Source organism: Lepisosteus oculatus, chromosome 20, assembly GCF_040954835.1.
Source record: "Lepisosteus oculatus isolate fLepOcu1 chromosome 20, fLepOcu1.hap2, whole genome shotgun sequence".
Taxonomy (NCBI): domain Eukaryota; kingdom Metazoa; phylum Chordata; class Actinopteri; order Semionotiformes; family Lepisosteidae; genus Lepisosteus; species Lepisosteus oculatus.
In genome coordinates, this window is record NC_090715.1 from 5145088 (window position 1) to 5433445 (window position 288358).

At 37.6% G+C, this 288358-nt stretch overlaps 3 protein-coding genes and 1 long non-coding RNA gene across 9 annotated transcripts; 2 read left to right on the forward strand and 2 right to left on the reverse strand.

The window, feature by feature from the left end:
• The first annotated feature begins 29405 nt into the window (after nucleotides 1-29405).
• On the forward strand, nucleotides 29406-124984 carry LOC102684035 (neural-cadherin). Its single transcript, XM_006641387.3, has 33 exons — nucleotides 29406-30662; nucleotides 61331-61528; nucleotides 61891-62116; nucleotides 63511-63715; nucleotides 65366-65477; nucleotides 66283-66532; nucleotides 70870-71012; nucleotides 74833-75005; nucleotides 76391-76559; nucleotides 77280-77450; nucleotides 78091-78263; nucleotides 78653-78820; nucleotides 79785-80034; nucleotides 80765-80892; nucleotides 81851-82037; nucleotides 83002-83145; nucleotides 86247-86530; nucleotides 86835-88449; nucleotides 89072-89165; nucleotides 90159-90343; nucleotides 94420-94646; nucleotides 98384-98661; nucleotides 104576-104790; nucleotides 107530-107657; nucleotides 108184-108311; nucleotides 108397-108520; nucleotides 109589-109769; nucleotides 110356-110522; nucleotides 112823-113087; nucleotides 113590-113770; nucleotides 114138-114382; nucleotides 121070-121224; nucleotides 122223-124984. The coding sequence occupies exons 1-33, from the start codon at nucleotides 29639-29641 to the stop codon at nucleotides 122649-122651; spliced, it is 8622 nt and encodes a 2873-aa protein (XP_006641450.3). The 5' UTR covers nucleotides 29406-29638; the 3' UTR covers nucleotides 122652-124984.
• Nucleotides 124985-133512: 8528 nt separating this feature from the next.
• dpy19l3 (dpy-19 like C-mannosyltransferase 3) lies at nucleotides 133513-154534 on the reverse strand. Of its 5 annotated transcripts, none has more exons than XM_015368554.2 (19): nucleotides 154136-154534; nucleotides 152692-152809; nucleotides 152314-152438; nucleotides 149144-149234; nucleotides 148583-148704; nucleotides 148217-148362; nucleotides 146830-146953; nucleotides 146261-146395; nucleotides 144857-144988; nucleotides 144144-144245; nucleotides 143866-143939; nucleotides 143342-143500; nucleotides 142770-142892; nucleotides 142562-142673; nucleotides 141662-141712; nucleotides 140837-140919; nucleotides 137399-137531; nucleotides 136668-136826; nucleotides 133513-135923 (listed from the first exon to the last, which is right to left on the reverse strand). In XM_015368554.2, exons 2-19 carry the CDS (start codon nucleotides 152792-152794, stop codon nucleotides 135723-135725), a joined length of 2175 nt encoding a protein of 724 aa, XP_015224040.1. In that variant the 5' UTR covers nucleotides 152795-152809; nucleotides 154136-154534; the 3' UTR covers nucleotides 133513-135722. The 5 variants fall into 5 exon arrangements, with proteins under 5 accessions (XP_015224040.1, XP_015224036.1, XP_015224035.1 ...); XM_015368550.2 differs by having other exon boundaries at nucleotides 141662-141718; nucleotides 154169-154533; XM_015368549.2 differs by having other exon boundaries at nucleotides 141662-141718; nucleotides 154136-154533.
• Nucleotides 154136-175705, forward strand: LOC107080050 (uncharacterized). 2 transcript variants are annotated; one of them, XR_011182866.1, is made up of 10 exons: nucleotides 154136-154200; nucleotides 155258-155395; nucleotides 155923-156039; nucleotides 156646-156825; nucleotides 158197-158275; nucleotides 158816-158909; nucleotides 172729-172857; nucleotides 174263-174371; nucleotides 174754-174839; nucleotides 175437-175705. It is a non-coding gene; the product is annotated as an uncharacterized lncRNA (long non-coding RNA). The 2 variants fall into 2 exon arrangements; XR_011182867.1 differs by lacking the exons at nucleotides 172729-172857; nucleotides 174263-174371; nucleotides 174754-174839; nucleotides 175437-175705 and adding an exon at nucleotides 160038-160565.
• znf507 (zinc finger protein 507) lies at nucleotides 161286-172762 on the reverse strand. The gene is made up of 7 exons (XM_006641442.3): nucleotides 172657-172762; nucleotides 168987-171148; nucleotides 168502-168622; nucleotides 168148-168259; nucleotides 166972-167076; nucleotides 165375-165509; nucleotides 161286-165157 (listed from the first exon to the last, which is right to left on the reverse strand). Exons 2-7 carry the CDS (start codon nucleotides 171144-171146, stop codon nucleotides 164815-164817), a joined length of 2976 nt encoding a protein of 991 aa, XP_006641505.2. The 5' UTR covers nucleotides 171147-171148; nucleotides 172657-172762; the 3' UTR covers nucleotides 161286-164814.
• Nucleotides 175706-288358: the final 112653 nt, after the last annotated feature.

The following is a 288358-nucleotide window of genomic DNA, read 5'->3' on the forward strand; positions in this document are numbered from 1 at the left end:
ATGGTAAAACATGATACAGCCTACGGGAAACTGTGCCAAAGCTGAGAAAATGCATAGTATAAACATGGTGAAAAAGCACATGTAGGGAAAACTACAAAACCACTGCGCAGATTATACATGATGAACTTTGATAAGAGCTTAATCTTGAAGAGATGCAGAGAAGATGGGGTCATTCAGTCTCACATGGTAGCTGATCCCACGTGGTTGTCGCTAGCTTACTGATCCATAGATCTCATCCAGATGGCTTTTTGACGGAAGCCGGCATATTGGCTTCAACGATATTGACTGGCTAGCTTATTCCCAAGCACTTTGTATAATATAATACTTTTAAAGGCCCTTCCCCCTAGTTTTCACTTAAGTACTCAAGTTGGTGTTTTACCTCTTGTGAAGAAGTCCGTTGAGTTGGCTTTGTCAATGATTTTAGGACTTTGAATCCTTGAATCAGGTCCCCTCATACTATTCTGTGTTCAAGACTGAAACAATTCTCGATTGTCCGAGCAGGACATTTCTTTAAGCCTGAGAATACGGCTGGGGCTACATCTGACTGATTCCAGAGCAGCAGTCTTTTCTGTAACATGCCACAATTTGAATGTAGCAGAATTTAATGTGACACCTCCTGAGTGGTTACGCGCCTGTGGCCAGTTCCAAGTGAATTCCAGTTCCAATTTCAATTGCGATTAGTTTAGATTCTCACGTGAAATGCCACAGATGGATTTCATCCCGATCCACAGGGGGGTGTTGTCTCGATGTTAATGATGTGTCAACATAAACACCTAAGTCTTTTTCATAAATACTTCTTCAAGCACAGTATTTACCACCTTAAATAATTTTGTTTTGCTACTGTATGTCCATGTAACACTCTACTCTTCCGTGTGTCGCCATTGTAAGCCATTGTAAGCCAGGAGTCCAGCCTGGGTGGGAGACCACAGGACACACTCATCCACTAGCACACAGAGACATTTTAAAGACACGCTTGAGCTAGCCAGCATGTTTCCGGACGTGGAAAGAAAGCAGGACATCCAGCGATAATCCATGCAAACACAGAGTGGACAAAAAAAGTGAAAGTCATACCATTGTACTACCCTATTTGAAAATGCTTCTCACTCGTAGTGACTGACAGGTCAGAGCAGTCCTGTGACCTATCCATCACACTGACAATAGAGATAAAGGATGTACAGAACTCCCAAGAGACCCTTTCATTCATTAAACTCTGTACTTGTCTGCACTGAATGTCATCAGCCAGGTATTTGACCAGTTTTGTGATTTGTCTGAGCCATTAAACCATTATGACAGCTGCCAGTGAGCAAACCTTTGTTCCCCAGATGAATAGTGGTTATACAAAACAGGCACGGGTACTTCCCTGTACTGAGATTCTGGCATCGTAATAGGAACAGGGGACCTAGAGAACGATGCACTGTGTATATTGGCCAGCAGAGGGAACCATAGGATTTTCCAGCCATAACAGTGCTCTTTGTTTTCGAGCTGCTTGGGACCGAGGGGAGATCCCAGTGCTGATGGAGCAGAGATCGAGTGCACTGCAGTGATTAATTAGGTCATGTATATTCACTCCAAAATGCAAGTGATCATCCCATATCCAGCATAGCGGGGAAAAAGCCTAGTTATGGCACATCAGTGCCAGAACAGTAAAGGCATTAACAGCGCATGTATGCTCATGGCTGAGGGACTACTGGGCCTCAGCTCTCTAAACCTTGTGAACTAATGCAGTAATATTTCTTTCATTCTGTTGTTGCAGCCCTTAGTATTTCTTTAAACCTATATAACTCTGTTTCCTCATAAACCGAGTTCTCCTTTGAGCTTGAGTGTTGCTCCATTGAGTATTAAGTGTCTTCCTGCCTTTACAGGTGTGGGAATTAATGTCATTCTGGGGAAAAACATACTGCAAGAATGATTTTTATTTTTTCTCTACTGAGATACACAGTAAAATTGTTCTTCCACTCGCCTGACATTGGGGCTCCTTGTCTTGTAACCACTACATTGGTGAGGAAATGGTTATCAGGGATATGGATTCCTAAACAGAGAGAGTCACACGTTCAGTTCCCAAGTGGATACACTGCCGCTGTATGCTTGAGTTACTTTAGCAAATCTAGCTGCACAAATTAGTATGAAAATTTGGATCTAAAGAATAAGGAATTGTAACCCTTGTAAGTTACTTTGCATAACCTGTCAGCAAAATAAATGCATAATAACTCAAAATGCATTGAAAGAATGTTAAAGAACATTTCTTTCAGTATTTATTCTTTTCCTATTTCCTATTTCCTATTTCCTATTTCCAGGCCTTTTTATTTCCCCAGATATCAAATCATAAATGCTGGACATGGTGTTGTTGACGGAACCATCTGCAACAAATGAACTGTCTATCAGTTACTGTAAAAGACTAATTAAAAAAAGATCCTGTTGGCATACTCTTCTGAAGTTATTTCCCATGCTAACATTTTACCCAGAATAATAAAAAGTTTAATTTGATGAAGTGGGACGCATTGAATTAAGACTGAAAGTGTTTTGCGATGCAGGTCATGCAAAGGGAATTAACATCAAGGTGCTTTTTGCAACAGGACTTGTTTTCTGGCTGGAGAAACGTGCTTCACTTGTCTCGTGTATCACTAATGTAAGAGAATACTGTACTTCAGGCAGTAGGAGAGGAGTGAAGTACTGTGCACTGAGAGCAGGTTGAAAACTGCCAGTGGGCTACACAGGCATGTGGGAGAAGTTACATAGTTACCTGTTAGGTACCTGACTGCAATCACAATGAGCAGCTGTGGTGTGGTGAAAACACCTACTCGCTATGACACGGGAGATGGTTTCTGCTTTCTTTGCGGGTTGGTTGTCAGATCTGTCCTCACCTCATCTTCCCCTCTTCGCTCCTGCGAGACACAAGGACACATAAGAGAGAGAAGCCCGGGGTCTCCCCGGATATGCACTCCACTTGTCACTGACGATCTCCGCTTAGCCCTCTGACGAGCAGCTCCATAGTTGAAGAGGCGCCCCCCCCCCCCGCCCCTCCTCTCCGGGAGCATCATTCTGCCCCGAGTGTGCTGGGCAGCCGTGTCCCTGCAAGAGGACACCAGAGAGGGGCCCTGTCAGCACCCATGACTGTCTGCCAGAGCAGGGGACAGGTCCTGGAGCAAACGGGCATCTCTCACGGAGCACTGCTTTGTCCCTTTTTCCCTTTCAGTTGTAGCCACTGCTTCTCTCTTTGTCCCCTGTGTGAATGCGTTCATTGGAAATGAAACCTGTGCCCTTGGGGCCCCACAGATACCCCCAGCAGTTATCAAGAATGGACCCCCAGTTTACTGCTCTCTATTCTGTCCACTCAATGCTCAACTGAGTCCCAGCTGAGAAGGTAGAATAGGAGCAGATATTCATTCCTTTTCTTATAACAAATGATTCAGCCTCATTCTCTTATTTTCTGTACTGGAAATCAATATTCCACAATTCAAAGGTAAATGGGAATGGCTGCATTCAAAGCACTTGTGGATTTTTGATCAAAATATATTGATTCAATAAGTGTTTAGGGAGCCACTGTGGTGCAGTGGTTAGGGCAATGGGTTCAATTCCTGGGGTACTCTCTGTGTGGAGTTTGCATGATCTCCCCGTATTTGTGTTGCTTTCCTCCTACACTGCAAGGACATATTGGTAGGTTAATTAGCATTTGGGAAATTGGTCCTAGTGTAAATGTGTGTGTTTGAGTCTGTGTGTGCCCTTCTATGGACTAGTGTCCCGCCTTGCGCTATCTGCTTCCCAGGATAGGCTCTAGCTCCATGAGATCCCGTATTGGATGAAAGAGTTAGAAAATGGATGAATGGAATAGGTGTCTTAAATGTGTCATGAAGTATATACTGTAGCTAACAATTGTAATGTATATGTATATAAAAATATGATGATCTAACTATATGCTAGACTTTAGCATACTACTTAAGTTGAGTCTTAATGTTAAGATTTTGCCTTTGTTTATTTCACTGTGATCATTTCCTTAACAGTAAGATAGATCCTGAGATTACAGGCTCTTTGGAAATTTGGAACTGACCCTTTAAAGAAGACACATTAGAGGTGGAGACATTGGGGGGGGGTCAAAGGTCAGAGTCTCAGTTTGGTTGTGGTTTAATGGAAGTTGGAGGATTTCTGAGGAAGCAAAATCAACTGGAGTGAACTGAGTCTGGGAACTGTTTTAATTACTGTGCAAAGGTAAGAACTATTGCATATTAAGCTGCAAGAACTGTTTCCTTCATGTAAATGTCAACAGCAACACAACAGTGCCACTATTTAAACATACTGCAGTAATACTGTGTTTGCATAGGAACAAGTAAAGGTTTTTTTCATGCTGAAAAGAGAAGAAAGGAAACGCAACGTTTTGGCTGTGGAGCCTTCTTCGGGTGTCATCTGATACATCTAGTGGAAAAAAAAATGAGTCTCCCCAGGCTTTAAAAAATACCACTGTGTAGCATTCTTGTCAGTTTCTGAATCTGACGGTTGGCAGCACTCAACACAAAACCTTCCACTCCCTTCAGTTTATACAGTATAATAATCTCTTCAGTTTCCAGGTTGTTGAAGTTATTTTTTTCAATGAAATTGTACTGAAAGAAGGTTAAAAAAACATTTCTGCTTTATTGTTCTGGTTAGTGAACACTCAAAGACAAATGTGTTTGTACCGTCTCTAGTACAGGGCCTGTAGTACCATGTCCTGTGTTTAGTAACTGCAAAATATTGCCACAGATGGTACTCTGAGATATTGTATTGCAGAATGTAGCAGTCTTAGGGTAATTAACCTGTGGTATTATTCCTGTTGTAACTTTCCCAAAGTATTTATCCTTTGATAATACAATCCTATCGCATTTCCTCTGCGCTAATAACCTTGTCCTGTTATTAACGTGAATGTATTTTCCAAACATGATCTTTCAATGGCAAAAACAATTGCATAATCAATCAGTGATTACTTGAGACTACCTTGGGAACAGCTGTTTCTTTCTCAGCACTTGACATTTATATGATCACTTACCGCAGGACAACTTAAAATCTTTCGATCATTTTCAGTAGATGTATTAATTGACCACAGAATGAACTAAGATACTATACGGTATACAGTGCTATATAGTACCTGATTTTTATAAGGCGAGCCTTGCTTTGCTTGATTTTCTAGATCGTGGTTATTTCTTGCAAAACTACAGAATAGCTGAGTATTTGCGAACAGCTAAGATGGGATAAATGCCTTCTGTCTCTAATTTTGTTGCTGTGTAACCAGGCCATAGTACAGAACTGTTTGTCTTAATACACAATAGAAATCCAAGAGAACCTCTGTCATTGAAATCTGTTGTGATTAATGTAGCAGGCACTGCTTGGTTTCTTTACTAACTGTTCTTTCACACATTACCTTTTCCTCACTGTTGTCTGTCTAGATGTGTAGTGAATTCCCTTAGACAGGAGCTCTTTCAGTATGTTGTGCCTCAAGGTGCTGGAAACTGAGAATCAGCATTTAGTCATTAAACCATCATTAGGATTAGGTCACTGAGGCAGGTGCCATAACCTTTGCTTCTGTCAGCTTTTGTTTTGTTTTATTTTGTTTAGTTTTTTCCTGGAAATCTGAAACTTAGATGTTTGGGTTATAGGAGGAGTACAGTGAATTATTTAATGATCAAGGTTTTCCCTTTTACTGATTTTCACCCAGTCATCATGCTGCTCCCCGTACTGTGCCCTTGCCTCCCTCCTGTGCCCTATCTACCTATGTCTGCTCAGTGTGTCTCTCTTGTCAGTCACAGGACAAAAGATTAAAAATAAAACCGTCGGAAATAGGTCAGGAAAATGGCCAGTCTCCACACTGATATCCCAGGTGAGGGGTACTATGACCTCAGGCTGGACATCCAAAGCACTTCAGATCAGTGGCTCAGTACTGACGGCCTGTCCTGCATTCTCTTGGCCTATTTGCATTTAAATAAAGCACTGTGCAAGGAAAAAAAACAGCTCATCATGTGCTTAATGCAAGCACAGTGCTCAGCAATTCTATTCTAATTAATTGAGGCTAATGAGGACCATGATTTGCATATCAATGCTCTTTCCAGTTTAGATTTTAAATGAGTACTCGGCCTTCTCCCTGACTCCGACTGGTCATTTTTTAATTTTAAATCGGGACATTTGCTACATGTCATGAGATTCTTGAACGTCTCCTAAAAATAAAACATGCTGTTTTACAAGAGCAAGGCATTTGTCTTGCGTAGATCCAGCACAGCTGAATTTTTGTAGCTGATGCCCTCACGTATATACTGTACATATTATAAATAAGACACAAAACAAGTGTTATAAAAAAAACATTTCCCTTGCTGGAGCAGAGTAACAAAAAATCAATATTAATTAGTTGCCTGAAATACAGTACAATACAGTGAGCTTTACAATAAATCCCAGTTTAGTTGGGTCTTTAGTGCAGTTCTTGCTGAATAATTTCACTGGCAATACCCTAGGATTCAACTAAACAATGTTTCACATGACAAATTTCTGTTCCTTTTCTGTTTTCTTGAAACCAGCTATTGTTTTGTGTTGTTCTAAACCAGGAGTACACCATTCCTGCAGGGTCAGAGGTTTTCTGGTTTTCTTTCTACCTGAGCCCTTGATTAGCTAATTGTGGATGAGCTGAAGTCTTTCCAGAAGCTGAATGTTTATAAAGAGACCTGTGAACCCTTCTGGACAAGGAACCTGGAGGACAAAGAGTTGGTTCCACTTTTAAACTCCTCATTTTTTTGATTATCTATCAAACAGGCAAGGTAATCTTCATCATGAGCTTGTTAGGGAATGTTTCTTTTTCTACACCAAAACAAAAGTTTAAATGTATTGTAAATAGAAAGGAAATGAAACTATACCAATACTTTTAAGAATGATCGGAAATCAGAACCCACAATTCTTCTATCAGGTGCCAGGGGTTCATCCAGGAGTGGTAAAAAGTAAATGCAAGATGCTCACTGTGCTGATTGGCACTACTGTGTTTTGCAGGGGTTTGTTAAACTGATTCTGAATGAAATCATTAAAGGATGAGATTACATTAAAGCTGTTTAAAAAATCACCCCCCAGAAACAGATGATTAGTGGGGATACAGGCTTTGTTATCCTCCTCAACAAGATGGGAGGTGACGGCGATTTGACACATAAGTAGCGTCACCTTTCGGTGTTCCCCGAATTTATCCGGTTCATTGGTGCGGAACTGATTAAAAATAAACTTGAAAGAACAGCATCTTCGTGGCGCAGGTTCGAGAGGTTAGCTGTTGTAATGGAACGGTTGTGCATTCAAAAGCAGTTTTAAGCCAGAAAAGAGAAAACTAAGAGGAAGGTTACACTGAATTAATTAGGTGCTTTAATTATGGGTTCCCAAGACGTATTCTCTCAGGGTATAATTAAGAGGTGTTTATTTGGACATCGCTTTCTTGTGAAGAAAGGAACTTTGCCAATTAAAATCACATTTAAGTTGTGTACGATGCAATTATATGGGGTTTTTAGTTGCATTGCATAGCAAAAGTTAAGGTTTCCAATTACAGATTTAAGAGGTAAAATTTAGTCGCTTTTAATGGTTTTGTAAATGCAGCATAACACGTAAAATGACCATTGATACTGTAACAGGAGGCTGTGCTGGTGGAAGTAAGGATTCAATTATCTGGCTACGGTGAAAATCAGTCATGCTGAATCAATAATGTCATGGGCTTGGAAAGGAATTGCATAAACATTTCTTTGAGGGATTTGAAAATTCAGAAGTTAAGTGCTCTGCATGGGACTGGGGGGTAAGAGAGCAGGATTTGTGTATTTTATTTTATTTTTTCCACATTTGTGTTTCTGGAGGCAGGAGACAGAAGGAACGCATAGCACATGGGAAGATACAGATAGCCACAAACATCCAAAGATGTTTCAAAGACAGCTCTATAAAGCCATGATACCAGCCTGTTAAAGGTCCACAGTTTTCATAGTGTCACTCCAGGATCTTTCTTGCCAGCAGCCATATCACCCTGCAATTCGCAACTGACAGCTCACTAAAGCTCAGCAGGTGGGAGCCTGGCCTGTACCTCACAGACCTCCTGGGAAAAACTAAGGTTGCTGCTGGAAATGGTGTTAGTGGGACCAGTAGGGGGCTCTCATCCTATGGTCTGTGTGGGTCCTAATGCCCCAGTATAGTCATGGAGACACTATACTGTAAAAAGGTGCCGTCCTTCAGACAAGACGTAAACCACGGTCCTTATTCTCTGTGGTCATTAAAAATCTCAGGGCGTTTCTCAAAAAGAGCAGGGGTGTTACCCCAACATCCTGGCCAAATTTTCCATTGGTACCAATCATGGCCTCCTAATAAACCCCATCTATCAATTGGCTTCATCACTCCGATGTGTGGAGAGCGTACTATGTGCACTATGGCTGCCATTGCATCATCCAAGTGGGTGCTACAAATTGGTGGTGGTGGAGGGGAGTCCCATTACCTGTAAAGCACTTTGGGTGGAGTGTCCAGAAAAGCGCTATACTGTATAAGTCTTCTTCTTTTTCACAGCCTCAGTCCCAGACTGTCCTGGGGTCAGCTGCTATGGTTGCTCTCCTCCACTTGTCTCTGTCAAGCACATCTTCCTCACTCACTTCACATACCTCCATATCTTTTCTCACACAATCTATCCATCTCTTTCTAGGCCTGCCTCTTCCTCTGTTATCTTCCACCTCAAATTCCATAACCCTCTTTGTTTCTTCCTCAACGTCCCTCCTCATGATATGTCCATACAACCGTAACCTCGCCTCGCATCTTCTCAACCACATCCACCACCCTACATCGTCTACGGATTTCTTCATTTATAAGTGTAAGGAATTATTATTACTTATTATTACCTTTTTGTTTGACAACTCCACTTCCACCATGATGTCACGACACAGAGGTCCAGGCTTGTATTCACACTGTAATCAGACATAGGCCCTGGTAGAAAGGTGAGTTTTGAGTTTACATTTGAAGAGAGTGAAAGAATTTGCCTCTGAAAGAGTCTGAGGAAAGTCATTTCATAAAAATGGAGAAGTGACTGAAAAAGCACAGCTGGCAAAAGTTCACAATTTAGTCCTGGGTGCAGTCAGCAGAGGACCAGCCTCAATTGAATGTAGCCTACTGTAAGTTATGTAACAAGGAGGAATTCAGAGATGTATGATGGAGCCAGATTATTTAGATTCTTGAAAACTGGTAACAAGGATTGGCTGCAGAGTTGTGGACAATTGCAATTTACTGAGGAGAGTATTAGGGAGCCCATACAGTGAAGAGTTGCAGAAATCACACCTTTATGTTATAAAATCAGGAATCATGTACTCGGTATCAGACATTGATTGAAATGTTGCCTGCAAATGGCAATTTCTAAGGTATAAGAAGATGTCTAAATCATACTGGCCACAGCACCATATAAATAGTAAATATGTCACAGATTTACACCTGTCATATTATCTTGTAACAGTCACCAATGCTTTATTTCCATTTTGATGTAGGGAAAAATACCTTGAAATGATAAGCCATATCAATTGCGATATATGGCTTTATGTGAGTATATTGTGGAACACTGAGTTGAAAGCTAGAGAGTTAAACTGAAACAAAATCCTAAAACACAATGCAATATTAATTCAAATGGAGTCATTCTTAAATCAGATTCTGCATAGCTCTGTGCACGTTGTGCTTTGTTTTCCACATGGCCTTTGAAAAATGTCGTCCAAACTTCCCATTTAATAAGTACGAGCAGCACAGATTCTAGCAGGTTTCAGCATGTATTGTTTAAAGCCTTTTCTGAAATACTACATTGTTCCTTGGTGCCATGGAAATGCACATGAATGAAAACTAAAGAATTGAAAAGATTAAAAAAAAGCAAGAGCAAGATTACTTTAATAATGTCTTATATTTTATTTATAAAATCTCAGGAAATGTCTGACAGACTGACAGAGTTTGATTAATTGTAGTTAATTGGGAAGCACAGTAGAGACGTTCAGTTATTCTTCAGAGTGGAGTGTTTTGTAGATGCAAACAATCTTTCTCCTTCCCTCTCCCCCCTCACCCCCTCGGCAACATTAAGCCCTTGCACCTATTTACAAGAGCCTTTACTGATCTTTTTTAATCTTCTTATTCAATTTGCATATTCAGCTGTAATTTTATTCATTTTTTTTCCAGGTTGAATTTAAATCCTTTCTATATTTGTCAGCTGCAAGGTGATATTATATTTAAGGATATACAGTAATTGAATACAGTCCAATGTGGAAAAGAAAAGCAAGCCAACAAGCAACAGGAAAGAAAGGAAGAACGAAAGAACGAAAGAAAGATAAAGAGGAAGACTTTGGTGAAATCTCTGAATAACATCTGTCGTCCCGGATCTGCCCAATTAATTTAATTTCATAACCAAAAAATGTAGATGAATAAAAACTGATAAGAATCTTGACTTACCAGAGTAAAATGTGAGAGTCCAGTACAGTTGTCCAGTTTCTCAGAATTCAATATCTGTGGCAGAAATGCTGTAGCTTTCTGCTGCACATCTGCAGAAAATTGGAGGCCCTGAAATACTGTACATTTCAAAGGAGATTTTCGAATGTATCTAAAGACTAGTATTAAAGGAAATTTCATGTGCACCAGGCTGTGTGCATAGTTTATATTATCATATCTATATTTATTTAATCAAGGAATTCAATTTCACTGGCATTTGTCCTTTCCACCACAATGTATGCATTACTGTTATTAAATATTGTATTCTGACTTCCAAGAACATAATTTAATGCAGTTTCTGTATTTAGCTGAGATAAAGTTTATGTGACAGGATCTTCTCGGGATTATGGGAGAATTCTTTCAATAATGTGTTTATAGAAGTGGAGCATTAAAGTATTGCATGAGACCCCAGCTTCACAGTCCAGGATTTAAGCGTGTGAACACTTCAGTCTGTCTGTCTGGCATTTAATGTGATTGCTACCCACAGTGTGCCAGGCTGCTGGAGATGAGATGTTTTAAAGCTGATGGCTTCTTGCAGAGAGCAAAGGTTTACTTACTCAAAGTCATTGCATGTTGTGATCCTTGGTTACAAAACTCTGTGTGAGCCAGAAACTCACCTAAAAGCAAGCAGAACCTTTCCAGAAACGCAGTTGTCCCAAGGGTTTTATTTTGTCATAAGAGGCACTGTAAGCAGATATTCTTTCCACAGAGCCTAGTGCAGTGTTATTTCATCAGCCATGTTTTTGGAGAGAGACATCCTCCAGTTGACAAGATCTGTTTGAACTATGTACATTTTTAAATTCTGTTTTTGTCATAAGGGATTTATAATGCTTCATTGGAGAGCTCATTTTTTTAGTTAGGCTTATATTGGATTTGCCAGTGTAAAATCTATTGCATGTGTATTTTCATCAGTGTATTGTATATCTTGCTTTATCATGATTTGAACCTAAAATGATAAAAGACTTGCAAATTATGCTTTGAAAATGAAGATCACAATGATTGTTGGATTCCCTTTTGCAATTTTAGGGTGTTTCATCTCAGCATGCATAACCAAATATACTATGCAAGAACTGAAGGAGAGATCCTGGAGGACAGCTTATTTGATCACAAGACTCCATTGGGACTGAGCCAAATAAGACAGACTCCAAAGAATTGAGAGCTCAGCTCTCCCTGTGGACACAAAAACAATAAGCCATAATTAAAGAGGTTTGAGGAGGGATCTGAATCAGCTTGCAAGCTCCAAAGGAACAAGTAGAGGTTAATTTCATGCTGAAAAGCAGAAATAAAGAAGAAAAGAAAAACATTTCACCATGTGAAGCCATCTCCAGGTGTGTATCGAAGTGAATTAACCTCTTGTTTTTTGTAATAGGTCATAATAGTATTCTGAAATGATATGATTCTTTGTTTCTCCCATGGTCTCATCAAGTTCAAGACAACGCCAGAGATCCATGCTGAATGTTGTGACTGCAAGACAACAATAAGTACTGTATTAATCAATGATTCCTTACGCTTATAAAGTGCCTTTCTGGACACTCCACTTAAAGCTCTTTACAGGTAATGGGGACTCCCCTCCACTTCCACCTGTGTGCAGCCCCACCTGGATGATGTGACGGCAGCCATAGTGCACCAGAACGCTCACATACACACCAGCTATCAGTGGGGTGGAGAACAGAGTGATGGAGCCAATTCAGAGATGAAATTTGGCGAGGACACCGGGGTTAACACCCCTTCTCTTTTTGAGAAAATCACAGAGATTTTTAATAACCACAGCGAGTCAGGGCCTTGGTTTTACATCTCATCTGAAGGACGGTGACTTTTATACAGTAAAGTGACCCCGTCACAAACCACAGGGTGACCACCCCCTACTGGTCCCACTAACACCTCTTCCAGCAGCAACCTTAGCTTTCCCAGGAGGTCGCCCATCCAGGTTCTAGGCAGACTCCTACCTGCTGAGCTTCAGTGGGCTGCCAGTTGTGTATTGTAGGGTAATAGAGCTGCTGAATAAATGAGTAATGCTTCAATAGTAGGCACTAAATTCTCTGAGGCTTTTGATGTCTCTCACTTACCTAAGAAAGTGATGTTGAGAGTGTAACAAACGAGCATCATAATTTGTATGGTAGACATCCTAAGGCACACATATGAAACTATTAATTATACTAATTAGCACTTTACTGTAGATGTCATTCCCTTTGAGACTGGAAACGGAGCTAAGCTCTTCGTTCTTTAATTCCTAATGTTAAGATTATTCTGAAAAGTTTTTTCCCCCCTGCATGCGTATTTAGATTTGTTGTATTTCTAGAGCTATTTGTTGCTTCAGCCTGTGGAGACGTAAATGAGAGGAATAACAACTGAGAGATAATACAGTAAGTGCTTCAGACCATTGGGTGTTTTTATCATGTAAGAAGATAGAAAGATAGATTCGACATATGTTTTTTGTTTCCAAATAAAGAGTTTTAAAAATGGAAGGATTTTGACCTTAGGACGGTGTATATGTATATATGCCACTGGTGAATCTGTAATTCTGCTAATGAGCTAACAGATGCTTTATTATATAGGCTATAAAAGGGGCCAACTGCTCTCTCATTAGTGCTAGCCTTCTCTTGCACCCCCATGTGTAAAGAGATAAGTAGCTTCACTCTAAGATCTAGATGTCTTGAGCACATAATGCCTGTCAGCATCTCCTCTTTGGCAGCAACTGTCAGGCTAGTGATCCCAGAACATGGATCCCAGTGTCGCTTTTCCATGGACTTCCTTGCCTGGATAATGGGAGAAACCATGCTCCAGCAGCACAATAAGCTTCCCAGATGCATGGCGGCCAGCCTGGGTGGCAGCATCAAATGAGGCGAGGGCTGATTCAGCCGCCCTGGTTAAAACCTGCATACCAATTAACCTGTTGTTCATTTGTACTGTCTGTGTCTTAGAGCCTGTGCTTTGATCTGGAGGAGACCTGTGGAAATGTCTGTGCGTATACTTGTCCTATCTGCCAATATGATTTGGCAGCAAAAGGTGACTGCTGATCTCTAAAGCTGTGGCTATGTCATCATTACAGTATAGGTTTCTACCGGATATTTTTTTTGTAGTTATGAATTTTAAAAAATTAGAAGAAACGGCAAAATAAAGAGAGAGGACCTAGAAAATGCAGCATAACCTGAGAGAACATCTTCATAGTTTCCAAACCACCTATTTCCATATCTGAATAAGCCTTCTGTACTTCTTAGAAATAACCCCCATCACACTCAGCTGGATAGTTTTCTCAGAAATCAAATTTTCAGAAGATTAGTTCTAATTTGTTAGACTGACTGCACAAAACCTCCTCTTAAGGTACAAGACTCATGTTGCTTCTACCTGGTGAGTTTCTAATCTGATTAGAAAGTTACCTACAGTACTCTTATCAACAGTTTTGAGATTTTTATTTTTTAAGAGTTTGATTTTATTGCTAATTTTACAAGCTAAGCTACCATGATCCCTTGGCTTCAAATAGCGTAACAAATGATTTGTGAACCACATGAAAGTCATCGCCAGAAACCACTATCCTCCATTTCACATATAAATTCCAGCTACACACCAGCTCGTTTGTGTATTTCAGATAATTGTAGTGGTTTGGAACATGACACATTGCTGATTTGGGTCAGTTTAAAGACAGGCTCTGTGAATGTTATTTGTTGTGTTTGTTCACATCCATTGGGAATCTCTACTCAGCGGTGTTTGGCATGCCCGCTTCTGAATAACCTTTAAATGCTATGCTGAAAAGTTCAATCTGCAGTTTCAATCTTGGCATCAATAGGTAGGAAAGGGAGGTAGTCAGCAATGTATGAAATCAAAATTTCATTTGCTTAAGGACTCTGAACTTGTAATTGGAAAGTTGTGGGTTCAAATCCCAAGTGGGACCATGCTGTTGTACCCTTGAGCGAGATACTTCACTGGTACAGATTCAGCAGGAGCTGTCTGCTCAGCTGTCTAAATGGGTAGCAAATATAAGTTGCTTTGGATGAAAATGTCAGCCAAATAACTTCACTTTTTCTAAGATTTACCAAAACCTACATATTCAAGCATAATATCAGTAAGTGCGGATGTTCATTAACTGTAGATTCTCATGCCTAATACTTTCTTCCTTTTTGAATATCAGATGACAAGCCCTACCAAAGCATATGTTGTATTTTTAATTGTAGAGTATCGTATGTCCTCCGGGTTCTTGTGCCTTTGGATGGAGCTGAAAAGCTCTCTCAGATCCTGCCATGCTTGTGAGTGCTATTCCTGTAAGCTCTGTCAACCCCTGCTGACTGCCAGCAGTTCTGTCTCTTCCTTCTGTGAAGGCGTGAGGGTGAATAAGAAAGTTTTTTTTTAAGTTCCAAAAGGAGCAATTTATAGACACTCTGCTCCTGTTTTTTATACAATATTTTCGATACTTTGGCGTGTTCTTGGCGATTGTTGTTCCTTTCTGCTCCTCTTGTTTAGCGTTTTCATAAGCCCTTCCAGCACAAATCATCGTCATTTTGAAAAACAAAACGCCAAGACAGGCTGAGGTGACAATAGGTGGGTGAAGACTGGATCTGTCACACAGGCTTCTTGCTGTGAGCCCTGTGTGATGCTAAACTCTGTCCCTCAGAACTCCTTAGCTGCCAGCTGGGAGATATCTTCCCAGCAGGTGTTTTTGCAGGAATTCTAAATTGGCATGGAGGTGATCAAACTTTAAAATGTGAAATCTTGGCGTGCCATGCATGTGGACCACAGTGTAGGTGCTTTCTCTGGGTTCTTGTTGTTGATAACAGGCACAGGAGTTAGGGTAAGAGTTACAGAGTGGGGCTTTGTAGCTTCCACCCATGTTTAACAACAGATCTTGGAGGATGTTCATGACACTTTCCATTGTGAATCTGATGGCATTTTAATTTTAACGCATTCGCAAGGACGTAATCAAAGAGAAGCTACTCAGAACAGGAGCACATGTAGACTTAGAAAACATATTAAAAATGTAAAGCATAACTATTATGAGTTACACCTCTCAAAAGCTAATAATAGGTAAAAAGGCAAAAAGGCAAGCATCATGATTCACTGGCTCAGTGTACTTTTAAAAATAGCAGAGAGATGTATTCATCAGATATTTCCAAGTGACGAGAGCTGTCTTGGGCAGCATGATGAAGCAGTGGTTAGCATTGCTGACTGGCAGTGCTGGGAGCCTGAACCTGGGGTGCTGTCTATGTTTTTTTTATGTTCTCCCTATGTTCCTGTGAGTTTCTCTGAGTGCTCTGGTTCCTCTCACCGTTCAAAAATATACCTGTAAGTTAATCGGCTTCTGCGAAAATGATACCCTTAGTGGGTGCAAGTGTGCGCACGTCTGTGTTTGTGCCTGTGTGTGCACTGTGGACTGGTCTCCCGGCCAGTAGCTTGCCCTGACAGGCTCTGGCTCCTCACGGTCCTGTATTGGTTCGAAAATGGATGGATGGATAACCTTCTGTTACTCTCCTGGTTTTGTAGTAGTTTTGTATTGTATCACAACAGTCCTAAGCAGGACTTAGAGACCCCATGCATGAAAGCAAACCAAATTAATTTTTAAGCCCAAATCCCTCACTTGATCTCTAAAGTAAGGGCTAGGAGGTCATGGTAATCTTCTTAGAACACTAGTCTTGCTTTCTTTTCCCCTTTTTTTTCCTCAAAAATTCACTTGGAACTGGGAGTTTTTCAGTCAAGAACATTTGCTTTCGATTTCCTCTGTGATCCACACAAATGAGAAATGGGTCTGAGGCTGCCATACTCAAGGCTTAGAAGGAAATGTGTATGAGTTGTGCTCTGAAGTTGAATGTAGTTAGTGTTCCTTTCATTCCTTGACTTGAAATACAGCACTCTAGTTAAAAAAACAGTCATTGCCAGAAATGATAAGAATGATAATTAACCTGTAAGGTTGAGTACCCTGTTTTTCTTACATTCCTAACCAAGATGTAATAAAGGCAACCATATTTTGTCATACTTTAATTCTCTAGATGAGTTTCTTCATTGTTTCATCTTGTCATGGGTTTGTCATGATAGTGTATTAACAAGTGTTTTTTTTTTGGAGAACAGCAATAAATTTAAACTCATTTGGTGTAGATTGGAAAATTAATTATTTTTTTTAATCACTTGCTCCCCAGTATAATGTTCTTCTAATCCTGAGAAAGAGAAGAAGAGAAAAGGGAAAAGTCCTTTGTAACTAATTGAAATGAGTTCTGAGCAATGTTGCTGTAGTGGAAGCGTCTGTACTTAAAATAAAAAGAGATAAAAGCCTTTCTTGTATTTTAGTTTTTAAATTAAGACCATGAGTGCTGAATTGATCATTCTGAAAGATTTGCACTTGAAAGTAGAGAAGGAATTAAGATTTCCTGGTTACCACTTTCCTGATACAAAGCTTGAGATAATGCAGTCTTTTAATGTGACATTTCTTCATTGTGCCTATGTGTTCTTTCTACAACTGAAGTACTATTTTGAATACAGTACACCTAGATCAAGGCCACAGTAATATTAAATTTCTACATTAAAATGAAATCTCATTCTGCTGTATTAATTTAGTGTTATACAATATATACATACTGTATGATATGGTACACACCAAACAAAAGTTGGCTTTGATTTGATAAGTGATTTTATTACAATATATAAATTAAATCTGAATGTCTATGTTGTAGAATATATTAATTTACTATACTGTATATATATAATATATAGATTATATTATATGTTTAATATACAGATTTGAAGTTAAAAAATAACTGGTAAATATGGTTATATATATAAGCTTTGTTATAGAAGATCAATTATTTACATTATATTTGGGTATAAATGACTCATTTTGGGGTGTGGTGATGGTGATATGGATGAATTGCTTATATGCATTACATTGTCCTATAGAAAACACTCCCAAAACACATTGAAGAGATAATTAGGCTACATGCATGCTTAAACCTAGACCAGATGCGTACCTTTTCCCTTTCAACGTTTCAATATAGAGAACTACCTTAAATGTGAACATTGACCTATCCACTAGCTGCAAATTACTAACCTAGTGCTTGATCACAGGTTTCAATTGAGTAGAAACTGGAAAACTCTGGGGAGCCACCATCAAGAATCGGTTTAGTAATTTGCAGCTGGCAGGTAGGTTGAGGTTTTGATTAAATGTGGGGCTGTATCCAATTACAATATCACATGTGATTAGCCTTTTGCTCATTTTTTTCTGAAAGGGATTGTTTCACTGTTATCCATTGATTTTCATTATGTGAAATTGTGGGTGTTCAGATTATTAAGACCATTAATAAAGTATTCATTATTTTTTATTAAGTACGTGCAACAGCTGCCTTCTGTGTTATCACTGAATTTTAAACACACCTACCCTTCATTCCAAAGAGAAGAAAAAAATGCTAAAATCTCAGCGCTTCTGAAACGCCAAACATCAGTACAGCTGAAACCAGCCTTAAGTGTCTGTGAAAGGAAAAGGGGTTCTGATGGCATGATGCTATTTGCTGTACTTACAAAAAGCTGAACAAGAGGCAACAAGTTAAAAAGAAGATCAAAGAATGAAACGGCTGCCTGTCGAATTGTTCCAAAGTAACTTTTCAGACTCTGGGACCAAAGATTAGCAAAGCTTTTGTTCCGCAATGTCAGGCAGAATGAAGTGGGATATAGAAATCCCTTTTTGCTAAATGAAAAAATGTGGGGCTGCAGGAAGTACAATTAATTTAGAATTAACACTGAACGCCCACAAAAAATAAAAGGAGAGAAAATGGATATAATCTCTCTAGACTCATATGTGTATGTATCATTGCATCATTTCTGACCTGTGTCTGTTTATTCAGGAGACAAATGCTGGTATTATTTTAGTCAAAGGGATAGATTTAGTAAATTATTCATTAAGTAAAAAATTTGAGTGTATTTTCTAAAGTGTTGGGGCTGTAGGCAGTTCTGGGCATGGTGTTAGTACTGAAAAGAGGATTCTGATGAAAAAGAAACAATGTTTTATTTATTACTGCTCGTTTTTCTCTTTTTCAGAGACCATGCTTAACCCATTCATCCTATTTTTTGTTTTTACCAGTGGGGCCTCAATTCTTTTCAGCTGCACTTTCAGACCCCCCAAGCAAGACTTTTCTTTATTTTTGTTTTTTTGTGCCTGAGTGTCATGGAAACGTCATAGTTTTCTTGTTTTTTTCAAAACATTAAAAAAAGACTTTCAATATGTACTGTAATTGCCCAATCATGAAGTTAGGCACGCAGGCTCCATAATGATTCTGGAAGGACCACTAGAATGAATGTGGACAAGTCATTTAAAAATTAATAATTTTTGGTATATATTGGTATATTTTATTTTCTTGTTGATTGTAGCACTGTTTGTTTTCTCTTCCACTGCATTATTCCTTTCAGTTTCTCTATTAGGCTTTCTAATATCCTTTTTTTACTTGTGCTTGCAATTCGCGGTACTCTTTTTCTTTAAATGGATTCTGATGTTTTTAGTTGTTTTACAAAGTGCTTTATTTTCCCTTACCTGTCCAGGAGTTCAGGGTGATGGGTTCTGGGTGGGACACATACTGGATGCGACTCAGATACAAACAGAGGAATGCACGATTTACAACTAGAGCCAATATTCCCAAAAGCCTATTAAAACAGCAGTACGTTTTTGGAATGTACCAGAAACCAGAGCACCCAGAGAAAATCCACGCAAACATGGGGAGAACATAAACATTCAAAAAATTGTATATGGCTAATAAAGTGATCTTATCTTATCAGTGCTGTGAGGCAGAAATGCTAACCACTGTGCCAAAGTGCTGCTAATTTCCCCTTATTTTTCCTAATTGATCTGTTATATTTACAGGATTGATTTGATGTGGGATATTGTTTTCCAGCTTTGATACAGTATATAGTGCTACACCTCCCTGTCTTCTGTCTTTCTCGTCTCTCTGGAACAGTGTGTATCTTCTAGTGTTACATTCCTCTGGATTATTTTCCATCAGCATCATTTCCTTCTAATGTGGTAACGGTTATCTCATCTAAATTGTTTCTCAGACTCCTAGCATTTAGGCATAAGTGCTTAACGACCTGATCCTTTGTTGTGTTTCACACTTTGGTTCCCCTTTGTCTCTGTTCCCTGTGTAACTTCTTTTTTAATTTTATTTGGTTTCTCCACACCTTACCTTATGTATCTGAAGACCACTGGTGCCCAACTCGATTTGGTGTAATTTCCATCAGATTAGGTGGAACTGGAATGCTTTCATGTGACCAGTAGAATAAGGGCCACCTTAAGAAGTGGCAGCTCCTTCTGTCAGCCAGTTGTCTTTATGATTTCAGTGTTAGAAGCACTGATGGACACTAACAATGAATCTTTTCGCGAAAGGTTCAGACTTGCAGGCTAAGTGTAGGATTTAATTACGTAAGGAAGCAATGCGCTACTCTTCCTATTCATTAAATTAAAGGAAGCCAATGTCTCTCTTGAAATCAACATGTGATTCAAGTCTTACTACTATCATTCTTACTGTTCATCATTCTCTATTCCAAAGAACGCTGAACTCTTTTCATGGGGCTTCTATCTTGTGCTCTTGGAAGAATTAGGTGAGATACCTTTTGCCTGCAGCATGATGACTTTGAAACAAACGTGAAACACCTAATGAAGAGCCATCTGTTTTATTTTTTCCCATCTGTGACTGCTCAGTTTGGGAAGCATGTATAGTATAATGACAAGTTTATGTCATGCACGTAGTGGGAGTGCTTCAGCTTGACAATCGGAGCTTTGTGGTTCTTGTCTTTCTTTCATCTGCATGCTTAAACAGTATAAGCAAGAGCAAAAAGAGATTTCCAGCATATTCACGTTATTAGTAATTTATTTGTCTGACACCCATATCCAAAGCTGCTTAAATTTGTTTCCATTTGGGCATTACCTGAGAGATTAACCTTGCTCAGGAGCACACCAGCACTAACCCTGCTGGGATTTCTCCTTGCAGGTTAAGAGCCCTTGCCACTGTTCCTGCTACTGCATACTGAGATTTGGAAATTAGCAGGTGGTGTGTACTGTAGGGAAAGTGAGAAGACTAAGAACATAAGAACAGTTACAAACGATGAAAGGTCATTCAGCTCATCCAAACCATTGGGCACTTGGTAGCTCATTGATCCAAGAAACCTTCTTGAAGGAAGCAAATTATCGGCTTCAACCACCTGGATGAGCAGCGTGTTCTATACTCCAATGTCCTTTTTCATAAAGAAGCGCCCATAGCTAACATAGACCAGAAGGCTACAAAATTAAAATGAAAATATCATTTGTACCTTTTTTCTTGTGTACTGAATGTCCAGGCTCAAGAGCTGGGGTATTCGCTGAGAGAAATGAAACGGTTACCAAACTGCTGCAATCCCTAAAGCTCATTACTTTTTTTCCCTTGGGGGCATCATAATCTTTGAAGCTCTGCTTACTCAGGGGGGCAGGAGCCATTGAAATGAGGTTTCATTCTTTGTTTAAGTGTCTTATATTTGTTGTTGAAGATAAGAGACTTGAGGATTGTGCCAGTAATAAACCACTGTAATCATTTTAAAGTGGTGTAATTGTGCTGCTAGTATTAGGTCTTATCATCTAGCTTCGTTTTGATCAGTGTGTAAGTTATGTAAAACCTTTGTTATTCAAGAATGTGTTAATAATATTTTTTGTTTTCTGTTATGCAGTGCGCAGTGCATTTCATAAATCACAGCATGACTCTCTACAACATAATGAATCTTAATGTTTGCTTCATAGTACGGTAGGCATGAGTGAATTACATCATCAGAACACATTAGGCAGATTGGGGCATACACATGAAAGATTTTATACCAAAATGTAATTTGTAACATTATAATGTAATATATTAATGTTCCTCTGTAACAGCTGTGATTAAAGGAACCCTTATGAGCCCATAAATTAATCCAGATTTGCATCTTTAACTTTAATGTCATTATTTTATGTTTTTCTACACATTGCCTGTCATGAGACAATCCTTGTCATTATATTACTTCTCTTTTGTTAGAATAAATGCATAAAGCTCGCCTTTGTGTAACTTAAAGGTCTATATGAGACCTCTGAAGTAAAAACAGGTTTTGTAATTGTCCTGTTATTTCCTCTTTGTTTCATTCACTAGAAGGGGAGAGGATGGGTTGCACTGTCTACTTGTAAAAATCAAATGAACATGTGTTAGGCTGTTGTAGATCATGTTGTAATCTCAGCAGGATAGTGGTTTATATTTTTATTTGTTTCTGTATTAAGAACAGATAGAGCCATAGACCCTTAGTTTTCACATTCTTCTGGTGCTACCAGCCCTAGTGGCATACAAATCAGTGGCCTTTTGATAGACTTGTGTGTGCATAACACGCTTTGTTGTCTTCAATTCTGCTGCCCCCTAGTGATCTATTGTTTTATCATCCCCACCTTGAGGGAGCCTTTGTCAGAGAGCTATTGTAGATCTTCACATGATACATCACACTTCATGGCTAATTAAACATAATGCTTGTTTTAGAATGTACTGTATCAACGATGTGATAAAAGTAAATCCCTTCTGTAGATTTCCAGATGTATTTTAATAGCATAATGTGATGCCTCCTGTAATGCCGTTTTCTTTTTCATTGAATGATGTCCATAATTATCAGGGTAAAGATTGTCCAAATTCATGCGCTAAACAATTTTAAAAAGTAGAGCAATTGCCCTATATACTTAAATGCATGCATATATATTTTACAGATTGCAATTACTTAGTAATTGCAGTTATTGTTTAGTAATTAACAAGCAAATGAAGAAATTCAGTTGTAAATGTTTAGAACTTTAGTGTTTTAAAGAGTTTTTCTGCATTTTGAGAAAACAGCAAACATGTTTTAGATCTTATTAGACAGATAAGACTTTATTGTTTCCGAAGGGAAATTGAGGAGTTACAGCAGCTTAGTCAAGCCCAGACTTTGAAAACTATGCATCCCGTCGTGCTTGAATGAGGTCATAAAAGGTGTGGGCCACAACTGTTTTTCAAAAGCAACATTTAGAAAATCTTAAAGAATTCCATTATTAAATATTAAAAATTAAAAGATACTATTCATTAGGCTTTTCAGCCTTTTGCACTTTCTGTTTCCTTTTGCACTTTTATTTTAAAAAGTTTTTTGAAAAGATAAGCTATTTTTTATATTATGTTGTGACACATTTTGTAAAAAGAAGATTTTTGATTAATGAAACATGTAGTTATCTCCTCCTGGAAAAACTCTTTCACATTAAGATGAATGATGCTGTGGAACAGACAGAGAAATGCCACATGAAAATAAAATTAAGGGCTTCCCTCTCTCTTCACTCTTTTTAGCACCAATTGGGTGGTTGTTGTTTTCTTGGGCCCGTTTACTTTTTTATTAGTTCTGTTTAAAGTGCTAATTTCATCAAAGACCTGTTCTGGGGACTAACAAGAAGAATTTTATGAGCTTTTGAACTAAATTCCCCCTTTCAGATTGCTACAACCAAGTGATTAGGAGATTATCCAATTCATAAGGCCAGCTTGTCTACACAGGGACAGAGGACAAAAAAAAAATGAAAACTTAGAACTAAAGGATTTTGTCCATCACCCCAGGGGCAAAATAATTAAGGGCAAAGGGATTAGCCAGAAGTCTTTTAGCTCGAAATGACTTCCAGAAAAATCTTGGAGAAATAAAGAAGGAAGCAAAACAACTTGTGGCTTTTGTCTGCATAGAATAAAGTATGTGCTCATGCATTGCAGCAATTGGAGTGTCTCTTGTTGTGAGTTCAGGGATTTTCAATGCTGTGCTTCTTCACCCCAACACTGGACAGCACCACTGTGATGTGCCATGTGATTGAGGGCCTCCAACCTTATTGAATACAAGAAGCTTATCAGCCCGCAGAGGGGAAAAAAAGATTCAGATTTAGCAAGAATTCCTGGTCTGACAGGGAAATCCGGTTAGATAAAAGAAGAACAATTCAGAATTACTTGACAAGGGATAAAACGACACACTGTGAATAATGATTTGTATTTTTTTAGCTTTTTTTAAAAGCTAGGCAGCAAAGTATTTTGACCACCCATACTTGTTTTTTTACCATATTATAATACCTTTAAAGCTGACATGTTTCCTGTCTTTGAAGGTTTGTACTTTCCACGGCAAAACATATCTCATCTCCTCATCTATTGTTTTCATGTTTCAAAGGTTTAATCATTATTCATTGGAGTTCATAGTGACACAGTGTCTTGTCACAAGACAAATCCCAGTTCCTACTATTCACTGGTTCACTAGGGTATAAATATGGATGCCAGGCTGCCATCCTTTAACCCAAGTGGGTTAAATCCAGAATATCAAAAATAAAACTTTACTGCAATCACATGTGGGGTTTGTCTGTAACTATGGATCTATGTATCCATGACAGACTTTACAAGGCTTAAGGATTCTTTTCTTTTTCCCCAAAACCTTGAAATCATGAGGTTTCTTTTCCCATTGGAATTTGAATTACAGAAAGTCACCTTGTGCCAATTAGTGGTTGTCGCCTAGTACTTTATCCAGATGGATCAGACTTAACTTGGCCAGTGCTTGCTGACACAGTGGGTGCTTGGTCAGGAAGATCTGCTGCATTTTGATGAAGGGAAACCATCCCTGCTGTTTTACTCTCCTCATTTCAGAAGCCAGTGCTGCTCTGCTCTGGTCCCACTGAGAAACTTAGTGTAACCAAGAACTTAACCAGGAACACAATCCTCTTTGCTCAATATAAAAGGTCTCTTAACCACGGATGGTTTAACTCTTTGAGCTTTAACTCTTCATTTTATCTGTTTTTTATTTTCTCTTATTTTTTTTATCTGTGCTTAAATTGGATATATCTAAACCATATTTTTACACGGCGGATTCAGGTACTGTATCTTCAGCCAGATTAAAACTAGCGAGGTATTTTTAGTGCAGTATTTAGCAACACTGTATTCAAATATAATAGTTGGGAAAATCTTAAGGCATAATAATTCAAATGTTCTTTACAGCATTGCAATTTCTGGAATGTGAGATGCAGCTAAATATCTCACTTTTACACATATTATACATTTTAAATACTTTTGCTGTTCTATTTGTCTAGTGTGCTGCATATTTATTTTCTTATAATCTGCTAATGCTTCAAGGTACCAGCATCGCCAACTGTGCTGGAAGATATTCACTGCTTGGTACCTTCAGGGATAAAGCATCCAGCAGATAAACTTATTAATAAGCAATATGATGCCATGGTACTGAGCTTGCATAACAGTCCTTTCAGCCAGACTCTTCTAATTATGTATTGCTACTTGTATGTTAGGAAGAAATAAGCCAAGATTTTCACAGACGCAAATATGACAGGTTTGATTATGGGGAAAATATGTAATTAATATTTTTGACCGTTACTTCTAAAGCAAGTGAAGAATCCATTAAGCATTCTCGTATTTGATGTCTATTAAAGTTAGCTCTCATAAATTCACATGCAGGACCCAGATTAAGCAGGAGTCCTTGCTCTAACAGGGAAATCCAGTTAGGTAATTCTGAATTACATAAGGTAAAAACACACTGTGTAGAAGGATCTCTATGTCCTGAGCCAAGCTATTTCTACCGCTCATACTTATTTTATTATTATATTGTACAGGAATACTTTACAAGCCAGCATGTTTCCTGGGTTTGTAGGTTTAAAGCCTTTGTGTTGTGAAAGTTATTTTCTTATCTCACGATAATAAAGGAAGCTCTCATGAATTCCGATACATATTAATAGCGTGTCAAATTAAGGAGCACCTTAAAATTCAGTGCTCATTTCAGCTAATCAGTCCACCCATCCATCCAGCGTTTGTAAAACATTAAATGGCATTGAGTGCTTCAGCTGAAGAACAAACTAGAGTTAGAGTGATTCATTCTTTAGAAAAGTTTTTGCAATCCAACCACATTTGGGTAAAAGAGTATGAATCTATTAGGGGCTGTACCTTACATGGATACACAGATTTGTATGGTAAAAGCAAAAAACAGAATTTAGGAAAATTGTTTCCCTGCATTTAATTTATGGACTTGTGTAATGAAATGAAAAAAATAAATGAGTGTCATTTCACAGTTATCAAAAAAAACTGTTACCACAAACTTGCAAACTATTTCCTGCAACTCTGAGTCTTCCCTCTTTAGCACTGCAGGTGTTAATCCCATTGTTACTTCAAAACAAATGCCAAACCATTTCTGTCTGAAATGCATTTCTTTGTCAAAGCTGAAACAGAGTTAAAACTTGATCTGAAGCTTTTGTTTCCTCGTGATTTCTAATCCCATTTTCTGTATAGGCGTAGAATATTCTTAGACCACCATTCCCTATACATAAATTAGAGCACTCAGCTCTGATTCACTTCAATTAGAATTCCGGCTGTACATTTTTTCCCTCGAGCGAGCTGTATCATGGCACTGGACAGTCTCATTTAAAAACAGCTTTCATTTACATATTGAGATGAGAGGCTTTTATTCGATTTCATCAATTCATAATGTGGTTTAGTGCAGAATGGACAATCTTGAAGTAGGGTAAATGTCTGTTTTCTAGGTTAATTGTCTTTGTATTGTACAGATGACTACCTCAAATGTTTTCAGCATTGTTTGTGTACAATTGAACAAATGGTATTTCATAAACAAGATTTAGCACACTATCCTGTCTTTCAACAATTGACAAAATATCGGTTGTAACTTATACTACACAACATCTTCTTAATTGTATCCTGTTTAACAAAATCATCACCCCCATGGATGTAATCAACTGATTTTTGAAAAATCATTCCTACCTGTAAATTCTTGAGAATTTGCATACTGTTTCAGGATGTACAGTATTGTTTGTATACAAGGAAGGTTTATTATTAGTATACACTTTTTGTATACCTTATCACAGATAGGAACCTTTTTCAGTCAATCTGAAGGATATAGGGTAAAGCTCAGTAAGGTATGAATGAAGATGTAATATCTCTGTGACCTAAGAGTGGAGAAAACAATTCAGAAGATTATATCTGTGTTTCCATTGCGTTCCTGTTCAGTGAAAAAGAAACATATTTAGGTGGAGAAACCTTTGAAAGGTGCTTAAAAAGAAAAGGATCTGTGCAAAAGAAATGCCCTCACTGCATTGCGATTCTGCCAGTTTAGAATGGCAAGATTAACATTTTGCTGGTCAGTCAGGTTAGATATTATATTATATTATATATATTTATTTATTATAATTTATATATATTTATTATAAGGCTGCTCTGGTGTTCATTTGGCTGATACTTCACTTGGCAAAAGAATAAGTCCATCTGGATCGCCTCCAAATTACAGTCTCACAAATGTTTAGAAATTATTTTTATTCATTCCCCCAGGCAGGCAGAGAGCTAAGGCATCTTCTTAGGTTTTTTTTTTGTGAAAATGCTTCTTTATTAATCATAACACTTATCTATTCATCACACACTGATTGCTTAATGGATGTAATCTGCTTATTAAAGGTCAAATCTTTTTCCATCAAAGATGCGTACAGATGATAAGATCTGAAATTCCTTGCCTTATGAATCATGCAGTGTGCAGGGGCATGCCTCTGAGGCTAACAGACTGAATCTTACAGAAATGCTTACATTTTTAGGATGAGAAAAGAGAATTAAAGTCTTGAATTTAAATTTCTCCAGAGAGGCCGCGTATACACTTGTTTGAGTCAGCATTTTTACACGTTGTGTAGGACACCTTTTGGAAAAAACAGTTCTTCACCTACTGTATGCTCAATACATGAAAAGTAACATCAGTTTGTGCTCTGTAGTACAAGTGTTAGTTGTTTTAATTTTCAAAAATGGTTTTACAATTCCAATGGGAGAAGTAATAATAATAATAATAATTGCTTACACTTATATAGCGCTTTTCTGGACACTCCACTCAAAGCGCTTTACAGGTAATGGGGACTCCCCTCCACCACCACCAATGTGCAGCCTCCACCTGGATGATGCAACCGCAGCCATAGTGCGCCAGAACGCTCACCGCACATCAGCTATCAGTGGGGAGGAGAGCAGAGTAATGAAGCCAATTCATAGATGGGGATTATTAGGAGGCCATGATTAGTAAGGGCCAATTGGAAATTTGGCCAGGACACCGGGGTACACCCCTACTCTTTTCGAGAAGAGCCCTGGGATTTTTAATGACCACAGAGAGTCAGGACCTCGGTTTTACGTCTCATCCGAAGGACGGCGCCTGTTTACAGTATAGTGTTCCCATCACTATACTGGGGCATTAGGACCCACATGGACCGCAGGGTGAGCACCCCCTGCTGGCCCCACTAACACCTATTCCAGCGAGGTGTATGCAACTTCAAAACAGTTTTTGCTTTCTAGAAAATAAGTTTGGCGGTGCAGTGGCACATTGGTTAGCATTGCTGCCCCACAGTGCTGAGGCCCCAGGTTCAATTGCCAGGGTGCTGTCTGTGTGGAGTTTGTATGTTCTCCCTGTCTGTGTCTGCCCTGGGATGGACTGGTGTCCCATCCAGGGTGTATCCTGCCTTGCTCCCTTTGCTTGCCATCCCCTGCTGGCATCCCCTGCGACGCTGTACTGGATAAATCGGTTCAAAGATGAAGGGACAAAATAAAACTCAGTGATACAGTATGTAGTGATTTGAAAGCGTAGATTACCAATAGGTCCGTGTCTTTGTATGAAGGCGCACACACAAAGATAATTCAACACAATGTGATAGCTTTAAATTCTCTGATGATGGAAATATTTTGCTTCTGTGGGTAGAGTAGTAGTAGTAGAGATAATTAGTACATGTTCATCAATGCTTTTAATTAATACTTTTAAAAAGCTTGAGCAGAAAGCTTGTTTTCAGCAGTGCTTAAAAAAAAACATCTATTTCCAACACTCTTCTAAAAGCCAAGATTTGTTACTGAAATCCAAGAATTTGAGTTTGGATTTTGGAGACTAATTCCATTTAATTCTTTTTGATCTGTTATATGTAGAGCCAGATTCTGAACTATTACACTGGGGCTTAAATAAGCCAAAGCAGTCATTTTCAAAGATTTGTGGTTAATAACTTCCTGTTTCAGTAAAGATTTATACTGTACATAATTATATAGTATATTAAGCAGTGTGGTGTACAGTAACATTTACTGGACTGCTGATTTGGAGTTTTGAGAACATTTTATATTTAACAGGTTATACCTTTTTAATCAATAACATTTAACAATTCCTTACATTTCTATATTCCTTTTCACACCAAAGGATCCCATAGCTCCTAATACACAGCATGGAACACGCTACAGTTCGGAAATGTACAGTATCGCCCTGCTAGGTGAGTTTCTCTATAAGGCTTTTCAGATATAAGGTTTATAAAGAAGCTAGTTCAGACGGGAATGCCTTTTATTGAAAACGGATAAAATCTTATCTTTATTTTTGTGAGAGCAAAATGTGCTCATTTCAAGCGGTGTATTATCCCAATTTGCATTGTGTTGGATAATCCTATTTTCTCTAGACAGTAAAAAAAAAACAACAACAATAAACTGTTAACTTTTCTTCCGTTAGGCTGCTAGTGGTCCAGATTCAGAACCTGATTAGGAGCAGAGGAAACAGAAATGAACTGGCAGGCCACTAGCTTGTTAGCCATCAGTTAGAAACAAGAACCACGTGCCTTGTAGCGCAAACCGTGTTCGGCGATGCAAAATCCTCATGGTTACCCGAGCAGCTAACTTCAACTGCCTTAAAGAAGCGATAAGAAAGGGCTTGGACTCCAAGTTCTTTACAGCCATTGTTTTATCTGTTACATATTTGTAGCTTTGTGATGCACCAGTGTCCCTCGCAGACTCTGCACCCACACTGTGCGCCGGACAGTCTGGCAGAAACGCGCCGCAGCAGTCACGTGGGTGGGGTTCTCCTGAGGATTCCCTACCGTGCAGACCACGCCCCCCCTCACCCCCCACCCCCTCGCAAGTGTGGCGCTGTCCAGCACTGCGTGATGCTGTTAGAAATACTAACACACTCGTCAGCAGCGCGCACTCGGGATGGATAGGACAGAAGGCTAACCTGAGTTAGCGGAGACTGAGGAAAAGGGCAGTCCCCATGCCCACCTAAAGCATCAACTTTCCGGGTAGATTTCACAGCATCAGGCGCTACCTCAAAAGAATTGAGCCCTCCTGGACTCGGACGAACTTTGCAGAAATTACCCCGATGGTGCGCTTTTCACAGTAGAAGCTCTTGTTCAGCACTCGCAGCGATGCACTTTATAGGAGCCATGCTTTGGACTGTTTTAATATCGTACATCCTGTGCTCTGTTTGGGGGAATAAAACGGATCTAAGAAGACCCTTTTTTCACGGGCATGTGTTTGAAAACTCGCCGGCGGGGTCCAAATTAAACGGACTGAATATCCCTATAAAGAGAATAGACTCGCACAAATGGTGCTCAAAACCAGCTCAGCACCTGACACTGTTAGGCGACGGCAGCGCCGATTTCCATGTCTTTTCGCACCACAAGCACGGGAACATCCGAATGAAAACCTCGAAAGTCTTGGACAGAGAGGAAAAACCCGAATATCTTCTGCGTCTGGGTCTATGTTGCCAAAGTTGTACTTCACCTGACAAAGTGGTGGCTGAAGTGGCAGCCATAAAAGTTGATGTGTTGGACACTAACGACCACGAACCCACTTTTAATGGTTCGGGCGTCAGAATTGCTCTGGACGACGCCACGGCGCTCAGAACAGTGGTGTACAAAGTAACCGCACAGGACACTGACAGTGGGAAGAACGCGGAATTGTTCTACTTTGGGCTTCCTAAAAACGGGAGTTTTTACGTTGTACCCAAAACCGGAGAGGTCTTACTAGTGGATTCGATTTTGGGCTTGGCGGCCCCCATCAAGTTCAATGTCTTCGCTAGAGACCACGGCTGGCCGGCGCTGACAAGTCGAAACATGGAATTAGAGATTAATCCCCTGCAGAGGTCCGCGACGGCGCTGTCCGGGGCGGACGAGCCCCCGACCGGACAGCTGAGGAAGCGGAGGACTCTGTTGCAGCCCGAGGAGCCCCTTATCATCAGCGTGTCCGAAGACGCCAGTATCGGTTCGGTGGTAATGAATCTGAACCCCGTCAAATTCCAATCTGCCAGTTTTGAGATGATCTACCCGACGTTAGACAACTCTGCCGTTACTGTGAGCCGGGACAGCGGGGACATTGTCATAGCCAGGCGCTTGGACAGGGAGACGGAACCAATAGTGGAAATTACTGTTAAAATACAGGACAAAAGAGGTAGGTCTCAGTTTTGTACAGACCTATAGCTTTCGTGTTATGTACAGTACCGAGGAGGTAAGCTGCAAAACGTACTTTTTGTGATTTCCTTTTAGGATTTTAGTACGCGTTCTGTAACATTGTGCAATGATCTTATTTTTTGGTTAAAAACTATTTTTGGACCTGAAGTATGGTAAGAGAATACAAATGCAACTGTACAGTAGGTTGAAATATGTAAGATCTGCTGTCGGAGACCCAGACTGTTCTGAGTGAATTCTAAAGTTTTAATTCTCGTAAATTTGGTTTATGAATACTCAACATAATAGCAATAACAAAGGCTCCTTTATAACTGCTAGAGTTGATCAAAATGCATGCATATGTGTTCTACAGTTCTTTGACAGTAGAATCTGTTATAGACAGTAGGGCTTTCAGAACAGAGAGATTCAGGCGGCTTGAAAAGGAAAACGAATTCTAGAAATCTGACTCGCTGCTCAGTTCAAGTCGATGGTAGATCTTGTGAAATAACTGTTTTTTTAAATAGATTAAATTGATTATGCTCTTTCACTGGTGACAACCTTTTAAGCCTTTAATGAAAGTAATTGAGAGTTTAATCAAATACATTAATTTTGGAATAGCTTAAGTGTCTGTGTTTGTTGTATTTTTCAGATGAGCTTTTACTAATTAAATATTATTACACTTCTTAGTGATATGTTACGGGAGTTAATGTTCTTGTTCTGAATAATAACTAGATATTTCGGAACCTGCAAGTTATGCGCAGCACACCTTGGTTGATATCAGATAATTACTCCTAGCGGAAACGCATTACACACCTGCTTTTCACTGAGGTTAATCAGTAAGTGAAAAGCACGGAGGTATTTGCTGTTGATTATACAGTAGCTGTTAATAGATACAAAAAGTCTTCAGCAAACAACAAGGACAAAGTACAGTTGTAATTGATAAAACGCAGCAGTCGATCTGTGTAATTAATGTAAATAAACCCACTGTCCGCCCCCCCTTCCTCTGTACAGCTGTTTATCGATCGATTAATGCACAGGCTCTCACACACACATGCTGTAAAAGGTATGTGTAGCCAGCACAGTAATTTTAACAGTCCTATTTTTACATATGTCGGTGTTTTAGAATTTGTGTCGCAACGTCATCTCTTAAATAAAACCGCCATTCTCTTTTTAGCTGTTTTGAGTTTTATGCTACTAAAACTGAAGACAAATTAAACATCACCGTCAAAACTAATACAGAATAGTAAATTTCAACCAGAGTCCACTGGGATTTCCATTCACCGAAAAACGAAGCACATTCCCTTACTTACATCATCCTTAGTCCGACATCTTTAAGTATTTATAGACTTCCACTGAGCTGTACAACATGTACTGTACACCTTGTAGCTGTAGAAGTTTTTTTTGCTACCTGTACTTAATGCTTTGCATCTACCTACACTAAATGTAATCTGTCAGGTTTTTGCCCACTCTTGAAATGTTCCTAAGTGTTTTGAATTTTAACTCCATTAACATTCATCTTATAACCTTATAACAAGTTCTCCTGAAAATACACACCTTTGTTTTGGGTTCATCTCTGTTTTCCTTAAAGACTGAACCAATACAGACAGTACCTCTGTATACCTGAACAGTCCAGAGGTAAGACCCCCTCACAGACAACTGGTTGGACTCCAGTGGCATGAAGTACTGTCGCTGTAACTTTGGTCTGACTGCCCTTTGACAATTAATATGACTGGATGACGAAACTGGACTAACAGAAGGCAGAAACTGGTTGGTTGACAGCCATTGACAGCCAGGGAAGAAAATAGTCTTTAGTCATGTCTAGCATTTTTGTTTTAGTTGTTGACATTAGTGAATTTTCCAAGCCTAAGTAAGGAAAATCAAAATCTCCCATTATACCTACTTCTTCCTACACACACACGTTCCTCATTTCATCACATGAACTTTAAATTTCAAATGTTGTGCTGCGACAGAGATCAGCTAGACACTACTACTGTTCTTGAAATACCACACATGAATCTTCCTCCTCCTCCACCCATCTTCACTATGGCAGCTGCCTCCCAGGTTGTAAAGTTGTAAATGAAAGTTGTACTCTGCAACAAACCACTGGCATGATGCTTGTAATTATGTGGCATTCTTGCAGCCCATCCTCCACCCTTTATAGCAAGACTGCCAAATCTCTTAAGTCAGGCAACGTATGCCAAATATCCTGTACTCTGAATATTGCATCTCTCTTTCGAATTTGATCTAACCAAACTACTGAATTGCATATTGCAGTAGGCCCATCATTGCTTGTAATGTGAAAGAAGTTCTTTGGATGAATACTGAGGTACATTTATATGCATGCTTTTACCATCGTGACATGTAGAATCCTAGTCCATCCATCCATTTTCTAACTGCTTTCTCCAATATAGAGTTGCAGGGCAGCCAGACCTATCAGGTGGGATACTGGATGGGTCATTCATCTATTGTAGGGCACACACAGCCACAGACATGCACACACTGGGGTCAATATTCCCAGAAGCTCATTAACCTACCAATACTGTGGGAGGAAACCGGCAAAAACCCACACAAACAAGGGGAGAATATGCAAACCTCACAAAGATACAGTAGTACCCCAGGTCTGGAATTAAAAATGTTACTGATTTTAGTATTGTCAGATTTTGTGTGGCCATATTTTTCACATGAGATATGTGTTGTGTAATCCATCTTAGTTATTATTCAGCAATGGAATAGTCCATTATAGATGTACAGTAACATGATAATTTGCTGCATTACAGATAACTTAAAGATAAGGGATAGATCCTGAAAACCACATTATTGGATAATTTAGTTGCAGGCCTGAAATCCAGCCTGAGACCGAAAGTGTAATTTAAGGCTTGGGTCTCTGCCATGGCTGTTTGAAAAGCATGCTTTAAAGATCTGTTCCATTTAATCCTTTTTGAGACTAGATCCTCTCTGACCTTTCTTTATCGGGAAGCATTAGCCATGTAATCTTCACTCATTCATTTCCCCATTTTATGTATCATGGGAGGTAGTCAAAGAACCGCTGAAATACTGAGAGGGTGAAAAAAAGTTGTTAATTCCAATACTTATTGGAGTCATATTTTAAATTCTGTGATTTTCAGTGTAAAAACGCACATTTTATTTGTTGTCCAGCCTCGTATTGTTGGATTAATCATCAACATAAGTCATTCAATTTGTACCACCTCGGGGGTTTTAATTTTGTCTTGTCAGGGAGGTTGCGGTCTTTTAACCCGATAGCCTAGTACTGTATGTGTATTTCCTTGGTGTTGAAACAAAAATTATCCGCAGTAGCAGGAGAGAACAGCTGTTTTTAATCAAGAGGAGTAACAACTTCTGGTGACCCTTTTACACCTCAGGAATCTGTCAGCTTAAGTTTTATAGAAAACAGGACCTCATTGATTTTATTTTCCTTGTTCCTTTAAAGGATTTTATGCTGCTGATTTCCCCCTCCGACAGGCGAAGAAATTTGGGAATCTGTTGACTGTTAAATGTGTTGCTGAAATCAACCATTCAGTGCAGCTTCCTACTAAACAGTGCTGTATGCTTTTGAAGTGAGGAGTCTTTGCCACTGTCCTTTTTCCCAGTCTTGGGGACAAACTGGCCAGATTTAGAGCCAGGATTTATAACTTGGGGGACTTGGAGACCAAAAATTGAAACATCTATCTTGCTGGACTTGGGTCCTTATTCAGTTTTGCTAGAGCTGAAAAGAGATTTAAAAAAAAAGTTAGCTCGTACCCTCCTCCTAACTCTTGATATCTCCCTGCTGAAATGTTTACTACCTCTTAATCACATAGGGTACAGTAAGAATATGGAAATAAACAATTACTTTCAAGGCTTTTCCTTTATCCCTTTCTCTATTTTTCAAAATGAAGGCTGTTAGCTGCTTTTGATGCACAGGGTTTTAATGTTATTGGTGCATTGGGATCAATTAATTTGCAAGAGAAAAAGGAGAGAAAGACTTCTTCCACATTAATGCCATAATACCTTTGAACCCAACAATCCATTTCTGTTGAATCTCTAGATACGTGGCCTTACAATGCTTTCTATTGGTGAAATTGTGTAATCATGAACCCATCCTATTTCTACATCTTTTTATCTTCCGAAGTTCCTTTCAGTGACCACTTACACCAACTTTACCTTTTCTTGCCAATATTCATTGGAACGTTATGTTTCATAACCAGCAGGTTCTCAAGGAAAGCAAGAGAGAGTGGGGGATTCGTGTAGCTCACTTCAGCTCAGCATGATTGTTATCCCATTCCACTTGTCACACAGAAAGTGGAAACTGTGTTACTGTAATTTTTAGCAATGTTATTACCCCCTGAGTATTCATCAATGGAGTTTAATCTGAAGAGAAGTTACAGTTCACAGAGCTTGTTTTTCAGACTTCTTGACAAAATCTGTTAATCTGATTGAAAGAGATAGAAAATTACACAGCATATGGACTGTGGCTTTACTGAACAAATTGAAGTTTTTTTTGTTAGAATTCTTTAAACAGCGCTGATTGTTTTACAGTCTGGATAGGCTGTGAAAATACCAAGCCCCTTAGTATATAAAGTGTTGAGAAGTGGCCATGTTTCGTTTCTAAAAGCAAATTTTGCCATTGCAATTTCTATGCACCTTGAAGAAAGCAAAGTGTTTAGATACTATTAAATAGACTCTATCGGACTTGTTCCCTGATACTTTGAATACATGATAGCTGATAGTTATTTTGAATGTCTGAAACATTATTATGGGTTTAGCAGATGCCCTTATTCGAAGGATTTCCAATATATACAATTTACATTAAGTGAATGTACATGAAGCAATAAGATAAATATAATTAAACTAATAATTTTATAACGAGGCTAAAATAAACTAGAAGAAAGTGCTGTGCAAACAATGAAATAATAAGAACTAAAAGATAGTGTGGATACAGATCTGTAATGTACACAGCCTAAGGATATGTATTCCATGTTTACAGTGAAGAAATTAAATTAGCAAGTAACATTGCGAATGTGGGAATTACGAAACATCAGTGCAATAAAGTGTAAGAGGTATTGAAGGGTAGAGTTGAGAATTGAGAGATTGCACCTGGTGTCTTGAGCAAGCATCTAAAGGTGGTCAGCAGCTGAGCAATTCTGGTTTCTGTGGGTCGTTCATTTCACCAGCAAGGGCTGAGAGTGGAGGAATCATGAGCTCTGAAGGTGAGCACATGGGGAGGGGGTGAAGAGACTGAAGACAGGCAGGGGCAGAGGGGATGAGCTGGCAGAAGACAAAAACTAGTAATTGGGGACCACTGATGGGAATGGTGCAGTGGACGGACAGCATTGGCAGGGACCAGGCAAAAAAGGAAGGGGAGAGTACCAGGGCCTGGATTAAGAAATGTGGAGAAGAGCTGGTAAAGAACAAGTGGACTCTGCGAACATTACTCAACAAGACATATTAGGAACATGCCAGAGAAACCAAGCATTGTATGAGATGCAGGTGTCGGGCCTAAAGCTGAGAATTGTGGCAGAGGAGGAAGAGGATAAAGATAGCAGTGGAGGTAATTGGGGAAAAAGGAGGGTGGACTTTGAGAGGTTAAGTTTTAGATGATGGCAGGTCATCTAGGAGACGGGCAGAGATACAGAGTAGCGGAGGGAAGAAAAAAGAGAAAGATTTGAGCATCATCACGGGTAAAAAAAAGGATGTGGAAAAAGTGGGAGAATTAAGGGAGTGGGTATAGCGAATGAAGATGGAAAGAGAGCAAGGAGCAGGAAATGAGCCTTGCCCCACTCCTAGTGAATGTTGAAAGGAGATGTTATTGTACGTTAGGAGGCTTTGAGTCACTCCACATGACAGTCTACAATAACAGAATCATTTATGTACAAGTGTGAAGAAGTAGTATTGAGTGAGATGAGCAAGATGGTTTCACTATAACGTCCAGTTTATGCAAGCTCTTCTTATGCTCAACTGGGTATTATCATGGAAACCCGCTGTATTAGACAGGACCACTTGACAACCTGTGTGATGTAAGCATTCAGCCAAATGTACATCAACCCCACAGGTCTGGCTTTATGAGTAGCACTCATAACAGGACTGGAAATAGGGAATGACTGGGCAAAAGAGAGGAATACCGTCTGTAATTCGGAGATAAAGGCAAAGAGAGTCCTACTGTGCAGTTTGAAGTGTATCATAAATGTGTGCCAGTGTGCTTTGAAACAATAACCTGGAGGTAGAGAAATGCCTGACAGTAATCCTCTGCTGGATTAATTATCAAAAGGACCACAGTTGTGTTGTAAAAGAAATGCTTAACAGCACAGCCGGCGCAGAGAATCTTGTGCTCTAAGCTCCTGTGTGCTGTTTCGCCAAATGGCACTGGCTGCTTCATGTCAGGGACTGCACAGCTTTCCTTCCTGCCTTCCTGAATCCATTTTCTCCCCCCTCTGCGCTCCCAGTACCTCTATTCATAGATTACCAAGTACATTTGATCAGCAGATTAATACACCATCAATTAGGCTACAGATTACCATCATGTAAATTCTACTGTCCACATTTCATTTTATGAGCAAGGGTTCCTCACTCTGAATCTGTTCAACGCAATTCAATTCCTTGACTCTCTGAGGACTGCCACCCACTGCCTTCCGCTTGCTAAAATTAATGAAACACTTTGCTGTCCTATGAACTCTTCAAAAAGGATGACTTGAAATGCAATTTTGGGCGTCTGAATGAGAAAGTCCATTTTTTTAATTACTGCTGCTATGCAGAGGTCACACAGCAGAAAAAAATCGATTTTAAACCAATTAGGCTAAACATTAAAGAAACAGTTTGGTGTGTTTTTTTCATAAATATATATTTTTTATCTTTTATGTGTCTAAAAGCTTTACTTACTGGCTTCATCACTAATTTATTGGTTTGGTGCAAAGGAAGATGAGAACAGGCGAAGGAGGCTGTGCAGTTATTCCAGCAGCACTGACTAATGGCTGTAAAATTCACCTTACAAAAGGGAAACAATGATCAAATAAAAAATGAAAAATCAACAATGGGGAGGGAGGAATTAGGAAGCATTTTGAAGTACTTAGACAACATGCCTGTTATGGTTTTCTCTCTGGCATTGTGAATTTCAGTGTCAGGAAGATCTTTTTGAAAAGCTCTATTTTTTAATCAGTTCACTGAAGAGGTACTTCAGCAGTTCGTGTTTTTTGGGGGAATTGCTTACTCTCTCTTCTGTCTAGCAGAGGCTTGTGATTAACAAAAAAAAGCTTGTGATTAACAAAACAACACAGTAAAGTGTACTTTATTAGGGCTAGCAGGCATGGGTAAAGACCTCTTCCTTTTGATTTTATTGGTGAATATGTGGTATCACAATTAAAAGACATGCATGTTCTGTTATTTCCACTGATAAGCAAGAACACAGGGATTCCAAGATACAGTATCTAGCATGTGGCATCTGAATATAACCTATTTTTGTGAACTCTGTTGTTTCTTGTTACATAATCTTAAGTCAGGCAAAGTCTTTCATTGACTAGGAAGTTCTGCCTGCATTTCTATTCATAATTTAAAACAGAAAACTGAACTGCTATAAATTGCCGTTGAAATACAATTCGCCCTTTTAAGGAGCATTTTATACCTCTGTCATGTCCATTGTATGTGCTAGCTTTACTTTGTGATACTTCAGTTTGCCTAAGGTGATTTTTCAGATGTTAAAAGCACATTTCTTCATAACCTCATCCATTAAACCATTTAGTACAACATGTTTTTAGGAAGGCATTTAAATACACTGGAGTTAAAATAGACATAAATCCAAACTGTAACTAAAGAGTACAGCAGGTGGCAGAGATTTCTTAGCAACAGCAGCTTCCAGTTAGTGAAGTCAATGCTCAGATTTTCTGCTCAGATTCTTATTTCTAGATCTTGTCTCCTCATTTTTTTGCGGTGATGGACCATTCGTAATTTAGCTAAGGCCTAGAGGTCTTTGGAGCTAATGGACTTTTGGATTTCATGAAGCACAATAAGTGAAATTGTAACAATGGCCTGAGCTGAGAGCTGTTTGTTTCTCTGTTTTTATTTAATTTTTTTTAAATTGAGTTACTCAATTTAAGAAATGAAAACAGTATTCTAAAATTCAGCATAACTCTTCCTGCTGTTATTTATTTCTGTGTGGTACTTCCAGTGCACAAAGCAAGGGAAAAGGGATTCTGTTTGAGAACACAGTGGAACCAAGATGTACATTCTGTTTCATTCTCTTTCTAAGTGCTGGTGTCCATGGTTAGAGCGCTAGTGCTCCATCTGGCAATGTGAAATGTGATGAGAGCATCTGTTTTATATAGCTAGTATATTAACCCTTCTGTCGTATTCCAAGGGTGTTGCTGTAAACATTTTTTAAAAGTAAGATACGATTCTTGTAGAAATCATATCGGACCGAGTGAAGTCTAAGCCTGTCTACAATAAGGTACATATCTCCTCTCCTCTGAGGTTGGAAACAAAAAGTGGACATCACGAAAAAGGCAGTCTTCAGTGGGATAAAATGTAAAATGTATGGAAATCCTTCTTTGCACTGCAAAGCAAACTGTCTTGTACTGTAGAGTATTGTTTGTTTTCCAATTACAAGGCAGATTAGTATAAAACTTTAAGTTTCCTGGGTGCATTTTCATCAACCTGTAGCATAACATCTGGCAGAACATTCAGCTGATGCAGTGCTGTATAGTAGGCATTTGGGACCTCGCTTGCTAAGACAATAGCATACAGTAATGGGACAAGTAATGAGTAATCCAATATTGATTATTTTAATAATGTAACCTTAAAATAATGCACATTACATGACACTGTGCTCTAATCTCTGTCCATTGATAATAGAGTGAGAGTCCGTACTTATGCTGACCTGGAATGTTTTGCTCCAAAATGCTATGGTTTCTCTCTCTTGAGTCATTTCACTTTTGCTCATTTATTTAAGCATCTTCCAATTGAGCTCAAATAATTTACAGAAATCAGATTAGAAAGTTGGGGTCTGCTTACAGCTTTTAATTATTTTTTGTTTAACATTACAGCATTTGGTCAGATATTGTAAGGCAATGTGAGTCTTATGCCTTCCTCATGTTCTCTTATGCTCACAGTTGTCCAGCATAAGCAATAAATCATCTTTTATGGGTTTTTTCTTTTTCGTATCAAGCTTTGAGGGGTTTAAAAGCATGTACAGTACCTTTTGCATAATTTAATTTTTTTTTGGTGTCACAGCGGGGTGGTAAAGCTGATTGCAGCTTCCTCACAACACTTGGGACACGGCTTTGATTCCGATCTAAATTGCCTTCTGTGCGGAATTTGCAGAAGTTCCTTTCCTGTCAGCTCAGGCTCAGGGCCTCTGTAACTTTCACCAGGAATAAGTGTTTTTTTATCAGACTGTAGTTGAAACCCCTTGTTAAAATAACGTAAAAAATTCTGTTCACAGCCTGAGGCTGTGGATCTACTGTAAGATCAACCCTTTGGAGAACTCAAACACTGGTGAACTTTTGTGCCTGTAGACTATAGCATCACTTATTATAAAAGGTAGAGTGTGACTTTAATTTTTGTTCTTAACCGTCATTAATTATACTCCATGTTATAAACCTCTGGGTGAGTTTACAGTGCTTAATAAAAATAATTGTATATTCTTTTGAAAAGAAAACTTTAAAGGCCTGGTTTCCTGGGAACTGAAGTGTATCACACACCTTTATGAATGACTGTTAATGCTAGAACGTCAAAACATTTTTCACCTTTTTCATCCCCTGGAGAGAGACGGAAGATGAAACCAAAAAGCTTTCACAAAAAAAAGAAGAGAAAGAACATCACATAAATATTATTAAGTTATTTCTTAAGGGAAAAACATAGATTATTTTCACCAGAATCCTGAAGGGGTTCTTGCAAGGTTTTATTTCACATTCCTTTAAGAACAAATTTTCAGTCCATTAAATATTTGAAGAGAGGTGGACTAGACTTACCTGGACTTTTAATACCTTCCCCAAAGCATTTGATAATTGCAGTTTGTATGTTAAGAAATTAATAATGCATAAACACAAGATCAAATACCAAGGTCAGATTGGTCATAACCACTTTCTTGTACATCACTTTTTTAATGAAATGATCCAAGATCAAATGACTGCATTTGATGTGCTATAGTCTGTCAAAACAGAATTTCAATCTGGTAGCCTGGTCTTTTTCCGAAGCATAGCAAAGTTGGGACTGGTCAGTACTGGGACAGGAGACGCCTAAGGAAAATCGGATAGCTGTAGAACACTGTGGTTGCAGACATATAGGTGTCACTCTGCCCCCTTCACCTGAATTTCCTAACCACTGCCCTAGTATGGGAATACTGTCTCATCCTTCTGAGGATATACTTTTTTTTTGGTTGGTGCTTTTTTTGTAAGTCTATGTAAAACACAGCTGCAGGGATGCATAACAAGTTTCTAAGAAAAGAGACAAAATATTAGCATGCAAAGGAACAAGTAAAAGGTTTATTCCATGCTGAAAAGTGAAGAGAGAAAACAGTGTTTCGGCTGTGGAGCCTTCTTCAGGTGTGAGAAAGACGGCAGATAGCAAAGAGGTAGAGATTATAATCTTCTCTATTCTCACACAGGTTTCGATTTCACACCTTTCATCACCCCTTTCCACTTTGAGCCACCTGAGTGGCCTCTCCTGGCATTTGTTCTTCTGTGCTATTTAACCTTTGCTGTCTGTCCTGTCTATCTCACACCTGAAGAAGGCTCCACGGCCGAAATGTTGTGTTTTCTTTCTTCTCTTTTCAGCATGGAATAAACCTATTACTTGTTCCTTTGCAGCCTATGCATGCTGACGCAGCTACCCACCTGAACCACTTCAAAATAGTGTCATGTCATGGTAGTTTTTCATATGAGCTTTGAACCCACAACCTCCTCATTATGAGTCTGAAATCCTGCACTGCTTATTCCAACATGGTGAGACGTTGAACTGATGTCCTGAGTTTTTGGTCATTACAGCTCCAATAGTACCATTCTGAGTACTGAGATGCTAAACACAGTATCCTGACTAATTCTCCAGGAAAGCAGAATCTAACGTTTCTTAAAGTCCCCTCGTAATTCAGTTATTAAAGAGATTTCTTTCACTCTGCACCTCTGCTGTGTAGTGGGGTTTCAGGCATGGGGTCAGTCAGGCTGGAGCTGCACTCCAGTGGTGGATGAAGTGAGTCCCTTCCTATATGCAAAGTGCTGTGGAATCCTTTGAAATGAAGTTTCTTATATGAATATTATTTATTATAATGAACTATTTATTATTCATTCATCGGTCCAGATAAAAAGCTGATATTTTTCTAGTCCTAGAAACTTGTTTTGAAATGTGATTTTTCAACTTGCCGCTGTTAGTACTGTATACATACTGTACTTAAATAAATATTTTGTGGTCTTCTTTTTGCAACTCTATAGGCAGTTGCCTGTCTCCTGCTGTGTTTATGTATCATAAATAAATCATGGCAGTTTCAAATAAGATTGAGATTCTACCATACTATCTGCAATAGTTGATCTTGCTGGTCTTTTAAGTACCTTATTATTTCAATAAAATACAGATTCCCTTAAAATACTTTTCAAAATACCGGGGTTGCATAAAAAATGAGGAATACTGTTTTTAACTGGATATCTACTCCTATCTATTGAATCGGCTTAACAAACAAAATTTCCACTTTATTTTTGATTAATTAAACTTGTTAGTACATTGTTGTGGCTTGCAAAGATCAAATAATGAGCATAATAATAATCATGCTTTTTTAGTTATTTAGCTCTTGCTAAGGCCTGTGATAAAGAGATGAGTCAGACTATGTTAAGGTAGTCAGACTGTAGTCTCTTGATCCAGAAAAAGATTCTGAGTAATGCTGGAAATGAGGGTGTCCATCCTATCTAAAGTTTAATGTCTTTGTGGCTGAAGAGAGAGAGAGATCGCCCAGCAAATTCTATTATAATACACTCATCCTAAGTGTAATTTTTGCCACATGTTATTTTGTTGGTTCCTGAAATCTAAATGGGTTGTTACATCACAAAGACATCATTAAGCTGCAAAAGATCTTGGAAAAAGACTGATGGGTTTCTATTCAGAACTAGCAGTTTGGTTAGAAAAACCAATAGCATACTAATGGTTGAACTTTTTATATAACAGAAAAGTGAGGTAAAAAAGGTCTACATTTGCACTATTGCACTTACAGACTGTCAATGCAGAAGCAGATTGTGTGTTTTAGTAATGTGTTAATTAAACTCGCATGCCCCCCAGGATTGTGAATCAATATAATTCTATTTTTAAATAATAAAAGATATAAAGGCCTTTTTTAATTTATGGAAAAGCAGTCAAAATGAACTTTCAATATAGTTATATTTTAGTTACTTAATGCTTCTGCTAATGTAGAGGAAATAAATTATTTTCTCCATAAAAAGAAGAGCACTGTATTTCACTCACAATCTCTAGAACTTACCATACTTCCCTTGAATCCTAGTGGTCTAAGTATATGAGAAAGCACATTAAACATTAACAGTGTGTGTGGTGGAACCACAGGTTATGAAACGAAACTGTGCTACAAGACTCTTTGACAGGGAGAAACTCAGGATACCATCCAGAGGCAGAGTGAAGGTGAAATAAAATGTATATAGTTGGAAGAGCAGGTTTTTGTATACCACAGACATATTAGCAGTGAAACTATTTCCTAAGTCTCTTTTCCAAAAATGTAACTCATTAGTCTTTTCAATATGTGAGGAGGTCCCAAAAATTCTGGGTTCTTTTTTCCAAGGTCTCCAACAACACTAGACTCCTCCATCTTCTTGTTTTCATAGTGTCCAGGTTGAGTCATTGGATGGTTGCAGTTTAGCTTACTGTTGAAGGGTTACTGCTAGAAGTGTTCTTTGGAATTATAGTCTTCCCAGGGTCTGACATACTTTCTGGCAAGATCTCATCTCCAGAAGGGGTGAAGACATATGGTTTTCTCCAGACATTTGCAGGTGTTTACCATGGTTTTAATTAAATGAGTCTGTGTTGCAATTATTGGCCTTTTTATGCTTTGGGTTTTGGATACTTCCTGAAATCTGTTTGTAAAGTCTCTCACATCTCCATGTAGATTGTTTATCTGCTGCTGGTGATCTTAAATATTACACATGCAGCCACTGTAGAGAATGCTAACATCACCAAGTATTTGGGTGTGAGTGAAGACAGTCTTCCATTCCCTATCATTTCAGCCTGTTGTCTGATGTCTGAATAAATAGTGTTAAATGTTGCTTTTTCTTGCCATTGGATATTTAAGATGTAGACTTGTTAGATTTCAATCATTTGTAAGTATGGCACTCAGACATGTGCTAACTAACATTTTCCAGTTCTGGATCATATTCATCTGTCAATTAAATAATTCAGAATTGTGTTTTAAATAACGCTAAAGGTAATGGTTTCATGACTAGAACATAGTTGTAAAAGGTGAAGAAATCAAAGATATTGTCCAGAAATGTTGCATTAATTAATGTCTGCTTCTACCAATACGTTCAATTATTACATTCAAAATTAAAAACTAGAAACATAGGGCGACTCTTAATTTTAACTTTTGTCTGAAACCTTGTGAGCCATCTCTGTTCATGAGTGTTCAATTTATTCCACCTCCTTGATTTCGGAGAATGCACTGCAATTAAAATCTGTGTAGCTGTCACATGGGCCATTGTGCTGGCCCAGTGCAGCTGTTAAAGACTTGAGCTCATTAGTGAGGATGGGTTTAAGGAGCAGGTTGTCTCTTTGAGATGCCCTGTTTCTGGGTGTGAAAGAGGAGGCAGGGGGGCTCTTGTTTTGTTTTTTGGAACTGTGAGGGATCGCACTAGCTCTTCAAGGACCCCTTAGGTCACTGAAACATACTGGGTCTGTCCCTGTGAGGGATATTCCAGCATGTGCATGAGGGAAAATGGCATGGAGAATAAAGTAATGTTTAGATAGTCCTAACAAAAAGAAACCCTTTGCTCACATTCTTTCATGAAAATACCTCTTGGTGTGATTTCATTATTCCTGGTTTTGTCAGCATTGCCACTCTCTTGTTGATTTATCAGACATCTAAAGCTCAAGGGAAAAATTATGTAGCTTAAATAATGTTGTGCATGTGTTTGAATCGAATACATTCTCAACACCAAGCCCGTACAAGGGAGAAGTACATCATGGGGATATCTAGAAGCATTTCACTATTTAAGCTTCTGACTATACAGTATATAGGCTATTTCAGATTAAACTTTGTTTCACATTATTCAAAGCATTTAAAAACACAAGGTAGGTCCTGACTTTGATTACTACGCACTTATAGATAAAAATGTGAATTAGAGTATAAATTAATCCAATAAGATCCAAGCATTCTAAAAATGCATTTGTCAAAGATTTTCTGCTTGCACCCCCAGATATTGGCAGCATGTGTGCTTATTTCTCACATCTTTGCTGGATGTAATTTGCACCCAATTCAGGAGTCTGATGTAAAATGCCCTGAGGTAGAGAGGGAGAGCAGAGAGTGAGAATTGGAAAGCATCTCCTCATTGCTGAGACAGCTCATTCTGAGGGTCATTTATGTTCTTTATCTGTAGAATCTGAAAGCCAGTATCTCCAGAGATTGAACAGTTTGGAGGAGACAAGCCAGAAGTCAGTTCATTTCGAGTACAACTGAAAGTTTTGAAGTAGAGGACTTTTCACCGTTTTTCTGGGCTTGATAAGGTGGCATTTTGTGATGACTTTAAACATTCTTGGTTATCAAAGCCACCAGTCTACATGATAACAACTGGGGACAGTGTTTTCTGCAGGTTTCTCTGGGAATGATGGGAACTTCAGTGCCTTCTGACTTGCTGCTAGGTGTATGTTGTGCTTTGTTAGTTTAATTGATATGTGGTCAGGAAGCTTGTTATGTGTTCTCAGTGGTGTTTGCATGATTGGTGAATCTAATGCACAAGCAAGATTGTCCACTGTCCACTTGTGAGGAAGCTAGCAGATGGGAAGAATATTGAAGAAAAAAATATTTTGGTTGCATTACTTTTATTTTTTTATGGGGACAATGGTCTTCACCACCAATGAACTAAAAACCCGATTAATATTGACCTATCTTAAGAAAATCGTACACTCCTTGATTTTTTTTGTACACTTAATTGTGTTCATGTGACAAAAAATGTTGTCTTGTTTGTGTCAGTTACATAATATCATGTATAAATCAATACAGTAGCAACATTTTCTTGGTCTAAAGCATGTGCTTTATTGCAACATAAATAGATTGGGTTTAAAATATTGTCAGTTTGGGATACATTGCAGACAATGACTGCGCTGCACATACCTGGAAATGTAGTTTATTTGGTGATATAAATTGGAGGTTTTATGTATTTCTTTGTGGTTTGAAATGTACTCATCAATGCCAATTCTTTATAACCCCAAAATGTAAAAACAGCATTGCAGAGCTTATTTCTCTTATTATGAGCTGCTCAAAAATGCATTTTTTCAGAAAATTTATAAGAAACACAAGAACATCATAGGTTACAAAGGAAATAAGGACTTTCATGGGAATATACTGGTTCTATTGTTGCTCTGGAGTACCCAATCCTGGTCATGGAGGGATGGCATGTCTGCAGGGTTTAGAGGGTTTTTTTTTAAATGAAACTGTTAAATTGGTCCAATTAAGTCAATAATTGGCCTTTTTAATTTATTAAGAGCTGAGCTGGAATAAAAATCAGCAGTAACACTAGCCCTCCATGACCAGGATTGAGAATCGCTGGTGTAATATAGTCAGGAGCCGGTGATCAAAAGTTGTGTTTTTAATGTTTCAGATATCTGCAAGCATATTTCCAGGTGACACCACGTCCTTGCAGAACATTTCCCCATTGGCTGGGTTTGATTGATTCAATGAAATTCACAAAATGAAAATCTTGTTCTGAAATGCCCTTTAAAAATTACAGTAAAAGGCATAAGCCATTCTCTGTACTGCCATTTTCTTCCTAATTGAAAACAAGCAGCAGTAAAGTGTTTAGGACAGGCCACTGAAATATGTATTACTCAGACAGAAAATCTCCAAGTGAAAGTTTAAATTATTAATATTCATTGCTCTTTATTCCTCAGACATAAAAAGTTGTGTATGTGGTTGACAAAAAGCTGTTATTGTTTGATAGAAATGTGTTTGCATATATTTCAACTACAGTGCTCGGTACATTGTGAAATGGCATTTATTATTTTGCTGGATATAGTACTGCCTGCCATAAATAGCAAATCAAGACATTATTGAACAGATTTATCAATGTGAAATGCCAACTGTTATCCACAGAAATTAATAATGCTTGTGACAGAAATGGGACACTGTTGATGTGAACCAAGTTCTTTGACACATAACAAATGCAGATTCCTCGGGAACAAAGTCCTGTAAATTAAGTGTGAAGCAGAAGAAAACACTAAGCTCTATAATGACCACTTTATTCCATTTTCATCAAATGTTTCTGTAACTAGCAAAAGCAGTATTCTGCTGGCTCAGGAAACACATTGATGAATATGACTAGAGTCTGTGCAGTAGATACACATTTACAAGTCAATTTGTTCTTTTGTAAAGAACCCCATTCGTATCTATACCCTGACCTACCTGACAGTCTTACAAAAGCTTCACCTTTTATACAAATATTTTAATTTGAAATTCTTCATTGTAGTTCACCCTTCCAATGTGTTTACTTATATCCTGCAGAGGAAGACATAAAGGCAAAACAAGTCAAACTCACAACAGAGGAGTAGATTTGACAGGTTAAGAAACCTTTAAGGAAGGAAGACCCTTGGTAAAACAGACAACCTCGTCTTATTTGAGCAGATTTGCACAAAATATAAAGTATGGTTGCCAAGGCTATTATGGTTAAGTGGAAAGATGCCAGTTGAGTAATGTTAATGTTGATTTCTTTATGAAAGCTAATTAATGTAAGTGTTGCTTTTTATAGGAAAGCAGCTAACCTGGGGACAATACTGTACAGTATATGCTCAGTAAAGCACAGTAGATTCAGTAGCTGTTTTTAAATAAAAAAGGCAAGAATCCACTGTTAACAAACCCTTATTTATTGTACCTTGTGAAGGTATTCAGGCCTAACCAAATTTTACTACCTTACAAATTACAATAAGCCAATGTTTTCAATCAATCTTTTAATCAAAACCCTAATGATCAAATTGAACACTGCTATATGTGGCTGGGGGACGGTGTGTGTGAGGCTGGTGTGGGTTGGGGGACGGTGTGTGTGTGAGGCTGGTGTGGGTTGGGGGACGGTGTGTGTGTGAGGCTGGTGTGGGTTGGGGGACGGTGTGTGTGTGAGGCTGGTGTGGGTTGGGGGACGGTGTGTGTGTGAGGCTGGTGTGGGTTGGGGGACCATGTGTGTGTGATGCTGGTGTGGGTTGGGGGACGGTGTGTGTGTGAGGCTGGTTTGGGCTTGTGCCAGATATAAAATGTTGCATTTAGACAGTGTCAGGAAAAGCAGGCTGTTTCCAGTTTTAAATGCCCTCAAACTAAGTTTCCATTTCTGTCCTCTGGTCCATGTTTCAGTGTTTATCTTGAAGAAATCCTAATTTCCTTCAGCCTGTCAGAATAGGGCATTACCTTCAGCCTGGAAAAATAGCATTATTTATTCTACAGTAGGTGTTGCTCTTATACTTAAGTGTGTAAAGAATAGGAAAGAATTATGCACGTTCACAGTTTAATGGTTCAGTATTTAATTACTTGCAATATCATATCTCTCTTTTGCACTTAAGGTGTAGTTCCTTGCTGGTGGTATTTGTCAGTCTGTTGTGCTGTGCACTCGCATAGGTTAACTGTTACATTGGAACCCTAGGGAAGATAAACAGCTTTTTGGTTGTTAGTTTGGGCTAGTTTAACTCCACATTGTGAGATAGTTTCTTATCTTAATAATGATGAAAGCGACATTTCATGAAGCAGAATTCAAAGGAAGCCACAAGGAGCTGAAGTCATCTACAGAAATTCTGGTTTAATTGTTTGCAGCAGAATTCTTAAAGCTTGTCCACATAATGCATTCCATCAATGATTTCCTGTATGAAGTAATCTAAATGTCACACCACAGAATCAGCCTGCGCTCTTAAAACCTGTATTTAACTCTAATACATTAGAAGAACCATTTGAAAAAATACAAACTGTCTTGCCTTTTTTGTCACATCTCTATTGTGCAGACTGTATGTGTAAACCATTTGAAAGACAGCACATAAAAAGAGTTAGATAAAAGAAATTTCTTAAAAATGGGACTTTTGATCATACTGACAGAGCAATGAAGAACCACTTTAATTCTTAATATCAGAAAAATAAAAAGTTAACCCACTCGATTGTGTTGAACTAGAAGAATTTTAAAATGGTTGAAAAAGACAAATACAATTATTTCTGATTTTTATTAACATTAAAATTGCAGCTGTGGTAGTGTATACAATGCAATTATACCTAAAAAGCACGCATTGCTGTATGTTATTAAAAAATGAGTGCAATTTAAAAACTTCATTTCTGTTGTAATGTAGTTCATGGGGCTGTACAAATGTGAGCTGAACTGAAGGTTTAATTCTGTGCGGTTGGTCAGTCCGTTTGTCTCTTTGTTGTGCATTACTTAAGTAATATGAAGAGGGAATTAGGAAACATAGAGCTGAATGCAATCAGGCTTTGCAGTGAGCCCAGCAGTCTGATTATCCAGAGGAAGGAAGACTTAAAACTCGGGTGGGAAGGTTTCCATATGGTCTGACAGTCAGCTAGATGAGTCGGTGCTATTGAAGTTTTCTCTAAAAAAAAATATCCAACTCGCACCCCATGTGAATTAAATAAAGATCTTAAACAAGTAAGGATAACCAGTAAGAAGTGAAAGCTACAGCCCAAACAAATTCATAGCCTATTCTGTTCTCTTCCCTTCTCTTCATGCTGCTCATCACATTAAGTGTTTTAAGAAAATTTCCTTGTCAGACTCCAGCCCTCTAATCCTCATTAGAATCCATAGCTTTCCAGCCTCTCTCCTGAATCCTTCATGCCTTGTGCCAAGACGCCCCAGTCGGTGGGACCTAATTGGATATAAACTCAATCTTCCCAAAGCAACACACTGTTCCTCCAGTAGTTGAACCCACCCCTGGAAACACAGTGTTTGTTCAAAGTCCTGCAGTCAGAAGGGGAATCTGGAACACATGGCCTTATGTAGGCTTGAATGTCTCAAGGACATGAAAAAACATCCATATTATTCCCCCACATATCCTCTCAGATACAGCACTGACCTAAATTCACAGAGTTACATTTGAGGCTTTAAAGAGCCGTTTTTAGAGAGGTCCCTGTAAATCATGGATGATTCAAGGAGTAAATCTGTGCACTCCTCACCCAATCATAATTCAGAAAAAAAGCATGCAACTACTTAAACTAAGAATAAACAGTATACAATGGCTGTAAAATAGAAAAATCTTTCTGCCCATAAACACTATTATCATACCGCCTGGGTAATGAACTTTGTCCATTAGGCATTCTACAAGAATGTCCGTAATCTTGCTGGTGGTACTGTAGCTGTCAAGCCAGATGTTACTGCTAAATTGAGTATAATTATTTTTCTCCACATTTCTGCAGCCTTCATTTCCCCGTGTGGTATTTATACAGGTGGGTTTCATGTGTATTGTGGCTTTCCCTAATCCATGTCTTTGACAGATTAACAAAGCCTGTGCATCAGGCAGGGCATTGGCCAGGCTGTAGATTTAAAACAGGCACTTCAAGATCCCTGACCACCAACGAGACCAGTGTAGAAGGCACAGTCATAACTGAGGCACTATACATATAATCGATGGGAAAGATTGCTTGCAGATTGCATAGGAAAAATTCAGGTGGTCAAACAACATGAAAGCTAGTCAAATTTCAAACAAGACTTTTGGTAGAATTGTCAGTAATGGGTCAATTTCATACAATTATACACATCAAAGCACAGATGAGTTAACGACCGTGTAGTTAACATATATGTGGTCCTTAGTTTACTTTAATTTTTACCATGTGTTTGAGATTGGAGCACAGTAAAATGGACAGAAATTGCAGTAGGATACAAAATAGTTTAGGATTTAACCCTCAAAATAATTTCATATTACGGTATTTCATTTTTTCTTAATCAATTTATGTTGCTTGGGAAAGAAACTTTTGTCATTTGAATGAATTCATGAATTAATTTGAAAATGTCCTCTATGCTTCATTTGTGGACAGCAAATCCAGGCAGCATTGACACACACTAATATCACACATAGCCATAACTGCGAGTGTTATATTTTTGGAGTTTAAGGTGTGTTACTATATTTATTTTCCAGGTTTCACTTTTACAGTTACAGTACAAATTGTGCAGCACTTGCAAGAATCTGTTCATTTTATCAACTCAGGAACTCTCAAAGGTAGTGACACAGAATCACAAAACCAAGATTCCCTAGAGTGCCTTAACCTCACATGGTGAATCCCTGCTGCCTGGATGTTATACACAGTACAGTGCACCAGACACACTGAGACTTGAATTCCCTGGACATGTGGCTCCTTCAAGAGAGCTCCCATATGTCCTTAAGGGTGATTTGCTTCATTAAAAAAAAAAAGTTCTTTCATCCAGAGTGTTTTACTCTTCTCCACCAAAGGCGATATTCAGAATTATGTCCACATGTCCGTAGATGAATTCAGTAACGTTGTTAGGAACATAAGCACAGTTACAAATGAGAGTTCATTCGGCCCATCCAGACCGTTTAGAAGTTAATCGCTCTAAAGGATCTCATCCAGCAGTTTCCTGAAAGACGGTATCTGCTTCAACAACATGGCTTTGCCCCATACTCCCACAACCCTTTGGGCTGTTTTTATAGTAACAATAAATTATATAGTAACAGTGATAATAATTCATAATAGGTTTCTTTATTATTCCCTTAACTTTTGCCTTTTGTTGGTATAATGTACTTGTAGAAACATGATTTTTTTAAACGTTGGTAGTGTTTCAGTACATTAGCATGATGGGATGTCATTAACAAATGACTGGCAGAACATCTGCTTCAAATGAATCCATGAAGGATTCCACTCAAACAAAAAATATTCACTGATAATGACCTGCAGTGCTCCCAACACTGTCTCCCTGGGTGGTATTCTTCAAGGGTTTCAGATTTTTACACTGTGTAGCTTTAGTAAATACCTCATCCTGGCAATACCTTAACTTAAGATGATGTTTATTGTTAAAGCTGTCTCGAAGTTAGGCTTTTAACCTTCTACTCCTCCCTAAATCAAGAAAGAAAATAACTAGAACTTTTCTAAATAACCAGAAAAGAACCCTTTTTATTCCATATCGTGGATTACCTTTAAAATACAATAATTCCACAGAGTATAGCGCAACACAAACTATACAGCTATGGCCAAAAGCTTACCATAACCCAGACATAGCAGGAACAGAATAATGCAGCATTGCAGGATATAGAGGTAAAATAAATGGAAACTAGTAAATTGAGTTAAATTTACAGATTTTAGATCATTCCAGATAAACATGGAATTCACAGTGGTTTACTTAATTTTGTGCTCTAAGGTCAGTTATGTCACTGACAAACATGGAGATGTTGTATTATGTAGGGTCACTGCTCTGTAGCTGGCTGCACGCGCAATATATATATTAATTCAGTATCAGTGCATTGCCCCCTGGAACTCTCACACACCCAGTCCTCACGTGTCTGTGATTAGACTATTAACTGTTACAGTGTAATTCATGGACTGCTTCTGCTAGGAGTCCCTCAGAATGCAGGAGTAAAGATGTGCAATTCTACTGCTAAATTAGACAACATTTTAAGCTGGATTTACTTAATGTTAAAAAACCCACCCAAATGTTATGTAGATAATCTCGGATTTTAGTCCTTCCAGGAAACTGCACTATCCAGCTCCTGCGATTGGGAAGAGTTAATTTTCATGCATCCCCCCCATTTTGACCTTTCTGTGGGATTGTGTGTTCGGCAGTTTATTTCTCATTTCATTAGACCCATCTAAGATCCACGTACCACAGCCCTTAACATACAGTAGAGTCCTGTTTCTTCATATGATACAGGCTGACCATTTAAAGTGGCCTTTCCATTCTTAGAATTAGTTAATGAAATACTTTGTATTGAGGACATCCATAGTCCAGTTATGGTAAGGAATGTAACTGTATATCAACAATAACCAGTATTGGATTTTATTAATTATTGCTGACAATATTATCTATTTTAGAAGATTTTTGCTACCACCTAAACTAAAGAGTTGCAGTTGCTTTGGTATCATTTCTCTTGTGGATTTTACTTCGTCACAGTATGTTATGTAATGAATGTAGAATTGTTAATAGTAAATTCATACATCATGAAACTTTTTTTTTACTGTAATGTTCACATATCTTCCACTGTGTTTTTACAATGTAATGTAGTCATACGTACGAACGATTGCTCTCTACTATACTCACATACAATATAGACTAATAGCATATAGTAACTGCACACAAGAACTGGGTTAAAAAATGTCTTCCTTAGCAGAACTGTGCATTGTGATATGCAGACTTGTTCAGAACACAAATATAAAACATGCTTATGAACCAGAGCATGGGAGGATAAAAAATACTACATTCTTGATTATTGAAAACATTCACAAACAAATCCAGCTATTTGGCACCTCTCCTGCTTTTCCCACCTCTGATCAGAACAACTCCTATGTGAGCCACCCACATGTGTTTCACTATCAACAAAGAAAATAATCTAAATGCGTCTTATGCCTACCATTGTAATACTGGATTACACATAATATAGTAATGCAGCTTAAGCACATTGTGTGTCAGATCAGCAAAATGTGCCATTGTTTAAGGATTTTGCTTTGTATTCTTTAGTGATCTGGGATTGAACCAAGGAATGAATGCTCGAACCAAAGCATGTGTTTTCTAGAGCGACATTTACAATATTTCTGCTACCGCTGAAGCTCGCTGAAGCTCACTGAAGCTCTCTAGTATTGGTTGAAACTGAAAGGGGTTTCATGCTTTCTTGAAAGAGAAGAATTATGTTGTGGTTCATGCGTCCCAGTGTCTTGGCATCTACTGGCTGTGAGTCTGGAGTGGTGCTGGCATGTTTTGGGCTGGGAGATGGCGCTGAAAGTGTGTTTGGGATGGGGAATAGTTTTCTAAATCGGTGAAGAGGGTAGACCAAGCAGCAGTCAGGCAAGAGGAAGCTAATATTTACAAAAGTGCTTTACTCCTTCCATATGTTACCATCTAACACAAGTCAAATAAAATACAAAGATCACACTCATATCTCTTATTGCACATGGTTTGCACAAAGTCACCTTTTCACCATGTGCTATGCTATTCCTAATGGAATGTGGTGAAAGCACCTGGAACAAATAAAGAATCAGGAGCTTGACAGGGTCTCTATGGAAAGAGTGAGTGGATTGGCCGTGTGCACCTGTGGAAAGGACTAAGGACTGTCCCCAACAAGCCTGTGTTTATTTATAGAAGATGGTTGTATCATCAAATGTATTAGTGATGCCGTACTAGATGGCTGCAATCACTGCACGTGCAGACATTTTTATCATCAAAAGCTACTTACAGTACCTGCTTTTTATAGCTTCTCTGAAAGAAGATTAGTGGTTAGAAAGGCTGAGCTTTGCTTCCTGCTGTGGGACAGAGATGGTGGGGGAGTATTGCCGAGTATTTGTGAGGCTGGCTGTGGTAGCAGAATGAACTGCTGTATGTAGAAGAATCAAAGAGCCCAAAGAGGGCCTTTCTTGCTCACCTCATTTGGATTTCATCCTCACATGTTGTAGTAACTTCATGTACAATGGTAGACAAGACTAATCCACATGTTCAATCCACAATTAAAGCCTTAATGAAGTTTGCCATTGTGACACAGACTGCTGCAAAGGCCAGCCTACTAACTAAGGTGTGAAAATCCAGATGAAATTAATTCATATTCAAGTAACCACTGTTGTTTTCTTTATTCTGCGTGTCTTTGATTGTGCTTCCTTTCATTACCTAATTAAGTGGAGCACTGTTCAAGTACAAGTCCAATTAAAAATGTGAGCAATTGGAAAGTTGATCAATTTTTCTCACAGATCTGGAAGCCAATACAAAAGCTACCTTTGTAGTGCCCTTGTAATGTAACAGTCCCACATGTCATGATATTGTAGAAGGTTTTAAAAATTGTGCGCCTTGCCCTCTGGGTTGAAAAGCATGGCAAAAAAAAACAGAGCACGCAACACACAGATGTACAAAAAGAAAATGAAATAAACTGACTGTCAACTCTTTGTCACTGTCTTGTTATGATAAATAAGTAATTAATGTGGCTTGTTACATGTCCACAGTAACATTTGTTTCTGATATGAAAGCTAAATAAGAGATTTCAGTGGTTGATATTTACTTTTTGCAGACAGTAGGCATTTCATTTCTCTTTGTAATGCAGCACATGACAAGCCATGATTGTTATTCATTGAGTTTATATTTCATTTATATTTATATGGAAATAAACAACCTCAGTCGCTACCAAGTATTCCAAGACACATTTTTTACTTCAAAGCAACAACACTAATCCCCAAATCCTTTCTCTGATTTTACGCTTTATTAATCCTGTTAATAATCCTTTTAGGAGCTTTCATACTTCCTCTGCATTGACATTGTGTGAAGGAAGAAATATTTTATAGGATCCTAAATTTCCAGAGATGATTTTAATTATCTTAACAGTGGCTGCTTAGAAGCCTGTTGTTTTTATTTGGTAATTCTGAAGTTTGTTTTTCTGTTAGTTGAGAACAAACGGACAAAACACAAATACAAGTAGTGATGAAATGAAGTGCTGAAGTGTGGGCGACAGCTCAGCTGCTGATATTGTGCACTTTTTATTTCTTTCTTCAAATTCCGTATCATGTGAAGGCCTTCATTTAACACATAGGATGAAAATAACATGGTTGTCAAATTACTGTGATATGTTTTTCAAGAATAACTTAGTTTGACATCTGCGGTTGCCTTCTTATATTGCGCAAACTAATGTTTTCAATCAAATTAGAATTACACGCCAAGTTTCAAACGATTATAATGAAAACTGACCTTAAGCGGTTTTAACAGTTTTATACTCTTGCAGCATTACTGGTAAAGAATCAGAATGGACACTCTTCAGAACAAGGCAGGAGCAGTAGTATTTACAATGAAATACTGGTATACTGGTTAATTCCATCTTTATCCAATCACAGCGTACACCTTCACATTCTATCTTTTTGTATGTATAAAGTCAAAGACAGCTGTTTGGCCCTTATTAGGGATCATCTGCGTAGTATCTAGGCATTGCTAACTTTTAACAGTGGTATAGGGTCCAACCGCTGTCTGTAGCTTCAAACTTTGACTTCATATGTGCAAAACAATGGAATGAGACAAGAGTCACAAGGCAGTTTTATGTCCTGCATAGTGATTGGTTGAAAAGCTAATGACTATGTACTGTATATAGTGTACACATAATTCATTGCATCTACTGTATCTGTTTTGCCTTCCTACTTTTTTCCTCTCCATTTTTTACTGTTTACTTTTTTTTCTTGTAGTACATGCAAAGGAGTTTGTTTTTTGTGATTCATAACTAGTGGAGACAGATCTTTATTGGCTTTTAGTTGAGCTGTTTAAATTAGATCTGTATGGTCATTGTTCTGCATAACAAGGTTAGCCATTATAATCTACTGGATGAAGTCAGGCTTGTTTTATACAATAGTCTCTATCAATGTGGGACAGAAAACTGATGGAATCAACTGGACTGATTTTGGTCATTGATCCTGTGAGGTACAGTATGAGTACTCCACAGAAAAGAGCACATACTGTAGTTACTGTGAAAATCCACTTTTTAAAGGCTTGACTCAGCCTTTGCTTGCTTTATTTTTTATGGACTCTGAGCTGTGTATTATTTAGTATCTGTGACTCCTGGTGCTCTGCTTAAATGGATAGATACAAAAAGAGTTTCCTTTGTTTGCCCTAAGGCCATTGTTATCAGATTTAAAATCCCCACCAGATTTTTAAAATAGTCAAGTCACAGGTCGTAGGCAATAACACATATGACTGCTCACGATCTAGTGGGTTTTCCATTTCATGCCACCTCTTTTACCGGAACTTTTCTCTTTTCAAGTCACATGGAAATTATTTCTTCAAATATTACTTCTTCTAATCAAAATTGCCTCTTCAGAGGGAATGTCATATTTTCTTTTTTTTATCAAGAGGGCTCCATAAGCAGTCCAGCTTTGACTTACTGCCTGAACAGAGACAAGAGCCTAGAACAATACGCTGTAGCAGGATAAAGGATAAAGGATGTCTGTGTTTTTTTTTTAAATCAGGTACTGTATAAAAGAAAAACTGAACAAGGGGAAAATCAGAGGGAATGATGAAGTATTCTGTTAGATTCATCAAGTGCATCTATTTACCTGTCCACTTTTTGTAGCTTTCATGAACAAAAAATTATTTTCAGTATGACACATGTATCTCCGAATAGTTGTAAAAAGAAACAACACAGCACACTATATGCTTATTCTAGTAATCTTTATATAGAACCTTATTTATGACTCATCTCCACAATGCAATTTAATTACATTAAAACAACACAAAAATATTTAGAGGCATGTGAATACACAATTTAATATAAGAAATTAAGCATAGAACATTATTGTTTTAAAGTGAATTAAAAGTCATGACTGCCTTTTCACTGAGTGGGAGATCATTCCACACGCTTGGAGCAACAGAACAGAGAGCTCAGCCTCCCAAGGCTCGGGGCCTTGTTTTGGGAACTGAAAGAAAGTCCAAAGACTGTAAGCAATATGTAGGTGTAGAAGGTGATAACAGTTCATTGATGTAGTCTGAAGCCAAAACATGGAATTGAACCCTTTGGAGCCAATGCAAGGAAGCTAAGATGGGAGTACTATACTAATGTATTTTAGTTTCAATTAAGATGCAAGAAGCTGGGTTCTGAACATACTGTACTGTATTCCAACTGGAGAGCATGTTTGGACACAGCAGCAAACACTGAACTACCATAATCAAACCTGGAAAAGACAAGGGCAGACATTAGCTTCTCTGCAACACACTGAGAGATGGGTGCATTACAAAGATGTTCAAAGGAATCCTTCACAACATTGTGACCATATGGCTCAGAAGGAAGACTTGGATAAAATATGAACCTTCGATTTCTTACCTGAGTTCATGGACTAGAATTGTTATGGAGCAAATGAGGACTGACACACCAATGATCTTAGTTTGGATCATCTTGCTGAAGATGCACAGTAATAAAAGTTTGATCAGAAGCAGAGTAAAGAAGACATAGGGGAGTTCAGGGAGCAGTTGGTATTTTGTAGATTGTGGGCTCATGCTGACATGTCATATTGGATAGACATACAGTACTGTATGTCTTGCAAAAGTGAAGTCCACATTTTCTTGAGCCAAGGCAATGCTTTAGGGGCAGGTTCTACTGTGGACAAGGCTCCTAGATGGTAACAAGTCAGACTTTAGACTCTTTAGAAGGAATTATGACAAATCCTCTTCACCCTCACTACTCCTTGACTTCTGGTGAAACACAAGTGTGCTGGCTTCAGGATGTAGCCCCTGAACAATCCTCACCCAAAGGAAAAAGGAATGTTTTTGTAAAGTCTTTGTTTTGCCTTTTTATTTCCTTGTGTGCAGTCTTTCATTGACTATGATACAGTACGTAAATGGAAGGCAGAGCAATCAGAAGCACTTAATGAGCCCTTAGGGGCAGTTACAAGAACAATCTAATTTGATTTAAGAAACACACTGAAATAACAGAGTGTTTTGTAAATGTTCTGTGGTTAACAATGTACTTCTTCTCTTCTGTGATGCTCCTTGAACCAGATATATGTAACACCCTCTACAGACATTTCAAATTAAACTTTTGAAATTAATTGCTTTCTCTCACAAGACCGTAAAATTCATAATGCGTGTAGCTCATTTCTATATACAGCAAGGTACTGTATGTTTTCATTTAAAATCTTTTGATTAACTATGCAGTCCCTCACTAGCGTGTCAGTGTGAACGATAACACATGCCTTATGTCCATGTAATTTTGTAAACAGGCCTTTAAATTATATACATTTTTCACATTCCTCTTTACTTTTACAGAAGTCCTTACATTGTATTCAGTTCATTAATATCCACTTGACAGTACTTGGATCACTTCACATGACATGAGCTGAAACGTTTGCCTTATGTTTGCCATCAGGTGGAATCCACTTACTGTATGTACTGCTTTGGGGCTATTTAGTTATATCTTATGCATTATTTATTATTGGCATTGCCAACTAAATAAATCATTCAGGTTCTTGCAAAGTCTTTTTCTTACCAATCAGCTGGATAGATGCCCTTGGTTAGGCTCTGTAGTAATAGACCACACTGTCTCTAAATGAAGAAATTGATCGGGGTTGATAGCTGTTAGTATATTGCTTAGCATCCACACACAGATTTATCCAGGTAAATAAATAAACAGTTGCAGAGTGTGTCACAGCACCTGGAGGCCAGCTGGAGGGAGGTTCGTTTTTTGAGTAATTGAGAAGCATGCATTTCTCCAATTCCTCCATCCAGTTTGGGTAATTTTTTTTATTTAACTGCAGTACCCTTCCATTGGAATTGTCAAGTTCCAAAAGTTTAATTTTTTAGCACTTACAGTACAGTGCACCCTTTGAAACAGACTCTGTAATGACAAATACATGATACAAATAATAATGATTATTTTTTGTTATTTAGGTTTGTCTCTTTTTTACATGTTATTATTAGTTGCACATAAAACTGTCATAAAATGGAATTTCTTATTTCAATTGATTATGTTAAATTACGTGTTGAAACTTGTTTTATATCCAATATCTCTGAGGGACTCATTGATTTATAAGTTGTTTTTGATCTACCGAACACTAACAGAATGGTTGTTATAAAGCTTTGAAAATATATATATTTTTATGCAGGAACATTTATTTTAATAATCCACCCAGCTTTCTTTTAATGGAATAATGTGTTAAAAGACTGCCAAGACACGTCTCAGTCTTGATTAGATTAAATGAAGTGATTGTTTGTCATGGTAGTTTTAGAATTAAAAGTATTTCATATATAAAAATAGTTACTTTATTGAAACATTTCATTACACAGATACTTTTCTCTCCCTGCAACGAGAGCAAAAAAAGCAAAGGCCTGGTGTTAAAATCAGTTGAAATATAATAATGAACTTTAAAAAGTGAGTGTTTTGCTAAAGTAATTTATGTACTTGTAAAAAACGAAATGTCAAGATGGAGCAAGCCTAGTTATATGCTGATTTTTGTGCAGTTAATCAACTTTTGTTATTTTTTTTCTTTGGACTTTTGAGTGTTGAATGTTTTGAACATTGAATGTTTCCATGACTACCAGCTATCTATTTTTTTTGCCCTCAGAATGTCATTATATTTCTTTGTTTTATTTCTTTATTCTTCCTCAGCAGAAGCTCATTTCAACAGTGACAAAAGGAGGATAGATGCTCTCAGAGTAGAACTACAGGATCACTTGCATCACGCCTCCCCAATAACCATCAAATAAATTAGATGAAAACCTTTGGCCTCTCCAAACAAGCAGTTCATTAGAAAACATAACCTTAAGAGACATAAGATAAAAATAATTAAATAATTAAAAAGAGATTTTTAGATTTTTTTATTGGAAGAGAAAGAGCTACCTTGAGAGTACAATAGCAGAAAGGGTTGACATTAGATGCCTGCTCTGAGAAGACTGAGCCTGATTGTTATATAATGTCAGAGACTTGCAGTCTGCTGTAGAATTGTACTGGTTGCCTCTGCAGTTCTCTCGTGTTCTTTCTTTAAGTAAACCATGCAGAACATCTTACTTTATGTGATTGGCAAAGGGACAGCACAAATTCCAAAATACGTTTCACCTTGGGTACGCTCCAGGCAATGGAAGGAGCATTGTGAACAAGCTCAATTTTCCACTACTTTGGCTGCCCCTAGTGTGTTGGTAATTCCTGAAGGCTTCGGTCCCCAGTTCTCTCTGTCTTTCATCTCTGATGAATGTCAAAACAGCAAATGAGTCTGTACACACAATACTGGGCCATTATTACAGCTCCTGTGACTCTTTTAATTTGGTTGTGTGCTGCTCAAGTTCATCAGTAAGCCAGCTGACTCCAGTCCTCTAGAAGCTGCCCGAAGACATTAAGCTATGATTAAATGTTTAGCAGCTATCCAGTGCAAAGAGTTTGGCTCATGCAATGGCCTTTTCAGACTGATGCCTTTAAAAAAAATGTAATATCACTATCATGTTCAGCAGAGCATGAAATATTTTAGCTATGGCTAGCTAGTTATTTATGCAGGGAATCAATGTTTCACTTTCCAGGTCATATATTATTTTGTAAATTTTATGAGTGTTTTTGCTTTCAACTGAGACATTGAATTTCTGGCAATCCTGCCTCCTTGTAGGTTTTTACTTTGCAGTGTTGTTAACCATTTTTTAAATAATACTTTCAAGTAAAAACGACTTTCAATAGTTTTTATGAAGAATTAAAAATGTTTCTGTCTCTGATAAAGTACATGGTACATGCTAATTGAATTATCCAATTAATCAAGACATTATTGTTAACAGCTCTGTTTCACATGACAGAGGAAAGGCTGTAATTCTTGCAGAAGCTCTTGGCCATACTTTCTTCAGGTTAATTACCGTTTCTCTCTAACAGGGCTGGATTGGTATCTGACCCGAGTGGAGCTCAGGGTCACGGATGTTAATGATAATGCCCCTGAATGGTCCATGGTGCCCTCACCATTCCTGGCTGTGGTCTCTCCAGAGGCCCGGTCTGGCACAGTCGTCTATAAGCTCTTCGCTCGTGATGGAGACGAGGGCACCAATGGAGAGGTGGAATACTTCCTGGCAGATGGTAAGACCCTCACTGTCATTCTACCTGAGCTAATCTCTGGACTCCAAAGTTCCTGGTTTTCTTTCGATCTGAAGACGTCCCACCATTTCAATTCCCCAGCTGCATTTGTACGAGTCCAGTACAGCAGAAACTATGAAGAAATCTTTAAAAAATGACTTTGAAAACTATTCATGAGCTAGGGGGTGTTGTTACATACAGCCTCAGCAACCACAATGTGGTTAGAGTTAGAGTTAAGTCTAATGCTTTGAACCACTAAACGGGACTTCTTGTGTTGAGGAGCTGTTCCTGAGGACACTGGCAGGATTGAGTGGACAAGGGGTTCAGTAGAAGCGGGTGAACTATTTTGAGTTTCTTGGTTGCAGGCGGAGACGGGCGTTTTGATGTGGACAGGAAGAGCGGCCTGATAAGAACGTCGGGGCTGCCCCTGCAGAGGGACAGGGAGTATCTTCTGAACGTGTTCGCGGCTGACAAGCTGGGCAGCAGGGGCCCCCCGGCCGTGGTGTCTATTGTAGCTGGTCCCAGAGCCCCTCAATTTTCCAACGCATCTTACTCCATCTCCATCCCCGAGAACACTCCTGAGGGCCAGCCGTGAGTGCGCCGAGACACACACACATGCACGCGCACACACACACACAAGTCGCAAGGGTCGAAGCACAGCTTTGTGGAACTGAAGGCAAATCAGTGCTCATTTGCTTGAGTGAAGTGAGATGTCACAACATCTAAATGTTTTTGCTTTGTTTATCCAATGCTTTCCTAGGGTGCTTTTGGGCACAGCTTATTGTCCTTTAGTGGAGCTGCTTTGAGCATCTAATGTTTGAACACTGCAAACAGTAAGTGTACTTCATTAGGTCATTTTAATAGGCAGGATGCAGTAAGTTGTTTCAAGTTCTCAGACACCTAATGGTGGTTACTTCACCGAGGTTATATTTTTAATCACACTACTCACTACTGTTATTTTTGGGAATAATGACAGTAGTCAAACAGTGCTTTGTTTAATTGTACTTTATTCATGCAGAAAGATAATTAAGCTTATTTTGTGACTTGCAGTTATGTGAGCCAAATATTCTGCATCCTGTCAAGTTAGTTATCCATTTGTAGGAGACATTGCATTTCGTCTGTGCATTTTGCTTGCAAAGCTCAACACTAAATACATTACTACTGTATGTAGTTTTACTGTAGTATTTCACAATAACTATAAAGCAGATCACACAGAGAAGCAGAAGGGAATATTGAGTTTATGCTGAAAGACATGTTGCTCCCTACTACATTTAAGCTTCTTCTCCAACGTCCCCCAAAGGCAATAAATAGTCAGAGATCTGGAGAGCAGCCAGTTGGGAGAAGGATGTGTTTGGAGCGCAGGCTTATATTCTTGACAGATGAATGGGTGCCTGTAGGTTACTGCTCTTTGCTGATTACTCTCCACCCTGGGATTACTTCCTATGTGTGTTTTATCTGTGAATCAAATTCCTTTAACAGGTCTCCAGGAATGTTGTTTGCTAGGTTTTTTAGAGCTTTGGCTCCAATTAAATCATACAAAAGCAAGCAAACAAAAGAAATGTTGAAATACGTCACAGTCTCTTAAGGAAACAACTTAACTAATTTGCTTGAAGTGTCATATTATATCAGGAGAAATCAATGTAAGTACTCACTAGGTTCCCACTGTTTCTTTTCTGTGCAATGAGCACATGATCTCTCCTCTTGGCTGAAGTGGTGTTGGGAAGGTAAATCCCTTTTTCGCTTAGGGAAAGGCTAGATTAGATGCCTTTAATAGGTTTAAGAAGTTAGGCTCTCGATGGGGTCATGATCATAAAATAATGGATTCACTAATAAATATGACTCTGGTGTTCAAAAGTGCCCATAACAAGTATCAATGTAAAGTTTATCAGAAAGTGTAAAACAAACTTGGATGTCTTGTACACTCAAAAGGCTTGTGCTGGATAGCTCACAGTGGCCTCAGAATTTTCTCGTACTTTCCTGTGCAGATTCCTGGCGACAACTGCTGTGTCCTTCCAGAAACAACCCCTCGGCTACAGCCTCCTCATCAACCCCAGCAGTCTGTTCAGCATCCAGCAGGACACGGGTGAGATCAGCCTGACACGCACTATCGACTTTGAGAGCGACCAGCACCGATACTTGCTGCTTGTTCGGGCCAGCGAGAACCAGGACACTCTCAGCAGTGCTGCAGAGGTATGTTAACCACCGGCAGGGTATCCTATGACACAGTTCTTTTCTGACTTGCTTGCAGTGAAGTAAAACTCACTGCATTATGACAGGACTCCCCAGTAGCGTATTTAGACCATTAAAGTAACTATTTACAGATTGATGTTGTTTTGTGCAGTGGCATTAACTTATTAAATAATGGCAGGACCTTTCTACAGTGTAGGTCCAATGGCTTTACAGAGCATCTTTTGAATTAATAGCTGAGAAACAGCACTTAATATGTCTAAGACAGGAAGGACTAGGAAATGAAACAGTGGACAGTGAAATACCAGTATGCCATAATGAGCCCTGTTGAATTCATTTTAGACTTTAAAACAGATCCATAGGTATCTCTGAAATCTGTCTAGTATATAAGCATGCTATCTCAGATATGCACAGTGCCTCATGATTCTTTTGAAAAGACAGTAATAGAAGGGCTGGCAGACTGACATGTCTACACACCATTGTCAGAACACTCAGACACTTGGGTATGGTCTTTCATGAGGTTGAATTTCCCAGATGTTGGCAGCATTATTTGTTTTTTATAAAGTCCACTTGATAAGCTTTACTTATCTTCCATTTTATCTCTGTTTATTAGTGCTGCTATGCATTTGTTATCTTTTAATCTAGAAAGCTGGTGCTATATTTCCTGTATTTGTGCATGTCCCTGTAGGATCTCATAATGACACAGCTGTTATTATCCTACACACCACAATACATTGCCAGTAGATGCACAATACCTAAATGTATTTGTTATCTGTTCATGTCCTACCTCTGTGCTTTTTGACTAAGGATTCAAAATATTATGTTGTGTAGACATTTCATTGACTATCTCTGAAGTGTTAGAGGATTTGTTTAAGAAAGGAAAGTCTAGCCACATTGTGACAGTGTTTACCCCAACACACCTACCATGACCACCACCCTAGCAGATAACTGGACAGTAGTGTTACATAGAAAACTCAAGTATTCTTATCACACATCTCATGCCTACTGCCCACGCCACCCTTACTTGGGGTTAATAAAGGATGTCAGAGCAAAGCCATTATTCCAGCACTTCTCAACCAATTTGCTGTTCACAGATAACCAAAGGAAGAAAAAGAAATGAGTCTTTTGCTTTGACACTCCGAGAAACAGCTATGAGCTCTGATGAACTGGATTTGCCAAATAAGCACTTTGTGAAGAAGTCTGTCATAATGATTTGTTTTTCACACAGAAGTGCGTGGAGTCTGTGGATAAAAGAATTGGTAGCCCGATTCACAATGTGAGATTCCTGTTCTGTTGCTATGTGTCTTGACTGGAAATAATGAGAGTGTCTGGGAAAGGGGCTTTTTATGGGAACTCTGAAGTGCGACAGAAGCCTGAGAGAGAGAGTACAGTACTTTAAAAATACAGTATTTATCTTTCTCTTTCGTTGACCCAAACCCTGAAACAGTAGCAGCAGAAGCTCTAGAATGGGTGATGTTAGCAATGAAAGGGCAATCTGGCAAAAGCAGCTGTTATTACATGTACCAAATCCTCTGACAAAATGCCAGAGACAAATATTGCTTGAAAATCCCCACCTCTAGACTCTCTGGATGAGGATAATTATAAACATTAATACTCCTGATACCGTCATCTCCTCTGTTTTTTTTTCTCTAGGTTCTCGTGGTGATAACTGATGAAAATGACTGTGTCCCCGAATTTCTGCAGTCCATCTACAGCAAAGACAGTGTCCCTGAAACTGTAACCACGGCAACCTCACTGCTGCAAGGTGAATAACTAAAACCTCCAAATGTTACTGTACGTTTAAAAGACATTCAATAAAAGTGCACAGGATTTAGGTTTGCAGCTCTGCAAAACATCTTTTAACTTTGAATTCAGACATTTTATTCAATATCAGTCCTTGCTCCCCTCAGTGTTATAATATTGAGAAGTCTGAGATTTAGGGGAAGTTTTTTCAACAAGCAGGGAGATGCATTGTTTGTACAGTTGGGAGAAACATGTCTGTTCTCTCACTTTCTTCTGCACAAACCTTGAAAATCAATCAAGAGTTCAAAGAAGCAGCAGCCTTCATGAGCAGCAAAGGCAGCAGAGGGCCCTGCTCGCAGGAGAGAAGTCATTTCAAATGATTTTTCTTTCAAGCAGCTGGAAGGGGTACATGATCAAACCCCTTTATTAGAGTGTCTCCACCGGGTGCAGACATTTGCAGTCACTCTCACAAAGTTGTTTTCCTGTCTTAAGAGAAGGTGACTAAATTTGAGCCAGATCACTTTGTCATTTACAATTGGCTGAGACGGCTATAATATGCTCATAACTTTAACTGTGCCAAAGAAAGACAGCAGGCCAATCACAAGGCAAAGTATGCTGAAAGATAAATTGATAAACCCGGAAAAAAATGCCACTTGCCTAAACTTGGAATAAAGTTCTTTATTTGCATTTTCATATCCTGGAAAGGAGGCACGTAGCGATGCAAAATAAGAGTTCAATTTCTCTGAACAGTATGTGTCAAACCTAGCTCAACAGTGACGATCTTCTGGCCACAGTTTATGTGCATGTCTGACTTCCTTTTGTTGTAGTGTCTGCCAAGGACTGTGACTCCGGGTTGAACGCTGAGCTCTCCTATTACACACTGAGTCCAGATTTCACTGTCTCTGCCCACGGGACCATCTTCCCCGCCAGACAGTTGGACTACGAGAGGCTCAACCACCTGTATGAGTTTGTTGTCATGGCGGTGGACAAGGGCGACGTTCCCAGAACAGGGACAGCCACTGTCAGGATCCGCATGTCCAACGTCAATGATGAGCCCCCAGAGTTTTCTCAGAATGTGTGAGTACGAGGAATAAAATCACCTCACTAGTGCTAGTGATACTTACGAGATGCAGGATCTTCCAATCCAACCTAGCACAGTGACTACATTTTTATGGATTTGATTGTATTTCAGTCATACTGTTAATAATGTCAAGGCTGCGATTCAGATTCTACCAAATGAGGGAGAGGAGGGCTTAAAAGCGCCTGACCACCGCATATGACAGCTTTCTTTAAGGATGCACTAAAATACTCTTCTTGTCATCGTTTTCCAACCTGATGAGTATTCTCTGCCACTTCCCTCATCTCAGCTGCTTGCTCTCTTTATATGAGCTTCATGACTCTCATGTGCAGCTCAGGAGGCTTTTGCAGCTGTTGCTTTATGGATTAATAAAATCCCTAAAATGTGAGCTTTGAAACAAAGGCATGCAGAAAATACAGTGTGCCTTGAACATCAACCGTCTTATTTTTTATGATATAATTCAATTACATATTTGCTTTAGTTAAGGTTTTTCCCCCCCTCTTTAGCATTGCACTGGCTCTTGACTTCTTTAATCGGCCCATTTTCTGCCAAATTGGTGAGGCAGGCTCGATCAGCCATGTGTTTTTTTTGTGTCCTGGGGAAATTCAAAGATGGATTTACAGGGCTCTGCGAGAAAGCTCTGCGTGGTTGACATACTGCCCTGGGGGTCACTAGAGAAGATCTGAAATTGAAGAAGCAAACAATGAAAACCTTCAGGGTTAAATTGAGCGGTGAATTCTCTATGTACCACTGATTTCTTGTAAGGCTTTTTCATTAGTGAATTTATTATTTGGTACTTTTGTGTGGGGTGAGGTCTACACTATTTTGGTATTGCTGATATGCAGTAGGTAATTCAGGAAACTTCTTTATGTGTGACAGTAATTGATCGACTATTGTCAGAATGACTGACTGTAATGGGAGAGTTTAATAGGCAAGCATATCTGACATACTGTACATAAAGTCTAAATAAAATGATGCTTGTCACTCAATCTCTCATGTATATCAACCCTGAAAATACATGTCATACATTTAAATTGCATTGGCCAGAGAAGAATATTATTATCCATTTTTGTTAATCCAAAAATAAATCCCTCCCCCCCTCCCCCACACAGTCCCCCCAACATATCTAAACTGCGTTCCTTTGTAAGAAAAAGAAGTAAATAGTTTACATATATATACAATAATCAACAAGCACCAGGTAAAGCAAAAAATGAAACAAAACTAAACAGTAACAGAAAATGCTGGGGCAATTGTAGGTGCTGGTGTAGGTAAGAAAGAAGTCCTTATGATTTCAGTTGTAAATAATTGCTGCAATTCTAGAGCCGTGTGGTGACACCCCCATGCAACCAAACACCAATTACACACTTGTACTGTCCCTCAGAGGGAGACCATACAGAAGAGTATTTTTTACTTTTTACTTTATTGGGGTTTAGGAGGAGGTGCGCGCCTGCTGGGCTGCCACAGGAGTGTGATCAGGGCAGAAGTCCCGCACCAAGCACTCAGCCGAGGGAACAAAGCCACAGAAATACAGGGGAGATACAGAACTCCATAGGGGAACTCCTGTATGGGATGAACTGCCTGCTCTTCTTCAAAAATAACTTTTTTATCTATGTATCTGAGAAGCATAAAATGCAGGTTCTTGCGGCCGTTCAGGCAGCAGTTTCCATAGACCCTGCCGCACTTTCTTGATAAATAAGTCTTATTTTCTGGATTTTGGGAGCTCATGTCGGGTTGTCGTGACCAATTCTGTACCACAATGATATGTTCCACTGAAGTTAGCATATCTTACTGTGTATGCAAAAACTATCATGCCTGTCATCACTATTGTCTTATGTTAATTGAATTTTTTGACAGCATATTCGCAACAAAAAAAGTCTGTGCAGACACATTTTCATTGAGATGGAAAATAAAACAAAAAGCAATTGCAAGCAAAGGTAGAAAAGAAATTGCTCAGTGTAACATGGTGGAGTTGTACACCGTTAGTCATTAGTTATTGTTAGAAAGGCTGGCCTTATGATTGATATCAGCAAGGCTAATAGAAGGGAAATTACGAACTGCCAAGGATGAAATTCAAGGTTTGTACAGTGTGGTGATCCTTAAAAAAGTGCATTTGATGTGAGTGGGCTAGATGCTATTACCTTGAAAAATAAAAGCACTTTGAAGATCATGACAGATCACAGACCAATAATGTCACACGTACAGGAAGTGTCACAGTTACATGGCAAGCAGTGGAAGCAGGCAAGTCAGCTCAGTGCAAGGTTACTAATCATTCATATGAATGGCTTGTCATCTCTCTTCTGTTGCACATCAATCATGGCACGCGGGGTGGTAGGCACTGGGCAAAGGCTCTTTCTTCATTCTTGAGTGGGGAGATTTGACAAATCTCACATGCCTGGGAGAGGCAGACAGACTTAATCGGACAAGATCAATTGCTGTGTATCCCATATTTGTAAGCCACAGGTGTCAAGCCTTGCAATTGCAAGGCACACCGTGTGGCCTAAAGCTCCATGTTAGGCCAGATCAATTACTTTTAAGTATTATCTCTGCTATAAACATACATATGGATTTTGGTTCCAGTAAGAATGTAATATGTGAATATTTTCAGTCTTGAAATACAGTATATATATATACACACTGTATATATCATCTATTGCTCAATAATTAACTCCCCAAGACTATTCTACAGAACCCTTGTCTTCAGTTATTCTTACCCAGTTGGCTAGCTACAGTATGTGCTACAATAATATCAGGATCAATTATGTCAATAATGCACAACACCAGTATAAAGACACAGAAATATTTTCACCAATTAGTTATAATACAGCATGAATATATCAGCCATTATCACAGCCCAATAGTTTAAAAAATGTGAATATTTTGTTTTATTCTGGATATTTCTTTTTGTTAAAATGGTGTTGTTCCCCCTCAATTAATGCTTTTTTCTGTCCACAATTTGTCTGTCTAGAATTGCTTGTTAAGGTTGCAGTGAAGGTAAAGAATATGAGACGATCATTTTTTTAAAAAAGTCACTTATACCTCGTGAACAAAAAATGTTATCTATGCAGTCCTGTTGTGTTGCAGTACTAGTCTACTGGGCAGTTCTGAGATTTGGTGCCGTACGTTACTAGACTACATGGTGATTGGTGTCAATGACATTTCATTTCTTTTATTTCTTTTAAACGCAGTTGACCAACGGGGAGAGACAATGGCTAGGGATTTAGCCAAGCGAGGTGCAAGCAGATGTCACGAAAGCTGCTGGTGATAGCACCATAATCCTGACCTTATCACCCCCTGACATACAATCCTGAGACTCTGCCAAATGCAGGCAGCTGAGCTGTGCCAGACTGGGCTGTGTTGTTATTTTGCTGGTGCTGAATAACGCCTGCAGGGAAACAGAACTGAGCCCACAGAATTTAAAAATAAGCCTGTTGCTCCAGTCAGCCACCTTACTAATTTATTTATAACAACATGCCTTTGTTGTTTTATGTTCGACAGCAGTATTAGTTCAGGATAGCTAAAACAAACAAACACAAAGGCTGTGTATTTCTGCATTTTTTCTTTCCCTACCTAGGATAGTAAAATGACAGCAACACTGGAAAGGTGATTTATTTTCCAGAATAAACAGATTAAATTACTGAAAGTATGACCAGACTCTCTCTACTAAAGGTCTATGTGTAAGGGTGCCAGATGGGAAATGCCCACAGTGTAGACCCTCATGCAAAAGGTGAAAATAATAATGGAAAGTCAGTCAGTTAAAAGTCTTCTGGGAGCCCAAAATCATTTAGCAACACTAGTCCATGTGAATGGAACTGTTTGTATTGGTGTTATCACAGTAAATTGCAATGGTGGTATTCAATACCCAGGGACTACTCTGAGAGGATCATGTATTCATCGGTTCTCCTGAGTGTTTCTGTTTCCAGCGTGTGTTGCTATATGGGTGTGAAAGCTCCTTACACACCTCGGAAGGCATGCTCTGTTTAATTTGCACTTGCTGTCAGCCACACACATCCTGCTTTGCATTTAAATTTGAAGTCAATCTTCTCGACAGGTGTTACTTGTTTCCAGTGTCAATAAAATGCAGAGTAACCAGGGTCAAGATCGCATTCTTGGATTGCAATTTAAAAGGCAAATATAGTATCTTGTCTTTCCGGGTTTTTTTTTGAATTGGCGTGTGACAGGAAATACATTTTGTGGGATTCAGATTATACAATTCTACATGTCATGCAACATTTTTATGTAAAATTGTTGAAAAATTAAAACACAAGTTAGCCACGACTTTGTAAAATGCGTTTTGCAGTTCAGCCTTTCCTTGCTTTAAGTTTGCTTTTCTCTGCAGCTATCGAACCTTTGTCTCGGAGGATGCAGGGCCTAACACTCTGGTCGCTACAGTGCTGGCTAAGGACCCTGATGGAGATGGAATCACATACAAAATCACGTCAGGCAATGAGGAAAGTAACTTCATCATCGACAGCCAGAAAGGTATAGCCTTGTCTCAAGTGTCTCCATTTCATTCTGTGTTCTAATCTTAACTAAAAAAAAAACGTAGTGAACTTTAGATATTTTTCGGCTGGTAATCTCATCTCCCTGCAGCATTTTCACCTCATGAAATAATCAATTTGACTGGATCCAAAGAGTCCTGAAACACGCAGTGAAGAAATAAACACAATAAATGCATTTTTAAGACTTTTCAGCAGTAAACATTCTCTTTTTTTTTTCCTCCTTGATATTTAATTATTCATTGTATTCATGTAGATGAACAATTCCCTTTCATGGTGTTCTGCATTAATTCAGGCATGATTCCGTTGGTGTAGCAGGTTTCATTGAAAGCATTTTGGCATTTTAAATTTCAAGCTAATTATTCTAATACGATCGTCCCCTTTTCAGATGTGTTAATTGTTAAATGATTAGAAGTAAAAAATTATGCTTACATGCATAAACAGCCGCATCAGGCTTGCCACTAAATTATTTAATTTGTAACTGTATAATCTGTCTGATGTGTACTGTCACTCACAAGGCTGGTACACTAAAACGTCTTTTCGCTTTCTAACAGACAAATGGCCATCATTGCATTCGTCAACCATTAGAACTGATCTCAGGATAATTTTTTTTGTATTTTACCATATAACTGAACTATCACATAATGGTGGACGACAACCTGCCCGATGGTTTCTCTGGAGTTATTTGGACCTTTTCCCGGGTTGATCTGGTATTTGGGACGGATGTGATTAAAGGTGGCAGTGAAAATAGCCTAGTGGTATTATTCCCCATCATCCGAAGTGACATGAACTCTCTGGCCCCAGAGCCACATCTTTTCCATCTGTAATGTGCTCTGAAATCTGCTGGCTGTGGTGTGGCACTCCATGAAGATCACTGTGGGCACTAACTTCCACACTGAGCATTAGAGTTACTCCATCAGGAGAGTCAGCTGCACTCTGTCCTCTTTTTCTAAAGCTTCACTTAAAACCTGACACAAAGTTGTAATTATTATCCAGTTTCAGAAAAAATTCAATTTAGGTTGATACAAACTCTTTGGGCTTTCTAGCATATATATATACAGTATACAGTACATATTTAGACAGAAAATAGATTATAGGTTTTTTTTTCCACCTTGATTAATTTTTGCTTACCATTTTTAGGGCATCCATTATTCTTTCACAGCACTAGAAAGCAAAACCACGCAAAGAGACCTTGAATTCTCCTGTACATATATTAAAGGGGAACTGCAGTCCCAATTTCGCAGACCAGTTATTAAATATTGGTAACAAAAAAATCATTGATAGTGTAGAAAAACTTTCAACAAATTCTGAATTAAGCACAAACTCATGAACCTTGTGAAAGTCCTGTAAGTTGCAATGTTGTCACAAACCCCTGGTCTTGCCACAGGTGAAAGCAAGAGTTTGCGTGAATTGCGACGTGAAGCAGCCCTTCCTGCTCACTAGTCACTGAAATGGCTAATGTACTGTGATGTTTCTACTGGATTAAAAGAGATGTCCTCACAAGCTTGTTTACAATGCAACAGGGCCGCTTCACCTCACTGGATGTTTTGTTGCCATGTTCTGAATCACAGAACATGGCACTGTGCGTACATTGGAAATGTATTATAAATTGGAGGTTTTACACATTACTGTGTACATTTTGTTTTTATTGTGATTTTATTGTGCACTCATAAATGCCGATTCTTTCTAACTCTGAAATATAAAAATGGCTTTGCAGTTCCCCTTTAACTTAATGTGAGTAACAGCTTTTGAGCGAAGTGAAACGGTCATAATTAATTTTAATATATCAATGGCACAGTATATTCATGAAGAGTAGCAGTGTAGTGTAGTGGGCAAGTCTCTGGTCTTATGAGTAGTGGGTTGTGGGTTGGAGCCCCTGCTGCATACACTGCTGTGGTACCTTGAGGAAAATACTTGACCCACATACTGTCACTGTGGTCCACCCAGCTGTGTAAGTGGGGACAGGAATTCCTGGGTGGGTACTCCCTGTGACGGACAAGTGTCCCATCCAAGAGGGGTGTGTGCTCTCGTCCATTTAACATCACAGAAACCGAGATAAGCACTGACCCAGTGAGCTGATGTAGCTTGGACATGGACATTACCATGTACATTAACTGTACATGTACAGTACTGTAGATATGGGTATGCATTGAGTGTTCACTTCAAGGGATCTGGTTTTTAATCCAGGCAACAGTTCAGTTTTTTTTATCAGATTTACACTTCATTTTAAAGACTGGCATGTCCTGGAATCTGCTGCCCTTGACATTGGATCTACTTTATTATTGACATAGGTAAGGTTTCTATTAAACTGCATCAGACACAGTGGTGTGGCCAGGAGTGTTTTTGAACACTTCCTGTACTGAGCTCTCTTGCAAAGTCTCCTCCTGAAAGTCCTGTAAGTCGCTATGTTGTCACAAACCCTTTATATCCTTAAAGACAGCACAAAATCCCCACTGATAGTAAGGCCTCTGAAGATTTTCGCAGTTCTCCATGCTTAACTAACTTAGGCTATTGAAAGTTTTGAAGAGGAGAAAAAGAAATTACATTGATATCCCCAAAGAATGGGAGAGGCCAGAGATTCCAACATTTTGTTCCAGCTACATAACAAGTCACAGTACAGGCTTGTATACTCAAATGTTTTGTTTAAGTTACTGTATAGGAGACATACTCTATAGTGTACATATACTGTAATCCCTATATATTTTTTCTTTTTTTGACTATAGAGGATTCCTGATTTTTTATGCAACCAAGGTTATAAACATATTGCTTGAGTATGACCTGGGCTACTCCAGTAGCTCACCTGTGACTAAGAAATGCTACAGATGGGAACAGGCCATTTGACTTGTCAAGATTATTTGGCAGATAGTAGCTAATTGATCGATCCAAGGATTTCATCAAGCCTTTTCTTGAAAGAAGCCAGACTGTCTGCTTGTGTCTGTTACACCATGTCTGGGTAGCTTGTTCCAGACTCCCACATCTCTTTCCTCCTGTTCTCAGTTTTAAATGCACTCCCACGTAGTTTTCACTTGGTTCCTCCGGTTCGTGTTTCACCAGAAGGGAGGTAACATCGTTTTGTTTTTCCCTGCTCATGTAATACATTCCATGTGCTACGTTTCTGCCTGTGCTGCAGTGTTCATTGTATTTAGAACAGTGGAAAAGACCTTGAGAAATCTCATAAGAGCAAAACAAGATGGTGTATGAATGAGATAATTAATGTCCTGTAATGGAGGTTGTTTTGCTGCATGTCTTCTGCACCTCAGCAAATCAAAAGAGAAGCATTAAGTGACTCTCCTGATCAAGTCATTTAAATATTTAAAATGAGCCATTGAACAAAATGCCATTAAGCTGCAAAGCATTATGAATTCATGTAGCTCACAAGGGTTGAGTCAAGAGAAGTTGCATAAGCCATTTAAAGGAAATTTCCGTGTTCCCTCTGAATGGGGATACAGAGGGATACATTGGAGATTAAGACCATTTCATAGTTAGTTAAATTAACTAACACTAGCCACAGCTCATCCTGCTCATGCATCAGAGATCAAATCCTAACCCACAGTCTCACAGGCCCTCCTATTGGAGTGAGAGACTTCAACTGATTTATTCTTTATTGATGTTCCCTCCCCCTGTGTTTTCTCTTACAGCTTTGTTTTTAATTAAAAACAACTGAGATGTAATGAAAGCACTTTACAAACAGAACACTGCTGCTGTTATTGCGTAATGTTGTACCCAGTGCAGAAATAACGTTGCTCTATTAATTAAAAGCAAATAAATCTTTGCTGATGTTCATGACTGGTTGACCCCTGTAGGATTAATACGTCTGCGCTCAAGCCCTCCCCCTAGGCTTCAGGGGTTGGAGTACATACTCAATGTCACGGCAACAGATGACAACGCTTCGGGTGGGCCACACCCCCTTTCCAGCATGGCCCAGGTGATTGTGGGAATCGATGACGTTAACAACAACAAGCCTGTGTTTGAAAAGGTACAGACCTCTCCTCTCTCTAGCAGTTTTCACTCATCTCTGTAACTTGTGCATAAAGAACAATCTTCATCTCTCTCATTCCCATCCATCAAGTTTCTAGGTGCTTTATCCAGTACAGGCTCATAAGAGGCAAAAACCCACACGAACATGAGGTGAACATCCAAACTCATGCAGATGGCACCCTAGATCCAGAATTGAATCCAGGGCCTCAGCGCTAACCACTGCATCACCGTGCCACACATTCTCTCAGTCCCTCTTTCTAGAAATGATTAGTTACTAGTTCTAGTTTATCTCAGTATCGTTTACAATTTAAATTGACTGTACTATGATTGACATATTTTGCAGATACTTGTATGTGTCAACTTAGCAGCTACAGAACAGCACAGAAACATTATTAACACTAACTGTCATTGTATAACATTTCTAGGTCTATAAGCCACTTCTGCAGAACTGACTACTAACTGGATATGAAGTTGGTGTGAAGTATGCAAGATAATAAATGTTCCAGCTGAAAGGATCCTTTCATCATATATGAGAAATACTTCTGTTCTTGGCATTCAAAAATGTCCTATCATAAACATAATTCTCATAATTGGAATCAAACTTTAAAGGGTTTCATTGATTCGAAAGCATTTTTTCAGGTCTGGCAAATCTGTTGTAGAACAGGGTAGGGCAAACTGAATCTAGCAGTGAGCAAAGAATGTAAAATAACTTTAAAGACTTTCAAGCCTGATAGACCATGGTAAAGAGGCTGTTGCTGTTTCTGTCTCTTTTACATGGCACGGACTCAACTTGTTTCTTTAGATCAATGGCTCACGTGTTCCTGAAAGAATAGTCCATCCTGGGTTTAATGAGCAGGGCTCCTGTGCCAGGCAGTGCCACATTGAGATCCTGGCAGTACTCTAACCATGCCATTTTCAGTGTGGCAGGCCGGGTGGTGTGAGAGAGACAGGGTTCGGTTGTGCTTCTGTGTTGTCAAGGCTTCTTCTGTGGCTTCCTGACCTTTCACAATCAACATTGTTTGTCAATGGAAAAGTAGGAGAAAAAATACAAATGAAGTCTTCTGTTATTAATTAAATGTCAGAAAATGAGAATCAAAGAACAGAATTGATTGTGGGCTTCTTCACAAAGTCTTTACTTGTGAAGTTGCTATAGCAACATTATGTAGTTAGGCACAGCTTAATTTGAGATCTCTGTAGAAGCCCACATCATTTTGAATGTACATAGTTGTAGGGCTGGATATGTATGCTTATGTTTAAATTTGTTGTACGTTTTATATTGAATTTGAATAAAGCACAAATAAATAAAAATGTAACTGTGACAAAATTGTATTAGAAAATTGTAATATGGAATTTCATGCCAATTTTATCTCAATTCCTTTTCAGTGCCAGCATTATAGGGAGCATGCAGCGGTGCTGGAGAACCAGCCAGCAGGAACATTTGTTCTTCAGGTACATGCAGTTGATGCTGATGAAGGAGACAACGGGAGGGTGACATATGGTTTCATGCACAAAGATGGCACAGTTCCAGCATTCAGCATCCACCCAGAGACAGGTAGGTAGTCGATCTACCATTAAACCTAGGCATGCCATTAATTGCATGCATGTACTGTATATGCTGAGAGGCAGAAGAAACACAATAAATTCTGTTGGTTCCAAACATCATTTCAGTAGTTTGGTCACATTCTGATAATGATGAAACAAGATGACAAATATAAAGGAATGACATACTTAATACTCTGGCCCTAACTCACCTGGCTGAGGATATGATAGTGCTGGATATAGGAATAAATCACGGAGGCAGCTGCAAGGGTGCAATTGAGGTGGAGGTAGAGGTGTTATAAAAGATGTGTGCAGAGTTGTGAACAGCCAGCAGGTTTATACATGTAGGAGAGTGAAAGTGCAAGAATACAATTTGACTTCCTCCTAAATTGTGTTACATAACACCATTTTTTACCTTTTCAAAGAGCTTTTACGATCAGCTAATCTTTGGTGTTCTTATTGGGATCTTGAATCCCAATGTAGACCTTGGTTCATAGTTTACGTCCTTCTTGAAGATGCTTCTGACATATTCTCGGGGAGTTTATTTCAAATAAAGGAAAAGTGATTGAATCCCTATGTCAACGAGTTAAAAGGTCAGCAGTGCATACCAGTATTAGAAGGATTTCTGTTCTAATTTTTCAGTGTTTTCCACCATGATTAGTTCCTTCCAAGAAAGACTGGGTTTATGCGGTAATGAAAACCTTGACATCTGAAAAGAAATTGACACTTGCAGGAGTGATCGTGACTTCCAGGACATTCGACCGTGAGCAGCAGAGGGAGTACGCCGTTACCGTCACGGCAACAGACAAGGCCGCAGAGCCTCTCATTGGGATCTGCCAGCTCAACATCCTCATACTGGATGAAAACGACAACGACCCCAAGTTTGAAAACCTGCATTATGAGTGTGAGTTGAGACACGCTTGACAAAGTTTACTTTCTTCTTTTCTTCAAGTGATAAAATGCAAGTATTTCCAATCAACAGTCTTCTCTTGCTCAGAGGAAGAGCTGAAAGTCTGTTTTATATTCCTGCTGTTTTTTTGCCTTTGTAAAATGGAAAACTGTGTCACTGTCTGTCCTTGTGGGATGAAAACAAAATTTCCTTTACTGATAGCTGCAAAAGAACATTGTCCTTGTTAAATCTCAGGCAGCAAACAAAACATGGAAAAAAGTAGCTTTTAGCTAAATGTCATATGAATATAAATTAACTGATTAGAAAGAGATTATTTTAATTTTTTGTGTACTGAATAGCTTGAAATCTACAGGGCTTTATAATACTTTGCTTTTTCCTTTCTCTGGCTGAAAGCCCTTTTGGAGCATAACAGTATATTGTGACTGTCATAAGCTGTAGCTTCAAGCAAAGGATAAAATTCAAATGACTGTATAAAGGCTTGTCCAGTGAAACAATAGCATTTTTCCATTAAAAGTTATGTAACAGGACGGGTAATACTTTCTTTTAAACATAAGTCAGTGAATAAGAAGTTAGGCTTATGCATTTGAGTTCCAGCATTGTCTGTTTCACGAGCATCTCTGCTGGTTCTGTGCAGATTTCCTGAGAGAGGATACGATGATAGGCACCAGTTTCCTCCGCGTTGCGGCTCATGATGACGATTACAGTACCAACGCTGCCATCACCTACTCCATGTCAGCAGAGCAGCCAGAGTACCTGCGTGTCAATCCTGTGACAGGCTGGGTCTATGTGAATGAGCCCATATCCCAGGTATGCACAATTACTAAGGGTCCTGTTGTGGGGATGATTGGAGAGATTCACATGTGTGTTCAGTTCATGTGCTCTGTTTCCAGAATTTCCATCTTAATCTCAAAGACAAAAAAAAACTCAGATATTGTGATGTTGGCCAGCTGGAAACTAGGCTGGGTTCCTTTTATTTTTCTCTGGGATAGATTTTGCTCTACAGGACATTTCCAGAGATGAAAAGTGTACTTAAATGATCATGCTAGATCCCAGCCTAGCTCCTAACACATTGTACCGTTTACTGTATGTGCTTTAATATATACAGTATTTACAGGAACTGAAAGCCAAAACTATTAGTACAGTGGTGGTGAAAATGGGCTGTTCCAGAGAAATGTCAAATGGGTCTCTCTTTCCAGAGGTCTTACATCACTCGGCAGGTGATCGCCACCGATGGGGGGAACAGAAGCAGCATGGTGGAGCTGGCAGTCACTATCACCAATGTGAAGAACCAGCCACCACAGTGGGAGAGGGACAGCTACGAGGTGGTCATCCCCGAGAACACCATGAGAGACACGCCCATTGTGGTGCGTTGACAGTTTTCAGCAAAAATGGAAGACGGGCTCCTACTTATGGTGATATTTAACAGTCTGGAGAGCAGGTCTCCAAATCTCGCACATCCACTCTCCTACATATAAATACTTGCCAGCTGCCCACAACTCTGCACATATTCCACTTTTGCAGCTGCCTCCTTGGTTCATTTCTTTTAAGAAAGGGGGGGTTGTGACAGCACTGGTCATTGGTCAGCACTCTGATTTCTTCAGCCAGACAAGTTAATGTGAAAATATGAACCACGCTACTTTCATCGATTCATTTCATCATTATGAGAATTTGACCAAACTATTTTTACTACTATAGCAGTAAATATCTGCTATCTGTATCTGCTATAATGTTTTTCTTGTAGCCTTTCTTGAAGTATTTCCTTGATAGTGGTCCTTTTTACCTAAACACTATTGAAGCTCCACTTTCTATTTGATTTAGGAGTTTTAGGACAAAACACTTACATACAGGATGGGTTACCCTGGCCTTGATCTTGTCTGGTTTATGACAAATTATGTCTCTTAGTTTCCATATTACTTTGTTCTTCTGCCTATATCATTAAATGAAGACATTTCCACTTCAGATTGTAGAGAGAGACTTTTCATTTTTAGCTTTATATTATTTATAGTCATTTTTTATGAATGTGTTGAAAATTTAATTTGCAGAATTTACATCACAGCTTTAATAACCTATTAATGGCATTAGAAAATAGCAATGAATATTTAAATTAAGAAAAAATAAGTAGAAACCCTGAACTGATCTGTTTTATTATTTTGATTTGAGTGATGTATGCATCCCTTGGAACTTAAAATGTAGAATGAAATGTTAATATGATAGGCTAAGCTGTAGGCAACGGCAATTGCTATAGCTTTCTTTTTTTATGAAATGCATAAGGGGATGATTTGGGTAAGTGATGGACATCACTCACTGCTCCTTTTTTTTTATACCCAGACAATCAAAGCTATTTCCCCGCTGGGTGATCCACGGGTCACCTACAATCTGGAAGATGGACTTGTGCCAGAGACCAATATGCCTGTGCGCTTCTATCTCACTCCAAACCGAGAGGATGGCTCAGCATCCATTTTGGTTGCAGAGCCACTGGACTATGAGGTCACCAAGAATTTCCTGCTGAGAGTCCGGGCACAGAATGTAGCAGCTGTTCCCCTGGCAGCCTTCACTACTGTCTACATAAATATTACAGGTACACACAGGCCCAGTCAGGGTCTGCAACCTTTTTACTCCATCATCGAGACTAAGTGCATGAAAGTGCTTACTTACTGTTTCTCTATTTAAAAAACGCAATTCCTTCTTTACAAAGTAATAAAAGTACATTTGTACTCTTTCTTTATGTCAGGATTTCTTCTCCATAGCAGGAGACACACACGAGTACTACAGATTAGGGCAAATAATTATTGTGATAAGGCTTAGAGTAAATATACACTCACATTAGTCTGTTTTACACTTTCATTTAAGAAGCAGTGCTACCTTATGGACTTAAGGAAAAAAGTTTTAAGTTAGAGGTATTCTAGGTGAAATTGAAAAAAAAAACAAAATATAAAGACTTGTTCGGGTAATTGTAAAAACGACGAGGGCAGGAAGGAGAACGAGACAGAGATTACTTCTCTGATCTTAAAATAACTAGGCCCTGAAGCCAAATTTTAAAATGGATTGCTCTTACTCCTCATAGCCCTGTGATGGCTTCTGGGAAACCTGTGACCACTTTCAGGTGCTTTGAAGTTCCACACACGAGAATGTTATTACTTGGATATCAACCAGCATGAGAAGAAATTCTTCTCTCCCCGTGATTCTATCCTTCACATTGGCTTTGAAATGAAGGGCTGCTAGTTTCCCAGTGCAGTAAAGGAGACAGTGGCTTCTCAGGGGTGTTTTAAGAAAGGCCTGTGTTATCCAAATTCCCCATTCCCTTTCAGATGTGAACGACAACGTGCCCTTTTTCACCTCATCGATTTATGAAGCTACAGTCACTGAGGGAGCTGAAGTAGGAACCTTTGTTCTTCAGGTGTCTGCCAATGACTTAGACCTTGGTCTCAATGGAAAAGTAAGGACAGATTGAAAACACAGGCCCTTTGTCATGTATACGCATACAGCAGAGATGTGAAAAAATGTGTCTTTAAATGTGATCCTTTGCAACAAAAAAGTCATGCAAAATATATTGCATATTAAAAGTGTTCTTCATGATACAAGTTCATGACAAAAAAGCAGAAGATGCCAACTGGAAATATTGTCTTCTTGATGTTATAAAATGAATGTAATAAGGAATTCTATTGAAAATGTGTATAATGGCTCTAAACTCAGTAGAAGAAATACTGATGTAACTAACATTACACTGTTCTATAGAATGCTTGCAATCCTCCAAGAATTAGTCCTTGGTAGCCGTGATATGAAGGGGGTGGATTGGGGTGGCTCTGTGGCTATGGATCTGTGCCTATAGCTGGAAGGCTGCCAGTTCGTGTCCCACGGCCGGCAGAGGAATCCTGCTCCATTGGGCCACCAAGCAAGGCCCTTAACCCCAACTGCTCCAGGGGTGCCATATAAATGGCTGGCCCTGCACTCTGACCCCAAGCTTCTCTCCCTGTCTGTGTGTCTCATGGAGAGTGACCTGGGTTATGCGGAAATTCCTAATACAAGAACTTTTATATGGCCAATAAAGTGATCTTATCTTATCTAAAGGTTCACTATCTTCAGGAAATTGTCTCTAAAACAATATTATCATTAGCAATTTATAACTTTCCATGTCTGAATCCGTTTCCTTATTTTTGAAAGATCTGCTAGCATTAAATGTGCCTTAGGCAATACATGAGTAAAAAACCTGACATTGTCTCTCAAAAAATAACAGCTTTTGCTTCACTTTTTCATTAGTGCCAATATTCTTCATGCTGAAAAGATTAAACTGATCTCTTATTAAAGTTATACTAAACAAACAAAAATGTTTTTTTTTCCTTTGATGTGCATAACATTTGTATGAGAATGAGTTTCCTACCCTACTTTCATTTCAGATTTCTTATTCCTTGCTGAATGACCGCAGTGGAGATTACCAGTTTTTTAGGATTGATCCTGAGAGTGGAGCAATTTATACAGAGGCAGTGTTTGATAGGGAGTCCAAAGGCTCCTATCTCCTGGAAGTGAAGTCAGTGGATGGCTGGGAATCTGCCAGGCCAGGAAAACATGGACAGCCCAATTCAGGTGAGTTCCAGTCCTTAATCTCCCAGGAGACCATTCTGTGAAAAAGATTTTAAACTGTGTTAAAGTTTTTGTTAGGCTGAATTTTTAAATGAACAATATAGAAATAAAATTTAATTTCCTGTCTATCAAGATAGGTTTATGTTAATTAAGTTTTTTTTACAGTTTATAATGGATTATTGAGTGGATATTGAGCTCATTCATTCATTATGATATTTTGAGAGGCAAAAGTTCTGTTTAAATATTAAAGAAAAGAAAATAATTTGCCCCAGTAGTTGCTATGAATGTTACATGATGGCATAGAAGTATCTTCTGCAACTTCTAACTAAACTTGCCAGTGTCAAATATTAATCTGCTTACCATCAGCAGTGAATTTTAAAATGGTCTTCTGTGTCACCAAACTGGAGGTACAGTACTGTTCTTGTGACACCACAAATATACTTAAAGCTTCCTTTACTTAACACAAAAATAGAATAAGTTCAAATTAATTCGTTAAAAATGACACCACAGAGCATACTGTATCTCAGGGGAAAAAAAGATTCTGTAGTAAAACAGAGGTCTTTGAATTAAAAAATAAAAACTTTTTTTTTCTAACTAGAAACAAATGGAGGTAAATAGAAACCAGTTCATAAACTTTTGATTATCTTGCCAAAAGGGTTAATTTGACAAATTGGATTGCGTGAAAAGTTTAGGTTATGGCTGGTTGCTCCAGGGCAACATTATCTCAGTGTTAAGCTGTAAACTCTCTATAACCAGTTTAAATAATTTATCTCATCTTGAGAAGTATATTGCAAATTATGTTCTTTTTGATATCCATATCAAACGTAGCTGGGCTAGCCTGATCCCCCAAGGGTCCCCTTCACATCTGTCGGCGTGATGGCTTCAGAAACAAAGCAGTTCTGGTGAAACGAAGCTGACAGAATAGGAACATCTGAGTTTTTAATCTCCTCTGTTATCGCTTTTCCAGACACGGCGTATGTGCGCATTTTCATCAGCGATGTGAACGATAACAAGCCCATCTTCGCTCAGAATGTCTATGAAGTCAACGTCGATGAGGATGCCGATGTCGGCTTTGCCGTTGTCACTGTCAGTGCTAATGACGACGACGAAGGTAAGTGGCAGGGCGAACAAAGGGAGATGTCGCGCATGTGGTCTGTTTACTTTATGGGCGAGGGAAGGCGACAAAATCAGTGACCCATCCAAGGTGCGATGGGCCTGGTCACACTGAAATATTTTGAAATGTTTGCAATCAGTATTACGGATGCAATTTGTTGTTTCTCAGATCAGTTAAGTAACAGGTTATAAATAAAACCTTCTGTTGAAGGTCTTGGTGTTTGTACCCCTATTTTACAGTCTTTAGTGGTGAGGTCAAAATGAAAGATACCCTGTACACCCGTTGTCTAGCCGTGGGTCTGTATATACAGCATGTATTACAAGAAGATCAGTCTGAGACTGGTTCATCCCTTTAGGAATGTAACACAATGACTCTTTATCAGGCAGGAAAGAGGTATTCTATTATCAGGCATTTATCAAGACATCATTGCGAGAGAATAGCTTGTAAAATATGGTGTCCTTGATGAATGAGTTTACAACACTGAGGTTTATCTCTGTCATCTGAGCAAACACATTTGCATAAGAAACAAAAACTTCCCCATTATTTAAAAACCTATTGAGGCTAGAAGCTGGGCTTATCCCATGAGCTTATCAAAGCAAAGAAAAAAAAACTCTTTCAGGCTGATAGAGTACTAGCTAAGATAAGTGTGCAGAAATTAGAAGGGTATCTTTTGCCTGGTTAACATGGTAGAAAAACAATGCAAATAGCAGATGTGCTATTTTTACCCTTTGGGTTTAAGCAATTCTTTTTAAAACTAGATGATACGCTCAGAATTGCATATTAATTCTTTGAGAATTACTAGTTTTCACATTTAGAAACTTCTTGGATTGGAATTGTGATTGGTTATATTTACTCTATTTGCACGTAAGTGACAAACATCAATTAAAAATAATAAGACATACAGTAAGACATACAGTAAGACATACAGATAGAAGGACACCTTCTGACTCATTTGCTTTTATAGTCGGTGATTGATCTGAGGATCTTACCCTGGCCTTTTTACCTGGAGCAAAGGTATCAGCTTTGACAATATACTGTAGCAACTTGTCCAGATTCCCACAAGCCTTTATTTTGAAGAAGTCCATATGATTGATTTATTCTCTGCCTTTGCGAATGTGGAATGCTTTAACTAGAGCCCTTATTAGTCTTATCTGTACAGGGCTGCTACAATGAGTTTGTTCTTTTGGTCTTTTATTACAGTATATTGCTCTTTTAAGGATGTTCCTTTGAACACAGAAAAGTATCAGGTTACTCTTCTCAAGACTGATTCCACAGCAGAAAATATATGTTTGTTTTATTTTGGTGGACACAGTGATACAAAACATGTACAAAATATTCATTCTAGTGCATTACACAATACTAATAAACCATCCCTTGCCTTAAATGTTGGCCGTTTTATTGCTTTCCCCAGAGTGCCTAGAAAATGACACAGCCAGCTTCACTGTTTCCCCATTTTATTTTGTACTTTAAGCTTTAGCTACCTGCATTAAACACATTGCACTCGTCAATTTTAAACTGCCTGAAGTTTTGAATTTCGTACAAATCTTTTTGAATTTCTTTGAATTTCTAAAATTATAATTATAATACAATTATATAATTATAATTTGCCAACACAGGTACCCACCCCCAATTTCAGCATTCAATCCATTATGAGTATTAATTTATTTTCCCAGATACATGGGCAAATACATTTTTGTGACTGCACAGCACCTGCAATTTCAACGTCAAAGGCTTTCTGAATTTCTAAATATACCATATAATTTGCTACACTTATATTATATTTTGAAGGAGGCTGGACCTACCTTTCTTATATCTATATGTTGTCGCCCCAAGAATCATATTGTCATACAGATGATCCTCTAGTTGTAGTTTTGTTTCCATAATCTCACATGTAATAGATTTAAGATTTACTGACCTATAATACATTACTTGCTTTTTGTCACCCATTTTATGGATGGACTCAACATTAGCAATTTTGTAGTCAATCATTATTACCATTATTCTTCTGACTTTTGGCAGAGGATTATTAATTGTCTATAGAAATCGTGTTTCCTTAAGTACAGCTGGTAGATTAACATGAAGCCCTGGAGATTTCTTTGTCTTAAGTGTTTCTAGTACATGGAATACTTCTGCCTCTTCTGTGCAAATACCTCAGTATTTAGCATAGAACTTTGCCTTTCGAGAGCTGGAGGCATGTTGTTGAATTCCTGGGGGATCACCTTCGCGAAATGTTCATCTAATACATTTTATTATTTATTTCAGCCTGCATTGCAATCTTGTCATTTTCTGTGAACCTTTCTGAAGTTTCTTAAATCTGGTTTTCAGTTTGGATCCTGTTCCCTTTAATCATTTCCCTAAATGTTTTGGTTTTTTTTCTTTATCTGGATTTTGGGTGCTCTTGAGAAGAATGTGTTTATGCCTTTAAACTGTTGCTACCCATTTTCTACCAATTTAATCTTTCTAATTTTACTTCTGATTTTCTGGCTCATCGTTTCTGAAATTGCACATCACCGTTTGGGATTCTACTTGTACAGAAAAGATGTACAATTACAAAATAATCTTTAAAAGGTACCTTATTATGATTGTTTCCTCACCTCTAAAAAACAGAGATTTCCTCTGGGAGGTGTTTTAGTGAACTGACTAAGAAATATTGAGCCATGTCTAGCCAATATATGAGGAAAATTAAAATCTCCAATGATAACCACTTCATCTTTTGATTTATGCAAATGATCCTGATTTTATTCCAAAAGACTTCACTGAAATTTGTCTTGGAATCTGGTATTTTGTAGAGCACCCTTAAGAATATGTCTATAAAAAACATTTTGTAGTTCTAACCCAGGTAGATTATGAGACTCTTGTTTAAACCATTTCAGGTTGCTGTCTCTTATTACTCTCTTTGATGCAAAGCACTATACTTCCTCCTACACTTCCACTTTCTCCATAATCCAGGCATGTTCCAGTTACGTTTCCAATCACATCGCAATTGCCTAATATGATTACAATGATTTATCAGTATATAAGGGTTGTGAAATAGCATTTTTACTTCACAGTAAGGCTTGCCTTGTTTCTGCATTTGTTTTCTACTATTTTTGTCATAGGTGCCAATGCTAAACTGCGCTACCAGATCACTTCTGGCAATACCCGGGGAGTGTTTGATGTTGAACCTGAAGTTGGAACGATTTTCATCTCCCAGCCGCTCGACTATGAGCAGGTGAAGAAGTACAGGCTCCACCTACTGGCCTCTGATGGGAAATGGGAAGACTATGCTGTTGTCAATATCAACGTGATCAATAAGAATGATGAGGCTCCGGTATTCTCAATGAATGAATATTATGGCAGTGTGACAGAGGAGCTTGATGGATCACCAGTGTTTGTGCTGCAGGTGTGCAGAATTTTCTGAAATAATTATAAAGTGTTTAAATTGTCAATCTGTGCTTTTTTATCACACTATGAATAAGAAATTTTATAAAATAGTAGAAAGGTAGTTATTGTTACAAGGTATGGTACTCTACTCCTGAAGCTAATAATTGTTAGCAAGTTTGACAACACTGTGGGATTTAGAGAAATCTTACCTTGTATACGTTTAAAACGTCCTGCAATTATAATCTTGTTTCACATGTTTCATGTTTTTTTTTCCAATGAAAAAAATGGCAAACTTAAGGCATGACTCTGGTCGATCTTTCTAGGTAACTGCAGCAGACCCTGATAAAGATGCCGACCAAGGTGCCTTGAGATATTCGCTGCATGGACAAGGGGCAGAAAGCGAATTCGTAATTGATGAGGTGACTGGGAAAATCTACGCACAGAAGACGCTGAATCGGGAGGAAAGGGCAGTCTGGAGATTTGTAGTTCTGGCCACAGATGAGGGTGGGGAGGGGCTGACTGGCTTCACTGATGTCATCATCAATGTCTGGGACATCAACGACAACGCCCCAGTTTTTACCTGTATGCCGGACAACTGTAATGGGAACGTGCTGGAGAACTCCCCCAGTGACACTTCTGTCATGGACATGACAGCCACAGACCTTGATGATAGCACTGTTGGACAGAATGCAGTCCTCGCTTACAGACTAGTGGGTAACATCAAGAATGGAATCAACATTGATTTGTTCAACATCAATCCCACCACAGGGACAATATTCGTTGCCCTTGGAAACCTGGACAGAGAAAAGACGGATAAGTACTTGCTTGTAGTGGAAGCAAAAGACGGGGGAGGGATGACAGGAACAGGAACTGCAACCATCTGGGTGACAGATGTCAATGACCATGCACCCAGGTTTACCAAGAATTTCTGCCACACAAGAATTTCTGAAAATAGTGAGCTTAACTCTGCTGTACTGGAGATTTCTGCAACCGATGCAGATGTGGGAGAGAATGCCCAGCTGACTTTCAGTATAATTGGAGGTGACCCAGAGCAGAAATTCTACATTGAAAATCACAGGAAGGAACAGAATGGCATACTGAGATTAAAGAAGAGACTGGACTATGAGAAATCAAGTGACCAGAGGTTCAATCTCACTGTCAAAGTAGAAGACCTTGATTTTTCCAGTACAATGCACTGCATTATCGAGGTGGATGACTACAATGATCACGCTCCTGTTTTTATTCCACACTTCGTTGTCCTCAACCCCTTGCCTGAAAATGTCCCTGTGGGAACCAGCCTTACCAAGCTCACCGCCACTGATTCAGACTCAGGCCAGAACGGAGATATCACTTACAGTATCCTTCCAGAGTCAGATCCACATGGTTACTTTTCCATTGACCAAGCAGGTCAGGTCATAGTAGTAAACCCTTTGGATCGAGAAACTGTAGCACAGCATTATTTGGTTCTGTTGGCTACAGATCAAGGAAGTCCTGCCCAGACGGGCAGTGCCACAGTACAGTTGACGTTACTTGACATCAATGATAATGGCCCAGAGTTTGAAGCTGCATACATGCCTGTGGTTTGGGAAAATGTTCCTGGACCACAGATTGTCAGGATGAACCAAACTTCCCAGCTTCTCTATGCAGTTGACAGGGATACTGTAGAAAACGGGCCTCCGTTTTCATTCATGTTGCCTCTGGAGTACCAAAATAACACCGACTTCATCTTCAAAGACAATGGAAATAACACAGCCAGCATCACAGCATTGAGGACATTTGACCGGGAGAAGCAAAAGGAGTTCTTTCTGCCCATCATTATGAAGGATACTGGACACCCTCCAAAGACTGCTACCAGCACTCTCACCATCACCATTGGCGATGAAAATGATCACCCCCATCGTGCTGGAGAGAAGGAGATTTACATTAACAGCCATAGAGGTAAGGCTCTGGCCTTCCAATCATTATGAAGAAGCAGATTTTAGCAAATTTCTGGTATTTACAGATTTATTTTTATCAGATTTATATTTATTATTATCTTCTAAATCATTAAATAACCAAACTAATAATCATTTTATAAATAATGGAATTGGTAATGAAAAAATGTCTTATATTGCAATACTTTAAAACTTCCTTCTTTAATGGTGCCACAAGAAGTATTAAAATGCTGAAGTAATTTAGTGGTGCATAAGAAAGTGCCTTTTAATTTTGGAATTATGTGACCAGTATTATTACATTTTTACTTTTGTGTTTGGAATTTTTTTATGTTAGAATATTATTTAGTATAAGAAATGACTGCTTAGTGTATATGATCTATTGTTATCCACCATGGCTATGAGTGTTGCTGATTGGTTGGGAGGCTTGGAGAAGAACATAATGCTTTATTTTTACATTCTCCTCTGAGTTTAACCGCATGAAGTCCCTGGAGTATTAAAATCTCAGATGTGCAATACAGCTGTTTTTGGGTCAGCAATCATCCACATCAGCTGATAGACCTGTAGTTTTCACCTCAGGAGGCAGAGAGAATGGATCGGACTGAACTAATATCCTCCCCTTCTAACAGGCAGAATGCCAACTACTGTCCTAGGAAAGGTCTATGCTCCAGATCCAGATGACTGGGACAACAAAACATATGGCTTTGAAGGATATGTTCCCAAGTAAGTAAAATGACCCATTTAGTGAGGAATAATGTCACTCGAAATTCAGGTGCATTTGAGGATATTTCTTGAGTATTTAGGTATAGTTAAAGAAGGTTTGACTGAGGGTCATTCACTTGGCCGTAGAAAAGCAGACTCGAACCCCCAAATTGGGGCAGCTGCACAAGTGGAGACGGAGTGGAGGAGGGAGGCATGAGACAAAATTCAAAAAGAGGGGTTTGAGTATGATTCATAAAGCTTTTGAGAAATGGCTTTGGGATTGATTTATGATTTAGGACAGCCTGGCGAAAGTGGGTTGGGTGTCGTCATCCCTTCTAAATTTCAGTTAACTTCCATTTCACGGTAGACTGGGTTGAGAGAGGCAAAGCCTCCAGACCCTTTTAAGGAAGCACAGTGCTTCCACAGATATCCACCTGAAAGATAGTAATTGAAATATTTTAGTATATTTATATAGCATATCTCTAACAGATCTTTTTGAATCTCTGCATCATGATCAGCCAACTCTTCTCCTTACAGTGGTGTTTATAATACTCAGAGTGCCTGTGAAGACCACGAACTGCAAGCAATACAAATTCTTGGAAAAGCATTTCTGCTGTCTGAAGCAATAGTGGCAAATGTGAAATATGAAGCATCTTAATTTCCTAGTGTCATTTAAGAAATAACCAGACAAGAGATGCAAAGTGTATAGATTTTCAATCTATCCAAACAAATCAATGTGATACTATTCATCATACAGCTGAAAAATGAAACCTGAGTGTCGTTGTGACGGACAGCTCCAAAAACACAGAATGTCCATGTGAAATGAGAAGGAAATAGATCCTATAATATTGTGTGTCACAGTTTAAAGACCTTTGACTTTGACCTAACCAGCAACAGTTAATGCACTTGAAGGTCCAAGACAACCGTATAGGTGGTAGCAGATGAGGACTCTAAAGCGGCTCAAAGCCTTTTTTAAAAGATTGTTTTTCTTATTTTGTAATGTCCCATTTCCAGGCATTTCATAGTGAACAAAAGAACTGGGTTTCTCATAATCAAGGAGAATGCCCCTCAGGGTACCTTTGAGTTTAAGGTGAGGGTGTCTGACGGCGTGTGGCCTGATGTGGTGTCGAGTGTGAAGGTGCACGTGAAAGAGCTCCGGGATGAAGCAATCTACAACTCGGGCTCCCTACGCCTTGCAGGTGAGATTAGTCGTGCATGCCTGTGGGTGGAATAAAGCACACTGGACTTTCAGTTTTGTATGTGCTTCGTATTCAGTATTGCAATCTCCAATGCTCTGGAAGCTGTTTACAGTGTATTGTTATACTGTATTGTTATACTGTTACGTCCCAGTGTGTTTTTTTTTCTGTTATGTCCACACTGCTGACCCTTGATTGTGCTCCCTTCCCCATTGGCCCACCATTACACCACACTTTCAGTATGACGTCATCATCAATTAGCTCTCAGCCAATCAGAACCCTTCTTATTCAGCATATAACATGGAGGTTTTCAGCAAGGAGAGGCCTTTCATTTGACTTTGGTCCCGTTTGGTTTTGGTTATTGCTTCGGCTTCGGCTTCGGCTTCGGCTTCGGCTTCGGCTTCGGCTTCGGCTTCGGCTTCGGCTTCGGCTTCGGCTTCGGCTTCGGCTTCGGCTTCGGCTTCGGCTTCGGCTTCGGCTTCGGCTTCGTTGCTTTCCTTTGCTTTCCTTTGCTTTGCTTTGTGTGTGTGTGTGTGTATTTTCGTATAGCTTCGGCTTTGTTGTTTTGTTGGTTTTCTGTTAGTTTCTTTGTACTTTTGTTTGTTTGTGTGTTTATCCTTGTTTTGCCTTTACCTTGCCCTAACGTGCTACATGTTCAACCTTTGTGTTCTTTTGTACCCTGTTCCTGGTTCACCTTGTGTTTTTGTGTGAACTTTTGTATATAAGGTTAGTTTAGGTTGTTTGGTACACTTTACACACTTAGTTGACTTTGTTTTAGTAACACTAGTTTAGTACGGGTGAGTGCCATTTGTCTTGTATGGTTTTGGGTAGTCAGTGCAGGTTAGCTAGGGTGTTGAAGACGCCGTCAGGTTAGTGAGTTCCCTCACTTTCCTAGCCAGCTCCATTTTGTTTGTTATTTTCTTTTCTTTGGCACCACTCTAGTTCCTTAGCCTTGTTATCACGCTTCCTAGTCCCTCACCAAAACCAACCTGCTTCCAAAAGAATTATCCTAAATGTACACCCCTTTACCGCTAGACACTCAGGGTCGTAACATACTATATAAATCGTGTGCATCGAAACTGGTGTGGAAATTAGAAATGCTACAGTACCTCATGGTGCCCAGGTTTGATTCCACTGGGAGGCCTTTGATTTGGTTACATTTCCTGCAAAAATCCTGAAGAACTTATTATACGACATGCAAAGTAAACTTGTTCCTTCTCACACATGCTTGGTCTTAAAACAAACCAGACATGATGTTGTCTTTTCCTCTCTAAAGAACTGACCTTATACTATGCATGCTCCTTTGAATATAATAGTCTTTCTGTTGTTTTCTCTACCATACCTTTCTGTAATGGTGGACTTTGCTGATAAACAATTTATTTATAGAGTTTGCTTTTTTGATCTAAAACCTATTTAATCAAAGTCAGTTTCTGAAAAATATGGGAGTTTCTAGATAATCTATTTTCCCCATTTGGGGAAAAAGATTATATTAAAGTTATGTTTTTGTGTCATGTACCTTTTTATTTACTGGTCACAAATGCCATATAAAATGCTATAATTAAAAGAAGTACAAAAATCAGTTCAAATAGTTATAAAAACTTCCCTTTTAGGTGCTGAAGACTTTATAATAAAATGACTGATATTTTTATTTCATTTAATAAGTGTATGTAGGGCATAGTAGGTTGTGGGTTGGAGTTCCTGCTGCAGACACTGGTGCTCCACCCTCAGAGAGTTACTGTACCCCAGTTGTTCCAGTCTGCCCAGCTGTATACTGTAAGAGGAGACCGGTAGTACTGGGAGGTAATCCCCGTAATAGACCGGTGTCCCATCAGGGGACAGTCATGTGCTCTGTAGTTTACTAAATGGAACTGAAACAAAGTTGAACTCTGACCCCATGAGCCCCTGTAGTATAGACTATACTGTTTTAAAAAAAACATTTTTAATTAAAAATGTACATGATGAAATCACGAGGAATAAATCATTCTGGACACTTTATTTGTAACACTTGATTCCTGTGGGAATGTAACTATCCCTGTGGTTTGAATACAGCACCAGGAATGCTTGGAATTCATTAATGAAAATAATAATACACCACACTGTAGCTCTCATCTCCTAAAGGCTAACTTGAAATCCAGCTTAACTTACATTTAAGATGGATGTGGGGCTTAGTACTGTCCCCTGAGGATGGCTGTTCCTCTGGCAAATCACGTCTCATCAAATGATCAGCTGTGAGTCTGGTATTTTGGATTTGGAGCTGTTTACTAAAGGCAGCAGCAGAAGAAGTCTTTAGGGGTCTACGGTATCTCCTTGCCTTGTGTTTGAATTCTCATTTTTAAGAACACATGCACAATGAAAAGGGCAACATTAACAGGTTTATTTAAAACTGTTTTGTCTCATTAGATGAGATTAAAGAAGGATTTTTCTCTCATTCAAACATATAGATTGAAAGGTCAAATGTAATTCAACATTAAATCCTCCCAGCCCCAACTGTACACAAAACCTAAAATCCTAACCTTATGTTACCTCTGTGCTGCGTAGGAGGTGATCATCAGGCATTACAAACTGAATTTGAGACAGATGACAATGCAAATATTAACAGGATTTTGACCAAACCTAAACTCTTCACTGGCTTAGAAATGATTATTTCTCTTACTTTTGAAGCGTGAAAACCAAGACAGAATAGTAGTGTCATTTTGTGTTTTAGAAATATTGAGTTTTCGATCAACGGCTGAATTTCACAAATTATTCCACCTCAAGGTTTGGGTAATGAAAAGTGACTGTCCTCAACCTTTTCTCAAGGTTTTTCTGACTTAGCCAATATCTTTTTTTCCTTCATTTTCTCTTTTGCTTTGCACCATTTAATACTGCTGTGCTTTTGAACACTATAATTGCATTACAGTCAGATTCCTTTTTATGGGAGAGCTCAAACTTCAGGGTTTTTTTTCTGAAGATTTAATTCCCTGCATTGACATGGGTTTTAAGTTCTGATTAGCATTCACAGTACCTTAGTAGTCTGAATCTGTGACTTAATCATTAAAAAATGTAAATGAATTTTCTGAATGAGTTTGATAAGACACACTCCAGATAATAGGTCATGTGTCCTATTTGCGGGATCATTTCAGAAACTCTGGGACAGACTTTTGATCCTGTAAAATTCTCCTATCATATTACTATACCTTTTTCTTCTCTTAGTGCCATAAAAATGTCTGCCTGAAAAAGTAGAAGAAACTTGTAAAATGGATAGTATTAATAATAAAAGGATACTTTCACAAAGCCCTATTCTTTTAGGTTTCACTTCAGAAGCAGAGGAGCTTAGTTTTAACCCATAGGCTTTGCAGTCTTTCCAGCCCTATTATGCCCACAGTGAACAGTAAAGAGAGTCTCTTACTCAAGTGCTTGTAGCTGCATGAAAAATTATGTGATTATTTGGATTGTGTTTCCTTCGAGGGGGTAGGAATGATGTTAATGGAGAAAACCGAGTTAAAGCAGAAGAGCAGTTGTGAGAATTTGTGGCAATTAATCACTTTGTGGGGGAACAATGCAAAAAAATAAACAGATTTGTTTGGTAAGAGAGGAGAAGAATTTCTTCACACATATTCATATTTTCTGGTTCTTACAATTCTTAACCATCACAAAACTATTTTTAATTTAACAAATGACTTTTACTTATTGTGTAGGTGGAATAATCATACTATTTAAAAACACAGGGAAAAAAACATGCAAAAACTCTCCCCCAAACAATATTTCTCACTCCTCCTACTTAACCTTATCCAACTGTCAAATACTTGTCTACAGCACTACATAGCAGTGCTCTTGTGCTCTTCGCATACAATGATGTCATCTTTTAATTCCATATTATACTAAAAATGTTTTTGGCCTTAACTATGTGCACATCATAAAATCACAATTACTTTCATCTGTGCAAGCCCATATTTTTTCTTTGCTTGATTGCTATACAATTAGTTCCTTAGAATCATAATTACAGCAGTCAAGACACTTCCTGTAAAAAGTTTTGCGATTAACATTTCCTAAATGAATGGCAACTATAAAAATGAAGATCTGTCTGCCTTGTTATACAGATATCACAGCCAAGGAGTTTGTTCACAAAGGAGCAGATGGGAAGAGTCGATATGAGACTTTCAAGGGGCTGTTGGCGGACATATTGTTGGTGAACCCCGATAACGTCAACGTCTTCAGCTTGATAAATGTGAAAGAAAGAATGATGGATGTGAGGTTCTCTGTGCATGGTTCTACCTACCTGAGACCAGAAAAGCTGCATGGATATGTTGCAGCTTACAAACAGAAGGTATTGTTTTCTCAATACTTCATCTTTCAAACCCCCTAACACCTCTTAAGCTGGCCCAGTATGCAAGTGAAAACGTGAGGCTTATATTGTATGATAATTTTCCAGCTTCCATTTCTCATGCACACACATGCAAATTAGCTACAGAAAATGATGGCGTCTCCTTATGGGAGTGAGTTAAAGTCAAACACTACTTTAGTTATTCTTTAAGGATAATTCAGATCCTTTCATCAGTATTTTATGCCACTTCCTTTACACCTTTATTAGAAGAAATCTTGTAATACCATATGTCTAGAATGTAAAAATGACGAAACAGTTTCTTTAGTAATGGCTCCAGAATTGGCTTAAGCTTGGTAGGTATTGGATTCTGAATTTAAATTAAATTCCAAATTTAAAAGCCATTCAAAATGTTCTGTACAGCATTCATTGAGTGCCTGCACCATTCTGTCTTTTTTTGTCGTTCATGTCAATATGGGTACTAAAATAGAGATGGAATAATGTCAGGGTCTGAAACTGTGTTCTATTCCTGGCACTCAAGGTGATTTTTGTGTTCTTTTGCCTACCTTGGTTTTGTTGTGCACATTGCAAGCCTTGGTTTGTAGGGGTATCCTGGTCATGCAAACTAGGGCGTGAGATGTTGGTTCGGAGAATGAATCGGCCCTGATGTTCCAAACTGTGAGCACCACCCTTCTGTGAATAATGGCTCACGTTGTGCACTGAACCCTTGTACTGCTGAGGTCCCTCTGCTCTGCAGTCCTGCTCTGTCTTCGAGCACACTGAGAGCACCGGAGTTGAGCTGGGAGAGGGGGTTGTGGCTTCTGCAGATGACATGAAATCTCAGCGGACACCTTGCCTGCTCTATGTGAAATGTTAAAGGCAAAAAAAAGAGACACAAAAAGAGTGCACTAAAAATATCCAGACAGCATTTTAAACCTGGGGAAAGTTTGTTGTGGCATAGCTTAGCAGTGTCAATTAAGGCATACGGAAAGAAAAAGTATAAGATTAAAGTAGTAACTGAGCCTAGGGCATTAAGTAAAACTCAGTTTGAAAATAAACATGAAGCTTGAAGTATTTTTGAACTGTTACATTTTTTAATGAAAAAAAAAATAAATTAAATGTAGCACTTCCCAGTAGCTGTGAGATGTCACTTTTTTATCTTGTGTGCCTTTGACTGTCAAGGATTTGCACCTTTTTTTAGGTATTTTCTGATTTTAGCTTTTAAGTTTTTGACTGTCAGTTCTCACTATATTTAGCAGAAAAGGGACATATGCATTAAAATACTAAAACCAATCAATAAATGTGATTATACTTGCTTTGAATTTTATATTACAGTTAATGTAAACTATATTAAGAGAGGTCTGATGGCTGTAAGAGAGATATTTTTGTGAAATGGAAATTGTACTTCTGATTCTTTTGTGTTTTAATGTTTTTTAATTCTAAGGTTGTAGAGTATATCAGTCTGATATCGTTTCACAATCTCCTTCTCTTTGAGGACAGGTTAGATTTTTTTACAGAATTCTTATAGATTTCTTTCAGCAAAACTGCTTTAGCTGTTTGGAATAAATACAAAGAGATTAATTGCTTTGATCAACCTTAATTACAGGTGCTCAGAGAATATCAATACAGAGAAAAGACCTGTTTGTATCCATCATTAATTTATTTCCCAAAAGATTAACCATTGCAATATGAATGTAGTTTTTTAAAGCATTCCATTCCAATAGCACTGGACATTAAATAAAAACCTGTTTAAAGAAAATCAAACCGAACTCTTTATTAAAAAAAGCCTTCTTTGTCTTGAGGGTTTTTAATCCCCTGTTCATGTGAGGATTGTCTATTTAAACTGGATATGGGTACTAAAATGTGCAAACATTAATATGGGAAAGATAGAAAAAGCTGATTTAGCCAAAAGTCTTTCCTCTGGGATTTCCAAAATATAAAAATATACACTAACATCCACTATCCGATTTCCTTCTTTAAATAGCTCTGGGAATAAACTAGTGAAATGACTTGCTGCAATTTCCAATAGCACTGGGTATATAATTCAAGCCTTTGGATATTTTAAGGCTGTTTATGTAAAACCTAAAAGCTGTGCAAGAACTAAGCCATTATTTTCACTGCTAGTATAGCTTGGTATCTTCTCCTTGCTTCCCAATTTCCTGGAGTTCCAAGGCAATGCGAATGCAAAATGTCCTGAATCGTCTGTTCAGGAAGGTAGCTGCTAATGTGTCAGGAGCAGGAAGAATGGTGAAGGAGGTGACGCAGTGAGGAATTTGATTTTCAGTGTTTAACCTCGAAGAAAAGAATACACACTACCTTTTCATAAACTAATTTACACATTAATCTGGCACGTACAATAGGGCTGCAGAGTCTGTCAGGGCTGTTCACATATGTTTTTCTAAATGTAGCAGCTCAGGGCAAATCTGCTTGTCTGGTACTGGGCACTAACGGGGCTCCCACTGACCACAGGGAACCCCTCCCCTGATATAGAAGCCACCCTGCTTTGCACTGTCACTGTCTTTTAGCCTCAGCGATCAACAAAGGGGCAGTATCATGCTAACAGTAACGCCATGCAGCATGTTCACTTGTCCTTGGGCAGGAAAATGCGAGGACTCTACAGCATCGGGGCTATTGAATGGGAAAAAAAATGCACACAGATGGGCAGATAAGACAAGATGGAATAGGCCAGAGGTATTAGCAACTGTGTTTCAATGTGTTCAGCCTGCCTAGGGCTTTGGAGATGGAAGAAGACCACTGACCGGCAGCCTACAGCACAATGACACACATAGACAATTTCTCATAATCTCTCTAGTTTTTATACTTTGTGAAGTTCTGTCCAAAATCGGTCTATTCATAGAGATGAGGCCCATTTTGTAAAAGAGTTTGTTGTGCTGTAAAAGACATTTAGATGAAAATGATGCTCCTCTGTGTGTAGTTCCTTTAGAGGAATATTGGAGCACTGGAAATACACTAGATAGTGTTCAGGTCTTTTTCAGGAAAAAAAAGGCACCAAAACTGTCAGAGTAACCATTGAAATGTGCTCTGAAATAATTACTTTGAAATTGCCTAGCCTTTTGACCACATCCTTCTGCGATGGTTGATTTATTTTCTTTTAATGTGTAAATTTCATTGTGGCTTAATCTGGATCCGAAACTGTGAATTTAACAAGTTGCTTTCATCACTTGATGAAAGCAACTATCTTCACAAGACAGCCAGAGTTTCAAGCCTGTTCACTAGGTCCCTGCATTATGGAAGGAATGGTAAATTACACTTTATATACAATATATACACACTCAATATACAGATGGAAGCCTAGGATATATTATATTTCATGTCATTCTAAATTTGATATATTTGGTATTATAAACTACAAGGTCTACTGAATTAAAAATGTCTCTTTTTAACTCTTCTTGTCAAGCCACAGTTGTGCTGAGACCCAGAAAACTTTCAACTTTATTTCCCCCCTGTTCTCCTGTGGACTGGTCACCTTGCTCCTTTGCATATCAAGGTGACAGCAACAAGCTTCTTTCGGTAATGGGGCCAGCCAGTATTGTGTTATGCTAATGCTCCAGAAAGGAGATATTTCATAAGCAGCGGCTCTCAGATGTTCTTTTTTTGCTTTTTTCTGTGCTGTGGGCTTAGTTTAAATCCTGTTTGTAATAAAGGCTGCCGCTGCTCTGTGGTTTTATTTGTAATTCGACATGCCGCCTGATAATTCTCTTCTCCGGTTGCCCCCGCCCCAGCTGCAGTCGGCGCTCCAGGTGAATATCAGCCAAGTGCACGTGGACGAGTGCGCCGACACGGACTGCGCAGGGAGTGCGGGCTGTACTAACCACCTGACCATCAGCGACACGCCCACGGTAGTGGATTCCAGCAGTACAGCCCTGGTGTCGGTGACGGTGGTGGTCACGGCGGCGTGCACCTGCAGCAGCCGGGAGCACGTGCACCAGGTGTGCGCATCTTACCCCCGCAACCCCTGCCACAATGGCGGAGTTTGCATGGACAGCCAGACCGGATACAGGTGAGCCTTCTCCAGGTTCAGCACAAATGCGGTGTGTTTATTCACCGTGAACGACTATGCAAATAGGACCTGATATTTCCAATATTCCCCTGCGAAAATAGCAGCCCTAGTTTTCTTTTAATGTATCATTCTGTTCTACGTCTCTCTTGTTTCGTTCTTCACTCGGGCTCAGGTTGTGAATTAACAGGATTATTTTTCAATAACCATTACTATCTTACATGCAGATGCTTTTTTGTTTTGTTTTGTTTCGTTTCAGAAAAGGTTTAATCCTTTTTCACAATAAATGTTTTTATGCTTTGTTGTACACAATGAATACTCGAAATATTTCACGTCTTTGGCCCTCCTTTCAGATGTCTTCTAAATTGGATGCAAAGCAATTCCATCAAATCCACAACAGTATTGTTTCTTCATTCCCCAACCTGACAGACTCAAGGATTATTGAAATGGAGGATAATTTATCAGACAATATTATTAGAACTATACTGTACTGTATATACAAACACATCTCTCAAGTCATTTTGGTGCATTCTCCTTTTAATTTCCTACAGGAGTGTTAAAATGAAAGCATAAAAATTTGCTGGGTGCTAAAAAAAAGCTTGTTTACTTAACAGAGTACAGATAAAATTTACACAAGCTTTCAAAATCATTTTTGTGTGTAACACTACCAGGTAATAAATGTTTTCTGGATTAATAGGCATAAAGGTTGTTCTCTCTGTTGTGTCACCAACAGCAACAGAGAGAACAGCTGAATGTGTAGGGAGTTTTAAAACACAGGCGATTAAAATTTACTTAGAAGACAATGATAAGCAATTGACCATGAGTAATTCATCTTTTAACTGGATATTTTTTACGTTTACTTATTTTACATATCTTCTATTATTCTGTCCACTTTCCACTGTGTATGAGTCTTTCATGTAATGCAGAATCTCTGGAAGGTAACCTGATTCCAAACAATGTGTTTTTAAGACACAAGTCAGCCCCCACCTTGCTGATTAATGGAAACTAGACTAGACCAATGTCTAGTTTCAGATTTAGGGATTATGGTACAGACCAAATGTCAAGTTCTGTGTTTGTCCAAATTTTTTGTTCAGTTGACTGGGGCAGATGTCCTCAACTGGGTCAAACCAGTAGCAGTGTGAACGCATCACAAAATGCAGAAGAATAAACACGATGGGTAACATTGACTAAATACAGTTTTAGCTTTGAGCACTTAAATAATTTTATAATACTTTAAACTATTTAGATACTTTTCTGATCAGGACACAAGAAATGATCATCTCTGCACATGGTTGGAATGTGAAGCAATTTAAGCATTTTTAAACACTAACTTTTGAAACTTAAAAACAAAATATTTTTTAAAAATGACCACTTCATGGGTTGAACACTGAATATGTAAAAGAAAAAAAGCTGCATAATGCGCTGTAGCACACTCAGGCGTCTCATAATGCAAGGTGCTTTGAGGATATTGTAACTTGTCTCAGATCACCCATTAACTAAATGATTCTGAACAACAGAGAGAAGGTGAACAGCGAGCAACTGAGCACTGAAAATAAGGAGAGAAATATCACAGTCCCGACTCCAGCTCCTATGTGTCCCTGACTTGGGTGAAGTGGTTGAAAAATGGATAGGCGGATATAGTCATCGAATCTTTACCACAAGCATCATGTTGATGTTCTCTAAAACTTTCTTGCCTGCTATGAGATAGTCTATAGAGATGCAGCATATTTGTTTAATTCAGGTTTGTAGCTGCGTCAGTATGCGTAGGCTGCAAAGGAAGAAGTAATAGGTTTATTCCATGCTGAAAAAAAGAAGAAAGAAAACAACATTTCGGCTGTGGAGCCTTCTTCAGGTGTGAGCCACAACGTTTTGGCCATGGAGCCTTGTTTAATGTATGGATTCCCTTTTTGGGGGTGGGCTAGGGTTTATGGTTAGTGGGTAAATCTAGCCATATGACAGGTTGGTTGTAGGTTCAAGTACCTTCTGTTGTACCCTTTCATGAGGTGATCTGCCCTGGTTGCTTCAGTCCACCTAGCTGTACAAGTGGGGCCCAGCAGTGCTGGGGGTAATCCCTGTGATGGGACAGGTGTCCTATCCAGGCTGCAGGGGGACTCTCTCTTGTTTGCAGAGCACCATGGTAACAGGAATGAGCGCTGATCTGATGTGGCTTGGATATGGAAATGATCTACAGTACCTGCCTAGCCTCCCTTTGTCAGCAACAGCTGCCTTCAATCCGTTTGGTTTCCTTTTATGCTTTTACGCAAGCGAGAGAACAGAGGCAGTTTTGGGGTTCCATTATTTATTGTCCCAAGATGCTGCTGGTTTTTGATTACAGGCTTGTCTCCAGTGTGACTAGAGTGTTAACAAAGCACATCTGAGCTCAAGAAACTACTGCTTTTTGATGCTAAGTGTTTATATTTGGGGGTTTGGAATGCTTGTTCAGGGTTATTATTGTCATTTATAATGTAATGAAGGAGTACAGGTAATGCACACACCTACGGTAGCCTTTCAATATAATTGTGAGTGTATTGTCATTTCAATTTCCACAACCTGGATTATAAATCGACTGAGACTGCAGCCCATTCCATTTTTCCTGTTCCTTCGCAAAGAGCTGTGACAGGCTTTCACTGCAGTGCTACATATTTGACATTGTTATACAGTATCTAATAAATCTCTTCTCCTACAGCTGCTCAGGCTGAAAGGCAAAGGGAATAGAAAAGCACTGAATGAAGGATAATTTCAAACAATGGCTTCACAATAAGACACTGTGCTGATCTTGTGACCTTCAAGATCTGATCAGACATGAAAAAGTAATAAGAGTCGTAAAATAAGTGGCTGCAGTCTCTCCAGCACTGTTGTGAATCAGAAATCCTCAGTAAAATAACAAAGGCCCGATAAGAATCTCTCCAAAAAGGTGTTACAGTATTGAATACATTCTAGTAGAGATTTAAAAAGGACAAGTGTTCTTTTTAAAAATGGATGTAGTCACAAAACCCTCATTTTTTACCTAAAAACTCACAAGCCTTTTATCGAATCATTTTAATCTTTCTTTTGTATGTTCGCTTTTTTATGGGTGATTTAACATTAAGCCTCAACAAGTCATTTTTATTGTTATACTGAGTTCTTCTTTTTGAACTGAGTTCTTTGTTGTTTGATTGTCTGATTATTAACAATAATTCTATGTAGCACCTTTATTCTATTAAAACATCAGTGGAGATAACGTCCACAAAGCAGTGGTGGAAGGACACCAATAGGACAGAAAAAAAATGCATTGAAAGTTATGAAACCCTAGCCTGAACAAGTGTGATTTAAAATGACTGGAGATGGATGTTAGCCGAGAGGCTTGTACAGAACCATCCACAGTTTAGGTGTATTTCTGTAGATAGACCTACTGCCAAGTGTATGTTATAGTCTCACACAGCAAGCCAGAACTTAAAGAGTGCAGCTGTTGTAATGGAGAGTAATAGTTAAGCAAGTCTTTTTGGTAGAAAGGGGCTTGACTGCTTAGTGCTTTGTACAGTAGGTCAGAAGGATTCTTAAATCAGTCTTATAGTACAGATGCAGCCATTCAAAACGCGTGAGGTATTTTGCGGTACATTGCGGTGGACATGTCTCATGAAAACGCAGTATCACGCGGTATAGCGCGTCATTTGACGTCATGCCGGAAAGTAACTGGAATCACCTTCTAAAATCACCAGGAGGAGACAATAAAGCTTAACCTCTCATGTACAGCATTTGAGCTTCTAAATTTAAACTGTGTATTACAGCATGTTAATCATCAGTCATTAAAAAGTTGGTATATTTTATGAAAGCAAGATTGCTCAGTTGGACAAAAGTACACAACCTACCTTTATCAGAAATATTTTAATTATGCAGAAATATTTTATGCATCAAAGCTTTTACCGAAGATATTATTAATTGTATTAATAATAGTATGTGTCTGTGCCCCATACTTTGAATGGCTGCATCTGTATGTGCATAGTATGTGAGCCTGGGGTCATGCCAGGCAGCCTAGAACACGAGTGGTATTCATGTGGAGCTTGGATATGGGTAGGATTCTAGCTACTGAGGTGTGAACATATTGAAGACTGTTTGTACTGTAGTGTGCCAAGAGGCACCAGCAAGCAGTGTATTACAAAAGGGGTTTGAGTGTGGAGCTGGATCAGATTTCACTGCAAAGGAACAAGTGAAGGTTAATTCCACACTCAGAAAGGCTCAACAGCCAAAATGTTGCGATTCTTCTTTCTGCTTTTCAGCATGGAATAAATCTTTACTTGTGTTTTACAGTACTTCAGTCTGTAGTAAATGATATAGCATTTGAGCATCTGTTTGTGACACAGTGGGTCATAAATTATGCAGGTGAAACAAATCAGTGTTGCAATATATCTGACATGAGTTTTAAATGATAAACTGAGGTTGAGAACAACACCTGGTTAGATGATCCAGTCTACAAGTTATCGATGTCCATGCTAAAGGCATTTTATGATGTAGCCCCAGAAACTTCACATCAGTCTTGTCAAGGTTGAGCTCCAAACAGTTTGTTCAATCTAGGTTTTAGTATTCGATAAGCAGCCTGTAAGAGTAGTAACACCAGAATATTGGATTGAATTAACAGTGGAAGTTAACACTATGGTGAAATTGTTATCTGGCGAAGTGGTAACTCACAGTATAGGTGCTGAATAGGAGAAGACCTAGACTGAGCCTTGTGAGACACCAGAAATCACAAAGTTGACAGAAGCTGTTTATTATATTGTTTTTAATTGGTGTGATCAGAAAGGCAAGCACCAGACCAACTTACGGCAATGTCAGAGTTGACACCATCTAGGTGACATAGGAGGTTTGCATGATTAAGAGCATCAAAAGTAGCGCTTAAGGTCCACCAGAACAAGGATAAACAATGAGCATGAAACTCAAGCCATGAGATCCTTAGTCGCCTTCTCCAGGGTTGTTTCATTACTATGGAACTGTCTGAAGCTTGATTGAAAAGGTTAAAGGAGCTTGTTTCTCACTAAATGGTTTTGTAGTTGGGATACTCTGGAGTACTTTGTCTAGGAAGGGGCGATTTGATCTTGATTTCTGTGATTAAAAAGACATTGTTTCTAGTAACACACCAATTGCCAGAGATGTTTCCAGTAATTTCCACATCTTTCAACAGTAAACGGACTCCAATAGCTGTAATTGACATTTCAGCAGCTGAACAGGGTGGATATTTGCAATACATAATGCAAACACATCAAATAAGACAGCATTCAACAGCGCACAAATTAGAACTGAGGTTAACTGAGGTAAAACCAATTTACTAATCAATCTGTTAACTATACCAATAGTCTATATATCTGGGGATGTGTATCTGAAATGTATGTAGATTGGGCAGTTAGAATATATGATCAGCACACATTTAAAGGGATTTAAGTGATGTTTAAGGGATCTGCCACAGATTGTGTGCACTCAAATTTGTTGTTGTTTGGACAGAGGAGGGGAAAGTACTGAAGTCGTTGTCGCTGGGGGACATGTATACATATTTTTCCCACTGATGATCTGTTGCAAATTAAAGCACTTGCTAGAAGAAGCACTGGAACTACCAAAGAGCTCTGGATGACAATGTGATGCTAGCTTCAATATGTAACGGTATACAGTAACGGGTCTTTAGAAATCTGATACCGAATGAAGCAGAGCATCGTCATACTGTAGGATACTGTACCATTTAGAAGAGCTGCGTTTGATGCTGTGTGAACCCTGGAAACAAACTGCATGCCGAAAGGAAAAGTGAGGTGGTGTGTGGACACAAAATTCATATTCTTCTCTTCCCACCCAATTAAAATTGTATATCTTTAAGTCCTTACCTATGGATGACACTTTTATACCAACCAGTGTATGAGATGCATGTATAGTCATTTGTTAAATTGCTTTTTTTTAGATGTCAATGCCCTCCGCAGTTTGAAGGCCCGGAGTGCCAACAAACCAAGCACAGTTTCCATGGTGATGGTTATGCCTGGTTTCCACCCACAAGGCCCTGTTATGAGAGCCATCTCTCCCTGGAGTTTATTACTGAGGTCGCAGATGGGCTGCTCATGTACAGTGGGCCTGTGACAGAGCTCCAGCCATGGGACCCTGAAGACTTCATGGCAATAGGTACAGTATTTCAGGAAGAACAAAAAGGCATCTCTTACCTTTTATCGGCAAATGGTTCTTACAGAAAATACATTCCTTTTGGTTTGGTATTTTTAAGTGAAATGTTTAAAATTCTTAAAGAAGCTAAAATAATATTTTGAAATCTATTTTTCTGATATAAAAAGTATAAGTGTATTTCATTATGCAGTATTATTTGATCTTTCTCCTTTTAGATTAAGATAAAATATAGCATTTACTGTGTAAAAACATGGGTGAGCCTAGAATGTGATCTATCTCAATTTACAATGAATTTTGCAGCATTTTCTTTCCGCTTTTGAAAAAGAGATTAAAAAAATGAAATGACTGCTGCAGCAGAGATGTATTTTTGTGAGCTCAGAAAAAAACAGTTTCTTTATTGACTTCTCTGCTATTTGCTGCAAAATAGAGTTACAGGATATTTCCTGATTTTTTTTTTTCATGATGCAGACAGTGTATGGGATTTAACACTATCCCTAATCGATCTTCAAGCATGTCCTCTTGCTGTGTTATTGAATCAGTCATGCTCAGCTGATGGTGTTAGAAGACTCTTTGTAACACAGTTCTGCCATAGCTTGGGCTGAATAAACACAGTGAGAGTGGAAGATGGAGATAATCTGAAGGCAGAGGTGAAGTCAATAGAAAACACAGCTTCCCATAAAATGGCTATAATTACATAAAGGGATTTCAGTACCACCAGTCACATGGTAGAGCTACAGAATTCAAGAATAAACACACATGAATATATGCATCCTTTATTTGAAAGATTTAGCGATCTAATATTTTAACAGGTTAAGGGGTTAGGGTTACCTGAATTTCGACCAATGTTCTTTTCTAGTTTGTCAATGATCTAGATTTGGATATAGTTAATTATAAATACACAGAGGGTACTAAATAGGAGGATTAGAAAACCTTATAGAAGCTGCAAAGGAAATTCTACATAGATTTAGACATATTTCAAGACTGGGTAAAAACCTGGCAGATGTCCACATGTAACAAGGGGGTAGCGATACATACTGCAACACATGTGGCGCAAAAGTGGAAATTAAGGGAGTGCTTTTAAAACTGTGAAAAGGAGGCATTACTTTACATAAAGGGTTATGGGGGTCTGGAACAAACTACTCAGCCATGCTGTTGGAAGTTCATACCCTGACTAGATGAGATCCTACCTACAGTAAGATGAATTGAATGTCCCCTTCCTCTTTGTAACCTTATGTTCTTAAGCTTTCTTTATGCTTTGTGATGTGCCACTATTTTGACTTGTGACCTGATTATTAGATAACATCAGAGGAGATGTCACGTTTGGATTTTTAGTTTACCACATTTTAATGTAATAATGCTACCAATGATTAATGCCACTGGGAAGTTCCCTTCATGGACTGAACACGCAGCCTTCACCAGAGACAGCCAGGGGACAATTTACTTTAAACACTGACTCGGTGATGACCATGAGTGGCTTCTGTACTGCAAACTACTCATGATATAATGTATTTCTGTCAAAACCCTTGAAAATGTAAATTCCAAGGCTGAGTCTTCTAATTAGAAAAAAGGAAAACAAACATAGCCAGTCACAGCTGTGCCCTATCTTAATACAGAAATTAATCTTAATTAATGCCAAAAATGGAAGATAGCTAAAGAGTGAACAAACCAATTGTGGTGCAGCCTCAAAAAAAATGATGAAAAGCAGATCCATGTTGAAATCTTACTGCTCTTCAAGTTTGCTCTTGTCAAAGCACATTAAAATACTAATACATAAAACCCAGTCCTACTGAAGAAAGTCATAGGCAGTCTGTGATGAGTTTCAGCTGCAGCCTCCGTGCATTTTATGACACATCGTATCATGATTAATCTCAATTAGAGAGAGCGCTGCTATCCGTTTCCTTGCTTTGTCAACAGCCAGTCTGCTTTCAGGCATTTTTGCTTTCATGGGTTTTTCTTTTGCTTAAATGTCATGTCAAGAAGAAAGTGTCCCAAAACCCCCAGTTCTACAGTCCCAGTGGTGATGCTCTCCTTCTTCATGGCTTGTTAATGTTAAACCTTATGTCTAACATTTACACTGAGTTTGTGATATATGTCAGCTAAACTGTAAAGGCTTTTAACCTCAAACATGAATGCTGGGTGATCTTTACGTGAACATTTTTTCCAGATATGAAAGTAATTTTCCATGAATTCCATCTTTTTCAATTTCATTGAAATACAGTACAGTTTGTGTATGATATATATTTGACATAACATAACTGTATCAAAGTTAACTATGCCACACTATGGATGAAACAGCTGTTTGTGGTTGCGACTACCTTTATAATATGCTATATATATGCTTTATAATATACTTGAAGCTGAATAAGTGTGTTCTGAAGGTTCTGCTTTCTCGCGGTGCGAAAGGGCGAGAGCTAATTAAAATTCACATTTCTGTAATTTGTCGTAAAAGCAATGGCTCAAAAGACGCTGTAGCACTGAAAGATGTTCTCATTAAGAAATATATTATTTTTGAAGGGTTAGAAATGGAGTGGCGCTCATCAGAAAATTTAATTAGTTTCTTCACTTCTAACATAAAGGTTGATGAGGAAAAAGACTGGGTACCCATTCAATTACTTGGTATTCCTATTAGGCTTTCTGAAGGCATCATTGTAGTGCCATTCTATGGCACATCATTTAATTAGCTGTTATCTAGTATGACCTCGAACCTGTTTAAACATTTAAAATTATTTATGTTCACTTCAGAGCTCATAAATGGCACGCCAACCTTGAAAATAAACCATGGCTCAGGCACTTTGGTTCTGCAGTTGCCAGGCAATGTCAACGTAGCAGACAGAAGGTGGCATCGTCTGGATGTAAAAAGCAATAGCAAGGTGGGTGATTCAAAAACATTTTCACTGGCTTTCCGACAGCTGCCAGCTGCAGCAGGTGGTGGAATTGAGTACAAGAAAGCTTCTGCTATTTTGGACCACCTCAGACCTGCCTATTCATGTAGCAAGCTCTTTAGTGCTGTTGTTTTATAATTCGTTCTTTAGAATATTCTTTAGAATAAAGTTACGTTGCTTGATTAATGAAGGTCATGGCATACACTGAATGTTTCACCGGTCACACTACGGACTACAACCAGCTGTTGACGACTGATTGAAACATATGGCTGTAGTATTTCAGGGCTGGTATGTTATTACATCTGCTTTAGCATTATACACAGCTCATTCTGAACTTCCAATTACACCTTTACAGTCTGTCTTTGTGTACATGGCTAGATGAAAGTGATAAGTTTCGTATGATGCTTTAGAAATGGTGCACTGTAGCTGAATATACTGTATATCAGAACAGCCCTGACTGTTTGAAAAAGCCTGTTGTTGCCTGCATTCACGGTCCTGCTGTTTTATAATGCAGGAGGTGCGCTTCACTCTGGATCGATGCAGCAGTGCAGCAGTCATGGAAGTGGAGGGGCTGGGGAACTGGCTGTCCTCTGAGGACCACTCCTCCTGTGAAGTTGCAGGGGTGACTCCAAACTTGGACAGGTACCTCCTCTCTGAACAGCCCTTGATGAGCAGGACCCTTTTAAAATGCTAAATCTGAAACTGTGTTTGTTGCCCCCCCATCCAGGCATCTGAATATGACTCAGGTTTTACAGCTTGGAGGTGTTAATGAGAAGCTGCCCTACAGCTATCCTCAGCTACAGAACAAGCACTTCACTGGCTGCATCCGAAATTTGGTCGTGGACAGCAAGGTACAGACTAGCCGTAGTACTCAGCTGTGAAGTAACGACTGAGTACGATGAATGTTTGTTCACGCAGTAAGAAATCATACACTTTTACAAACGAACCTCCATTACATCACATTAGAGTACTAAAGGTATTCAACAGTAAAACCTTATTCTCATGCTTAACATGCACTCGGTGTTAAGAATGGCAGTAATGTAAAACAATGTAATATTTATGGGTACAACTGTAGAGTAGAGCAGAGCACATAGACATTAGTGAGGATGCTACAAATTTTAGCATGTTCTCTCATGCTTAAATACTGACCCTCTGCCAGCTAGGAAGTCGATTCTTCTTTTCAAGCCACATCTTCCCACTCATCTGACAAAATATGCTTCAATATTTCAAAAGCATTCTACCAAAGATGAGAGATGGCAATGATTTAATCCTGCCTTACAATGGAGATTGCTTATGCTTTAGGATGTGCGCCTGCTCATAAAGAATTGAAGTAAATTTGCTCACACCCACTCCATCCATTTGTTTCCATTCATTCTTGGATTCACCGCTGGACATGTGGCGGTTAAGTCGAAAGTTTTCAATGAGTGATGGATTTGTACTTCTTTAAAAGGCTTACAATAATAGTGGGCACTTTTATTCCATTTTGTATGGCTAGTGCATTCTTCAAATTGAAACAGGGGGAAGGCTGTATAGTGTGTGAAATAGCAAAACCACGTAGTGATTTAAATAGCAGGCATCTCCAGATCTCTGATCCCACTTGTATTACTATTCTTACAATCAGGAGAGAAGTGTTCACTAAGGTTGATTCACTTCGCAGTGTAACTGCGACCTCTCCTTCTGATTCTTGTCATTGTGCTTTCAGAAGCTCAGTAGTGCATGCTCAGTAGTGGATGAAACGTGACACTTGCCGAGAATTATAGGGACATGGGTCATTGATACGTGATCATCTTCAGTTATGTGTAGACTGTGATTGTCAGTTTTGAAGAGAATTCTGAGAGGAGAATGAAAGGGTACAGAGAAAATAAAGGTACTGTGCATACAGGTGTTTTAACACTCCACTGCATTTCTTTTCTTTGCAGTACTATGACCTAGGCTCTCCAGCAGAGTCTTTCAACAGCTCGCCTGGCTGCTTGATGACGGACAGTAACTGTGTGAACATGGGCCACCCGTCTTGTGGACCGCGGGGCCTGTGCCATGGCGAATGGGGCTCCTTCAGCTGCCAGTGTTTACCGGGGTTCAGTGGGCACCAGTGTGAAAAGGGTAAGAGACCAGCTGCTCTTAAAGGCATAAGAAACAGGAAGCTCCATATTGTTTGCTTGGTGGCAAACAATAAATAAATTGCTGCAATAGCTGCTTTGTTCTAGTGATCGCGGTACACAAATTATAACAGCCGTGTATCATTAATATGTTTGAAGAGAAGCAAGAGCTGTTCTGTGGAAAGCGATGCTCAACCTGGCTCGGGTGATCTATGAGGGACTTGCGCTATGTGGAGCAGCGGCTAGCACTTTTTGTCATATTCTGGCAGTGCTGTAACAATTGCGTCATATAAAGAAAAATCATGGGAAGCAAATAGCCAGCAGCACTGGGAGTAAATCATAAATCAGGGAGAAAGCATCTCATCGGGGGAGAGCACTCGGGTACCAGTCTAACAGGATCACGTCTTGCAGCTCCTGATGAAGATGAGGGAAGCTAAGACAACAATGTCCCACTGTGAGCCTTCAGTAGAGGTTGTACTGCACCTCTGAGGAGAAAACAGTCTATGAGTGTAGCTCTCCTGTGCAAGTGCATCATCTCGACGGGAAACTGGTAGTTTATCACAAGAGAGGATTCTGTTTTTACATCCCAGAGGTGCCAGAGTTTTCCTTTGATGGTAGAAGCTACATCCATTACCAGCTGCCTGCTCCACTGCCTGCGAGGAAGACCCAGGTCCAGGTGCTGGTGAGAACGAGGAAGCACAGCAGCTCCATCATCAGCTTCACCTCCAAGGAGCAGAACGAGTACCTGAGACTGGAGGTGGGGCAGCTTTTGCATTGCACATAACTTCTCAAATGAATATGTTTAGATTCCTTTGGTGTTGCAGCTCTGTCAATGTGTTTGTATTTTTTTTTGCTTCTGGGGGGAGGGAACATTTTTTTTCTGTTAAAAGCATAGAATCTTTCTGCAGCTTGCTACATACACACTGCATCCTTGAAGCATATGTGAAGTTTCTTAAAGATGAATAGAAAACAGACACACATTTGCATAACCATCGGCATTTAAATATTTTAAGATGAATGTAAAGTAACACTCAATTATAACATTCCCACTGCACCCTCATTTACAGTCATTTCAGAGAACGAACATCTTGCCAATAGTCCTCGACAAGAATCTGTAAATAGCCACTGGTCTCAGTGCACATTTATTTTCCCTTTTCTGTACAATCCACTTTATCTCCTGTGAAAAAAGTCCTTTTATTCAGACAAAATCCACAATTTCAATATCCCTAAATGATATCCCATAGGTTTTCAATCCTTTTAATAATTTCTGTTCTTTTTCTTTTTCCAGTTTCTCACTGCAGTATGCAATGAGCAGAAAACATTGATTTATATTTCCTTTACATGTCTAATGGCTTATAAATCTATACACTGATAATTTCCCATTTCCTGCTGAGGAAGTCTTAAGCGAAGCACATTATCTTCCACACGAAAGGTTTGAGACATACTGTAAATGTATAGTTTAAATAAGAGTTTAAATTGATTATATTACTGAGCACAATGTGTTCCGAGGTGTTTACAAAACCCAGTAAGACATATTATAAATAGTTTGCCTTGAAATTTGGTATGTTAATACTTGAGCAGAAACCAGGAACAGGAGCTATAGTGGATCTGTTAGAGTTTGCTTTTTATGAATACTTGAATTTTGAAAAATGAATTTTCATCTCTAATACATCTTTAAGTCTCATCCTGTGAGAAACAATGGCAAATGTAATTTATGCTGATTTATGATGATCCTTTATGCTGTACAATAATATCGTATTTGGTTGTTTTACTTGGAATAGGTTACATCTGTTCTGGGGAAAGCTATTTAAATACTTTGCCATAATTAAGAGAAGTTTACACCCAGTTTAATATTTTAATTAGGAAAAAGGCATCTGTTTGATATCTATTTGTAGCATTGTAAAGGGCCAATAATGTGAAAAATAATTAACAGGTTTCAACAAAGCCTTGAAATAAATGTTTTCAGAACAAGCTCATTAGAAAAACAACCTTTAGCTCATCATGTTATATTTGTTAACATGCGTTTTCTCACGCACTTGAAGCAGTTCTAAGGGGGAAGTTATCACCTAGGAATAATGTTTCCTAGCCTGACACAATTTAACGTGAAAAATTGGAGCTCATCTCTATTAATCTTTTTTCTGGCAAATAAATAAATTAAACCTGGCATTACAAATTATGCTCGGTGGGACTTCTTGGTTTTTTGAAATTGAAATGAAGGCTTTGTGATTTACCGGTGATAGCCAGTGCGCCAATACAGTTTTCCCTGTGTTGGTAAAAAGCAGGCTGTCAGTTCTAAAATAAAATTACTCTTTTAGGTTAGAGGGCCAAAGTATTATTCTTGTCAACTGTGTTACTAAAAAAACCCACGATTATTATATTTCAATATGTTACATTGTTTTTAGGCCATTGTTTATTTCATTTACAGGCATGGTTCTCTGGAAAAGTTGCTAGCTCCAAAAAGTCAGAAGCAAAGCCATAAACCAAGAACTGTGAGGTGGCAGTGCCACCACATCTTTTTTTTATCCAAAAAACAATAAAGATATAGCAATTATAACACCTGTGCACATCAGACACATCTAATTTCTTGCAACCTCTTTTCCTCCATATACCTTAGGATCCTTAGTTGTGATGAAAACCTCTGTATAATTCTAAATACTTGTTGTCATCTAATTAAAAGTCTACTAAGCTGCGTAAGTAAATCACTAACTGGATCTGTGAAGTTCATTATGCCTTTTGTTCATTTTTCCCCTCATACATCTTATGAAAATACTTCGTCTTGACAGATGCTAAATACAATTAAGCTTCAACAGGAAAGCGAGAAATTGAAACTGTTAAATTGATTGAAGTTTATTTATGGTGGGATGTCATGAGAAAGATATAAAAAGGAAAAAAAAACATATTTTTTCAGGTGAAAAAGTGCGTCATTTAACTCTTCTAGGCGATGACTATTTCATCCATACAAATATTTTTTTACACCTATACTCTGCTTGGTGGTAGAACAAATCTGGACTCTGCCAGTATACTAAGATGGGAGTTTTGATGCATTTCATTAACCAGGTATTCCAGGGTCTGCTGGCAGTATTCTATAACCTTGGCGATGGAGATTTCATCATAACACTTCCCTCCTACCGCATTGACAACGGGGAGTGGCATGGGATCAACCTGGATCGCCATGACAATGAGTTCACCCTGCGGCTGGATGGAGGAGGGGGAAGGAGGGAGGTCACTGCATCCCCGGGGAAGAACCGGGAGATTATCATCGACCCTGGTGCTGTGGTACTGGGGAACGCGTTCCCTTCCAGTCACAACAGGAGTTTGCAAGGTAGCAAAGACTGCGTCCTGCAACCTCTAAATGTGTGTTACATGATACAAACCATAGCAATTACAAATCCTTTGCAATTACGACAAAGAAATGGAAAAAAGAAAACGAGTGACATATGATTTGATAATGTCTGGTTACATATCAAAGAAAATGTCATTATTGATTTTTTTTCTACTGTGCCCGTGATGACTATAGGATCTATAAGATCTGAAAAGACTTCAGCGTTATCTGTGCTTGACACATCGTTAAGTGCAACAAAGTGCAAACTGTATAGCACAGCATGCAAGACTTGCTAAGATACAAAAGCCTCTTCCTAAATCATCTCCTGTGTGATGCGAGCCTAGAAAGACTAGTTTGCCTTAGGCAAATGCAGACTTTGTGTGTGTTTATTAAATGGACCTTAAAAGCATTTTCCTCAAAAGAACAGGGGAAAAAAAAACACTCGTGCTTGGAAGGCTTTACCTGACAGTGAGTTTGGATAATTGCAGTTATCTGTTCTCAGGCTGCATGAGGGACCTGCGGCTCAATAACCGGCATCTTCCAATGGGCGTGAAGATTAAAGAGGCCGTGTCCGTGGTCAGCGCTCAGGGAGTCTCTCCGGGTTGCTCCTCGGACGCCTGCAAGAAGAACTCCTGCAGCCCCCCCTTCACCTGCGTTGACCTCTGGAGGATACATGAGTGCAGGTACTCCCCACCGGTGCACGACTGCTCCCACTCAGCTAATGGACACGTTTCATCCCCAGTCTGTCTTTTTTTAGTCTCATCCCCTCTTGTGCTCACTGCACGGGTTTACAGAGAGACCCTGGTCAGCCGGCCTGTGTCTCCCGGCTTTTGCAATAGATTTCCCTTGTTGTCTGGAGTTCCAAGGCAGTCTGAGCGTGCTTGAAGTGCTTCTGAATCGCTTGCAAAAGCCAAGCAGTCCCAGTTACGAATGTACGATGCGTTTCGTGAGTTTGTGCCTTGTCTTTTTTTTTTTCCTCCCAACGTCTTCACGGGCTTGACTAGACAGAAGCAGCCTGCAGGGTGACGCGCACCGCTTTCTTGATTTCAGATGCCCCCCTGGCCACATGATCACGGAGAACTCCACGGGCAAGTTCTGCGTCTACACCCTGTGCGCCAACCGCCCCTGCCGGCATGGCACGTGCGTTGCCCAGTCCCCCTCGAAATTCACCTGCCACTGCCCCGAGGGCTACACCGGGCGGCACTGCGACATCACACTGGCTATATATCGGGACGACGTGGGTCTCAGTTTCAGCTCCATGTTTGCAATCTGCATTTGCTTCCTGGCGCTCCTAGGTAGCTATGGCAACTACATCTTGTACTACCTGTGGTGATTTGTTTAATTTATTTCTTTGTCATCTCCTCTGTTCCTCTCGTGGATTCCCTCGATGTCTTCCTGTGGGAAACGTGTTTTCTTTTACTAACTGGATTCTGCCTTCCCTCTGCTCCTCTGCCTTATCTGTTTCATGTCTGTACTTTTGTACCGTTATAATTTATTTATGACTATTCTTGTGAAATGAGAGGCCAGTTTTCCATTCTTTTCTACCTTCATTGCACAAAAAAAAAGCATCGACTTGAACCAGGTCAAGGTTGCATTACATAATGAGCAACAATGAATCCAGTCCCCTGCTGATGTTCACTCATTGATCTAACATTCTGCAATAACAACTTAACTATAACCAATATAAACTTGTAGGATTTCTAAACTATTTTACCCCGACACATACTACTCATTTCTTTGATGGTGCTAATAATAACCAAATCTTTAAGCATTCAAAGTGCTGCTTACTGGAAGCTAAAGAAAATGGATTTCAGCTCGAATCTGAAAGCACAGTCTTAAAGTTCAGAAACTAAAGTACTTTACTGTGTTTTATTTTTGTCTGAAAACCTAGTAGGCCTAATTAGAAAAATAAATCAAAAAGTTATCTTTTTCTATTATTTTCAACAAAAGCAGTTTTACCACTGAGCATCCTTTCTTCAAACTAATAGGTTTATCAACCAAACACTCGCCTCCACACTGCAGTCTTCCTTCTTGCACCTTCACTGCCCACAGAAAATTTTAATACTGTTAAGTATTCCATTTATCACCATATGCACACATTGCAAGAAGCAGGCCTTACCCAAGTGTATTGTGTTGTGGCCCATGAAGCCAGTGTAGAGCAGTACGGAGGAAAACAAGAAGAATAAATATTTTCTATTGTTGGTGTAGAGGACTGTTGCTACATACCACCCACCCAAAAAAAAAAATATTCAAAGCCAAAATAGTTCTGAATACATTCATAGAATTTTAAAAATTCATGTCATTCAGACGTCAAACTTGAAATAAAGAGAAACATCTGAGTATGTATCCAGATATAAAGTTATATAATTCCATAGATAATAAAGTTTTAGTGTAAGTCCCTAGTATTTAGTTCCTGATGGAATGTTATTCACAACTCCTAAATTCTTAGAAAAACAATTAATACTAATTCAAAGACGAACAAACTTTATGAACCTGACCACCACTGAAAAAGCTCCACATGAGAAGCTTCCCGATGTGTATAACATGTTTTAATGTACATTATTCTATTTTTAATGCCAACTTTAATTTTTAAACCCCTAATGAATGTGGGGTGGAGGTTAGTGCTTTGCACTTTTAACTGGAAGGCTGTGGGTTCTGGAAGGCACTGCTTTTGTACCCTTGAACAAGAGACTTCAGTAAAATACCCAGCTGTATAAATGGTGTTTTGGATAAAAGCAACATCCAAACAGATTTCAAGGTCTGGCTCTACATACAACTGAACAAAACCTTGTCAAACACTGAAGTTACCAATTTACAAAACCCAACAACTCTATCAGATACAAGTGAATGCTCTACATTTAAATTAGCTAGACATTCTTTTCACCAGCAAAATGACACCCTTTGCTGGTTTCTTACACTGCAGTAGGGACAGGGGAACCATACAGTAACAAAGGAAAACAGCCAAATGATCTTGGATAAAAAAGTTACGAATCAGATTTGCTCCTATAGCTCAAAGCACCATTACATGGGTTACATAAAAATGGGTGACTCAATATATGAGCCGCTGAACTCAAAACCATCACAAACATAATAAAAATGAAGGGTGACAGTAAATAGGAAAAATAAGAAAGGTTAAAATGTCATGTGAAATATAAAAGGCATTTGGGTGAAAGAAAAACACGATTCAGGGTTTTTCTCTAGAAAAACAGAGATTAATGTTGATCCCACTGCAGGCTGCATGCACCATTTTAAATAACTCAATTTAAGCATGGTATTTACTAATGTTTTTGGTGAACAAATAAAAGTGTGATCTTAATTTGAACTCATGCTTCTCAGTGAGAACAGCAAATTGCCATCTAATGTTATTTTTTCATATTCTTTTTCTACCATAGATATGTAAAAATATGTTGTAAAGATTTCTATTTTTATGAAAGGGTATAAAATTCAATCATGTTGATTGGTACATTTCACTCCATTATGTAATGCCTTATGCCAGTTTTAAGGAGACGTGCCTGGATTCTATTTTTTTTTAATAAAAGTATGTCTCAAACCCTTCCTGTCTCTTTCATTTATTTCCTGCTTTTCATCCCCCTTTTTCCTGTTACATTATCATTTTTTCATGTCTAATTTGTTACCTGTTTTGTTCTGTCTTGTTTTAATATTCTGTATGTGAATTACTAACAAATGTTCCATGTAGTGTATATATGAATACAGTAGGAGTATGAATATATCAGTTTGTACTGTATAATAAGACCAGTTTGTATAAAAAGACCATGCAGTGGTCTTTGAGCAGTTTAAATTAGTCTAAATTCATTTAAATGAAGACTGTCATGTATAAAGAGTGTGCAAATCCACAGTGGTCTAACCAGTCACTGATGGATTCAGTGACGATCAACATTGTCCACGAGGGACAGCCAATGCACAAACTGTCTTTTTTTACAAAAACACTTCTACAAGAAGAACACAAACAAATACTGAAACATAATAGTTTAGTACATGTGTCAACAATTGTTTCTTAAAACTATATGACAGGGATACCGAATGAAACTCTGCATTTATTTTTGTGCAAAACATGCAAATTAGTACAATGCTTGTTGGCAATAGCCATTATCAGGGTGAGCTACACCAAAAATATGGAAAGCTTTAAATGGGACTTAGTCATTGATCTTTTGCATATCAGACAGCCCTTTGAAGCTTTACTCATTCATTTGCTCTAATGGAAGACAGAGACAGTAGAAGACTAGTATTGAGGTCACCTTAAGAGTTTTCCAGCCTGCAGTTTCCAAACCGTGCAGATTCAATGGGTTTATGTTTCAAAGGAGGCAAAACAATTTTGTCTCGTAGGCTCCATTTCTTCTGTGCGTCTGCAGAAAATGCCACTTTCTGTTCCTTTCTGTGGTACGTTTTCCCCTCCAATACATGAAAGCCAGCAGAACCTTATTATCTTATTTCAACCTAGCTGCTTAACTGATAAGGTTAGTTACAGCTGGATTTTAAATGCTGGTCTTTTAAAGAGTGAATCATGGGCTAGTACAGTTCAAAGAATGGTAACTGGCAGGAAAAATTCGTGCCAAAATTGTAATTCTGGTCTATGCAAAGTAAGTTTTTGTAATGTCTTTGTTTTCATAAGAACAATGTTGATATGACTATGTGCTGGTTATGGTCAGAAATGTTTTTTTTTATCATATCTTTCATATTTTTATTTTATAAACCTTAGATTCGTGCATCAGAAGCGCTTATATATATATAATAAAGGCAACTGCTGTATTTCCAGATTTGTGAATAAGCTTGCATTGGGGATTCCCGTTTTCTGTACAAACATGATTTACTTGATTTCTTTGTGTTTTATCTGTAAGTCAAGATCATAGAGTAGGCTGCTGTGTGGAATCTAAAGAGAGATCACACAAGTAAGCACTATAACTTATTAATACACTTGGGTTTTGTTGTCTTTATTCTAAAAAACGGTTTCACTGGATAGAGGTTTGCTTCATTGCATGCAGTCTGCAGAATTTTGACTGTTGAGCTTTATCCCTGCGCAGTGATTTGTTATGTATTTGTCCTTCAGTCTGCTTCAGAGACAGTAAGTACATTGAGACGCATGGTGTGCTTGCTGCTGTTTTGGAAATGGTTATAGAAATGACACCTAGGTTAAGTGATAAAATTGACTGCACTGAAACTAGTTACAGAGGTGATGAAACAGCACAATTAAAGGAAAGTGTATACCTGATTGAAAATGTTCAGTGATTCAGGGAATTCTAAAAACCAACAGACAGTATTATTGCAGTTACATCCGTAGCTTTGTCAATTGAAGGGATAACCAGAACCAAAAATTCTGTTTTAGGTTTGCATATCCAGTTCATAAAAGACATTTCCTAGACTAAATTAATCACCCATCTATTTCCAAAACATTTGTCCTGGTGGGGGTAAAAAGTGGTACAGTATATTGAATGGGGAGTATCAGACAGTGTGTTCCTGTGCAACAGCTTTATTACATTCCAGACACTAGCGGACTTTCAACCATTCTAGTTGTTTCTTTTTCTGTTTTCTGAGCCAAGGTTCCTCAACAGCAATTTGTTGAAGCAAAACACGGTATCAACTTCCACAGCAGGAGTTCACCAGCTCCTCCTGGGAGATTCCGTAGTGTTCCTAGGCCAATTGAGATATACCCACTGACCCTACAGCATGTCCTGCATATCCAAGGAATCCTCCTAGGATTCCACCCTTACCAGCTGCCAGAATTACATCATCTGGCCCTTCTTGATTTTAGAGGAGTAGAGACTCGCAGGGATGTCCCGTTGTCATGGAGAGTAAGCCCTGCCAAAAAAAAAACGTTTTTCGCATACTCTTGTCCTGAGTTTACTCACTTCACGCAAGAACTCAGGCTCTGCCTCAACCTCAAACTCCAACCTGCTTATTATTCAAGAATAAGATCCTGAGATACTGGTGAATCGGCTCCCTCTCACCTGGAGAGAGAAATCCATTTTTTGTTCTGCGAAAAGACAATGACCTGAGATTTAGGGGTGTCGATTCTCTTCCATGACGCCTCATACTGAGCTGCAAAGCATTCAAGTGCACATCACGTATCGGAGATAAGGCAAGAAGCAAAACATCTGTAAAGAACAACAGTACCACTTTCCTACCACCAAAATGGATACCCTCAATCCCTCTGCTGTGACATGATAGCATATAGCCCAATGCCAGATTTGAACAAATTCGGCTTAATGCCAAGAATATGGACACAGCTCTCAGAGAAGAGTGGTTCCAGATAGCACACAGAAATGGCTGTAGCACCTCATCTGAGGAATGCAGTCAGTAGCCTTTTTTAGGGGTGCAAACCACACAAAGCTGGGATTGGTAAAACTGTTACAAAATGTAGCTGTGGGATTGATCAGGATATGCAGTCTCCTGTAGCGCTGCAAGGTGATGAGCCTCGATGGAAACAGTGTTTGGTATACAATACTGATATACCTTTCGCATGCGACATCCCACAGTCCCTCACAGTACTGAAAAAGCCATTAAAAAAATTGCGGCAATGAAAAAAAGGAAATGAAAAAACGAGTCATAAAAACTAAATAGAAATGACATGTCCTACAGTTTATGAAAGTAAGTTAATGGGATTGATTCGGTCACATTTCAGTTTAATGAGATTGTTCTTGCATACTGATCTTCATGCTTTTAGGTATCTTGTCACAGGCCTTTGCTATGGTAGGGTTGACAAGAAATGTTTCACCTTTCGCCTTTTATTACTAAGGGAGTATAAGCTACAGTTCCATAGCAAGGACTGTATTCATCACTTAGGCAGCAGCTAAGCACCAGGCTGGGAAAAGCCTGCTTAAGAATGAAATAGGAAACAGTGGGGGAAATAAAAAAAACTATAATACACAAGGTTCTTTGAAGACTGGGTATGACTGCCTTTGACTTTACACATTATTTAGCTCGCAATGGGCAAGGAACATGTGTTGCAAATTTGGCTTAGAAAAGAGAGTGAAAATCTGCCTTAATAATCCCCTGAATGCTTGGAAACAGGAGATAAGTTCAATCTTGCCCTTGAAATGACTGAAATTAGCTTGTCATCTCAGTATTATGCCTCGGCAAAATTAAATATTATTAATAACTTAGCCCAGTATGACAATATACTTTGTCTTTGCATGAAATTAAAAAAAATAAATTGCAGTTCAATTTTCATATTAACTTTTCATTGTAATTCTTTACCTTTTCCATTTAGTCCTAAAGCTGATTTTTGTGTGATGACAATTAATTTGACGCAGCAATTTGCACTGCCTACTCCAAATCAAATAGTAATACTGAAAACCAGGTTACTTCATCTCAGTGGAGGCAGGGGTCGAGAACGAAGATATGTATTACATTAATGTAATATCTCAAGATTACTTCTTGGATATTCATGGTAAAGAGGCAGTAATATTCAGTTTACCGTAGGCATTAAATTTAACTGGCATGTTATCTTCTTAGGTTGGTATGTTGGTATAAGGTTAGTGCTCTTGTGTCTGATTCTAGCCTGGTAGGTCTTCCGTGTTCCCCAATGGCCACATAGGCTTTCTCTGGGTTCTCTGCTTTCCTCAAACGTGCCCCAGACAAGCTGGCGAGCTTAAGTGGCATCTTGTAAATTGTCCCTTTTAACTTGTTAAATTGGGTTTGCCTTATGATGCTTTGTGGGGAGCTGGTTCTGTTCACAAGCCCCCCACCTTGCACCCTGCGTGTCCATGACAGGCTCTGGGTTCCCGAGACCCCTATCTGAAAATAGTCAGCTCTCTGATAAGAAGGGATGTTAGTTTCTGTGCTCTTAAACTCAGCTTCACAATCCCATGTGGCTTCAGAGACAGTGGAGCTGAGCGATCCCTGCACTGAGTAGCAGCGAGAGCAGACAGACTCCCTCCTCTTCCCCAGTGCGCACAGGGCTGCCTGCAGTGAGCTCTTCCTGACTCTCACCACTCTTCCCTCCCATTCCCGTTTCGCACACCCAGTGCTGCTTCTCGGTATCTTCCTGTGGACCCGCTGGAAGAGCTACAAGGGACTGAAGGAAGGTGTGTACCACGTGTCCGCCCACCACGATGGCTGGGAGGACATCCGCGAGAACGTGCTCAACTACGACGAGGAGGGAGGAGGAGAGCAGGACCAGGTGAGAGCCGGCGCGCCTCGCTCTACAGACCCGAGGGTTGGCCATCTGCACTGGCTCTTTCACTGAGGCATGGACTGGTTTCCATAGCAATGCATGATACACTGTTGTATTTACAGTATCTCCTTCTATTGGAGCTTTGTCAGTACTTGTGATCCTTATTTAGACCTTAGAATGTTAGACAAGACTGCATTCACAGAAGACTGATTTACTTTCACTGTTTTCCTACTGCTTTCTTGCCCTATAATATATACCTACACCGTTTGAGTACAGTAAAATAATCCTGAGAGGTTTACACTGCTTCTGATAATACTCAATATTTCTATCAACTGGTCTTATGATGATGTGGCCATTAGCAATGTTGCCTTACAACTGTAATTATTGGAATCAATGTGTCCTGTTATTAAAAGGCAACAGTATTCTTTCACCCATCTTTGATTAATTTTTGATTTATTAATTGGATTGATCAATCCAACTTTTTATTAAAAAAGGTACTACTATTTTTTTAAGTCGAAACCTACTTTAAAATCTCTTCATTTCTCTCTAAACATCTATGGGGATGGGATCTTAAAACCAGAGCATGACAGGTATAGCACAGGCAATGTGACAGCTGAAACATCACCCTTCAGAATAACAGTAAAATAGAACCCCACTGCTGAAACTGGCAAAGAGAAAACTATCATTGGGGATCCACAGGAACAGACATAGTCAGACATCAGTTCCACACGTACAAATTCACAAATTAATGCACATTTAATAAAGATTTCTGATTTCCTTTGTTAGGGAGAACTGTCGCTAGCAACAACTGCAGTTTGGACTGCTTGTTTGTTAATGAGGCTATTGGGAAAAAAGTTTCTGAAATGACCTTTTACGATTTCAGTTTTATTTTTATATATATGCACCACACGACAGTGCAGCCTTCAAATAAAAATCATCCACAATACATTGCATTCCTTGCCCTGGGGCTTCTAAAACTGAGCTGTATTCTGTCGTTCATTCAGAATGCCTATGACATGGCAGAGCTGCAGAAATCTCTCCAGCCTAGCCCAGCCCAGTCTGTATACACACGGCACAGAGGTGGGCATCACCACCAGGAGAAAGCTTCCCTGCGGAGAGACGTGCCGCCCACAAGAAGCCAGCCACAGGGAACTATCAGCGCCTCCCGGAAAAACCTGTCCTTCTCCAGCCAGGACCTGGCGCGCTACCTGTGCGAGATCATCAGAGACGCAGACCAGCATCAGGAGTGCCCCCCTTTCGACTCCCTGCAGGTTTACTCCACCGAAGGGGAGGGCTCTCTGGCTGGGAGCCTGAGCTCCTTCAGCTCCGCTGGCCTGGAGGAGGACAAGACCTACGACTACCTGAAAGAATGGGGCCCCAGGTTCGAGAAGCTCAAAGCCCTTTACGAAAGAGCGGAAGCCAGTGACATTTGAGCACCCCCTTGTGAAAAGACAAAGCAGATGCTTGTTCAGGGTACCTCCCCAAAAAAGTGTGAGGTACAGTATACCCTCCAAGCACAGATTTCCTAAAGACTGCTCTTCACTGATAGCTTTTTTTTTTGTCTGGATTAGCTGAGAAAGAGTTGCTTATTTCAGAAGGAAAGGCACGTTCGTTCTGACATGTGTAGTAAAAGTCAAGAAGGGAATATGAAAAATAAGGGCTGGTTTTTGTTGAGCAGCTGTCGCTATGTCGGAACAGGACAACACTGACCTTGATTCTCTACAGTTCATGAATCAATCAACATGTGACGTTTACAGCATACAAACATGAGACATGAGACAACATGATACGTGTTCAAAAAATAATAATGCACATACTGTACACACATGCTGATACTTCACTACTTAACACAATTTTTTGCAAAGACACTGGCTTTTGTTTCTGTCCACCTACAGATACTGTAGGGATTTCAACACTTTATGAACAATTCATTCCTCAACATGGATTTCTCTCCTTCTCTTCACATTTCTCTAAAGATCAGCTTGTATATATCGAAAAGGCACAAAAACACCAAATTCACTAGTGCTCATTTTTAACTGGGTGCAAAAGCTATGCGAAAAGATAAAAGCCGTTATCATTTCAAGGACATTTTGAGGTTTTTTCATTTTGAACAGTTAAGCACATCATGTTGTGTATGCTGTATTTAAAATTGATTCACGCATTGGGATTAAAAATGCATTAATTTGACAAGCTCAGAGTGAGCAGACTGCATCTGATGAAATAAAGGCTGCTTAAGTAAACAATCTTTATATCCACAGGCAGGTTTGTAGCTTCCTATAAAGGTAACTGCTGAGTGTGCAACAGCAGGCTAAATTCTTGCTTCAGGTTCGCAGATGATCAATGCGAATTAACTTCAATCAAGGGAAGAATACAAGTGTTTATGTGAAGTGATCTTCAAGACATGTCTAAAAATCTCTGCAGTTCAAAGAGAACAGACATAATACGCTAGAAGGACTTTGTAGGAGACGTGTGGAACAGACAATGCTCATTCAACATGCTCAAAGTTTGAGTCCTTTGAAAAAAGTAATGAGATGGTTCAATTGTTTGTTACCATATCAGGCACTTACAAAAGTTGTGTGGCTTTTATTTGCCATTTTTACTGCCATGCTAAATATGTGGACAGTATGTGGACATTTATTAACATATACACATCAGGGTTGTGCATTGGAGGACACACTGGAGTTCCAATTATAAAAAGAAGAGAAAAAATGTTTTTGTCCACCCTGAATGGAAAAGCTGTATTTTTTCATGACCAGATCAATGATTTTTCACACAGTACCCAAGACAGGATATAGGGATATACAGACAGGTATAGCTTTACTGCCTCTTTAATATTTTATGGTCTCTTCTAAAATGCCAAAATGCCTACATACTGCATTATACATATTTTAGAGGTAGCATTATAAAACTCTACATATTTATAGAAAAGTGTGTATGTTGTGACAGTGCGTTCAAAAGGCAATCACTCTGAAACATCGAAACAGCAGCTGATAGCTGGCTGTCATGTGACTCAGAACAGCCTGCTGGTTTAAGGCTGCTCAAAGTCACTGATTTGAGGACTTCAAACACGCCAAGTTTTTAAAGATAACACGAGTTCAAACAACATTCTCGTCTACGAAACATGAAATGCTTTGAAATGTATCCTTCATGAAAGCTATGGGCTGACAAGGTGACAAGCCATTTAGACAAAAAAAAAGAAGAGCTCAAATTGAAAACCAGTTCTAATTAAAATGTAAAGACCTTTCCTTGCGTTTCTTTATCTTTTTCTGCATGTAAATAGGCAGAATTCACTGAGATATGTCAGTTACTGTATGTACCTCCAGTGGCAAATACCTTATTTCTTTTTTATAGAAGGGGCTTTTATCTGTGCAGTATATGTATGGCTACACTTTTTTACCTCATTTGTACATAGCAATAACACAGCTCCAGAGAAAAATCTGCTCTCCAATATGGCATGAGATTAAAGGCACAAATCTAACGAGCGATTTTGCAAAGTTTTTTTCGTTCCAATTTTCACGCTGTTTTTTTGGGAGGATGAATTGGGATTTTTACAACACGACTACGCTGGTGCAGATAGCTTTAAAACACGCCCTGCGGTGGTGGAGATATTAATGATGCCGTGTAAATCACCTCTCGTTCCTTCAGAGATCAGCCTGTACTTTTTTTATGATGATGTCTAACATTTCCTTGAGTATTTATCTTGTTTTTTTGCGACGTCTATTACTTCAAAACCGGATTTTGTAAAAAGAATAAATATCTTTGTTTACGTGTCTTTGTTTTGTGTGTTTTATTGACAACGTATTGCTAGATCACTGGATTCCCCATTCCATGCCAAGTTAGGTTTTAAGACTCTTTCAAGTGAAGAAAGCAGCTGCAGGAAACAATAAACCCAGAATTCCACAGGTGATACCTCAGATGCTTTGGAGTCCAAGAGGCTACAGTACATAGACCTTTCAACACCATTCATCTTTTATACTCAATTTCCAGTTTCACTAGAGAAGTCTTCATGGTACCTTCCCTGGGGAGCACAGCAGCAGCTTTGAAAGCGAATGATTTCTATTATAAGCTCTTGCAGGTGTACTTCTTCACTGGTGCAATTATATGTCTTTATATCTTACATTTAAATATGACATGAACAGAATATTGGATATTAATTTAAAACAGGCCCCTCCAGGTTTACCGCTAACCTCCAAAGAAGAAAATCAGTCTCATAGCCATAGTCAAGATATTAATTTATATACAAATCAAATTTGTGGACGATTACCTACACCTACACTGGGATGGCCACAGACAGTATTGTTTTTACTTCTGTTCATATACTGTACATACACATGATCTATTTGCATTCAACACAACAATAATTTTAAACCACCTTCCCTCCTCCCCTGATTGGCACACATCACTAACAGATTGGTGACCTAACAACTTTCCTACACAGTGCTCTAAGACATATACCACTCAAATAATTGCACTAAGCTCTGCTGGCACATATCGTGATTCCTGTCTCTCTCAAGAGCTATAATAACAAACACTTAAGTATGACTTATGTACGGTTTTGACTAATATATGTAGATTTCAAAGAAGAATACTGTTGTAAATCTTTCTGGATGATACAGTGTCTTTCTACAGTATGTTCAGTCCTGAAAAATGAGCTCTTTGTACCTATTTTACTTGGCTCAATTCCTGCTTTTTTACTTTCTGGTTTCACTTTATTAAATCTAACATTGTTTAGCTTGTAAGGTGATATAAATATCTTGCATCTGTGGTCTGTTTACAATAATGTGAAATCAAAGTTAAAAAAGATTTGCTTTGTAACTCGAACCTCAAGGGAAACTTATCTCTAAGTACTCTTTAAAGCTCACGTTTCACATGAGTGGAGACTGGGATAGGCAAAGCCATTTTCAGCCATATGTCTTAATTTCATTGGATAGCTGATACGGTTGCATGTCGTGTGATCTAGGATGCTTAGAGGTTAAATTCTGGTCAAATTTTACATTTTTATCATCCACATTGGGACTGGAATCCCAACTCAGTAACTGAGTTAAAAATGTGTGGCATACATGTGAACACCAACTTAATCAGGAAATAGTGTATAAGATACAGCTAGTACTTTGATTACACTCTATGATTTCCGTAAATTGGGATTGCAGCCCCGTAGATCGCGTAGTTATTGCACCGTGCGATCACCTCGATCAGATTACATTCTGTCGTAACCGTCGAGCGCCGCTTACTTTTCTCGCAATCAGATGCATCCAGCCGCGAGCCGGGAGGAGTCACATAGCAATTTAGCTGGTGACTTACACAGTCAAAGACATAGCTTACACTGCAGGGGAGAGCCGCAAAGGAAATTTCCAGCTGCTACTATAAATTAACTCTGCACATGAAACTTAAGAACCGTATGCATTTAAAGATGCTGTTTTTAAAAAGTAAAAAATAAAATGGTAACAGCAAATGAGTAAACGGAATCTTATTTGCAATGTTTCTTGTTTTCATATTTAATAGACTATTGCAAAATATTTTGTTTTATACACTCAACACGCACTTAAAGATCACAAATATTTTGTCTATCGTTGTGTCAATAAATATTTTAAAATTGTATGTAAAATAATGCTCAGGCGAAAGCGACTTTTTTCTAAACATTTTTAAACCGTGCAAAAACAAACATTCATGAGCTACAGCATACTATATACAGTAAAATGAGCATTCACAATTTACTCAAAGCCTCTAGTAGTATTCTCTCCTATTATAAGGACGTTGTTATTAACTACAGCTTAGTTTGAGTGAAATAAGTCAAAATGGTCGATTAGGAAACAAAAAAAGATCAGAACAACTCAAAAGTCAAACGGGACAATTCGACACCTGGCTGCTTGTTCCACATCAGAAAGACAATTCTATTGCATGTTAATCTGTACACAACACCTACAGCACTGAAGCAACTCAGTACAATAAATCAGAAACCGCTTTTACTAAATTAAAATTTTCAGCAGTAAATCGACTTCTTTTAGCGTGTAATTAAAATACTCAGAAGCAATATTTAAAAGAAGGAACTGTAAATTCGTTTGATGCCGCCACAGAAACGTTACAGCCCGAATAATGGACCGGAAAAAAAGTAGGTCTACTGTATGCCGTATCCGTATGTGCTGTAGGTGAGCACTCTCTTTTTACGATTATTACTGTAACTAATTCCAAACTCCCTTTAATGAGTGCATGTAACTACACTGTAGCCCATCGTGTAGTATTTCACTGTGCAATCGATTGTTCGGAGATGCATGCCTCTAAATTACACAGAACCTGCACAGTATATGAAGGCCTTTATAGAGCTGGTTTTAATCATTCAGTGTATTCTTTACGCACAGTGTAGGCAAGCTACGGTTAAAAACTAGTGTGACCCTTTCTTCAGTTGCATAAAAGTGAAATGTATTTGGCATCTGAGACTCCCTTAAGCTTCTCTGGAGCAGGTTTTCAGATCAAAGTCCAGAACAGAAAGGTTAAAAAGCAAAGTCTCTTATGGTTTCAGATATTATAGAATATGCTTAACAGATCTGGTAACGAATTCTGTTATAAGCTAAAGGCGTCTACATGTAACATTTTAGCACAACCAAATACTTTAAATAACTTTTTATTTTTGTGCTAAACACAACCCTATATTTATTGGATTCAATGCAGAAAAAGGATGTCAATTCACAGGCGAAAAAGAAGAAAGCATTTCACTCAGTATTGCTGCAGCAAACATCTAAACTGGGCACTATTAAACACCATTTTGTGTATAACTTGAGAGGCACAGGGAAAGATCACAACCCTTTGGAGAGACCCTAGTCCAGGGTTCCCCAATCCTGACTGTAACAGCGCATCCAGACACCTGCCGGTTTTCATTCCAGCTGAGCTTAGTTATTTAAATGAAGTCTTAATTGAACAAGTTGCTGGAGTGGGACATTTCTTTCCAGTCGAATGGAATTGGAAATTTTATGTCATGTATGCCAAGCAATGTTTAAGTTTGAATAATATGAACGCTGAAAACAATTAAAGAGTTCAATTTAAGCCAATTTAATAGGTTTATTGTGGGTTCAATTACATGAGTGCTCGGGAGCAACCAACTGGCAAGTGGGTGATTCAGGATCAGGACTGATTGCCAAATTGACACATTTGTAAAGACAACACCTGCGTGCCCTTTATGCGATCGTTAATTGAACCGGATTGCAAGGCGCTACATCAATGATAGTCACCTCACTTCCTGAAGTTTCATCACGACTTACAGTACAGTTACAGTACCAACACTACGGCTGCCGTCGCATCATCCAGGTGGATGCTGCACATTGGTGGTGGTGGAGGGGAGTCCCCATTACCTGTAAAGCGCTTTGAGTGGAGAGTGTCCAGAAAGGACATTGCAGCAAGACACGGTCGCTTCTTGTGTAATACCGGCTTTGTGCAGAGAGGTGAATGTTATATCTATGAATTGAATACTTATCCATTGTATTAAGCCATTCAGTACGTCATACCCTATAGCCTACAAACAGGTGCTTGGTGCAGATCTTCATGCTGTTAATTATCAAGAAAATACGTGCACTTACCTATTTCACCTATTTCTGGCAGCAGCAGAAGAAAGGTAAAGCCAAATAACAAAAATAGGCTTGCAGATAAAAATATAACCAAGTTTTCTATGTGTAAATCTGCTTGTTTACCTATTAATTTTGTTGGATTCACTAGACGCAACTATCTCCCACCTATATTACAGGCCAAAACCACGTTCAGGGTCAGAGCCATGCATCTACTACAGCTCAGAAAGCAGTAATGGTCTGGTCATGACACTGCTCCCACAGCGCTCTCTTGTGGTGTGGAGGGGAGATGGACGCGACATCATTACACTTCTGTTAATCATTATTTCGTAGGAAAAAAATCAGACGGGTAATTTTGGTACAGAAGATTATTTGCAGTGTTTTCGTCTGTTTGAAGTTCCTTTTAAGTACCCAGAGAAGGTATTACGGGGGGAACCTTTCAGTATAAGATATATCTCCGTATAAACCCCAGTCCCTCTGAAGTTAAGGAATGCAGATGATGTTTAACTACTAGCATAGTTCAGACATCTTTTTTTCTGCTAGCTGCAGAACGTTTGTTGACCAAAATGAAATCCTGTTACACTGTGGAATGACAGCCCTGTAACCCTTTGGAAGAGAGGTCCTGTGGACCGGGATGCGTTGAACAACAGTGGGAGGACCTGGAAATGAAAGCTGGCACGTCAGTCTATGGTCTGGTTCTGGTTTCCTTTCAAGCTGACCTGTTAATCACTGGTTATAAATGATGCTACTAATTTGTCTTGCTTTAAAAAATACTCTACTACAAGCATACAGTACATGTTCCAACAACTTCAACATACAGAACTCTATCGCATGCTCCCCTCAGAATTTTAGTTTGATTTACCAGCTTTCTACAGCTAGCAGAAAAACAATGGAAACGCAAAAACAAAGATTGAACTGTTGTCGTAGATTGTTCTCAGCTTGTTCCTTGAGTTTGCTCTCTTATTACAGTTCTGTAAACAGTTCTTCAATAGGTGATCAATTTATGATGAGCAGACACCAGTGGGAATGGCTAATTATAAAACGCTCCAAGTTTTGTCTTTCTCCTGAGGTTCAACTGGTTACATGTGGGACAACATACCTGAATGAGGACAGTTCTGAAACTGGATGGATACAAGGGTTGATACCAAGGGCATATCCTACTGTATATGACTGTTTAAGAACTGAAAACAACTGTTGGTAAATATGTCCAAGACAGGAATTGGAAATCCAATAGCTTCCGATTAAGATCGTGACAGCAGCAAAAGACCAGAGGATCTAGCAGTCTTCCAGGGCAAAGGACAGAGTACCACTGATCTAGGGCTCTGAGAGAACTGTGAGCCAGAATCCCACGAGATCACATCTGCATCCTGGTGTAACGCTTGCATCAGATGCAGTTTGTGTTTTTCCAACAGTGGTGACACATCCTACTAGCCTGAGGCTTTTGCACTAGACCCTCTGTTGATCAGCCCTTTTAATGATAAATGATAAATCTGCATAACAAACTTACGAATGTCATGTTTGTGCAACTAGGTGTCAGTGTACCTGCTCCGTAATAGACATACCAAATTTGACGATCAGTATAATGTTGAAATGCCTTCATTTTTTTATTATGCTTACATGCTTTTGAATGTTTAAGCCATGGAAGTGGGACAAACTGTGAAAGTGAAACCTGTTTTCATAGGTAGATTTGCTTCCTGTTAGGAGTTTTTAGTACATGTTAATGAGTTTTAGTACTGCTTTAGTGAGTTTAATTCAGTAATTTTAGTTGTGAGTTTTTTTTACACAATAACCATACAGCATGTTAAAATGTAGTGGTATAAAAAAGTTAAAATAAGACTCTTTGTATTAAAGTAACAAATGAAGAAAAGCTTTCTTGTAAACATGTGAAAATCAACAGAAATGCAGAGACAGAATCACCTTAATTTACCAGAGAACTCCAGATACGTCAGATATACTGTAAAGGACTAAACAGTATCCTCTTAGAACTACTGTACACTTCATTAATTTCCCTCTGTGTACATAGAATGTATAAAAAGGAATTTGGTAGGTTTGACTATGGACAAGTAATTTCTAGGTTTTTCATTTTCAAATTGAACTATTACCCTTTAAACCATGATTATACATTTTTTTACTTCTGAAATATACTACGCTGCAATGCAGGAGCAGTTATTGTAGATAAAAGTGTATATATAGTTCATAAAGCCACACCAATCTCCTTTCACAATCTTGTGAAAGAAGTAAATCTTGGCAAATACCCCATTCACGTATTCACATGCTGTACATCAAGGCTTTTGTTTCCTGTCATTTCTGTCAATTATTTCATGCTCAGGAGCGAAGTTCAGCTTTAAAGACATTTTTTTTCCCAAACACACAAGTGGAATGCTAAAAACATTTTAATTTGAAAATTGAACCCACAAAGCTTTGCAGCTTGATTCATTTCCAGAACTAACCTTGCAACATTATCTTGTTAATAGCCGTGGTTGAACCTTGTTATTTTTTGAAGGCACTGCACACTGTGTTGATAGGCCACACAAAAGAGCAGATCGATCACAGGAAGGCAGTATACTGTATTTGATGTGGAGATATGGGAGAAAAATCTGAATCAAGTCAGGAGAAAAAAAGTCTCCACGGTTTAAAAACTAGAGAATGTCTCTGGTAGGAAAACAGAGCATTCAAGAAAAAGAACATCAGTATAAAATTTTATAGACTTTTCATAGGTACAGTACCTGCTTCAAGGTTGGTATTTCCAATTTCCCAAACCTAACTAATTTGCTACCAATGTTGAAATCTAGATTCAGGTCAAAGGGCAAAGGAGATAATAAGATTGTTTATATGGAAACTGAATAGAAATCACACTTTTTGATACATGATAAGATATATGATAAACTATTCATCCCACAGGTGTGTTTACATTTTGTTTGATGTTTAAAGTGTACTGGGAATATAGTGGTGTATACCAAGACTTTTTTTCAATCTCCAACACATTAGGTAGTCTCATTATTTAATTTGCGTGTCTGGGATTGTTTCAAACAAATGCTAATTTGTTTAAATATATTCCTGTAAACAATTCTTTAGAAAAATCCTGGCTTGTTTTTTTCCTGATTTAAATAAAAGTAACTCTCTTACAAACGCTGTTCTCCTTTTTAGATTCGTTTTATAATTTTACTGTGAAGCAGACAACGAAATGTTTCTGCTGTAAGATATGAATCAAGACATTTTTCAATGTGCATGTAGAGCCATTTTGCAGTTTTGAGGTTTCCATGGAGATTAATGAGCATTACATATATTCATCACACTCTGAAACTTTCATTAGGTTTTGAAATATTGAACAACAAATAAATAAATGCATACAGCTGGAGTAGACGCTCATGTATTATGCAGAAAGCGATCTTTAGGATACAAAATGTGTCAGTCTCTCTCACCTGCACATTCATGGATGTTGCATAACCAACAAAATTGTTGCTGCACTAGAAATGCTGCTTGCTGGGACTACTTCTACAAAGTATGTTTGGCAGATCTGTAATTTCAAGCTTCAGAAATCCAGAAGTGTAATGGCAGTTGATGATACCTTTTCTCTCCCAAAACCTCTTACCTATCTCCACCTACACATTATGCATCTCACCTACAGTATCTGTTGAATTTAGTGGATGTCACTGTCAAATCAGTAATACTAAAGAATCAACAGTTTGAACGTGGAAACAGCATCAAGATAACTGTTAATGAAAGGGAGAGACAGCAGTTTGTTCAAATTGAATGTGCTTGAAGGTAATGGAGAAAGTTGCAGAAGCATCAGACAGTGGGTTTAATGACAAGGGTGCAGCCTAAAGCTTCAAATGCAGAGGGCTGTCAAGTGTTGTTAATCTTGAATATACAGTATGAGATCACAGTTCAGCAGGTCTCCTCTTAAAACAGTTTACATGGGACCCAGTTTCAGCAAGGTTATCATACACAACTTCAACTTGCATTAATGAAAATATAGTGATTATATAGTGACCCCTATACTCATAGCAATGCTGATGTTCAGTTATAATGCCAGTATTATACTGTAAAGTGCATGGCTTTTCCACAGAACAGCTAGAGTAATTCATTACATTTGACTAATGCAGTTCTGAAAGAATGTATTTCACAGTTAAGACTCAGTTATGTGACCAGTATGAGTCAGAGCTCCAGTTTCCTGCCACTCTGTTTGTTGGTTGTAATGTCCCCAGGTTTTGAAGAGCCTTTTCTCATGTGAAGAGATCACCTCCAGGCTGACATCCAGTCATTTCTGGTGTGCCGCTGGTACTCAAATTTACCCATGGTGGTAATATTTATTTCAATGCCCAAAACAGAGGAGTAAATTACTTGTATGTAATGACACAATACCACAGATTAACACAAGAGAACAATCTCACGTGAGATAACTCCATTTCCTATAGGAACACATCCCTTGTTTCACAGGTCTTTCTAAGACAAACTTTTGCAATGACACTTAATATATACTGACAATAAGGCACAAAAAACCTTGTAGACCTGGAAGCACTTAAGATTTACTTAGCTATAGTGGTACTATTTTAACATACCTATCATTTAGGCACCAATGTGACCTTTCTGCATCTTAAAAGAATCTTTAATCTACCTGATAAAATGGTGGTGCATTTTTCTTCTGTCTTTTTTTTTTTCATTTTGGTGGCCAGTCACACATATGTTAATTTCTTTCTTCCTAAATTCACCACAGTCAAATTAAACAACACCAGAGCAATAGCGTTAAGATTTTATTAAAATACAAAGAGATGCACGTAAAACCTAGTATCCCAAATTGAAATGCTTATCTCAACTGGAGGCATTGGCAAATTGCTTGAGACATCTGGACACGAAACATTACAAAAAAGAAAAGGCCATATTAATTATTACTTCACAAGTTGTACTCATGTAATTCACAGACTGGCGTATGCAGCAGATATTGGTAATTTTGGGATGTTAAAAATATTGCATTACTAATTAGATTTTTCTAAATAAATGTTATATTACATTTGCCACTTATTTTGACTCAATTCCTGGAGGACTGCAGGGTCTCTCGGATCTCTTCCTTTTCATTCTTTTACTCTTAAGAAATTAATGGTTTAATGACTCAAGGGCATCTTTAAAAGTATCTGCTAAAAAAATTACTGCACTATATATTTTATTGATCACACAACTGAATCACTGAGGACTTCAGATGGAATTTAGATACTATGGACTGTAAATCCACATGTAGATTAGAGAAACAGATTTATATTAAGGCAGGGAACAAATTATGTTTTATATTACTTTCATTTTTCAGGAAGAAATGTGCAGATAGAATGTCCATTGTCATGGAAACGTGTTACTGAACTTGCTGCATTTCACCAGGTACAAAACAGTACTGTAAACATGACTATTAATTGTTCAACACAACAACAAATACTGTATATGTGTAAATATTTTACAACAACTTTGCTTTTTTGACCCAAATTGCAGAAAAAGTGTACTATGGCACTAAGAGAAAAAAGTTGCATAAATAAATCACAGCCAAACAAATAACAAATGTTTTTTTTTTTAATAAGAGGTGTGACTCATTCCTGATTCAATTTAAAAGAGAAACCACTCATAACTACTGAAAAACAAAACAACTTTAAAGGCACTTTAATACTCTCAAGTTGTTTATTTTTTAAATGTCTCTCAAAATCTAGGAATTTCTTTAAAAAGGGATTGGATATGAAAAGGTTGGTACTGTCCAAACTGTTGATAAAGAAAGTCAGACAAATACTGAATGCTTTAACCCTGCACCATCCATAAACTGAAAACGGCATTCAGGAATATTTATGGATGGTGTGTTTAATACATGTATTGTATGGATGGTGTATTAAAAATGTATTTTATACATTCATCATTACAATCGTTCATCAGACAATTCTCTTTATGAAAACTGGCTGTTAATAGTGTTATCCACTAGAAAGAATAGCAACAAGAACAAGCTGAACAAATGTACAAACATAGAAATTAATGCACCAAATTATATATACAAGGTTCTTCTTAGAATGAAAAGCAGTGACAAGAAGGCAACTCTGGAGGAATGACCTGTCTAAATATAGTGTTTATATTGTGTTTCTCTCCAACATTCTTCATTAATCTAATAGTTCTGCATTTTTCTGGCAACAGCAACTTAGACTGTTGCTAAGTATTCCCCTAAAACAGACTGCAGACCCTGATCTTAGGTTCATAAGTAACACATTATAAGTACAAAAAACGAAACTACCACAATCGGTAAAGACACACAACCTTGAAAACAGCTAAACAATTCTAATTCTTCATCAAGGGAAACTTGACAAATGAGCATGCGTAACATTTTTTTATTCTCATTGAAAATATAAATATTTTAGCACATTAAAGTATTATATGGACTATCCGGCTGCACTGCATTAAAACAAACACTGATTTTTACAGGGTTTTTATTTTTATTTTTAAAACAGGCAGCAAGTCTTCATTTAAATATATGTGCTGGAGACAGAGATGTTTCAAAAAGAAACCAATGGCACAGTCATGACTCAGACTTGAGATAACCAAGGGAAGCAGCTTGGCTATCTCTGCAGGATATTCGGCGATTCCGATTGCTTTAAGGTCAAAACATTCTTTTTGCTTTCGAAACTTTTAAGGATTTTTTAAATTCTTGAGTTACTTGAACATTTCTCATCTAGTACTGCCACTGGCCGGTCTGTTGTAAAACCTGAGTCCAAATTCATCTGCTCAGTTTCAACGCATGCTAATCACAGCGGCTCTCTAATCAGGCAGACAATGAAGGGGTCTGATTGCAGATAATTCTTGGGTAGGTGGAATATTTGGGAATTTGACAAGCAGTGTAAACAGTAGGAAGAAAAGCAAAGTGCTTTCCCTGCTTCAGCGCTGCATGAAAAAATAATGAGATAACGAAATGGCATCTGGCCGGAAAGGACTCTAGACACCTGTGTTGTTCTCTTTGTTTGATTGTGCTTTCTTCTTAACCCTTTTCAGCTTGTACACATGAAACGTCTTATTCTTGAATATGCGAGTGAAGTACTTTGTGTATGAGGGATCGTTTGTTTTAATTTCATCACAGAAGCGAGGGTGCAGAGCTGGTTTCAAATCGGGGTCATTGTCTCCCGGGCCATCCATTATCTAAAAGACACGTAGCAGACTGGATAAAAACACGAGCCAGAGTTTGCAGGAAATACTGCTAGTTACTAGCCCTATGGAAGCTCAGAACCAGTGCAAACCTTAACACCGTTTACTGTAAATTCAGACCTTCAAAGATGTGGGAAAGTTTATTCAATGACAGCTTTGTTTTAACAACTCCCTTCAATACTGAAATGTTCTCTACTTACTGTAAATAAAAAAAGTGAAAAGGAAAAGTAGGAATAAAACCCAAGGGAGAGGCTGACAACCCCTGAACCTGCTCTTGATAATATCCAGGCAAAGGATAGCAATTTCCTAAAAAGGCTAGGCTAAACTGGAAAGCAGATCAGCACATAATTTAGAAAAAAGGTGTATGAAAGACAACAAGCACTGCATTTTCCATACAGAACTTCATTTCTTATTTAGCGGCAACAGTTGACTTAAGGAAAATATGCTAATAAGCATTAATACAGTATTCATGCTTGTCACTGAGAATCAAAATAATGAGCAAGGCATTCTTTAAAAAAATAAAACAGGTTTCTCCCTTTTATTCTATTCTTTACCTTTGTTTGAAAGATCAGAGAAAGCCAAATCCCTTCCTCTAATGTACTGTCACACGCTGTCACCCTTTGAAGTGTTTAGAGAGTGACAGATTTTGTTCAGCAGTCCCGAGCGGCTTACAGGATACACCACGGTACAACGCAGTATCTGCAGGTGTTCAGTGGTAAGGCACAGCCCCATACTTACATGGCCGTTTGCAACATCTAAAAGATCCCGTAACCGACAGCCCCTGCTGTGTCTCCTCTCATAGCAGATACTGTCCTCAAGAATGATGTAGTCTGTGCCAAAGGCACGCAGGATCTTATGCACGTCTTCTGGGGCTTGCCGGGCATATATCTGATAAACCTGCAAATAAATGAGTAAAAGAAAGACAAGTCAGTGGTATAAACCTGCCAGGCAATGAATACTCCTAATGCACTTGTAGGCTTAGCGGAAAGGATGTGGGCCAGTTCATTTTATTAAAAAAACGTATATTCTGAACCGCAACATGAATTTGAACAAAATCTTCCATCAGAAAATAAGTATTATAAAGTGCCTAAATAATAATAATAATAATAATAATAATAATAATAATAATAATAATAATAATAATAATAAAAAATATCACAGCAAATCCATTCTCTGTACTGAAATACTGAAATGTTTCCTTAAAAGAAGAATTATCTAAAATTTCACCTACTGGTGAACAGGTGTTCACATAAATAACTTCCTCTTTATACATCATTATGTATATACTGTACTCTTGTTCTTCGTAACATGTAATATTTGACAGCAGAATTCATTACACACTAGAAAACTTATTTTAAATTATTTTCACGACACACACAGTAGGTTGGCGACACACACAGTAGGTTGTATCACAGTAGGACGTGGATCTTCAAAGTGAATAAACTAGCAGGAATCACCAAAGGACTTACCTGTCTAGTTCTCTCTCTCAGGACTTTGTCCTCATAGTGAGGATGATTCGTTAACACTCTCCCCGTACACAATTTGATTCCAGCTAGGAGCTGCATGCTTCCTGCAAACACTGCCTTTTTGGATGTCTTGGAGCTTAAAAACAGCAGAGAGGAAAAACGGCAATGTCATTAAGTGTGATATTTTCTAAGTGTCTACAGTCAATCATGCAAAAATTCTATGTGTTAACAGTACTAAGTAAAATAATATACCTGAAACAACAGTGGGTCTTATTTTTTCTGCATAGCAATAGGCAGTATGGTAAAGCAGTGGTTAGTATCCTGGGGTGCTGTCTGTATGGAGTTTTTATGTTCTCACCATATTTGCTTGGGTTTCCTCTGGGCTCTTCGGCTTCCTACCACAGTTCAAAAACATACTGATAGGATAACTGGCTTCTGGGAGAATTGCCCTTGGTGTGAGTGTGTGCATGTCTGTGTTTGTGTCTGTGCGTTTGCCCTGCGATGGATGGCTTATTCGGGAAGGAAGGTTTAAAATGCCTGCTGTTCAGATCTCAGATAAATTACTGTTTAGCAGACGGAACTGCGGTGTTGTAATTGAACCATTTACAAAAACAGAATTAAAAGACCATACCATGTTGCTCAGTTACAGACTGCTGGCTGCTGTAAACACAGAGAAAATTCACCTCAAAAGGACTGTGATGAAAGTTGTCCCCTCTGGAGTAATCTGTACAATCTTTCTCTCTGCAAATGAACTACCTCTTCATTTACTGTATCGCTGGCTTTATCCTTGGCTTCAGGTGTCTCATTTAGCAACCTTCTTTACAAGCAATTTTAATTGAAATCAAAGAATCATCATGTTTCTTGAAAGAAATTTCAATTAATTCAGAAGTTGCTGACAGGCTGTTATGGAGAATCTGAGCAAAGCTGGCCCCACCCTTTCTTATAAGGAAATGGAATGTAGACTTCAATCACTCTAATTAAAGCTGATCAGAAAAAAAGAAATTTAGAATGATATGCCTGTTTTTCATGATATATATATATGCTATTTCAGTCACTGTGAAATAAAGAAATACTGCCTGTGCTATAATAATGATGACAAATATTTGTGAATTACAATCCAACACAATATTTCAATTTTATGAAAAACATGAGTTAAGAAAGCCAAGAAAATCACTCGAAATCCAACAGGCCATGCCCACATTTTCCAATAGTATTTCAGACTAAGACTTAACATGAAGGTATGCTTACTAAAATAAAAATAAAAAAATCACAGATCTTTGCTCACCAGTAAAGGAATTTAAATTAAAACAATCTCATATTTGAAAAATGTAATAGAATAAAATAAAGATAGGTATACTAATATTAAACAATAATCACAGAAAATCTGTATAATAAAGATTACCAACTGATTTATTTTAACACCTTTTGAAAAAAAGCACACTTCAAGATGCTGCCCAGACATCTCCTGTAACTGAAAGAAAACATTTTTGGCAGTGTTTTTCATACAAATGTTAACACCAACTGATAACTTTCACTGAGCACTGTGATTTAGCCTCTGACAAAGTTCAATGCCAGGAAATGGATTTCAATGCATTATAAATTAATACTTAATATTCAAGTAGGCTTGTCCAAACTGCAATTAAAATGGTACTGTATTAGATTACTTGTCCCATTTGGGCACAAAAACTGATAAAACCCCATGGGGGTTTAAAAGCTACATCTTAATCATTACATGATTACACTTTTTATCTATTGTGTATATATGTTTGTGACAGTAGAGAATTGTATACAAGAGACAGATCTAGTAGTATAAGCCTTGTTCAGGGTTCCCAAACAAACCTATGCACTGAGATCCTTTACTGGTAAAATGGAACTGCTAACAGTCAATATGTGAATTTTCATTTGTCTTAGGAATTGGCCCTAAGTGCAAATGATGAGATTTTTTAATATACTGTAATCATTATAGTACTAGAATTTTCTATCAAATTCTTCTCTGCAAAAACAGTGCTTTTTGTGAAGCAAACATTCTTCAAGATGACCTGGATCATCAGTTACATGGCCCCGTGAAACATCTGATGTGCATCTGCATATAATTAATCACTGTTCCTGCTCTGCCAGATAGAGGTGTAGAAATATCCCTTTGCTGCCTGGAATGCATATTAATTACAACTCTACATAACTTTCTACTTTCTACATAAATCTACAGAACTGTATTATGAGTCATTTTTTGAGAGGGTATACTATCATACAGTAATTATCACTGATCATAACAGCCATGTTAACAGATTTGGGATTGTTTAGAAAAAATCATGCAACTTAAATTTAAGCAACTTGTGCAGCTGCTTGAAACTCACAGAAGTCACCCAGGTGGAGGCAGTGACACCAGCTACTGATGATTAGTGATGAGTTTTGTGACTTCTATTTAGCTGTGACTAATAATACAACCGCTTAAAGTAGAAGAAAGAAATATAGTTGTGACATAGTTGTGGAACATTACATGAGTATGGCACCTAGGATTTGAAGAGATAAGGATGTGATCAAATGATCAAAGTGACAGTGTATAACTGTGATCCTTTAAAAATCTGTTAATGTCAAAATGACTACCTGAATGACATTCATTGTTATTTTACATTTCTTGTACTGCAAATTAATGCTTCCAGCTAAGTAATACTCCTATCAGTAACCTTTAGAAACACCTTGATTTATTTTACTCCACTTCGGTTTTGAAAGCAAACGCATTAGACCTTCGATAATATTCAAAATTGTAAGGGGATCACAGAAACACATTTTTCACAATATGTTATCATTAGGTTGGTTTTACAAGAGATAGTTTAACAAGAAATACACTATTTAGCAAGATTACATTTGACTTTTTTCTGCAAATGGTTAATTGAAGTTTTTTTCTAGATTATTTGCACACGATTTAAAGCTTGAGGTTGCAATGGAGTAATCTACATATTAAAAAAAAAAGATTTCCTAGCCATGGGTTTCAGGAAACATGATCCTTGCTTAACTCTTTCATCTAAATTTAATTACCAGTGGGAAAGAATTAGTTCAGATGTACATCCTGTTGAATCTTGTAAAGGCGTGAATGTAAATTGACACACTAAATCCATCACAGGAATAAAGATTTCTTCTGGAGCCTCATAGAATCTCATTACATCTAGGTGCCCTAGTTTCCAGAGTAGTGTATCTTAAAAGTGTAAAATGAATTTGGCCAATTCCTGTAAATCACATAACTCCAATCTTATTCAAGCATTATTCCACTCAAGGCTGAATCCTTGCCAGTGGCTGGGCCACTTCCAAGGCAGTATGTCTTATTCATGCTGTATATCCTAATCTGTAATTCATGTAAGTAGAGTCGATTACATTACCACCAAATTTGATCTTTAAAATAAGAAAATCTTCTTTTCTTCCTTTAAAGGATAAAAAAATATTTACCTAATCCAGTTCATCAGTTCTACTGTATCTGGGTCATAAAATTCTCTCAGTTCTGAAATTTCTTCCATCAGTTTGGGCCAGAACTTAGTACACAGAACACAAAACAAACAAAAACAACATTGAGGAAATTAGCCTTTAAATGGTAGTGATTTCAAAGATGCGTATCTCAAGGTCTGATAATTTCACAGCATTCAATACAACATGAACATCATGTGGCCTACTGTACTGCCTATAAATTCTGATCAAATCTTTTAGCAGAAAAATAATCATGCAGCCATATCAGAAGATACAGCTGTGCTGTTTCTGAAAGCAAAAGAAAGAATTAAAAAAGAAACCCTTCACATTTAAGAAATGTAATTACATATGTACTATTCTTCAATCCCTGCTCTCTGTTAGAATGTATCAAGATTTTGTTTTTTGAAATCTTAAATAATTAAGACAAAGTACAAAGTATCTGATTTCCGTACCTTGGTAAGATACAAGAAATCAAACATGCTACTGCTACTGAAACTAAATCACTGAAAAGAGGTTGTTAAGCCAAGTACTATAAGTATTTTTATGAATGTCAGCTGCAAAATGACTATTTTCTCCTGCAAAATGACTTGGAATGAATTGGTATGCTCATTTTTCAATATGAAATCCAATTTCCCATTCAGGGACTAAACCTTTAGAAAATAAACCAAGTTAAAACTAGAGAAGTGGACATGCATCTTTGATTTGGGAGCCACATTCCACTGCCATTCAAAAAGCTTCAGATGCAAGATTTCACATATAGCATTGTAGTCATGAACTGAGTGATGGTGATTACATAAATTTGAAACTCACCTTGTAATAAAGGAAAGCAAGAATCAAAAAAGGGACCGTGTATCGGATCAGCTGTTCCTTAAAATAAGAAAAAAAGGAGCAAGGAAAAAAATAATAAACATGGTGAAAGAAATGTCAAGACACTTTTAAAGAAAATAAAAACATCCCATTGAAAAATGTTATTTCAAAACCATCCTTATAACCTTTATTTGAAGGAATTTTACTGTGCCTCTCTCTCCATCTAGTGGTGACTTTGGTAGTTTCTGAATTTTAATATGTTCCTGTTTTTATGGTCCAGGTAAAACATTTCAGTTAATGATGATATGTTTTTAAACAATGTAGCAAGGTCAGATTCGCACATACTGCATTCTGTGTAATTACCAAGGCAGTAAGTACATGCCCACACACATACAAAGTAAAACCTCCTATATTAAACCATGGGTATCCGATCTTGGTCCAGGTAGGTCAGTGTGTCCAGCTCAGCTCTTAACAACTGAAATCACCTAGTTATTGGCTTAACCAGACCAGCTCCTCTCAGTGCTTCAGGTACTGGTCTTTTGAGGAGACCCTATACCTGAAGATATATTGTCCCACCTTGAGCAGCACTGCCCACCCCTGGCTTGCACTGTGGATGTAATCAACACTGAACAGCAATTGTGTGCTGTGCTGTTTCAGAAGACATGGTGAAATGTTAAAAAAGAAAACTTAAGGCATGGCTTAAGATACAGGTATGGCATCAGCATTTTCTTAATACCCATCCAATTAGGACAGTACTTAAAATGTGATAGAAAACTAAAATTGGATAAAGGAACAAATCTCCAAGAATGCAGTGGTCTTGTCAAATTTGAACATTAAGTGTGTCACTTAGAAACAATTTCTTAACTAACGATTCTGTACGATGTTGGATGGATGGTAATTCACCTTTGTTTTTGTGTGGAAGCGGATCACTTTTAGATACAGCCCCCACACTTCTCTGCTACACACCCCATATGCTGCGAAAGCACACATGTGGCCAGTCCATAGGTACTTCATTCTGTAGAAAAACAGCACCGCTGTTAGAGCTCAAGAGATAATGTTCAGGGTTCAGATTCTTTTCAATGCACAATGTTTTAGCAAGTTATATTATTACCTCATTGTACTGAATGCAAGAAGCCCAAAGAAAACAGTGTGTAAGACATTGTAGGCAACGTCTGGTCTTATATTTATCATTTTCTCCTCTTCTTGGGTCTGCGGAGGTCTGCCATTTGAATCACTAAAACAGGAATTGAACAAACAAGGTTGTATGGTGACTTAATCAGATTCAGTTTATACGCACATATACATTTTTTATTGATATACAGTACAGGCACAAATAAACGCACTTGTCTTAAAAAGGAGTCAACTTTAATTGTGTAATAAAGCACATCTTTATTGAGACAAGTGATTAGCATCTTTCATGCTGATTACTACAAAGCCTTGTTGCCTACAGCAAGACTCCATCTTGATTGAAAAAAGCAAACAGCCCACTCACACAAGCTGGAGGTGCAATAACACTTAGCACATTCTAGACATTTAAATTACACCTAGACAGGATCACTTTGTACCAACACAATTTATTGCACGTCTTCATCATAATAACAGTTTATAATAATGCATAGTCAGAAACAGAAGATAATCTAATTTGTTCACAGTTGAACTAGAGCTCAGGGGAACACAGTGTACCTTAGATTCCCAACAGCAACACATGCCAGTATGATCACGAAGACAGTAAGGGCACATATATAAGGGTACAGCACCAGGGTGCCTGCCAAACGTTCAAATGTATCCAAGGGCATCAGCCCAAAAGCTTCCTCACACAGATACAACTTGGCATCGAAGTCTCTGTTGAGAAAGGTTTGATGAGGTACACCAAAAAAAGTAATATGTCAAAATTGATTTTTTCAGTTTTTTCCCAGTTCCAGGTATATTGTAATTCAGTACTGTATGTCTAGGGCATCATAAAATAAAGAAAGCACAGGCCTGTTTATCAACACAATTCACAAATTCTTCTGTAATAAATCTGGAAAAATGACTGAAGCAGAAAAAGAGAAGGCAGAAAAATATGAATATGAAAGCACAAAGTACACAGTGCTTTTTACAAGAGTGAAGAAATAAAACACAAACTGTTAAGCTGTCAACGGTATTAAGATAAAACATGTCTAGAATTAACAGCAAAAGACTTATGGGGAATTAAAAGTCTCTCATACCTGGTTGAACCAAGTCCAAACTTTGCTTTTATGAACTTATAAATGTGTTCATCAGATTTGAGCATCAGAGCTTTCTGTAATACACGTTAGGAAAAACAATGAAAAACACTCAGAACTTGGCACATGTGTGATGATATTAAAGAGCAAATGAAAGAAGAAATCATAGTAAATACTTAAATATTTGTAAATTATTTAACACACATGAGATTAAATTTAAGGTACAGAATATGTCAGTTGTGAGCACATTTTAAATGGGGACAGTAGTGAACAAATCTCACCTTTGCAAAATAATTGAAAATAAATGTTAAGCTGAAAACAAGAATCAAGTGGACAAACAGCTTTCCAATCCTTACTGGGAAACTGCCAACTTTCAGGTTCCTCTGTTAGGAAATACAAAAGCACATCTGAATTAGAACCACCCAACGCCAACAGCATTGAAAAGAGAGCAGTGTTTTTGAGTGTCCATTCCATTCCTATCATTATTGGAAAATAGATTAATCTTGAAAAAGAACAGTGTTTCCCTTAAATGTTCATGCTTAAATCACTGAAGAATACAACACTTGATATTTTCTAACTTTATACCTTCAGGCTATTCGTCCACAATAAGATGAGCAGTCTGCAAATAACAGAGCATGCAGTCCACTTATGTACGTTTTAAGGGATTTCTGATTATGGTGTTCTGTTGGTAGCGACTTTACAGGCACTATGATAGTCAGCCAGCAATGAAAAGCATTATGTCTCCTTTGACAAAGCCCAACCAAGGTTAATGAATAAATGCAGAGAGGGGGGGACCAGGGGATTTAAAAAAAATTCATACTGCTGGGTTTACAACACTACTGCTATGAATCTCATGAACGGCATCCTTGATTTCCACATTCTCTCTTTCCTAGAAAGAATCCATTGACCCTGAGGAACCAGATTTTGCCTCTTTGCATTGTATTCATACCGATATCCCTCAAGTACTGGCAGGTCCCAACCTGGCGCTCTTTACCTGAAAGTGCCTGACGATCAGTGCAGCAAAGATGAAGCTTAGCACCAGGGATCCCAGAAGCATTGAGTTACAAAACTGCAGTAGCCATACCAGGAACAGGTTTACAGCATGAACAAGGTACAAAGCTGTTACCTATGGAAATATTCAAACACAACTTGAGTAAATTTGTCTGAATCTTCAGATCATTTGCCTTTCAGAATGCAAGATGTTGTGAGCAGATGACAGTCACCTCTTACAAACACTTCTTTCAAACTTCAGTATACACAATAAATGGGTAAAAAATCATTGAAAGCTCATAGAAGTAGTCAATGTAAAGAAATTCTTTTTAAAAATAAGAATTCATGTTATTTATGAAAATCCTCTACAGGGACCACGCATAATGATGTACTGTATATGCTGTATGCACCTCCAGTTACAAGTTCCAAGTGTTTCCCAATTAGCAGGATTTATTTTGCACAATTTCCCAATACATTTTTTGATGATGCTTTAACCTCCCAACCTGAGCTTTGTGACTGTGAACAGCTGCAGAAGAACACAAGAAAGGTTGCAAACAACAAGGCCCAAAAAGCTTGTTTAGTTGCTAGCAGCTAATTGGTAAAATACTCTCACCCAGCCGTTACTTGAAGGAAGCATGGGATTTAGCTTTGGAAGTGTGGTTCAGTAGCTCATTAATACATGACATTTGAAGAAGGCTCAACAGTCGAAGTGTTGTTTTTTTTTACTTTCAACTTTTTAGCTCAGAATTAACCTTTGATTATTTATCCAATGCAGCTCCTCAGATGCAAAGTGGTATTCAAGGGAATAATATGAATCAACAATATATGATAACAATAATGTATAATAAAATAATGAACAGTATAGTATAAATAAAAATCCCAAACAGATCCATTGACCTGTATAGCATTTTCACCCCAAAGCTCTTTACAATTAGGTGGGGACCCTCTTCATTCACCACTGAAGTGTAGCACCCACCTTTGTGATTTGTGGCAGCCATTATGAAGCAGTTAGCTAGAAACGTGCAAGTGTGATCAACCCTACTCAGTCCTTTGCTAGCTAACACACTGATACAGCCCCCCACTTGAATCTCCTCAACATAACAGCTCATCTGAAGGACGCTTGCTCCTACAAAATTGTTTTTGGTCACCAAATTGTTTTGCATCCTGGTACTGGCCAGGCCCAGCCATCTTTAACTTCTGAGACTGGGCTAGAATGGGGTAAATGCTGAATGGTTCAATCTACACATGCACCAGATTTTATTGCTTCATGGTGCACACCTCTAAAACACAACTGTGAAAATAGTTTTAGAAGCCTCGTACAGTATATATATACGATCACAGTCCATTAGAAAGGCAGTTCAGAAACAGAACTGAGTCCCCTAAATGACAATGCACCAAGACAACTCACCTGTCTGGGTACAGCCAAGTCCAAACAGTCCAGTGAAAAGAAAACAAAGGCCTGGATGAGCAGTATGAACTGATTAAACTGCCAGGTTAAACTAAAGCATAACGTTGATATGAAGATCAGTGAAAGTACCAGTTTCTGAAAGAAAAAAAGACAAAAACAAAAAAATGTTTCTTTAATTTTTGGTACATTTACAAATATCAGGACTGTTGAATCGTGGTATCTGCATGTGCACATTCCACAGAACTTTTATACTGTCCACTTTAACACACAGTGAAAATTACATTAAAATACAATTCAACAGAACAGTCTAAGAAGACTAATCTTCTAGCATAAGCCTTGAAGTACTTAATAAATTCCAGATTATGATGTAATCTGCCTATTCATATTTAAATCTGATTCAATACCACACTATAATGCTTTATTAATGGTCAGATTTGCCAATTCTATTATACAGCATTTTTAATACCTGGGTATGTTAAAGATTTTATTTCAAATCCAGGGTACAAAAAGCATCAGTTATTAATATAAGTCCTTAAAGCAGAACACACAATTCTACTTTTCCTTCTTACCTGCTGCAGTGGCTTCAGATGTGGTCTTAAGTAATATGTGATAGCAGCCACCTGAAGGGCAAAAAATGGGAGAGCCCAGTTCTCCCTCAGAGGAATGGTAAACTCTACTCGGGTGGTATCTATTCTGAAAGAAAAGTCAGAGGAATTAACCCTTTACCACCACCTGGTGGTCTGCTGTCCCACAGCAGGAATGTGTGAAAAAAAACAGTATTCCTGTGTAGGTGGTTTGCATGTTGTAGCAAAACACCACACGGACATTCCTATGTAGAGATGCTCAACAGTAAAACTACAACATCAATGTGTTTAATCATGAAGATCAGAACATGAATTCAGCCTTTGTGAATAGTGGATTTACAAGACATGCCACATCCTTGTAGCCAAAATAGAACTGTCAATTGTTTAGCCTTTAAAAGTCCACAGTTTAACCTCTTGAATGGTGTGTAGGTCCTGCTTAAGATCAAAATACACTCAGATGGGAAAGATACCCTCTGTATATCCCATCTATACATTCAAATTGGATACCCTCTGTATCATGGAACAAAAAGAAGAAATCAGACAAAAGTGCATCCTGAGAACAGTTACAGTGTAACTAAAACCTTTGCATTTTTATGCACTTTAACCTGAACACAATCTGGACATTTAATCTGAAGAAGCCTTGTGTAGCTTCTAAGACCTGACAGGTTTGGGCTACAAGATTGCAATGCTGCTGGCATAAATACAATGGGAAAGAAGGAAAGTGTTAGATGCTTGAGAAAGTATAAATCCTAAACAGTGAATAAAACAGCTTCCAAGATAGTCTGCTACTAAACACACACTGATATATACTATTACATACATTCAGTCTTGTAATAGTAATATTACTGAACATTTTGGTTTAACAACTAATTTTCCGTGTACTCAGTTACTTTGAAACAAACACCTACATTATGTGTTTCAATTCTTTTTTTATGATGAGTGTGGATGCCTAGGTCCCTGAACATGTAAAAACAGAATTCAGTTCTTTCGAGCACCCTGGGCATCACCTTTTGCCTCTCCACTAGTTTGAAAGGCACGCATCAAAAATACATACTCAACTGCTGAAGGTTTTCAGTGAGAAGCTGAGGTGGGTAGCAGCGTCAGCATGCCTGGTCTGCAAAGGAACAAGTGATAGGTTTATTCCATGCTTTTTTATAGGTGTTAGCACACGCCACACCTGAAGAAGGCTTCATAGCCGAAATGTTGCATTTTCTCTCTTCTCTTTTCAGCATGGAATAAACCTATCACTTGTTCCTTTACAGTGAGTGAGTGACTGACTGACGCATGTGAAAAAGTGCTACAGATAGTTCTCAATCTCATCTACAACTGAAGAGTGCAGTACTGTGGATCAGTTTTTTCAGGTTAGTGGTACCTGTTCAGAATATACCAGGTGGCAGTGAGGATTCCTGCTAACCACGTTCCACTGAGCAGCCAGCTGGTGATGTAAAGAGCCATGACATACACTGTTTGAAGGCCAAACACAGTGTAAATGTAGAAATACACAGGCTCTAGATACTCCTGGAAAATAAAAAGGTCTGCATTGAAATATTATCCAAGAGATGGCAAAGTCAGATTACTGTTTTATAGGAACATAACAATAAGTCTATCGACAAGTATATATTCCAGCTCACTTCATGAAAATTATTATGCACTGAATGAACCAATGAATAAAATGTAGATATAATGGCAGCAGTGTTATGCTTATGCATGGCAATCCAAGTAGCATGTGTCATTTTACCTGAACAGGCAGGATTCTGTAAAGAATGCTAAGGAACAGTTCTTGATAGATGTTCATACGTTGCAGAAGGTTAATTGTTCTTTTGGATTCTGTATTGTTGTCATTGATCAGCTCAAAAACCCCTAATAAAAGACACACAAAAAAATATTAATGAAAACTATCCTCAGGGCTACTGACATAATTTTCAGAAAGACTTACAGTGCTTTTCACAAACCGGCACAATGCTTCAATGTCTCAATACAAATTTTAGTTTAGCATTTATCTTATATTATTGCTTTTCCCAAGTGGTTGTTACCAAGGTTACATTACACATTCAGTGCAACATTGCAACAGTGCCTATAATACACACGTGAGAAAGAGGTTGAGAAAACAGCCTCTTATTTGATAAAAGAGCAACTCCTCTAATTTATAAATATGCAAATTATCTTTATACTCAAGTAGAGCTTAAGCAACTGATTTGTTACATCTTCCTCTGATAAGATTTTAAAATACTCAGTCTACTTATTCCTCCAAACTGATCCAATATAAACTCAGGACTTAGTTTATAATAATAAAAACTACCTTGCTTTATAGATGGAGCCTGTAACATCTGCTTGTAGTAGGAATAGTAGAGCCCACATTCAGTTCGGAAGGAAATTTCACGCTCAACTTCCTGCAATTGGATCAGGATTTAATGGTAAGTTCACAAAAAGAAATACTTTTTTTACAGGTACAAAAGGCACACCAATACACACTAACAGTCTCTAGCACTCTGCACTCTTAACAGTCAATTACTTGTAAAATAAACATAGCAGGAAATACAATCACTTCTGTGAAACATTAAAGTGCTGAAATCATCAATCAAGTGTTGCTTACCTTTAGGTTTGAAAACTACAGGAGATGTTCATGCAAAGAATAACTACACCAAGAGTGAAAGAATCCCATTACAAAAGCAAAGGCCAAACCTACAACGAACTCAATACCACTTTGAACAAATTCTGACATCAAATACAAGTGCTGGAGGTTTTCTTTCACACAACTTAAACCGATCTTCATCCCAGAATACCGTAGACTCTGTTCATTGAAAAATAATAAATGCCTTCCTAGATAACTTTTCCTTCTTCTCAACTCCATCATGACAGTTTCTAACAGCAATATTGTGCATTTACCCTAACTTCCCATTTTCCTAAAGTGACCAGTGGCGCTTTTTCAAGAACTGAGATTCAGAGGCAATGTACAATGAATATCCTGAAAGAATACCTCACAAAATACACATTTCAACCTAATCCAGATGTTTAACATTATAGACTTTGAGAATGATCACATTGCTTTTTCATGAAATAACTGTTAAGCTAAAGGAAACCTGCCACTAAACCTATGTTTTGCTCTTAATAAATGCAACACTTTCCATGAGAAAATAATAAAATGCATTCAGAATTGGAAGTGAAATCGAAGCAGCAATCCCAGCTGTGTTCTTCTTTGTCAGGGGCTCAAAAACCTCTTAAAAGAGTTACTGGGGTAGATACAAAGAATGTGCATGACTGCTGGGCTTTCGTCACAGCAGTAAAAGCAACTTAGGATGTGTTTTGGAAAATGTTAAGCCAGTTTTAAGGCTACTGATATTTTTAAAGACAAGAATAACTACACCCTAAAATAATCCCGGCAAGTACTATAAATGTCATAATGGTGATTTCACACCTGACGAATTCAGAGGCAAAGTAACAGCCGCTTCCAACAGAACAACAGCCTTCCACATGAACATTTAAGAGTACAGACGGTAGGGAAGCTGCATCTGTTTTAAACTCAGAGGCAACATGTGCAGGATATTTGTGCAAAGCCCTCTCTTAAAACAAAGCTAAAAATACTGTATTTCTAGTGCAATGATGATGGAATAACGCAATCATGAGGTGTTAAACTTTAATTAAACTGAAGCCTTTCTCTTGTAATTATTTCTGTCTGGAAAAATATGGTTGGATGTCATGATGTCTGTTTCAAAGCTGACAACACTGCAATGTAGGAAGTGTTTCGGTTTCTTTCTTCTGCACTGCGAAATTGAAATGTTCCTGATTCCTGTGTTACTCTAATCTTGCAGTGACAAAGGTCACAGTAAAAACAATAAGGGAAGAGCAAAATAACCTGTAAAATGATTCTATATTTTCTCCTCTTGCTATGTGCACTTTTATTTCGGCCCTACACTTCAAATATGAGATTCAGTCAGAAATCTGGTTTATAAATAAAACTGGAATAGTATTTACAGACACAATCAGCACTCTGGTAACTCCCTGCAGAATGGAATTTGACTTGCCTGTTCCATAATGAATTTTTTTAAACACTGTGTTCTAGAAATGTATCCAATTGAATACATATCATCCAAGCCAAAACATAGAAACTGACCCGGATTTATTATAAATGAGAACATCTGCTTGCTTTCTTGGAAATAAATGCAATACAGCTCAAAACAGCAATAAAAAACAATAAAGCCAAAATATGAATGTACAACATGTACTATAAACAAAACAATGATTACAAAGAACCAAAAGTTATCCTGCTCATTTCGCTTGACTGGTAGTTAGTAGCTAATCGATCCAAGCATCTGATCCACCCATTCCTTGAAAGAAGCCAGGGTACTTGCTTCAATAACATGACTGGAACTACAAAACTAGAACTACAATAAATGAATGATTTAGATGGAGGAATTATATATGATGTTTAAAAAGATTTTTAAATTGCATTTTCTATGGTACTGAAAGATCACAAAGCACATTACATATAGGAGGGAACCCACTTGACCAACACTGAATAGAAGCCCTCACCTGGGTGATATACTGTACTGTAGCCATTATACAGCAGCAGCCCCCTATGCAGAAGAATGACTTCATTTTTTTCCTCCATGTAAACAAAGAATAATAGAATTTCACCTATACCAAGAAATCGCCATCTGCCTTTTAACTCTGATGCATTTTTTGTTTGTTTCCAAAAGGCATGGTTTAAAGTTTTTTACTGTTTCAAAAGAACAGAAAAAGTATCTATGAATCCCATATTTAAAACTATTTTGATAAAATGTTTTCATTTATGTATGAAACACCACCACAGAGAGTGAACATCAAAGTTACCACAATGTAATGTTTTTTGGATTAGTAAACTACTATTCCACTGCAGCACTGAAACACTAAAGGCTACATTATATTTATAAAGAAGAAAACACTGGCTCAGCACTCAGAAAGTCTATAATGAAGTAGCATCTGGAATATAACTCACTACACACTGCTCCTGTGTGCAGTTTTAATATGTTTTATTCATAAGGCAACCAAATGCAAAAGCAAAAGTAAAATGCCTAAATCTATTAATATTTCAAAGCAGTGATGCAGTATTTCAGTGCATGACCTTTTCTTGTCTTTTCCTTATTTTTTAAACCATTACAAGGGCCAGAGACAGTGTCATAACTTTAATGCTGAACATGTTAACAAATTAAAGGACTGTGATGTCAAGATGTATGGAGATCCACTGTATACATAATTTCTGATCTTACATTACAGCTTTCTGTAAAAGAGAATGCCAATAGAATGTTCTGTTAATCGAGGCTGACACAAATATAAAGCCTCTGAACTGACTTAGGTATATAATTAGAAAAATGCCAATTTTTTCCGGTATATTTCTTGTAAGAGACCATAATGATGATACACACCAATGTAAAATAAAACTTTTTTTTTTGCAAGACACCATGATATCTAGAACTATCTTTGAGATCTTACCTTGATATTGGAAAACCACAGGTCATTTTCGTGTAAAGTTGCCACATAGACAGAAGTCAACAGACCCAAGATCATCCCCAAGATAGATCCAGTCACTGTCCACACGACGGCCCATACTGCACCACCTGAGAAAAATGCATTTTACTGAGACCACCAACATAAATACTGTACAAATCAAAGATTTAAAAAAGAAAAAAAATACTAAAACTTGATGAAGTCGGATAGGGATGGAATCACCACATTTTGTGGAGGCACAGATACATCTCCCTAGCAACTAGATAAAAAAAGGATTTTCCTCATCTAACCTTATGTCTTATCCTTACTCATTTTTAAATGCTGTATATTTCAAAGATTTCACATCCAGTCCTCCTACTGTACCTGCTGGGGTCTGGTCTTTGATGTCCTGCGCTGTCTCTAGTTTCTGATTCTCGTTGGGCACCTCTTTGGACCGGCTGCCCTTCCTCTGCCTCAGAGCAGTCATGCTTCAACAGTGAATCTGGAAAACGGCAAAAGTGTTCAAGAAACTTCCAGCAAACCCTCTCCCAACTCGCTGATAACTGACCATTGCACTGACCGGTAACATCTGTAGTGAGGCGGTTCTGTAACCCATTCATTGCCACACTAGAGTATTATTCTGCTGATTCCAGCAGTACAAACGCTATATGCACTGCTGTTACATAGTGTGGTCCGTTGCAGGTCGTTATTCCAAAATAATTGTGAAAACGACAAAGGAAAACCTTTGATAAAAGGGGTAAAAACTTAGACTGAAGCTAAACAAAAATTCCAATTTGAGAAGGGTAGTACAGTATATTTTTCAGTCACCAAAGGCAATTGTGCAATCATTACTGCTTCGGTTACAATATCTGACAACGTTTACCCTGCATAACAAGGGGGACAGGACTCCATTTGCCCAACACTAAATTATCTCGACGCTACGGAAAATGTCGTGACTAAGAAGACCTAATTACAGCTAAGAAGCGACATGTCAAATACAAATTCTGTTGTCTTGTTTAAAAATCCCAGTACAACCTGAAAAGGTTGAAAGTGACGAAAATTAGGTAACGCAATACAACTTGTTGGTAATGTAAAACAGCACACAATTATTGTAGCCTTATCAGATACATATGAACGTTGCGTTACATCTTGAATAGGTCCGAGTTCACCGCTTATCGTACTCCAGCTCTATGAAGAGTACAACACAATGGCATTAATTAAAACTGAATTAACAACTGTGGGCAAATAAGGAGATATAACTATTTGCATCCCGTCTTGGAGGTGACCGCTCTGCGATAAAATAAATGGTTATATGGTTAAATACTGTGCATTATTCACACGGATAACAATTTATAGCATCTACTGTTCGTCCGCTAACACAAGCATGAATAGAAAAAAGCTCCATAACGTCCTGCAAATATAAATGCTATATCTGTAACATTTCGCTTTCGATTGTTCATCCGTGCAAAAAGCCATCTAGCTTCACATATTCTAACCATTTTGGCCAACGGATTAATGCAAACGCACACGAAATCTGTTCTGGTAATCCAAGAAGAAGCTACACTTAAGGCATTTTGTTTCAGACACATTCGCCTGTGTTACAGGCCTGTTGTGCAGCGGCGTTTCCTGCACACGGCAACTGCTTAGATGTCATGAAATCTCAGATCGCATCACTCGCTAATCTCGGTCACTCCGTACCCCCTGTTACATCCCCTGCGATCTGCGGTTTGCAAGCTCAAATTCGCTCTTTGCAACCTGAAAAAAAAAAAAACATTACACGAGCAAACGATCAGAAAACACGTCCTTCATTCACTGAACTGCCACTCACTTTCAAAGTGCAGGTCTTACTCGGGACACCTACCAGTTGTTCTCTACCAGGCAGAGGCTGTGAGTGTGAGTATGGCTTATGCCGTTTTGAAGAAAAGAATAGATGAATAGATGAATGGACACTCCGTTTTGTCCTCGAAACATTTTTGTGATAGTGCTTTTATCACCCGGGCCAACATGTAACAGTGTCTGTAGCTAATTTATGGCGATTCTTTTTTTTACCTTCTCGGTTATGACAGTGAAGAGGCAGCAAAACTTCACAAAGTTGGAAAGGGGGATAGTTTAAAATGCCCAACCAGCTGCTATATACAGTAGTAACAAAAACGACAGCTTAGTGTTCAAATACCTACATACTGTATGAGTTGGTAGGACTATCGTTGAGCAATAATGCATTTATCAAAGCAAGAGAAAAAGGCAAATCGAAGCCAAAAAATCATATGAACATGCTCATCCAATACCGAAAAAGGATGTTCCCCTAATGTATATAAATGACAGCTTGCTATAAAGGTTGAATCGGCACAGAACAAACTGTAAGTGAAGCACGTTTCAGTCGCTATTACAACTTTCCTGTTTCTGTTCAACCAATGAATGGTGAGAATAAAAAAAACTATAAAATGTTATAGAAAACTTTCGACGAAACAGCTTTATCTGTGTGAATCAAAAGTTTTTTTTTGTATTGGCACAGTACATTAAAGAAATATCGGTTTGCATTTTCCGAGATTAAAAATAAAGGTATATTATAACGCAGCTCTGGCGTGGTGGCCCATCTTAAGGTATGTTATACCTGAAATGAGTCTGAAATGTATTATTTCAAATGGTAAAAAGTATAATTTTTCATGTTACAATGTTTTGTGCACAACATTTCAGTGCAAACTAGTGATGAACAGAGACAACTGATGTTCCACACAACTACAGTACAAAACTTTCTCTTAAATATCCTGAACGAGACTGCTTAAGTTAATACATGACCAACCCTCAAAATATCTTCTGTATTTACCCTGGCCTGCCACTGAGTAGGTTTGTATTGCAAACGAACCACCTTACCAACTGTTACCATGACAGAGAAGCTAACATTACGTGTACTCAGAGCTCCCTTAATACAATTTAGCTTCTTTCTTCGCAGGGCGGTCTGGGGAAACTGGAGATTCCAAGCCTTTAATTAAGTAAATCCTGAAAATGACAGAATGTGGCCTTGTTTCCCACTGGGCTAGCAAAAGCAGATCAAGTTCTGAGGATAACGCAACAAATGAGGACTCAAAAGGCAAGTTGTCCACTTCGCAGGTGAACTAGAAAGCAGATCACAGCACTTGAAGTTTAAGAGTTACAACATGTAGAACAATAAATGGTGCAAAATGTATTGTTGTTTTTCCAGCTGGCATCAAAAACAGAAGTTTGAATATGTTCAAATAAGATAACAACAATAAAATAATAATAAGATAACATAACTGGGGATATTCAAACTATCATCAGAAACTAAGCTCTCACGTGGAGGAAAAGAAATCGATTTTGTATTTTGATATGATAATTCTATGATAATTTTTGTCCTGATCTACTAATACATTCTTGGCAATCAATCAGCCTAAATAACCTAAATATGTTACTCGTAGCCATTAAGGTAAGCAAAGGGCTACTGTAGATCTATGCATATTCTCTGGCACCTGAATGTTACCCCATCCAGGTTATCTGATTTTCATTGTCTGCAGTTCAAATCACCCCATGATTATTTTTCTGAAAGTACTGTACTTATTTTGGTGGTTACATTTATTCTTGGCATATCTACTCACACAGACAAGGGGCAGCTCAGGAAATCATGGAACTCAAAATCTGCGAGTGTTGTACAACCAGACACACATGAAGACAGCTTCAAGGAGGAGGGGACGGACAGAGCAGCACCAAGAAAGGGAGGTATGGTGTATCCAAGCACATGAATGAACAGCACAGTAAAAACACATTTCAAGCAGTGGTTTCCTGTTGTAGACATGTACAGTAGGTATAGATTTGTGTTTTGCTCCTTATATTAAAACTTTCTGCCCCACGATTGACACCCACCAGTAGTCTGCCGTTAGGACTCCGCTTGACTGCTTGACTCTTCATCTTAACAGCAGATGAAACTTAAGTGTCATCTGACAAAAGCTACTTTGATGAATGTCCCTGACAGAATGGGATGAGTCATGTCTTGGGTTTTTCACTGCCAGTTACTGAGACCTTCGTTATGTGTAAAAGTACAAATACTGATCATAGAACGCATTCAAAGTGAAGACAACAAATAAAAAACCCACAAAAGCAGGCCGATCACCACGGACCTGACTCTCTAGGAAATGTGTGTTACTATTGCACTTTCTCATCCTTTAACAACCGGGTTTTCTGTTCCCTGTATTGTGTTTGGTGGTTTTCCAATGAGTGTGAAAAAGAGGAAATCGAGGTCAGACTGGTTCTGTATGTCATCCCTTCTGGATCTTGCGGTTTACTGCATCTGTGCTGCTTCTTCCCTATTCTTGTTATTCTTTTAAGTGCCTTATTTCGAAAGTAGAAGGACAGCAAGGAGAGGCACTACAAGGAAACACAGGAGAAGCCAGTTCCTCCTCAGGTGAAGCACGCATCCCACACTCAGGTGGTCAAAGAGCAGCTGGACAGGATCAAGGCTCAGATGAAAAAAACTTCTCGGGCAAACCTCTTAAAACGGCCGAAGAGGTGAGTTCCTGAAGGCAACTAACGATACGTAAAAAACTAAGAAGAAACAAAATGACATGTTTTATCATGCAAATAATTTTTTAACTTAAATGGATTGTCATTCATTTATTGCATACATTAATATATACTCAAAAACAATAACCACTTTTAAAATTACAGTATGGGAAGCCTGCGACAATCAGGTTTTAAAATAGAATTGTAGAAAATGGGGTTATCATGGTTATTCCTTCTATTTTACTCTTCAGTTTAATCTCAGATTTTATTTTTAGGTTTCATCATTGTAACATGTATATAAAGTATGTCTGATTATATCCTTTTAAACCAGAGAATAAGATAATTTTGCCTGATTAGGCTGTAATTTCAGATTGACATTTTTCTCTTTGCTGCCGTCATTTCTTAAATCCTAAATTGTACATTATCACTGTATGTTTGTACAAATATCAATTTTGTTTTTGGTGTGGATGAGTCTCATGCGGGGCCTGTAACTAGTTTATCATTGCAGAGGTTTTGATTTCTAATGAAAGGCAAACCACTGTGACTGTGTAATTGCCTCAGTAGGAGATTGCATAAACAGTATATTTCAATTCAATACAGTGGGGAAATAGCAGATAAGAGATTTAGAGTAAGATCAGTGGATATGTGTTATTGGTTTCACTTCATATTAACAGATTTTGGGTGGCATGGTGGCATTGTGGTGAGCATTGCTGCGTCACAGCACTGGGGCCCCGGGTTCAATTCCAGACCTCCACATGCAATCCATGCGGAGTTTGTGTGATCTCCCATGTTCATGTGATTTTCTTCTGGGTGATCCGGTTTCCTCCCACAATCCCACAAAACATACCGATAGGTTAATTGGCTTCTGGAAGAACTGGCCCTGGTATGAGTGTGTGTGTGTTTGTGTCTGTGTGCGCGTCCTGCGATGGACCGGAAACCCTGTCCAGGATGTTCTGTATCTTTGTGCCTGTTGTTTGCTGGGACAGGCTGTGGCTCCCCTGCAACCCTGTACTAGTAAAAGCAGTTTAGAAAATGGATGGATTAATGGATTTTGGGCAGTGCTTTGACATGTGTGTTACTGCTGTTGCTTCACAGCTCTTGTTTTGATCTCAGACTGAGATGCACATTCCATACAGAGTTTCCCTGCTTTCCCTCACATCCACGTAGGCTGGTGTTTCCAATTTCCACCCACTCTCCCAAGCAGCTTAACTGGTGTCTGTAAATCATCACTGTTTGAGTGTACCCTGCAATTGACTGGCATCCTGTCTACTGGTTGATACTTCCTTAAACACTTATGCTTACTGTAGCCCTTACTAAGAGGTTTTCTGATAGTGTATGCGCATATTAACAGACATTGTTTTGCTTTGTCTCCTGCAGGAAATCTTATCATCCATTTGTTTGGAACAGTTTACACCCATATTCAGATACTCATGAAATAGACTTTCTTCTTGCACTGGTAGGTTATCTTCTCAACCCCTGTGTTAGGTAGACAGCATATTGCACAGTTCAGTACTGCATACTTAATGAGTATGAACACTAAATGAGAGCATTCCTTACCTATTTAAAACTGTGCTGCACGTACAGCTCATGTGATACTAAGGCACTGGGGCTGGAGTAAGATTCATCTATTGTAGTAATTCACTACCTAATGAATGACAACGGGTTTCCCGGTGTGATGGAGTTAATGGCTTCAGAGTGGTAATCAACTAAACACACTGACCAAATAAAATCCTAGACTATCTCTAGGATGCTCAGAGTCAGGCCCAACCAGAAAATAGTGCCTTCCATGCCTATCAAAAAATATCCTTGTTTTTTTCATGACAGACCTTAAAACCATACCAGTGTCCCTTTCACAGTTGTTTGATTTGTCTGTTTTCTTGTTCATGTTAATGCCCAAGGGTCATAACATTATAGATTTCCATGGTTTTATGCCTCTGAAAGGATAAAAAGATTCTGGATTTTATATGAGATCTTATATCTAATTATTGCATCTCAGTCAACAGCTGTCCACCGCAACCCTAAGAGTCAACAGAGTGCTTCTAAAATTATTGATCTTCAGGCTTCCTGGACAAGATATTCTTCCTGGACAAGTGAGTAATGGACAAGTTAAACAAGGAGTTTCCCAGTTTTTCTGTGCATATTTAAATGGGTAATTAGTTTCTGAAGGACATTTCTCTTTTGGTAGAATCTTGGCCTCTGGGCCTTCAGCGTATTACAAACTCTTTGAAACCTGGTATTGCATTTATTAAAAAGCTCATATCCCAGATTTCTTGCCAGAATCTGACACAAATCTACTATGCTGATGTATTTTTAATTGCAAAAAAAACATTCTTTAAAAAGACAGAAAATCCTTTGTAATACCTCCAATTTCTACACTTCCCAAGATTAAAAGTATGAATTATCATAGTTACAGTAGTTTATAAAAGTGGATGCCGAATTATGTGCCATCTCATTTAAATAAAGTGAATTTCTTACCATAACATGATTGTTAACGTAGGCATGGGAAAAGGTTTTGAACTTGAAAGAGTTCAATTTTATCAAAGAAGTTAAAAAAATTGGCACGGTGTTGTTAGATCCAGATTGTCAGAGGAATAAAAATTGTTTTATAGTATTTCTTGGAAATAGGTTATTATAAAGTAGAAGACCATATTTTTCTTATTCTAATTTCATCTGAAAGTTAAAAACTAACCAGTTGCAGCCAATTAAGTGACTCTTGTGTAACATGAGAATGAAATTGTGTTAAAACTCCAGTGTACATTTATTACATCATTTACTACATGCAATACAGTGGCTTTTGGAGAAATCAGGTATTAATGCCACTAACATCAAAGCATAAAAATAGACAAAATAATTGTATCCCCCTTTTTTTATATGCCTCTACATTTCATATTTCAAGTGACGTCTTCGTGCCATTATGCACAGCACAAGCAATTACAGGAGAAATGGGTTAAGCTTTTATAAGAGATTATACCTGAATGTAAGGATTTTTCCCCAAGAGCTTAAACAGGCTAAAGATTTATGAATACTCAATGGCATTTTCATAGAAAAACGTGTTATGTGGTAGATCTTCAATACCTAATCACTCTGCATCTTAGTTACATTAAATAACTTATTATAAAACAATTACATTTTTGTCTTTTTAATCTGATTATCTGATTCACATTAGAGTTTAACAAACAGAAGCAATGCACATCGATTCATTTTTACTTGTCAACCAGAAAAGCAGCACAGAATGCTGCTGAAGAGCCCGCAGGATTGTCACTTACGAAAACAGGGAGGGAATTATACCGAAAGCACTTGGACCAGATGTCCCTACAGCAGCATGTCCTTCAACGCTCTATGAAGATGGCACTCGTAACATATATGGGTCATACGAGGAGCTCTTCAAAGGCAGTCAAGGAGATAACCGATCATTGCATTATAAAAAAAAAGTTTCCAGCAGAAGGCAGCAAGCTTCTAAATATCTAGATCTAATGAAAAACTCAGATTAAACACCTTTTTACACCAATAAAAAATATTAAAGATGTAAAAATGAAGCAGACTAAGGTTCTGGCTCAATTCCAGGGCTATTTAAGTGTCAGTTTTTTTTTCCAAAGTAATGATATACACAAACTCAATTATGTAGTACTGTAAATAATTCTGGTTCACTAAGAAAATGTCACCATTGCAGATCAAAACTTCCTAATACTTTTGAGCTGATTAGAAGTGCAGTTTAAAATTCCCAGTAATAAAATGTAATGATAGAATTAGTCATCTTAAGCGTTTTCTTTCTGGTATTTGCAAAGTTGAAGAAAATATGAAAAATGTTTTTTTTCCCCCAATGTCCATTTTTTTCCCTTTTTGCAGCATTCCAAAAGCAGGTACTAAAAGGTATTTAAGAACAACTATTAAAGACATTTATCTAGACTAAAAATTCACTGTAAATGCATCCTACACTCTTCCTCATGGACCTATGCCTCTCCATCATCTTCTGTGTTTATGAAATGTGGTCCCCCTGATCTCACGGTCTCAGCTGCTCTGTACAAAGTTCTTCTGTGTTTTATATCCCTGCTACCTTCCTCTCTCCCCCTCAGGAGAAGGGTCAACAGCTGAAATGTTGTGGTTGTTCCTAATTTTTAGCATGTTCCAATGTAACAAGTACTGTAAATCCCAGCTCCCCACTCTAATCTCATAAAAGTTCCTTAAATTCTAAAGGAATTAATTAATATCTCACTATGTAACTGAATAATGTGAGCTCATGGGTGCTTTTTTCAATTTAGAAAAGTACGGTATTAAATCTTTGTAATGGTACTGTAACTCGGTCATGTACACATAAAGGGCTTTTTTATAGCCTAGTGCTCTGAACAAAAAGTGAAGAGCAGGCTTAAGAGGGTCCTAGATTGAGTTAACTATCTGGAAACAGGATAAAATACTAGTTTCAGTTACATCATTCATGTCAAGGTGCTTGTAAAGAAACAAAAAAGACCTATTTTAAAACAATTTATTACCAAAATACAATGGCAAAGTCGTAACAGATAACAGTCTATAAAGCAAATAAATTACTCTTGCTTAGCTTTCTGAAGGTAGTTACAATGTATCCTAAAACAATGAAAAGCAAGATCAGACCATAGTTTTGCAACTCTTTTTTGGCATTAAGGCATGCAGCTTAATGTGCTGAATTAAGTTACAAATATTAACCGTTCATCAACTATGTACAGTGAAAGAATAACCAATCGTATCTCAAAAACAGCCTTGAAGATTTTCTATGCTTTGGCTAAAAAAATTAGTGTTTCATCAGACATTTTAAAAATATAGATATTTTTAAAAAAACACATCCATTGCAATACTATACATAAGAAGCATTTCGGTATAAATCAATACAGTACCATGTGTTTTAATATACATCACAATATTTCAAATGAGTGGCAAATCTATGTGAATTTTATGAAATGGAAGGCACGCAGGAGAATGACTGCAGGATACATATTTTACATGCTGGCCCAGACCAGTTTTGTCACTTTCAGTCATACAACCACTATCTGCGCCCTTTTTTTTTTCCTCACACATTCCTAATATAAAGGCTAATATGAATGTTAACGTCTTACAGTGAAAAATGAAATAAATGAGCCTATGGGATAAGAAAAACAAAGCAGTGGTACCTAATTTAAACTGTTTTCAGTCAGAAAGTCAAACAAAAACAAATCAATTTAAAGAAACAAATCTGTTTTAAAAAATTATATTTTCAGTAATATACCAATGCAGTCATGTTCTGACTTGCTACTACTGTCAAATACAATATTCCTACCTTTTACAATTGTATGTTCTGCAACAAATTATGTCATAAATCCTAATGCAGTTTAACATCTTAGAATCCAGGTATTGTCTCATTAAAAGAATACCATCATAAAATATCTAATATCTACTGCTGTGGAGACATAACAGGTAAGTTAGTTAATGGGTTTAAGTGCAATTATTGATAAAAATCTATGCAATGCCTGGGGGACATTGCATAGAGATGTATTCACACCTGCTTCTGGATATGATGTTAAAAAAGGAAGTTATTAAAATGCAAAAATATTAAATAGAATCTTGGCATATGATGTGATGCAAATAAAGAAATCTGAAGGGTTTTGACTTGAGAAACATTTTGCATTGTAAATTAAGCATGAAAATAATTGGGTATGTTAATCACGCTTTTCAATTCTGTTGATAGAGGTCACTTATTTAATTAAATTCTCCCATTAATTAACACAGTTCATAACTTCTCAACCAAACTGTTCTTACGTGAAGACAGAAAAGGTTTTCACCCCTGAATAAAAAGTGTCAGTACACGTACAAAACGTAGCATTTTAAAATTAGAAGGAAAAGGTCAGTATGGTTTTGTTTGCTGTAAAACGTCAGTTAATAAATTCACATCAATAGCTGAGAAACATAAGAAACTAATTTTAGCCTTCATTTTCATGGTGAAGGCAGTTTCTTATAGCCATGCAGGTAACTTTTAGGTACTGAAATTACACTGAATGCCCATCCCAGCTTTGCAGCAATGTTGACATGTTTGATGAATGGGCTGGTAATACCTGCAAAGTAAAGCCATGTTTTGCAAGATAATCCTTATCATATTTGCAAAAGAATGTTGTTTTTTTCTAACAACATACATAGCAAATGATAAGTCAGATATTCACTTGTCGGTCTTTTAGAACTTGCCATCTACTGTATGCAAAACCTTTATGCAATTATATAAATATTGGAGAAAATTAAGCATGTGAGTTGAAACACAAAATATGTACAGTATAAGCAATTTAATGAGAACAACATTCCCTCAAAAATGAGTCATTAGGCATGGCCTGACAAAGACTAAGACACTGAATTATTCAGGGTTCCTAGATGGCCTATGTCTAACTGTATAAAAGTGGGTTCATACTTGAACCCATGAAGTTTATTTTGCTTATGGTGAGAAGATATCAAATGACAAGCCTCTAAAAACATTTAAAGTATGTTTTACATGTATAATTTAAAAAAAATAGCCTAAACAAATACAAAATGGGAACTATTCCTAATCTGTGTCCATACCATTGAAACCGCATCCAGAATCAGTTTAATTTCTATTCTAGAACTAAACGACCCTCATTAAAATGAAGTGTTATGAGGTAATCTCCTTTTAGAGACAGTGAAATATTATAAGAATAAGAAGTAGCAACAAAACATTTAAAAAACTTAAACTACATGTATAAGTCTTAGAAGTTTTAAATAGGTGTCACTAGATTACATCTGATGAAAAGTAGCAAACGTAAGTTACGTGCATGATGTAAAAAAACAACTATAACAACGTCAACCTAACATTAGAGAACTTAATTTTATACAAAGCTTTTTCTTTATACATCATGGATAAGAATATTCCGACATTCATAGGCATCATTTTACAGTTTGCTGTTTTTGATAAAATGTTGCCTTTTACTTTACAGAAGATCAGAATAAAACTGATACTATAAGAATGTCAACAAAATACCTCAAAAGTCAAACTGAATATTGGACCAAAGAACAATATAGATATATTGTCAGTTACGTCTACGTATAGTATTTTTCCAAAACAATACAAACTCAAGTATTTCACTACATTTCATTGCAATACTACTCAAAAAAAAAGGTACTTTCCTTATATGACTGACTAGCTCTTTCTTGAGAACATTTCATTAGGACAGAGAGGCAATAGCACCAATCTGAGAGATTAAAACGCATTGCCGTTTCAATAACGGAAAACTACATGCATAAATATAAATTAAATAAATATTTTGGGCAATACACACTCAAGAAAAATATACACAACAAAGCTTTTGCAAGTTTATAGATCTGTGAAAACTGGTGCTGTCAGTACTATTCATATACATTTAATATACATAGAACCAAATTATATATATTGTCCACAAACACGTTATATATGTGGTCTATGTATACTTGTGGTTCAAATGTGTGATTCACACCATTCTACAGTATTACACCATATTTAAACTAAAGCTGCCTTTAATCATGTTTGAAAAATATAACCCCTTGAAATGGGATGGAATCTATTTTTACAAAATAAATGGATTTAATGAGGTATGCAATGTTTTCCTTTTCTTTAGTCCAAATCTACATATGCTTGGTAGCAGACAACCTTTCAAAACTTTTCATAGAACATTCAAACTATGTCTGATTTAAATTCAAATTAAAAAAAAAAAATCAGGAAGTCCAGGATATGTACATTATTAAGGAAGTGTAAGAAAGTATAAAAAGCAGAAACTTTTTTGCTAACTTTTTTGCTTTGTGACGTAATGGATAACTCTGTCAAGTTTTGCGTTTGAGTGGGAAAGGAAAGACAGCCGCAAAGCTGGCTTTTGCTTTGCTACAGCTCGGAAGCAGGACAGCTCATCAAACAGCAGTCCAAGGTCAAGCCCTCCAGAAGAAGTCAGATAACAAAAAGACAGGCATCCTGCCCCATGGTCTTGACCAACTTGTGTTTTCCCCTTCCGGCTTCAGCAGCTAGGGGCTCTGCTCCTTGTTCAAAATTATATTAATGATCTCGCCTTCGTGCTCCTTCATGTGCTCCATCAGGTGCTCTTTGCTGGTGGACTCGAACCCGCAGATGCAACAGCAGAACAGCAGCACACAGTACTCCATCCCTGCCCTGGCAGGCACACCTCCTTTCTCAGGAGCGCTCTGGGGTCTTGTGGCCACACAAGGGCCCTGCAGTGGCTCTGATACCCCTGCGCCTTCCTCAGGAGTGGAGGCCAGAGGGTTAGGATCTGTTTTATTTGTTCTGCCACAAGGTCTCTCCACAACTGGTTCAACAATGGCAGCCTGCTTCTGAGCTAAACATGGGGACCTAGAGGAAGACATAAAGGAACATGAAGAAAGCCTGTCTGCACATATACACAGTATCCCAAAAACAACCACTATATTTTAATGGTGTGAATTTGGTAATACTAGCTGCTTTTAGCTAAATGCAAAAAAATAATGAACAGATTGCTAATAGTCTACTAATAAAGACGTATGTTCTATAATAACCCATACGTTTTTTAGATCAGTTAACTTAAACTCACCTGCTGCTTTGTGAAATGGCTTCATTAATAGCTTTGTTGACTTGCTCATAGTTATAATTTTGGTCACCAGCATGTTTCCACATGTGTGATTTTAGAGAAGGGGGGTGGCTACACACATATCCACAGAGAGAACATCTGGGAAAAAGAACAGAATGGCATTTAGCAAAAACCTATACCCATGCTTACAGATCATTCTTAACATTTGAAAGTTCAATACTTTTTTGTGATCTAAATGCTGCAGGTTTGATGCTGAGACATGTCACCAACTGATTTGGACTGGCTGTCACAAAATAGTGGTCCAGAATGGACCTGGGTAGTGTTGGCATTAGAGAGTCAGGGTCCTCTCGGTTTTGTGGTCAATAACTTGCAGGGAGGTCTGTGAGAAATGTACTTCACCACTTCTCCTCCACTCAGGACTGTCTCCTGTGAAATACGGTGGACTTTTCAAAGAGAAATGTTGGCCTTTCTCTTTCCCTCATGAGTCACTAGAAAGATTAAAAATAATTGAGGTTTCTGGATGGGTGGGTATGTAATTAAATCAAATTTTAAGAACAAAAGTCAGAGATATCACTAGAAAAAGGATGGCAACTAAACAACATGAAACGCAAAAGATCATATTGCTGCAGAAGTTTATTTATTTTTTTAAGTTTGATACATTAGATACCTTTCAAATCATTTATAAGGTTTCAGTTACAACATGGAACAAACAGGTTGTGTTACTGAACAGTAGGTGAACCTCTTGCCAGTACCTGCATATAGCCTGCAGAACTAGAATTTGCTTTTATGGATTCTGACAGAACAGGATTTTCACAATATCATAGCTTATGTATATACACTACAGTTCATTATAGTTGCTATCAGAGTGTTCTTAGACCAATTAATGTTACTGATATTTCAAACTGCAGAAAATAATTACTTAACTTACCAAAAGCAATTAGAGAAGACCGTCTTGCGATTTAAACAAAATCAAGAGGTCAAATACATATCCGAGTCACAACATGGAGAATACAGCTTAAGCTACAGCACTTAATGTACCTCCAGTGCTGGCATTAGTAACATGTAAACTGGTGAAGCTCCTCTCCACACTATGATGTCCAGAATGCACCCAGATGTTGACTGCCAGGTTCAGCTCAGCAGGATTGTAGTTTTGGCTTACAACTACCCAGTTATATAATGTCCTCCTCATTAGCCAATGATCAAGCTGGAAGTTCTCACAAAGTAGCGACAGTCTCCATCAGTGCCAACCTGACCAGACTAAATGGGTGACTACATGTATCAAAAAGGGCTTGGCAATCTGATATTTCCAAAGCATATGGAAATGAGGAGACATCTATGGAAAAGAACATCATTAACCATCCACAATCACCTGCAAACGGTTGCATGTACTCTGTGGATTGATTTAAAACATCTGCCAAATCCCAACCCAATCGGGATTGATCAAGTTCATTATTTCAAACAGCAGTAACAAGAAGAGTACTAATTATGGGATGCAAAATGGTTATAGAGAAAGCAAAGTAAACTTCCAGAAGTCACACAAAAGGTTATGTGCGTCGTGTGTAGCCTTTTCCTTTTTCCTGAACACGCTGAATCTCCATACCTGTACTGCTCCATTAGCTGCACGGCCTGGTGCTCCTGTGGGTGCCTCCTCATGTGGCTCTTGAGGCTGTTCATGTTTGTCGTCGCAAAGTCACAGCTGCAGCACCTGCAAGCAATTCACATACAGATTCAGGTATGGCTTCCAACGGAGAAGCAGCATCAAGACAACACTTCTCCTGTGAGCAGACATGCTATCCAACAGAAGACATTATCAGCAAGAACAGAAGGATCCTGCTCTGACAGTTGGCAGAAAAAATTGTTTTAGGACCTTTAATTAATAAGCTCCTTTAACCATAGAAGGGAAAATTTCTGTGCTTTCCAAGTGGCTGATCTTCTCAGTCTACAGCTTTGGCAATCTAACGTATCAAGGTCATTAAGCAATCTGTGCTCAATTTAAGGCGATCTACACCAGATTTGATTAAATCCAAGTTAATAATTAAAAATAAATAACTCAATTAAAATGTCTTTTAGCATAGGCATACAAATAGTTCTACTGCAAAATAATCATCAGTAGTTATTTTGGCATTGATGTAATGTTTGGGATACATTTGATTTCACATTACTAAATCACAACAACAACAAAACTTCTTATCTTTAAGCTCAGCATTTCAAAGATCAACCTTTTATGAAGAACCACAGCAGTGAATTGCTTGTTTTCCATAAAACATATGGCCTGAGGTTACAGTTTTGTGTGTCAGTCATTAGAGACCTGATTTGCACACACTGAACTAAAAACAAAGGTGTAGCTGAAAGACATGCAATATGTTACTTGTTTTCAGTAGCTTTTAACATATGGCTTGGTTCCAAAGGATAGTATGTCTCATATACACACACCATCCCGAGTGTGTGTAAACTACAGATAAAGTTATTACCAGTATTGAACAGTTAAGGGATCTTTTACTTTCTACTTACCATTACACATTTTCCAGGTTCCAGGTCTCACTACAATAACACCATGCCATCTTTTGACAACATATGTTTCTTTTTGCCTAATTTTTTAAAAATTATATTGAATTAAAACCAACATTAACTTAAATGTCTTAAGTGCATATAAATATATTTAGCTAATGAATGCCACCCAGTTTCGGCCTCTACATTAGCCTTCTCATATTAATATCTGTTCCTGTAATCATAGTCTAGCAACTGTGTGTTAAGGGATAAGGTACATCTTACAAACCTGTATGGCTTGTCAGAGTTGTGAATTCTTCTATGATTTCGAACCCCCACATACGTTGAGCTGGTGTAGTCGCATACATCGCATTTGTAGATTTTCTGAATACTGGTCAGACCTGCAAAAACAAGGTAAAATCAAGCTCAATTTGCTTTTTATAGGCTTTGGGCTATAGAAACTGCAACTCAAAAGATCTTTCAATTTAACAAGTGAAATCTTTTACACAGATTAAGTACAGTACTCAGCATTCATTGATTTATTTAAGAAACTGTATTATTGCATAGTTTTATGGCCATTTACAGTATCCCATAGGAATTCCCCTGTATTACAGACACTTCAATAACAGCAAAATAATCTTACCTTCTTCTGCACTCTTCTCTTCAGACTCCTCCACTGTTGCTGCTGTCTCAGTAACAGAAGACAAAGCTGCCAGTGCATCAGGCAATCCATGCTGGTCTCGCTCATGATTTCTCAGCTGACTCTAAAATATGTTTTGAAAATCATGAGAGCTAAACAGGCAATGTGTTATGATAAAAAAAACAACTAACCTTAAATAGGTTCCACAGATGCATTGATATTCCACAGCACTCTTTTTTTAGCTTGCTCTAGTCTCACAAAGAGGCATCATAAAAGCAAAACAAATACCCACCTATTTTCTCATCACTTTTAAAACTTTTCCAAAATCTCAATTCATCTGCCCTACTCAGACCCAGCTCTGCAGAAGGAACTCTTTCAAGCTGCACAAATGTCGCTCCCTGTTTAAGCAAACGATTGATCTAATCTTTTTGATCTTACTGATGTAGTGTAGCACAGCTTCATTTCCTTCCAGCAGTCTTACTTCCTACCTTGTAATAGAATGTTTCGTTGCACTGCTTACAGTGGTACATTCTGGTTTTGCAATGATTTATCATGTGGTTCTCCAGGTCCTTGCTGTCATTAGCGATGTGGTCACAGATGGGGCACTGGTAAGGCTGGCGCTGACGGTGCACTCTAAGATGCTGTTTGATGTACCCCTTGTTGCCACTAGTGTAACGGCACAAGCGGCAGCGATAAGGCCGATCGCTGTCTGGAATGAACTCCACCAGGTTGCCGTCCGGCAAGCTCGTATCGCTGTTGGGCTGGCTTTGGGCATTATCCTGCAACTCTTTGAGGATGTCTTCATCCGAGGCATTCTGGTCAGTCCTTTCTCTCAGCTTTTCGATCACGGTCAGCAGCGACATGCTGATTCCCATCTTCACGGGACCCTCGGGGATTCCCTCTTTGGGCTTGGGTTGCAGCTCCAAGTTGACCAGCGCTGTGCCCCCCTCCTTTATGTTGGTAAACTCTTCCGGGGCGTTTCGGACAGCCGAGGTCACTTTGTGTGGGGAGGCGCTGGCGATGTCGATGTATCTTTGACCCGTGTCTGGGGACTGGCTACTCAGCTCCACGATGCTCTTTATGCTAGCTTTCATCATCTCGGGGGTTCTAGTTGGCATGGCGACCAGGGCCTCCGCCGCCAAGGAGTGCAACCTCAAAGACTCGGAATGTGTCCTCCTGCGGACCGGTGGGATGTTTTCGTCGCTCGCGGTGGATGAATCTTTGGAAGCCTCGTCTTCACTCTGCTGCTTCTCGTTGTTACACCATCCGATCACCACCTCTTCTACGGCAACGCCACCTTTACTCGTCTGATAATCTCCTGGGTCATCCTCATAATACACCGGGGAATCCTCAGTCAGCGACCTCTTCTCCCCCTCTATGCGCGAGTCTATCAAGAATGGCTTGGTTGCAATAGCTTCTTCAGCTCCTGGAAGACGTTCCACTATGACATTCACATGTCCTGCTCGGTGGGGACTACAGCTTATGATCTTCTGAGCAGAGGAGAGGAGACTGTCTGAGGCACTGGGATCGTGCTCTGAATCAGAGGCAACCTGCTCTTCGACCACCTCCTCCTCTGTTGCAGGGACTTTTGAATGGTACATTTCCTCAGCACTCTCCTCCACCGCTGGGACTAAAGCAGCTTTGTCCTCACTGTCTGTGCCTGAGGTGCATAGCTTGATTTGAAAGGAAGCAGCACTGTTTAATGTCTCTGGCTTACTCACGGGAGTGAGGACTACAACAGCCTCATCTACCGGAGGGCCTGACGTCGAGTCCACCACGCAAGAGGTCTCAGACTCGTCTTCAAATATCGGATAGGAGCAGTCAACTAAACCAGCATGCTTCCATGCATGGGTTTTGAGCATGCGCTGCTGGCCGCAGGTGTAGCTGCAGATCAAACACCTGTACATGCCGTACTGCTCGTAGGTGTACCACTTTTTCTTCACGGGCTGAAGGTCCAAATTGTCCACACTTACGCTGGCCTCCACCCCTTCGATATTCACCTGTAAGCCCCCAGCGTACGCCAGCTCTTTGCCATCGGCTGTGGAGAGAATCCGGATCTCCCGTGTGTGATGTGGGTCCACGCTTTTGAGCTGCTCTTGATTTTCTACGTGAACCCTCACGTGGGCTTCCAGATCCTCCTGGTGCTTGGACGTGTAGCGGCACTCAGAGCACATCAGGATCACCTCGTTCTGCTGGTCGTGCTGTTTTATGTGGTCTTTCAGTAAGGTCAGGGTTGGGGAGATGAACTTGCACAGACTGCACTGGTAGCAGGTGATCGTTTTGCCACAGCTCGCGTACCCATTCTCCGATATATAGTATTCCTCCCGCACTTCCTCACTGCACCTTAGTGCATCCGAATCTTTTGCCATCTTCGAGGGGACTTCGTAGTTCTCTTTGCTTTCCACAGCTGCAGACGTGCAAGTGAGGTGAGGTCGCTTCTTCCCGGATAGCGAGCAGCGCCTGGGTCTTTTGTTTTCAACTATCTTGCTCAGTTTCTCTATGACCTGGATGAGGGAGTCGGTGGCCTTTTGCTTTTGTTTCCCATCAGAGCCCTGCAGACATGCGTTTACTGCCCTCTCAGGAATGAGCAAGGCATCCTGTGCTCTTCCGTGGGGCACCAGAACTGCAATACTGCTGCTCTCCTCCATCCCTGCAACCAAAGGACGAAGAAGGTTAAAAACACAGAACAGAAGGAATAATCAGTACATCACCGTGGTCTTTTGCACAGGCAGGGACATCTCTATTGCTCTGGAAGTATTTCAAGGGGAGATAAAATTAAGATGATGCCAGCGTCAATTCACATACACATAACCTTGCTTGCATATGCAAGACAAAGCATGAACACTTTTATCAGCATCCTCAATTTTACGCAAAGAGTTAATCTTCCTAAAAAAAGAGTGAATTACATTTTATGAATGTAGCATGTTCACAGTTCTATATATAGTTATATAAGCCAACATGTGTTTGCTTTTTCCTTCCCCCAGCTACTCACTAACTGCCACTGCTATTCCTGCCTGAGGCTGGTCAAGTTTAGCTCAGGTGCTGATTTCAATCAATCTTGGTGGGATTTCTCAGGGTCATGAAAGACATCCAGCCAAAATCCACAATTTCCAATTAGGAAGTTAAAAGACCCCAGTTATTAGTAATGGCAAATATAGATTACATCCCCGAATACGGCTTAACATTATCCAGCACCATGTTCTTTATGGATATAACAGTAGTTTCGACTTGTTCTTTCATGTAACTCTGGAACACACGACAATATATTGGATCTGGGTCGATGGATATGTTGAAAGAATGTCGGTCAATGACTTCTTGCAATCATCAAATATGACTTTTCTGGGGGAAAACACACGCCTGCTTTCAACATCAAGGGCATGTTCCTTGATTCGTCGCCACAAACGAAGGCACAAACTTCAGAATGACACTGTAAGATAAACTTACTGGAAGTTTCCGCAAGGGGACTAATGCCGATAACCGCAACAACAAGTTACACGTTATCATCCGTTCACACTTTTCATCACCTCAAGCCACATTCGCGAAATGCTGAAATACGGTTATGGAATAATTCACTTAATAACGGAAACATGCTAATGAGGAGCTGAATGACTTTTCCATGGGAATACATTTTTTTTTACCGATTCCCGAACACATAGAAGATACAACAGCGGCTAGCAAGGATTAGCAAGGACCTTAAACACGAAGAATGCAAAGCATTAAAAATAAAGAGAAATTATAAAAAATACAGGTTAACATCAAATAAATCAGAAATATGTGCTTGGGTCGACATGCATTTTATGCTCAGTAGATATCACATAGCTACTTCATGACTAAGGGGTGCCGGTGAACTACATATTGGCCACCGAATGCTTTCTAATAAGAGTACCAATCCAGATGAAAGTAGTACAACGTTTAAATTGAACTGCGTTTAGGCTATATATCGTGCAACCCCAAGACACGCAACCCGAGAGCAACGCTCTCAAAAAAATGCCAATGTGGGAAAAGGGGGCAGGACATCATGACAACTGTACTGGCTAACCCATCCACGAGTCAGATTTCCACACTACACACACACAAATAAAGGCAAACAGAACCAGTTCTCTTGTTTAATAAGTGTCTCGGCATCACAAGACTGTCACGCGTAGAGCAGATACTTACTGATCCAATAACACGATTTTCAATGATCTTTGGCCTCGGCAAACACAAGACTTTGATCTTTTCCTTTCCCAGTAACAGTGAACTCACACACACGGCACTCAAAATGGCGAGGATGGAGCAGGGATCACGTGATCCGCGCTCGGCCCGATCAGGTGATCAGAATGGAACGCTGGATTGCTGCAGCCTCGAGCTACCTTAATGGTAGGAGTTTCTTATAATCTCCTGCACCTTTCACGTTTTCTTTACAAATTGAGTTTAAATAATCCAGGCAGTCGTGTATTATTAATACACTTAAATGCGTTTTCAGCACTGTACTTTTATAGTAAAAGAGGGTAAATATTGTTTAGGTGGGTAGCTGCGTTAGCATGCGTAGGCTGCAAAGGAACAAGTAATAGGTTTATTCAATGCTGCAAAAAAGAAGAAAGAGAACACAACGTTTCGGCCGTGGAGCCTTCTTCAGGTGTGAGAGAGATAGGGCAGTAGGCAAAGGTAAAGTCATTTACCTTTACCATTTATCACTTTACCTTTGCCTACTGCCCTGTCTCTCTCACACCTGAAGAAGGCTCCATGGCCGAAACATTGTGTTCTCTTTCTTCTTTTTTTCAGCATGGAATAAACCTATTACTTGTTCCTAAATATTATTTAGATGCTCATATGCTGCAGAGAATAAATACTTTTTTATTTTTTGTTGTGCTGTAGCGCCATCTAGTGTTTTCCAAGGAATGATAATATTGTATGTTAAATAAAAGAAGACGCGCGACCTTAAAATTCAAAGAATTTAACGTGAATACTGGGTTGACTTCGGTTTCATTATTGCAAGGATACATCTGTGTTCCTTGAGATCACAATTTCATCCAAGAATAACTCTAAGAATGTACATTTTAATCCAACTCTTCTGAATAGCAAAACATACAGTAAGTTATTATTTGACTGCTACATGCTGTACAGTTCAATTAAAAGGATTACAGGGGAAGAAAAAAACTTAATTTTAATATTCTCTCTTGTAGTTCTTTTGACCAGCTAATGCATTTAAAATTTGTCAAATAAAAGAAGATGTGTAAGACAACATTGTAATATATGATTTAATTACAATGTTTTCTTCCATACACAATGCTATGAAGAACTGTCCTATTTATATTGTATTCGCTTTTAGGCCTTTGTAGGGAAATAATTTAATTGACCCCTCATTTTATCCAGGATTAATGATTCTTTTAGTGCTAATGTCATATAACTGCAGGGTAGAAAATTCCATAGGGATTTCCATCCATCTCTGCATGATAAAGAGATAGTAACTTCAATGCATCGAATAGGTGACAATATTGCGTTTCCTTGCAAAACTATATGAGCTTTATATTTAGTGGCTTTCTGGAAGTCTCCTTTTTTATTGCTTAACATGATTCTTAGTTAAGTAGTCCACATGGCATGTCATTCCTCTTGAAAGTCTGCACTGACAGACATGTTAAGACCCAAAAGGGTTACAAATGCGAGATGGCCATAATCGTTCACTGCAAACCGCTTCTTTTGGCATTAACTGTCTCGACCGAATATTATACATTAACTTATGTGAATTGCCAGATATTTGTATTTTATTTTTATTTTTTTTCAGCAATGTGGAGTACATCAGCGAGTGGTATTAAACATGAGCTACAGCACTCCAGCAGTGGCCTCTGATACACTGTCAATAAGGCTGATAAATGAGAGTAGTTTAATTAAAGGTGAGACTCGTGCTAAAGACGTTGCTTGCACTGCATTGTCTGCAGATCAGGGTTTTGAACAGAACCACAACCTGCCCTGTTTAGATCGAGTGGTAGGGGTGTGGAGGCATCATTTTGATCTGTGTGAGTATCCCACAGGGCAGGTTATTGATAAAGGCATAAGACACATGAGTTATAGGGTTCATTTCCTATACCAGTATGTCCTGCTTTGTGTTTATGAAGCTGGAGGTGCCCATAAACAACACTGTGAATATTACTAACATTATGTTGTTTAATGTAATATTATTGCCTCAAAGCACTGGGGTCCTGGGTTCAATTCAGCAATTGTGGTGCTACGTGTGTGGAGTTTGTATGTTCTTCCTGTTCTTTGGGTTTGCCTCAGGTGTCTTGCATCTGGTGCTTACTGGGATAGCTCCCCTGTGACCCTAAACTGGATGAAGTGGTTAGAAAATGGATGGATGTAAGTTGGTGAGCAATCATTTCCTGTTTTCTGCTTTTTCTCCCCCTTGTAGATGGCCTTTTTTGAAGGGTGAGAAACATCTTGCAATGTCCATCTTTTGTGTCCTTTTGAACATTTTTTTCATGAGTAAAGAAGCTTTGTAGGTGGTTAATCCAAGATTATTAAACTCTGGTTTTAAAAAGATGAGAAATTCACAACAGATTAAGTTGAATTCATAGCCGTACTTGCTAGGGAAACAAATACAGATGTAGACTTATACATTGGCACTGTCCATCTCCAACAATGTTATTGATGAATTTATGAGGTTTTATAAATATAACTTGGACTACTGTATTCATTGACATGTTTTCTAAGTACACTGAGCTCTCATTCGTCCCTACAAATGGCACTTTAACGATTTTAGTGAGATAACACAGGAATTGAATATTGTTTTCAGCAAGCTATTCATAAAACAGACTCCTCCGATACCTATTGTTGTCTGTAATACAATGTCCGTTTCCTCGACATACAGTAGCTGCTGAAGAAAACAACTGCCCTCTTCTGGTTTCTAGTGGGAATTGCTCTGTTTAATATGGACCATCTCTTACAAATCTTTTTTTTTTCAGATTAAAAAAAAAGACTTGCGCATATTCCTGGATTAATAAAAAAGAAAGGAAATCATTCTTTTAAATCTGCAATTTATTAAGGATAAAAAGGAACTTGAAGATGTAATCCCAACAAAGCCACTGTCATCTTTTTTTTTTAAAAGCCCTGTATTTAAATGAAGAGGTAAACTGAATAAAGGTTTTAAAATTTTAAGACTAAAGTGCTGCATAGAAGCAATCAACTTGGAACTTACTGTCATTGATACACTCTGTAGGCTCTGCTTGGAATAAATTACATCCTGTGTGGCTCTGATTATTTAATAATACATCTCCTGTTGTAGTGGTTTGGGGGTTTAATTTTGGTCTTCCCTTAGCTGCATGATGATAGCAAGTGCAGTGCAGGTGTCCACTTTTCCCAGCACACTCACGGCATTTCAAAGGAAACATCTGCCTTCCTGTTCCCTAATAAGCCCCAGTGGTCTTTGCTTCAGGGTTTTCAACAGTTAAAAGAAAAAAAAAGTCACAGAGAATATGAAAAGCTGATGTCTGCGCATATCCATCTCTGTCAACAAAAAAAACCCTAAGCTAAGCTTCTCCAGGAGTACTCCCCCCGTCACCTCCCAGCCCCCACCACATCAAACCTGATCCTTACCTTGGAGCAGCCTTTTCTTTACATCGTTTGGGTGACCTGTATACGTGTCTGCCTGGATTTCTGATCAAAGCAAACCATTCTCCACATTTCTTAAGCATTTAGTAGATCTTAGTCACTAGTTATTTCATTTTAATGCCAATTTTAAAAATCAGATGCATGATGAGTGTTTATCTTTGTTCCGCAGCTTATTTGTGTCTACATTGTTAACTGACCAATGCTTTAAGCGTCCAACCTTCACATGTAGCAGGGGAAAGAACTGAAAGTCAGAGTAAGAGAATGATCATTTTCTGTAATGTAAACCTAAGAATTACCATTGGTATGAAGCACTGAAATCAGGCATCAAAAGCCTCTCTCTAACCATGTAGTCTCCTTGGTGAAATGCTAAGAACAGTGAATCATTTACTCTTTTGGCTCAGTTCTCAAGCTGATTGTTATGTTTTAAATGGCTTTATAAGAAATCTGCGATGTCTGCTTTACACAATTCTCTATTAAGGTGCAGCATAGTTCTAAACTCCCTTTGCATTTATTTTGTTAGATTTTCAAATAATATGTTGTAGAATTATATTGATACTAGTACTACTAATAATACTAATAATAACCATCATGATCCTACGATGAACGTACGTTGCGTTTCATCCAGGGTATTATCCCTTCTTGTGCCTGTAGTGTTCTTGGTTAGGCTCCAGCAGACCCCTTAACCATATTCTGGATAAATCGGTTTCAATAATAATAATGAATTATTATTTTCCCGTTATTTAGTTTTCCTAGGTTACAGCTATGGCAGCTGATAGTTGAGATACAGGAGGATTCACTGTCAGTCACTATCAAGAACCTCCTGGATGCATCAGTCTCCTTCGTTGTGGTCTGAGCCACTTGGTTTTAATGGCGATGTCCAATTTCTTTTAGAAAACCTACTTTTCTCGTTTTCCAATAATTAACCAATAGTTTGGCCACTGAACAAATCACAACAGTCACATTTTTTATTTGGTCTTGGCCTTACCATTTCAATCTATAGAAAATACCTTCAGTAGACAGCTGGCATTCAGCCCCGGCAAACTTGTCACTAAAAGATAAAAGTATGACCTCTTTTAAAAGTGGCAATTGAAATGTAAACTTTGAAGTAAATGTATTAATAGAAATGAAATTGTGGCAGTGTAGCTGTCTAATACATTAACAAACCATAGCTAACAGCCAAACGGCAAAGTATTCCAAGGTTTTGCACAGTTCAAATCTTCAACTACCGTACAGTATGTTACTTCACTTCTTCGAAAGTTCTTGATACGTTTTTACTGTGGTGCACAAAGACCTTAGCAGAGATCTATGGTTTATGACAATACCCTGACAGTGATAGTGTTGTGTGTGGCTGAGAGGCGAACAGAATATTCCAGATGTCCCTCAACAGCTTGCTTTTTGAAGCGGGGTGATGGGTTGTATCGAATGTGCATATTAACACACTAATGTGGATGGAATGCAGACTGGTGCCAATGTAGTTGTGCTTCAAGTGAGTCACACATTGGGGCTTTAAAGTTATATTTAAAGGTAGAAAAACCACTGCCTGAAATACAAAACCACTTTTTAAAAAGAATATAAGAAGCCTAGTTAATGTATTAAACCCAGTCTAGCTGGGTATGAATTTGAAATCACATTAGTTGTTTCAAATTCACCCAACCTAGTTTTTATTCAGACTGTAATTTTCTCGGATCTAACGAGAGAAAAGGGCAGTATAGTTTACTGTATATCAAGTGAGGCCTACGCTAGTCTTGGAGAGTCACAATTGAGGACAAACTGGTCCTCGATTTTTAAGGACACGTAAAGCATGTGCATTTTGATCAGTTTAACAAACAAATTCATTCAGTTAAGTAAGGAATGGTAAGCTATTAATAGGTGCTGATATTTTCATTTCAGTTGTTCTGTATGCTACTAAATTGAACAAATCACCTATGCAGTCAGTCAAAATGAGATTATATCAATTTTTTGCAAACTGATGATTTAAGGGTGATCTCCAAGACCTGTTGTGAGATCTCTCCAGGACCAGGACATGGGTTGACCCCTTGAAGTATATGATTACAACCCAAAATGTAGAAGTGTCCAAAATATTTGCATTTCATTGAAATAAGCTGCAAGAGTAGACAATATTTATTCTTCTTGATGTTTACGTACATGTGTTTTTGGTATAAACAAAACAGTACAGAAAATAATTTTGTCAAAATGTGGCACAGTGCATATTTTAGTAGAAATATATACCATTTTTAATTGTTTTATTATTTTAGATAATACATTTTGGGTCAAACGTGACCAAATATAGAACAAAATAGCAACAAAATGAACACAACAAAGAAAAAAGGAAGGAAAAGGGGCTAATTGAACAGATTTTGTGAAACAATAAAAAAAATCTGTCCAGGCAACAACAGTTTATTCATTACCATAATGAAGCTTCTTTCTGCTTGTTTCTAGAAGCACAGTCTCAACAAATGAATACAACTAAGCTGAAGTCTGTTTCAGTCTCCACCTAGCCTGAAAAAGAGATATTTTGTCTATAGTACAACCTGCCAGCAAAAGATGTCTTATGTGAAAATTGATGGCAATCTGGAAACCATCACTGAGCACAAGCAGCCTGCGGTTACATGAGTTAGATTTTAGAACATATTAGGTATATAGAGCCAAATGTGCCCTCTTAAAACATATGTCAATAAGGTCCAGTCACACCAAACGTACTGCTGTGATAGAGACAATCAAGAGCAATTCTCAGCTCATACTGCCTGCATGGTGTTACATCAATTCTGAGATAAAAAAAGAAAGTGGATCAACTGGTGTTTGGATATTTGCCCATACTCTGTCCCACTCAATGCCCCACTATCTAGGCTTTTTAGTCTTCTGTCCTGAATATGAATGAGAGAGAACTTTTATGTGCTGCCTCTCTGTGCTGAGAACAAGAGACACATAAGCTTAAAAAAATAAAAGATCCTTATTTATGCTTCCTCAAATGAACTACAAGACACTACTACTAATCTTTATTTACATTTCTGTAGAGTAATTAATTCCAAAGGATCCCAAAGTACAGTACTTTACACAAAGGAGCAAACTCACTTCACCCAATACTAAAATGCAGCCTCTCCTGGGTGATGCAACATCATTCTGCACCAGCTGTCCAACTACACAGTAGATCAACTGTAGAAGAGAGAAATTGCTTCACTAATTGAATAAAAGGTAAATTTTAGGTAGACTAGATTGCAGACTCCCAGAACTGAATTTAGCCACCAGGCTTAACAGAGCTAGTTTTATGAATGGTTTGATGCAATTTTTAATGAACAGTCAAGACCTCAGTTTAACATCTCAACTGACAGATGTCCCTTAGTACAGCACAGTGTCCACAGTCATCAGAATATAGGTTTGAAAATTCTGGTTCAGATGGAAGAGTGCCACCTACTTGTCCACATCACTCACAGCACAACCCAGTTTTCCTTGGAGGTCCACATCCCCGTTCTGACCATGGACAGACTTGCTTAGCTTCTGAGATCTGATGAGATCAGACTTCAAGTTGGTGACCCTGTTCCTTCAGTGAGATCCAACCAAGTCCCAAACACTCTTAATTATAAATGATGATATTTTAACTAGGTACTGTACAGCAAAACCTTTGTAACATTTTCAGCCAAATCCCTGGATTTTTGTCCCTCCACATTTAACTACATTTAAAGTGTTCTGGACATTTTTGTGGGATTAAAATGTGAATCACGGAAAAAAAAAAGGATGCATTATTTTATTTTTATATTAGAGATTCAATTGTGTTGTGCATATCTTATTTCTGACACTAGATGGTGTGCACAATTTGCTGTTTTACTTGTACTTTGTGGTTCAGTGCTTATATTATCATAAATATAAGAGAATGCTTTGGATTAAGTGTTTGTGATTTACAAAATGTGAAAATATGTAAGTACCAAAATGTAATGTTCAAACAGCAGATTTTCAACTTTTCACTAGATTTTTATATATGTAATACTGAGTATTCAAATGGCTTATTCAGTATATATTCTTTTGCATACCCTGTTTGTCTTTCTCTTTATATATATATATACGGTACTGTATATTCTGATGGCAGTGCACTGCTTTTAAAAGCAAATTTACCATCTCAAAACTGTTTACTTTCTTTGATGCAAGTTGTAAAAAAACTATTATAACCATGCTGTAAAATATGAAAGGAATTAATTCTAAATAATGAGAGGAATGACATATTCACTCCTATTTTATCTTTAGTGCTTTTCATCCAGTGGATTGCAGTCCACCAGAGGGGTTAGTGAATGCTTAGATACAGCAACTCATGTGCTGGCTAGCAGGAGGCAAAGGTCATGCAGGAGGCCACACTAATATTGTTCCTGGATTTATTGTTTTAATTAAGCGGCTGGCAGTTCATCATAAACAGTTTATGGTGTTTTGTGCACAGTGCAGCAATTTTTAAAACTGTTGTTTGAATACGACCATAACACTGCATCTGTCAAAGTTCTTAATATCTGGCAAACAGTTGCCAACAGTTATTATAACAGTACTGAATCCATATTACCAAAGGAGCACTCTTAGTCTTCTAGCCTGTTCTACAACTGACCAGAATTTCAACAGTGAAGTGGCGTTCAGATCACTTTATCATTTGATTATCAGTAAAACATTTTTAATAGACAGATGCTTGCCTAGCATTGAACAGAATTGAATTTTGTCACAGTTTTTCATCTTAAAATATTTGTTGGAGCGCTGTATTTATGAAAAATCCAGATGTGGTACCGCCTGTTATGCCAAAGAGGCAGGTAATTCATGATTTTAAGATTCCAGGGGTGATCTGTGTTATACCTATCCCTAAAATTTCAAGGAATTAAGATGAAGAACAAAAGCTAGAAATAAACAATGGATAGCCATAAGTTGACTTTTACAGTACATACACAGCATGGCCACACATAAATATATATGATACAGTATAGCTAGTGTTAATATCAATCTTGCTGTGGGTGTGAGTGTCATTAGGGGTTAGGCTCCAGTAGTTGAGTGAACAGGCAAATGTATGTTCCCTTCCATGCTATACTTGGTCAAGTTGCATATATATCTTATTCCACATTATTTTATTAACTCTAATATCTACACTTCCTATTACCAGACATGCCTTTCATTCAAAGCACAGAGGCACAGTTCTCTAATCTGAAGTGACAAGCTATATACTTTCTTTCAGCCATTACACAGTAGCCTAGAGCAAGGAGCCTGTTTCTTTGAAAATGTTTGAATTAGGTTATTTTTATTGAAGTATTAAAGCAATACTTCAGTTTAAGCTATGATTTCAGTTTCCTTTTTTTTTTGGAAGGGAGGTGGAAGGTAGAGGAGGTGATGCAGTTGGAATTCAGGAATTCTGTGAACCCCATTTCGTACACTTTTATGTTCTACTGAGAGGCTGAGCCATAGGAATAAAATATGGGTTTCCCTATTAACTACATTTTATTTTCAGAACTTATAGAATTTTAGAATTTCGGGACAGTCAGAGCTACAATGAAGTGCCAGTGAAATCAGGCAAGCTCCAAATTCCATAAGCATTCATTCTATTCTGTTGCCTTCAGTTCCATATTTGATAAAATAGTACAAAAGTCAACGTTTTACAACAAATCAACTAATTGGTATGAAGATGAAAATTCTATACTTTTGCTCCCTACCTTTGATTATCACTTAATTTTTTGATGCATTAAGGGGTCCAGGTTTACTTATTACTTATCTTTTAATTAGCAAATTTATAAAAGGAAGTATGCACATACTGTATGTAAAATTTAAGTAATGGATTCCAAGCACTGTATTGAGAATTGGTACTCTTATCTACCTCTACATTTTCATTTGGAAATTGTATACATTTCAAGTGAATCGTCTTACCATTTTAAAGGTTTATAACAAGCCCACAGATTTCTTTACATAAATGAGCATCATTGTGTGGGTCACACAATCCAGTAAAAGTTGCTTTCTCTCCATGATCATCTCAGAGGGAGAATATATTATAAACGGAATTGTAATGAAACATATAAAGATGTATGTGCATATACTAAGAATTGCCATCGTAGATTTACAGTATATTGGGAACATATTTCAAAATATTTCACCAACGTTCACCTGTTCTTTATAAAGTTGAACCTTTGAAAAATACATTTGCATACTATCTTGCTGATCTATGGTTAATAAATACGAGAGACAGTATTTTAGCCGTTAAGAAAGGATATTGGATGCAAGACATTAAATTACGCCCAAAGCTGCACACTTTAAATTTTTTCTGATAGAGCAATCTTTTGGGAACACATATATGCTTCTAAAAAGTGCAAACATTAAGTGCTTGATTCATGTGTTGACACATGGCGTATCCAAATGTTCAGAGGATCTCCCAGGAATGAAAAGAACATAGCAAAATCATCGCCAAGGGAATCCTACTGAGTGAATATTTTACAGATGTACTTCTTGTATATTTACACAATAATTTAGTTTTATGGCTTTGTTCTTTACCTCTCTTAGCCATTTTTCTTTTATAATGCTATTAAATTCAGAAGCCTAATACAAGTACATAGGCTGTATTGAAAAGAAAGCACAACAACAAAAAGATTTTTCATAATTCCTATGGGTTGTACATGCTATTGAATAAAATAAGCTCAGAGCCAAGACATTTTAAGGTGTTGCAGAACTATATCTTTTTTCTGTAGTACAAACTGATGGCAACATTTCAATAAAGACACTTCAACTTTTTATTGGGATGACATTAGTTCAATTGCTTCAAAATAATGGATAAGCATAATCTGATTTCTCTCAAGCACTTTTAAGAGACCTTTTTTCCTTAAACCTAACATAGTTCAGTATTTCAAAGAGCTGACCTGCTCAAACTGCTTGAATGAGCTCTGCATCCTTGCTGCTGATGGGGCTTTATTGATCAGGAAAGACAAGGGGAAGATTCCCATGTTCAACGCGAACACTGACTTGGTGATGAGGAGAAAAGGGTAATCTTTTAAGGTAAGGGGTTTTGCCAAAGTGTCCATGTCTTAAGCAACTTAACTGATTTATTAATTTGCATTCATAGGCACAATGAAGGATCCACTAGAATCTCCATGGAACATGGTCTCAGTATGTGAAAGGAAACTATGAAGCTGTATCAAAGAAGGTGCATTTTCAGAGTTCCTTCAGGAATCATTCAATAGATCTTTCCAGGTTTTCCTATTGGATATTACTGGAGTGGCAAGGGCATGACTGAGGTAAACCGAGTTCCTTTGTAGACCTCCTGCCATTCCTGCAGCAAATGTACTGTACATTGTCTTGGAGACACTATACTGAATAGCATTTAATCTATGATATTTTTCCCCTTTATTCCATCAGGTGTTATAGTTCTGTTATCATCTGCTTAAGACCTTCTTAAACTGTTAAGTCAGTGTAATTAAGAAAATTATTATTTCAATTAAGTTATCAAGTCCTGAATTGATTAGGTAATCAAGAATCGAGGGCCATCCTCTCAGACTATGTGGTACTCCAGTATTGATAGCACATCATGGGCTTCGACCCGTGGAAAAAAAGATTGCAGATCTCACGCAGTCCCCCCAAATTCCTTTGGAACAATACATACAGTATTCCCTGTGCCTTTAAATTCCAGAGGGACATCCCTGTGGTCTTTTGTGAACTGAATCTTCCTGTAACTGACATAGATGATATGGAGACTATTATCCTATGTTGACATCTTAAAAATAATTTGAGTACAAATATTAAAACCTTTTTTAGCACAATAAAAAAACTCCATGCAATGCATAGCAGAAAGAGTGAGAAGTGAAATTGCTGGGAAAGACATTTCTGACAGTGTGTGGATCTCTGTAAGTGTGTGTTTGTGTGTGTCGGGTCTCTTAAGTCTTCAAGATATGTTTGAACTCTTGTTAGTTTGATTGGCATAGAACACAGACCCTGGTTTTTGTAATTGCTGTGACAATCAGAATCTGAGAGACAAAAGAGTAGAAGAGCCCCAAAGGAGACTCTGATCCAAATGATGTCTGATGATGTCACTTTGTAGCAAATCAGTGCTCACTCATATAAAACTTGACATTACTTTTTAACTCAGAGCTTCTCTGCTCCTGTTCTTTGGTATGCTGATGGCTTGGTTCTTAGATTATTCACAATATCAGATTATTGGAAGAATGTTGTAGGGAAACACAGAAACACAAAATATTTTAAAGTGTGTCTATTTTAATGTGTATTGCCCAGTTAAGCAATGCCTTTTAATATAGGGACACAATAATTAGGTACATGTATAAGGTCACTCAATCATTGGACATTGTCAGAGCATTGGAGAAAACTGGTGAGTGAGAGCAAAGGAGAAATATCTGTGAAGTATCTGCTGGTCATCAGAGGCTTTTCGAGAACTTAAACCACAAAATGTAGGCAAGACATTTCAATGACAGTAAAGATTGCACATACATTTTGTGTAAGGTACTTACCAGTCTGTAAAAACCAGCTCATCTCATCTCTGTGAAGATATAGCAAGAAGCCAAAATAGTTTCTTTTAAAAAATAAATGCAATTAAAAAGATTTCTTAGACAGACTTAAATGTTTTCGTATACAACTCTAGAGGTGTAGACCCAGGTTACTTCCTATGCAGGGAAGGGTGTCTATGGCTAAAAACAAACTTCACTTGTTTTGAACCCGCCTTCCAAATGACAATATTCGAATGTGTTTTACATTATGTTAAATAATATTTGGACAAAACTGAAGAAAAGAGACATATTTCACTGAGAATCAAAATACCACTACACAATATATAGATGTATAATACACTGTATGTTGGGTTATATATATAATATAGTATAGAATATATCTTTAATTTAATTTAATCTGGAGACAGAAGAAAAACGCTAGCGTACACCTTGTATTTCATTCTCATAGGTATAAAATATTGCGCTCTTTTGATAGCCGCCTCTAGGCGGCAGTGTAGCCCCGTGTGCACACTCAAAGGATATAAGGTTGCCAGCAGTACTGACCTTTGTCAGGCACGAAAGCCTTTCATTTATCACCGCTTACAAGAGTCGAATGAACGTATTTAGCTGTGTTTTACTTCCCACTTATATAATATCTGGTGGCACGAGAGGAAAATGAAAACAATTGTTCTTATGGGAAATTTATGTGCTTCATCAGTAAGCGTGATTTCTGCGGCTCTACCAATGTGGCCACTAAGGGACTGGTATTGCATTTTAGGTCTTTAGGCAATGGGGGAAGTATGTTTCCCATTTGCCTTGGAAAACAAATAAAATGTCTTTTCCTTTTTCCCTTTTTCACTTCTTCTGCATTTAAATGCACCTACTTTTGGTGTTGCGTTGATATTTTACACTTGTGCTTTTGTGTTCTGAAATGTATGTCTTTTATGGTTTTTCTGGATACCTCAGGTGTATTGCCAACTTCCTTGTGGAGTAAGTGAAGAGGCTTTTGTAATATTTTCATTTGGCTGTGAAAAGGTACCAATAGCAGTTGTGTTTTCATTACAGTGCAACAGTGGGGAAAACAAAACAGGAGAAAATAATAAAAAGAGAAGAAAATATTTCTGCTATCATAGTTAGACATAATTAGAAATAAATGATATGTAGTTCTGTAGGTACTATACAAGGTATAACTATTTTTATAATTTTGTCAACCACATATTAATAATATGTATCTAATATAACCTACAAGTACTCATATACGGAGATTGCTACTCTTCTGAATGTAAAATTCATAATGAGATGCATATTAGACATTTTAATGATGCTTTAATTCCATGTGATCACTGAAATAAAACAATCATATATCCCGCATATTGTACAGATTATTTGCACATCAAAGAGATAAATCCCAAAGCTTGTGGTTGTTGCTCTCCGCACATAGTTTTCACTGTCTTCTTTCTGCTATTTTCTCCAGTGGTTGTCTTGAGCATAAGTCAAGTTGCCCTTCTTCATGCTGTAGAATCAAAATGAATGAATTATCTCATAAGTCTTACTGCATAAAGGATGTTTACAGAGGTCATCAGTGATCGTTTCCCCAGATATTGCGAGGTATGATTGTTGTGTGCGCTTCATTTTAGAGGAAAAGTAGTTTCCTTTTTGAACAGGCAGACTTCGTAATTGGAACTTATCTGGATACACAATCAGTTTGCTTCACAATATCAGAATGCAGTTGAGCAAACCAGAGTCACAGACAAAGTTTGTTTGTGGTCCTCACAAAAGTAGAATTTCTGAAGCCCCTTTTCAGGTCAATATCTCCTCCTCTTCAATTATTACATTGATCATTAAACGAGTTGACCTTCAGGAAATCTCAGATTGAAATAAAACAAGTTACTGTACAAGCTGTGGGCATCCCTTGGGGGAGCAGAGTTAAATACTGTATACAGCACAGAAAAAAAAAACAAATCCAGTACACACCGTCAAATGTGCAAGAAATCTGTTGATGTAAATATAGTTTAATTTTTATTTCCTTCAAAACTTAATATTGCTATTAAAATACAATTTCTGGAATTTTATGGAGAATTCAATTTCATCCTACATGTAATCTTATTTGTACAGTATATGTGCCCTTTAAACATATGATCTGTCATTGTTATGTGATAATTCAGGAAATGCTTTTACTATGCTATGAACACTATCCATAGGAAATTATAAACAGCACAGGAAAATTAGACTTACTTTTGTTGTATCCAACTCAAAGCAAAAAAAGTTATAAATTACAGGAACAGTCTTTTTTTGGGTTGCTCAACCATGAAACTATTCTCCTTCAGCCTGTAAAATAAATTGCTTATTGATCAGTGACTATTTAAAAAACAAACACTGAAATACCCATGCATGTAGCAAAAATGAATACCCTAGACTTATCACAAGGGAACATTAATTTTAAGGTATTAATGTATTCATTAAACTGAGGATAGAGATGTTTGGCGTTATGCCAACACATTATTCCATAGTATTATTTATATTCATATTTTTAATGTAAAAACTTTAGGTTTTCAGGTTACTTGAGTTGCCACTGTGGGGTACAACACAAGCATGATAGTATGAATCCAGTTACCATATTTATGACCTTGGTAAAGAAAACTTTTCTGAAAACAGTATTTAAAGGGCCTATCATTGAACATCTCACATGTCAGGAATCTGGCATGGGATTTATGAGAAAAAGAAGGAGATGAGAGATAGGACACCCTTTTTAAAACCCCAGGTTCAAATACAGTGGATGTTTTGATACAGTGTGTTTTGTGTTGAAAACTGGATGAATTGTACAGAATAACTTTCTCCTTAACAAAAGAGAAATAAAGCACAGTTTATTTAGTAGTTTGGCATTATGTTGGTGTTAAACTGAACAGTTTTATCATTCTAACGTTTTTAACCAAATACTAAACTTTAAAATTTAGATCTCTTAATTTAAAATTTTACAGAGATGCACTTAAATAGGTATCATTAACGTTCAGGACAGAAGTGTCTACCTAATAAACAGTTATTTACGGCAAATTATTGCCTAATGTATAAAATTAACAGCAAGGACCAATTAAGATTTATACATGATGTAAACCACATTTATTACATTTACTTAAAGTATTTAGTGGCTCACATTTTCGTATAAAACATGTTTTTATATATTACAGTTTATGATAAAATGTGTAAGATTAACAGCTCATGGTATGTTTTTGTTTTTGTGATTTATGAGAGCAATAAAATATGTTTATTGGACTAGTGAAAAGAATTCAATGGTAGACTTTTAAGTGCTATATTTACCTAATGTATGGATATAATGGGAAAGAATATTACCCTGTAAAGCAGAAATTATCACTGAAGTCAAAGAGTCAAAATATTTACTGCAATAAATCTGTCTTTAAAGTTGTGGTTATTACAGTTATAGGACATCACAACAGCAGTTCTTTTGTGCTTAATACGGTTTGATAAATGGTCATTTTAAATGGCTTTCTTTTTCATCAGCACTAATTTAGTGTAAATTGCTTGTGTACCTTTTAAAACAAACGCTTAGGATACCACTTTGAAAGTGTTACCAGCTTAGGGAAGATTCGTTGACTGCAGCCAGACAGATGGTGGTAGAAAGTTCTACTTTTTCCCATTAAGAATGAACATTACATTTTCCCCTTCTTCCTGCTTATTCATTGTTGCTGCAGAGGTATTCAGCTAGATATCACAATAAATACAAACGTGTTTTTTAAGAACCAAGCCCATTGTTGAGAGAGATGAGGTGGTACGGAACCTGCACAACAAATTTTGTGCTGTGGTGATGAGGTTTTTCTTGGGAATCTCCAGCCCACACTAGCAGGAATGTGCTGTTAAGGTTTGATCCGTTTCTCCTTTTTATCCATGACCCCAGCTAATGACATCTTTGGCTGCTTTTATGCTCTTCCTGTATGTGAAATTCATGATTTACATTCGCAAAATCAAAATTGGATACCATAGCACTAACAAAAATGTCTTGAATGTAGGGATTTGCGCTAAAGAACAGCATTTTACAATTTATCATTTTATATGAGTATTGATACAGTGTACAGTGTTGAACATTGAATTTTTTAAATAAAGCTAAGCATTATGTGATTTAGGATTTTAGTAGAACCCATTGCTGCATAGCAATATTAACTATTTGGCTTAATGAAATGATTAAGTTTGTGCATATACAGTACATGAAAATTATATATTTGATGAGTAAATATTTTTGCCCATTCTTCTGTATATACCTTAGGTACAGTATGTAAGAATATAATAATATACTGTATTATGTGTTGTATATACAGTACTTGTGTACAGTATATGTGTATCACTTTGAGTAAATATTTTAGGTCTATAATTATACCTTTCATTAAAAAACAGCTCTACAAATGCATATATATTAGTTCACTAATAAATGAGAAGGTGTACCTTTATTTAAACTTTGCATGATATATTTAACAAAAGAAAGACAAGAAAGTAGAAATTCAGATTTCCAAAGAATTTCTCTTCATCCAAATGCTAAATGTTCACAACCTTATAGCACACAATCAAGTATACAGTAATTTGGTAAATTACCAAATTAATTTAGTACAATTCTTCCAAGAGGGTACAATTGTGCCTAAAGTAATTTAAATCCTGATTAGCAAGTAAGGTTGTTCCTTTGTACTATACAATCCCTACAATTCCAGGATGTTAGCCATTGCACTAACAGGAAGAAAAATGTCTTCCAGCTAAAAATTCAATAAAAATTCAGTTGCGTTACCAATTACAAAATCAAAACTTTTGTACGGTCTGAACAGGAGGGAAAGAGCACATGAAATCATCAGAGTCATTTAACTCTGGTTAGTCAAGTTGAGAAAAAAAGTACTTTGTAAAGATTAGAAAAAAATATTTGAATTATCTTCTGGACGAATGGTTAAAAGTTACCAAGGGTCCATATTTACTAGAGTGGCTTTTGGGAAGCAGTTACTGCAAGAATGACTAGTGACAGAGACTAAGGTGTTTTATACTGTATATCATTGTACAGTATATGCTAGTGTTCACAAAGGCTGAGTCTTCCAGAGCAGTTCAATCCAGATTCTATCGTCTGAGTCAGAGTGACTAGACAGACATGCTGCAGTCTAGAAACTGCTCATAGATTGTTATAGCCAATTTGAGCCTTCTCCCTCTCATTCTCCACTATTTTGAGTCAATGATCTTACACCTGGAAAATGTAATAGGTTCACTCTGTGTATTTCATTAAAGGTGTGTGTATGGGGAGGAGAGGGGTGGGCTTTCCAGGTTAATGTAATGTGATAAATAATTAATTTCTGTTTGGTTGAAAATACTCAACATTAGCTGCCTTTGGGACAGTAAACAGCAGTAATTAAATTAAAAGAAATGTATTTTTAGAGAGCTCAGAGCAGGGGGTTAAAATATATTGATAACTTATTTCATCTCCAAGAATCCCATTACTGTTTTTTTACAAGAACATATTAAGCTTATTTAAAGGGAAAAAAAAGAACAATTTAGTTCTATCTGGGAATGTATTCTTGCATAGAGTTTCCTGTATGAAAGGAAGGTATTTCTTTATATTACTCACCACCTTCACTGTGTTTTGGTTGCAGATTCAAGTATTTAGTTTGTGGGTTTTCGTACTGACAATATTACATGTATGCCTGTTACTGAATTCTTTATGCACAGAGAGTTTCTGGATTTTTGACTAGAAGTCTGACTCAGCCAGAAGTTTTTTTTCCTAAACCTCATTTGTTGTTTATAGGTCAGAAAAAATAGTAGTTTGTCTATCTCAGGGCAAGCAAAAAACAGATGTTTATTCTAGAAAACTGAACTTAATACTTTAGGGAGCCAAGTGAGATATATTTATAGACAAGTGGAGTATACAATCAAGAAGTATTTGTCCTCAAGTAAGAAAAATATGGTTTCAGCAATATTTTGTGACACCAAATAAAAGTAATGATTGATTATAGCTACAGAGAACACTTTGTACTAATTTCATCATTGCTGAAAAATGACAGAGGTACTTTTGTACACAACAGAAAGCATTGTTTCTGCAAAGCCTCTTACAAGAGTTGTCAAGAAAAATTAACACAATTAACTTGCCCTTAGGTGTTTAGTTGAGTTTCAAGTTTGTCACATTGCAATTCTTTTATCCAGTGACAGAGAAAAACAATCTTTTTCTGCAGTTTGTTTTACTGTGTTATCCAAGTAAATGTCTTTTGGTTTTTGAAAAACACAGTACAAATTCCTGTCATTGAATCAATACTCATTGTGCCTTGAAAAAAGACACAAGTGTCAACATGCTCATACTGCACTTAATATGTCTTCATCAATTACAAAGGATGCCAGTCATTTTCTTTATAAACATTTTCATACTGAGGAATATTACTGCGATGTCCTTGCACCACAATGTCCTTGGAAACATAAATAGATAATAAAAGACAATAAACATTAAAGAAAGCATATAGGAAATATTCCAGGTGACAAATGAAGTAAACTATCCCTGCATAAGACAGGATATTTAATGCTAGTATGAGGCAGATACAGTTACCCACAAAGCATCTATTCATACTTTCATTCTACAAATACTTGAAAAAAAGGCAATTCTACTATACAATGTGTGATACATTGACACTGGCAGAGAGGAGCTATCTACTAAAATGATCGGGGACATACTGAACTGGCTTAAGATGCCATAAAATGAAGTTTAATTTCATTTTCTTTCTTTAACTTGGACAATTGGAGCTGGCTCAAAATAGCTACTTATAATTACACTCCAGGAACCACTATATATAGGTCACAATTTTGCTATGGGTTTATGTTTCATTAGAGTTTAATTACAGAGGGTGTGTATTATTACCCTTTGTTAAGTGTTATTAAAGGATTAAGCAATTAGCAGTCAGCGTAAGTCTGTTTTAAAGCAGTGCTATGTAGTGGCTCCATCCATTCATTTTTATAAAGAAAAAAAACACTTCCTGGTAATGGTATGTAGTAGCTCATTGGTTTTACATTGCTGCTTAAATAGAAGGGACACAAAGAGCTTCTCATATTCCAGTGCAGATGCTAGTATATTAATTAATCTAGTAAATATGAATTGATAGATTATTAATATTGATCAACTTTTTTTACTTCTAATGTAATGTTGGAATGTTGAATCACTCCCCAGGCAGAGGGTGGAGACCTAATGTTTTGTGTTAAAGGTTGAAGTTTAAATCTTCATCAAGCAGCGGCACAGAATGATACAATTACAGTATGTTGCAGGGGGATGGCGTGAAAGTGTTTCACATATTCTACATAAATAATGCAAACCAGCGTGCTTTCTAAAATCTGAGGGGGACAGAAAAAAAAAGACAAAACGGTAACTGGATGTCATCTTAGAAATATAAATTAATTGGCTGAAACAAATCAGTTCGGTAAATCTGCTTTACTTGTAATTAGTTTTGGATTATTGCTGACTTAAATCAAAACTTTTTTTAGTAATATTTAATTTGTCATGAGAAAGGGATTTTTAAAGGGCAGCTAAACCTTTGTTTTAATTGGGGTGAGCTGAAAGGCCATTAACCATTATGGGGATTTCATTGATATTGAATTTGCACTCTATGTTGCTGATGCAAGGGTTTATCACGAGCAATGTTAGGTTCTTCCCAGCTGCCCGACCTGCAACACACAATGAGAGAACCATACTTCCATTTGTTATGTGGAGTTTCCGCTTGCTGTTTTTAATAAAACTAGACCGCTTCACCTTGCCATTCGTGAAGTAGTTGGTAGTTTTTTTTTTTCTGTTTTTCGTCTGTGCTGTTTTGAGGTCTTTCGGGCCTCTCTGTATGATGAAACCTTCAAAACCGTTAAAGAGAATGAACCAAAACCTGTCACTGGAATCGGGAAAACTCTTGACATGGCTGTGGGAGATTGCCAGAATGAAGGCTGACATTGCAGGCTCAGTCAGCGCTTAGGCCTTGAATTTACTATTGTCACCAATGGGGGACATTTCCTGCCTGGGGCTACTGATCCACAAACATGACATCGGAGCTCATCTCCCATCACTTGCACAGCAAAGTGGCATTTGTGTCAGCTTTATTGATATGTCCGCATATCTGCCTTACTTGATGTTAGCTGTACAGGAGGCATTAAAGGGGAGGACATTAATATTGGAGCAAATGATAACAGGAGCAGCCAAGCAGGAAAGCAGATATTGACATGCATAAGAAGAAAGGAATTTGCATTTGCATTTATTGTGCCAATGACATGCATATGCATACATACTGTACAGTATGGTTTTTCTTTAAGCATCCTTTTATTGTCTAAATTTTAATATTTTGCTTGTAGTTATGTATTGAAAGTTCTCTGGTTTATCCTTAAAAATATTTAAAACGTTAGCTGGATTTAACATGTACAGAAGCTCTTTTAGTCTGATTAGATCTTTAATAAGGAAACAGATGAATCCCTAAGGAATACCTTTTCATTCTTTTGCTTATTCATTTCTTAACATTTCTTCAATACTAGCCAGGAATTAGCTCTACGTGCAATGTCATCTCTTACATCAGCACTTTGGGTGATTTTTAAAAAACGTTTGTCTCAATGTATACGTTTTTAAAACAGGTTAATTTACACATTTGTGATATTTTATTTTGTTTCAATTTTTGTGTACCAGAAACTGCACTGTACGAAACAGTGTGTAAACGGTCCAAGGAAAAGTCACAAGACTGTACTGAAACAGGAGCTACAACAGAGCAGGCTCTTATTCATCTTCATTTCTTACTTCTCTATTTTGTGCTTTTCATTCCATAATACCATAAAAGTGACAATATACAGTCTATGCAACATAAGAAATTTAAGGAAAAAGAAAAAAATTGAGAGGAATGGAATACACTTAAGAACATAACGTAAATACACATTAATTAAAAATACACTAAAATTATAATGATTAAAAATTGAAACATAATTTGCTGTTATTATGCAGTAATTAATTGATTTTGGTTAATAAAACACAAAACTCAAGACATATTTCTATAGTTACACCACACCTGAACAATGTTCAGCAACGAATATTACAGTCACCTTGGGTATCATTTTCCCATTGAATCATAATTGCTTATGCTCTATAGCATTCTAATACATGGACCATGTGGACACTAAAAGCTGTCCTACCTGTAACATAGTTCCACACTTCTGATTGTTAATAAATGGAAAAAGTTTTTAATAGCCTTTCTCAGGCAAAAGCTTTGGATTTGTTTCATTATATTTATTCTAAATTCTCATCTTTGCATTGGGCTTAAAACATCCCATCCACACTACATGTGTGACTGAACATAAAAAAGTACTATTTAAATACTTTAAGAACTAAGCAACTACGAAAGGTATGAGGATGGCAGCAAGAGATTTTATCCTCACCTGTTGTATATACTGTACAAGCATGTGGCAAAACACAATTAGCCTTTGTATTTGTAATGTCTAATATCACGCATGATGTTTCTGTCTGTGTAACAGAGTTGAGAGCATTGTAAGAGGAGCCTGTTAGAGTGATATAGCCCTAGGACGCCCAGTAATATTGAGTTTTCTCATGGTATGAGACTGGTGTCCCACTACATTGGAATACAGTATCTGAGGAGGAGCTGTGTGGCTCGGGCCTGAAAATATGCCTAAAAGATGGAGATTAAATCCAGGTGAGCACTGGGCCATATACTGTACACAATATTCACTGAAGACCTGTACTGCATAGGTTGGCAGCTGAGGCCCAGAGATCCACAGGCCTGCAGGTTTCAAAGTATCTTTGGTTTCTCAGTGGTAAAAGATTTTGATTTTTGTTTTAAAAAAAGGCAGATTTGACTAAGCCTACAGCATATTTAATTAATTAACCGAGTGCTCTAATGAATTTAAATCCATACACTCCCGTGGGTCTCGTGAGATTAGAGTTGGCCACCGACATACCGCTTCAATACTGGACAATCCAGATTCTACAGCTCCACAGTCCTGTTACATTTATAGGTGTCTGTAAATTAGAGGGCTCTGAATGTGGTCCCAGAGATCCCAGGATCTTCAGGGTTTCACTGGTTATACAGTAGATCACATTAATCTTGACTAATTAAGCCAGGTGGTAAGGAAGAGTTCAGTTGGAATGACTAGAGGTGGCTGCCCTGGACAAGGATCAAAGATTCCTGATCTGAGTGATCAGTTTCTAAATATCTTAGTGAAAATGGTCATTTGTGGCCAATGTGGACCATTAATTGTTCCAATTAATTAGATACGTGGATAAGAAGAGATAAGCAAAGCAAAGACTAGCAAAGCTCTATATTTCTTCAGGAATAGGGTTGCTTGTCTGTTTCAGTTCTGTTGGTTTTACAGGTCAGCAATGGATTGAATCAATGACCTGGTATTTCCCCTCATCTAGATATTAATTTCATTAAAATGGACATTTTGAACATTATTCTCTACAGGGAGAGGGTTGGGACAAGTGTACAGATGATGGTTATTGTGCTGTAAAACCGTAGTCTGATTTGACACTTAGAAAGCAGGTTGTCTCTTTCTTATTCTCAATTTTCAATGCAGTTCAAAATTCTATAAACAATAACTACAAAGGCAAACATCAATAAGAATATCAAAGATCTTTTAAATGCAAATGTTGACTGGCTCAGCCTCTGAGTTTCAGAAGGACCCCGTTGTAAATGATCTATGTGAATTACACAAGGACTGTTATAATAAAATGAGACAATGTGTTCTGATGCACTTCTACAGTTCAAATGTAAACCAAATTTAATACTTTATATTCCATTGCTCATTCTTGCCTACAGAGGTCGTCATTTCCCATAAGTGAAACCCATTAATAACATTAACACTAGTGGTGCACAGGGGATTTCAGTACTTTCACTTTTTACATATTATTATGCTTTTTCAATTTTAAAGTACACTAACACATAAGATTTTCTGGAATCTTTAAGACATTTTATTTTGTACTTGATTGTTTGAAATCAGTGCTAACAATGCTGTGTCTATACTCCTTTCCTCCCAATGAGAGGCTGAAAGTATTAGAAACAAACCCACTTTCTTATTTAGCATTTGTAAAGTGTAAAAATTGTACTGTTTCAAGATAGTATTTTTGAAAAAAAAAAGTATAAAGATTTCCACTACTACACTGCTACAATCAACACATTTTGTTTTGTTGTATGTTCGGTACTTTCTGAGTGAAAGAGTAAATGGCTTTAAAAGTCCAGACTTTCAATTTTTTCTTCACCTTAAAAGTCTGTTTACATTTTATATCTGTAAATACACAAGAAAAGGAGGCATGAAATACCCTGTACTGCAGAATGAATCACCTTACTTTTCTGTTCTTTCTTAATACTTAATACTGACACAAGTCATTCATTAGTCTTTGCTGAAAGGAATGCTGACATCTTCCAGCACTTAATGTAAAAATCTGGTGGGTTAAAAAAAATCCAAATAAACCTTCAGAAAAACATTTGACGTTCTGCATTTTGCCCCATCAATAAAGGTTTCAAATGATGTCTTAGGCGAAAGATAAATGGTTAAATTCTCATGTATTACCTGTTTAGAATTCTAACACAGGCTTCCCTGTCTATCATCTTTTATCCTTTCCTTCACCTTCTTCCTAATGCGTTCTGTTGTGGCAGCATATAGTGGAGCCAGTTTTAGCATCATCCTTTTGTCTCTAAGCATATTTACCAGCCTCTTAATTTGTCATCGCCCTGGAGGTATCAGAACTAATGAGCTTTGTTTGAATAGACTTTTTCCAGTTCATCAGGCACACTTTGGGGTAATCATTCAGTTGCTGTTTGCTTGAGATGGGTGGGTGACGAGAAATGTCAGAAAATTATTGGGGGGAGTTTAACTTCGAACTCGGCACATGCTCGCTAGCGTTTGAATAGTAAATACTCTCATCTGAGTCTGAATTTCTAACGCTCAACAGAGGAAGCTGTTATTCAAACAACGGGGTGCTATTTAAGTATTTGCTACTTGTGCACATTACAAAACTACCATAATCAAATTACAATCTTTTGGTGCACAGGTAGTGTGCTGAATATACTTCCAAGACCACCTTATCCTGTACACTGCTACTATCACTACCTCTAATTATAATAGTTGTAATAATCACATTAATACTCAACAGATCCCACGCGTTCATAAGGACATGAACAATCTACTCTGTATGCCTCTAAATGGAGAAATGCTGTGGCCATGCAAAAGTTAAGTAAAAGGTGTTGAAGAATTATTAGATGAAATTCAAGTTTGAATATTGTTTGGAAAGGAAAGATTTTGCACTTCCTCAAGCAAATTTTGAAACTGCTTAATGAAGACATTTTTATGTCAGCCATGTAAGATACAGAGAAGGGCCAGGAGGTTTTTAGTTTTACTCACATTACAACTGGCTAAGTAGCATTTGCTTAATAAGTTAAAAAGTTTTTTTTTCTCACAAATCTGACTGCTAAAGGTCACCAAAGCTATAACTCAGGAATAATGAAAATACAAAAATGTTCCATAGGTGGTAGATGTGTACACCATATTAATTTCTAATCAGTTTGCAATAATTACAAGTATTACAAACAGATAATTTTAATTTGGTATTGATTAAATTAATTAATAACCAATTAAATCAATTTATTAACAGCTGTCAGTACTATTATTTTTAAGATGTTTTGGTTGTGTTTCCAGGACCGATTTTTGACACATCTTTCAAAACCTTTTTAAAGATCGCCTGCTTATTCATTTGCATTACCAAGTATATGTTCCCATAAATTACTTTGTGGATTATTGTAAAGGAAGAAAAAAATTACCCAGAGAGAAAAGCTGGCATTTTTTAAAGTATTTTTTTGACTTCCTGCATTGTTTCTCCTTTCCCAAACACTGAAAGTATTGCCGTTAAATATGTAATTCAGCAACACTCCAGAAACATAATAGGGCATCATAAAATGCTTATTTTCTGTGTTTTCGCTTGGTTTTTCTATTATAATATGCAGATCGCCTCGCTTTTATGCAGTGCTCTGCATTGCTTCCAGAGCCAACATTACCTACGGCGGGCCTCAGTTAAAAAACTGTTACTTAATAAATAACTGTTTTAGCACATTTTTACATTCCTTTTCTGCTGCCCTCCTACATGTTGCAAATCAGTCTTAAGTTGCACCTTAAAACTTGACTGAGAGCAATTTCCTTTTTGCAAAAGCATAGAGGCATTCTAAGATTGTGCAATGTTGTATTTTTTAAGGATCAAAGGATCCAACACACAACAGATCTGGCAGCATTAATACTGTATTATATAGCATAGTGTATACTGTATCACCTTTGCTTGTTTTCAAACCTACAGTATGTTTTAACATTAAAAATACAGGACTGAAAATACCTATATTGTCCCCATCACCCACATATTTAGTGGACAAGTTCCATTTGAATGACTGAACAATGCTTTAATAGCTGAATTTATTTTCTGGTTGATTCCACATTTTAATGATATGCAAGAAAATAATGCCCATGAGGAAATACTACAAAGAGAACAGCAAGGTGAACAGAAGCTGTGGAGGTTACACATTTGTGTTGTCCTGTATTTCTCAGTTAAGTCTTTCCTTTCTGTCGAAAATTCAGTTCTCTGTAGTGAAATAAAACTTACAGCCTGTGTGCAATTTTTCTAAAATGCTAATTAAATGTTTGTATTTAAAGAATGCTACTTCGAACTGCTTTTCACCCTTTAAGTATTTTCTGTTTAATTTACTGAATAAGTTGTACATCTACTATTTATTATATTGCTTATAAGATTTTTAAATATTACATATTTACAGTAATACTGTAATGATCACTGTTTATATTTTGGACCTTTTTTATTTTTACTTTTGCCTTCTCTTGAAAACGCTGTATAATGAAATTAAAAGTGCCATTTTTTATAAATAAAAACATTAATTTTATATCTTTAATGTTACACTTATGTTTGATATGTTTGAGTTAAAAGGGTGTATCGAGTTACAGTATATTGTACCATCGATTAAATTATTTATAGACTTCATGATCATATTTTGTAGGCTTATTGAATGCCCCCTTTACTTTTTGTACAAGGTTTGCATAAACACATAAGAAACAAAAAATGAGATTTAATTTAACCAATCGTCTGAAACAACACCACTTTTCTTTGTTGCCAAATGTTTTGTTTAATGCCAGCTTTTCGTTCCACATTTGTTGACTCAGTAGAAGTTGGGGAAATCCATTGGACAACTAATACTGTATGTGAAGCTAATTAAGCCCCCTTTGTGTCCTATGTCCTATGTGTCACACTTTGCATGGATATCGATCAAATATCTAAAAATATCCATAATTACCAAATCTTGGTTGCCGCTGCCCACTATATTGTGTGTCTGCAAGAGGTGTAGTTATGCAAGTTGATGGCTAAAGATCATTCTGTCAAAGAGTGTTTGAAAGCTGCAGGTGTCAGATAGTGTACCCAGCAGCATATGATATTACTTCATTTTAGAAAGTTGTCAGTGACAGAGAATTGTAGCACCTGAACAGCTTGAATCATTATACATACTAAGCTACCAGCCATTTCCAGTTTGAATCTATACCTAATAATGTACTAGAGTGACTGTGAAAGAAGGGTCCCACAAAGTTTTAAGTTAACATGTCTGGCGTGTTCTGGCATGTCTGGCAGAAAGCTGTTTTTTACTTTTGTCTTGTACCCCTGCATTTTTTCACCCCTGCATTAATATTCTATCTTAGTTTGCAGCCAGAATATTTTCAGGCTCCAGAGTGGATCTCATTCCTTCAGAAAAGTGTAAATCACCTTCGTAAAGTTGAAAAATATTCCCATTTTGTACCCAAATGCAGAAGCATCAAAGAAGGGACTGCTACATATAGAACTTACTGTGTTGCCCCCCCAAAGAGCTTCGTCATTGATGAAGCAACAAAATGAATATTGGAGTCATATTTACTCGTATAACAGTGCTCACCTGTATGTACAGTATGTGGAACCACTGGACAACAGTAACACACAAGGAGGCAGCAAAGAGTGTGAGCAACATATTTAATAGCTCAAAATAATTCAAATAAAAACCTTTTAACTTTCTGCATTTTAATGATCCAAGTTCAACCCTTTCACTGGCATCTTAAGCGACGGTTTTGATTAACTCAGTTTGCATATTTATAAGAACACCATGAAGACCGATAACCTGCATGAGGTGAAGGCACTAATTGAGAATATCAAGAAGCTGAGCTCTGCTGTACAAGCCCGGTCTGCTATGATAAACTGCGGAGCCATGATGTGGTGAAGAGCTGGAAATGTCCAGGGTGCTCATTCGTCATGCAAGGTAGGGTCACTGCGAGCATAAGAAAAGGGCTCCGGAACTGCTGTGTAAGAGAGAAGTGTCAGAAAAATAAAAATTGCTTCCCAAATCTTCAACTGCGCTAAAAAATAATAGAAAGTTTCTCAACCTTGCCGAAGCCTTCTGCGGTAGCGGAAGATTACCCATGTGGTTGATCTTTAGGACACAACTGGCAAAAAAAAAGTCCTCCTAGCATTGAAAAGTATGGCCTCCTGTCTCATCTTTAAGTCCTATCTTCTGTTTTTTTTACACATTCCCTGTGAGCCCACTCCTCCTCAACCTTGGTTACTGAGAAGCCAGACAGTGAAGGCTTAGAACAAAGTAGCTTGGGCTTTGGCCTGAAAGGTTTTGAGCTCAAGTACTTCCTTTGGAAACTTAATTTATTTCTCCTTTCCTTTTTTTCTACATTAACAATGAGTAAGACGTCTTGATGGAGGTCCCCGATTTTGAAACTGTGAGTTCTCAAGGAATTAAACGCAAAATGAGCAGGTTTCTAGCCCACAGACCAGAAGAGAAAAAAAAATCAAAGGGTTTCATAGAACAGGCAGCTTCATAAACCGATTCATTCCACATGCAGGGTGAAGTAACAAATGAGTATTGAAGAAAAGAGCAATACTGCATGTCATAAAACTGCATAATAAATTTCTTTATCCCAGCAGGGTCATTGAGCTTTGCACTGGGTAGTCAGTGTGAGTGCTACAAGCTGGGCTTTCTCAGAACCCAAAGCAGCTTAACCTCCAGTATGCCACAGCTGCCACCATTGAACAGTGACATTCCAGTGAAGGAATCTCCTTTAGAGATTGGATTGGCTGAAAAAAGGTAAACTGTAAACTTTTTCTTTGTTTTGCACTTAAGATCTGTGATATAAGAGGCCAGCAATTCAAAACACTTTTTACAGCATGCTGCCAACATACTAAGGAAATTTACACTTCTTTGAGTCCCATCTGGAATAAGTGTTATGTTTACAACAAACATGTTCAAGAGGAACACAACGTGTGCTGCTGGGCCTGATTAAAAGCTTCGAAGAGTCAGTTCAAACCTTTTGGAAATTTATAAAGACATGTGAAGATCTGGCTTTATCCTTCACTATTCGATGCTCAAAAATTCAGAATGTTCGTGTATAATCGTGTTGTTAGATTGACCTCACCTTTTCAGTGTCATTACTTAAAACTGTCTAGTTTGACATACAGTAGGAAGATACTGAAAATTTTGAAAGAATCAAAATAAAAGAATGAAAGCATTATTTTTGAATGCAGTTAACACCAGTTATGCCAACTATGTTATTTTACAGGGAGGCTGTAAAAACATGAGATATTCTGTCTTTCACATATTCTGTCATTTGCTTTTTACTTTACGAGTTGCATGAAGAAACCTTTCGTTATTTATATTTTAATTTCATATACATTTGTAAAAAAGGACTGTAAGGGGAAGGATGCTCTTCAGTTATGGGCATGGGCAATTGTCTGAATAAATGAAGGAATAAATACATTTTCTCCAACTAATTTTACATTCATGCAAATGAAGACACAAAATTAGAAACAGATATAACATGATGAAAACAAACATAAAAACTAACAATAAGAACAAAAAAAGCTGAGTTTGCTTTAGAGCCTGGTTCCATTGTTACTGTGTTATTGCTGTGGAATCTATGTGCAAGTTTGTCATCACCTGTCAGTGGTGATTTTGATAAATAGCTGTAAATCTGCCCCTTTGTAACTGCTCTGAGTTGCTGCAAATTTCCTTCATGCTGAAGCTCTTGTAAGATCATTTGAATAATTTGGAGTTAATCATTTGTACTTCACAGCCTCTGATAGGCCTAAGACTTGTGGGTGAGAACAGATTTGGCTTTTTAATCGTGTTGTATATCGTAGAACCGGAGATAAATGGTGCTGACTGCCGAATTCTACATCCATGCTTCTGATGCAAAACTGTAATTAATTTTGTGCAGTGTTTCAGAATTGATTGTGGTCATTTCTATTTCTAATTTTTCATCCGTTTCATGTGCTTTTTTTCAGCTCCTCCTCCTTTATTCATAAAGTAACACTGCAAATGTGTATGTATTTGAGGGGTCCCTTTACAATGATGCTAAATGGCAGGTTTTCTTATCCAACAAAGGTTGTGCAAGATTTCTTTTTTTTTTGCTCCTGTCCATCTTCATTTAAAATCATTTCAGACCTGATACTGCATCCCTTCAATATTAAAATTAATTTTTGTTTCAATCTTCAAGTCTTCAAGATAAGAAAAAATAATTTCATTTTAAAGAAAACAATATAGCAAAGGTAAATGCACAGCACAAATCATTCAATCCCTCTCACAATTAAATAGAAAATGCTGTTCAGATTTAATAAATGAAAGCTAAATAAATTCATTTTAAAAGAATGAAATAAAAAAGTATATTAATTCCTCAGCACATGTACAGAGCTTTAGTCCCTGTGTATGGTTTATTTCACTTTAAAAAATATCTGTCACTGTAAGATTGAACAATATTAATGAATTTGATTACACCATTGTCAAATAGCTCATGTATCACAATTTCCTGTTTTTAATCATTACTGTAAAATCCCATGGCCCAAGGGCAATTTTTTAATTTTTGTGCCTTACTAACGAAAGGAAAAAATAATTGTTTTGCCAGGATTTAATAATAAGCAATAAAACCAGCCAACCAGATTTTACTTCTGTATTCAATCTCTTTTTTATTATAAAACATTTTTGTCCTTTTTTAGATTACTAGCAAAGATATTGAGCATTTTACTAATAAATATTTCAGTTTGCTTATGAAGGCTAATGCTGTCATATGAATATGGAATTATATTTCTTTCATGCTTCATTATCATTTCATGGTTGTAATGACAGTGAGGCGATGGAATATTTACAGGCTTTTCAGAAGACATCTATCTAATATATCTTCCTGAAGGGCACCTGCTTTTAAAGAAGCATTGTCCTTTTTTTACACTAATACCTGTCTATGCAGTACAATCACAACCAGGATAGCCATCTGGAATGTTGCTGTTGTTGTTATTTCCAGCGGTGCAATGCTTATTTGATTCAGTGTATTATGTGCACAAAAAACAAGATCATTATACAATCATGGGGGTAAATTCAGATATGTTGAATCCATATCAGTGAGGCATTTTTGGAGTTCCTAAAAACTACAAAGCCACCAGCAAAAGGGGCTAAAAGTAGTTAATGACTATATACCCATTTAGAATCTGATTACATATATACTGTACAGTAAAGGAAAACCTACAAACGAATTGAATTACGAATTGAAGAAGCAGTGCGTAGATGCAGTGAAACATGTTCTTGAGCAGACTGGGAGCTGCGCAGTGCAAAGGACAATGACCATTTGAGAATAAGGACTGTTGACGCTGTTGCCCAGGGCTGTCTGGGGGAATTTGCAACAAACAAAAGTTTTGAAAGTGGATTTAAAACTTCCTTCATAGTGTTTAAAAACTAAGATTGCCTATACCTATCCATTTTGCTGTTATGAACCATGGATTTTATTTCTCTGTCCTATATAATCCTGCATACTTCTTAGTGTGAAGCCATGGTTGTACATACTGTAAAGAACTGGATAACTACATTTGTCATTGGGGATGTATGAACACTTTGGTTAATCAATCTGCCTCCCACACAACATACAAGTGTAGTTCCTTTGGATCTGCAATGGGATCTGTGCTTCACTGGTGGTTTACAAATCTATTGTTCCTGAAATCTAGCCTTATACAGTAGATGTTGTGGTAATGCACACTGTGTTACTGTATCACAGTAAAGTTAGATCCGAGGACCTACACTGAGGGAATCTGTGCAAGCAGGCAGAGCAACATTGCCAAACGCACACACATATTGTACTGAACACACACTGCAAGGATGGAGGCCTGTACAGGGAGCTCACATCATTTATCCTTTAACAAAAGTTTTTATGACAGGCTTCTCTGTTTTTTTGAATGATTATATGGGCACTTTATAGACATAAATATTTATGTTGCTACATCTTAGTCAGGATGCTGGCCTTTTAGTAAGATAGCTCTGACAGATAGTGCACTGCACATAGTGTGTTTAAAACAGGAGAAATGGGGTGGGTGGGGGGTATCTTTTGTTTTATTTTTCTTAATTATATTGTTTCTCTTCCAGCACACTATTAATTTATGGCTTTGGCCAGCCTGCAGGACATTTTCGACTAAATAAATGAAAATGACCTTTAAATTATCATATTGTGTTCGGGTTAATTAAGAGAAAAAGAACAGAAGAACTTTGTGGAATAGTTGACTTTCTATTTTAAGGAACTATGTGCAGTAAAACAAATCCAGCAAAAGACTAAAACTAATCCACTATTTAAAACACAATTATCCAACACCACTCTTTGGTTATTTAGATATAAAAATAACTGGTATTCCTCACAATATCACAGATAAGGTGCAATACCTGTATTCATCTATTTGGCAGGAGCTGGCAGCTCACCATAGCAAGAAAAAGTACACATAATCAGGCTGGTTTGAGAGGACAAAAGCTAGAAAGGACAATTAAAAACAAGGTTTGAATCATTGACAATGGCCTGCTTACAGACAGGGAACCTCTCAATATTTCAATGGCTCTCTGATAAATTGTTGCAGACAAACAATGCTGTGTAAGCAAATTACTATTTAACAAAGTATGGGGAAAGTTTTACTATAGAAAGAAACAGGAGAGGATGTGTGGCAGTCCTTAATGTGATCTGTATAGGAGCCTGATTTGTGATTTTGAGATTTGTGAAGTACTTCGTGATTTATATTTGTTTTTTCTTAATACAATATTGACTCACAATATTTGGATCAGTGCAGTACTTCAATTTGAAAGTTGCAACTGCTAGAGCATGGAAGAAGTTGCTTGTCGATCGCCAGTGATAGTTTAAAGCACACAGAACAAATTTTCCCCCTATACAATAAATATATCACCAGTTTTTTATCACCCCACCAATAAGGTTGTTGCTGTAAAGGGTGGTCACAGCTTTGACTGTAATTGGAGGTATAGTGGGGAACACTGGAGACCTATGAAAAAAGTATTCTCTCTCCCATGGGAATCTCATCACTCAAGATCAAGCCTGCAGGCCTGGGAAAATTCACATTGGGTTTGACTGTGCAGTTTCTGTGTTTAGACAGACTGACTTGACTGAGGACATTGTAGTACAGAGCTATGTTTTTTAAATATCTTTGATTACAACCAAGTACATAATAGAATATAATGGAACAGGGCATGAAAATAGAATGGTCTTAGTTTTCCTTTTTAAATGGATAAGAAAAGATACAATTTGATAGCAAATTTGATAGCACATAGATACATGGACTGGAAAGAAATGGCATTTAAGGCTAATTATAAAAAGATGGAACAGGCATCTTCCAAAAATAAGGCATTTCATTTCATTGTCTGATTTTTATTTTAGCTTTCAGAGGAAAAGGAGAACCTATTCAATTATATCTATTGCATCTGTACTTTATGTTTATACAGCATTTAGCATCAAAGTGCAATACAATTTTCAATTGCTATCTGAATATCATAATGGTTTCTTATTTTGTTTAATTCATTTTTTCCTTTCTTCCTTCTTACTCTGATGTTGGATGAGTAAATAGCTCTTGATAGCAAACTTGAAATAAAGTGCTTAAGCGTGGTTTTTGGAAGACAAATACTGTAACTGACTTCCAAGTAATGTAAGAATAATAAAAACAGTCAGTGGGAGATTTCACACAGTGTTGCTTGTTACCAATCACAAGACCATTTTTAATTTGCAGATGTCAATAAATTTAATGGATCAAGAGCTCAGAGCTGACAAATGGTTGGATCAGAAATCCTTTGTTAGTCTTAATCCTGAAGAAATTACACAATGCTGCCAGAGTGCTTATCCAGACCTAATTCATTGTCTCCAGCCAGTGCCAAAAGCAGTAATATGAAGACTCTGTCATTGGGTTGTGGTTGTGGCTGGGAATAGCAGTCATAATGATGTTTCACTCATTGTTCCCTAAAACCTGTACACCTTGGCACTCAGCAGCCACAAGACTTTTTCCTCTTATTTTTCTGTTCCAGTTCTTCTTGTTATGTCTTATTTTCTTTATCTTTCTTAATAATGGCTTTATTCCAGTAGCAGGAGAATATGACTCTTCCCCTTCTCTTCCAGACATTTATTTTTAAATTGTGCACAACGCACAACAGCCCCCCCACCACCACCACCTTTTAAAAATATCTTTGGCGAACACAAAAACATGCAAAATTCATTTTTCTTCTTAATTAATCAGACCCTGCATCAGGCTTTAGAAGAAATACATTTATGAAATACATTGATTCTGTTTCAAACCTAACATTGTCCACGAGGTTTGGATTTTCTGAAAGACATGCATATGTTTTGTTACAATCCCCAGCGATAGAAGTGAATGCTCTTGTTAAATTTCACAGCAGCTGGAGTTCCCTTTATAACTGGCATGCCTATTCAAGGGGAGGAACACAACTTAGTTTTATGTTCAGCCCCTGCAGAAAAAAGATGTCCTGAGTTTTTCTAGACGGGTTGTGTTTAAAAGCATTGTACGCAGTTTTTGAAAAGTTAAAAGAAGAGCGGCACCTCTGGAGTAAAAACACACAAGCATATATATGTGTTTAGTAATCAAACAATGCAAGATAAGGGTGGGTGGGCTTAGATATGTCTTTCCCTTGAGAGTTGTTTTGTTTGCTTTCAAAGCAGCTGCTGTTCAGGCCAATCAGAGATGGGGAAACAGATTCTGATGGGTGGGCATGCTCGTTAGCTTATTCTACTCTACCTCTCGCTAAGCACGTCAAGGAAAAACTAGAGTGGCTGTCCAAGGTGCTGATCCATACATGTGAGTACGAGTTGAACTGCACATGTGCAGATGGAAACTGATCCAAACAGTAGGTCTGAACCTGTGAGATACAACATTTTTGCTACTTGCAATCACTGTCAAGTCTGTATTGTTTTTAAGTGTTTTTTTCTCCAATTTTTTGTTAACAAGTTTTGAGTCCAAATGAGATGTGATTTAACGATAATTCCTTCAAAGTAAAGGAACTACCATACCTCATCACATGTATCGTGTATATCATACCCTACTGTAAATCAGAAATCAGAAAAATGTCCCTTTGGCGTGAGACTTCACAATCTTTTAAGGTTAAATCCATCCTTTATTGTCTATGTTTATTTTAGATTGACTATCACATCAGGTTGTGAATTGTATTTACTGTATATCTAGCGCCCTGTCTTTATTGCCTTATTTTATGTTCAATGTTTTTCCAACTTACTTTGAGTTCTTACACATAATGCCTTTGCACCTTTAAAATTTGAATCTTCCTCTTGTAAACTTAAGCATGTTTTAGGGCAGGTTGGAAAGCAACAAACAAGCTGCGCTCATTCATTAGCAACATCTGAGCTAATTCCCTACGTCTTCTGCACAGTGCAAGATGTTACTCTTGGTATAGAATCACGTGGCAGAAAAGCAAAAGCCCTTCCCTTCAGGCATCACATGATCCCTAGTGAATTCATGACAGAGCCTGTAAAATGGCCCATTGCGTAGTAGATATAATATTCCTGACACAACTCTTCAATTGCACAAATGTTGAAGACCAGTGCAAATGTATCGATTTGTTTTTCTCAGCATACCAAACTGTTGTTTGTAGTTAGAGAGCAGAGAAAAACCAGTGAAACAGAATTGAATCTACTTCTTTGGAAGCCTGGGTTATCAAACTCATTAATCTACATGTCAAGGGGCTGGGAATGAATAATTGTGTGTAGAATTTATCTGCCAACATGATAGCTACTTTTCAGCTTTCTCTTCAGCGTCCCTCCATTGTGCTGGTCTTTAATTATTATATGCTTTGTCTTTTCTATTTCGAGTCTTTTGGGGAGGCACAGAAATATGTATCTCAGCAGTCGAAGGACAATTTCTCCTCGACATGCCACTGTCTTCGCTGGAGAAAAACACCCCTGCCCCCATCCCATCCAACCATCCCACAGCCTCAAAATTAATTTTCTAGCTTAATCTTCATTCCCCCCCCCCATCTAGTCTCCTGTTCGTTTCTTAGGAATAATCTGCTTTAGAAACTAACCTCTCGCCAAAATAAAAAGCCGTTCAGTAAAGGTAGAGAACAGCTGAAACTGGTTAATCCTCAAATCAGTCACTTCCGCCTTCTGTCATCAGCAGATGGCTCTACAGCTGAATTAAATTGGGATATTGTCTTAGTTTCACAATGCCTCCACCCTCTCCTCACACACACACCTTGATATTATGATTTTATTATCGGATTCAGTGTTTAAAAAGATGAAAGAAAAACAAGAAAAAAAGAAGGCACTCAATAACCTGCAAATAAAATAATGCTTGAACTTATGCCCCACTTGAACTCCAGAACCATCTACTTTTGAGTGTTAACCAGAACACTAGCTGAAGGAACCACTTGTTCTCTTCGAATAATCTGTTTGTAAAGTTTACCATGCTATATAATTTTAGACACAAGATCAGATTTTATATTACTAAACTTTAAAAGCATGCAGTTTATTGTTATATATTAAAATAAAATGTTATTATTGCTAATGCCATTTGGCATCAATATCCCATTTGGTTCCTAATCTTAAAAAAACACAGATAAAATGAATGTCTTATAGAAGCAATAATACGGTTACTTTTTAAATAATGCAACAATATCCCTGAACAGCAAATACAAATTCAACTTTAGATTGTGGAACTCTTACTCCATCACCTAGTGCTGTATTTTAATAATTCCTCTGACCTGTGAGTTTCCAGTCCACATAGGGTTTGCTTAAATGGCCAAGGTATAGTTCTAGAATGTGCTTTGTGTAGCAGATTTTCAAATGATCTAATACATTTAAAGGACACACAGCATAGGGCATTGTCAGTCCAAGGATTTAGGAAGGTAAAATGCTCTGTTTATAAATGAGAACCTCCATGCTGTTCTCATGGCATGTTATATTGGCATGTTGGAGGATTTTGTAAATTTGTACAAAATCGATATATGCAAAATTCAGATTCTTGCATGTTGAAAAAATTGCACTCGGTTAAGTTGTTGCTAGACATATCTTTGCAAAACTGGTGGAAAGAGTGAAACCTTTGTCAAATCTGTTACACTTCCTAATTTTAATATAAGCCAATATCCCAGGGAGACTGAAACTTAGAAAGTTGGTCACAACATTCTGATACTCACAGTTTCCTTTGAGTGATGATATTTGTTTATTCATTAGGCACCGGTATTATTATAACTTAAAGAGCGTTTATATCTCGTATTGGTCAAAACAATAAGCATTTGAACGGAATGATACTCTCTTAGATGAAGAGGACATAAACCATTTGAGCTTCCTTTCTCTTTCATATACTTTTTAAAGTAGCAATTTATACCATTAGTTAAAACAGCAAATTGACAAGAGTTCTGAAAAGGCTGCATAGCTCTGTTTTCAAGTAGTTTCAAAATGTTTGGCTTGTCCCAGGGGTCCCCTGAGCTCAGCTTTGCCTTGTCAGCCACATTTATGATGTGTTCATAATTAAATGTCCACCAAGCTCACAGTATGCTGACCACAGAGGGGCCATAAGCAGTAAAGATAAATGAGATAGGGAGATGTAATATCTTTGTACTAGTGGGACTAGTCTGATGTTAAAGATTGTCAGGGATAATTATTAATATGTAACCTGGCTACGTCTGTTACATCCACACACAAACACATACACACACCATTAATCAATAGAATGTATCTATTTTATTTAATGGTTGCCTTTTTTATTAATCTTATATTTGAAATTATTTTTCTTCTCCCAGAGCGGTCACAAAACTAGCTTAAGCTAGTGTGTGACAGTAGTTAAGCACACTGGAAACCAGACTTCTGACACCTTTTGTGTAGTTGTGTATATTTAGTTACCAGGCTCTCAGCTCGTGTTAAAGATTATGGTTATTGTACAGAAAGGCTTAATGTCCAAATGAACCTTCATTCTCATTCTTAAGTGAAACTGTGTGGAAGAAATGATAAGTCTTAAGACTTTTAACCTTAAATCACCAATGGGGATGCAGTTTGAATAAAGCACTAAAATGCCATGTCACACTATCCACGACTTTGATTTCATGAAGGCTTTTGTCCCTTTTCATTTAGTCTGTTGAAAACTCTACAATCAACTGCCCAAAAAATCTGACTAGAACATTTTTGATGGGTTAAAATATGACACTGATTTCAGATGCAGTTAAAATTGTTGCACACCTCATCTTTTTTCTACTGCATGAGGTACCTTTACTGTTGAAAGTACATGGGAGACAAAGGGTTAGTAAGAATCTGGAAAGCACTTTACTTTCCAAAGGTAGTAGGAGGGACCCCTTTTCATTCACCACTGAAGAGCAGCACCAACCATGTTGACATACATGACAACCAACAGCTCCAAAACCAACATATCAGGAGGACAAATGAGCTTCACCAATTGACTGGTTCACATCCCCATTGTTTTGTAGGAGGACATTATAAGTTACAATGGGTGGAGCGGTGGCTCTGTGGCTAAGGATCCGCGCCTGTGACTGGAAGGTTGCAGGTTCAAATCCCGCGGCCGGCAGAGGAATCCTACTCTGTTGGGCCCCTGAGCAAGGCCCTTAACCCTAACTGCTCCAGGGGTGCTGTACAATGGCCAACCGTGCGCTCTGACCCCAAGCTTCTCTCCCTGTCTGTGTGTCTCATGGAGAAAAGCTGGGGTATGCGAAAAGATGAATTCCTAAAGCAAGAAATTGTATAGGGCTAATAAAGAAACATTACATTCTTGTCCAACTATTTGTCCACTAACAAGACTTCCAGCAGCACCCTTTTTTCTCATGGAGGTCTCTCATTCCAGTCTGCCCAGCCTAGGATTCTGAAACCATCTTCTGAGATTTCAGGCTACAGTTCACTAATCTGACACCTATAATGTAATTTACCTAACAAAAATGGAACCAAATAACAGTAAACATTTCCCACAGTCAAGTCTGTACTGTTTATGTCAGCACATGAGTAAGCAGTATTCTCTTGATAAGAGCCATTTATTGTTAGCACATTTTGTGTCACGTTCAGTGTGTCCAAATGAGAAGAGTTCGGATGATATTTCTTTCCGTTACAGTAAGGGTACTGCATATCTCACTAAATGTACCATGTACAGTATATCGTGTCATACTGTAACTCAGAAATCAGTAAAAAGTCTTTTTTACGCCATGATAAAATGGAGGATATTCAGATTTACCCCACCGGGGGAGCAGTTGAAGAACAAAACAACAAAACTGAATGAAACAAAAAAAATGAAATAACTCAGACCAGAGTAATTAAAATTCCTTTCTGGAAGTCTACTGTTAGATCTTTTATGAAGAAACTCTAGCTGAGAAAAAAAAAGGTAAAAAAATACTACTGCCCATGCTCCACTAGCGACCAGCACACCAACACATTAAATGCACACGCACACACTCTCCACTCACCTCTCAAGCCTTATAGAGGTGTTTCTTAATCTAGACCTGCATGGTTTTGCCATTGTCAGCTCAGAGCTCCTAGCGAGTAATGACATCAGCCTCTAGAGGGTTTATGGATCTAAACTTGCTGGAATTGGGCTTGACTGCATTAAAGGGGAATTACATGACACGAGCTTTAGATGAGTGGTTTATCTACTTGCAGTGTTACTTCAGCAGTCAGCTTCCCTTTACATCTTGTTACCTTCAGACCAGGCGGGTCACATTGGTGTCAGCTGATATGTCACTTTGTGAATGATATCAAAATAAGTATAGGATTAGTGCAGGAGGGATGAATTAACACTCAACACACTGGGTGCTATTTGATACTGTAGAGCTCAGTTTGACGTGGGATTCGTGTCACGGCACAGGCGTTCATACAGATGGCCAGCATACCTTAAAGTTTAGTTAATTATTTTATCAGAAAAGGTAAATGAACAATTAAAGAGAGGGCAAATCCTAAAGTTGGAATTATTTTTCAAAAATCAGATTGCCTCATCAATACAAGTTTTTCCTGCAGAAACTGTGCTATAGACTTTTTTTATGAGCTCTTCACTGTGTGCTGCAATATCATAACAAATTAACAAGAAACACTTTCTGTGTTGACTCCTAGTACCACATAAATTTCACACTTCAATACTGCGGGTCTAGCACTTTTCAATATCACCAAAATTCATTAAAGGAAAAAAATATTGACATTTGCTTAATTGATGTTGTAATGCAGAGCTGTCTGTCTGAACTCATGTGCCTGTACTTTACGGATGTTGAAAACAGAGACAAGGTTTAATTAGTTAGTGGTGCGTGATACAGCTCATGTAGAAGAAAATTACACTGTGGGACATGGAAGTGCTTCATTTCAAGAGCCTGTAAGCTCTGATTGGCAAAAAAATATGATCTTTTCATTTAATAAACAAATAGGATGAGGCTACACAAAGCCTGGTGCTGCAGTTGCTATAGAAATCCAGACTCCTATTTTCATAATAAAAAGCCTGAGAAAAGTCGTGCCCATTTCGTTCTAAAACATTGCAAACCTGGGCATAGCACTAAACAGGACAGAAAAACCTACAACTGGAAAGTCACTGACCATAGCTCAGATGATTTCTATTGTGTGCCATTGCTAATAATAATAAAAATGTATTTCAAGTTATCTTAGGGAAAAAATAAGATTCTCTCCAAATGATTTAATAAGGCCAACAGTTTGATTTGTTCTTCTCTTCTCTGTGGAGTTTGAATGTCCTAGAAAGTGGGTAGAGCACCATAGTTAAACAAACACAACCCCACAGTTTGGTACAGTATGTGATTGATCTGTTTTTCAAGGAAAGGGAAAACAAAAGACTTTCTTCAGTGTATAAGTTAACACCCAACCAGCACTTCCTCCTGCTGTGCACAAAAGCAAGGAATACTCTTTCATATTCGCTGGAAAAAAAACTGGTGCAATCTTTCTTATGTAATGCTTTTAATAATTTATTTTGGTACAGCTTAACACCACAGTGTGTGTGGTGATTGTGATTGTGACCTGGTTGCCTGTGAAAATTGTCTGCTTGAAGCAGCAGACAAGGAGACCAGATGAAAGTGGCCTCAAGGGCGAGATTGGGCATATGGACCAGATTTTGGTTACCAGTCAACAGCTGTGAAAAAGCTCTGTTTTACAGACATTGAGATAAACTGTGGAGACAATATAGACTTTGGCCATATTCCTGCACCAATATTGACCACATCAAGAAGCTGCACTGGTTTTTTTTTCTTCCCCACTACATTGATAATGATTAGGAGTTGATCAAGGTTTTTTCTGTTTTATCAGAATAATTTTGAGAAGCAGTTCCTCACAAATTGCTTGATACGTGGTTGCAGCAAATAAAGAATTCTCAAATGCATTATGTATGTACAGCAGATACTTCAATAAGTAGAAGAATATTGGCTAAAAATGACAATTTTATTTTTTACGTTTTGCTAAGACTGTTACTAAATAGCCTTCATGAACCACTGTACAATAGTGTTGGGTTGCTCCTATTTGTAGTTACCTTGTGGTGCAATCTCATTGTACACACTATTAAAAAAATCTTTATTGGTAGTTTTATTTGTCTCATCTTAAGACTTTATTGATGTACCAAACAAAGTGACTGCTACTGCAAATTCCCCCTCAGGCATTAGATTTATGGATGATAGTGGAGGCTAAAACTCCTAGCCTCACTATAAGTAGATATTATTGTCCATTTGACCATGTTAATTATGGATTCTCATGCTATGAAAATAGATGCATTTTAACTTACAATTGGTAAGGGTCTGACTTGTAAATAGATGTGAAAAAACAATTCTGTTTTTAGTTTAACTCCTACCTTCTATTACCTTTTAATTTATGAAATAGGACACAGGCTAAGCAATCTTTATGTAACGAACAGTTCTATCCGGACCCTATGCATATGACATGATCCAGGGGAAAGTGAAGAAAACACGGGGGGAAAAGTCATGCAGGATATGGGGGCGTGTCCATGGTGTGCTGGTGTTCGGGGGAGGTGTGGCCGAGGCAAACAATCCAGGAGAAAGTCCAAGGGGGAATCCAGGAAAAAGTCAAAAGGAAAAAGTCAAAAACCGGGCGGTCCATCCAAGACAAACAAGTTTAAAAACGGGAACCGGATAGGAATTGGTGGGGAACGGGAACAGGAACAGGAACAGGAAATAAACCTTAACGGGACCAGGCGCTTCCAGGTCCCGGACTCACCTGGTGCAGAAACCAGAGCAAAGCCCGGGACAGAGTGAGCGCCTTGGCTTTTAAGGAGAACTGAAAGGGGGTTGGAACAGGGAGCAGGTGCAGGCGGTGAGTGGAAAACAAGGAAGGGCTGGATCATCCTTAAGAGGAGGGGTTTATGAACGTGACACTTTACCTTTATGAATTGTAGATCTCTACTACAGTGTACATGTTATAAATTGTTTAAGGAGGTTGTACACACCAAAAACATTTACGCTGCTCCAGGAAGGACCAATCCAGTATATACACATGATTAGAGAGTTGCCACAACATATCCCAGTCAGGCACTTTTCTTATCAAAGCGTTCTTTTCTCATAATGGGACTCTTAAACAGATGAACTATAGCAATTTCAAAGTCACATAACGTGATGCGGAGAAAGAGAACAATTACAAAAAATGAATGTAATTCCATGTTAAAGAGAAAAAAAAAGAACTTGTGAGTTTTTTTGCAGCAGGGGGTGGTTAATTTTCAAAAAGATAAAACAGGTTTCATTATGGCAGAACCCACTTGAACAAAAATGTTATGCAATTAAAATATACAAATTTGCAAGTTCCTGCAGCCATGTTAGACAGCTGTAGTGATTAGTCCCTAGAAAGGGAATCCAAAGCATTAATAGTTCATGCAGTCCTTATATCTCAGTTATCTCAGTTCACACTCTCAATTTAATTTTATTGCACCCATTTCTTGCCAGCAGAAATCATTAGGCGGGCTGAGAATTAAAGCGTGGTTGGAACTGCTCGCTTAGATTATGGCCTATGTTGCGCACAACTGCATGGGAGCTTGTGGATCAATGGGAATACAGCTGGATCATGAGTCCTATCATCTAATGCGCGCACCCGCCACTGGACTATGTGCAGATTACTGCAGTCTGTCCTCCATGTTGCCAGTGTTACAAACAGGAAACATTTATTACCTTGCAAGTCATGTTTGCTGCATAATGCCGTGAAAGGGAGTGAGGCATTGCCTCTATTATCTTTTTAAACTAACTGCGAGCTCTAAGCAGGTTTCTAGCGTCCTTTTGTTTCCCTGAAAGGGTCTCACTGGTGCTGTCAGAGAAAGAAGGCTGCAGAAGGATCTGTTGGCCTGGTCTGCTGGCCATAATAAAAACGTGCCATTATGCAGTTTTACAAATCGACAATACTCGCATTGAGCCAAACACATTGTGACTCCTTCTTTGAATCAGCAGCACAGGTAGCTTGGACATTAGCATGGAACCATGAATGCCTTGGACTGAAATACTTCAGAACTAATGGAACCCTTCCTTTGTTTTTGACAGGAGCACCATTTTGAAGAACCTGCTGAAATACATTTGGAATTTGCATGGGTGATGGTACTAGAATGGTTGAATCATGGAGAGCAAGTTGAGGTATGCGAAAAGACAAATTCCTAATACAATAAATTATATGGCCAATAAAGTGATCTGATCTGATGAATGGAATTTCAAATCAGTGCAGACTGGAATTGTATTTTTGTTTCTTGTACATCTTTAACCCAGTTACATATCAGCTGTAAACAGCACATCAGCAAGGTTTTTGTGAGTAAAAGTTTGCATTGACTTTTATATCTGTTGAGGTATTAAAAAGCTGTCCTATCAAGTCTTTTACTTGAAAATTAACTTGTCTTAGTGTGGCAGCCCTGTTCCAGAAGTCTTACAGGTTTTAATCAGCCAATTAATTTATAAAGTTTGATAATCTACTGACCTGTGACTAGTAGAGGTCCAATAGGAGGTCACTGACCTGACCTGTTTGATAAACCACCAGTAATAATTTGTAGAGGTCCAATAACATAGAATTACTTATAGACCAATAGCTACTATGAACTCCAAAATAACATACATACAGTAAATTATTTACCCAGATTAATAATGTAGTGTAGAAATTGTTTACCAAAAGCAGGAGTAGATATTTTTCATTTATCTTGGGGAAAAAAAGTGTTTTTCAGTACTTCACCTGAGTTTGCATAGCTTTCACAATAATGCTCCTCAAGATGATGTTCTTTCCTCTGTAGTACAAGTGTTGCGCCTTCTTTTCCATTTTTATTTAAACCACGTAAACATCGGTAAAAGTTTGTAGAACTTTCTCCTCTCTTTTTTTCTCGGTTTCCCCCCGTTTTTTAAAGGCTGTGAGAAGCCTCTGATTGGTATGCATTGTTTAGTTTCTTTCATTAATGCCTGCTGCCACTCTGGATGCTCAGATGAACAATAGCATGGGCCTGTAGAGATCAATACTAGATTGCTGATAGTGCCCATCCATTCGGTGAGTAGATTACATGATAAATGGCATGGTCCATATGTTTTGACACCCCTTCGGTTTGGAGCTCAGACCTGGCCTACAGCTTCTTGGGCCTATCATAAGATGCTGGAACTGCAAACACAACACTTCCCCTATCTCACAAACCCCATATTGACAATTTTAGAAAAAAAAAACAACTACGGCACTTTTTTTTATAAAGAGCTTCTACTTTTTTTTAAAGGATTTGCATTTTCTTTTTCTTCATTTCTTATTACCTACTTGCTGAATATTCCATGTTTTTTTTAATAGTGTTGAGCCACGTTGAAGTAGAACCCATGCTTCCTGTGTGCACAGAATTCATTAAAATAGAAATGAAAATAATTTCAGAGCCTTTTTATGTAATTTAACTCAGAGCCCTATAAGCAGCAAGTAAAAAAATAATATCTGTAAGAACCTGGGTTATTAATAAGCTACAGTTTCTACATATTGGCAACTCTTAAGAATACAATATGAGTTTTTGAAGAATGTCTTTGTTACAAAATAAATCTTATAGTCTTTCTTAGGAGTATAAGAAAGATATTTTTAACAAAAAAACTACATTACAACCTTCTACCTACATATAATTTTTATATACATATAAGACAGGGATATTTATCCAAATTTACACCATAGTCTCCTGGAAAATTGTACTGTAAATTAAGTAGTTCTGGCAATAATCCATTTCTAATGTCTATTATGCACGTTTTATAATAATTTCCTTTTTGGGTGTTTGTGCGGTGTGTGCGTGGGAGATTACCCACCAAGCTGTCAATGTTTCTACAAGCACACCGAAGGCAAAATCAACAGCTATCCGTTGTCTCTGTTTCTGAAGCGTGGCTTTCAGACACAGATAGTTCAGCTAATTAATAATTCAGTCAGCTTGCATACCTGTATGCATCATTAGTTAATTTCTGACCTTGAAGCCATTTGAAACAAAACAAATTGCTTAAAGAAGACCAGAAAAAGGAAAAGATTTTTCAGTGAATGATAGGCTCCAGTGTGAAAAAAGAGATCTTTGTAAGCAAGATAGCTACTATATACAATAAATAGGGGAAATGGCAACTTAAGGGAGAGGTTTATCTGCCTTTATCTGCTATTTGAATTCTGCCAGACTGTGTATCCTGTTCTTACTGTGTGCTCCATGTGATTATCTTATATGTTTTGATTTGTGTTTTGAGGTAATTCTTTACAATGCTAGACAACTATACCAGTACTGACAGTGCTTTTGAAAGGTGTTTCTGCAGACAGATTGCCAGGAATTGTGGAAAGGAAGCAGATTAGTGATGCAAATTGTTCTAAAGCCAGTACCACACAGGCGGACTCCTCAGCCTAATTTCCTATCATTTCTTTTTAAAAGGAAAGCAAAGTGTGTAAACTGCTCTTAAACGAACCATGAGCATGTCTACAGAGCATGTCTACAGAGCCATCCATGTATTGTAAACATGATCTGAGGTTTCATTTCATGAGGTAAATGTGTGTGGTAAACTTTTCAGACTATACATTCCTCCAATCTTCAGCTGTGCACTTTACCTATGTACAAAACGTATAGGTTCCTACACATATACAGTAGCAGCCTTGATTACGCTGTTAATGTAAGCATTGATTTCAAAGCAAAGAGAAAACACCATACAGCAAGCTCAGATAGTTTCCACACTCTTTGTCCTTGAGAACTTTTCCAAACATTAGAATAAATAAAACTGAAAAAAAAATAGGGAAAGTATATCCCCTTTCTGCTGAGCGAATGCGTTCATAAATGATTGAAGGGCACTAGGTGAAAAAATGATGGTGTCAGAAAATAGAATCATTTAAAACAGAGACTAATGTACTCTGGCTATGAGGTGAGCATTTAGTGAGACTTTGAGTTTTATTTTATCTTCTTCTCCTTTGCTCACATTCTTCAAATGAAAGTGATCAGGCCCACCATTAGCTTAAAGTGCAGATATCAATTTCTGCCTCTTTCAAAATCACAGTGCAGTGCCATCTGGCAAGAACGAGAAAGATGATTAATGAAGAAGTAGAATGATTTTCCATAACAATTTTAATAATAAATACTGTATGTTCTGCTCTGGCTGTTGAAGTGTTATTAAAAGGCACTTTTAAGATAGCATATTCCCTGCTTAAAAAAGTTCCATATGATGTATTTTGATTTTCTAGGATCATATTTGTATGTATTTATGTTTGCAAAGTTGATCTGCATTTTATAAATAAAAGACGGACAAGGTTTGTTACCCCTAAATATTATTATTATAAAATTATAGAATAATTTTCTATACAGTACTGTAAGGCATGTTTTTATTTACATTACAAATCTACTGTATTTCTACATTTTAAATTCCTTTTTATTTGCAAATACAGATAGTAGAATTTGACATAAGGCTGGATTTGGAGCTGATATATTTCTTTTTTAAATAAAGCCGATATGTGAGTGACAGAACTAATTATTTCCAAATGCATTTACAGTATATACAATATGTGTAGTTGTGTAGCTTAGCACATCACAAATTAGTGGAAACAATTTTCTTTTGAAAGTAGCTTCAAATCGCATCTAAGCAAGCGTCTCTCTCTAGAAAACAGTGCTCAGCTCACAAAAAAAGATAAGAAATTACACTGTTCTTCTGAAAAGACAAATGTAGTTAAATACTGTCATGTAAAAATACCGCAGATAAAGCAAGTAGCTGATGCAAGTAATATTTCCATGACAGTCTTATTTGGCATGTGAAACCATTCTTGCTACTTACTTTTTAAATATTAAAATGAAGGATCTGTTGCTTTAAATGTCATGTTTTTGCCTGGATTGCTAGCCAGGAGACAACAGAAAATACCCAGCCTTACCTGTGTAATCCCACAGTGTCTCAGGTGCCAGAGTTTACTGTGGAGAGCTCATGTCTCCTGTCAGAAACGCTTGGCGTAAGACAGGGACGGCATGGCCACTGGGCCCAGTGATCTGAAGGGGTCAGTTTTCAAGGGGAGACACTGTGGCAGTGATGTACCAATGACAACCTGTCAAGTTATCTTGAGTACAATCCTGTCATTTCCACTGAAGGCAAGCGAGGCAAGGTATTTCTGAATCGAGAACTGTGGGTTTCACCGGCCATTCCTCCCTTTTCCTTTCATTTCTCAAGCCCCCCCCCTCCCCTGCCCCCCCGTCCTCTGAAATTGCATGAAAAGAAAATAACCCTTAATGTCCCATACCTGTCTCTGGCCATCTGGCAGGCCATGAGTTTTAGTCTGTAACCTTGCTCTTGCTCTTGCTCGACAGGGTTTGATGGGAGGACAGAAACTGAATCTGAATCAGGCTGATGAAATTTAGGACATCACGCCTGCTGCAGAGATTCAGAAGGTCACGTTTGGGAGAGTTTCCAGAGCTGTCCAGCAGGAAGTCACAAAGCCACTAGTTGTGTCTGGAAGCCAAAGGGGGCATTTACATAACGAGGAAACACATGTAACAGCCTGTACAATCAGAAATTAAAGCCTTCATTTAATTTGGGAAGAGGAAGAATACCAGTTATGCTTGCTCTGTATGAATTCTAAAGTGAATGCAATGGAACCTGCTGATATTAATACATTTGTCTGACCCCTCTCTCCTCTGGGCTTGGTGACACTACCAAACCACAGCCCCAAGCACTCACACACAACTTGTACTCTGGTATATACAGACAAATAGGTTTTGCATCATTGTTGTACAAAATACATACATTTTACAGTTGTTATAAATCTTATAAAAAAAAATTAAGGTGGAGATAAATAAAGTTCTAATTGTGATTCTTCTTAATGTGAATTTGGCCAGTTGCACTGAGCTCTAAAATGTGCTCCAGCTGCACTGTGGGTTTCTTACCTAGTATTCCAAGAGCTTTCAGCTGCACAGAACAGTGTAGATCTACCCAGGGCTGTAAAATGCCTGCCTGAGAAATGCACGGCTAATTGATCTTGGACAAATACCTCATTGTGCTGCTTATTAATTAAGTCTCCCGAAAGAATTGGAGGTTCAAAAATATAAAAGATTTCAACATCTCTCTTTTTTTTCCTTGGTACCTACCAGAGTTTGTTTATAGTGTTTCATTTACAGTATTCTTATCTTAAACAAAACTCAGGTTTCAAAGGCTTTTGTTCCATTTGTACTGTACTCTTGAGGAGTGTTATACCTGCAATGCTCTAACCAGAAACATATGCAGTAAGTGCAGCACATTCAGACGCCTCACAATAAAAAAAAGGGCCAGATGAAAAAAGTACACATTACTGCTGTTAAATAAAATACCTCCAGGATGTAAAAGTAGTTTTTGGTTCAGTGTCAAGAACCAGGCTTACAGTATCCAATTCCAGAACCTTATCTGTGACTGGAGAGAAAACAATCTTGAAGATTACTTGGTGCACACTGCTGCGGGCCCTGTGGATGAGCAATCAAAGGACTTTTCCCACAAAAACGGTCACACTGAAACACATTCACTTTTCTATCCCCAATCCTTCTTTAAAGAAAAGGAAGCAAATAACTGCACAAAACACAGAAATCCTAATATTACCTAGAGCATTGGGATTAAAAAAAAAAGCCAAGATGTGGAAAACTGTAGTAAAATAGTTCATTACGTTCAGATGAATAATGCAAACTCCCCCTTATGTACAGTACTTTCCAAGGGGACAGATACTGTTAAGTGAAATACTGTACTGCTACTACTGCTACAGTAATAAAAATTGCAGTGGCAATGAAGTATAGGACAAAGAACCGATTCATCTGAATTCTGAAATCAAGTAAAAAATGTTTTGTTTGCTTAAAATATAAGCCAAAAATATTGCGTGGATGAAAAATAGTCAGGGGATACTATGATGGAACATATGTACTTACTAATACATTATTTCCCCTCAGGCGATCAATAGTTCTTGATTTGGGAGATATGTTCATATATTTGTAAGGCAGGCAAGAAACAATGACACACGCATGTCCCATGTTTCTCAAAAATGAGACATAAACTTTGCCAACACAGCCAAAAGTTTCACAAGTTTGAAAATCTAATAGTGAGGAGAAAAAACTCCATTGCTGGCACGCAATGCTAAAATGAAACAGATTTACCAGTTTACTGAATGCTATTTCATTTTTGCTTTCTATATATAATACATTGATTACTGTATGTTAAATAAATCAGAATGGAAGATCAAAACAAGCTTGATGTTCGGCAGTAAGCATAAAGTTAACATACATTTGGTAAATTCTGAAGCTTTCTCTGCCTATTCTGCTCTTAAAAAAATGAAAAAGAAGGTATTTTTAATAATTCTTAAAAAAAAACACAAGCATAATGGCCCCAAATGCCTGTAATTTTGGATATAATAACCTTCCCATGCAGCTCTGTATAAACTCCAGAGTCATTGTTTAATGAGCCGATCAATGATTTAGTATTTTTTTCTCAGTAATTACTTTCAACGTATAGATTTTGACACATTTTACTTTTATATATTTACATTTTCAGTTAGATTCTCATTTAAAAGTGTTTTTAATGTCCCTTGTTTATTTGTAATATGTGTGGTTCCACACTCTTGGTCTAATGATTTTTCCACACTACATTGGTAATCAAATTCATTTATTTCCTTGGCTTAACAATTCCTTTGACTAAAAGGAGTATACTATTTCTTTCCCTGGGCTTTCAAGGAGGTTGAAACACAAGCATCAAAGGTGTTAGTGGGGCCAGCAGGGGGCGCTCACCCTGCGGTCCATGTGGGTTCTAATGCCCCAGTATAGTGACGGGGACACTATACTGTAAACAGGCGCCATCCTTCGGATGAGACGTAAAACCGAAGTCCTGACTCTCTGTGGTAATTAAAAATCCCAGGGCGTTTCTCGAAAAGAGTAAGTGTAAGTAATTATTATTCTGATTTAATACTCACCAGTCATTATGTGAAGTCTCACAACATTGTAAAAAATACTTAGTAGAGAGGAAAGGTAAAAAGTGTGAAATCTTTGCTTTTAATTCTGCTTAATACTCTTGCATGTAAAGTTTCCTTCATGCATGGCCACAAATGTATTATCAGTAGGTCCTCTGTAACACTTGATTTGTACACTTCTTTCCTTTGTATTTGTGCGTATATATACATGATTTATAGCTGGGTGCTGTTTTCACCACTCATTACAAATACTTGTCATCTTCAACATTCTGAAAGACAAATGCAGCGTTTGTACGAAGGCCCAGGTCAGGGAGAGTACTACATGTGGCCTGGAGGTACTGAGATTCTAATCCTGGTCTTGATCAATACTGGAAGCTGGTTAGAAGGAGAGTCCTGAGTGTTGTCTATCAATCTTGTATCTTGGTTAGCCAGTGTGTGCAAAAGTCTTGCTGCTCCTTAAGGAGGCACCTGGCCTGGCTGATAACAACAGTGTCATCGACATGTGAGTCTGTCACCTCATCTCTGTCAAGACTAGTCCCATTGGAGGCCCTGATGTGCCAGGAGATTTCAATACTGCAATGGGAAAGGGCCGGCTCAATCCAGACCATGGTGAAGAGACAGAAAATGTAGGGACTCTAATGGGAAATGTCTCTTAAATCCATTTTTTTCAATGTTTCTGGTATATTTTAAATTTGAATGTCTTTGCTACAGATAAAGCAGAGGTTCAGAAAGCCCATCTAGCAAAAAAACAAAACAAAACAGAATTTTCCAGACACCAACGGATGGTGAATTCTCCTGGACTTCAGAAACACACCTTTAGAAATGTTAACCTGTATCACTGTGGTCTGAATTGTACAGTACGCTGGAAAAGGGGGAATCAATATTTAAACTGTATGCAGTTGTGTTTACATACGCATATGCTATTGAATTGCAACAGAGTAAAAAAAAAAACATTTTTCCCAGCAACTGACAGAGCCTGATCAACCTTTTAATATGTATGCTTAAATAAACACAAAATCAGAGTCTGGGACATTATTAATGATTAATAATAATGGTTCCAGCACTGGACTTTCATTCTATGTTTGAAACCATAATGGAAGTTATTGTGCAGCTTTTGTGTGATGAATTAAGATCCATGAACCTTGTTAAATATTGCTGTACTTTCCTGTAATTCCTGTCTGATGGTTTAACCAGAAATTTAAAATATCTGAGCATGTGCATATGTTTTAATATACATGAAAACTGCCTGAGAACGTTTTTCTGGTTTATTGGCAAGGTGTATTCTTAGGTTTAAAGTTTCCAGAATTCCCTAAGCTATGGAATATTTAATACTGCTTTAGTTAATAATTATATTAATGAAAAGTTTATTGTAGTTTGGTTCTCAATGAGAAACACAAGATAAAAATGTTAAAAGTAAAGTATCTGAAAAAAAAACCCAAGAACAGTGATAAACAGGGATGAATTATATGTGTCAGAGATGAAATTGCATTTAGTAGGAAAACATAAAAAGAGATGGTCTTTCTGAACAAACAATGACTATTATTTCTGAAAATAAAAAAAGAACTTAATTTTTTCAGTGAAAGAGAGGCTTATTATCCAAAGAATTTGCATGATGAGAAAATACATCTAGTATTCATCTTAGTAAAGTTGTAATAAATGGTTTCAACAGTATTATCATCAATTTTCTACAGGTGCAGCTGTGAAAATCAGTCACTTCAATCAAAAGCTCCTGCTAGCCTGTGGGAGAGCATCATTTTTTACACTCACATATTGCTGGAATTAACCAAAATATATGATAAAACAGTCTCAAGTCTGCTCAGAGGAAGTCAGCCTTTGGGTGGTGCTTTTGAGCAATGATAACCCTGAATGTAGTCTTACAGGCTGTGTCTGGTGCCCTGAGATTTGTTTCACCAATCTCCAGCAACAGGAGACCCCACAAGAGCACCAGGGTACTTCATATCGGCCTGTACTGATACTTTCACCTCAAGGATCCATCAAGTGTCACACGGTTGCAGTTATTTCCGCGTTAACACAGTTAAAAAAAATCTAGAAAAATACAAATTAAACAACAATTAAATTGTCCCACTGCATAATTTTCAATCTAACATCACACAAAGTTCTCTCCAGACCAACATGAGATCTACACTACAGCCATACTGTTAAATACCAGTAGTTTTTTTGCCCGAAATCTCATTCAACTCCACAATTTTCATCTTCATCTTGAATTTGCAGAGGGCTTTTTTTTCTTCTTCTGCATACCAGAAGAAAATGTTTTGTTTGGTGGAGGTCATGGGTGGAATGAGTTTGCTGGTCTCAGCTCAGTCTCCTGGGGCCTGGACTGAGCATCAAAAAGGAGAAAAAAAAATCACTAAGCAATCTGGTACATAATTGCAAAATTGTCTATGTATGTTCAAAGGGGGCTTTGGGCTGTAGAAGCGGAGAAAAAGAATTGCCCTCAGAGGAGAGGGTGATCTGTGCGGGTCAGGATGAGGCAAATTGTCTGATCAATGTGAGAGCCAGACGACACTGTGAGGAGCTGTGCTGGGTCTATCTGTCCCTAGAGTTCTTGTTACATCTCTCCTTCTAATGAGCTCTAAACGTCTGCACAAAAGTAAGAAATGCTTATGATTCACACTTTGTGGAATATATCACGTAATACTGTTTAACATCGTGTAGTACAGCACCTTTGTGGATCATATTCAACAGATCAAAATATTAATTTCTCATCTGGAGTACCAAAATATAGAATATTAAACATTTCTCTCAGTTTATACTGTAGGTAATTTTTACAACTTCTTATTGTTTGGGTATTCTTTGAGAAGTGGTGATGGAGTGTGTCAAGTTAAGATGATAAGACTGCACTAAAAAGTAAATGATTTCTAAGACATGTTCATAAATTTATAACAAGAATGCAATGCTACAGTATATATTTATTGTAGTACTCCAACTCATTTAGATATTAATTATCTCTCAAAATTGTTCTTTTTGTTTGTTTCATGGGTGGCATGGTGGAGTGGCAGTTATCTCTGCTGGTTCATAGCCCCTGGTTTCAATTCAAGGACACAGCACCCTCTGTATGGAGTATGCATGTTCACTCTGTGCTGACATGGGATGGGTGCTCTGGTTTCCTCCCACCTTCCAATGACTAATTAGCTATATTAACTTGTGTTTCTAAGATGATCATGTGTATGTATTCTGTAATGGACTGATGTCCTGATGGGGTGTAGCCCCAACTCATGTACTACAGTATGTGTGACAGGTTAGACCCAACCTTGTCTCATCTTTCTACAGACTGAAATAACAATGGATACTGCATAGATGATGTATTTTGCCTTGTTTAGTGGGAAAGCTAAGATATGGGAATAGAAACCTGAAAAAGAAAGTACTAGTTACTTTGCTGTGTCAAAAGAACATGCACAAAAATTGTATTGTATATACAGTATATAGTAGAGTATACATACAGTATTACAATTAAGGTCTCTTCTTATCACCTTAGCTACAGCTGAATTAAAAAATATATATTTCCACTCATATCATAATCATGGGAATCATTTTCCACTTCTTCCACAAAATAATGAGAAAACTCTGCCAAATAACTGACTCACATAAAATATCGATAAAGAAAATTAGAATAACAATTCTATGATTTGAAAAAGAGCAAAGGTTTTCATAATCCGCAGTCTCACAAAGATAAAAGGGTGTATAAGAATTAAAAACATAATGTTCTACTTAATGATACCTATTAAATGCACCAAAATGCAATAATATTGAATAAGAGGGTTCAATGCACTCTTAACATCAATAAGATGTGATAACATTCTTTTACTGCCATATTTCATTACACACCCACACACATTGAGTGCACATCAGGATCGTGGTCAGTTAGAATTACAGTAGAATTAATCTCTTCAGGAGACATTTTTACATAATGGTATGTGGAGTTTGAATAAAGGTTCTTCAATTTTATATTTTTATTATTAACCTGAAAATACCATTTCTACTTTAGCAACATGAGCTTTGTAACTTACTTGAATTCCTCATGAAGTCACACATATTAAAGGTTAAATGATTTCCTTTTTTTCACGACAAAATTGGGCATGAATACACAACGCTCTTTTTACATAATAAAAGAAGAAAATGGATTGTACCCTGCTCTTAAACATTTGCTAACATAAAGAAATAAGACCATAAATAAGAACATAAATTAGACCAGTTTAAACAAAGGACTGATCATGCTTCTTCAGGGACCTGAGGATATTTTTTGTTACGGATGACAACCGTCTGCATATAACAACCTTTTTACTTTTATTTTTCGATTATGAACAACATATATTTTACAGCAGTTCTATGGACATGCACCTAGTAAAGCAAAATGGAAAATCGTTAGAAAGACACTTTCAAAAACTACTCAGGGAAAAGACATGATTCTGGTAGTGCCGGTTTTCTTGCAGAGAATATTTTATTGCCTTTAAATGCTAAAATGATTATGTTTCTTTCTTCTTTTAAAGAGCACCAAATATATTATACGGATATCTCTGTATAATTTTCTAATATCGCCAAACTGTATATTTTCTTCTGAGGAAGTAACTGCACATCTTCATTAAAGTGTCATCTTCTATTATTTTTTTCCTATCTCAATTAGCAATTCCTTTAATAAAGGGTTTTGCTCTGTGTCTGTAGTCGAAAGCACATCTGTGCCATTATTACAAAAGCGGCTGATACCTTCCCAGAGAGAGCAATTAGGGGAGCACTTGTGACTGGATTCAGAGCAAAAATTTAAACTCCACAAATGTCTGCAGGATGGTATAATCACTATTGAATCTAAGAAAATGCTTTACAACCATTTCAGGTTAGAGGTACTGCTGAAGAAAGTGCTGCCTCCAAGACATTGAGATTTGTAAGAAGGGAAAAAAAAGTGCTATGATATAAAATCCTAATAGCAGAGAATCTGAGGCCCATATTTTAAACTTGGTCTCTTGGTATTATCATACACCAGACTGCTATCCCTTGACCATTAAGATGTGCTTGGAGCTGCCATTTTACATTTAGGCCTTGTAGCTAAGGCTGTATGCAGTAATTGATCACGTCTGTTTGCACTATCTGCGACAGTATGTGACAGCCCCTTGGAGTGTGTTGTATATGCCTGGCTAGTCATCAGCTGATCTTTCAAATTTAACCCTAATTGGGGAATATTAAACGAGCTATCCCCATTTAGCCCCTGTCCGCAGGCATAGAGAGATCCATAAATATTTTCCCTTACACGTCTGCTGTATGTATTGACTTCAATACAAACTGACATTTGGAACTGCACACTACTGGCTGTGCATTTTTTAAAATGATGTTGATAATAATAAAACCAACAACAACCCCTTGTCTCTTAGTGAAATAAATACGAAACAAAAACGTGAAGTTCAATGTTTCTGGCACTAAAAAGGCATCTTATTAGTGGTGTCCAATTTATTACGCTTTCCAGCTAATGCACATTAATTTGTAGAACGAGCTCTTACACAACATGTATTCAAAGTTATTTGTTAAGGATATACTCTGAATTAAACCACTGCAATGGCAAAGAAAAAAAAAACAACCTAATTTGTGACTAGAAAAGACCTACCTGGCAGAATCTGACACAGGGTAACCGTGCTGCATCTTTAAAAGTAAACTCACAGCCAGGTATTCTGGGACATTAAGAAAAGTGTTGACCAAGCAGAATGTAACTAGACGAATGTCTTCTCATTGTGTGAAGCATGAAGGCCGTGATAGATGATTTCAAACAACAAAGCGCAGCGACTGAGACAAAATTAGTGTTGTTTTAATTACCAGTGTCTATAATGTTATCTATCCATAACTGTCTTGAAATGGACTGTCAATGGGCAGAGCGGTGGAGAGCTGGGATTGATATTGTGTTGATTTGTCTGGTATCTGCACAGCCACAGACCAGGGCTGCTTGTTTGGTGTACTGTACATGCATCCTGTAAATCTGTGAATATGGCATTTGTGCAGTTTTACAGTACTGGGTTAAAGAGCACCTCTGCTCTGCACTCTTAACATGCCGCTTCAGAAGGGCTTCCTGTCCTATGTTTTATACATACAGCATTAACCCACATTAAATATACAGTACACACATAGAACATACTGTATTAGAGATACAGTATTTTGCAGAACAGCTATCTTTACCTACAAAATACAGTATTTCCTTTTGCAAGGGAGCATGTCTTTGGAGATGCCAAGGATTATGAAGCCATGACAAGTGTCTGCTGTTTTGCAAATTTAAATCTCGACTTGATTCATACTGATGAAGTGTTACATGAATTCTAAATTATATCCACGAACAGGTTCAAGTGGGCAGCAGCCTCTGCATGCGTAGGCTAGCCTGAAGAAGGCTCAACAGCCGAACCGTTGTGCCTCTTTTCTTTTCAGCATGGAATAAACTTTTACCTGTTCCTTTATATCTGTGAGTGATGGGTAGGAATTTTGGCAAGACCTCCCTGTCAAAATCTGACACAGGGTAAAACTTACAGCCAGGAATTCTGGGAATGAAGGAGATACACTGATGTGCATCTGTTGTTTTTGAAAACACAAATGGGTCAACAGCGAACCAGTGCAACTTAAAAACATCTAACTCTCATACAAAACATTGCTATCCAGTACTGCTTGTTAAGATACATTAAAGGAGTTTTGGAAGATGAAATATCTCTAATTCTTGGGGCTGTAGGGATGAAGGATAGCCCGCCTCTTCAAAATGGCCTGTATGGTACATGCTACAAATGAGTAGGGAAAGCAATCGAGCTAATAGATTACAGTAATTATCCAATCTTTGCCTAGTTTGTATTGGCAAACTATAAATACAGTACACATTAGAACAAGGTGCTTACAGTGCGTACATGAAAGGTCAATGCAATTTGTAAGGAGCTAGTCATTAGAATATGCTAAAAACATTGCTTCAGGGTTCAGATTTTAATGATGAATACATTGATTATTAAGCTGTGAGAAAAAAACACACAAGAATTCATTGTTAAGTTTCATTATTTTAGGGGAAGGTGGAGGAATGTTTATGATAATAATAATTATATATACGCAGAGTACATACCTACAGACACGTTTAAAAAAAAATTCCAACTGAGCCCCGGAATGCAAACATTGAAAAATATAATTGCTGTGAGGAAAATTCCTTGGAGGAGCTTGGCACATATTAAAAGCAAAAACTTGAGACATGTTTGTGATAAGATTACTAATAAATCTCTGTTAAGCCTTAGACTCCTGACAATAACATAGCAACAGAGCACTTCATCGTCTTTGGGCTGTAGAATTTAAGATCGGTCGCAAACTATCTAAATTACGACTGATACTAGGCAGATGCAGTGCTGTGTAGTGTTACCTCTCATAAATCTCCCGTTCCTTATATGCAAATTACATTCCATTTTAATTGATAATTTCCCAGATAGCTTGCACTGTTGCAAACTCAAGTGGTTTAATCACAACAGCAAGAATAACCTATTGTACATTTAAACCTCAAATAAAAAATCGAATTTTTTGGTGAGATCGTTTATTTGGGAAAAGAGGCATTTTTGTATCCTCACACTGCTTTTTTATGTGAGCCCTGATTGAAGAAAGGTTCCTTAATGTACCCAAAGAGTGCTATTAAAAATACAATAATTATAAACATGTTTAATGTATGGCAGGCCAGCACTGAAACATTCCTCTTAGTCTAAAGTGACGTCATAGCATTATTTATAATCATATTTGATTCCATGCAAATAATAGGTTCAGATAGAGCAGATCAAAAATTAATGTCTAACTTTAGAAGCCCCATTAATTATTAAGATTGATTAATTCTTAATAAGTGCCGTCAAAAATCACTACCTACACTGATTCCTGTTGAACTACTTTACTTAAACTAGTTTTCAGATTTGAATATTTTCCAAAATAAAACACAAAGCCATTTTCTTGACAAACCCATGGGTACAGAAATAAAGAAAAGGCTTTTGTGTCTCTGTTTGGTTTGTTTGAAATGTTGCAGACTGCAGAAATGCAATTTGTCTGTTGAAAACATTTTTTTTTATCAGGCATGTCACCAGTCAGACCACTATCATACTGTAGTTTCTACCAAGTATGTGCAAAGTTTTCATGAAAGGAAGCAGACTACATACAGCCATTGATCTTGTTATCTTGCCTGTCTTCTGTAAGATTCATTCTTCAGAGGCATTTCATATTTTTACATTTGGAGTCTCAAAGTACAAAATAAAAAAAAAAGATTATGTGCATTGTTAAAAGTAACCAACAAAAGCCCCTAATAAGAAGGGATGAATGAAAACTAAGTGCAAAGAAATGGGAAGCAAACACATATATTTAATTAAATACTCAAGGCAAAAGGGGGGGCTTTTGGAAATCCTAAAATTTTTAGCTGATTTAAGAAATACAGGTAGAACATAAGAGTGCCGGCAATACTGTAATATCCCACCCTAACTCTTTTTAAAGGCTAAATGGCAATTTGATTCCTAGACAAATTCAGGAACATCAAACATTAAATATTATGTTACATATGACAACTACTACTATTACTACTAATAATAATAATCATAATAATACCACAATTATAATATTACACCACCAGGGGGAACAATGTCCAAAGAAACAGATACATTAGTGTCATAAACAATCAGTTGTACCCTAAAAGTCAGATTATCCTTCAGTAAGGCTTTCACACAATTTGGAGTTTCTAACATTCTAATGACAAGTTTTGCTAAGTTATTTGCACAACATAAAACTGCACTAGATGACCTATTTGCTCTTTGCAGTATGTCTTTTTAAAACATACTGTAGTTCTAAAATATTTGTTTCATTTAAAAAATCCTCCTTATTATCATCAAAAAGATATTCAGTTTAATACAGTACATCTTATCAATCAACTTAATTTATTAAAATAACAGAGTGATAATATAATTCTAGCTATCCTGATTTTATGGAGGAGTGAAGAAATAACACCAATGTTTGTTAGGAGCCTCATATAAGGTATTTAGTAGCACCACACCACTGAGTATGTTTCTGAGATTAAGTTTACCGTGTTGCACCTTCTAAGGCCAAAAATAAACTAAACAAAACAAAAATGAAACCAAACAACTTTTTGTCTATTTTATAAATTCTGTTTCATCAATTCCGTTTCACAAATAATAGTTTGAAATAAGCTGTTATGATCACATACTATAGACTGGTAGAAAAGCATATACTATATCATATACTGCAATATATAATTAAAAATCTCAAACACAATACCGTTATTCACAGTTGGATTTGTGAACCTTTAGTTTATATCTTAAACCTCTTAAATACACTCAAATTGATTTCTTGCAATCTCATTGAGAATTTTTTTCCCAATGACAATGGTTTCGAAGCTTTCGAACCGATGATCTAAGACAGTACAGTCACCCATTCACACCTCAAACCTTGCAGAATAAACCTTAGAAGATCCCCAACTTGTTCCCCCTTTAAAATGCATAATGGAGATAATCCCCCAAGATATCCTTCCTACACCCGTGCTAACTAATTAAAAAACCACCATGTCTCCTATGGTCAACAACCAGGCTGCCTTGTATCCCTGCACATAACCTGTCTGCTTTGAAATGGATTGCAGGTTGAATAGTGTACTGGAACAGCCCTCAAACATACTGTACTGTAAGTGTCCACAGTTTCTGTAGTTTTGTAATTCCTTCTATTCTATACTGTTAACAGTCTGTGCTCAGAGGGTATTAAAACCTAAATTGACATGGTTTTCTAAAAGGGTTCAACAACTCGCTTGTTATACACCAAGTAATTAGCATGGCATGCTGATATTAATTAGCATGAAGTGTTTTTGTTTTATTAATAAAAAAGACAAAAGAAACCACACATTGTGTATGAACGAATTTCTATAGGTTAATTTAATGGGCCCTTTTATGACCCTCAACCTAACCAAAACATAACGGGAGTATCAGGCTAACTGTTAAACCATTCATTAAACATTTTATGCAAATTATGTTTGTTTATAAACAAATTAACTGCAAGGATTTTCAAAACAGGTGCTGTGGTGTGAATGCGTACTAAATGATGTGGTACTGAAAGAATTAATTAGACCTTCAGCAGTAATTAGATGCAATAATTTGCGTGATTAGCGGGTTGGTTAAGAAGTAAGACACACACATTGTAATGCATGGAGGAGTCACTGCAGTAGTTTTGTCTTTCATACATGCAGATGAGATTTTCCTTGTGTTTAGGAAATTTTTCATAAAAAATGCTGACATTGCTGGAGTTAATTGCAAAAGATGCTGTGGGGGGTACTGTTTTATTCTCTCCTTTGCTTCTTGTAAGTCAAAAAGCCTCTTTCCCTCAAAGCAAAGGGGAAGCTCACACACAGCATTTCTAAATTTGGAGGAAGCTAGATGATAAAAGCAAAAACAATTTCATTGCATATTATTAAAACCAGAAAGTGCATAATTAGTTTCAGCAGACTTGGTGTATTTGCTTTTTCCGTTCGCAGAAAACTTTGGGCAAATAAAAGTTAAAAGGCATCAGAGGGCCCAAATACATCATTTGTGCTTTTTGGTGTTTAATTGTTTCTGTCTTAATAAACAAAGAAGGTTGTCTGAGTAAAGTTGATCATTTTAAAGGTTCGCTTGCTTAATGCATTTAATAAACATTCTACAAATTAATAGCATATGTTCTCTTTAATATAAAAAGGAAAATAAATAAAAAATGGTGCATCAGGGCAATAATATTATGCAGCAAACAATACAAAGAATTTCTTGCCGTATCTGAAATTCAAGATATTAAATTTATGTTACAGTTCAAATTAGCACACAAATTTCCTGCTACAGATTTACACTGCTACAGATTTACACCAACAGATTTACACTGTGTAAATAAATTACAGTCTTTTGAATCCTTTCCATACTTGTTCAGTGGCTACCTTTACTACATTGATAATAAATGAGCAATTTATTCAATTATGGAGAGGGCTGTGGAAAAGGCTTGTTATTTTCTGGAGCTAGTTTGAAGAAAGTTATCATTTGAATTTGAATTTAAATGATCCTAGATGTGTGTCTCACTACTTCTTTTTTCTTCAGAGACCAGAGACCATCGTATCCAAAAGATGCACCGAGAGTTGGACCACAACACGTGGAACTCTCCACAGAACACAAGAGGATGTTTATTTTCCTTGAGGTTTTTAATATCCAGAGGGTAAATATGAAGCAATTCCTGGCCTGTGTGAAATTAGACAGTAAGGGAAAACATTTTTATAGCCCAGTTCTTGTTGCTTTTTACTGTGCTATAGAAGTTTATATTAAAAGCTATGATTTAATGATAATATAAAAGTGGGTATTCTTTGCCAGATATCAAATGCTTCAGTGTGACTTCGATTCCCCATTTTCATCCTTCCACGGAACTGTTCTGAACCTTTTTTTATTCAATGTTACCTTTATTGCACACAGAACAAATGTGTAAAGGGTATTGCATTGTATTGAAAATAATTGTATTGCTCGTACTTTAGATGTTGAAAAATGGTAAAATAACTCTGGAAGAAACAAAAAGTAGTGCAAAACATTTCCTAAGCTCAAATATTTTCTGTTTCAAGGCATTTACAAACACCTTGACAAATGTGTTCTCTGAAGCTCAGGAGTGGACAATACAGGAAAGAGTTAACTGCCCTAATGACCATAATTGGCATCTATGCAATAAACATAATGCACTGACCAGCATATGAATAAACTAAAAAAACATGCACTTTGTTTTTGCCCAAACAATGCTAAAGTAACCCAACAAATAAACTTGAAAAAGGACATGCGGCCTACTACATCTCTAGATCTTTTCGAAACATTCTGATTTGAAAAACTGCTCCACAGATCCAAATAAAATTAAGACCTGTAATTTAAAATGAGGGATTGTGGAATGTTACAGTGGGCTTGGCTTGTACTTCATATTGTCTTAGCTTTAATTCAGCTTTGAAGTAATCCTGCAGGAAAAATGAAACTGATTGTTATCAAGGGACAGTGATGCACGATGATGAAACAAAGAATGTACTGTATCTGTTACAGATTCTGTACAGAGCGTTGGCTTCAATGGTACAACACAGCAATGGATCGTACTTGTGTAAAGAAAAAAAATGACATCTGGATTCGAAGCTTGAGGCCAGGGAATATGAAAGGCTTTGGGGAGTATTTAAATTAGTCATTTTTAGTAAAAACCTCCATTGGGACTGTACTGGGTACAGTACACATATAAACACCACAAATACTCAGCTCGAAACATGTCAAAGTGCCTTCCAAAGCCATAATAGGCTGTTCCAGATGTTTGTGCCACTCATATTTGGGTAGACCTCTTAAATGAATGATTTGCAACCTGCAGAAATGCCACCTAAATGGTTCACTGGGAAACAGGAACATACGCTCTGCTTCGTTAAAAACTGCAGAATCAACTAAATGACACTGACAGCACAACAGTAACTGCGTCAGGCCTAATTTTCTAGTTTATTTTATTTACATTGTTGATTTTTCTTCGTTTCTTCACGCAAGAGTCCATATTATTCAAATGGGCTGTTATTGTTTTTTTTCCATTACATCCTTTTCATGTCTTGCAGCAGAAGAATGAGCTAGTTCAAACCACGTCTTTGGTAGCAAATTTGAAAGCTCAGGTTGCATGTTGTGTTTTGCACACACATTTTCTTTTTTGTAGGGACTGCAGTCACCCATTAACCCTCTGTTCCATACAGTCATCACTATGCATATATTTACTTGGCTGACATTCATTCAAAGTGAATAACAATTGCACCCATTTATACTTCTGGGTAGTTCACTGGAACAAGTCAGGGAAAATACCTGTCTCAAGGATACAGCAGCAGTGTCTCACTGTTTAAACCCCAGGAGTTGTGGAAAAACACAAAGAACTGCAAGCTACAGTTCAAGGAAACTTTTCTTCTCACTTTACTCATGTGAGAATGTGACTCTCAGCCCTTCACCAATTATCATTAATCAATATTGCACCACATGTGAACCTATTTACACATAATAGATTCCTGAACAACCTCTAGTGGCAGGACAGCTGAAACTACTAGCCTAATTACTGTTGGCCTACTACACACTAGTCTTATTTACTTTTTCAAACTCATTATTTGGATTACAAGTTGAACCACCTGTTTCATTCAGCCTTAATTATTTGTTAATAGAAGAGAACCCACAAGAGCTTAAGGGCTCTGACTCCCCAAGGCCCTGAGTACCCTATTTGTGGAACAGGAGTTAAAAAAAAGCCTCTCTCTCATGAAACAGAGCCACACGAACAATTAAATCATTTCTAATCAATTTCTGGAAAACTATAGTAAGCATACTGTGGCATGCTAGATATTCATGCTGAATTTAGTGCCCAGTGGCAAGTGTTTTCTCAATATATCAGCCTGCACTGGTAGGAGAGCAATGACACTGCAATACAGCTGTGGATGGAATCTACCCAATATTAAAACTCTGCCTGTCTTGTGTATAGTCTTCTGAGGGGGCATGGAGGCAAAGTTAATGGATTTAAATAACAAGGAATGGGATTTGCAAGAATACTTGCAAGCTGCCCCTTGAGATTTCTGCTGAGAGATTTGCCCAAGAATGTCTCATCTTGTGCTTTCTCAATTTGCCAACAATACCTTCACTTTTTTAACCTTAGCAGGCTATTCTCTCAGCACACTGCAGGAGTGGATGTTTCCAGATGATATGCTAATTGTTTAGTTTTTTTTCCCCCTATTTTAATTTAATGGTATATAGATTACATTATATAGATAATGTTCTCCCCTGTAATGAAAACAATAATTAAATCATTTGATTACCTATATGATCTAATTGATCACCTTTATGGGGGTAAAAAAAATCCTAGGGATTAGTCCACATGGATTTAGAGAAGGTGGGTATTGTTTAACTTGTTAGAGTTCTTTGAACAAGGATCAACAGTAACAGACAGCCATTTTATATTTCTACATCATTAACTTCTTCGAGACAATTTGGGGGACTCAACAAAAATAAAAACAGAATGTTAGGATACAAGAAAGCAATACCATTTTGCAGATGTTTTGTTTGTTGATTTTGAAAAGCGAGAGCTTTCTGAACAATTGTGGTCATGACAAAAAGTAAACCAAACATATGTTCTACCCATAATTGTAAAATAATAACAGATATGCCGGAGATGTAATTTGTCATCTAATACCTTACGGAGGGAAGAACCAAATTTAATGACCCCCACCACCCACACACACACACAATTTCTCATTTTGGAAATCACAGCTTCGATATCTGCATCAAAATAGAATGAAACATTATATACATTACAGATAAAAAAAAAACAAGGTGGTCTAAATGATTTCACACTTGTACTTTAAATGGAAAAATTATTTGTATTGCCTTTTGTATAATCCACATAAAATAAACATTTCAATATACTGAAAATAACAGTATGAGTTACAATGTTTCGAAAGGAATATAGACCACGCTCATCATACTCCCCAAAGTAAAGTATTAGTCTAAATGTTAGGAGATGGTTTAAATATGAGTATTACAGAAGTCATATTGAATTCCAACAGATAAATTAGACTGTGCTTTTCGTAGCTCTTAGGGGCTGTGCAACATAAATTATTACCAAATATAATTTGAGCTATTAGTCTACATTTCTGAACATCCATCATGCACATTTCAAGTATTAAATGAATATTTTGTAAAAGTGTGTGACTGGGACTAATTTTGCTGTCCTCAAATTGGATTTCGACACAAGATAATCCATGGTGGGCATTTCCAAGAAGTGAAATGAAAAGAAAGAAAAAAAAGGATTATGTTTATTGCATTTTTTCCCTCTGCTAATCCTGTGTAGGTGACAATTTGTCACAATGAAATCCGTAATTGAAAAAAAAAAGTTTCAGTTTTCAGTCACTACATTTATAGTTATTACTAACTCAGTGCCTTATTTATCTATAAACACGCAGTTCTGACTGTATGAATCTTTGGGGCTGCAAACCCAGATTCGTATATGGTTTGTGTAACGTGGCCAGCACCACTGGTGTGTTTAATAGATGTCATTCTGTATTTAACTCAAACAGCTTGGTCATCAATGGCCCTCAGTTGGACCGCAAATGTGGAGAGTTAGTGTACTGGCTTGGACATTATGCTCCCACAGTAAAATGTGCTGGCATTCTTGTCCCATTCAGTTCAACACTGGTGGTGACATGCATCAGAAAGATGTGCAATGGCAGTGGTGGAATGTTTTGAGTGACTAAAGTTGGATTCCCAGCTGTAGCACAAATAGCACTGACTTCAGAAACAATCCAAAGTATAATCATCCACTTATTTTTTCCAATTAGCTTGTGAGCCAAAGCGCAATGAATTGCCTTTGTTAACATCCCCTCACTTACTGCAGCTTCTTGCTAGTAAGGCATGTTTCATACCTTGCATCTCCTGTTATAATTGGGAAGTTTCAAGTGTCAGATGTTCCGTGCATTTAACAGCACACATACTGTACATGCTTATCCGAAACATTAGCCGTTCTTTGTCAGTGTGTTTCACTCAGGCTGAAGAAGAATAATAAAAAAGTTATTTCTAACATTTAAAACAGAAACTGTTAGGATCAAACTTAATGGCTGCCTTTTGTTTGCCCAGTTTGTATTTGTTTTCCGCTTTGCACAGTGACCTCTTGAACACAGCAGATTTTACTTCGGCAAAGGGTTACTCTATTGCCTTGATTTTTCCCTGATTATCTTGAAGCCTGTCAGCTTGCTGTGCGCTCCCCTCCCTTGCTCTTTCTCCCTAATAGATGTGAAACAGTCCAGTCAATAATATTTTACTTGTCTTCCCTCTGCGCGTCTCTTTCTCTGATCGGTTTAGGCGGGTTTGACTGTAAGAGTCAGGAGGGAGGTTCAGATCTGAAAGTTCAGCCAAATGTTATCAACCATGGAGATGTTGCTAAGGGAAAGGCCTCACAGCTCCCTAGACCAGAGCCAATAATAGCTGTGCGTTACTGATAACATCAACAGCTGTCAAAGATCCAGGCAATTGTGGTTGTCTGTAAACCCAAACACCTGTATTCTCTCAAGCTTTGATTGTTATCCCTATCCCCATCACTCATATCATTTTGATTTGCCTGTCAAAGCCCCTGCCAGGATCTTCAGAGCTGCGAGACGATTTATAAACTGAAAGAGCCTCTTCAAAAGTTTGGCACCGTTTGAAAGGCTCACTAAAAACCTACATGTCACTGTGCTGTTGTAACGTACCAACATCAACTGTTTTCCTTTAATTACAATCCTAATCTGGGAGGTGCATGCTCATTTTTAGTGAGGAGCAGGTCTGATGACAGGTAAGTGACAGACTGTATTTGGTGTGTAAGTGCACCTGTATGATGGTAGGGGCATTAGAGGTGTCCCCCTTTTCAGGGAAGGACTTGTACTTTAGGCAAATCCCAAATCATTGGCTTGTCATGCAGACAAAAAGAAAAATGTTATAATTTTGTGTTGCATGAACATTGCATTGCGTCTTTCCTCCCACATGAAAATCCCATTATAACATCAATGAGCTCATTTCCATTTTGGAGGAAATACTGAAATTTTAAAGACCTGATGATTGCTGAAAAAAAAAACACGTTTGCACAAAAGAGTAAAATTTATAACACTGAAACACCTCTCCTGTTGGAACATTTAATACTTACTGTTAAACATTTATACTTCTCCTGACATGATTATACTCAATATGCAAAGTGAATCATGTGCCATTATAAGTGCAATTATAAAATATCTACAGTATGTAGCATGTCTGTTTTCTGTACAGTCTTTCATTTTGATTCCAGCTATGAAAAGGTTTCACCAGAAACCCTTGTGCTGAAACACACTTTACCTTAAAATGCAAAAAACAACATAAATGCTTTAAAAATTAAAATATAGAAACATATGCTTAACTGTTTCTGAGAAACAGATGATGAATAATGGAGTGCTAAGAGGACAAATGTGCCAGTATTTTGGAAAGATCAAAGTTGTTTGTTTTTGTTTTTAATTCTTAGACTGCTCAACCATCCCTATGTCTAGTTTCCTCGTTCCAGGTCTCTGTTAGCATCTGTTGGTCAAACATTCTTTTGTGTATCAAGAGTTTTTTCTCCTTCCATTCCTAAATAATGAAAATCCGCATCACCAAGTTTAGTAAATCAGCCGTCTCTCATTACAAAGATTTATGCGTGCAGAGCATTAACAGTAGAATGGCATCCAGTACTCCTTCAATTTGCAGACATCTGGTTTATTCTTCTCAAGACCACAGTCGAAGATGACAGAGATTCGCTCTCAGGAAATGAGACTGAGCACTGTCATTCACAGTTCATTTTCTGCAGAAGAGCTTTGGCTTGGCAAGACTGAACTTAAAAGGAGGAAAAGGACATTTTTTATTATTATGTTGTATGAAGAACCTCTTGCACTGCTTAATAAGTATAGTACACCCTGACAGCAGCACTATCAGTGGGTGTGGTGGTGCAGCACTACTTCGTGGCCTTCACTCTGGGCCAGCATTTCTAAACCCATGAACCACTATGTTAACAGGACACGCTCTACTATAAGAGCTGATGTCATTTGGGTGAGACGTTGAACAGTGGTCCTGACTACTCGATCATTAAAAAGATAACATGGCACTGTTCACAGGAAGAGGAATGTTAACCCTGGTTTACTTTGAGCTTGCTCAATCTGGTCTTCTTCAAGGTCTCTCTCTTGATTCAGTTGTTGGAGAGATGTCTCACTTCTCTGCCCGATCTGGTGTGCAGTGGGGCAGCTGGAGCATAATAGCTATCAGCTGCCACCCAGGTGGGTTCTGCACTTCAGTGGGATGAAAGTGCTAAATTAACAGTTATTAGTAACCCTTAATGAATGTGATTGTTGAATTAAATGATTCTTAATGCTGGAATTTAAACGTATGCCCCCGAAATGCCCATTTCTTGACTGCATTGCTTTGCTAGCATTAAAATACCACAATCCACAGAGTCAAATGATGCATTAGAAGGATTTATGGATTTAATTGGTACAAATCTCTCTTTTCTTACACCACTGTGTAAATAAAACCAACACAGATTGGAATCTCAGAAAGGTAGTTCCCGTTAAGTAAGACAAAAGCTACTCAATGATAGTTTTTCATATTGTTTCTATCACAATAAGCATGTTTTGCTGACTTCATGGGGAAAATGTGGTTGAAATAAAATACAAAAATACAATAATACAGCCAGTCTTGGAGTGTTCCTTTAAGAATTCCAGTGGCGTAAGCAGTTTATTTCTTAACACATAGTTCATATTGTTTAAGGCACTCCATATATCTGTCAGTGATGCCACAAAATATGGGTTTAATACTGCATCACGCACAACTGGGACACAAGAAATATTTTTAAGGCTGTTTGTAAAACTCAGACGAGACCCTCTTTTTTTAGAATAGTTCAACCAAACCATGTCATTTTTTAACATGTAATGATTTGCACTTCCATCGTCATTACCTTTTATCCAAGTTTAATAGTTATTGCAAGTACATTTACAGTACAGGTGGATTACTGGCACAGGTTGCAGGTAATGGATAAATCTCTGTGAAGCAGTACAGCTCTTATTTAAACAATGTCCACAGGAGAACAAGATTTTGCATAAATCCTAATCTCATTTAGCATGACTACTAATATGACCAAAACATAAAATTGTCCTCATATGAACAACAATAAAACACATAAATATTTACATTTTGCAACACAGAACAAGGAAAGTGTTATGCAGTAACTTAATTATAATGTTTTAAACATAGACCCAATATTTCTTAAAATTAAAATTGATATTTTCTACTTAAGGCAAATATTTATTTTTTCTGTTACTGAAACTAAACTCTTAAACTAAGATCCTTTGGTTTTCATCTAGTCCAATTATTAACAATGCAATATTTTTAAATAACAACAAAGTGTTTATTAATTAGCACAAACAATAATTTCAGTTATTTTACTAATTAGTCAATAGTCCTGGACTACCTAATGTTAAACTAAGTGAGCAAATCTAGATTGTTGCTAATAAGGAATTTTTTTAGCTCTCAGAAAGACTTTAACCATTTATATAGATTCACTGCTGTGAAGTCATTGACATTTTGAATTGTTCTATTCTTTGTGTTTTCTGTTCTTTACAGTAGAAACACAATTCAGTCATATTCCATGACCAAATCCTCTAGATTTTGTAATACAAAGAGTAGCCTTTTAGCTTAAACTTGTCTATAGAGAAACACAAAAGATGTTAATTCAGATTTACATCTGACAATTAGATTTGATGCTACTGAAACAGTTAAAACTGGTGGAGTGAACATCATTGCAACTTGTTATTATATCTTTGAAGAATGAGCAATGTGGATTAAAGCTGGCCAAATGGGGGAATCTTGGTTTCTTCTCACCCAAAATAATCTGTATTAAGTCAATTCAGTAAATATAAAAGTAGAGGACGCTAGTGGAGACTTTGAGTAAACTGCTGATGCTCATAAGTATTGTAATTCCTCATTGTGCCAGAATGTGTAAGACATTTGCACAGTAGTGTATACAAGTATATGCATTGTAAATGACTGACTCCCCTACAGTAATATGGTTGCAGCCCTATAAACCTTTCTCTGTTTATTTTAATTTGGCTATATGAATCAATTTTAACATCCTTGCACAAGCTAGGGTAAATTACAGAAAATGTTGTTTTATTTTACTCTTTTTCTTTTATTGTGACTCCATTGGAGTAAACTGACTCTTGAACCACGTCTGTCACTGAAGGAGCTACAACAACAGCCATACCATTTTCCCACATGCATCAGCCCCAGCACAGCTTTCACCTGAGCCACACCACACTACATTTCTTAACCCACAAGATCTGTTGCTTTCTGTGTGTGTCGAGACCTAAACATTCGGCCAGTTTGCTTTAATAAATGGTCCCTCTTCCTGATTCACAGCTGCACAGCATTTTTTTCCTATTCAACTGCTTGGCTGAACCCCCACCTGAACATTTGCTCTCATTACATTCCAGTGCTAAGTGATCATTTGCTTCACTATAGGTGCGAGTGTAAACCTTTCTGTCAGTGACCTGTAGCACCTAATCAGTGCAACACATAGCTTTCATTGAGCATTATTCCATACATACAGTATATGGTATGCAGGCAGGCACTATTATTATTCATGTGCTTACTTGTGTAGCATTTTGCTGGACACCATCCATTTATAGAAAATTATTACCCTTTCTATGTTTCCTTGACAGTGATCTGCACAGAACCTAGGGTTATATTCACAAAGGAAGTGTACTGCAGCATTTGGCATGGGGGAGTTCATTTTATGATAACTTGTACCTCCCTGGGAAGCTGTGCCATTTGCAAATCACAATTACTCATATAACCCATAAGCATATTAAAACAAATTTTTTACTACTACTATGTTGCACTATAATGGAAGTCAGTAGAACAGGTTATACATCAGTTATGGAAAAGATTTTCTGAGTGATTTAATCCTTACCAGAAACCAGGGAGCTTGGGATAGTAGCAGTGTGCATGGTTGAAAATGCATTCTTTATTTGTATGGCAAAATGTGATGTATCATTGCCAGAAATATAAAATGTACAATTTGTAAAAGGTTGATTCAGTAGTGTTGACAATTACTTTAATTTTTGTGTTGGAGGCAAAACAAACCTCTTTTTTTATTTTTCCCCCAATATTTATAACCTTATAGCATCCTTGCAGAACACCTTAGATCAACATTCTATAACATGTACAGTACCTGTAAATCAAATTGTGCTTTGGTCTCTGTTGAGCATGAAAGTATTAATTACATTCAGTACATCCAGGCTCATTTTCTTGTCTGTTTCAAACCCATAGCCTCCTGTTTTTATTTATTAGACTTTGCATATCTATTGACTTTTGATTTACGTGTTATAGGACATTGGGTTAGTAGCTGATTGAATATCTATTAAAAACCCATACTGTATACAGTAAACCATAGGACACTCAATGGAAACCATTACCGCGTTTTGCTATGTTAATACAAATCATTTGCCATCCAATGGCACTCTACAGTCTTGTTAGATTATCTGCTCTTTTTATGCCATTGTCTGCTGTCCAGATTGCATGTCTACTGCATTACAAACTTCTTGACTCAGTAAAAATGTAGTTACCCTAACACTGGCATAATGCTTCAGGAAAAAAAAATATTGTACCCTATATGTACATGCCAGATGAAAGCTTGACTGTGTCACATTGTTATCCATATACTGTATATGGATACAGTATATGTACTGTATATTTATGAAAGATACACATACTGTATACACAGTACCATGTTATTACTGTACATATACCTGTATGTTATATACACACATGTATTATTACAAATACTGTACTGTACTGTATGTTATTATATATAGACATAAATGTATGCATACATACTGTATACATAAAGTATATTATTACATACATGTAGAGCACTGTGTTATTACAGACTGCTAGCTGCTTAATTAGGCAGTGCTTTGCACAAATAGCTCATATATGTTGCACTAGCAACACAATCTTTGCAATTATTGCAGTAGGGCTACATATTATTTCCCATCTTTGCATGCACAGTATTAATTACAGAATGGTGTCTGATTTTAGAATCAACAAACTAGAGGTTTCTGTGTTTGACAGAAAAGAAGAGGGCTTTACTATTTAAACAGCACCAACAATTCCCACAAAGGATTGGAAAACAATGTCTGCTCGCATTTTTTGACCTTAGAAAAAAGCAGTTATTGACTAATGAATTGATATTTGTGTTACCTGATGCCATTATGAAGTTTCTAGCTATATTTCATGGTGCTTGGAGTGAGAATGGAGAGTGAAGAGAAGAGATGAGTGTGATAATGTACCATTATGTTCCATGAATTTATGCCCCAGGTAATCAAGGTCTTTTGCAATTGAAGATTTCTTACCCATTTCTTGTCAGATATTATTGGGTATATAATAGGTGATTCAAGTTTATAATTAATTTGAGCAATAAAGACAGTTAATTTATAACTTAAGATTTTAACTTAACATTTATTTAATTTGTGAGCTAACATTTTTAGTTACACAATCACAACTGGAAGTGTGGTAAGTGCAGAGAAAGCCCACATTTCCCTTGTTACCTTTGCAACAGTGTCAACTGTGCAACGGAGCAGAGCAAATGATTCCTTTGAGTGGTGAGAGATTCAAAAATAAAATATTTCGGCTGTGCTGAAGGCTAAAAAGGTTAAAAATAAAGGAAGATGAATGAGCTGTGGAAAGACAAATGGATATAACAAAAAGAAGGAACTTCCTCAAATATACACAGTGAAGACGAATGAAAAACATCTTGTAGCAACAGGTCCTCCTAGCAGAGATCTGCCATGAGATTGAAACGATGGCCTTTTGATTACAGCTGGCAGGGCGATGAATTCCATGTTGGTTACGTTATGGGGGATATAGCTACAGGTCTTCGTATGTAAATTTGAGTTTTTCCTTTTGCACAATGTAAGATTACTTCACAGCGATAATACAGATTTTTTCAAACGACAATTAATAAGCGTTTACACTATGAAATGGTCGAAAGTGATAAGGCAGAGGTGAGAGTAATTCCACTTGTCCAGGGAGTCGAGAGAGATTTAAATGGACAGGAGGACTCATCTTCATTCGATTGTTACTAGCCATCTCTGAGTAGTTAACAGTCAGATCAATACCCCTCCTTGAGCTATAATAAAATGGCTTCGACAAGCTCATCTGTGGCTGAGTACAGCGTATACACATTGATTTCCTGGCCTGATGTAACCCATTTACCTATTCAGCTTGCCTGTTAAAGAAGGTTTAAGGCTGTCGAGACCCATGGGAGCAATGATGCCTGTAAGTAGGTTAGCACATACTTGAAAATGTCTTAATCTAGTTTACCATTACTACTTCTATACAGGATCCATCTCTATGGTCTCTCACGTTTAGAGAAAGCAAAATGAAATCTGCAGTGCATGTTTACAAGTTTACAGCACACAGCATCTACAAGTCAACACAAGTGCACTTTGACATTCTGTGAAGCTGGCAATATTAGTTATTGGCCTTCAAACACTTCTGGATTAAAGTCACGTTGTTTTTTTTTCCATCTAATAGCATTCAATTTATTCTAAAAGCTCCTTGTTCACACATGCTTGAAGGACCAGAAAAATAATATAATTAGAGAAGAGAACATCAGCTTTTACTGCGTATTTTGCTGCCAGGGAATTCAGAAGAAGCTGGTTTTTGACAAGTCAGCCACTCTACAGTAGTTTGCAGCAAAAGTCACTTGGCTGTTTTGGTCTTGAGCTTCAGGCATCTTAATGCCAATTAACAGGAATGCCAATAACCACTGAACAAAGCAGTATTCATAGAGAGGAATTCAGCAACAGCAGCCCAGTGGTGATGAAACTGATCTGCATATCTTTTTCCCTCTCTAAAAACAAAAACCTCCTTAATTTTAATTTGAGTTTGGTCTATTTTGCTGAATTAATAAATATATACGTTTCTTCTGTGTTACTTATGGTGTTTTTGCATATACTGTATATATTTATTCTACATATGTTTATTTCACTGTCAGATTTCCATTAGATTTATCTGGTTGGTGTTAGAAAATGTCTTTAACAGCAACTCTCACTCCCTCCTTCCTGCCAACATCATGTTTTGCCATGAAAACATAATAGCTCTCTGGATCATTGAGGCAGTAGCTAAGGAAACAAGTGCCAAATACGGTGAACATTTTTTAAATTTTTTTATTTAAATCCTCTAAATTCTCTATGAAACAGCTTCTGTTACAGATTCAGAGTCATGGAGTCAAAAGTATCAATATATCAAATACAGAACCCAGAATATTAAGAAAACCGCCTGTTCAGCAGGCCCCTATTTTGTCTCTGAAACTGCACAACTGCACAGTAATCTACTGTACTTTAACACATTAGACAAAAGAGAAGAATGTGTAGTACAATAATTTACTATTGTTAAGGGCATATTTTACTTATCAAAAGAGATGTAATGAGCACAGTGCTTTTTATTAAATTTACTGGTGCAGCAAGGTGAGTGTAGGACAGCATTTCTGTTCTTTAAACGAATCCTGAAAAGCAATGTCTGAATTCTGCGGACAATGCTTTGCTCTCTCAGAGAACTACTGCCCTGCAGTGCCTGATGTAAAATGCTTTGATTGTTTTAATAACAGCTTGGCCATCCTAGACATAATTAGCTTGCAGCAGGTTTTCTGCAGCAACTCGTTTGTGTCAGTTAGAAAATAATTGTGTTGTAAAATATCACAATGAATGATTGCCTAATCAGAGCTTGATTTGCAGCCCGTTGTATATTAATAAATAATCATAATATATTTATTTAAGAATAAATAATAACAAATAAAAGACAGGTTTAGTGTCTACAAAGCAACGCACAGCTTCAGGATTTGACTGTTTGATTGACCTTAGCTGAAGCATCTCTGAACACTGCTTTGTAACATTAAGCACTTGGCTGAAATCGTATTGTGCCCTTTCTAAGCTCAATGCACAGCTGTGGCTGCAGCTGTCCGATACTTTCTGGTACTCTGAGAATATTGCTGCTGTGTAATTTGAGTTACAGTTATGTTTAAGGTATTCCGCAATGAAAAAAAAAAGAGAGCGCACCTATGTACTGTAAGTCATTTTCTGATTTTAGAGATTGTGGAAGAAGGTGGAATAAAATTTGGCATAAAAGCAATTAGGAGTTATCTGAACATGAGATAACAACCTGCCTACGTATGGATTTTGCAAAACATAACCTTTCAGTAAAAACAAAATCATGCCAGTACATTTCCCATTACAGATTTTTGCAAAGGTGTGATCTGGTGTCAAAGACCAGAAATACACTAGATATGTATGTATTGTTTCTTGTTTACCAAGGTACTGTATATGTGATATATGCTGTATGTATATGATATACGCTTTACATGGTATTGTTTCTCATATGTATAAAAATATACGCACACTTTTTCTATTAATATGTGCCTTTACACAGCTTTAGCTGTGGATAAATCAAACTTCTGAAGAACGGAAAGGTGGTTATTAGCACTACATAAACTATTATTATAAGATATTTTAGGTACATTCTAATTACAAGATGAAGTTGCCTACATTAATTTTCCTTCTTTTGACAGTGTATTAGGCAAGAGCTGTTATTATCACAGCCAGAAAGTATTTGCTTAAATTTCATGCTTTTATGTATGAAGGTGTTATTATGCCTGTCTGTAACGGGACCTACTGTTTAAAGAGCTTCTTTACTTCTGCACATTCAGGGGTGAAATCAGACGAAAGATGAGGTGCCAGAAGGGTAGGAATGGGGGTGGAGATGGGAGGTGGTCATCTGACCTCATAAAGGCACATTTTCCAGTCACACAAATATTAGTCAGCTGAATACCGTCTGTCAGCATTGTACGTGTTTCTTTAACAGCATATGTCTTTCAGCTTTGCTAATGGGAGCACAAAAGCTCAAACAGGATTGAATTTTCACAACCTATTCTTTTGGTTTTTTAGCAGCATTCTTTATCACCTATTGTGTGCAAAACAGTTCAGGTTACGAAATGACCAAAACCAAATGTCTTTCTTTAGAATCCAGTCCTTTGAATCACGAAGCAAAAAAAAGAATATTGCGAAAAGCACCCTCTGGGAAGTGTATTCATACTTAGATACAGGCTATTCCTGTTGAGTCATTGAATAAATGGAAACAAATACTATTTCCAAACTCATAGACTGAGAGATGAAATCCAGGACTACGTGTTAAGAGGCATGAGGCCTCTCAGATCCCTGTGTTATATGGTAAAAGAAACATTTCCCACTTTATTTGATTTGTTATCATAACAGTGATTTCAGTGTGTCATGCTACTCACAGCATCCTCTCTAGATACCTCACTAGTTAAGTCAAAAATCTGAGGCTTATGGCAAGCTTTAGAAATGTTTCAGTTACTTCTTTCCAACAACAAACAGGGCAAGTTTGTCAGAGAACTGGAATATGTGCACTTTGTTTCTGAAGCAAACTGTCAGATAATGCTTTCTTTCCTCCATTGCATCAAATGAATGATGTAAATGGTTTGGGGATTTTTTTTTAACAAGAGGCGCCAGAGTAAATGATCAGAGAAGTAGCTCTTTTAACCTTATCTATCATACTGAAACATTTTTTCTGCCTGCAGTACAACATGCCAGCCTCGATTAAGGACATCCTTCAATGAGGTTTAATTCCCAGATTTTTAGTGCTGAATGCAGGAGCATTGAAGTATTAAAGAGGCTGTGAATACTTAATCGTGGATACCTAGCTGTCTACATTTTACTGACTTCCCTTTTACACTTTGGTGCACTGTATCAGGAAATGCTCTTTTCCCCTGATGCTAAAATAAAGAAAAAGCTAGGTACAATAGCCGAGCATATGTCACATTGTATCTGGTGACAGAGCAGTGAAAGATATTGCTGTTCTGGTACATTCAACCATGCTTACCTGGTACATGAGCGCACATTACTTTCTGCAGGGCTGGATCACTTTGGACAGTGTCATTAAATGCCACGTCATTACCTGTTATGGAGTAGTGCTTTAACTTGAGGCGCCTCCTGGGATAGCGCGCATGGGAGAGGAGGAGGAGGAAGCTGACGATGGGCAAAGACGGAACCAGCATTAAATTTTCAATACAGACACTATTGACTTTGACTTTTCAGAGAGCGAGCGCTGTTAGCTCATCTTGGAGATGGTGTTTGTCACAGGCGCTGGATAGCCTCCGACGTGCGTCATTTGAAAGTTGCCACGGGCTGAACGATATGGATAGGTGAAGGCTCCAGTGGGATCGGCTGGGCAGGCGTTGAGTGGGAAGGGGTAAATTGAAGGTTTATTTATCCAATTCACTGTCAAGGTCGGCTTGCTAGAGAGCTGTCCTGTGTGTGCTTACAAAATGCCAAAATCCAGATGAATTGTTCAAGAAGGGCCTCCAAATCAATGACCTTTGTGCTGCACACATCAACATGCCGAAGTCTCTTAACGCCATCCTTACACACTATTATTGTTTGTTTTTAAATCAAGACTGGGAAATATCCGCTGAGCATCTCTAACCATGTATAAACTGTATATAATGTGTGCATATAGAGAGTACTGTAGGTTGTTACCTTCTTGTCCCTTTTCCATTAAGAGAATTCATTATTAATTATCACTGAGGTCAAACATTTTCATTTTCCTTATTTTGTCTGATAACATAGAGGTTAATGGCCCCACCTTATTTCTTCTATTCTCTTTCTCACAGATACAGTATAATTGAGTTCTGATCATTTTGCCAGCCACAGTGGGACTAAAGGTCAATATTGAAGACGGTTCATATGTATGATTTTTACTAAAAGGGGCGGTGTTGGTTCTGTGTTGAGGTTGTGTGAAAATAACCCCCGAGTTGTCAAATATTTACCTCCCATTTCTTTGTTTTTATTTCACTAATTGAATACAAAAAATCTTTCCGGTGATCCTTGGGGTTAAATGTATGCATCAAATGCATGGGATTTTATTGAAGTGCGTTTGCCTTAAAAGTCTAACTTAGTGACTAAGGACAGAAGTACTCTTCCACATTTTTATGTGAATGGGCCTGACCTAGAGTGTAAAATTCTTAACCATGGTCAAGAAGATAATACACATCTTTACTCGTTGGAAGCAAACATTCCTTATTAAATTTTTGTGATGATAAGATGCTTGCACATATTGTTTAGGACAGTGTGGTACGTGTACATAATATGCCCACAAATACATTAGCATGATCCAGTTTATCACATGATTGTTTTATAAAAGAGAGAAATATAAAATAATGCTAACACAAGTTAAGGTATGGACTTTTTTTTGTGCATTTTGCACTAAGTAAACTTAATGTAATCTCTTCCTCATAACAGGAGAGAATTAAAAGGATATTTTAAAATAAGATGGTTGGTTGGGAAACTCAGAATTAAACAAATCGTTACCATGTCGGAATTTATTTCATGCATAAAAATAAAGTCACTAGTACTTACAACTGAAGTTTAGTGATGTTTAACATAATATTACATTTGCAATTTCATTCTTATTCTTTTGGTTTGCATATTTACAGTATGTTATTACATTCATTTCTGCTTAGTAGCATATCATATGTTCATCAAGTACATTTTGTTTTGCCAGCTAGAATAACAGGACTATTAACGGGCAATTAATAAACAGCATTGCTCTCCAATAGAAGTTTGCAATTGTTTTTAACTAGGTGGCTGCAGTTTGAAGAAGATAGTCTGCATGAGTGGTATAGCAATGCTTACTAGTCAACACAGGTATGCTGAAAAGACAGGACACCCTCTTTTTTAACCTTTGCTGCTTCACTTTCAAAGCCAAATGTTGCAGAAGTCATTTATTTCTGAACAAATATTGGAAGACGAAGCCGAATGATTTGACTGCACATTTGATCTCTCCCGCTGGAGAACTGTAAAAGAAGTCCGAGTTCTTGTTTGCTAAAAATTCTCTATGGCTGTTAAACCTTTCAGCCCTAACAGATGCACAGAACACTGTGGCTGGATAGCAACATTACACACTGTATTTATCCACACTCTATGTCTTTTTATCCACTGCTATCCTCACTATTTTCAATACAAAGAAGTAAAACAAGCATGTTATTGTATGCACATTTTCTCTTGCACATCAGAAAGTTTGATGAAAATGTTGTCGGCATTTTAATATGACCAAAAACGCAAGCCGCAACCTTTTTAGGCAATTCATATCTTTATGGTAATCCCACGCGTTGTCACCCTCCCCCCCCAAGTATGTCAGTTTATTGTTTTCAACATAAAATCAGTGCTGTCTTTGAAAGGCTGTCTGTCATACTTAGGGGCAGTTCAGTTCGTTGCTTAGTTTTCTAATCAGTTCACATGATTGAACTGACATCAACTTGACGCTGAACTTAATTCCTTTTCCGTCTGGGCAGTGCGATTCGTGGAGGGACCCTCGTCAAAATTTTGGAGGGCCCTGTCAGTTTGAAAAGAACATGACCTTTAAATTGTATCAGTATGTTTGCTGGTGCATAGGGGAAACGAAAAGGTTCAGACTGATGAAAAACCGCTTTCTTGAAATGAACAAGTAATTCACTTAGAGGGGTTTGAAGGAGCAATTTGTTGACACTCCACTGTAGGGTTTAATGCCATTCAGAAAAATGTAAAAGCTGTGTCTGTATGAAGCATTTTTAAAATTTTCCTAAAGGAGCAAAAACTGGCATTCAACCCGTTTATTATAACCGAAAAATGATTTACTAACATTCAGATTCAGATATATTTTTTTGACAGACAGCATAAACAATTTATTCCCTGCAAAAAAAACTTAATTTCTGCATTTATTTGATATATTTATAACATGTTTACCAAGTTCATATACTGTATAATGTGCTAGCTCCCAATTTTCTAAAAAGTGACCTGTGGACACTTAACAAACAGATACAATGTATCACAATGACATCAAATGTATAAATATATTTATAGGAGGTTTAAGATTGATTAAAGTGGCTTTATTCATTATTCTCAATGAGAATTGGGACAATTTATTTTTTATAAACTTAATATTGAAAAAAAATTCACATTGAAATGCGTCTTCCCTTTTAATCTAAGCATACTTGTTTTATAATTTATTAATAAATTAAAACAAGACACATAACTATTGTCTCACTCAGTAGACATGAATCACACCACTGAAACATCTTGAAGAAATTGACAATTTGTTACTTTGAGAAATTAGGCAGTACATAGTAGTGGTAAATATGCAAAAAAGGAAAGAATTAAAGGACTTTTAATGATGCAGTAAGAAAACTGTTTCCATATAAATAAAAGAACACGTGTTTTTATAAATAAATAATTGTATGCTAGTGTATTGTGTGACTTCAACACTTAATAAGCCTGAGGAAAAATAGAATACTTCAAGTCAAAGGCAGTGCTATCTAATTCAAATTTCATGAAAATATAGGCACATTGTCAAGTTCACAAAGATAACGTTGGTTGGTCATACTGATTATAAAACAGTATTGTTATCTGATATTGTTTTTATGGATTTAAGTATTGGTTGCATCCAGAGTGAAATAAAAATTACATAACACTGCTGTCATAATGCAGATTTACCACAAATCTCTCCTATAGTAATTTGGGGAATTTTTGTGATAAAAGTAGGCCAATATTATAAGCAGACAGGAAAGAACTCTTACATTGCTTTGTTTAACTAAACATGACAAATGTCAACATGGCAAATATGATTAGAGCAAAATAGTGTTGTGTAAAACATGAGTGCTGTCTTTTATTGTGCTTTAAAAGGAGGGGAAATTAACAACAGATATTGACTCCAATATTTTACCACTTTTTAAAAATAAGTATATCCTGCGATACTTTACAGAACACAGTCTTAGGTTCAATATAATGCTTAATGAAAAATTACCAGCAACTTATAATTAAATGGTCCACTGAAATTATGTTTCCCTACTTTTCTAGAGCACAACACAATTGAGCAAAATTCACCTTTGCCGAGCACAGGTGAATTTTCACAGGTTTGAAAACTTTTAAAACAAATTCATGCTGGTCAAAAACTTGATAGTCAAGGTATTATCGTTTCCACCGTCCAGTTAACCACCACGTTGTAGATGCTGTCTTGTGGAGTTTGGACACACATGTGCATATTCACTGGTCTCTGAGCCCTTGATGTTACACATTGTTCCAACTCACCCCACAGATGTTCAAAGAACTCAAACCCGGTAAGAAGAATATATACTGCATAACTGTTATGTTCTCAACGTACGCGAAAGACATTAATTCACAAGCAGTATGGGGACTATCATTGTACTGGCATGTACAAGTTGTCAGAATGTTATTAGTTTGAGGAAGGGCAGCAAATGAGGTCCCAGGACTTGGTTGTTGTAGTGCTTTTTCGTTATCAATCACTACTTGTGGAGTTCTTTGGCAACAATACAGTCCTACCCAGGGCATTACAACTGTACCTTCCCATTGATCTTGGCAAGATGCATTAGCTTGTAGTGTCCCATATTGTGACCTATCATTGACAGGTTGTGTTTGGCTATAATATCTTGCCAGGCTAGAAGTTCCTAGATGTGATCACCCCAGATGGGGAGGGACAGTCTGCACAGATAACGTGAAGGTGTGGTTCTCTTTATACAATAAGTGGAGCATATTGGCTTACCCTTTATACATTTTATCCAGGCTTGACGTTTGACTGGTTAATTCTCTTACTAAGGTTGTGATTTAATACTTTTGTAATAGTATCACCTAACTATTCTGCAATCAGTCAAAATATACTCACTGAATATATTTGAATATAATTTTGTGTTAAAAATAACACAAAAATAATCATCATTCAAAATCTGCATACTTTATCTTTCTAAATGCATGCCGAAATAAAGTCACAAGTTTCTTTTGATGCTCAGCACGACATCCAGTTTTCTACCATCAATCCCCATAAGGCCCTCTCTCCTCTTAAGCCTCCTTTATCTCCTCCAAAATCTCAGACGTCCACAAGCTCATCAACACTTCATCTCTTCCCTCAGTGAACCACCCAGATTGTCTGTATTTCATCTCCATTTTCCCTGTTACAGAACCTATTCATTTTCTAACCTCAGGAATGAAACACCTACAGAAAGCACAAATGCTCAGTCCCTGATCAGCCTTCGCTCTGTTCAAAACTCATCTGTTAGACACCACTTGTGTTCTCATCAATAGTTAACTTCAATAATTCGTTCACACTTATAAAATTATTATGTCACTTGCGAATTGCACTTTTTCACTGTAAACATGGAATATATACTGTACCTTCAAGTTGTTTACATGACAAATCTGTATCTTAACATTACAAATCTGTACAATCTGTATGCAGTTTGAGTTCTTATTCATTCAGTTAATGTTTCCTTTTTTTTGCTCTTCCTCATTGTGGTTGCAAACCAATCTGTTGATGTTCAGTAGTTCCCCAATAGCAAATAGACTGAGCTGGTGCCTAACCCAGCAGACAATGGCTGGAAAGCAAGATACACCCAGAAATGGACAGCAGCCCATTGCAGGACACATGCACACTCAAGCTTGTATGAAGCCATTTAACATGGAAATCAAATCCTGGGACTGTGCAGGAAACAGGCACATCTGGTAAAAACTCAAACAGCTGCAAGAAAAACATTCAAACTCTACACGGAAAGCACCCACAGAGTCTGAAAATGTCAAAACATTTTTATTTTTAGTTTTATATATTATCGGGGGTGCATTTAACAATGAGTAGAAGAGTAACTCATTTACACAAAGGGCTATGGGACTGTGTAACAAGCTTCCCAGCCATGTTGTTGAAGCCGATACCCTAGCATCCTTCAAGAAATGACAGGATGAGATTATTGGATCAATTAACTACTGCTTACCAAATGGGCTACACTGGATGTAAGATCTCATCTTGTTAGTAACTGTTCTTAAGTGAGGTATGATCACAGATCATTTCTCAAAGCCTCTGGCTACATCGTAAAGTTACTTTGATCCCTAACGTCTTTTTAATCTTTTTGGTTTACTTTGTATTTTAGTTGCTCTTCATTTATAGTTTTTTTGTTTTTTCACTAACACCTTTCTAACTGATTGCAATTTTTCTCTCTTGAGATTGCTTCCTGAATGCTCGGGAGGGGCTCACAACTCAACTCTTTTGTTCCCGCTGCTACTCCTGCCTGATTCCCCAATTTCATTGCACTGCCAGAGTATCTAGCCCTGACTAACTGAGATTGTCACCTGTCTCCCTGCCACATGTCGTTAGATCCTAATAAAGCTGCCGCCTGCCAGCTTGGTTCACTTTTTGTCTCTCTGTGTGCTCCATGCTGCAGCTGGTCCTGGATTGGCAGTGGCTGCCATTGCTTGCTCCCAGTCATATTCTATCCATTGTGACCCACTGTTTCGGAGGTTCTTACCCTGGCAAGGATTTACATTATGACTGTGGAGAACATTCTATTTCCTCTTGACTCACTGTGCAAGTTTAGATCAACTTTGGCATTTTTAACAAGTCTTTCCTGGGTGTTGATAATCATGATCTCTTTTCCTTTCTCAAGGAGATTGAATCTACGATCCCTCACTTCCTGTGTTACTAAACAGAGTAAAAGAGTAATATGTTATTGCTGTGATAAATGTTTAATTTTAACACATGTGAATCAGCACAGATACTCTGGTCACAGGTTTAATACCTCTAACCACAATTATTAGTGCCATCTTGTCTCTTAAGTGTTACTTTTCACCTGAAAGCCATGGTATCGATCATGGCTGGTGATGCTAACACCCCAACACTGCAACTTGTGCTGTCTCTGAATCTAACCGCTGTTTTGGGAAGTGATCTCACTAGATTTCGTTTCTTTAATAGTTGATCATGAAATAACAAGACACTGATTGTGAATTACATTATCACAATGCCTACTGAATGACAATTTGCTGTTGAATAAGACTACTCCTACTGGCTAAGAATATGTTAAAAAAACTTGCAACTCTATGGTGGTTTAGCTGTCCTTCATTGCTTAGATGCTGATCTAAATATAATGCCTGTACAGAATCTTACATCTTGTGAATGCTTGGTTATTAATATCAAGAGATTTCATTTTAGACCTACTAATACTACTATGCCCATCCTATGTGGGTATTTTACTTCTTGGTGATTTTAATAAAAAATCGGATTAACCTAACTGCTTGGCTCCTGCTGGTCTCAGTTTTGGATTGTTTTGTATGTTGATTTCCATACAATAGACCTAATTCTTGCAGTTAGTTCCAACTAACAAGCATTTGAAAGGGGGTATTTCCGTCTTATTTGATGTTGCAGTGCTTCCACCTCCTATAAATAGTAAATGACCATCCATAACCAGAATTTGAGTAAATAAGTGGAGGTCTGTCTTGCTTGAAGATTATGTAGCTCTTTACAATAACGCAGATGTTATTGATAATCTAACTCCTACTGTATAAAAACGTGTAGTTTCTGTTCTTCTTTGTTCTTCTCCCTGGTACAGAAATGACCTGCACTTTATGAAGGCAGCAGGATGTCATCTTGAGCCTTTGTTGAGGACGATGGGGCTGACTGTTCATCTATTGTACATTTTTATGAACAACATCAGCAGTCCTCTAGGGATAACCTTAAGGCTGTTCCAGTCTTATTGAGATGGGTCACTGTATTCCTATAGTCTTGTTCTCCATCATCAATAAAATGCCCAGCCAACTAATAAGTCTGTTTTTAGCCCTCTACTGAACAATGTAACAATCCAATTCCTTTATAACAAAATAAATTATATTAATAACAAGCTACTCATCTCACCTCCTGCAGTCAAATAGGCCTCTTTTGCTTTCATTGGTTCATGTTTCTCTGATTTTACTGCTATCGATGCTGTTTATGTGACCAAGTTAGAAAGTTAAAAACATTTGTATTGCTTTTGACCCTGTGTTGTCACCTGAAGCACATGCTAAAGATATCACAAAGATTTCTTTGTTCTACCTGCTAGATTGTTCGGTTACAACCTTTGCTGTGCCTTTCTAAAGTTGAAATACAGTATTAATATGTACTTTTATTTTAGCAAGACTAAATTACAGTAGTACAGTATCTAAAGTACTGAGGTATTTTCTAAAATACTAAAAAGATATCACTATGTCCAGAATTCTATGGCTTGTGTGCTGATTAAAAGCACTTTACATCAGTGTATATACAGTCCTCTGTAAATTGCCCTGTAAAAACTGGCTCCCAGGGAAATGCTGAGTGGACTTCCCTTGCTCACATACTGTACAGAATAAGCACGGAAACTTATAGCATGAAAACAGTCCAACACTGAATCTGCCTCCTGCTAAATCAGGCTTCCTTGCTCTGATGATAATCAGGCTCTGCACTATGGGGATAGAACCCTTCTTGTATACAGGACCATGTCTATGAAACTCACTGCCCAAATCCATTTGAGTCTCCACAATTGCGAATGTTTTTAAAATGACTTAAGAATATAACTTTTATCTCTAACTTTGAATATAGATTTTTTATACTCTTGGTTTTACTAAATTAATATGGTGTGCGTTTGTTATTTCTCTTTACTTCTGTTAGGTGTATTAACTGTGTGTGTTAATAAAGTGCTTTGCTTTGAAAGCCACACACAGAAACGTAAATGTTTTGTTTTTTTTGCCCATTCAAGGGTGGTGAATTCATACTGATTCAATGCCACTGGGACAACGAATCTGGTTTGGGGTAAACATGTTTCATACTTCTCCTGCAAGTAATGCTTACTATTTGCTTAAGGCATTGGAAGATATAAAGATTTGTATAGTCACTTCCAAATGGTCATCATTATAATAAGACTAAAAAGCAGTGTATCACTTGGAATATATACAGTTTAAGCATAAATAATCACAATCAATAAACAATAGATGGGTATCCCAGCTTAGATGTGGATGACTTCTGTATGTGATATACGGGAGATTCTATATCTATTTTAGATCTGTAGTCCACATAGTGATGAATGTTACCCAAAATACAGTAAGCTAATGAAAGTTACCCAAAAAAGTACACCAGGCTTCTATTGCTTCAATGCCAACTTCTATTGCTTTCTGGATTCCAGTAAAACGTACGTTTACTTGCAGTCATAATAGGTTAATCTTAGTGTATTACCATACAGTATGTTATGCAAAAACCTACAGTAGATGCACCTATTTTGGAAAAGCATATCTTATACTGAATTATGTGTGTAGTTATTTTTTACAATTTCTAATTTCACTAATACAGACTTGATAGCATTGTCAAATGTGATTCTTTGTTCAATAGAAAAAAAATACTAGAAGTGCTGTGGATTTTTAAGAAGGATGAATGATGTTTTTGGTTTGTTTGCTCTATTTAACATTTTTGGTCTGTTGCTGCTGCTCAGTGATACATAGGACTGGGATGGTGAACAAAGAGTAGGTGTTGATGGATTATATTTCTGGGACAGCATGTGTCAATATCACATGAGGATTGTGCAGTTTGGCAAAAGTCACCTGCACTGCAATGCTTTGGCAAGGCTTTCGTGCTTACAGGAAAGTGTGTTATGGAGTGTGTATCACAATAAGCTTTAACATGCACCAACGCCCAGCCCAATTCCTATAGATTAGAGGTTTGGAATAGTAATATAATTGACAAAAAGTATTGTGAAATTTTGTTTTGCCACAATTTGCACAGGAAACAGTAGACACCTTTTCACATAAAGAGTTGTATAAGCCTAACTAAAGATATCTATCCCGAGAAGCCAATACTCTGGTTTCTTTCAAGCAGTGACTTCATAAGATCCTTGGCTCAAATAGCTACTGAAATCCAAACATGCTAGATGGGCTGGCTTCCTTTTGTTTACACTTTCATTTGTTCTTACATTTGTTAAAGGATATTTATTTTCTTATGCTTAATGTAGATTTTAATGATCCTTTTCCCATTAATATATGAAGCTAGTAAAGTTAGTTTTAACAGCTACAACAAACATCAAGTGGTTGGTTACCTCAGGTGACTGACGACCTGGATTCGCTTCTGGCTTAAGAGACAAATTTGGAGACAGATTTATCAAGGGGACAGTTGTGGGACAAGGAATCCCAGGTTTTTAAACAGTCATGAGCATGAATAATTGAAATAGATGGTCAGAGTTTTACATTGTAGCTCACACAATAACACAAAACCACAGAGAAAAAGTGGTCCTTTCAGTTATTCTAAATTAGTCAAACGTGAATTCATGGAAAAGAGGCATCAAAAGCATGTACAGTAGTGTTAGCAATTGCTTGCTCCATTGTGCAATGAGTGCCTGGGCCTATTTAAACAGGAAAAGGTGCACATACAAACATACAACCCCCATCCCTTCCAAACACACATACTGTATATAAGCCTTGGGCAGAGGATGTGTTCAGCTCTTGGGAGGAGCTGCTCTGGTGTAATTGCAGAATATCTATAGGTTTTTAAGCACTCACTGTCTAATCAGTCCCTGACAGATCCACTGTAAATCAAGGGTCCGGTAAGTAGGGATGCCAGAAATGTTTGATCTTATTCCAAGCCTTGAAACAACTTGCTTATTTTCTCTTCAGTTTGGCTCCTTGCTAAAATAAAACATTGAAAGATGAATGTTCTGACAGGTCATTGTGTGTCAAACTGTCACTCTGTAATGGCTACATCTTTCAGCTGGATAGAGGTGATGGTTGGGGTGGAGGGGGAGGAGGGAGAGAGAAACAGAGAGAAAGAAAAGAGAGAGAGATCCGCACAAAATAACAAGAGTCTTCTCTTCCCAGCTCACAGCACATCTTCGCACAGACCAAACACTTGTCATGTTCAGGGAAAGTTATATAAATTTTTAATGATATTGGGTACAACTGGTGCTTTGAAATTTGCTGTACTTTAATTTTTTCTTCGTTAGCTAAGGTTTGCTAATGCATTAAAGTGCTACTAGCGTGTCCTAGGGAAGCCATGATAATTGTGTTGTTAATAATATTGTGGCTCGAGTAATGTTCTCCTGGTAATCAAGCTGTGATTTTTTTTAATATATTCAGTTATTGCATTGTATCTCATACAAATCTTGTCAATTACAATTGCCAGTGTATGACAGTTAAAATAATTATATACATTTTACTGATTTTTTTCATTGGCTCGGTTAATCAAGCTTAAAAAAATCATTGTGCTGTTTGCATAAATTTTTTTCTCAGATCTGCATCTTCATTCTCAGGTTCTTGTCACCCATTTCTTCACTCATTTAAAACCATAATGAGTAAATGAATACATTAGATGGCAGATGGTTGTTTCTGATATAACCGAACAAAGTGTTTATAACAGAACCACAGAAAGGCCACCATAGTCTCTGATATTAATGAGTATATAGTGCTTTATCAGTGCACTAATTGGATGTCGTAATGACAAAGTCAAAACAACCGCAGCATCCTGAAAAATTGAAGAAAACCATTTTGTGTTTCAAGTCTGAGTTTATGACCTCTTGATATAAATACATGAATTGGAAACATTTGAAGTGATTGAAAGGAGATTATTATTTAAATTTGTGGCCTACAGCTACACAGCCTGTGCTCACTTTAAATCTCTTTGATGTGTTTCATTGTACTTAAGAAGAATTTTCTGCTGCTTCCTATTACATTTGGACTGGGTGCTGGAAAAAAAATATTTATACAATCTCAGATAAGTTATTAAAACAATAAGATTTATTGTAAAGAATAAGATAAATAGTAATGCAATTTAATAAGCACATGTCTGTTCAGCCAAATAAAAGGCTTTGATTGAAGTGTAGCGGAGGGGAATATCAATCTGATGCCTTTCTTTTCTATCATAGTGAAAAATTGCAATTTGATTTTCCCTAAATTCTCCACTGACGTTCAATAATGTGACACATCCACCAGTGGCTCCTCCCTCATCAGCACTGCCCCTTTCTTTATTTTAATGCCTGAATCCATGTGGAAATTCTGGCCAGTTTATCATCAGTCTGCAAACAAGTAAGAGCAAACAGAAATCATACAGCGGTAGCTGTTAAACACAAAAGGACCCTGGCTTTGGCAGTCAAAGCAATGATGCCCTGCAATAGCAGTGTAATATCCAGTCTGATATTTGCAGACTGCTTATCATTACTGCATTGATACAGTACCTTGTAGTGTTCCCTCTGCTTTTGTATCCAGTTAAGCACACTGGTGCTTTTTTCGAGAGGATTGCGTTCGTACAAGATTTTCTAGAAACCACCTGTGTCTATGTGTTAACAGCTACTGGTTTCTGACATATACTGTAGGTCTTTAAGAAAAAAATGAAAAAAAATGTTTTTGCTTTTCTTTCACAAAACTAAGATACCAATTCTGCTTTGAATATTCCCATAAACAATTCATTTTAAATATGTGCATTTCTGGATTATTTTCCAGTCTTAATGGTTTGCATTACAAGCAGAACAACATAGATTAAAAACTAAATTTCTTGGGATTGTAAACTTGCAATATTGCAGCTAAAAAGGAATAACTAATCATACACACAAACATACACACATATATATATACTGTATAGGAATGCATAAAATAGAGTGGGCAAAAACAAGTCAAGGGCCCACAGAGAAAATGGTAAGCAAATTAATTCAATTAAGTAAGCACAAGCAAAGGTACTGTATGTACTGTGCCAATGCAAGACAGAAACAGCAAGCAGTCTGAGGTTAAGAGGTCAAACTGAGACCCATGTGCATATATATAAAGCTCCTTCTAAATATGGCCACACCAATCCTTTCTGAAAATGTTGAATTTATTCTGCAAGTTGGCCTCCAGGTACGAATGGAAAAGAACAGAATTTTGCCAGGCCCTGTGAGTCCTGACCATAGAGAATGAATGGCTTTAGTACTGTACCCAGACAGAAAAATCAATGGCTCATATCAGGAGGCTTCAGGGGTTAGACTCCCATGTTCATGTCAACAAGGCTATTGGTTTTCTTAATACTCCAAAGTTGGCGTTTCCCTGCTGCAGGAACCACTGCTGTGACTTACATGGTCAAAGCTTAACAAAAGAATTCTGCCTCGACCTACCGCTGGGGTGGTGAAGGATACCGAAATTAATTACCAACACTGGAGCCTTAAAATTATTTTTTTTGTCAAGTGAGACCACAAGCAAGAAAAACTGACCTGAATCTTTTAAGAACCATTGAAGGAAGAACATAATCTGTAATTGAGCTCTTTTAAAGTACTGTCTGGTTGAGAGGCAGTTTTAAACTCTACTTGTACTTACTGTATGCTGACGTAGCCTACAAAATATTATTGGCAGTATTTTAAATCCTTCTTGTTTAGAAACATACCTCACTTCTTGCCATTTTTTTCCAACGTGATATTTAAAAAATATTAAGGACATTTATTATTTTCCAGTTCATATAATTTCTAATTGCACTTGTGACTCAATGCAATTTATGTGGTTAAAAATACTAGTGATTTTATGTAACTGCATATGTTATGAACCTAATTGCAGTTCAACTTTTTTGCAGCATAGCACACTTACATCATATTAAACACAAAACAAATTAAATTGTTATAAAATCTTTACACATTTAATTGAAGCAACTTGTGTTATTGTGAATTAATTAGTACTTATTGCCTATTACTGTTTCTCTTGTGAATGACTGGATTGAACTTCTAGCATTGCATAGTTAGATTATGAAATCCCAAGTGATATTTTTTAAATTACTTTCCACTAATACTCACTTTTAAGTTTTAATTTTGAATATAGTCCATTTTTTGAAAAATGTTTTTTTTTCACATTAAATGCCGCAAGTAATTTGTGTGTAAAATATAAAATCAAATATGTACATGTAAAATATAAAAGATGCACAGAAATAATGTCACATTTACACTGAAATCAAAAGTACATGAAATGTACAAACCTATCAGGGCTTGATTAATATAAATTATTCACAACGATACATTTGTATATTACTGTACATCCAATATAGACTGTTTCTCTAGTCTAAATAGACTGCATTTTGCTACAAACAAAATTTAAATTATACCTCTCAGGATTCTTTTACAGAATTATGTCCTTGATAATATTTGTGTGTTTTGTAAAATCTAATGACGACCAGCTTTATGTTCAAAATCATTCTACTAATAACATGAATCTCTACCAACCTTTCTGGAGTGAGTGGGCATTTTTTTTAAAACTTTTTTTATCCTCCCACTAACCCCTCCATCTTTGGAGGACATCTTTATTATTAAATTAATACATTATTTTACCCTTCTTTAGTAAATGGGCAGTTTGAAGATCCTCCAAAATTCAGTTCTGAAATTTGGATTTGTACTGTGTTTTTGAGAAAAGGAATTTGCAGTATTGTTCAGCTTATCTTGAAATCACTATAACATGACACCGTGAAGCATTAAATGGGAAAAAACACACACCTCATTTTCCCAAATTCAAAATGGCACAATAGAGTCTTACTGTTGATTATACAGCTAATACTTTTCTAATGGTTGAATCAAACTAGGTAATTACAGCAACTCCCACCCCCCTCTTGTGATGTTACTTTCACTGACTTCTATAGTGTCACTAATTTAAGCTTTTGTTTCCCCTAAGTACCTCTCTAGGTGCTTTTTTTCCTAGATTTTTTTTTCCACTAACGTCGTCGTTAGTGACATAGTGCTAACACTGAAAAAGCTGGAGGCTAGAGTGAGCATTGCTCACCCAGAGCAATCGGATGAAAAGGCAGTGCAGATGTAATTTGTTTTCAATGGCTGTTTCAAAAGAATAATTGTGGTGACATTGTGGGATCAATATTATAGATTTTTGTTTTCGAGTACACTGTATGTGTGGTGCTAAGGGGAGGCAGGAAATATAACACTGTAGCCTGAATACAATAAAAATGGATTGAGGTCTGTGGGTATTTGTCGGCTGGTAGCCATCACAGACCCGGAACATCATTGGTGGGATTTCTGAGCTTGTCCTTTATGTTGGTATTTCATTGTAGATGTGTGACCACATTTGCTTCTGTTCCTACTGCACTCTCTTTGGGAAAACACAGACTACACATGGATAAACTCACTTTAAACCAAACACAGTAAAACTCCCAGTACGCCTTAAGCCTAAATGGCAAGAACAATGTGGGAAAGAGATTAAGAATGTCTTTAATTCTATGAGCTTTTACATAAACAACACCTTTTGTTCCTTTACTGAGGTAAAAATACAAATATTTTAAACTGAGATCAAGGGACTTTCTAAGCTTATCATCTGAATGTTCACCAACTGGATAATAGTCAGCAGTAATTCTTTAAATGGGACGCCATTTACATCTGACAGAATATATACAGTACTGTCCATTATTTTATTTTCTAAAAAAAACCCCCATAGCATTATTTTTTTCATATGTCAAAAGAAATTACAGATCCATATTTGATACACAAATTTGTTTCTATTATGTATTTCAAATTAAGAATATTTATTAATAACAATAAAATTGTTTTCATCAGAATAATTTTCTGTTTAATCTACTGTACATTACTTTTTAGTATTCCTAAAAAGGCATTTTCCTGAAAAATGGAAAGCAGAAGTATTACATTTTAGCAGACAAGCCCAGTTATTTGACCACAATGTGTGACAATCTCTACTCATGTATTTTAATTCTATAAATAACAACAAATGCCAAACCCAAAGAATGACAAAAAGGCTCAATACCACAACAAAGCCCATTAAAGGTCCAATATCTGTTTATTAAAAAAGCAATGTCATTACTGTTATTCATCCAGCTAGGACTTGACTTCATAGGAAGACAGAGTTTGTTGCCTATGATGGATTAGACTCTGCTTCTGTACGTTACAAAGGAGTGATAACCTGCTGAGTGTTTTACTTTGGTTTGCACCATAAGAAAAGCCCTTCTTGTTGACTAATCTGTCCTTACTGTACTTTCCCTCATAATGAGCTCACTTGCTAACACAATATCCTAGGCTATATTTTGTATCATTCACTGTAAAGTTTTAGGAGTCTTCTCAATCTGATATGAATAAAATACATTTTCTTCACCAATTTACTGGAGAAATACAGAATAAACAAAATAAAACCATTCTCCTCATTACAACTGAATCAGAAACCTCAGGCGTTCCTTTAAAGACCACATTAAAATGTTAATTAATTGTTTTCATTTAAGGCACGCATTTGAATGTCATGCATTTCTGTTTAAACTGTGCATCTACCAATTGTGCCGGCCTCCAACAGGCAATGTTGAACTTAATGTTGCATTACACTTACAGTGGTAGTTCCTTAGAATACAATTTGATATAAATGTGATTGCACATACTAGAACTGAGAGCATTAAAATAATAAAACAAAAAATGGTATTAGCTAGCCTGTCCTGCATTAATAAAAAAAAACAGCTGAACTAAATCGCATGCACAAACAATCTGGAGAGATAGATTTCACAGTTGCTGTTTTTTTCCAACATGGTTGTGTATTTGTTATATTATACCTTGTTTTAAGTGTGCTACACTAAATTATTATCTTCACATTTAACAGCATGTTTAATTAATTTGAACATTTCAACAAAACTGATCTTCATTTATCATATTTATATTTTATCCAAAAAAAAGACAGCACCAGTGTTGCATTTCAATGCATGCCCGGAGTTTCAAAAAAGGAGGGATGACAGTAAACAGGTGCTTTTTCACCTGTCCTGCTCTAATTGGTTCTCCTACGATGGTGTCACTTCCTGAAAACCTGTAAATACCATAGTAAGCTCTTCTCCTCTTTGCATTCATCTCTCTGCATCCCTCCTCCACCTTCACAGCTGCACCTTGGTTCGCTCCTCCCTCTGCATGAGGGTCCCAACATCCTCGTCCTACAGCCAGCTGGTCACCCTTCACCAAGCAGGCCAAACCAAAGCTTATTTTCTCTAAATTGACATTCCAAAACACTTCCATCTATCTATCCATTTTCTAACTGGATCCTGGATAAAATCCAGTACATGGTCGCATAGGAGCCGGCAAGCAAATGGGAGCTAGGCAAGATACACGATGGACAGGACGCCAGTCCATTGTAGGGCACACACAGGCGCAAACACACACACTCACGCCAGAGCTAATTTTTCCAGAAGCCATTTCGCACCCGGCGAAAACCCACATGAACATGGGGAGAACATCCAAACTCCATACAAACGGGACCCCAGGTCCAAAATTGAATACTGCCCCCCAAAATCCCTGCTCTACGCTCCAGTAAACATACCATTTGTAAATATTTTTTTGCTGGGTGTTCTTGTTCTTCATAAACTCTTGGAAAGCTCCAGTGGTGCTACGGTGTTTATTACTCATCATGCAGGTTCTCATGGTGTTTGGCTGAGCTGACTGCAATGTTACGAGCGTCTGTTCAATAACATCATTCTCTTTGCAATCTTTAAATCCTCAAGTTGTTCAGAATTAAGTGTTTAAGATTAAACCAATTAGGGTGACATCTGTAAAAAGAACAGGCTGCCAAATAGAAATTAAAACTTTAATTTCAGTTTCACTCTCCAAAATAATACGCATTATTATCTAACACATTGCCTTTTTTAATGTACATAAATCTAAAAGTAAAATTATAGATCATTTTGTTCTTTTCATTCAATATACAGTACAGTAGGATCTATAGTAAAATACATAACTACACATACAACTGTTTTTTCATTAATATATTAACTTTATATTGTATTATTGTCAAGAATCCCTCTAAGCTTTAGGGAGAAGGATTCCTAGGAATATCATCTTTAATGTAAAAACATTCTTTAAAAAAATGAAATATCAGAACATAACTTACATTTGTCTTGTTTTGTTCACTTAAGTTGTAAGCTAATACTGCCTGTACTGCACATCAGTGGACATCAATTTCTAGAGCTTTTTATTCCTCGGGAAAATCCTCTGTAATATATATTTCATTTCCTACCAGGTCTGAAAAAAAAGGAAGTCTTGGGACATATTATGAAATTTGATCTATAATAATGTTTTCTAGAGAATGGGGTGTGCTTATTGAACACAAAATGCTGGTTCGGTGGAGCCATTTAGAAAGGAAAGCAACTTTTCTTTTTCTTTTCTTCTTTTATTATTAACTCTAATAAGACTCACATAAGCTCAAACGAGGTATTTTCCCAAGGGTAGTTAGCGGTGTTGGTGGCACCAGATGGGGGTCATTTTTCAGACACACAGTTTCCTATGTGCCAGTATCCTAAGGCTCTCCTATAAATGGCCTCTTTATGCAGTGAGATAATGGCCAGTTTGTGCATTGCTAAATCGGTCCTATTTTGTCGGGGAGCAATGCAGTCAGGGCACTTCTAATTTGTCAGAGGGAAAATGCAGAACATCTCTACAGGGGTCTGTTTAAGAGAACATCATTTCTCGATAAGCTCTTGCTTAGGTCAACATGCAGCATTGCTCCAACAGTATTCCCCTGTTGCTTCTGCCACAAGGGAATGTACTGATTTATTAGGATTGCACAAGTCCTGTCCTCCGCCTGACTGAATCCACAATGTAGAAATTTTCTCTTTTTAACAGCAAGAGATTCTCAAGAATGGTACATTATAAGAAACTCTTAATACAGTATCTCATCACCTGTTTTCACCATGTTCCTTTTTTTCCCTTTCTCCTGGAAGACTTGCATAAACATTTTGCAGCCTTTAGAGCTTTTATCTGATTAAATTGAACTTAACTGATCTTGTTTTCCGAAACACCATTAAAATGTAGGGATGGAATTTCTATTTTCTGTCTTCTTCCCATGATCCAGGATTAGTGCGACTGGGACAGAGAGATCATTTTCTGTGAATATTTGATACTGCTGCATTGTGTATCATTGCTTTTTTAAAACAAAGGCAGCTGTGAAAGAGAGGATATTTGATTTAAAACAAATGTGGAAAGGGTTTTATTCCATGGGAGAAAGCTCTGCCTGTCTTGTTACTGGTGGAAAACAGAGGGTTAATGTACTTCCTATAATTGAGAGACAAGTGGCTGGGTGTATTAGGTGCTTCCCAATGAGCAGCTTCAAGCATATAATCAAAATGCAAGGAACCAGCAAATCTAGATTACCTTGTTATTAATCCAGTTATTGGTATGTTCTCTGAACATTGACATTAAAAAATCATTGAGAGTGTCATAAAGCCTCCAGGATAATAGTTATTCCCAGAGGGATGACCATAGATGGTTCACATGTCTAAAATTTTAAAGGTATACAGAAATCAATTTATGAAATTAGTAAATGTGTAATTGGCGAGTATTAATACAGAATAAGGAATCTGAATTCGCATGTATTGATAACTTTTCCCAGAAGGTGATTTGTGCATGCACCAATATATCTATAAATGCACATTAGACATCTCATTTTTATCAAAGAACAGTTAAATTTTTAAAGAGTAACAAGATTAAAGCACTTGAATAGCTACTGTACCACTCCTTCATGCATGGCCACAGTCATTTCTACCTTTGGCTAATTGTAAAAGGGATTAAATTATTCTACCTTCTCTGGCAGGTGAGAAATAGCTCTAGCATGACCACTACAAGATTTCTCAAGTGGCCCGAGCCATGCATCTGGAAACTTACAGGTGAGGCTTTCAGCTTTAAAAGGATGACTGCAAAGAAAAACAAGATGTCTTCTCTGGTTATAAATTTAACTCTTGTATGATCAGGCTGGGCCAATTAGGGCACCCTTGGGGTTGAGCTGGTGGTGCAAGTACGAGCTGGAAGCCTGATTAGCCCTGGTCTCCAGATACTTGTTCTTGGTAGTAAACGCTGGCACATATAGTATTGATTTTCATTTAGATAACTTAATGTTCGCAGACAATCCTAGCAGATGTGGGCTGAACTTAGATCTACGAGCATGCCTTTCTGTAATCTGTGAGCATTTTTCTTGGCGTTTTGTTTCATTTTTCCTAAACTTAACTGATTTGGAATGGAGAGATATAAATGAAAAATGCTGACTGTGCCTATCAATCATGGCGTGTACAAACATTGCTACTGCCCTTTCCTAACATCCTATTACCACTGGGTAGTTGGCTAGTCAAAAGGGAATAAAAATTACACTGAAAACATCATAAGTTAGGCTTGATTTGTTGAGCAAGAAGCCTGACAATTCTCCAAGACTTATATACCCAAGCCTCGCTGAAAATCAGCCTTGTTATGGCTCTGGTACGTCTATAAAGATTGTTCATTTCATATAAAACAGCTACCTGCGCTGAAAGCACTGAAAGGAAGACTGATGCAGGTTATAAATATAGAAGAAAATCTATTTGTCTGGCCATCGTGCTGTTAGCAAGTCAGCTACTGCGGAACCGAATGCTGTTACTAGGCAGCAGGGGGAGTTTTCCTTAACCACCTTCTTGCTTTCAACCACTGGGCTGGATTGAGGACTATCATCTCTCTTCGTCAGATGAGATAAAGCAATGATGTGTGACCAGTGCCACTGCGGAGCACCCTGCCCACCAGGAGCACGTTAATGATAATGAAAAACTGTGCTGCATCATGCTTAAATTTAATGTTAAGTGGTAGCTGCCTGCCTCTGTACAGGCTGGACGACTGGCTAATTCTCTTAGAGATGTATTGGGGTGAGGATTAAGGGGTTTTAAAGCTTTATTGTATGTTTTCTCTTTTCAAACACACACACAAACACATGAAAAAGGCTGATTGTTTTTCATTATGACTCAGTAATCAACATGACCTGTTGACCTCATAAGCTCAACAGACAGAAATATCTAATGCACACGTTTATTTAGTCATTTATTTAGTATTGTGCATATGCTTTAATTTTTACAGTTATTGTTTTTTTGTTTAACCTGTATGTTGTCGTCACCAAAAACACAGATTTGATTAGGAATCTGGTTAAAAATGCTGTTTTCTTTTATTTGTCGTGGTAAATTGGGTTCCATTTGACACTTCTTCATTTACATATAGATTTAATTGTTTTTAATTTTTTTGCAGCGTTTTCTGTGGTAGCTCTTGTTTACTCCACAAGTTTCAGCGCCATGGTTGAAATAAGAATAAGAAATTGCATAAGACAAATTCATTTGATCTATATTGCATTTGTTATTTGAATTTACAAACAAATAGAAGATGAAAACAGATAATTCTGGTAGGGAAAGAAACAGTGACCTAGGGAAATTAAAGGGTCCCAAATGTAAACTTGTTCCACCCTGATAAACTTAAATGAGATACATAACAAACAAGTAACCTTCAAAATACAAAGCAGTTCACTTCTGAACACTTACAGAAAAAAATTGTTAATTTTTCAAATTCTTTACAATTTTAAGCTTGTGTATGGTTTTGGATCAAGAATAACTAGTCTTTCTGGACATGCATTTTACTGAAGTCAGTTACGGTCATATCTTTGCAAACTAATTAAAATTCCTAAATGTATTAAAAGAGATTGTCAAGTTTTGGGACACAGTGAAATATGGACTTTCTTGAAGGACTGAGATAACTGACAAGTACCTCTGGTGTATTCGAGTGTCACTATGATTATATGTCAATCACATCAGCAACAAAATAATTTGTCAGGCTATTTATTTTTAATGTTGTCTTCTTTTGAGGAAATGCAGTTCCTAACTGGGGTGGGTTGTTGATTTTTATACCAGTACAAATGGAAGGAATATTGTTTCTAAACAATTTTTTTTATCACACCAATATTAGTAGCAATATACCAAGCTGCATTCAGGAGTAGATGATAATCTTCACACCACTGTGTTTTTAAATTGATTTTGTGAAGGTCCCCTAACTGTGAGCACTCATTCATGGTAAAGCCTCAGAAAAATACTATCTTAGTAACAAGATTTATTCCTTACCAACGGACAATAACACTTTCCACATAACCCTCAAATTCCACTGGCCAGCAGTATTGTGATGCTGTGCCGTCTGAATATTTCAGGGCACATGGACCTGTCCAGCAGGGCTTGTAAATGATGGAGCTAACATGAGGTGACTGCATCTGCCACCGCAGTGTTCAGATGTCTTAAAGTGTTTGTTAAATCTTCTTCTTGGCATTTTTCTTGGCAGCTGTCCTCCATCAAAGTGCAATGAAAGATGGTTCTCTGGAACTTAAAAACAGTGTGTAGCATGCAGACAGGATGTCTTCCCTGAACACTTCTGGCTGTGTGAAGTTCTGATGCTGTCCAGCAACAGGACACTTATTAGCTTCGCCGTCACCTTAGATCAGGCTTAATTTAATTTTAAATGATACACTTTAAAAACATTAACCAAGTCAAAAAACACCAAGATGCTATTATGACATGGTATCAGATTTTGACAGGATTTTTCATGACACTTGACGTGGAGAAAAGGTCATAAAGCTCATCATGAATAAACGTGAAGTCATATTTCTTCAAAAAAAAGTTACAGAGAAATGCAACAAAAAAAGGTCTTTCTAAGGAACTACTGATAGACACTTTTTGGACTTGAGACTGTTTTGAGAAAGTTGTGCACGAGCGTTTTGTGGTGGCACCATGCTGGAAAGTGAACCTTTTTGTTTAAAATTAAGAGCAATAGGTGACTGTGCTTGGTTTGATGTACAGTTAGTCGAATCAGATCACGTAAAAAAAAAAATGGAACACAAGGCATGTGTGAGAATGGGGTTGCATGGTAGCTTGGTGTTTAGTACTGCTTTTATACCTCTTGGCTCCAGGTTTTAAAATGCAGTCTTTGATGCCTTCTTTGCAGAGCTTGCATGTTGTTAGTGCCTGCAATGGCCAGGCATCCTGCATCTTGTGCCTTGTGTTTCTTGGACAGGCTGTGGGTACCTAAGGGGATTTCTAATATTGGACTATTTTAGCAAGTTTAAGTATTAGAGTCCATTTTATTCATCTGAAAACCATCCGACCTCAGACTTTAATACATGACTCACATCAAAGTTAATGTGGTGACATACTTTATGACCTTCCAATTGACCAAATATTGAAGAATTGTATAGGCTACACGTTCATATATGAAGAGATCCCTAAAAAAATTGCATTGATCTTGATTATATTTTCTAGACAACAATTCCAGATGCAACAGTGCATGAAACAGCCCATTTGATCAGATAATATTTTCACAGAACATGGGACATGTCCCTATAGTGCTTTATCCTCTCACAGTGTGACAAAAGTAGATCTCACATCGAGTTTCATTAGGAAGACGGAATCAACCAATCTCCAACACATTCGATTTCAATTTTTAAAGGAAGATAAAAATTTAGAACATTCCATAATGCTACTGGAGGTTCATTGTAGATTATGTGCTATATGTTTTAATCAGATACCCACATTACTGTACTGTATATTAGCTCACAAAGACCAGCCTCCTCTGACTCTAACTCTGCCATCTACAGTAGTACTCATTAAAGGATGTGAAAGGATACGGTATACATTTAGAATGAAGGAATGTGTTTTAGCAACAAATTTAAGGAAAAAAAAGTGAAGAAAATAAAAGGTGCAAATTTTATATTAACTGGTAAATTAATTGAATTTCTCAGAACAATTTCCCATAGAGAGGGAGAAGGCTACAATGAGGCCAGAGAGATCCCATGGGTGTTGTTACTAGGCGAACAATTGGTTTGTGACATCTGCCTGGTTCAGTAATTTCCAGAATGGTATAGGTTCCTCAGATATCAGCTCCTAAAACATTCAATGTTCCCCTACTAAATGAAATATTCCACAGAGCTGTTGCCTTAAAAGACTTTTTCTTTATGTGAAGAATTAAATGTGCCTTTGAAATATTTTTGGAAGATTAATTCCAATTAAAAAAATACAATTGGAAGGTTAATTCCAATTGTATTAAAAAAATACAACCGACCTTTGTATTTATCCATCTGTCCTTCTATTTATTACTTTTCTTTTGGTTAATGTTAGGAATCTCTAAGATCCTCCTCTATATGCACATTTACAGCAAGCTTTTAGGAATAACTCCCAAATGCAGCTCTATCTTTGAAATACAAAAATGAATGCTTTTTTACTCTGTGTATATTTTAACGGAAATGAAACCTGAATAGGCTTTTAGCTACCATGTAGGAATTTCAGCCATAGAACTGCCTTTCGTGTATTCACAGAAAATATGTACTTATTATAAAGTGGGTTTTCACACATTTGTATGGGGAGGGGACTTCAGAGGTTGTTAGGATCTTCTGTGTGGGAAGGTCTTTTAACAGCAGCAGTGGAAAGTCACTGATCATGTTATACTGAATGAGCAAAAATAAATAGTTTTGACATCTTCTGTTTGACCAAGTTGTATAATGCATAGGCAGTGTGAATGTGAGACTTTATTGTCATTGGGAAATAAAGTAAGATACAATGTAAGTAAGATGGTGTTTTTTGTAAAGCCTTAGGGGAGAAGAACAGATAAAAGCGAGAGTTCATTTATTCGCAGTAAAAACGTTTTTTCATCTACATTAAAACTTTTCTTCCCTATCTTTATCCATATAGCAAAGTAAGGGCAGAAAATAATTTGAGACCAGACACTCCGTGGCTAAATTTTATTTTTTCTTGTGAGATTAAATCCTGTATTTCATCTGCTATTCCAGCCTTTTGTTTAACACTCCAAAGCTATGACAAGTACTCCTAAAAAGGCTATCTCTCTCCTCATCTCCGAAACCCAGGAAAAGAAGAGAGAGAGTGTTTTTGCATTCTGGACACCTAACAATTAGACAGACTGCTAACAAATATTCCGAGTTTAACCACATTAGTCTTTAAAATGTTACACAACGCAAAGACATCCCTGACAACGAAACATTATTCTTAGATTTACAATTAATTACCCTCACGTCTGTAACTTGCATTCCATTTGCATATCTTAAAAAAGAGATGAGAATTCACTAGCAGAAGCTGTAGGTTAGTTAAAAGGGGGTAAAAAAAAGAAAAAAAAACATTTTCTTTCCTTTTACCAAAAGTTTACATTGTTAACTTTTGATTCCTAGTGTAGTTCATGTGAAGATAATATATCTGGATTCACATTGTTTTATAATGTTATAATTTTTCTTTTTTTGCTGTTTTTTTTCATTATTTTTGCTCCTTGTTCCTCGTGCCCTCTCATTTATAATCCCCTGAAGAAGCTGTAGATAAAGGAGGCAGGCATAGAGACGGAGTGAGTGGTCACATTCTCAGATGTTATCTGTTTCCCAGAACGCATTGGTACTGGGTATCTGACATGTTCTATACATCTTTCTACTGTTACACTCATTAAACAAATATCGCTTGATATATAGCTCTCAAGAAATGAATTTTTTCTTAGCATGTGCATTCTGTATCTTTTCCTTTTTTTTTTACAAAAAGGTTTTGTTCCGTCTTCATTATTAGTCCTTATTGGTGAAAGTATTTCCATCGAATTGAACAACCGAGAAAAATAAGTAAATTAAATTAAAAATTGTTGCCAAACACCAATAATGTAGCAGTCACTATTGACTTTCTAGAATATGGGATTTCAATCATCTGTGCACATACTGTATTGTAATATTGTATACAACATTTTCATTTGAGATAATGTGATGTAAATTAGACATTATATAGTATATACTGTACAGTATCTTATGTTACTTGAAGGACTTTGCAGTACACTCATTCTGTTACTGCTGTTACTTGAATTTGTGTTCCCCTGGTATTAATCTGAAGATTATTAAAATATTCTATATGATTTTTTTACCAACCATTTAATGCATCAGTCATTGAATCCAAATTCACAATCTCAATGCTGTTTCAGAATTAAGAGGGCAATATATTGACACTATATAAAATGATACCTTTTCTAGTCACAGTGTAGATATGAAAGTGGATAATAAAATATAGGATTATACTAATTGATATCATTTTCAAAGTGATAGTGAGCAAAATACCTCATTCTGAATGTTAATACACTCATAAATTCTTAGAAAAGCAATCAACACTGATTATATTGTGTATTGATGCCTTCTGGAATTTTCTATTCCTTGATTCTAGTTTTATGTTTTGTACTGTACAGTATATTGGTAAATGTGTTGCTTTAAGGACAAAAATCAAGCAATATAATAATTTTATGTATCTGCTTTTTTGAATTTTGAAGTAATTTATCCCAATACAGTTAATTAATTACAAAATAAAAACAGAGGTTTTGTTTCAGTGCTTTTCCATGTCTCAATTTCTGATTGAATGTATTTTTTTATGCAGAGAGTTTGATTAAGACTACTTTTTCATTTTACTGTAGGTAATCAATTGTCAATTTAACAGAAACGTCTGAAAAAATCAAGCACAAAGAAATCATGCCAAATGTTCTGCTTTTGCAATACATTCAAGATGCTTTAAATACCCAAGACAGATTAACTCTATTTGAAATCAAGGCTAACTTGAACTCACTGATCGAGTAATAGTCAATTTAAAGAGAGTCTAACACAGTGATTGGACTTGATGGAGTTATTAAATGTTTCTGGGTTTTTATAATAAAATAGGTACAAATATTGTAAATACAGCCATGATATAGTCATATACAGTATATGTATAAAAACATAAAATATGTATTTAGATTACAAAAGTTTTTTGTACAGTACATAATAGAAAATACAATAGTATGTCATTGATACCACAATATTATAAAAAAATAAATGTGAACAAAGCAAAAAAACTGGCTTATTTCAAGAAACGGCTGGATATGATCCTCAGTCAGTTAGCGGTGACAAAATGGGCCATTTGGTCTTTTCCCTGTTTTTATGCAGTTATACTTTTGAAATTAATTAACTTTTATGTAATTATAGTAGGTAATGTCTTTCATTGCTACATATCAAAACCAGATCTGGTCACTTAATATTTTAAATGATTATTATTGATTTCCTCATTTGTTTCCTGCTTTTCATTGATGACTGTACAGTATATTTGGTTCTGGGCTCCCAGGTGGAGTTAGAAATTGCTAAGAAATACTTAGCATGTAATAGTATTACAGTAAATAGTAATAGACTAATTTAGGTGGGTAGCTGTGTAGGCTGCAAAGGAACAAGTAATAGGTTTATTCCATGCTGAAAAAAAGAAGTAAGAAAACACAACGTTTCGGTCATGGAGCCTTCTTCAGGTGTCACCTACAGTAAAGAAGGCTCCACGGCGGAAACGTTGTGTTTTCTTTCTTCTTTTTTTCAGCATGGAATAAACCTATTACTTGTTCCTTTATAGACTAATTTACTTAGTTATTGTGATGGTGAAGTCTAAAAGAAAAGTCTCCAAATACAGTGAAAATGAAATATAAGTAATGTTTTGAAGTTTCTTACCCTCTGTATTTCTCCACTTCACCCCCTTTCTCCCCAGCTACTTCTTACTTCAAAGAAACAGGTAAAGGATTATTTAATGCTGAAAGGAAAAGAAAATGCACACACGATTTGGGCTGTGAAGCCTTCTTCAGTTGTGAGGGAGAGAGGGAAATGGGCAGATAAATAAAGTTGCCTAATTTATCTCTTTTCTTTTCCTTTCAACATGGAATAAACATTTACCTATTCCTTTGCATGCAGATGCAGCTACCTACTTAAACTACAGTACATCATATTACTATTACTTCTCCAACAATTAACCTACGACATGGACACTAATTTAAACACACTGCTCCTCCCACTTGCTGAGGTTCAGCCAATTATGGCACACTTAAAGACAATGCTCCTCCCACTCATTCCAGTCTGTCCAATCAGATAATTTTCTGCTATTTAAAAGTAGAAGAAGAAAAAGTCTGTAAATCCTGAAAACAAAAAAGAGTCACACACATTCCTGATTTGTAAATAACATTTAAAAAATCTCTGATAATTAGAGTGCTTGCGATATTTACAATATATGGGTTATTGTCTGCATATAAAAATATGTATGTCTATTTTGATTGTGTCTGTTGCTAATCATGTTCCTTCTTCTTTCTCCATATGTCTTTCTCTGCCAGGGATGAATCATGTGATAATAACGTGATTCAGGATTCAGGTGACTTGGCATTGTGTGTCTGTCTTGTTTGTACAGATTCTCTGACTCCTGTCACAGTGATTTTAATGTCAACTAAAGGAAGCCCTCATTTATTCACCCAGGAGAAGGGTTTTCATATAGTATCTATAAAAGAAACCTGATTTTTTTGGAAGGAAACCGTTTTAAAGGAACCAAGAAAACTACAGTTTGGAGGCAAAATTCCATACTGTAGTTACCAACAAATTAACTTAAAAGTAAGAGTGTGTCCTTTTATGACTTGTTTATTTACTTGCTTATGTTTGTTGTAACTGTTCAATCCTTCCTTCTCTAGTGTAGTTATTATTCTTCACAACTGGCATCTTAATAACATACTCATTTTCATCACAATCTAGTCTGATGCCTGCAATACCAATATCCCTCAGTAATGCTACCCTAAAAGGCCTACGAAAGAAGTATTATTAAAAGACAGGGACTATAATTGAGACAGATCTCTATGGCGATGTGCATAACAAAAGAAGCTGAAGACATACATACATCTTTTATTTAGTTTAAGGACATGTGCACAGTATTAAGAACAAATGTAAGAAAGGAGAGGGGATGAGAGGAGTCCTCTGGCTGCTAGTAGTTAAGTCTTTAAGGTATAAAATAAAGGCAAATATAAAGGCCTTTGGAAATCTTAACATTAATGCTTAAAATCTATAGCAGTTTGGCATAAAAAAAGATGAAGTAACTGGATTGCATTCTATGTATATCTGTTAAATTACTCACTGATCTCATTAAATAAAGCTAATGTACTTGTAAAACAGTAGGCAGCAACTGTATATCATTGTAAGTGTTGGAAAGAGCCGTCCGAGCAGGGAGAGAGAGGAGCCAAGCGGCCTAGGTGGATACTGGTCAGTGTAGATGTTTCTAGGCCATAAATCTTGGCCCCTTCCTGCCTAGTTATTGTGTATTTCTTTTGGTGAGAGATTGATTGTAGCAAGGGAAGATGAATTTGCCCACAGACCCTTTCTTCTTTTTTTTTTATACTCCTGATGCCTCGCCAAGGTGATAATGCTTTCCCCCCCCCCTCTCTCTCTGCAATCATTTGTTTCAGATTAAAAACAGCATGCTGAACAAGGGAGAGAGCTCATCCTGCAAGCGGGCAGAGGCGAGGGCATGAAGATGTACAACTGTCCCAAGTGTGAATTGAGTACACAGACCCCCACCCCCCCCAGGACCTGCCGTTTTTTATCCCGCTGAAGGAGAGCGGCGAGAGTCATCACCGATGCTTCAACATGCCTATAGATGTAGGTACATCATCATTTACTCCGAGCAGCACACTGAGCAACAAACACAAGAACCATGGGAAATAAGATAAAAAAGTGGAAAGGACAATGAATATACTTTGAAAAACCTGTTTTACCAACAGTGTGATAACAGAACTGCTTCCATTCAATACCAAAATAAGGTCTCAGATTTTCTGATATATGGACACCTTGCTGTTTATAGACTGTATATTTAGTGTATGCTGAGTTTTGCATTTTTTTCTGCCACTTAACGTTTTATCACTGCTGCCTAAAAGCAAGAAAACCTTGTCATTTAGCACAGCATTTAAGCAAAAAATAACTGCTTAAAAATCATTCCCTTTAGAAAATTCTAAACAGGTGTGCTCTAATAATTCTAATTCCTGCCAGTTTGTGAACTGCTGGCCAAGAGGCGGTCTATTTAACAAATAATCACAACCAAAAAAGAGTAATGGTTAAATCAGAAAATACTGAAAGAGGATTTTCACGCCTAAGAATGAGACAGTGTTGGCTGACGTCAAATTTACAGACACACCAAGGCAGCGTGGCTGCCTCTTAGAGAAACGAAAAAGAAAGACGCCAGAAAATGATACAAAACACGACGTGAACGCATTTAGTCTTCCTGATTGCTGGTGATTTTTACACTGGGAAACTTTGAAAGTCAGGCAAGTACTTTTATGTTGACCTTTCTGCAACACTGCCCCGTATTCACTGGTTGTCAGCACATGTTTGTCTGGAGTCATCCGTCTCTGCCATCCGTCACTCCTCTGCCATTCCCATCAGTCCCATTATCTGGGATCAGGAGAGAGCTGAGAATGTAGCCTGAAGGATCATTAAACCTCTGCTCACAGGTACCGCAGGTAGTCCAGGTGGCCTGTTGTTATTTATAATAAAGAAACAACACAGCAGAACTTGCTGACAGTGGCCCAGGAGGCCTGGCAAAAAGGACGGTAGCTGAGATGTCATCACTGAAGGACAGCTAAAAGTGGACTTCCTTCCTCTCCCAGTAAGTGGGGAGGACTTATTGAACAGCTGTTAGGTGCATCGCCGGGAAGATTGATTATTTTAATTGCTAACACTTTGCTTTGGTAACATCTGAATACTTAATGTCAGGTTTGAAGGATGTTATGGGGGTTTTGTTCGGTTTCTTAAAGACGCAGCCTTGCTTTCCACTGACCTTCAAAGCCCTCTTTGGTACGGGTAGTAAAATGGTATGTGATGAGTGAGGCTAGTTTAGGGTTACAAATGGACACCCTAAGTCAAAAATCTGGATTTCATCTTACTCATCTGTTTGTGCACATCCAGGCTGTTAAGTAGTTGTCTTTTCTAATAGGTCGTTTAACACAGAGGTATACAGAATCTGAAACTGATATAAACTAGAAATGAATTTGATACAGGATGCTCTCTGCCGTTTAGGGTATGTTTCCTTTTAGCATGGTTGGTGGTGAAGTGTTCTAAAGAAAGGCAAAGCACACTTCATAATCTCTCTTTTACTCTGACCCTCTGTCCATTCATCCATCAATCTATTTTCAATAACCACTTCAACCTAAGTTTGTTGGGAAGAGATGGAGCCTAACTAAGAAGGCACAGGGCAAAAAGTGGAACCACATCCTGGGCAGGATGCCAGTCAATCAGAGGGCTACACATTCAGGATCCAATTCATACTGTACATGCCTGTGTACCCGGACAGCTTGTCTTTGAATTGGAGAATCAAACCCAATGTGACACAGGGAGAGCGCCCCCTCTGTCTCTTTGTACAGATATATACAGTATAAATTAGCATTACAAAAAGCCACAACAAAAACCCAGTTGTAATATTAGAAACTAAAAAACAATATGCACAGCATACAAAAATGGCTCATTGTGCCAAAACCAGAAACTTTTCTCTAAAGCCTCCTCTACCTCAGTGAAGAGTGCCTGAGCTTTTCTTGTGAAACTCCTGGCAGGGTTATACACACTATAAAATATGTCACTCTCTGTATGGATCTTTCCGGGAGAAAATCAGAGTGCGTAGTACTGGAGCTGCCTCAAGGGCAGATTTTGTCATTACTTTCAGACTTAACACAGGGAATACCACCTATTTCATCTCAAGGCATGAAATAGGAACATGTTCGTTGCGCTCCCAAACCCTATGCTGTGTGGTAAGTGTGGTCTGCCCTAGTCCAGTCCTCTGTGTTTCACACACATTACAGATTACAGTTGCAGATGTGAGAGAGATGTTGGGAGCACGGGACACATACCTCTCATCAATCTGCCCTGTTCATGTGGAGGTTCACAGGAATGGGATGGAATTTGATATCAAAGATTGCCACTGTGGAAAGGAGGTAGTAAAAAAGAAAGACTAAAATAAACACTCTCTTACAATGCACATGCTAAATGAATTACTATACTATGTTTACTGTACAGTATATGCTTTAAGCTTTAGATTATCACAAAGGTGAGAGAAAGAGAGACAATGGAAAAAATGCAACCCTATGATGAGCACAGTTCCAGTTTCAGAAATTCATCATTTCAGCAACGCAGGAAGTGAGTTTTGTGAATTCTGCCCCTGAAAGTGACCATACACCATATTTCCTCTTCGACATAGCTAGCTGGGGGTTGTCAAGGCCAGAACCAGGTGCCTGTGTTACTTGCATCCCTCTACATCAGTCATACTGGAGGGAGCAGACAATTAATTCTGGAGCAAAATTGAAAGTCAGAGGCAGAGTGTGAAAGAACAGAGTGACAATAATAAAGTGCCCCTGCCTCACATTAATCTCCCTCACTTCAGGGCTGTCAGTGGCGGCCTGGCTGTGACTAATGCCAAGCTTTGCATACAGTGGTCACAGACATGAGCAGCATGCTCCCTTTACAGCACCGGCGATTCGCTTTGTTGAGTTTTTGACTCCAGCAGAATCATCGGGAAAAAAACAGCCCCGTAACCACTGGCCGAGAGGTAGATCAGGCAGAGCCTTCATCATGACTATTGATCGAAACCCATGATTCCACTCTTCAGCTTTGGGAAACAGAATGCTGACAAACACTGGAGCATTAAAATAACTTTTAGAACAGTTGAGCTCAGCAGAAGAGGGTTAACATATCTGTTCCCTGAGCAAAGTAAAATATCACTCTCACCAGGTACTGTAGGAAGGCCTGAGCCACTGAAATAAAACAAAAGCCCCAAGTGGGATGTCGGGCTGGCTAATCTATTAACATTGCAAAACACTTGACGCACTTTTGGGAATTGTTTGGAATTGATTTTATTGTCACTCCTTGCACGAGTAGTAAATGGGCTAACATTTAAGATACAGTGTAATTATTCCCGAAAAGCAAGACGTCAATGTAAAATTTATAGTCGCTGACTAGAAATTTTGGCAGGAACACAGTAATGCCCAGAAGGGTCTTGGTAAAAATAAATAAATAAAAAGAGGAAGACAATAATAATAAAACCAAAAAGTTACTTGTAGTGGAAACGAGAAACTTAATAAGAGAAATGGTGAAAATAATGGAGTTTGATCCAGCTATTTTTTTTTATCCTCCAAGGACTGAAGTAATACTACAACCGTTCCATATAAAATTAATGAAGATCGCTTTTTCTCTGTTACATTCTGCACGGGCACATGTGCCAGCGCACCACATAACGAACACTCTCTAAAGGACACTGAGAAATTTCTATTTTTAAATCCTTAGCGTATTTATACACTTTAAAATGTTAAAAATGCCTAATTACAAAATGAAGAATTCTAACAGTATTTTGTGAGTTAGAAACACTTAAAAAACACTTTGTTTTCATGACATGCAATAATAATGAACTTCAAGCAAATAGATCTTAAGCATGTTTATGTACTTTTGACATTTTACACTATTATTTAAATCAATGTGGCACACATTACTTTCCTATATATTCATATGTCATTTTTAGCCTTAACACCAGTTCAGTGCCCTCAGACAACCTTGAAAAGCCTTTGTTTTCCTTGGCTTATTTAAAGAACAAATAAGAAGTGATGCGGAAATGAAATCTGAGATAGCAATACATTTTCGTTTCAAAGGTTTGCATATGTCTGGGATGATACCATCTTCAATGGGAATTCATTCCTAATGCAAGACATGCTTTTCCTAAAATAAAATAAGCAACAACAGTGCTGTAATGAAATTATGTAATTTGCATTGCATACTTTTACCAACAAAGCAAACTATTAACCATTGCAATTCCAACTGAATTTTTGGAGGGCTTCTATTCCATGCTTACTGTCAACCAGCTTAACTCAGATAGTAAAAACGGTATGTCACTAATACTGTACAGTAAGTCTGGTTAATTGTGCTAATATAATTTCACCTTTGAGATTCTCAGCAACATATACTGTATTTGTTTTAAGAACATTGTATTTAACAGAGGAATACTTGATCTGCTTTATTATGTTCACATACTGTAACTAAGTCATGCATATGTTTTTACATTACATTTGTTTTACTGGTGAAAAGTCAAAATACTTTAGAACATTCATTCTGGAAAGTGAAAAAAATAATCTCAATATATTTTAAACATACACTTGTTTGTGGGCATTTCTCCGTGTTTAAAAGTATTTTCTGTAAATGCAGAAAAAGGATATTCAGATTGCTTGCCAATAGTTTCTTATTCAAAAAGTTGGTCATTTTACTGATTTCATTTCAGAACACAAATCTGTGCAATGCTCCTCCCTTGATGTCTGTCTCCTGTTGTACTATTCTTTAGCATAACTAGAATGAAAAAGATACTTAAGCTGTTTGCACTGCAAATATTGCTGAAGCTGTGAAGCCTGAGTCTCTTGTCTGTGTCTTATTCTCCCTCTCTGTCTACAGCATTGGCACTGTGTGAGGTTCAATCTATTGTACTGTCAGATTATTGTCAAGACTCCACACTATTCTACACATACAAGGACATGTATTAGAGATTGTACTACATAACTGATCACAGTTGACTAACATGGTTCTATTAAGGGTTTGAGAGATTAGGGTCATTGCAGCCAGCAGGAGTACATGATCCTTGCAATGAAATTCTGCCCACATACACAGCAGAATGAGTCTGCATAGACTGTTTATGTGTTACAGGGTGACCATTTAATAGAAGTTGATGGAAAAATGCTGCTGCTACCAGCAAACCTTCACCCAAACCAACCTCAGGTAGGGCGTAAGCCTTTACGTTTATTCATAGGGTGCAACACACATACACAAATACCCGTCTCAAAAGGTGGCATATTTTTGCATTTCCCTGCTTCGAATGAAAGTCTAACAAGTCTTGAAACTAACTTTGTGCATTTATGAATGCTTCCATTTTAATTTTGTAATTCATTTGCATAAGATTTCTTTTGGTGTGCTGTTCAGGTCATTGGAAGGGTGAATTATAGAAGAAAAATACCAGTTTTAGGGATGAAGAATGCAAGGTCCTTCCAGTTAGGAACATTCTCATTCAGTACAAAGCACTCTTGTGTTGTAAGCCGGATTCACTAAGACATTCAACAGAAGCATCTAATCAGTAAGATTTTTCGCATTTATGTACTTCTGTACAGTATATCCTCTTGCATTTTTCTCACCTTCACATTGTTTTGAAGAAATAAATGACTATCATAATGTAAGTATTTACTTTCCCACATGTACAGTAGTAATTCAATAAACCTAGTCAGAGGAAGCACCCACTTACTTCATCCGGTCCTGATTAGCAGGCTACTTCAAGTGTTGAAGCTCCTGTGTTTCAATGATCTTCTTTTTGTGATAAATCATCCCATCCCTGCCCCCTGTAGCTACTGCTCATGTCTCTGAAAATGGGACGAATTTGTTTGACGGCTATACTATATTTTGATGAGAAACCAGGTTTCCTGATTTCTGTGGGGAAAAGGGAAGAAATGCATGCGACAGTGCTGGTGTACTTGAGCTCCTTGGTGACAGATTGTTCCTGTTAATGTCATTAGGACTTAATTGAGCTGGGGCTGCATTTCTGTTTAGATATCCAAACTAGTGCGCCGAGCAGCCCAATGAATAATAAATAATATTATTGCAGTTCACGACAACTGATTGAAATTACACGGTTAATAGCAGAAGGGGGTAGCTCAGAAAAAAAAAACTCTCCAAGGATGATACCACCTAAGGAAGGCACACTGAATTCATTTCCAGGGGCTGAAAGCAATGACAGGTCAGCCGTTAAGTACAGAATCATCACATTTATGACTCTCTAAGGTCATTCACTTTCTAACAGCTCAAATAAAAAGGGTAATTCCATGGTTTTTATCTTAGATGCAGTGATCTTACTGTATTTAGATGTAATATTGTATATGGATTGTTAATCAGTTTGTCATAACATGCATTGAGAGAAATTCTCAGAAGAACAACAGCCTATTTGTTATTATATTATTTAACTGGGAAGAAAATCATATTTCTACTAAATGCTTCATAAAAGAAACCCTCACACAAGGCTTAATAATCACAGAATCAGAAAATCATAGAACAAATGGCTAAATTATTAAATCACAACTGAATGGCTAAATACAATAAAAAATTCCAACAGAAATACTTCTGTTATACCAGAGATAACCTAAAAAAAAACTAATGAGTGATATGATATGTTATTCAAAGAATATTTGGAGTTTTTAACTTAAAATATGTAGGTCAACTGTCTAAATGAGCTAAGAGCACAGACTTATTTGCATAGCCATTTGTGGGCTTAGAGAAAGCAAAAACTTAGGGAAAAGAAGGTTTTGTGAATTGGGTCCCATCCTTTCAAAATTACTCTTTTTTTAGAAAAAACACAGTTCCCATAACAATTGAATTATAGAGTTGAACATGTATCAGATCGAGAGAAAGCAAGGAAAGGGCTTAGGCGCCAGAAATGCTTAATGATTGGGGTGTTGCACTATAGTGTAGAATAGCTGCATTACTGATTTGTTGCCAGGCAGCAGACCAATTAGCAGCACTGGTTATTATTTACATTTCATGCTATATATCACTACAACTGTGTGGTTGATTTATCATTTATACTATTGTATTGTCAGTGTAATTTATTCAGATCGTGCTGAGATTCCTGGGGAGTGAGGTAATGAAAGAGGAGGGCATGTTCATGTTAAAAGAACTAAAGTGTTGGATTCAGGTTTGAGAACCCGAGGTGCGTTCACTTTGTCCTCGTATTCTGTCATCTGTCAACGAAAATGATGATTCTTTGCCCAGACATGGAGCAGGCTCATCCCGAGCTGTTCAGAACAAAACTGATGTAGTTTCTCACCAATTCTCTGTTCGCATTGGAGGCATTACTACACCCTGTGCAAATTGATCAAGGGAATAAAAGAGTGCCCAATGACTCTTTTGTTCTCTGTGCTCTTTTATGATTATTTCTAGTATGGTTGTCTTGCAAATAACATGCCATGTGAAAGTGAAATGTGTAACTGCAATCATATTTAGGGATGGTTTAAAGTAGTTTGATAACAAGAGCAGTCGGAAAATAAAGCTCCTATGACAGAAACATGCTTAAGATCCACTTAAATGGATTCTTTCCAGCTCTCCCGAACAAAATCAGAAATTTGTACGAGTTTACCAAGCCTTGCCATTGTAATTTAAACCTCAGTTCCTCCATGGCCTAGGGAAAGAGATATCCCACAGTGGCAGTTTTTCACACAGCCCCCCTCACTGACCTCAACTCATTCAGGAACACTCAAAGCCAACGATGAGTGAGAATTCTGTCTGCTTAGTTTTATGAAGTTTTCTGTCTGAAAGCAAATGGAGGGAAAGCAATATCCTCCACCACTTTTAATCATGTGATAGCTTTCAAATGTATTTTCGTGTGAATCATTGATCAAACGAAATGGTGCTGATGGGAGCAGGACAGCTGAATGTGGACAGAAGGAGCTATTGCAAATAGCTCAACAGAAAGTCATTTGTCAAAGTTTTATCTGATTCCAAAGGTATTGGATCTATCAGTCACAATATATAAAGGGACTGGCCTTTTATCAAGAGCCACAAAAATTAGACCACACTAATGTGTGGGCAAACACAAGAAAAGAAACCCAATAATGGGCTAATACTAATAAAGTACTGTATATGTTAAAAGAATGTAGTACCATAAGTTATATTTTACTGTAACAAAAAAAAAATGTTTCAATACACTGCAACTTTCAGACCCCTAAATGGTTTCTTTCTTGGATTAAATTGCATCTTGTCTGACAAAGCACCTGCCAGGAATTCATTGTCTCACAGTCTGTCTGTCCATCAGTGGTCTGTGAGGCACTTTCCTCACCACACTCAACAGGTAATATCAGAATCCATCTAATTTAGTATGGTGGAACTCTGTCTCATTGACACAGGGTCTTTGTGATTTTTCTTTTCCTGATCAGGTATCTAGGCAGTCATGTAAGACAAGCTGTTTCACTCTCATACTTTTTCTGCTGCTCTGAAAACAAGTAGGCAACCTTTGTCTTTATATGCAAAAGAAAGAAAAACTGGCACTTAATTATCCTATATATTCACAGTTTAAGAAAGACTTCCGTTCCACTTCTATTAGGCTTATCCCTGTCTTTCTCTCCCCACACAGAGAGAAAAATTGCCAAGCATGTTTTCTAGACCTCAGGCTTAGAAGGAAAAAAGGAGTGGTTATAATGTAATTTAATCCAATTTTAAAATAAGCCCAAATATTCACATGATGTGGCCAAACCGCTTTAATTCTTCAACACTTTAGTAATAAGAAGTAACACTTTACCAGTCCAGTGTATAAATGTTTTTCTAACACAGATTTAAAGTTTTTCCATTTTGATTCTAAAATTGACGAATTGATGGAATGGATTTGTGACTTTGTTTTCTTTTTTTGTGAAAATGTAATCTGAAAGATGAGGACTGTGAACTTCAGTGTACTACATAATTGAATATTAAAGGTTATCAGCTGTTGCCCTGGCAGGGCTTTATACTACAGATTAGAAAGGCTAAAGAAAATGAAAAAAACAGTCTTTATCTTTTACAGCACAGTAAGTTGTTCACTCTTAGAAACTTGCTGCCACGGTCTTCCATACGGTAACTGCAGTAAAATATCTGTCTGAACGTGTACACTAGAACTTAACATTTTAAATTGCAGACAAGGGACTCCATGGATATCCACACTTCTGTTGGTCTTAATTCAATCTTAATTGAATCCTTAATGGAACCAACAAGCTGCTTCACTGGATTTTGCATTGGTTATAGCTGTTCAGAAGCTGGAGATCTTATGTCACTTGCAGTCTGAAACCCAGTAGTAAAAAGACAACTTCCAACACGTTTAGGAAATGAAAACAAGTAGTTCAAATTAAACCTATTAATATGTTATTTAAGGGATCATTTATGGAACTGAGAGCTTAGCTTGAATGAAACTCTGCAGATAAGTGGGTCTCCAGCACCAAGGTAAGGCTGCTGTTGAGGCTCTGGGCTTTGCAAATGGTCTCTGTTTTCTCCATTCTTACGTGTCAAAACCTTCTTGCTGAAGAAGAAAATGTTTTGTAAGAAACATACTGTACACCCGAATGAGCCTTTTAATAGATAAAAACAGAAGATTTATTTTTGTCCTTCCTTAAATCAAAGCTGTTAAACAATGCTGGTCAAGGAAATATTGTTATTCAGTTAGCTTTGGAAGTTCATTTGTTTGCTTTCAATGAAATTTGGAAGCAGTTTCTTCTCTGGTCATGACTAGTGCTCGGCTCTCTGCCTTGGGGCTACCCTTCAGGTAACTGTTCAAGAACCATTACACTCTTCTCCATAAGTTGAACCCCTGGCAACTTCAATACTGATTTTTTTCAGCCACCTACAGATGAATTTCGATTAGAAGCATCCTCCAGTCTGTCTCATCTTTTTGCAGCCTCTCAGTCAGATCAATAGCACTTGAGTTAAAAATATTCCAACTCACTGACAATGAACGCTGTGAGGACTGCTAATCATTTCTTTATTTGCTCCAGGAACTGATATGATTAAATCTTTTGTGATAACAATGTTCAGGAACTGTTTTTCCTGTGCCAGTACAATTTAAAACAAAAAAATGTAAAATATAACAGAATTAAATAATTGTTACATATCACTGAGAGCTGTGCTATTACTCTGTTGATAATTCAAAGGAAATGCAGTTTTGCCAACATAGTTACAACATTTTATTGGTGTGCGTGAGCACTGCTAAGTTAACTACATTAAAGTTGCTGTGCACTTGTTAGAGTGGAACGTATGTACAGTACACACTGTAGTTATTCATAGCATACCCAGTTGCACATCATTTAGAAAAAAACAGTGCATTGTATAAATCTGTCAATGTATAAATTGTATAAATAAGTAATCTGTGACTAAGCAGGCAGTTTCCCATGTTGAAAATGAATGACTCACTTTTTGCAGTAGATTTACCAACTTGTCTAGGAATTAAGAAGAGCGTGTGACTGACATGCTTTGATAAGAAGACTTAAAGCTGAAGGAGATGACTGAGATCTTTATAAAGAGATATGACAGTATTTGAATTTGAATAGTATATTTGTTGTACATTATTGTATTG

Coding starts and splice junctions, on each gene's coding strand:
- LOC102684035 (XM_006641387.3), top strand. CDS start 29,639: ATGCACTTTATAGGAGCCATGCTTTGGACTGTTTTAATATCGTACATC. Junction 80,035..80,764: donor TGTCTACATAAATATTACAG/GTACACACAGGC, acceptor ATTCCCTTTCAG/ATGTGAACGACAACGTGCCC. Junction 82,038..83,001: donor ACATGGACAGCCCAATTCAG/GTGAGTTCCAGT, acceptor TCGCTTTTCCAG/ACACGGCGTATGTGCGCATT.
- znf507 (XM_006641442.3), bottom strand. CDS start 171,146: ATGGAGGAGAGCAGCAGTATTGCAGTTCTGGTGCCCCACGGAAGAGCA. Junction 168,623..168,986: donor ACGAAACATTCTATTACAAG/GTAGGAAGTAAG, acceptor AACATATTTTAG/AGTCAGCTGAGAAATCATGA. Junction 168,260..168,501: donor AGAGAAGAGTGCAGAAGAAG/GTAAGATTATTT, acceptor TTGTTTTTGCAG/GTCTGACCAGTATTCAGAAA.
- dpy19l3 (XM_015368550.2), bottom strand. CDS start 152,794: ATGACTGCTCTGAGGCAGAGGAAGGGCAGCCGGTCCAAAGAGGTGCCC. Junction 136,827..137,398: donor TGAGAGAGAGAACTAGACAG/GTAAGTCCTTTG, acceptor ATTTATTTGCAG/GTTTATCAGATATATGCCCG. Junction 135,924..136,667: donor TAGATGTTGCAAACGGCCAT/GTAAGTATGGGG, acceptor CGTGTCTTTTAG/ATAATGGATGGCCCGGGAGA.